We start from the raw sequence: 280,522 nt of genomic DNA on the forward strand, positions 1-280,522 counted from the left end.
TGTGAGCAAATGGGCTTTACAGTTAATGCAGACCTGATTCCCCAAGGCGGAGATGCAGAGGCTAGCAGAGGCCTCTGGGATAACTGAGTCTGGACCTTCTTCGCAGGCCTCAGAGGGCACTGGTACTGCTGTTTTGAGTAGCTGAGGCGGCCTTGAAATGAGGCCTCCTCCCTGCCCCCCATCCTCTACTCCTAGGTGAAAGGCAGGAAGCTGCAAAGAAGTTCTGTAACTGAATCCTTACTAAAAGCCTTTAAAGCAAGCAGGCAGTCTTTTGTATCCCAGACAGACCCTGGCTCCTGGCAATTAGTAAACATTAGCTGAGGCGAAACCATTCCATCAGGCTTTATCAGGCATCTACTATGTACCAGGCACCGTGCTAGGATACAGCTGTGAAGTTTCTTCCCTTTGAGATGCTTCTAGGACTGGAGACATATTATTTGTGTGTATTCATTTTTTTTATTATTGTGTCATAAGTGACCACAAACTCAGAGGCTTAAAGCAACATTTCTTCCTCTCCCACAAACTCCAGCCTATCAGCAAGTCTAGCCAGTTTGACCTGTCAACACACCTACACCTGTTCTTTTTCTCCAGGTCCACTACACCTGTCTAGCTCACCTCCATCTCTCCTCTAGACTGTGACCAGCCTCCCTTCTGGTCTTCCTCACTCATTCTTGGCCTTTGCAAGATACCCTTTTTTTAAAAGAAAGTTTTACTGCCGTATGATTCACGTATCCTACAATTCACCCATTTAAAGTGGACAGTTCCGAAGGTTTTAGCATACTCGCACCATTACCAGAATCAAATTTTAGGATATTTTCATAACCTCCCCAAAGAAACCCCTGGCCTAGGAGCCATCACTGCTCAAAGCCGCCTAGGAGCCATCACTGCTCAAAGCCGGAACCCCTCAATCTACTTTGTCTCCATAGATTGATTTGCCCGCTGGATGTTTCATGTAATGGGAATCATTCACTATGTGGTCTTTTGTGTCTGGCTTCTTTCACTCAGCACAGTGTTTTTCAAGGTGTATCCACGGGTACCATGTCTCAGTGCCTCATGCTTTTTAACTGCCAAATAGTATTTCATGGGATGGCTATACCACATTTATTTTATCCACCACGCAGGGTATCCTTTTAACTCCTCATATATTTCCCAGGTTGGCTTTGAACCCAGTCATAAAAATAAGGTTGGGCGGTGTGGAACCTAGTAGGCATTGTGTATTGCTCTCTGCCAACTGCCCCCCCCCCCCCCCCCAAGGTCCTTTCTGCCCTCCCCAAGGCTCTGCAGAGCTGGAGGGGAGGATTCCTTTGCATCTGAGAACAGTTCATTAGCATTTGTGAGAATCTGTGTGAATAACAACACCTCTTCGGGATCTGGGGGTGACCCAGGGACTGGGACCGATTCTTGGTGAAGTCACTCCTTCCCTCTCATTTGCTGCCTTCCTTGGTCTAGCAAGAAATTCCGCTGGTGGGAAACCTTCGCATATATGAAATGCTTGGGGGGGGGGGGGCAGTCACATTTGAATCAAGCATTCATTTAACAAATATTCATTGAGTCCTTGCAATGTCCCACGCACGTGGGACACCACAGTGAACAAAACGTTCTTTTGTGGGTGTGGAGATGCGATCCTAACTAAACTGGAGAAAAATGCAGGAAAGGAAATACGGAGATGGAAAGTGGGGTGGGAATCACAACTTCCTGGCCATTTTAGGGGGCAAAATTACATTCTCCTTTGAGACGGTCCCTTAGATGGGGACAGATGTACAGAGATGTATGTCCTTTTTGCCTATTTATTCACCTGCGCTGCCTCGGTTACCATAAAAAAGCTGAGACGCTACTCACCAGTCTGTGCTGATTTGAGGGGAACAGGTTAAATGCCACACGAAGAGCTTTTGGGGTCAGTTCTGAGGGACTTAACTTTTCTGGTTTGGACTACAATGAGAAAATAAGTTCTCCCACGTAGGGTATTGGGCACGTACAACACAGCTCGGTTAAGGGTGGAGAGCAATCCTACTACTACTGCTGACCATAGGCACTGGTGGTACGCGTCGCCCCCGGCTCTGTCCCAGACCCTGTTCTAAGCAGCCCGGTCAGCTACACGCCCAAGGTCACACGGCCGCGCCGAGGGCCCCAGGGTATGGGGAGGAGGGGGGAAGGCCCCTGCGCTGGGCCGGGCTCGGGGCTCTCACCCTCCAGGGTCGGGGTGCCGGGGGGCCCGCACCGGCGCGTCCCGGGACTCAGGGGCAGGCACCCGGGGCCGGGCGGCGCTGGGGGCGTGGGAGGCACGGGGGGCGCGGTGCGACGCGGGCTGGAGCGGGAGCCGGAGCCGGAGCCGCAGCCGGCGGGCGGGCGGGCCGAGGCGGCTGCGGCGGCAGCGGCGGGCGGGCCGCTCTCTGCTCCGCCTCCCCTGCTCCGCCCTCCGCTCCCGCTCCGCCCTCCTGCTCGGCGCCCTCCCGCCCGCCCGCCCGCTCCCTGCGCCTCCCGCCCGCTCTCCGCTCGCTCGCTCGCTCGCTCTCGGGCCCCCCATGCGGATGTGACATTTCACGCCGCCGCCATTTTGAGAGCGAGCCGAGCCGAGCCGCCGGGCGCCGCGTCCGCTGCCGGAGCCCCGACGACGACGCCGAGGAGGCGGAGGCCGCAGCGCCCCGAGCGCGGCCGGCCAGTCGCCCGCCCGCGCCGCCGCCGCTCCCGCCGGCCCCAGGCCCCGCAGGCCCGCCGCGGCCGGCCAGGCCTCCCGCCCGCCGCGCCCGGCCCGAGGCGGGGCTGACTCCGCGGCCCCCGCCCGGCCGCCCTCCGCCCCCGGCCGGCCCGCGGCCCCGCAGCCCCGGCCCCGGCCCCGGCGGCGGGAGGCGGGCCCCGCGGCGGCGGCGGCGGCGGCGGCGGCCGCAGCGAGCGACGAGGCCGCCCGGCCCGGCCCGCCGGCCGCCCGCCCGCCTCGGCGCCGAGATTGGGCGAATCGCGAGCAAGTACGTGCGCGTCTCCCTGCCGCCGCCGCCGCCGCCGCCGCCGCCCGCCGCGGGCCGCCCCGGGGCCGCCGCCGCCGCCGACGACGCGCGGGAGGAGGAGGAGGAGGCCGCCCCGCCGCCGCCGCCGCCGCCGCCGCCCCGGCTCGCCGCCGCCGCCGCCCGCCCGCCGGGCCCGCAGCCCGGGCTCCCGGCCGCAGGCGAGGCCCAGGCCGCGGCCGACATGAACCACCAGCAGCAGCAGCAGCAGCAGCAGAAAGCGGGCGAGCAGCAGCTGAGCGAGCCCGAGGACATGGAGATGGAAGGTGAGGCCCGCGGACCGGCCTCGGCGGGGCCGGGGGGCGCCTTCCATTGTGGCCGGGGGGAGCCGCGGGAGCCACGCGAGGGGCTCGCCATCTTTAAGCAGGCCCCGGCGGCCGCGGGCCTGGGCCTGGGCCGGGCCGGGCGAGGCTGCACCGTCATGCCGGGCCCGCGCGCGCTGGGGGCGGCCGGCGGCCCCCTGCCCGGCTCATTGTCCGGGGCGCCTTCCGGCACAAAGCGCCTGGATCCCGGGCTTGTGAATGAGGGCGCCCTGGCCGCCCGAGGGACGCAGGCGTGCTCCGGGGCTGCTGGCGGCCGTCGGGTCGGGAGCCGGGCTCCGGGGGGGGGGGGGGGGGGGGGGGGGGTGGGGAGAAGGTGGGGTGTGGGTGGGGGCGGGCCGTGCCCCGTGGCGGGCGTCCCCGGGATCTGCCTCGCCTGGCCCGGTTCTGGCCGGCGAGCTTGGGGAGCGCTCGCCCTCCGTGGACGCGGGGCTCGCCCGCACCTGCTCGCGTGCGCTCCCCCGGAGCGCCCACCGGGGCTGCGAGGCGTTCCCCCGGATCCCTTTAAAACGGCAATTCCTAGCGTCGGGCTTCATTTTGGAACAACACCTGCAAGGAAGGCACATGTTCTCCGCCTTGGGACTGGCCCCGAGTTCTGAGCCGGACGCTCTCTGTTTCTACTTACCTGTTTGGGCGGGGGGCGGGGAGGGGAGAGTTTGGTTACCCGACTGTGTGCGGTGCAGTCAGCATCCGGCCAGGTGTGTGTTTGCAACTGCGCGAGAGCCCCGCCGCACATGGCTACCTACAGCCGAATCAATCCTGACTCCAAAAGTAACTTAATTTTCTGCCCTTCTGGCAGCAGTTTCCTCAGGTACTTCCAGATACGGGGTCTTGGTTATAAAGGTTTGATGTCAAGAGTCTTTGGTTTACATATTTCGGGCAAGTTGGCCATTGGAAGGCATCTTTTAGTTCTCGTGGCCCCAAGTGTTTAAAAGAGCAAAGTCAAAGTAGTCTGGAAAAACAGCTTTTTTACCTGACTTGAGGGGTCAGACCGGCAGGAGCCAAAAAAGGGGGTAGCTAAGTGAAGTGGGCACTGAATGTTCTTAGTTTGCTTTTAGCCAGCGATCTCGGGTTGCATAAATGAATGGAACCTTGCTCAGGAAGCTGAGGCAAAGGACCACATTTGTCCTGTCGGGTGGCTACACGTGTGGGGCACTGCCTGCCACCCTGGTTGGTGGGAACACTTAACCATGACTGGTGTTCCCCTGTGAATGACGTACTGCCAGTAATTGGATGTTCACTGAAAAAAATGGCTTGCCAGATTGCAAAAGGCAAAGTGGTGGAAATGCCTGCAGAAAGCACTTCCCAGTGGTACTTAACAATGGGCAGTCGTGGGGAACAGGAGAGCAGAGTCCGCGCCAAGGACCGGGCTATGTATTTCCTTTGGCTTCAGGAAGGCAGTAGCTTCACGAAGCTTTTGGCATGTGTGATTAAACCAGCTAGTTGCAGGAATATGTTGCTGAGACAATTTTGGGTATTCCTTTTATGCCACATAACCAAACAGGTTGCTTTTCAGTCCCTCCCCCCCCTTTTTTTTTGAATAGCGCTCCATCAAGACAAAAATCCAACAGTGCTAGCATCCTGATTTCCCCTATATGTCGTTTTACCGCTTTTCCAAGTGTTTTAAAATAGTAGTGAGAAGCAGTAAAGATGGACATCACTGAAGGACCTATTTCTGATGCAGAACCGTCTTTGGGGAAATTGTCATGCCCCGAGTTCTGCGGACTTTTCTGTAAGATTGGAGAGTGCTGAAGGGTACTGGGAGAATTTTCAGAAATCCACAGTTCCAAGAAATCCACACACTCTATGCTTGCAAGATGACTTCCTTTTCTCATGGAGTTTTATTTTCATATCAAACTTCGTATTGGAAAGGTCACCCCTGAAGTCATTAATCTGCGAATTTACTGGAATCTCAAAATTGGAGGGGAAGGTTGCGGTTATTAATGCTGATTTCTAAAACTTGAGAAAACTTGTTTCTTTTGAGTGGATCTCTGTCCCAAATTCATTATCCCACCGATACCTTGCCTCTGTAGGACTTGGGATTGTCAATTCCCTGTGAGCACCGACAGGTGTGTGGTTCACAGAGCTGCCTGTGTCTTAGGCAATCTATCAGCCTTTATTAAGCTTCCCACTCCTGAAATGTGCTGGCTTTAAATATTGTAGTTTAGGATCAGGAAGAGGGGAAGAATCCTTCCTACTAAAAAGCCAGCAGGGTGGGATTTAGTGACAATCAACTCCATTTGGCTTCACGTGCCAGGTTATGCTAGTGCCTTGAACCTGCCCTGAGTCCAATAGAACTGGCAGCTGGTAGCAGTTAGGGTTCTGATCAGCTTGAGGAAGGGAAGGCTTTGTCAATGAGGAGCATCCTACCTGCCCCTCCTGGGCAGGGCCGTTTCGGAGGAGCTTGGGAGACTGGTTAGGTCGGTTGTTCTTTCCTATCAGTAGGTCAGTGTTAGTTTGCTCTCTTTCTCACTCCACTTCTCTGGGATTGCATTTGCTTTTGACGGAACTTTGCTCGGTCCTTGCGTATCTGCTGTAGAATAACAATGCTCACGCTTCGTTATTTTAAAAATGACTTGTTCTGAGCAGTTGCGAAAGTTAGAAAGGGTGAAGGGCAGAGAGGGAAGAGACGAGGGACAGGACGGCAGTTCGTGGGGGTCGGACCCCATGCCTCCTCTAGGTCCCGAAGCAGTTGATCACACGTTTCAAGTGGGGAGGCACACGCGGTGGCGGTGGTGTTATTCGGTCTGGCCAGGAAGGAATTCACTTAGCAGTTTATTCCTTGTCTAACTCAGAGGAGGTGCGGGCCGAGGGCCTGAAGGAGCAACTTGCGCAGGCCTCTGCCCTCTGAGTACTTGGAGCGGTGATCATCTGGTCAGTGCTGTGCCCTGTCCAGTCAACAGGAAGTTTTCCCAAGGCCCTTGCTTCTGCTGCATAGACGGGCCAGCACAAATGTAAATACCCTGATGTTTGTTCCCTGCTTCTTCGGCCCCTGTGAGCAATCTCCGTTGCAGAGTGTGATCTCTTAGACTGTTGGGGACAGACAGTTTTGTTTGACCTCGGTACAACACTCAGACCACTGCCGTTGGGACACCAAGCTGGGAGCAAATCAATGAGTCATCTGCAGTTTGCAAAGAATTGATCATTGACTTCAGTGTTTTTGGTTGGGAAGAGGCAGCACTGGTGGATTTCTTTTTCTTTCAAACTTTCGTGGGGAGGTGGAGTTTCGAGTTACCCTTGTGCTAAGGCAGGTTTGGGAGTGAAAGGGAGTTTCCTTGCACACACGCACCCAGATAAACCAAACCGGGCACATTTTATTCTGTCTAAAATGCAAGTTGCCTTTTCAGATAGCCCTGTAACAAGACAAAAATCACGGGAATCCCTATTTTTCTCTCGCGTTAGCCTTGGTTGGTACAACAACCGCGAAGCTACAAGATGAAAGTCAACTTAGAGAACCCAGAAGAAATACAGAAAAAAATTAGGCCAAACCTGGAAATGTCTGACTCTGAGCCTGGCAGGTTTTGGTAGGATTGGAAGTTACTCCCCACAGGCATCAACCCTCTCGATTTTCTCAGGCTGCTGATTTTGATGATCTGGGAACAAATAAAAGCTTGCTAACAGCAAATATGGGAAGAAAGTGAGTACCTTCCTCCTTGATTTTTATTTTTATTTTTATTTTTTTGCAGTCAGCTTGGTGGAAAGGGAGAAAGGGGCCGCTGAGTTCCAGCTCCTTGTGGTGTGGCAGTATGGTGGCTTGAGCACAGGCTTTGGGCCAGGCCTGAGTTTGAGTGTGGACTTTGCCATTTAATTGTGTGACAAGAGCACAGAGCTCTTGTAAAGTACTGTGCAGAGAACTGGGAGTGTGGATGTTCAATTCGTGGGGTTCCTGGGACAGTGGAGCCTTGCACGGGAGGAAGCGATCGACTTAGGACCAGAGCATGGCATACACAGGTAGGGCAGGTTGTGATTTTCCGTGGTGTGCAGAAATGTCCTACGGTGATTATGTCCTAGTGTGGACTAGGAAGAAAACAGGACCAGCCTCAATCTAAGCAGCATTATGGAATTCTGGGCTTGAGATGCCTAAAGAGGTACTTAAGGTTAATGGTATAATATTTTAAGAAACATCTGTGGATGACAGAGGACACGAGTGGACTTGGGGCGCTGACACACGGGCACTGAAGTGTGCTCAGCTCAGTAGCCCTGTGATAAAGAGTATTCCTGTTCTGGGAAAAGTTTTAGAGCATGTAATGATGATTTGAGGTTGAGAATCAGGTCACCCAGTCTCCACACTTCGGGAGTTGGCCTTGAATTCTTCTCTCTGGATCCCCACATCCTGTTACCAAGCCCTTTGGTTTCAGCCACCACCCTAAATGAGGCCCCTGTTGCCTCATGCTGGGACTTTGCAATAGCCTTCTTGCTGGTGTCTGCTTCCATCCCTCCCGAACCTCACACGGCTCGTGCAGCTCTTTGAAAGTAGACTGCCCGCAGGACCGCTTGGCCCCTTCACCGCCCTGCTTTAGGGGGGCGCAGGTGTGCTGTATGTGGGGAGTCACACAGTCCCGTGTAGGCCATCAGAGTCCTCAGGATTGGCCTTGGCCTTCTTTGTGCTTTGGGGTCCGAACACACACAGGCTGGTGCTTCCTGGGGTGCAGCCCCGGCTTTGGGGCCTTGCATAGACACCGATGGCTTCTCTTTTGGGAATGCGCACAGGATGGATACCCCAGGACAGTGGTTCAAAACCTGTTCCCATGCCACCTTCTCCCTAAACCTTTCTGGTTGCCACGGCTGTTTGGCTTGCACTGGAGTCCCGTAGACCGTGGTTGTCCCTCGCATACCCCTCTCTTCCTCAGTGTTGGCTTGTTAGTGTGGAAGGTGACCGTCTCCTGTTCTTTTTTTTGTTGTTTTGTTGTTCAATGTACTCGTGGGGGGATATTCATGCAGGAAAAAGCAATTCTAAGGCTAAACGGTACAACAGGAGGCGGCTGGCTGGCAAGGTGGTGTGTGAAAGAGAAAGCCGAAGCCATAAACTGACGTTGCTTTGATAGCTGCTAATTCAGTTTTATTGCTTTTAACGTAAGTTGCTTCAGATGGCATTTTTGATCCTTTTGGAAGGAGGAGCTCATTTCTGTTTTCCAGACCAGGGTGTTGACGGGTCTATATAAATTACTGACTGTTTCTTCTGAGTATTTTAAAATTTGGTTTTGTTACTCTTTTGGTTTTTTGGATGAGTAGTATGTAGCCTGAGTCTTTTTGTTTGATTTCCAAGGCAAAGGGATCTTACTCTGGAGACAAAGAGTTGTAACGAGGCACTTCTTGACACGTACCGTGACAGAGTTGACTGTTCAATGTCACCTGCTTCGTGAACTTGTCCTGAACTTACTTGGACTTAAGAAAGTTGGAGGAAGCAGGATTTTAAGTGTCACGCGTAGGCAGGAAAGTCAGTTATGCCATTTTTCTAGTAAGTTAACACATGCCTTGGCTAATGAGAAGTCAGACGTGTTGAAATTCTCTTGAAGAGAAGCAGGCCTACTTCTGAGGGTTGGTGAATTAGAACTTGGAAGTTGGGAATGGGGGTAATGAGAGAGTCAGGAAATACATGGACCTGGGCAAGAGCTGAATGCTTCCAGAACATGGGGACGACGGGGCTAAGTGGGAGTCGAGCAGGAGACGGGGGAGGGAGAGCTCGAGGGCTGCACCCTGAGAAGTGGTGGCACGGCGTGTTGTTGGGGTGGCAAGAGCTGGGGTTGGAAGGCCTCTGGGGGTAACAGGGAGCACGGTGCTCCTCGCCCCGCCCGGTGGGCCCTCCCTGGCCCCTGTGCTGCTTGTCGCCAGCTCAGTTCTTAGGCCAGCCTGGAGGTGTGGAGACTGCGCAGGTCACCGCTGCTAATGTGGACACACATGCCCAGGGGGGCCCGTGTCCTTTGGAAGAGAACAGGTTACCTGCCTGAGGGAGCTCTAGTCCACCGTTTGCCACGTGAGTGGTCAGAGTCTCAGGGTGGCTCAGGTCGATCCCTTTTTTTTTGGTCGGGTGTGGGGGAGGGGGTCATTGAGAGTCTGAAAGCTAGGGAGGAGGAGGTTCCCTTGTGTGACCACAGCGGTTCTGTGTGATTCTCCTGCCTGGCATAGAATATTCAAAGCCTAGGTCCTCCGGTTTTGATTCCGTGCCAGTGACTAAATTGGTTTTCCTGACATCCTGATACTGGTAGGACTCTTGTATCGTGTGCCAGCCCTCAGCATATCCACCTGGGGAAGGCCTTGCTCTCACAGTAAGTTGCTAAACTGGCCTCTGGTGTGAGTTTACGAGAGTGGCCTGTCTTGTAGAGTGTGATACGCTCCAGGGCGTAGCCACAGGTGTCTGGGTGGAACTAAAACTTCTCTTGGCCACCCCTCCTGCCACCCGATTCATAGTACTTTCAGAAGGAGTTGATGGGGGATTTTCCGGGGGAGACCCTGTCCAGTGGCTCTAATGTGTTGGCTGAGCAAACCCCATCACTGCGGGGTCCCTTATAAAAGGACTTATGGGCCCCGTACCTGGAGTTGGAAGTATGTTTCATCAATGCGACTTTCAGGAATAGGTTCTGTTTCAAGGCTCTTAATTGACCCTGTGCAGTGGCTGTCTTGAAACGAGTGCGTGTAACAGTTCTTAACTGTCGGTGTGGTTATGCAGCCTAGCTTCTCTTAGTGTTGGGTGGATGATTTTGAAGTGCCTGCTTCTTGCATTCGGTGGTTTAGATCACCATGGAGGAGACATTATTCAGTCAAAGAAACTGTATGTGAAGTGGTTAAAAACATTCCTCGGTCCATAGTGCTGTTTTGTCTCCATCATGGACATTTACAAGAATTGTCCCCAAAGATTCTCAGCCTTTCTCTCTTCTATGCTGAGTGTGTAAGGATTAAGAGGATGCACAAATCGGGTGGAAAAGCCTGACTCGCAGAATGCCCTCAGAAGCAGCTGGTGGGGGCGTGGGTTGCTGTGGCCCCTTTGTGAGCCCCAGCCTTTGGGCTGACTCTCCCACTCGAGACTGGGAACGGTAGTGGCCGAGGGGTTGCTTGTCCTGGGTTGGACTGGAGTGGGGTGCTGTCCTAGCCAGGATTCCTCATTTCTCCGAAGCACTCCAGGTCTCCTCCTGGTTCTGATGAGAACAAACTGAGATCAGGTTCCTTCTTAGGCCCATCTTTCTCCAGAAATCCACTTGTTTTCATATGGGGGCGGGGGGAGGAGATGCCACATGGGTATAAGGACCCGTGCAGTGCATTACAGTGGCCACCAGCCCTGCAATTTTAGGTTTAAAATAAAATTGGGGCGCCTGGTTGGTACATTTGATGGAGCATGCAACTCTTGATCTGGGGGTCATGAGTTCTAGCCCGTCGTTGGGTGTAGAGTTTACGTTAAAAAAATTAGGGGCACCTGGGTGGCTGAGTTGGTTGAGTTGTCTGACTTTGCCTCAGATCATGATCTCGAAGTTTGTGGTTTCGAGCCCCCCATCAGACTCTGTACTGACAGCGTGGAGACTGGAGCCTGCTTTGGATTCTGTGTCTCCCTCTCTCTCTCTGCCCCTCCTCCACTCATGCTCTGCCTCTCTCAAAAATAAATATTAAAAAATTAAAAAAATTTAAATTAATCCTATTCCTTAACTGACTTGCTATATTAAAAAATGTTTTTACTAGCCACATTTCAAGTGATGAATAACCACACGTGGCTGGTGGCCACCATGTTGGACAGTGCAGGTACAGGGTACTTCTGGCAACGGCAGAAAGTGTTAGTGGCCGGTGCTGGCCTAAATGATCTGGTTGGATCCTTGGCTGGTGGTGTTTCTGGAAGCATTGGTATCACATTGAATGTTGGGAAGTGTTCTGGGAGAGCTCAGTTAAAATGAATAAAATAGTTCTTGGGCAAACCCTATAGAGCTAGCTTCTCCAGTTATTTGTGGTGAAGAACCAGGTTTTTTCTTTAATTTCTAGTCCACTGTGGACATTCTAGACTGTATTTTGTAGAAATACAGTGCCAACAAACGATGTAAGTGAAATACAAGTAAACCTACAAAATACAAGCCCAAGTTTATTATTAATTCAACAAATGTACAGTTAACCGTTGAAATCAGTGATTAGAACAAACATACATCCTAAGAAAGAAAATTACAGAAACCGTTTGTGTTCATTGAAAGTGTGTGTCTAGACCATGAGTATAGAGAGACCCTATTACACTGGTAACTGCCCGTCGGTCCGCTCTGGTAACCAAACCCGACTTTGTGTGAAGTCGCAACCCCCACATCGAGAGCCTCCATGTGTAGTTCTTAAAGTAACAAATGATCTCGCTTCTGCTGCTCATGGGGGCTGATGTTTATCCCTAGTGTTTCTCTGTTTTGCTAATACTCCTGCGAATTCAGTGCTAGAGAGGTACACCGAGAATGGGGGAGATTTTTAAAGTGATTTTCTAGAATTTCTCTGTGGACAGCTTCAGCTGTATCTTATAAGCTCAGAGCTAAGTTCTCTTTTGTTCAAAGAAGTGGATTGCGGATCATATCTACTTTGGGGTTGCAGTTAACAAATGAACTCTGAAGTCTCGCAGGGTGTAATGTGGTCCGGTGTGACAGGCCCCTGCTTGGGTGTTGCGGGAAAGTCACATCACTGGAAAGTTCCTACATTCGATCTTCATTGTGGTTAGGTGCACAGAGGGGCACCTGTTCGCCGACCCTGTGCAGGGCTTCTCGTTTTTAGCCCTGTCCTCTTTGTCTTCTTGTCTGGCTTCCAGAGGGACCAGGAATGGAGGCTTGCATTCTCGCAGCAGCAGAGGTGATCTGTTGTGGTTCTCACAGAGCCTGGTTAGCGGGGCTCCTGTGTACCAGACATGTCCTGCCTATGGAGGGCCGGAGTTCAGGTGCCAGGTGCACATGTGCACGGGAGGGCCTCCGCGAAGGGCTCCGAAGGGGTGGTGGACAGGAGGTGGCCGTGCCACATACTAGGGACGGGACTGGCTTCCCTGGGAAGGGTGAGTCAGCAGAGGCTTTCCTGAGGGGGGCACATGACCGGTTTTGAGAAGGGGGCGCTGCGCTGGAGTGGTCGGAGGCAGATGTCGAATAGCACAACAGGGTTGGTCGGATCGGGACCTGTGCGTCTGTGTCCGCGGTTTAGGGTCTGTGGTAGGTGGAATAATGGCCCCCACAGATGTCCCTGTCCTAATCCCCAGAGCCAGCAACTGTATTGCCTTACGTTGCAAAGGTAAGTGTCCCTCATGGGGAGAGTATCCAGTGCTGCCCAGGTGGGCCTGGTGTAATCCTAAGGGTCCTGAGGTTGCCGTGTGGGTGGTGTGGGGTGGGAAGGCCTTGTTGGCTCTGAGGATGGAAAGGGGAGCCAAGGAATGGGGAGGTCTCTAGAAGCTGGAAAAGGCAAGAAAATAGATTTCTCGGGGTACCTGGGTGGCTCAGTAGGTTAAGCGTCTGACTTCGGCCCAGGTCATGATCTCCCAGTCCGTGGCTTCAAGCCCTGCATCGGGCTCTTTGCTGACAGCTCGGAGCCTGGCGCCTGCTTCAGATTCTGTGTCTCCCTCTCTCTCTGCCCCTCTCACCCCTTCATGCTCTGTCTCTGAAAAATGAATAAACTTTAAGAATGAAAGAGGGAAGAAAGAAAATAGATTTCTCCTTTGGAGCCTGCGGAAGCTACACAGCCCTGCTGACACCTTGATTTCAGCCCAAGGAGCCCAGTTTTCAGACTTCTAATCTCCAGAGCAAAGAATAAGGGTGTGTTGTTTAGGCCACTAAGTTTATAGTAATAAGTTCCAGCAGCCATCTGAAAGTCATAGCGGTCCAGGGAGGTGGGTGAGGAGCAGGTGTGTGCCCGATATTTGTAGCTGGCCTTGAACCTGTAGGGGGCTTTGGTGAAGCTTGATGAGTGCGAGGCTGCCCACCCTCACTGAGGACCCCTCACTCTGTTCTGGGCCACGTGATGTGCGGGCTCTCCGAGATGGCTGTATCATCATCCCTGCTTCATAGCAAAGCAGAACAAGACACCGAGTTACTCAGGGTCAGTAATGGGATTTGAACCCGTGCAGTCTGGCCTCACAGCCGATGGCGATTCGTCAAACCCAGTAGACCCCGTGGGTCGTGAAAGACGTGGTTACTGCTTCTTAGCTGAAACACCTCTGCTGCCTTCTCCCGCGTTCCTTCCCTCGCCAACCCTGAATGGTGTGCTGCAGTCTGTCTTCCTGGTTGAGCGTTTTTGTGTGGTTCACCACACGCTTTGAATATAGAAAGTAGCTCACTGCCAGAAGTGGTTGGGGTCACGTGTACAGCTCAGCAAGTGGATGTGTGGGTCAAGAAGATACAGAGCAGAATATTATGTGCTTTTAGGGCAGGTGCCTCCCTCCTTGCGAGAATAGAATTGAAGTAACTGAGTCGGGTATTCAGTAACTGTTGCATACTGAGATCCCTAGCTGAAATGGATCATCCCTAAAGCAAACCATTTGGGACTCTGCATATATGGAGAGATGAAAAGTTGAGAAGGTTTATTAGCAGGGGCTCAGGACGTAAACATACTGCATTTCAGAGTTTCTGATTCTGTGGAGCTGGGTACCAGAGCCCCAGGTTCCTTTTCCTTTTTTTTGTTTAGTATTTTTTTGTTACGTTTAAAAAAAAATTTTTTTTAAATGTTTTTATTTATTTTTGAGACAGAGACAGAGCATGGGCGGGAAAGGGGCAGAGAGAGAGGGATGCAGAATCCGAAGCAGGCTCCAGGCTCTGAGCTGTCAGCACAGAGCCCGATGCGGGGCTTGAACCCACAAACCGTGAGATCATGACCTGAGCCGAAGTCAGGCGCTCAACCGATTGAGCCACCCAGGCGCCCCCCCCTTTAATGTTTGTTTATTTTTGAGATAGTGCCAGCGGAGAGAGGGGGAGGGGCAGAGAGAGGGAGACAGAGGGATCAGAAGAGGAGTCCGCGCTGACAGCAGCAAGCCCAGTGTGGGGCTCAAACTCACAAACTGTGAGATGGTGACCTGAGCCGGTTGGACACTCAGTGGCTGAGCCACCCAGGCGTCCCAGAGACCCAGATTCCTTAACCAGGTGGGTGCTGAAAGAAACGGGGTGACCTAAGAGGCCATCCTCCTTGCCTCATAGCCATCACCTAGCCGTGTGGCATTGCTTTTATGGCATATATTGAATATTTTTTTGGGGGGGGCCCTCTTCCCCTGACAGGGAATGCGAAGGGAGAAAAAAAAGACACACACACACAGACACACACACAATTTGTAGGCTTTGGGAAGCATGTTTAGTTTGGAAAGTGATTGCAGCAGTCAACGTCTATAGAATAGTTTTAAGAAACCCTAACATGGCTTCATGCAAGTCTTTGCATCTTGGACACAGCCGTGCGCTCCCACCAACCATAGGTGGGCGCTGGTGGTCCTCTTGGTTGCTAGCTCCGCTCCATTGCCGTGGGGTGATGTGAAAAGCACGGTTCTTGCCCCTTTAAGTCTTTAGGACGTTTCACTTCGTTGTTAATTACCTTGGAGTGTATATGGGGAAGGGGAGAACTAGCACTGCAGATCTAAACGTTTTAGGGTCAGTAGTTCCTTGGAAATCAGAGGCTCTTATTTAAAATCTAATTTCTATTTTGATGAAGTTAGGTCCAATCATTTTTTAAAATTGTTTCTTAATGTTTATTTGTTTTTGAGAGAGAGAGAGACAGAGCCCGATCAGGGAAGGGCCAGAGAGAGACGGAGACACAGAATCCAAAGCGGGACCAGGCTCTGGGCTGACATCAGGGAGCCTGATGCAGGGCTCAAACCCGTGAGCCGTGAGATCATGACTTGAGCTGAAATTGGATGCTTAACTGACTGAGCCACTCAGGCACCCTGGTCCGATCAATTATTTGAAGGTCTCTTGGTTTTCTTGAAGTACTCTTTTCATTTTCGGTATGTTATCAGAAGCCATTTGGTCGTATGATTGTGCGTTAGAGCAGAAAGTGTCTGTCATGCCCCTGCTCTACCGATGAAGAAACCAAGGCTCTGAGGGATGGAATGGTTTCTAGATTCACATTGACCAGTGTTGTAGCCGGTATTCACTCATGACTGAGTGAGTAGATTTAGGCTAATAAAAATTAAGTAAAATTAAACATTCATTTACTTAGTCTCACGAGCTGTCGTTCGAGGGCTTCATAGCCACCACATGTGGGTCGTGGCTTTGGTATTGGACAGCGCAGCTGTCTATGGAGCATCTCCATTAGCACAGAAATTTGATGGGCAGGGATGCTCTGGACCCAACCTGTGGACTGGATTTTAGCTCTGCCTCTCTAGTGCACACTGCCTTGAACAGGATCATCTAGAATAATGGGAAACCGAGCATTTTCTTCTGTCATTACTTAAGAAGAAGGTTCCCCAAACCAGCTCATCATAGTGCATACTTGCTGGTAATCTTGGAATCACTGCTCAGGCACTGGGGATAGGGGTGGTTTCTCAAAGATGAAGAGGTGATAAGATGTCTTTGCTTAAGGAAAGTCAGCAGGATGTAGATAGGTCCCGTGAGCACAGAATTCGTGCAGGATACAAAGTGATGAATGCCACAAGAGGTGAGGAGATAAGGCTCTGGAGGTGAAGAGAAAGATTACGTTGGCTGTGGGGGAAGCAGTGAGGTCTGGTGCAGTGGTGTGGAGAGTGGGGTAGGAGGGCTGCCTGGGTGGTTAGGGTTTGAGTTCCAGGGAATTTGAGGTGAGAGCCAGAGGCAAGGCTTCCAGTAGGTGAAAATAGAGGCATCTTTGTATTTCCCGATATGTTCTTTGTGGTATAATTAACACACTGCGTGGTGTTTCTTTCCTTTTCTCCCCATCAGACTTTGAGATCAGGGGAATAGGGAAGAGTCTGGGTCATTTGCTGTGCCTCCATCCACAGTTTCTCTCCCACGTAGTACAAATAATCAGTAGTACAAAAAATGCACTGCATTTTTGTATTTTAGTTTCAGTCAGATGGGAACACGCCACAATATTTGCTAACTCTTAATTTTACCTGCTTTGGTAACAGTTAACAGAGGATTAGATTTGCACGTGCCCTTTTGTAAGTCTTTTTGATAAAACGTGTTAGTCACCATGATTTGAAAAAAATGTTAATGTTTGTTTATTTTTGAGAGAGACAGAGCACTAGCAGGGGAGGGGCAGAGAGAGAGGGAGACACAGAATCTGAAGCAGGCTCCAGGCTCCGAGCTGTCAGCACAGAGCCTGACTCGAACTCACAAACCGCGAGATCATGACCTGAGCCCAAGTCAGATGCTTAACCGATTGAGCCACCCAGGTGCCCCTAGTCATCATGATTTTTAATTTTTTTTAATGTTTTTTATTTTTGAGAGAGAAAGAGACAGAGTTGTGCGCAGGGGAGGTACAGAGAGAGAAGGAGACACAGAATCTGAAGCAGCCTCCAGGCTCTGAGCTGTCATCGCAGAGCCCAATGTGGGGCTTGAAGTCACAAACTCATGACCTGAGCCAAAGTTGGACACCCGTCTGATGTAGCCACTCAGGCACCCCCAAATTTCGAACATTTTCATTACTCCGAAACGAAATCCTGTACTCATTAGGGACACTCCCCATCTCCCTACAGCCTAGGCAGCCGTCCGGCTCCTTTTTTTCAGATCTGCCCCTTCTGGGCCTTTGGTATAAATGGGATCCTGCATTGTGTGTGGTCTTTTGTGTCCAGCTTCTTGCACGGACTATCTCATCTTCAAGGCCTTTCGTGTTGTAGATGGGCCAGTGCTCCATCGAATGGGACCTCACCGTGATTTCTGTTGGAGCAAGAGGATGTGCGGGCTCCCATGATTCTGTCATCTGCAGTAGGTTTTATTTGATACGCTAAAAAATTCTTTTTCCTTTTAGGGTTTGGTTATTTTCCAGCGAGCGAGAGAGACAGAATACGAGTGGGGAGGGGCAGAAAAGGAGGGAGACCCAGAATCCCACGTGGGACTCGAACTCAGAGACCGTGAGATCATGACCTGAGCCGAATTTGGACACTTAACTGAGCCGCCCAGGCGCCCCTTATTCAGTATGTTTTAAGGGGACTTGGAACCTTTCTGTGGCTGTGTATGTGCTTCACTACTAAATGAATGAACCGGGTGGCGCAGGGTGGGGCTCTCGGTGTCATTTGAGGGTTCGGTCGGAGCAGCAGCGGAGATGAGGGGTTGGTTAGATTTTACCATGCACAGCTGTGGGCGCCGCTGACCATCTGGTGACAAGGGATCTGGTGCTGGAGTCCACCGAGCGTGGGGTCTGAGGGGAGTTGAATGGGAAGCAGGGTGAGTGAGGCCGAGCTGGAACCACACCCGTGTGGGCCTCTCACCGCTTCCAGGTGCTGTTCCGGAAGGGCCCAGAAGGCCGAGAAACCCCCAGGCATGAAGGAATGTGGGCTCCTTGACTGCCGCCTTGCCTTCCAGGTTGTGGGCGTGGTGGCTCCCAGGTGGGAGCTCTGCAGAGTAGGGCTTGTGATTCCAGTTTCGCTAGCCCCGCACAGCGCACATCCCCCACTCGGTCTGGTCTTTGGACTCAAACTGTTTTTGCTGTCAGGATCCTGTTACGCTTTTTAAAGAGATGAAAACCCCCAAGAGCTTTAAGTAGGTGGGTTGTGTCTGTCATCATTTGCCATATTAGAAACGAAACCTATGGCCCGTCTTCGTTGCTCATTTAAGAATAACAAACCATTATGTGGCAACACGAATAACGTATGTTTTACAGGAAATAAATATTTTCCCAAACCAAATTCAATGAGCAATGGCATTATTTTTACATTTTTACAAATGTCCTTATTGTCTGGCTTAATAGAAGGCAGCTGGGTTCTGTGCTCTCTCTGTTCTCTCAGCTTCTGCTTTCTGTCACTTGCTGCATGTATTGTGGCAGAAGCAGAAAAGCCAGGCTCACAGAGGCGTCTAGTTAATACAGGGGACAGTAGGTTAACAGCCTGTTCAGACAGTCGTAGCAGTTCTTTGGTACCACACCCAACTTTGGTAGCTTTTTAAAGTTGACTGCACTGTGCCAGTTCGAAACCCTGAAGATCGCTTTTCTGTTACATTAAAATTCACTGTTCTGTCTTGTACTTTGAATGGAGCTGTTCTATGCCATTCGGTGCTCATTTGGAAAATATTGATTCACTGAGTTGTCCAGGTCTTGTAAATGTTGACACATTTCATTGTGCAGCTGCATTTTAAAGCATTGAGCGTAGGGGCGCCTGGGTGGCTCAGTCAGTTAAGCGTCCGACTTCGGCTCGGGTTGTGATCTTGCGGTTCATGACTTTAAGCCCCGCGTCGGACTCTGTGCTGACAGCTCAGAGCCTGGAGCCTGCTTCAGACTCTGTCTCCCTCTCTGCCCTTCCCCTGCTCACACTCTGTCTCTGTTTCTCTCTCTCTCAAGGATAAACATTAAAAAGATTAAAAAAAAACAAAACAAAACATTGAGGGGGGCACCCAGGTGGCTCAGTCAGTTGAGCATCCGACTTCTGCTCAGGTCATGATCTCGCTTGATGGGTTCAAGCCCCACGTTGGGCTGTGTGCTGACAGTCTGGAGCCTGCTTTGGATTCTGTGTCTCCCCCTCTCTCTGCCCCTCTCCCGCTCATGCTCTGTCTCTCTCTATTTCAAAAATAAACATTAAAAAAAATAAATAAAACATTGAGTGTAAATGCATAAAATAACCCATTCATGTCTTATGCCCTTGTGCCTTGCTGTTACCTAATTGGGAACAGGGTTGTCCTTAGAGTTCTAGGAAGCTCATCCAGACAAAGAGGGCAGTGGCTTTTTGTTGTGTATGAAAAGTCTTAATACTTTTCGGCGGAGTGGGTGAAGAAGGTTGGGTGGTAACTAGGGTGGCTGGGTGGCCGCTGTGTGCGCATGAGCTAATGCCATGGGGCAGGAGCAGGCAGGAGTGGGTGTCCCTGCCCCCCCCCCCCCCCCCGCCCCTCACGTGATGTGGAAGCACCCTGACTGGGGAGTGGACTCCAGAACAGCTTTCCCCCTACTTAAAGGTGTATACAAGATGATGCTGTTATGATCAACAACAGATTTCGTGAGCGTTCAACGAGGGAGGGCTTAAGCCAAAAACAACTTGTGATTTTGATTATTTTCCTTCCTAGTCATAATGGCGACCATTCCACTTGTTAATATTTATTGTTTGTATCTCCCTCCCCCACTTCCTCCAGTTTCCAGTAGCTTGTGTGGAATTCTTGGGGAAATCAGTCTGGATTTAAACATTGCTCGTAAAACGGCACACCTTGTTAAATGTGCTTCAGTTTATTGGCGCATAGTTTGTGCGTGTTAGGAAACCAGTGTTTCTGTCGATACTTTCTTTCACTTCTGTTCTGACCTCCCGCTTCCCTGGTTCCTTGCCACCTGCAGCTCCCTCTCCCCCAAGAAGAATAAATTTTGATGCAAACAATGGTGTACTGCTTTGTCGAAGACCATCTGAAGGTCTTGGGGCAAAGAAGGTTTAGACTCTCCATCTTTTCTATAAAATCTTTTACTTCTCTCTTCCCTAAGAGTTAAGAGATCTGAAACCATACATCAAGGGAGTATTTAAAGAGTCAGTAAATTATTTCTTCTCTCTGCCCTGCAGGTGATTTTTTTCCCTTTTGGTTTTTTAAGTTACTGTAAAGTAAGATTGACTTGGGGAGGGGATTCTGCGAATTTAACAGCTGTATAGATTTGTGTCACCACTGCCACAATCAACATGCACAGTAGTTCACTCACTGCATGACCCCCCTCAAGTATTTCCTGTGCAGTCGCATCTTCCACTTGATGGGACCCCTGGCAACCACTGTTGTGTCCTCCGTCCCCTGCGGGTTCGTCACTTTGCAGATCTCATGTAAATGGAATCGCACAGCATGTAACTTTTTAGACTGGCTTCTTTCTTCAGGGTGTAGCATCTGGGTTCGGTGTGTCAGCGCTTCATTTCTTTTTATTGCCGAGCAGTCTTCCTTCCGGTGTATGGACGTACCACTGTTTATCCGTCCTCCCACTGCAGGACATCTGCATTGCCTCCAGTTATGTTTGGCAGTTATGAATGAAGACACTCTAAATATTAGTGGCAGGTTTCGTGTGGACATGAGTGTTCCTTTGTCTAGAGTAAGACGCAGAGTTGTTGGGCCATATGGCGCAGTATGCTTAACCTTACAGAAGCTCTTACCCAGACTGCTTGCCATCCTGCATCCCATGCCAGTGTACGAGAGAGCCAGCTGACCCACGTCCTTGTCGGCACTTGATATGGTCGGTGTTTTAGGTTTTAGTCATCCTAATGGCAGTAGTATCTCACTGTGTTTTTTTTTTTTTTTTTAATGTTTTTTTTTAATGTTTTTTTATTATTGAGAGACAGAGAGACACAGAGCGTGAGCAGGGGAGGGGTAGAGAGAGGGGGAAACATAGAATCTGAAGTAGGCTCCAGGCTCTGAGCTGTCAGCACAGAGCCTGATGCGGGGCTCGAACTCACAAACTGCGAGATCATGACCTGAGCCGAAGTCGGTCGCTCAACCGAGCCACCCAGGCGCCCCTCTCACTGTGGTTTTAATTTGCACACACCTAAGAGCTGACGGTCAAACAACTTTCCACATGTTTATTTGCCATCCCTACACCCTGTTGGAAGTGTGTGTTCAAGTACGGGGTTGTTTTACTCCAGTCAAATGTTGAGAGCTCTTTGTGTATTTGGGACACAAGTCCTTTGTCAGAGAGGCAACTTGCACATGCATTTTCTCCTAATCCGTAGCTGTCTTTTCTCTTAATGGTATCTTTCTGGAGCAAAACTTAGTTTTAGTGAAGTCTTATTTGTTGAAATGTTCTTTTATGAATTCTTTGCCCCACACTGTGTGTTTTCTTCTTAAAGCCTTACATTGTTAAATTTTATAATTGTATCTAAGGTCCATTATGAGTTAATTTTTGTGTAAGGTGTGGGGTTGAGGTTCCTTGTTTTAGCCTGTGGACGTCCAGTTGTTCCTTTACCATTTGTTGTAAAGACTATCCCTTTTCCGTGGTCACCTTTCTCAAAAATGGTAACATTTGTGTGGGGGTCTGTTTCTGGACTCCCCAGTTGCATGCATCTGTGTGCTCATCTCTTTGCTAATACAACACTATGATTACTTTGCTTGTCGTATTGATTACTGAAGCTTTAGAGTGAGTCGAATCAGGTGTAATTTCTCGGACTGTGTTCTTTCCAAAATGGTTTTATTGTCTGTATTCATCTTTCCATGAAAACTTTTTACTTGTCTGTAAGTATAAAAAAAATCCTTTTGGGATTTTGATTGAAATTGTGTTCAAACACAAAGACAGATTTGTGGAAAACTGACATCTTGAGTCGGAGTCTTTCAGTCCATGAACATGGTATGCCTCCGGTTCTAATGATCTTACCTCTTGGAAGTCCAGTTTTCCCAGGGGATGTTTCTTGTGCATAGCAGATGGTCAAGGTCTACACTGGTTTGTAGACTGAAGTGTCCCCCTTCCCCCCCACCTTTTTAAACAAAACCAGAATTCCTTCGTTATTCTCTGAGAAACTAGTCTTCCTCTCACGAATTTATTTATTTATTTAGTTTTTAGAGAGAGACAGAGCTGGGGAGGGACAGAGAGTGAGGGACACAGAGAATCCCAAGCAGGCCCCATGCGGGGCTCAAAGTGATGAACCATGAGATCATGACCTGAGCCAAAATTAAGAGGCAGATCCTTAACCAACTGAGCCAACCAGTCACCACCCTCCACCCCCCACCCCCGAAATCAAACAATTTCTGTGGCCACTAGTGTTTTAAAAGGTCTTGGATTTGTCTGTTTATTGATAGCCTTGATGGGTCCCCTCAAAAGGAAGATGAGAAGAAGGTGTGGTGAATGGTGGTCGGCCTGCATCAATGTGTAAAAGAAATCAAACAATTTAGTCTTCTGTTCTAGGTTGCTGTTTTTTGCTTATTAACTTATTATTATTTCTTACATTTGCTCTGCACTCAACATGGGACTTAAATTAATGACCCCGAGATTAAGAGTCGCATGCTCAACCAACTGAGCCAGCCAGGTGCCCTTCTTAAGTTGCTGTTGGTGGTTTTATTCAAATAAATGAACCCATTTGAAATTGGTTGTGTTTGACTGCTTTTAAAAAGTTTTAATTAGCACAATCAAGAGTTTGCTCTCCCCGTGTCTGAACTCATCCTCAGCCCCTAGACTGCCTTCTTTGTAACCAGTTCTTCAGGAAAACCCACACATTTAAGTAGATGCTGCCATTCGCCACGGTGTAAAGAGAACTTTCAGGACTCCATTCCCTCCTGACTCCACGTGTGCAACTAGTGTGTCATCTTTTTCCTTCTCTGGTGTGTTTTCTAAGGACTCTTGGACTGGTGTCCTTCCTTAGGAAGTATTTGGGTTGTACCTTTTGCACCATGGTTTGCTTTGCTGTGTGTGTGTGTGTGTGTGTGTGTGTGTGGTGCACGCGCCTCTTGTGTTTTTACTTTTGGATGAGGTAGTGCATATTCTCGGAACCACTGAAATGACACGGAAGCCAGAAGGCAAGGAGAAAGCGCCTGATTCCGTGGAAGTAAACGTGCACATAGCGTGTGGTGGGTCTTCTGTCCCAGGTAACACACACAGTCTTAGTCATTGTGTAAGGACACCCTGGTGACCCACTCGGTGATTCGTCTCTTGGTGGGCATCTCCCCTCGTGACCGTTTTACTTTCCTTAAACCTACATGAATGTAGAGCGGACTTCACACATCAGTCAGTTTTGTAGATCACTGAACATTTAAAACACCAAAATGTTGCATATTCATTTTAGAGGACTGCTGCAGGAAGCCGAACAGTTCCGCTCCAGCTGGTGTGGCTCAGTTCACTGTGCACGCCACTGACCCTGCGTAGCCTCAGAGACCTTTGTGATTTCTGGAACTGTTTTGTCCCCACACAGAATGGCCCGTTTCTGTTAAGATCTTGTCTCTGTCTTTTGCATCCAGCTTTATCGAGCTCTAATTCGCCCTGTAGGTCATTCATTCACTGCACGCAGCTCAGTGGCTTTTAGTGTATTTACAGTTGTGCACCATCACCACGGTCCGTTTGGGAAGATTCTGACACCACATGAGCCCCTGCACTCCTGAGCTGCGACCCCTCCAACCTCCCCATCTCCCCAGCTCCGGGCGAGCGCTGATCACCGTTCTGTAGATTTACCTGTTCTGGACACTTCATAAAAATAGAGCCATTAACTTCTCTGTAAAAAATGGTGCTTCAGTGTAAAGCCTATGCTTGTGGAGATCTTTGGGCATGGATGCTAGTTTTCTTTGGAATGGGTTCCTAGGAATGACATTTGAGTAAAAGGGTATTTGGCATTTTGGTTTGAATAAATACAGCCCCTAGGTCGGATAGTTGACAGCCTTTTGACCCCACTCGTTTTGTGAGACCCACAGCATCAAGGGGGCATTTCCAGTATTTTTCACTGTTAAGCTGTTAGATGGAAATGGTATCATGTTAGTGAGGGAAGTCGAGCATGTTTATTAATCATTTGTAGTTTATAGGAATTTCTCCTCTGTGGTAGTTGGATTGATTGTTCTTGATTTTTAGGAACTGTGTGTGTATTCTGGCTGTTAATCCTTTGGCCGTGTGTGACGCAAATACTTCCTGCCTCTGTCCTGTGGCTTCCATGAGGCTGGGTCTCTGCTGGGCCTGCTGGGACTCACCTTTTCTTTCCCGCCAGTGGTCTGTGCTATACAAGTTAGTAGTTAGTGCCGCAACTCTAAGCTCTTCGGTGGTGCAGATCGCAGGCCCCTCTCCGCGCCAGCCAGTATGCACGCCGGCCGGCAGAATGTGGGACGTGACTGGCAGTTAGGGCCATCCTCTAGGGAAAGGATGGTTTTTACATAATCACGCTAACCTGGAGGTCCCAAACAAATATTTTTATTTAAGGTACACGAATTTATATGTGGCCGTCTTTGGGGCTTTTATTTTCATACTCCTAATTTAAATCAGGATTCAGAGCGTGAAGCTAACTGTCAGGTCTCAACACAGCGGGTCTGCTCTGAACCTTCAGGCTCTGTGACTTACAAGCTGTGCGGGCACTGGCCTTGGCCCCTGCGGTGGCCCGCCAACGGCAGAGGACCAAAGCAGGCCCTGGTTAGTAGGCCAGGACCGTGATCTGGAAATGGGCTCCCGGCCAGCCTCATGGGGGATGGGTGTAGCCACATTGTGTATAAAATCAGAAAAGTAATGAAAGCCGAGCACTTTGGAGTGGTGGTATTGATTCGGCCATGGTTTCATTGTTAACGATACCTCCAGCCTGGCAGGCTAGCCCCAAGGGGCAAGCTAGTAAAAACCAGTAACAAAACAAAACCCCCTCTTCCGCATCCATCCTCGGTGGCTTGGCAGAGGAACTTCTGACGGAAATAAGGAGCTTCTGACGGTCATGGGACCGACAGTCTCGACTCCGCGGCAGCAGACCTGGCCTGAGCAGTGGGCTGAGTAGCAGGAACCGACAGCCTGCGCAGCAGGGAACATAGGAGAAAGAAATTCAGAGTCCTTATCGGAGCCTTCAGGGCCCTCCATGGCCTTGGCCCTGCCCTCCTTCTCCGTGGCCCACTGCCCTTGACCCTGTTCGCTGAATCCAGAATAGTGTGCTTCTTTAGGATGTCTGACAGCCCGGCTCCTTTTCGTTCCGTGGTCTTTACCCACGTGTCATCCCTTCCTTCAAGGCTGATGGTCCCGCGGCTCCATCCCTGTACTCTGTTTCCCCCTCTGTTGGAATTCTTCCCTCTTGTCTGCTCCCACAAGAAAGGAGCACCAGGAGACCGGGGTGGGGGTGGGGGGCTTATCTCTGTGCTCCCTCCAAGGCCCAACCCAGCGCTTGGCACATATGAGATACTTGATAAGCAGGTTGGCTCACTGGGTGCTGGCTCCACTCAGCCCCCCCAGAAATGGATGCCCTTACCTCTCGAGCTCTTCCCGCTCTTCCTGCGTTCAGCAAAGAAGTAATTAAAACATTGTCTTAGTTAGTAGTTACTATAATTGCAGGCACACAGGGCCTGCCTGTGTTCTAGGGAGAGATGTTGAGTCCTGGGTAATGTCATGATAATGGATTAGAAAGGATCTTTTTGGGGGCACCTGGGTGACCCAGTTTGTTAAGCTTCCACCTTCGGCTCAGGTCATGACCTCACGGTTTGTGAGTTCGAGCCCCATGTCAGGCTCTGTGTTGACAGCTCAGAGCCTGGAACCTGCTTTGGAGTCTGTGTCTCCCTCTCTCTGCCCCTTCCCTGCTCTCTCGCTGTCTGTATCTGTCTCTGTCTGTCTCTCAGAAACAGACATTAAAAAAAAAAGAAAGAAAGAAAGGATCTTTTTGAAGCACAGTTGAAGTTTTCCAACTAGGACCGCATTCAGAAACTGCCTTAATTTTGTATTTTTTTGAAAAAATTGTTAACGGTTATTTATTTTTGAGAGAGACAGAGCGCGAGCAGGGGAGGGGCAGAGAGAGAAGGACACACGGAATCTGAAGCAGGCTCCAGGCTCTGAGCTGTCAGCACAGAGCCTGACGCGGGGCTCGAACCCATGAACCGTGAGATCATGACCTGAGCCACCAAGTCAGATGCTTAACCCACTGAGCCACCCAGGCGCCCTGGAAACTGCTTCTGAGAGGCTTCCCTTTCCTCCCCAGGCACAGAGAGTGACAGGAAAGCATCTGTGTTTCTCACAGCCCCCAGGCATGTGGTCTTTGTAACTGGGGAGGTGAGCATAGTCAACAGCCAGTGTTCCTGGTCAGTACCCGCCTCGTTCCACTCAGTGGCTGTGGGGGGGGGGGGGGGGGGGTCCCTTTAGAAATCACTGAGTCCTGGAATAGAGGAGGCCAGTTGCAGCTGCAGAGTTATTGGGGCCCACCGTCCTCACCTTTACTGTCTCCTTGGTTGATTGCCACCCCCTTGTGACCTCCGGGTTCTGTTCAAGGCCTGGAGATGGTCCATGGTTCTGCCTGAGGCCCAGCCTTGCCTTAGAAGAATCCTCCACAGGGCCTGGCATTGACTCCACAGCAGCTGAGGCTTCCCGCGGTGCTGCGTGTTTGCCCGGACTCTTAGCCAGGTCTTAGGGGTTCCGGTTTCTTAGGGAGTATGCCATCTCACCGTGGCCTGTGAGTCCCTGATTCCGGGGATGTCCTTGGAGCACCCGCCTCCCCAGCCCCTACACGGGGGGGCTGTTTGGGACTGCCCACCCCCACCCCCACTTGCTGGATCCCACAGATGAGTCACCTGCTCTGTCTCCCTGTATAGCCAGCCTTCAGCGGCTGCACTCTCTGTCTCAGTCGTGCTGAGTGCATCCTCTGTGTCTCCCTGTTGAGTTATCAGCTGTCATTTTGCTCCTCCGGGTGAACTTAGAGCTAGGTTCTGTACGTTAGGATTCATGCTGTGGACCAGGACGTCAAGATGTCAATTGTAGTTGAATTCTGCAAAGCAAGAGTGAAGGAACTGTGTCTGAGTTGGAAGAGCTCTCCGGAACAGCGTGTGAGCGTAGTGCAGGACGCAGGTGTTCTGATGTATTGCTGGGCATTAATTGGCAGCGTTGTGGGTCTTGGTGTGTCCGTGTGTCTGGTGGACACACAGACCTACGCGTGTCTTAGCGAAAGTGAACAGGAGTAGGATTAATGTGTTACTAATTGCCATTGGAAAGAGCTTGGATAATGACTTGGGGGGAGGGGTCCCACGAGTTTGAGAAAGACTACCTGGTGTTAAATCGTAGCCCAACAAAAGTCACAGTACGGATTGTCGCACCATTCAATGGCAAAAAACAAAACCCGACTGGAGGCAGTCCTTGTCAGGGAATGGTTGAATAAATCGTGATATGGTATGGTGCTATTCAGAATTAAATTAATACGCATATTTATGTGCACCGACTTGGGGTAGCTCTAGTTTGTTCGTGCCCTGTGAATACCATTTTGTGTTCAGAAGAATTTCACGTACGTTGTTGCACGTGCATGTGTATGAACCTTGAAACCTGGAAGGGGGCGCATGAAACAGTGGCTTCCTTCATGTTAGGAGTGGAGTGGAGGAGTCCTTATTTGCCCATCTTCATCCTGTACTGCTTGCCTTGGTGCTGTTAGCATTTCATTCTTTGAAACCCAAAAGTAAAAGTAAATAATAGAACCAGGACCTGCACAAAAATGTTTATAGCAGCTTTATTTCCAATAGCCTCAAATTGGAAACAACCCAGCTGTTTGCAGGTCAGATGGTATGTCCCTGCCGTGGAATCCTACTCAGCGATGTAAAGAAACCAGTTGGTGACCTGAGTCTCAAGGGAATTATGCTGAGTGACAGAAGATGTTCCAAAAGGTTGTATGCCACGTCCATTTATGTAACATTCTTGAAATGACAAAAATATGGGGATGGAGATTAGTTGTTGCCGGGGGGTTGTGGGAGGGGGGGGTGCACACTGGGAGCTGGGTGTGGCCATGAAAGGGCAACCCAAGGGTCCTTGTGTGGGACCCATTCACTGTCTTGACTCATGGACACGTAGACCTACTTGTGTCTTACGACTGCAAGTGAGCAGGAACAGGATTAGCATGTTGCTTCAGCACCAGTGTCCTGGTTGTGAATTACATAGTGCTATGATTTTGCAAAATGGTACCAGGGGAAACTGGGTAAAGGGAATTGGATCTTTATTCTTTCTTTTTATTTTATTTTTTTTTTATCAAAGAAATTTTTTTTTAACTTTTAGTGTTTGTTTTTGGGGGAGAGAAAGAGACAGAGTGTGAGTGCGGGGAGAGGCGGGGGTGCGGGGGGTGGGGGGCGGGAGGCAGGCACAGAATCCAAAGCAGGCTCCAGGCTCTGAGCTGTCATCACAGAACCTGATGTGGGCTTGAACCCACGAACTGTGAGATCATGAAACTTTTAACTGACTGAGCCACCCAGGCACTCCTAAAAAAAATTTTTTTTAATGTTTGTTTTTTGTGTGTGTGTGTGTGAGGGAGAGCACGATCAAGTGTGAGTGGGCAAGGGGCAGATAGAGGGAGACAGGATTGGAAGCTGGCTCCCTAGCTGACAGGAGAGAGCCCAGTGCGGAACTTGAACTCACGAACCATGAGATCATGATCTGAGCCAAAGTTGGCCGTTTAAATGACTGAGCCACCCAGGTGCCCTGGATCTCTATTATTTTTACAGTAATTGTGACTCTGTAATTTCACAGTATGTTTAATAAGGAATGAAATCAGCCTGATCTGATAGAAATTTGCAGGAGTACGGGTCATGTTGAGAGTAGGCACTTAAAAAAACCACATAAAGAAATTCAGCCTTGGGGCGCCTGGGTGGCTCAGTCGGTTAAGCGGCTGACTTCAGCTCAGGTCATGATCTCGCGGTCCGTGAGGGCTGTGAGTTCGAGCCCCGCGTCGGACTCTGTGCTGACGGCTCGGAGCCTGGAGCCTGTTTCGGATTCTGTGTCTCCCTCTCTCTGACCCTCCCCCGTTCATGCTCTGTCTCTCTCTGTCTCAAAAATAAATAAATGTTAAAAAAAAAAATTAAAAAAAAAAAAAAGAAATTCAGCCTTTCCATAGCGTTGTCTTACTTTATTCAGGACCTCTTCCTTCTTTATTTCTTCTTGACTGGTGCCTCTGGGCTCATTTGGGGGCTCCAGTGAACTTTTAGTTTGTCTAAGGGGTGAGCATTTCTCCTTGAGGACAGACCACGTGGGCAGACTCAGTCTTGAGGAGGAAAAGCAGAGAATGCAGACAGGGTTCCCCTAGCAGCGGTGCCCCTCACATCCAGCTGTAACCCGAAGCCAGTGGGTCCATGTTAAAGAGGACTTGTGGTCTTCACCTGAGAATGTTTGCTCTGGGCCCACATTTATTTATGTATTTTGAGGGAGGGAGAGTGTGCATGTGCGGGCATGGGAGAGGGGGCCGAGGGAGAGGCCGAGAGAATCTTAAGCAGGCTCCACCTTCAGCGAGGAGCCCATCTTGGGGCCACAATGACCATGACCTGAGCCAAAATCAGGGGTCGGACGCTCAACCATCAGAGCCACCCAGGCGCCCTTGCATCAAACTTCAGATCCTGTTTCTTCTGCTGGTCCTGCCCCAGCACTGACCCAAGCTCCCTTCCAGGCTACCTTTTTCTGTCTTTCATTTGTGAGAATCTCTGGCATGCTGGTGTGGATGCTTCATGCTGAAATTTCCCGCATATATCTTTAATATCAGTTACATTCCTTGCTTCTTAGGCTTACGGGTCTTCTCTTTTGTCTATTTTCTCTCTCTCTCTCTCTTTTTTAATGTTTATTTATTTTTGAGAGGGAGAGACCGACAGAATCCGAAACAGGCTCCAGGCTCTGAGTTGTCAGCACGGAGCCTGATGTGTCACTTGACCTCACGTACCGTGAGATCATGACCTGAGCCAAAGTCAGACACCCAACTGAGTGAGCCACCCAGGCACCCCCGTTTTGTCTATTTTCAAGTGAACTTTTAATTTTGGATTAATTTTAGATTTACAGGAAAGATGTAGTTTGTGTACGGTGTGCCCATGTCAGCAACTAAGGAACTAGTAACCAAACTCCAGACTTCCTTTTTTCCCATTAACACCCGCTTTTTATTTCTGGACCTCATTACCTTTTGGGAGTGATTCTCTAAATTGATGAGGTTTCTTGAATATGTTCCTTGTCCGACACCCAAGAATTGGGGGGGGGGGGGCTTTGAAAAAAAGAATGTTGAGGTAGAGTTCCTAGAGATTCTATGCATCACTCTGATGTGGATGAGAGAACCGTCCTGGCTCCAGCCCCAGCAGACTCTGCTGCTGAGCCATGCGGACATGGCGGGGAACCACAAGCTTGGACGAGAAGGTGACTTGGGAGTTCAGATGGGGATCTTTAGATGCTGATGGATTTCTAGAACCAGTAGTACTAATGTTTCTAAACTGTCCTTCTGAAGTACATTGGGGATTGCTAATTAAGAAATCATTATGCAGAAAGATACCCGTGTTCTCATTTACCGCGATAACCTCTGCTTCAGTAACAATCTTTAAAATGGGTTCAGGGTCTGGAGAGGAGATGAGGGGAGGCGGACTAAGCAGAAACCAGATGGCTTTTGCCTTGGAATTCCAAGTGAACCAGTGGGCCCGGAGTTGAGAGCGTGTGCTCTGCGTTGGCACTCCATATATTCTGGCCTCTTAACTGCGCTGTGGTTTTGCTCACTGGGTTGTAATCACTAGGTGAAAAGTTTGAGGGGGAATCTGGGGCCTGAGCGGAGACTGAATCGGAGGTGTGGCTCCATCTTTGTGGCTGACGCACCACCTGGTGGCAGTATACACCTCTTAGTTGGAAGGCTCTGAGGTCTTACTGTGGTGGTTCTCTGCCCCCCCTCCCCCCCCTTTTGGGGAGAGGCTTGAGTAATTTTTGTGAGGTGACAGAAAATGTCAAAAACGACAAATTGAAATTCTGCTTTGTCTGTTACTTCATCCAGGAGTGAGATTGAGATGCTGAGTTAGCACCACATCATTTCCATAGCAATCGGCCAGTGTTCTTTGTTGAGCGATCCTGTGTTATGACCTCACAAGTGGAAGTCTGTGGGAAGGGACGCAGAGTACAAGCATGGCCTCCTCAGTAACAGGAGGAGATATATAGGCTTCGTAACCAGCCAAGCTAGCCTTCTGTGTGTTTCTAGTCTTTAGAAAAGGCATTTTGTGCCCCTTCTTATACATATTAAAATATATGTACATGTATATGTATAAATTGTGCCTTGGGTGCTTACCACAGGGTTTGTCATAGCAAGGTTAACCAGTCACAAGTAATGGAAATGATCTTTGATTGTATTTGAGTCTCAAAAATACATTTTCAAATGATAACTCCTCCTCCGCACCCCACCGCACCCCTACAGATATTTGGCACATTAGGGAACTTTTGTCTTTCTATTTGAGGCATTCCATATTGTCATTGGTGCTTGCCACATGTCCCCAATGTTATTTGAGACCATGTCTGTCAAAAAATTAGTGCTGTAGTTCATGTTTGGCCAAATGAGAGTTGACACATAAGGGAAAATTCCAATTAGATGGTATCTAAAATTCAGGAACAGGATCACTTTATACGTGGTGATAAATAGATACACACCCCAATCTTAAACTTCTTTGATGATAATGAAAGCAGACTTAGTATTTAAGATAATTCTGGAAGCCTAGTATAGAGTTTTTGTGGGCTTCGGCTGCTTTCATCGTTGAATTCAGGTCCAGGGATTTACTGTGTCTTAATTAAATTTTTAATCCTCTTGCTGAACTAGCTCATTTATGAGGAGCTTTTTTTAACTGGATATATTCAGTCCCTTAGGAGCTAGACTTGAGTTGTCAACTTTTTCTACTAAGGCCCCATGGCACTTGGTTGGGAGCTTCACGGGGCCTGTCGTTGGTCAAGTTTCTCCTATACATGGTGGACCAACCAGGGACTTTTTGTCATTTCACAGCCACTGGCTTAGACTAGCATCTCCATGCTTTTGGAGGGTGGAAAAGAGCAAGTGGGTCAGCCCAGCACAAATGTGTAACTTGGTGTGTAAAAAGGTGAGGTGTACTGCTCAGGAGAACCTGGTTCAAAAGTAGAACTCTATTTACTTTGCCTTTAGGGGCCTATGGCAGAGAAATCCCATCTTGCTAACACTAGGATGGGATCCCTTGTTTATAGATTACTAGCCTTTCATCAGTTGTCGCATTGTAGTTAATCCTGCTTCTGCAAAACTGTGACCCGATTTATTTATCTTCCCACACTGTACATACAGTAAAGTGCTGTGGAGGTAAGCCATAGATCTTTTGACTTGATCTTGATTTTTATCATTGCCGTAACTTCTGGTGAGAAATACTCTATTCCAAGTCACAAAACCCTTAAAGATACCTTGTTTCAGCTATAATCTGAATTCGTTTGGATGTCAGAATCTTTGGCATCATTGGGGCGCCTGGGTGGCTCAGTCGGTTGAGGGTCCGACTTCGGCTCGGGTCATGATCTCCCAGTTTTTGAGTTCGAGCCCTGCATCGGTGGTCTCTGTGCTGACATCTCAGAGCCTGGAGCCTGCTTCAGATTCTGTGTCTCCCTCTCTCTCTCTGACCCTCCCCCGTTCATGCTCTGTCTCTCTCTGTCTCAAAAATAAATAAAATTTTTTTTAAAAAAGTAGAAAAAAAAGAATCTTTGGGATTATGAATCAGTTGTCGAATTCTATGACCTACAGTAGTGCAGACTGCTTATATTTACACATCACCCTAGTTTTTAGGTGTGATGCTCTGTTTTGTATACAGAGATGATTTGTTTGTGCTTTTGTGCATTAAAAATCTTATTTTAGGGACGCCTGGGTGGCTCATTTGGTGAAGAGGCCGACTTTGGCTCAGGTCATGATCTCACAGTTCATGAGTTCGAGCCCCGCATCGGGATCTGTGCTGACAGTTCGGAGCCTGGGGCCTGCTTGGGATTCTGTGTCTCTCTCTCTGTCTGCCCCTCCCTGTTTGTGCTTTGTCTGTCTCTCTCTCTCTCAAAAATAAATATTAAAAAATAAATAAACATTAAAAACATAAGGCACTTGTAGTGGGACAGGTTTTGAAACAAGGAACTGAATTAAAATAGCAGGCATACGTGGAGCAAGTTACTGTGAGATAGTGCGTTCGTGTGATGTGTGTGTGTGTGTGTGTGTGTGTGTGTGTGTGCGCGCGCGCGCGCGCGCACATCCCACTGCTGCTCCTCCTGCAGGACCTCTAGTTGTGTGTTTGTGTGTCCTTCCAGTGTTTGTCATGGAAGGGGAAATGAGAATTTATCCGTTCTTATTCCAACAGACTGTCTCTTTTGTAACTGAGGTTGTGTGTGGTAAGATTTATTGCTTGGTATCTTTAAATTTTTTTTTTTACTTAATATAGCTTAGAGAACTTTACATTTAGGTACATTGAGAACCTTTAAAAGAAAACTGCTGTATAATATTCTGTCAGTAGAATGTGCCAGAATTTATTTCATAGGCCTTCATAGGGGTTTTTCCTCATACAATGTTTTTAATGATGGTTAGATGTTAATTTAGGAGGATAAATGTGGGATGAAAGACGTTTCAAAGTACCTGGTTTTTCATGTTGATTTTTAAGCACAAATGTTTTAAGAGTTTTTAGACTTTGAGGTAATTATAAGCAAGAGCAAACAAGAATTTGTCCTTCTCCCCCCACCCATCCCAGGTTTTTGTCAGGGTGTGGTCGAGACCAGTTTAAAAATGTATATGTGTTTGTTTTTAAAAATACCTTTAGCACAATTAATTGAAGTGTATATATATTGATAGTTAAAGAATATCAGGATTGAAGTGATACAGATTTGGGTGGTAATATCAGTCTCTTGGCCTCCAAGGATTTTGAGGGTGTGCTTTGAGATGTGTAAGGGGAAAAGCATGGTTTATATATCCAGAGATTCTTTGACGGATGTAATCGGATAGTTGGGGGTTTGGGAGAGTGTCTAGAGGGGAATGGCGAGGGTGCTGTCCGTGGTGCTGAATCAGACTGCCCGCTGATGGGGGAGACCTATCGCAAGACTAGGACACACTTAAGTAGCGCTTTTCAAAACCACATCTCCTGTTTGTAGCTGAGACTGCTAATTTCGATCAGAACGTGTATAGGCAACATATGGGGGCCCGCATTAGTTGCAGTGACATGACATGTGGAGGATGGAGGGGGTTTACACATGGTGTATGACCCTTTTGGCCAGTGGAGGCTATTTAAATCCCAAATCTTGACATAGTGTTTTTTTTTTTTCTTTTAAGACAAGGACCTATGTCAAAGTAAGAAGATTGTGCATAAATAGTGATGAGAATGTTACATTTGGCATTTACAAACCCTATATTTGCCCCTCCTTGCTTCGAAGTTTTGCATCCGTGCCTTTGATTATGTGTAAATGTTTGTCAAGCCAGATTTCAGCAAGCATTTAGAATGACAAAACCTTTTTATGTGTTTCTCAATCCCTTCCAGACTCTTTATAAATGCCAGTCCTTCTAGGGACCCCCTTTCACACACCCTCTACCCCCTCCCCCAACTTCCAGTCCCTCCAGTTCTGGTTTTTGTGTGGATTTATAGTTTTTAATTATTACAGTAACTGCCCTGTGACACTTTGAGAGACACAATTTGATGTTTTAAAGCGTTGACATGTGGTAGAACATTCTAATGCACACTGCTGTGTATATATTTAGTAAGCTCAACAGTATTTTCTCTGGGGTTGAGTTTTAATGAGTATGAAGGCTATTTCAACATAGTGCAAATGAAACAAATGTGGTATAGTGATTGCATCCCATTTAGCATTTTGAAAACAACCAAAATTCATATTTATTTAGTAAACATACTAGTAAATACCTTTTGGGTTAGAGTATGTTTATTATGGCACACTTGGAACATACTAGTGACTGACAATCATCACAAGTACAAATGTGTTTTTAATCCAAGATTTGAGGGTAAAAACCATGGAATTTCTTTGTTTTCTTTAAAGCTGGAGATACAGATGATCCACCAAGAATTACTCAAAACCCTGTTATCAACGGGAATGTAGCCATGAGTGATGGGCACAACAACACAGAGGAAGATATGGAGGATGGTGAGTACATGTGGTTTGTTTACTTGCAATGGGCAGAAACACAACTGGATGTGCTATAGAGTTCTTCCTTGAGTACTTGTGAGTTTCTTAGGAGTAGCTAGTTTTCAGGAGGTTTGTATCTGAGGAAAATTGAGGAACCTGTTTTGGTTTTGAATTTTAAGACGACCTACAAATTTCAGGGTAAGTTGGTTCTCCTCAGCCCAGGAGAGAAGGTTTCAGTACAGAAGTTTGTGATAGATGGGTATTTACTCAGGCTTGCCATTTCCCCACCACCGTTAGCGCTCAGAACAAGTGTATCTTAGTGTACCTTACTCTCCTTTCCTTTTTGTTTGCAGCAAGATACTTCTAGACATTGGAACTTGGCTTTCCATTGCATTCTTACTGTAGTGTGTATATCAGTTGTCTGTAGCCGAAAATCCCTCCCTACTCCCAATAGGTGTGAAAATCAGAATCCAGCTTTGGGCTTCATTCTCCCACACTAACTTTTGGTCTATATCCTCTATGCAAAAAGCGTTTGCATATGTGTATGCATGGACATTTTGTGCCCAGGAAATCCATTTCTTTCGAGGCTATTTCTTCTTTATAATTTGTCAGATACGTGACCTATACTTTTATTTGCAAGGTCAAAATCATGAGACGGTAGCAGCCAGTAATCACTTTATGCAGTCCCTGGAATCTTGCAGTGTAATATGAAACCATGTTCTGTCAAAAGCATGTCCATCAATCCTCATGAGGGTTGTGTCCTTCCCAGGGGAGTAACGGGGCAGTTGAAAGAAACCGTCAGTCACGGGCTGCACCACCAGAAGGACTGCTGTTCAGACCTCCTGCCAAAAGTTCAGCCTCCATGAGAAACTGCAGCCGTAGTTGAGAGTTCTCTCACAGTGCGGTTTACCCCCTGGCAGCTGGCTGAGGCAATATCTGAGGAAGGTAAAGAGGCGTGGTCTGAACCCCGCTGCTTTGTTACCTGTGGAGTGCGCTTTCCACCGTAGATCAAGGGCAACGGTGTGGGTGTGGTCTCTTTGGTTGCTGGGCTCTTGGTTTAATTTCAGACACCTGAGATGCCAAAAGTGCTTCTGTGAGCGCAGTTGGGAAGGTGTGACCAGGCCAGATGTGCCAGGTGTGAGTTAGAGGTGGGTTCCAGTCACTTGCAGAGCGGTTACTGGCCCACCCCAGGCAGCGAGCTCCCTGTCTAGTTCCACAGAGCAATTCCAAATGACTATTTCTGCGAGTGTTTTTGGGGAGGGCTTGGGAGGAGGTGCAGATGTAGATGAAGGGCAGGTTCTCAACCTTGGTGGCGCTGTTGCCTTTTTGGGCCGATCATTCTTTGTTGCGGGGCAGTCCTCTGTGTGATAGGATGCCAGTGCCATCCCACCCATAATCCTCGCTCCCCGTAGCCCCGACAACCAGAAACGGCTCTGCATTGCTAGATGTCTCCGGAAGTCCAGGTTGCCGGATTGCCTCGGTCTCCACACCGTACATAAAACCCCATTCCTTTTGAGGCAAATTTTACTACTAAATTAGTGGTAGTAAATAATGGTGCCAAACCATAGAACCTAAAAGTAGAAATATTGCTGTGGTGAGTTACCACTTGGGAACATTACCGGAGAAAGCAGAGTGTGGTCTTCAGTTGCACGGCCTTCCCAGTTGGGGATTTGAGGTGTGTTTTGAAAGGTCCAGGCTAAGAGTGAAAAGATTGTATCTCTTTAATGGTAAAGAGCGGGAGGGAGATGGTTCTGGTTCTAGGAGTAGAATTAGTTTAGGGCAGCATTTTCCCAGTTGTGATAATTGCTTTGAAACCCTCTTCTGCAGGACGTTAGCATGTGGTGAGAGGGGCTGAGTCCAGTAACTTTCAGGGGCGCTGGGCCAAGCAAGGGTCTGCATTGTAGAGGACCTCCGGACCGTCAGCACCCTAACATCTTTCTCCAGAAGATTTGCTAATGATTCCCCAAGACTGAACTTTAGAACCCCCTTTCCGGAATCTCCTTCTAACATCGTAAAGTGGGGCACACAATCTGGGAAACGCTGGATTAGAGTGATGTACTGGGCAGAGGGGGGGTTTCCTATATAAAAGTTGAGTGGCTGACAGCACAGATGGACAGGTGTTTGCTTGAGACAAAGAGCATTTAAAAATCCTGTTAGGGGCCCCTGGCTGGCTTAGAAAATGTTCGACACTTGATCTCGGGGTTGTGAGTTCGAGCCCCACGTTGGCTGTAGAGATTACTTCAAAAATAAAATCTTTTTTTTTTCTCTCCCCCCACCCCCCCACCCCCCGCCCAAATAAAATCTTAAAAAAAAAAAAAAATCATGTTAATGTGGAACTTGGACAAGAATTAGAATCATTTTCTGGTTACACCTACATATTCTACTTTGATTTTAGTTTCTTGCTTAGTTTTTTCCATAGATGACCGCAAGAAGTTTTAGAGCAAATACAGCCTCTGCAAATAGAGATTGTTGGTACCCGTGAAACAAAAGTAATTTCTGGGTATTAACTGGGACTTGGCAAAAAATGAAAAATTGAGGTTTGATAAGTTTACCGCAAGGGCGCCATTTGGGGACTCCGTAGGCCAGCCTTCTGATTTAAACAAAACAGAACAAAGTCCTGTACCTTCCTCTACCTTTTTCATGCAGTTGTACCCCAGGCCTCTGCCCTGTGAAGTTAAGGTTGGGGTACGAATGGGCGTGGTGGCCGCTTCGATGACAGCCAGTGCTGCTGTGGGAGGCACGAGTGGAGGTGATGGCTTCCCAGGTTTTCGGGCTGAGGAGGTGTGATGACAGCAGGGAGCGGGAGCTTTGTCGTCCTGTCCTTGACAGTAAACGGAGATGCGCAGTAATGCATTAATGCGCTGACGGCGGCATTGAGGCGGGTTACAAAGTCCCTGGACGAAAACTAATTCTGCAGGATGCGGGGCACCGTCCAGATTCCCAAGTGCACTGCTGTAAACATGTTTTTAATTTTTTTTTTTTTTTAATGTTTATATCTGAGACAGAGACAGAGCATGAGCGGGAGAGGGGCATAGAGGGAGGGAGACACAGAATCAGAAGCAGGCTCCAGGCTCCGAGCTGTCAGCACAGAGCCCGACGCGGGGCTCGAACTCACGGACCGCGAGATCATGACCTGAGCCAAAGTCGGTCGCTCAACCGACTGAGCCAGCCAGGCGCCCCATGTAAACATGTTTTTAATCGTGAAGTGATTATAGACACAGGGAAGTTGCAAAAATAGGACTTTTGAGTACTTTTCACCTGTCTTCTCGGGTGAAGACATTTAGGTCTCCTTTAATTCCTCATGGGACTGTCATCAGGCCAGGCCTTTCTGCCAGAGATGGGTTTCAAGTCTGCTCTACTCTTTTGTAGACCCCCCCCCCCCCCCGCCCTTATCTTTTGGTATATAATGTAGTTTTTCAATTCATTCAATTGGTTACGAAGAGTTGGGAACCACAGGGCAACATTTTTATTCTCATGAAGTCTCCTAGCATATTTCAGAAACAAGTCTGTCCTGAGGATATGCCTTGAATGCGAGGCGGAATCTCACATGGAGTGTATAAATGCACGTGTGAGCTGAGCTCTGTGAGGCAGGATGGCTGCAGGCACTGGCTCCTGGCTGCTCCTTCTGCCTCTGAAGGAAGGGCTTGCCATCTTGCAGTCTCAGTGCCATGCAGAGTTCTGGTTGGTTCTGTTGCGTATTTAAGATCAACTTCGAATTTGGGCTGAAGTTTGGGATGGAGAAGGCATTTATGATGCGTTTCCAATTTGACTGTATAAAAATCTAATCCTATAATGGGTTGAATTGTTTCTGAAAACAAGTAAGTGAGTTACAAGAGAGGCAGGACTTTGTGAAGTTGAACTCTTTAGGTCCCATGAGTGTGTGGCCTCTGGTGACTTTTATTTGGCTGATTGCAGTTCTTTGGTCTCCACAAAGAGCCCAGTTTTGTGCTCTGCCTTGCGGGGGGTATGCTAAACTTCAGAATATGGCATTTTACAAACCAGAGGCTAGGTCACTGTTCAGGGTGCACAGATCATGGGTACTGAAACCCACTGTGGTCATTTTGTAAAACACCTCAGATAAGATAAAACCACGTAATCTCAGCGAGCCTCAGTTTTCCTCATCTGTGAAGTGGGACTTCTAGAACCCCTGCCCTTGCCTATCTTGCAGGATTTAAGTGCTGCTCACGTGTGATTTGTGTCTTTGAAATAGTGGCCCACGTATTTCCTGCGCCATTCCAAGACATTAGAACACATTTCTTGGCTTTTTGGTACTTTGGTCCCTCAGAGGGATTAGGGTCATATCTGCCACCTCAAGAAGCTGGAGTAAATACTGCATCTCTCAGACGCACCCCCCCCCCCCCCCCCCCCCCCGTTCAGCCGCTCTTCCTCCCAGAGAGCCTCTGCGGTCTGCTGAGCAGGGTTGTGTGTAGCAGAACAGTTGGGGATGAAGAGTGTGAAAAGAAGGTGTCAGTGCTAACTGTCGCATTTCCTCTTGGTTCTTATTTCTTTGGTAAAGAATACTACCCTCTCATGAGGATTGATGGACATGTTTTCTTAGGAACAAATTCAGACAGTCACAAACGCAAGCAGTCTCTGTACCCTGAGAAGTCTCTGTCCTGAGCGTTTGGTTGTCTTAGAAGTTAGGAGACAGAAGGGTGAAGGAAGGCGGCATGTTGTTCTTCCGAACATGCCCTTCCCCGAGCCCGAGAGTCTCCTCTTGTGCGTCAGGAGCCTGGGGGGCAAGGATGGCAAAATAGCCCCCGCTGCCACACCAGAAAAAGCCTTCCACGCACCTATGATTCTTGCATACGCCAGTGGTGGCTTTTCACATCGTGGCCCTCATTCCCCTGCCAGCCTGTGAACTGTACCCCGTCTCCAACCAGATAGTCACCGAAAGTGAGAGAAAGCATTTAGAAGCTTGTATGGCAACTTGACCTTGCTGTGGCAGCTCTCTGATGTCTCGTAAAAGTGCCGGTCAGTAAGGGTGGCGGGGCAGCCTTGGGAGGCTGCCACTCCCCAAGAGTTTGAGAAGCACCATATAGACAGCAGTTGGGGGCGGGGGGCCGCAGATCTCCTGGCAGCCTGAGTCACTTGTAAATGAACAGTCACCATGGCACAGGGTGGAATTCTAAATTGTGACGTGTAATTGAAAGTCTGCTAAGAGGCACTCTATCGATATATTGCTTTCTATTGGAGGAAACCTTAGTTCTGTACATGGCCTTCACGTCTTGTTGAGTAAATTGAACAATTTTTACCATTCGTGTTGAGAAGAATACCGGTTTCTTTCTCTATAAATTATTCCCCCTAGGGAGTCCAGGCTGGTATTTCACAGAAACTGTGAACTGATGATGTTAACGTTTGTTTGGGGCTAACTTCTCAGCAGTGTTGTCTCTAGAACAGCGGGAATGACTGTTCTGCCCCCTCGGGGCCTGGTGAGCCTGCGGGTGCAATGCCCCCTCCCCTTCCTTTCTCCAGACTTGACTCTGGCCTGAGTCTGCCCTCCGCTTTTCCTCCGCGCGCCCTGACCTTGAGCAGCTGTCCCACAGCCGCCCCGGGCCTTCTCTGCAGAGCCTGTCCACTCACCAGGGAGGACTTGGCAATTTCGGGGCTCGAGGGTAGAGTAGACGTTCTTACAGGCCCAGCTCTGGAATCTATAGGAGGGCAGGCAGGGGTGTGTCGGTAGCCCTCTGGGATTTGGATTTCATTCACACACAAATGGCGTGTCCCCTCCCTCTTCTAGGTGCCATGCTCTCATTTTCCCAAGAGTTAGGCTCTAGCAGTTAGGTCGCAGTTGTGCGGACGGCTCCCCGACGTGGTTGGTTGTCCCGCGCGGGTCCCACGGTTGTCGGCTGTCAGGTGTGGTCTCACGACGCCCGAGCCCTGTGACTGACACGGCCTTTTCTTGCAGACACGAGTTGGCGCTCCGAGGCAACCTTTCAGTTCACTGTCGAGCGCTTCAGCAGACTGAGTGAGTCGGTCCTTAGCCCTCCGTGTTTTGTGCGAAATCTGCCGTGGAAGATTATGGTGATGCCACGCTTTTATCCAGACAGACCACACCAAAAAAGCGTAGGATTCTTTCTCCAGTGCAATGCTGAATCTGATTCCACGTAAGACAGTTTAAATGATGCCATTACGAACCCACAAATAGTTATGCTCCGTGATTGGAGGCTCAGTCTGATCGGCCTCTTTGAGTTTAAAACTTTTGCCTTTCCTTGCTGCCTCTACATAGCCCTCTGATTTTACATTCGATGAAATACATTTCTCTCTTTAAAACTCAACGGTAGGTATTCTCTCCAAGCTAGAAAAGTATATGTTTTTCTTGCAAACAAGACACTGAGGTTCAGGTACTAGAATCTGCCAGCCCAGGGAACACGGAATCAGGGTCCATCTGGACTAGCTGACTACTGGATTACCAGGTTTCCTTATTCTACCAGTAAGTGCCTGAGGGGAAAACTGTAGTTGAGGAACATTCCTCAGGTCTTGAGGCCTGGGCATTGTTGTGTTAACCATCTCCTGTGTGTTATTCAGAGAGTTTGGATTAAAACATCCTTTGAGGGTTTTACCACATGGGCCTCCCCAGCTTATTTTAGAGAAACTGTTTTGTTCTTACAATTCTTAAAAAGAAATATGTAGTAAAATGTCTTCAAATTAGGAAAAGTGTTTATGGTCCCTTTATTCAGATGAAAACAAAGATCAGAGGCTTCACGTTTTCTACCTATTGATAGATCCTCAATAGCTTGGTTCTTCCCTTAATTAAAAACTGTCACCGGTCAGCGTATATCAGAAGCTTAGTTGACATTGTTTGAAAGGGTCCCAGATCACTTTGTCACTGTGTCCTTCTCCTCCCATATCGAGGAATCTGTGAGAAGGCTGTTTCCTTGGCCCACATCTGTCCAGGCTCCCTGCCACCCCCAGATTGTCGCCCTTTAGACCTCTCAGTGAAAGCTGGTCCCCAGAGGGCCACAGGGCACTGGCCTTGGCTGCTCTGTCCGAGCTCCAGGGAACACAGTCCGTTACATTTTTCTTTTTTACGTGGATGTTTAAGAAGTGCCAGGCCAATTCTGTGCTGCAGCCAGGGCCTGTATATAGGTTAAAATTTTCCTTCCTGTGTTCACATTCTGATCTGATTTCCGGTGAGTATTGAGGCTACATTTTAGCCTAACAGACAATTTGGGCCTGACAGTAGTTTGGGAACGTGGTGAGCCGTCCGGCCCCGGAGCAGGCAGCCTGGGCAGACAGGAGCGCCCATACTGGGCCTGCACTGCCGTCACTTCAGAGCTCTCTGGAAACTCTGCTGTGTGTGGCTCTGCTGTGGCTCCGAGCCCCCAGTGGCCCTTTAAAGGGCTGCGTCCGTTTGGTTTTTATGCACAGATCCAGAGGCTCTGTTGTGACCCGCCCCCAGCCTGACTGCAGCCCGGACAGTTGGGCTGTGGCTGTGACTAGGCGCCCCTGCTCAGAGCTTCCGGGGCTCCTGGAGGGGAGCTCTTGTGTTTTCACCCAACACCCAACCCAGATACCAGAACCACTGTCTGACCAGAAGCTAGTCTCTTACAGACTCTAAAGGCCAGTATCTAAAGTTCAGAAACTGTATTTTATTGATACCAATTAAAAAAAAAACTGACCTAAAAAAGAACTTGTAAAAATTAAAATAAAACCATGGCTCGGGGCACCTGGGTGGCTCAGTCAGTAAACGTCCGACTCTTGATCTCAGCTCAGGTCTTGATCTCAGGGTCATGAGTTCAAGCCCTGCGTTGGGCTCTGTATTGAGCTCTGCGTTGAGCTCAATGCCTACTTAAAAAACAGAACAAAACAAAAACAACCCATGGGTCAAATCAGTACAGTCCATACTGGGGGGGGGGGGTTCCCTCGACCCCTTTTAGCTTCTTTCTTCATTAAAGGTAAATGTGTCTCCCCACCCCACCTCCCCAAATAGAAGGACGGGAAAAAATGTGGGAATTTTCACATGCTCTGTTTTGAAACAATGTGTAAACGTCAGTTAAGTGGGTCACCTGAGGCTTAGGTTCTCTTTGACCAGGTCGTGGTCTTGCCATGCACAAGCTGTGCTGAAGATAATAAATTACAGAGACGACGAGAAGTCCTTCAGTCGACGCATCAGCCACTTGTTCTTCCACAAAGAGAATGACTGGGGCTTCTCCAATTTCATGGCCTGGAGCGTAAGTAACTGTGCCATTACACTGACTGACCTGAGCAGCGTTCCTTCTTCATTCTGCAGATCCTTCTGTTCGCAGTGAGAATGTTTGCTCTATCAGGTGAACAGGTGTCTGTGAAAATGTGATCTCTCCAGTTTGCAAGCTGAGGTTTTGAAGCAGCCAGCAGACAGGGCTTGAGTCTCAGCTCTTTGTCGGACGTCCGTAAGGTAGTTCCTAGCTTTCCCAACAGGCCGAATCTCCTTTAAAAGGGGGCGCTTCCCTGAGCCAGGCCTGGGTTCGTGTACCCTCATCAGTTCCCCGCTTAGTTTGAGAGAGAGAAAGAGAGCGCGAGCAAGGGACGGGGAGAAAGAGCGAAGGAGATGGAAAATCCGAAGCAGGCTCCGAGCTCCAAACTGTCAACACAGAGCCCTCTGTGGGGCTCGAACTCACAAACCTTGAGATCGTGACCTGAGCTGAAGTCGGACACTTAACCGACTGAGCCAGCCAGGTGTCCCTTGGCTGCTTATTGCAGAAGTGGAAACCAGGGCAGGTTTTTAAGGGGGCGTCCTGCTGGGCTCTCCAGGCCCTGCTCCTGTGAGCAGGTGCGCGTTCCTTCCAGCCTGTGCCCTGGCGAGGGGCTCCCCGGGACTTCCCAGATGCCTCCAAGAGGAACCATGCTTCTGCTGGTTTTGTTCAGAGGACACTATTTAAAACCAGTCAAAACACTGCAAAACCAGAAGCATGATTTGGGTGTTTTGAGAAAGCAGTCTTTTCCTCTAACATGCAGAGGGTGTGAGGGTAATTGTCTCTTTGGAATGTAGCACACGTCCGTGTGTTCTTATGCAAGTTGGATATTCTTATTTTTTATAGGAAGTGACTGATCCTGAGAAAGGATTTATAGATGATGACAAAGTTACTTTTGAAGTCTTTGTACAGGCGGATGCTCCCCATGGAGTTGCGTAAGTTTTTCTTTAATTGGGCGCTCTTAAGAAATGCCTTTTGTGCTGTAGTGAAAGAAACATCAGCATATTAACAGTGCATATATTTAACCGATAAGCACCCTCCCTGTGTTTGCCCCTAGGCGCACACACCTTCCCCAGCTTCACATTGACCCCTTCACTTGACACATGTATTGAGCATTTTTTGTATGCCAGACACTGCTGTGCACTAGGAGTGTAATTCTGGTCGGCCAGTTAGCCACGGGTTTCTGTCCCCAAGGAACACACAGACTGGTGGGGCCGTTGTGGCAGGGAGGGGGCAGTTCCTACCAGTTCTGGAAGTGGCAGGTGTGATGGTGGAGGGGTGGCGGGCGGGAGGGTGAGGGAGGTGTAGCCGTGCTTGGCCTTGCAGAAAGCATGGGGTTGGGCTACATGTTAAGGAGGTTAAGGGGTTGGGGCAGGGAGAACACCAGGAGTGAAGGCACCGGCAGCGAAGTGTGGGGTTGGGTGGCGCATCTGGAAGGGGCGGGAGTTGAGGTGGGTGCGCCGGGCCATGGGGACCTGCTGACTTTTCAGGGCTGGGGACGGGGTAGGCTGGGAAGCACGGTCTGGGAAGAAGTGGAGTGGCGGACGCCCGGCTCTCCCCCCTACCTGTGTGTCTTCATGCGGCCCCGCTCTGGCAGGAGGGTGTGGTTGGCCTGGGCGGAATCCAGCAGGGACTGTGGGGCAGCCAGGGAGGAGCTGTTACTTAGCCCGGGTCCTGGCTGACGTGGCCAGGGCAAGTACAGGAGGGATCCAGCTTTTCTTGAGCAGCCTTTTCAGGGCTTGAGTTGTAGCAGCGGTGGAGGCAAAAAACAAGAAAACTCAGTTTTTTGGGTTTGTCCCCCCCCCCCCTCCCCCCCATTTTAAAAACTTTTTCCCTATGTTTATGATCTACTTTTCTTGACTAAAAAAGTGGGCTGGGTTTTTCAGCCTTACCAATCAAAACTGATTTCTTGGCTTAGTGTTACTTACCACAACCTATTCAGACATTATCACCTAAATCTTTGTGATTATGGATTTTAAAATAACCATTTATAATTTAGGATTCTTGCCTTTTCTTGCCAATTTTTAAAATGATCCACAGATAGGCACATACTGTAACCAGGGCCGTGTGGTATACCCAAGTGTGTCAGAAAGGTCACGGACTGAGCCCTGGAATCAGCACTTACTGTTGACCCTGACACCTGGTCTGGTGTTGACCACAGCTCAGTGGCGAAAGTGTTCGTTCTTGTCTTCATGTTATGTGCAGATGGGGATGGGCCCGGGGGGTGGTTTGACTGGTATTCCCTCGAGCTTCCTGTCACTATGGGCTGGGGGAGGGGCGTGCAGTGGGGACCGCCAGCTCTGAGAAGACCTACCCATTCTGCTCAGAGAAGACCACCAGCCTAGCAGGTTAAAGAGAGAGAGCGCTAGTTCAGAAGTCTGAGCTCAGCTTGCCCCGGTACACATGCCTGGCTTCGCTCGTGTGTATGAGTCTGCAGAAAAGAGGAGTTTCAGCCGTTGGCATTTCTTGCTGACTCCACACGTGACTTAATACGAATGCAGGAGAGCCACACTGGGAGCCAGTCTGATAGAATCCAGCCAGTACGTGTGAGCGGCGATCTCGGTAGACGAGGACAGCGCTGCCGTTGGCGGCATTAAGCTGCTTCTCCAGCGCTGGGTTCGTGCACGTGGGTGAACTGAGCCCATGATTGTGCCCAGAACTCCGGGCCCTGGTGCCCAGGCAGGGGCCTGGCGGTGAGGAGTGCGTGGCAGTCGCTCCCACGTCAGGATGGCGGGAGACAGGCGGTGGTGCACAGCAGTGTGGCGGCCACACGCTCCACACGCACTTGTGGAAGCGAGGCGGTGTCCTGTGCGGTTTTCCCTCAACCTCGAACTGGTCTTGTAGGTGGGATTCAAAGAAGCACACGGGCTATGTCGGTTTAAAGAATCAGGGAGCGACTTGTTACATGAACAGCCTGCTGCAGACTTTATTTTTCACAAATCAACTACGAAAGGTAAATGGATGGTATTTCTCTCCCTCAACCTCCCGCCCACCCTCTTCTCAAGTTTTAAGGGACAAGCAGAGTCCTGTCGGCGGACTTTGCCCTGTCTCTCCCGGTACCACCACAGTGCTGTCTCCGGACGGGGGCCCCTCTGGGATCTTATGCGTATCTTTATTCCTCCGTGTTTGGACACTTGTGAAACTAACTTGGATGATCAAAAGTTTGCTGGCTAACCTAATTTTGTTGGGCTAGAGATACTAAAAAAAAAAAAAAATTTTTTTTTTTTAAATATGAAAGGCATTAGCAGCAACATCTGAAAAGTTTTTTATGTTAAAATTGAATTGCAAAGCCACCGGCTGTGAAGTCTAATTTCACATACAGGTAAAGGTCATTTTCACGAGAGCACTAATAGTGAAGACCGCAGACACCCCCTGAGTCTGGTACAGGCTAGCTAGTCGGCAGTCCTTTCGGAAGGCCATGTGAGGGTGCAGGCCACACGGACTCCGGGTTGGGGGCGGGGGCAGGCACTGGCTGGTCTGCTCTGCTGGCTTTTCCTGTTAACGTTGGCCCTGTAGTGACCACGACAGAACGGTATAGTCGGGACCGGGGGTGGGGGTGCGGATCATCCCAGGGGCACTTAGGTTTCGTGACACCTTTTGTTCACGAGCGATGTGAAGCTAAAAAGTGTTGTTCCAAGAGGTGTGAAATACAAGTGGTTCTCTTTGGATGGCGAGTTGTACGTAAATTTTTAAATTCTTTTTTGCTTTCTCATGGTTTTTATGTTGCCTCTACAGACTTTGAGGATCTTTTAAAAAAGTTTCCTGAGCTATTTTGGAGGGATAGTTAGAAGCCCTACCAACTACCTTAGCCGTTGTGATATTGGAAATGATACTTTCACATAAAATTCCATTTTTATTTCTTAATCGATTATTTTAGGCTGTGTACATGATGCCAACAGAGGGTGATGATTCATCCAAAAGCGTCCCCTTAGCATTACAAAGAGTGTTCTACGAATTACAGCACAGCGATAAGCCTGTAGGAACAAAAAAGCTAACGAAGTCCTTCGGGTATGTATCGTATTGCCTTCTTCGCCTTCTCCTTCCTTCTGCAAGGATGGGTGAGCGCGTAGTAGGAGAATCCAGAGCGCAGTGTAGGCATTTCAGTGCGCCTGGGTGTTTCGATCACTGGATTTGGTTTGTCCTTTCCGTAATAAAAGGCTGTGGTTTGGAATTTGGCCTGAGAAATAATTCACCACTTAACGACGTCCTCTTATGCACCGCAGGACGTTCAGAACAGGACAGAGCTGTGAAGATGTCGGGGCCCTGATAGAATTCAGTGGTCTTTAAATTGGGGACCCCTAAAGATAATTCCCTTAGAAGATGGATTGACGAATAGTGGCCTGTCCCTACAGCTCGGTTTTCAAGTCTGAGTTGCTTAGTTTACTCTTACTTGAAGCCTGGAAGTGTAAATAAATACAAACATTCCTTTTCTCTTTCCAAGGTGGGAAACTTTAGATAGCTTCATGCAGCACGACGTTCAGGAGCTGTGTCGAGTGGTAAGTTCTCCGCCGTAACCGCACACTACTTAACATTGACTGCTGTAAAGCACTGTCGGACGTGGTAGCAAGTACAACCTCAGACCTGCCTCGCGCCAGTGCAACTCAGGTGTGCCCATCTCTGTTCAGGACAGAGCCAGGCCAGGAAGGAAAGGCAGCGTCTGTCTAGTTTACAAGCCAGAGAGAATGAGAACAAAATTGTTCTTGGAGAGGGCAGCGTGAGGGGAAACTTGAATTTCGGTAGTGGTAGGTAGTGTGGTTTAAATCTGCCGTTGGTACATGTGCCCTAGTTACCAGTCGGAGAAACCACAGATTGGCTGACGTAGCTGTCCTGGCCGCCCTGTTTCGCCGTAGACTAGGGACTCCTGTTACTCCGTAGCGCCCAGACTTGTCCTTTGCACAGAAGTTCTAACAGAGGCAGCTCTCTGTGCGGGTGATTCTCCCCCAAACCATCTTTAGTCACTAGCAAATTCCCGTCCTTCCAGTCGTGACCAAAGACGCACAGACACACATAAAGTCACACACATACACAACATGAAACGGCTATTCAAGGTGATTGGCTGGGCAAGGTGTGTTTTCTGTTTTGCAGCACTAGCTGGATTGAATCCAGTTCATTAAATATCCATGGACAAACCAGTCAATCCTGTTGACAGGCTCAACCTCATTTATCTCTTGGTGTGGACCAATACGAGTTAAGTTTAGTGCTCAATTTACATGCTTTTCCACAGAGGTAAAATGAATATAAAAAATGCTTCTAAAGGCACTACAGATTACTAATTCATTCCAAAGGCTGTATAGAGGTTAATCTCAACTGTTGCATGTAGATATTTTTGTAAATATCCAACCGAGGACGAAGATTTTGTATGTTTTCATAATTGCATGCTGGAGGTCATAATATTCATAGTCTAGAAATTCTTTGACCATTGAAATTTCCTAGTCAAGTTTCGAATTACTGCCTGTTAATGAAGCATCGCATTTTCTTAAAGCCCAAACTTTCTCTTCCAGCTGCTTGATAATGTGGAAAACAAGATGAAGGGCACGTGTGTGGAAGGCACCATACCTAAATTGTTCAGAGGCAAAATGGTGGTATGTGGCTGCCAGCTTTAGAGAATGATTTTAAGATGATTTAAGAACGCTACGATAGGGACAATTAACACTTAAGGCCTCTTGTTTTCCTTATTTGTAGTCCTATATCCAGTGTAAAGAAGTAGACTATCGATCCGATAGGAGAGAAGATTATTACGATATCCAGCTAAGTATAAAAGGAAAGAAAAACAGTAAGTTCCGTGTACATAATCTTGGCCTTCCGCTCATTTCTGTTTTGGTTTCATGCTTCATTGACCCCGGTGATTTCCATTGAAATCTAGCGCAGACAGAGCCCCCCCCCCCCCGCCCGAGTGATGAGCGAACAGCTTCCCAAGTGAACGCAGGCTCGCGGCCCCACACGGGTCACGCATCACGACGCCTGCCGCCCATATGTTGGTTCTTCCCGGCCACGACCTCCTCGTCTCAAAGGAGAACCACTGTTGGGCCTTTTAACACCCCCCCCCTCCCCCGTTATTTTTGCCTGTTTTAAGTATTTATAGAGATGGGATCATACAGGCTACACAGCCCCTGCTTCTCTCATTTTGCCCAGCGCCACATCTGTGCATCGTGCATGTCGCGAGGAGCGGTGGTAACTTGACGGTTTTCGTTGCTTTACGCTACTCCACGTGAGGAGGATGCCGCAGGTTTTTGGGAACCACTCTTTCCTTGGTAGATGTTTGCGTTTTCAGTGTGTGGCGCTTGGACATAAGGTTCCTTTCCCGTTGCTGTGCCCGTCTTCGGCACGCATCCTTCTGCGTTCATGGTGAGCGGAATTGTAGGCTCCAAGGGTACGCCTATACATTCAGTGGGTGAGGCCAGCGAGGCTCCCAGAGCAGTCTGTTGATCTGTGTTCCCCAGCCATGTGTGACAGTGGCCATCGCTCCGCATCCACAGCGGGACCACCGGTCAGCAGTCTGGACATTTTGGTGAGAGTGTGGCACTCTCGCTGTCTGTATGCATTTCCCCAAAAGTCAGCGAGATGGTCACCTTTCCGGCTGCTTACTGGCAATTTGGATGTCTTCTTGAACATCTCGGATGGAGTTAATAATAGCTTGATGTCCTTGATTGCCAGTTTTGTCACCTGTGATTTCTGGGTTGGTTTCTGTTGATTCACTTTGCTCTTCATCAGGGGCTATTTTCCAGCTTCCTCGCATGTCTGGTCCTCTTAGTGGATGCCTGCCATTTTGATTTTTACCTTGTTCGGGTATGGACGTTCTTCACCTTTGTTCTGGGACCTGTTGGAGTTGCTTGGACGCCATGTGATTCTTTGGAGGCTTGTTTTTACGCCCTGTCCAGTGGGAGCACAGCAGTTTGTGGTTAGCGCTACATGGGCCCCCACCTGAGGCCGTGCCCGGAGCTCCGTGTACAAGGAGGTTTTTCACCGTGGCTGGAGGGAGCACAGAGTGTTCCCAGGCTCGCGTGTGCTCTGGGGGCTCTACCCCTGGCCTCTGGGTGGTTCTTTCCCTGCCCCCAGATAAGTCTTCACCCTGCTTGCTGGTCAGCCCTCCCTGGGGGCTCTGGGAGAGCTGCCACTTTCTTCTTGGGCACTCTGCGCTGCAGATGGCAGCTGCTGTGGGCCCTGTTTGGGTTTCTCTCCCACACGGTGAGCTGGGACAGTTGAACCGCTCTTACCCATCATGGTCCCGTACCGCCTGTTTTCCCGGGCCTGAAACCTCTTTTGGATGGACAGTCCCGGGGTCCTTGTCCAGCGCAGGAGAGTGTGCCTGGTGCCTCTCCTTCCCGAGGGAGCCGTGACAGGGGCAGGGAGCCGGGCAGGAGCCGTTCTCAGTGCTCTGGGCACTGGCCCGGCTGTGTTGCTGAGCTGCTCCCTCTGTGGGGCTCACCTATTTTCACTCTTCTAAGTTTGCCACGTGTTTAATGGAATTGCAGAATTTTAGTGAAATCACCGGATTTTTTCTTTGCTTTTTGTGTCCTAAGAACATCTGTCCTGAAGTCATAAGGTCGTCTCTGATCTATTACTGTTTTATCTTTTCTGTTTGTCTACAGTCCCCACACAGTGGTGTTTTGCATGTGGTAGGATGTCAAGACCGACCCTCCCCCTGTGGGTCTCAGGTGATCCCGTCACGTTTTCTGCGTTGCTCTGCACCTTTGTTAGCGGCCAGTTGCTCATATTTGTGTGGGTTTGTTTTTAGATTCTGCTTCTGGTCCACACCTCCCACCCCCAGCTTTATTTTGGTTAAATTGACAAAATCGTAGGATATTGAAAGTGTACGTTGTGATCGTTGCGGATATACTGTGAAAGGAGTGCTCTCTCCCAGTGACCACCTTGACATGTCCCTTCTTCATCGCGCGCGCATGTGCATGAGAGAGAATATTTAGGTGCTGCACTCTTGGCAAACTTCAGTTAGACAACAGGATGTTGAGCCCTTGTCACCGTGTTCTGCGTTAGGTCCTTAGTCCTTCTCTGACGGCTGGAAGTTTGCACCCTTTCACCTTGACCCCACGTTCCTGCTCTATCTACACGGTCTTTCTTACAGCTCTATGTTTGGGTTAGATTTTGTACTTTAATGGTACTTGATTTTGGTAAAGCTATTAAAACACTTGATTCCGTGTTATAGCTTCAAACACCCTCAAGGAACCGTGTCAGTGTTCTCAGGGGTCCGGGTTTTCATGGAGCAGTGGGGGCTTGGTGGCCGTCCGGGGCAGGGGCTGGAGGCCACCACTGGTGTCCTCCCTGGCAAGCTTGAGCGCATGGGCAGCCATGCCATCATGAAGGCCTTTAGTGAGACCATTGGCTGACTGACTCTCTCTCTCTCTCTCTCTCTCTCTCTCTCTCCCTCTCTCCCTCTCTCCCTCTCTCCCTCTCTCCCTCTCTCCCTCTCTCCCTCTCTCCCTCTCTCTCTCTCTCCCTCCCCCTCTCCCTCTCTCTCTCTCCCTCTTTCAAGTATTTGAATCATTTGTGGATTACGTGGCCGTGGAACAACTAGACGGCGACAATAAATACGACGCCGGGGAGCACGGCTTGCAGGTAACGCGGGAACGATGCTCTGCCTCAGTTGTGGACCAAACAGTCACTTGGAGCTTTTCATAAGCTGCTCAGACCCAGAGCTCAAAGGATTTGAATTCTGAGTGCAGCCATTACATCTTGGGAGCTGCGATCACACGGTGGGGGGGGGGGGGGCTGGGGGGAGGTGCAGCTCGTTTCTCAGGTAGGCCTTTCACCCAGCACACGGCGTTTTCTCACTGTGTCCTTCCCCCCTGCTCCTGGCCTCAGTGCTGCCCACGTAGAGCTTTTCCTCCGCTTCTCCGGCTGCGGTGGACCTTGTCGCTCGGACTCCACTTTGGGGTGTATGTGTGGGGTGCAGTTAGTTTTTGAAAGGGTCGTGACTTAGAGGATAAGGAGTGCGTCTTCTGTCCTGGTTCTGTGAACACGTGCTGTCCCTGCTTATCTTCCACAAGGCCCCGCAGGGACCCGAAGCTTCTGGCAGAGCAGTGAGCCTTGTGGACCGGTGACCGGTCAGGTGGAGAGACACGGCCTGGGGCACGATCGGTGGGGCCAGCAGCGCCCTCGCAGACGCAGCCATCCAGGGTCTTTGTTGCAGACTCCTAACCCGGACACATCGGCTCAGCCAGTTGCCAATTTCTCAGACCGTCCTGCTTGCCAGGCTTGCCGATTTATAATTCATGGTGCTGATGTGCCCCTTGTTTCAATGGGCTTCGGATCTGCTCTTCTCCTGCTTGGTCAGGCCACTCAGGGATGCTGCACTGTGGATCAGAAAGTCACGTTGCAGACACGCAGCTAGACGTGCTCAGGGAGCACTGCAGTCAACTCACGAGAATTGCCTTGTCCACAGTGGGTTTGGGGGTCTGGGTGAGCAGTACATAGTATTTTAGAATCACAGTCACAATGGACCGTGGTGGGGGAACAATTCTTTGATTCTTTCAAGGTGTAGGAAAACCACGCCATTCCTTTGTGTGGCAAGAGGTTCCCAGGTTTTCATTTTTCTTTCCAGAGAAACCTTGTCCTCGTAAGCACACTGATTGAGCATCAGAGAACATTGTGGCTTGTCACAGCCCCGTTCCTCCGGGTGGACATAGCCCAGAAGCAAGGTCTGAATTGAAAGTGGAGCTGTGACAGGACCCCGGTGGCCTGCTGGTGGCTGAGTTTGCCACAGAGGCTTATTTTAGTGAGCAAACCGGAGTCGGGCCTGCGGGGGGGGGCCTCGTTCAGGAGCGGGCGAGTCCCGCAGCACAGAGACTGAGTTGCTGGTACTGAGGACAGTCTTCAGAAGCGGGTTGGACTGAGCACTGAGGGCGCGCTCTGACGCGAAGGTCCCGAGAGTCCAGGGTGAGGGAAGCTGATCTAGTCTAGACCTCCCGGCGCACGATTGTCTGTGCCTCTGCCTGTTCTGTCCAGGTGTCTGTGGACACCTCGAACCTTACAGAATTGTAATCGTAGGCTTCTGCCTCTCCATTTAATGACTTTCTGTGCTTTTCCATATATTTTCCATCATGTTTAATGAGCGTATAACATGGCAGCATGATTAAGCCCCCATTCACCTGGCTATTGCCTGTGGTTGGGCCTCAGAGAGAACATAACCCAAAATAAACCTCACACACGAGCTGCTGCAGCATGGTCTCAGTTTTTGGTAGCAGACACGGTGAAGGTCTAAGTAGAGCATCTTATTTTATTTAAAAAATTTTTTTTAATGTTTATTTATTACTGAGAGACAGAGCATGAGCAGGGGAGGGGCAGAGAGAGGGGGAGACACAGAATCCGAAGCAGGCTCCAGGCTCTGAGCTGTTAGCACAGAACCCAACGCGGGGCTCAAACCCATGAACCGGGAGATCATGACCTGAGCCGAAGTCGGACACTTAACCGACTGAGCCACCCAGGTGCCCCTTAAATATTTATTTTTGAGAACTCGTGAGTGGGGATGGTGGGGGGGATGGGGCGGAGGTGGAGTGGGGGTGGATAGAGGGTCTGAAGTGGGCTCTGTGCTGACATCAGAGGAGATGATGTGGGGCTTGAACTCATGAACCACAAGATCATGACCTAAGCCGAAGTCTGACGCTCGACAGACTGAGCCACCCAGGTGGCCCTATTTTATTTTTATTTTTTACTTGAAATGTAGTTGCAGTATTTTATTTTAGGTGTGCCATGTAAGATTTGGTGTTGAGCATTATGAAATGCTCACCACGACAGGCCTAGTGGCTGTCTGTCCCCACATAGCGTTCTCAGTGTCACTACATTGTACTTCGAATCTGTGACCTGTTTATTTTATAACTGGAAGTTAGTGCCTCTCGATCCCCCTCACCTGTTTTGTCACATCCTCCGGCCCCTGCCCACCGAAAACCACCCGTTTGTTCTCTGCTTATGGGCCTGAACATTTCCAAAGCACCCCCACCTTGGATCCCATAAACCACCCCCACCCCCGTCTTGCCAGCCGCCATTGTTGCCCTTGCTCCAGGGACAAAGTAGGGCCCAACTAAACTTGGTTTCTTTTCCAATATTCAGGAAGCAGAGAAAGGTGTGAAGTTCCTAACTTTGCCACCAGTGTTACATCTACAGCTGATGAGATTTATGTATGACCCTCAGACGGACCAAAATATCAAGATCAATGATAGGTAATCTATTGTGGGGTGTTAAAGTTAAGATTGAATCGTCACCTGACTTTGGGGGGTCAGTCTCCATGCTTTGTCTGTCTTTTTATAATGTCAGTTCATCTTCGATCTACTTGGGAGTTCCCTTGTGCCTCAGTTTCCCAAGAAGTATAATTTTAAAGGGATAATTTCCTTTAAGAGTTTCAGAGGCTGCTCCTCCCATAACTCCCTCTACCGGAACCCTGCCCCGCTCTGTGCTGTGGCGGATGGACGTCCTGGGGAGGTGGGGGGGGGGGGAGGGTGCTTTCTGTTCCACCCGATGTAGCTTAGCTGTTTGCTCAGGAGTGGGATTTGATGTTCCCGTCTTATTTTGTACTCTCCCTATCGACTTCTAGAACGTGTTGGAATTTTCAAGAAGAGGATGTAGATGGACTTGTGTGCTTTATTGCCAGTGTTTTCAAAATTCCAGATAAAAGGGAATGATAGTACACACACCCTTACCTGGTTTAGAATACATTATTTTTGTCCTGGTTAGTTTGAGCTCAGGATAGAGTGGTCGGTCAGTCCCCCCATGAAACTGGAGTGAGAGTGGACCCAGTCCGATTATTTGCCACCAGCTGGGTCTTTGCTGGCTCATCGTAGTCCACGGTCGTGGAGTGTGTAGTAAAGAAACCGTCTCCACCAGACCTCACACGTTGGCAGCGTGCAGACTAAGCCCCACCTGCTGGTGGGTGTCGTTGGGTCCTCACCTTGCTTTTGTTTCTGCTTTTGGAATTAGTTGCCAACGTTAAAACAAAACAGATCGAAACCTTGAGATTTCACATAAAAGCCCAGATTTCTGGCATCTTTTAGGAATTCAGAACATGTGGCAGCGCAGCCAGAATTGCTGAGGGCAGCACCGGGGGCGCCGAGCCGGCTGCCCCTGGAGACTCCATGCGCCGCTCTCCTCCGCGTCCTCGCCGAGCTGCCTGCCCTTCTTCCTGTCTCTCAAGGCCCTCCTAGTAATTAATCGTGACCCTGTTATTAAAATGCTTATGGATCCAGTAATTTACAAACAAATCAAGTTCAGATGTCTCCCGAAATCCCAGGGTGTACGGGATCCTTCCTCAAGTGTGTCCCCTGTCAGATTCGATCCCTCCAGGTTTCTCAAACCTGCAGCGTGTCCTCAGTGGTCTTGGTCCGGGACAGTCGGAATCATTCATTAATACCTTTGCAGCCATCCACGTCCTAGACAAGTCCTCGTGTGTGTTTGTCCTGAGACTGGCTGTTGTGTGACATCCTCAGCTTAGAAATCTGTTGGGTGTCTCCATGCGTTGGGCACGTCTTTTCTCATACCTAGCTTCACATTTTGTACTGATGTGTGGATAATTGTCCTAATGAATAGGAGCGCCGCCACAGAAGTCCTTCGGAGGGCCTCCCGAGTCAGAGTGATACTTCTCTTTCCAAATAAAGACGAGCCAGTAAATTAGAACGTCTAGCAATAAAGTCTCCACGTGAAATATTTTACATGTCAGTGAAACCTGGATTTCTTTAAAAATGTTTTTTTAATAGGTTTGAATTCCCAGAACAGTTACCACTCGATGAATTTTTGCAAAAAACAGATCCTAAGGACCCTGCAAATTATATTCTTCACGCAGTCCTGGTTCACAGTGGAGATAATCATGGTGGACATTACGTGGTTTATCTAAACCCCAAAGGGGATGGCAAAGTAAGTGCCGGGCAGGGGGCGGAGTCAGATGTCATGGTGTGTGGGGCACTCACCTAGCGCTCAGCTTCGCCTTTTCCTCTCCCAACCCGATGGCCTGAATAGTGCAGGATTCCACCCTGGGCTCTGATTTATCTGTGTTCCCATGCATGAATGGCTGGTACCTTAAAGGTGATAGTGAATGAGTGCTTGCACTTGACGTATGCACTGAAGTAGCCTTGAACATTGGACCGTTATTATTGCATACCTAATGGGAGGCACTTGCTCTCCACTTAAGAAATCCTTGGGCAGGTGGGAATGCAAGCTGGTGCAGCCACTCTGGAAAACAGTGCGGAGATTCCTCAAAAAATTAAAAACAGAACTTCCCTACTATCCAGCAATTGCACTACTAGGCATTTATCTAAGGAATACAGGGATGCTGTTTCGAAGGGGCACATGCACCCCAATGTTTATAGCAGCACTTTCAACAATACCCAAAATAGGGGAAGAGCCCGAATGTCCATTGACAGATGAATGGGTAAAGAAGACGTGGTATATCTATACAACGGAGTATTAGTCGGCAATCAAAAAGAATAAATTCTTGCCATTTGGAACTACGTGGATGGAACTGGAGCGTATTTTGCTAAGTGAAATTAGTCCGAGAAAGACAAATATCATATGACTTCACTCATATGAGGACTTTAAGAGACAAAACAGATGAACATAAGGGAAGGGAAACAAAAATAATACCAAAACAGGGAGGGAGACAAAACAGAAGAGACTCTTAAAAATGGAGAACAAACTAAGGGATACTGGAGGGGTTGTGGGGGGGGGAATGGGCTAAATGGGTAAGGGGCACTAAGGAATCTACTCCTGATATCATTGTTGCACTCTATGCTGACTAATTTGGATGTAAATTTTAAAAAGACAGAAAGAAAGAAAGAAAAATCCTTGGGCAGGGGAGGCTGGATGAATCACACGTTCTGCGCGCCTGCTTGTCCGTGCTGCGTGATGCTCTGTCGCGTCTCCTGGTGTTCCCCAGGGGTGAGGGTGTCCTCAGGGTCTGTGTCCAGGATCGTGGCGCCAGTGCAGAACAGAGCGGAGGCCGAGCCCACCTCCCTCATGTGAGGAGACTTGGGCAGGGGGTGCTCACACAGCACCAGACCACGACGGACCTTTCCCTGCAAGAGTTAGTGCCATTTAAAACACCTCGACCCACAATGAGGAGATCAGAAGAGAAGTACTCTGTACAACTCTGCTGACCTTTTCTTAAGCCAGGCCCTCTCTTGCTGCGATAACATATCCTGTCAAATGTCCCATTGAATTTCGTAACCACACCGTAAAATCTCCAGTTTTACCGACGAAGTCAGGTGTACTCGGTATGATTTTCTCAGATCTGCAAAGAGTTGTACTGTCGGGAGATCGAATCTGATTCGAAGTGGGCCATTTGAGCATGTGACGGAATTGCCAAGGGACAGACTCACAGTGGCCCCAGAATACGGGTGCTGGCCGGCCTCTTCCCTGAGAGGGCGGCCCGAGGTGGCGCCTGGCCCGGCACCTCCCTGCATCACTTGTAGGTAAATGCTGCCTCTCCGGTTGTGTGCTTCTCAAAGCGCTTTCTCTCTGCTGCGTCTTGTTGCCAGTGGTGTAAGTTCGACGACGACGTGGTGTCCAGGTGTACGAAAGAGGAGGCCATCGAGCACAATTACGGGGGTCACGACGACGACCTGTCGGTGCGGCACTGCACGAACGCGTACATGTTGGTTTACATCAGGGAATCAAAGCTGAGTGAGTAGCCGGCTTGTTACCTGGGAAGCTTGACAGCTGTACCCTGAGCTGTGCCACCTGCCCCAGCACGTTCCGCGCTCTGCCTGTGCGGCCTCACTCCCGACCTTCGCAAGCAAGCTGGACGGGGCCGTGTGGGTTTTGATGCGGGCTCACGGTACCAAGTCATTTCCCCCGAATCAGTTCCGCTCCATTTATGGCGACGCTGAATGGGGGCGCTCTCAGGAGGGGATCCTAGAACCCGCGCAGAGGTAAACGCGGGCACATTTGTCGTGCAGGTGAGGTTTTACAAGCTGTCACCGACCACGATATCCCTCAGCAGTTGGTGGAACGACTGCAGGAGGAGAAGAGGATCGAGGCTCAGAAGCGGAAGGAACGGCAGGAAGCCCATCTCTACATGCAAGTGCAGGTCAGCACCCCCACTCCCCGGGCGGGACCCACGCTAGGCCTTGCTTCCGGAACGCCGTGGCCTCGTCGGGGGGACTGCTACCTGGGCACGTGTGCTCAGTTTCCCTGGCCCTATGGGGCATACGTTCCAGCGCAGGCTGAGGGCTGATGTTAGACGTACTCAGACCCCCAGACACTGGGCCAGGGGGTGGATGAGAAGCACCGAGGGGTCAGAGGGGAACGGCGTCAGGCGGGCGAGCTCCTAGTGGGAGGTGGCCCTCCAGGCCGTGGAGAAGCTTGGCCAGTGGTGGGGACAGAAAAGAGGGCTGGACAGAGAGGTGAATTTCCGGGTGGTGTTGGCTCATGGTTTGGTTGTGATACCAGGAAACGGGCGTTCCTTTTAGCGAGTTGATTGCCGGGAAAAAGCCACCAGCTCGCATATCCTGGCGGTATGCTGTACGGAGACTGCCAGGCAAGCGGGTTTCCCGCTGGTGCTCACGGTCAGTGGGCAGCGGCTGTGTGGAAACGGAGGCGTCTCGATTCTGATGAAACCCCTGATTTCCTCCGGTCACTTTGATGCTTTTCTCCTTGGGTCTTCTGAAGAAGGTTCTTCGGAGCAAAAGACTAGCTGTTCTCAGCATACTACTCTTGGAACTTTGTTTTGGCTGGGGTGGTCGCGTGGCATTTATGTATTGTGTGGAAAGTGTTGTGTTTGCTTGTGGCTTTTCAGATAGTTGCCGAGGACCAGTTTTGTGGCCACCAAGGCAATGATATGTATGATGAAGAAAAAGTGAAATATACTGTGTTCAAAGTGTTGAAAAACTCCTCACTGGCTGAATTTGTCCAGAACCTCTCTCAGACCATGGTGAGTGCCACCCGTTCTGGGGGTGGTTATTTTGTTCTCCCACGTTCTCCTCCCTTGCTTATTTAACTGCACGGGATCAGATCGGGCACCCAAGCCCTGGAATACTAGGAGCCCTGAAGGGTGAGTCTTGGACCACATCAGCAGGGAGAGCTGTAACTGTAATATAATCCTAGAATCCGCACTTTCATATCGAATTTTTTGTTACGTTTTTATTATTTTGAGAGAGAGTGCACACATGGGCAGGTGAGGAGGGGCAGAGGGAGAATCCCAAGCAGGCTCCACACCGTCCACACAGAGCCCGATGTGGGGCTCGAACTCAGGAACCATGAGGTCATGACCTGAGCTGAAATCAGGAGTCGGACACTTACCGACTGAGCCACCCGGACACCCCCGTATGGAATTAAAATGTGAGCTGCTTTTAATTACTTTGGTTTGCTTTTCTCCACCACCCCCCCCCCCCAGGGGTTTCCACAAGATCAAATCCGATTATGGCCCATGCAGGCAAGGAGCAATGGAACCAAACGGCCAGCGATGTTGGATAACGAGGCAGACGGCAACAAGACGGTGAGTGTCGCGGGTGCCGCCTGTCCTGATGGGGGTCTGTGGAGGCCCGGCCTGCGCGCCAGCGTGCCTTACCTGCTTCCGGCCCACTTTGTGGGTGGTGGGCGTGTTCTTCACCCTCACACAGCCGCTGACACGGTCTAAAACCAGCCTCTCTTTTGGAAATAGATGATTGAGCTCAGTGACAATGAAAACCCTTGGACGATATTCCTGGAAACCGTTGATCCGGAGTTGGCCGCCAGCGGAGCCACGTTACCCAAGTTTGACAAAGATCGTAAGTGTCCTTGGAGCGCAGAGCCGGCTCCCTGGACCACCGTCTGGACACACAGGGTCCGGCGTTCTTCCCTGGCAAAGAAACCGGCCCTCGGCCCCCTCCTGTGTTCGTGCTTCTTGGCAAAGCTGGGTGGGCCCCACCGGCCGCCGGTGGCTGGAAGGCACCGGCCGCGTTGAGTCCTCCTGTTCCACTTTTGTCTGGGCCCATGGTTTGCCACGTGCCTGACAGGGGCTGTGACAGCGCTGGGCCTGTAGACTCTCCACCAAGGGCCGGTCCTTAATAGTTGGGGCTTTGCGACCCGCGCGGCCTGTGCCGCCCTGAAGCGGCCGCAGAGAGTGTGTGGATGGACAGTTTGGCCGTAGGTTTACACAGCAGGTGCCTGTAAGATGCTGGGTGGTTCTTGCTACAGACCAGGCTGTCCCTTCCGGCGAAGATACCATATTAGCATATTTCCATGGCAACGCTCAACCAGCTAGTTATACCTGTTCTGGAAGTGTGAGATTCCTGATGAGTTCACTGCCCTGGCTCCCAGCCTCACTGCTTCAGATTAGTGTTACCCGGGGGCCTGTTTGGAATGATGCTGTTGACCTGGGAACGGGGCTAACCCTCACCTGAAACAATTGCTTTTAGGCTCTATAAGCCTTCCTTTAGGATGCCACTAGGCTTACTGTTAACATTTTTAAAACATTGTCCCGAGTGTTAAGATCCTAACAAAACCTGTTTGTTAATCTTATAGATGATGTCATGCTATTTTTGAAGATGTATGACCCCAAAACGCGGAGCTTGAATTACTGTGGGCACATCTACACACCAATATCCTGTAAAATCCGTAAGTCCTTGTTGTGCCGACCTCGGAGCTGCTTTTGTTAGCGTGCTGGCATGTTACAGCCTCGGATTCTTTGTTTTCTTGAACCCAGGTGATTTGCTCCCGGTTATGTGCGACAGAGCGGGATTTACCCAGGACACTAGCCTTATCCTCTATGAGGTTTGGACGGCGTGTTTTTCCATAATCCACGTATCTTGGGTGGTTGGGGGAGGGCTATCTTTGTTCATTTTGCTGGCCCTGAGTTCACTGTTCTGTGAAGTGTGCAGCTCAGTGGTGGGGGCCTCGGGTGGTGTGGAAGGGAAGTGACTTTCCCTCATTTAGGCCCAGTGATTATTACGTTTTTATGGGTATTAGTATTTCCCTTAGCGTTTCGCTTATGGAAAATGTAGGGCTGAGAGTACTGAATATGCAGAAAGTGCAGGCGGTGTCTGGCCATATTACACATAAGGAGATGTTGAATTGTAACCATTCATCTCTTTTCCTGTAGGAAGTTAAACCGAATTTAACAGAGAGAATTCAGGACTATGACGTGTCTCTTGATAAAGCCCTCGATGAACTAATGGATGGTGACATTATAGTGTTCCAGAAGTATGTACTTTTTGAAGGACTTTTATTACTTTGTATGGGCGTTGAGGTTTTTCCATAAGCCCTAGAACCAGGAGACAAAATTGCATCTAGACCCCAAGTTAAATTTGTATCTGAGATTGTGGATAGAGGCCGACCTTCTCTTGGTTTGGGGACGATGGGCAGTGAACCTCTTCCTCATTTAACGAATGCTTTATTTCCGAAGAAACGGCGTAGAGCAGGGTAGCTCTTAATGGGGTGGCAGAAGTCTTTACGGAACTGCACGATGGTTTTCCTTCCCTTAAAGCATGAGGTTCCCCTGTGTGCACCTGCGTGGATAATCCGTTCAAATCGGTGTGCATTAAAACCCTTGGGGCTGCTGGGCTGCTGTCGTGATCCCTGGTCTGAAAGTAGCCTTTTCCCCTGCTCTTGAAGGCTTCTGTTTGGAGGGCCAGGCAGTAAATAACCTAGACTTAGCGACTCCCCAGCCCTGCTGCTGGAGCCCGAGAGTGGTCGCCCGTCCCGTCCGCTTCTGGTCAGAGAGGAGGCTCTGCCCTGAGGCGCTTGACCCCGAGTCCACTGTTATTTCTGTATTGAGACGAGGGGCAGAAGGCAGCCAGCACTAGCACTGAGCCGACTCAGGGCACCCCTCCTGTGCCATCCTGGCTGCTGACCGGGGTGCCCGGGACAGACTGTGGCACCGTAAAATGCGAGTCAGAATTTATGTCTACACTAATTTCTGTCTGTGTCACTGTGGTTTGGGAAGATGATGCCTCCCCCCCTTTAACCAATACCCCTGGCCTGGACTTTGATTTAGTCTGCAAACTGTTTTTTTCCTCCCACTAGGGATGACCCTGAAAATGATAACAGCGAGTTACCCACTGCAAAAGAATATTTCAGAGACCTCTACCACCGTGTTGATGTCATTTTCTGTGATAAAACAATCCCTAATGATCCTGGATTTGTGGTTACATTATCAAATCGAATGAATTATTTTCAGGTATTTGATAAATGCTCTTTTCCCTTCATATTCTACAGCAGAAAGACCAAGTTGTTTTTAAAACCGCGCTTGTTGAAGGCTATTGGATTTGGTTCTGGAAGGAGGGCCTCAGCCCTGCAATGAGGAAGTTCTTGATTGAGGGGCTTGGCCCGGGCCAGCGGCTGTTCTTTCCCGAGGCCCACCCCGCCCTGCTCCCCCCACACCCTCCCCACACCTGCCCCACATCCCTTCTATCCACCCCACCCCACGCTGCACCCATCCGACCCTGTGCCCACCCCGGCACAGTTTGGTTTCAGAGATGATAGTCTGAACAGCATCTTTGCTTCAGTTACAACATGCCATTGGAAAATAAACCTGTAGACCTCACCATTAAAAGTTAAGAGCTTGGGGCGCCCAGCTGGCTCAGTTGGAAGAACAAGTGGTTCTTGGTCTCAGGGTCAGGAGTTGAGCCCCATATTAGGTGTAGAGTTTACTCAAATAAACATACCAAGAAAAAAGGGGAAAGACCCTGTAACAGCTAACTTCACCAGTGTGCTCCCCCCATGAGGGCACACTGGGGAGTATCATTTATTCCTGGTAGGTGTCAAAGGTTCAGGCCGTTTAAGTTCAGGGTGTTCGTTTCATACTTGCGTAAAAACATCAGGTAAATGGTTTCAGTGGTAAGGTGTATACGCAATTCTCAGTTCATCCCTGAAGGAGACTTCCTTTCTGTCTGTGGGCCCCTTCCCTCCTCCCAGGTTGCAAAGACAGTGGCACAGAGGCTCAACACCGACCCCATGCTGCTCCAGTTTTTCAAGTCTCAAGGGTAAGCCGCGGTCGCTCGCTGTTCTGTCTGTCCCGCATGCCGTCCCTAGTCCGTCCAGACATCGTGGAACTAACTCTGATAGGTTAACACCTGACATGCCCTCACTTAGTTTCCAATAGAGTCGTCCGCACGCACGTCCTGACCACACTCCTCCTGGACGTCAGACTAATTGGCGGCCTCGTCCAAAGCCAGACTCACTGTAGATACATTGTCAGCACATCTCCCACGCGTCCGGCCGGGCTGCCCCAGCCAGGCTTGTGCGTGCCGGTGGGACAGCCAGAGGGACGTGGGCCTCGGGAAACGGGAGTATCAAGGGAGGCCCCGTGCCAGGCCCAAGTTCAGGTGTAGGCGGAAGGCCGGTGGTTTACTTTTACTCACGCTCACGGGGATTTGGTGTAGGCAAATAATCAACAAGGCATTTGTTTATGTGCTGTTTTCTTGTGCAGTTATAGGGACGGCCCAGGTAATCCTCTTAGACATAATTATGAAGGGACTTTAAGAGATCTCCTACAGTTCTTCAAGCCTAGACAACCTAAGAAACTTTACTATCAGCAGGTATGAGCCCGAATTCATGTAACTGTGGGTCATGAAGAGAAGGTTTGGGTTTCGTGGAAGCACATCTGACGGTCTCTCTTTTCTTACCAGCTGAAGATGAAAATCACAGACTTCGAAAACAGACGAAGTTTTAAGTGTATATGGTTAAACAGCCAGTTTAGGGAAGAGGTACGTTTTTTTTTTAACAGTAGGAAGTTTTACTTTTATTGGCGTTTAATGTTTCTGTCTGTCTAGCCCTCGAAAACTAAAACAACAAAGGGAGGGTGTCCGAGGCCCTCAGTCCCCTCCAGCCACCACGACTGGAGCATTTTCAGTCGGAGCTCTAGCTGCTTGGCCCAAGGCAGTATCCTTCTGGAACCCCGGCTGCCTCTGGGCCTCCTCAGGTGGGGCGGGTGCTGGGGTCTGCCATTGCTGAGGCCGGTTCTGCACGGAAGGCAGGCCCAGCCCGCCTGCACGTGGTGGTTCTAGAGAGTCTGGCCCGGCTTGGACCCCGGTGTTTTTGCCTTTGTAGTTCCACCAGTCTTGAAGGCGCATGTAGGCCACGTGCTGTACACGTGGTCCTCTGGTGGAATTGACAGGCTGAGCTACTCCGCGCCTCCTCTGGGCCTCGTCTGGGCTGTCTGTCACGTCACCGTGCTGGATCCGGCAGGCGGGGGAGGGGGGTGGCTTTCCGTGGGGTTTCCTGAGGAGCTGTCCTGTGAAGGGCGACCTTTCTGTATCAGCGTTGTTTCCTAAACTCCTATCGGGTCCTAAACACCTCTGGGGTGGGGTGGGCATCTCCGGTTTGGGCAGGTGGGCACAATTCACGCATCTGGAGCCCTCGGGGTGGGGCGTCGGTGATGCGGTGGGAAGCTAGAGACGACAGAACGTCTCTTGCCGTTTTTTCCTTCCTCGAGCAACATGGACGTGTTGTCGCAGACCTCTTCCGTTTTCTTGAAAGCATCGATTTCCTCCGGTCCTTTCCTAGGAAATAACACTATATCCCGACAAGCACGGGTGTGTCCGGGACCTGCTGGAAGAATGTAAAAAGGCTGTCGAGCTCGGGGAGAAAGCGTCAGGGAAACTTAGGCAAGTATTTCCTGAAGCTGCCGGCGGGCCGCGGGGGCGTCACCAGGCCACCCGACACTGGGACTCGTGTACAGTGTTGCACACCGGCTTTCAGCCCGTCTTCTGTGGCAGTTTGTAGACCCTTCATGATGGGACGCCCCCCCCCCCCCCCCCTGCCTTTTTCTTTGGAGAGCAAGAGAGAGCACAAGTGAGTGAGGGGCAGAGAGAGAGAGAGAGAAAGAAGTGGGGCCCACATGGGGCTTGTGCTCACCCGATGTGGGACTCGAACTCCTAAACCGTGAGATCATGATCTGAGCCGAAGTCAGATGTTCAACCACTGAGCCATATTTTCTTCTTTCCCTGTCTCCTGATTATTACTAAGCTATAGGAAGAACTTGAGATGCAGGTGGAAAAGCCACTCGGTAAGGAAAGGGTGCAAACGGATCAGCCAGAACTGCTGTTGGTTGTGCGTGAGGAATCAGGGCGCTTCTGAGCCACGTAGCCGGTGTTGAGGCTGAAGTCAGAGGCCCCCGATTGACGAGCAGTGTTCATTTCAGAGAGTTGACCGTTCTTACCATGGGGCCGGACAGGCGCTCGCAGGACAAAACAGCCCTTGGGGCTACTTGGTTCCTGGAATGTTTGCTCAGTGATGTTAATAAAAGAATGAGATCTTTATTCTCTAACGAGCTAGAGAGAGAAAGAGCGCAAGTCTGACCCCACTTGGAACCATTGCGGGAAAGATGTGCCTGGTTTGGGGAGACTTGGTCTCCTCCCTCTCCGTGCCCAAATGCGGCCGCATCCCCTCCAACCGGAGCATCCCCCCCGGCCTTTCCTTGAACCACACGCTCCAGGGGGACCACCGACTAGTATTATGTGCCGTGTTCCCTGAGGACGCCTGCTTGGGACATTCCCAGTTTTTAACAAGGAAAACCATAAGCAAATGTTGATAGCTTCGTAATAAAGAATTTCTCTGTAGGGGAACTGCTCATCAGCCCCGTTTCTCCCGTGGATTGGTGTGGCTCACTCCGTGCCCCCCCCCCCCCCCCCCCCCGTTCTGTGCAGGCTGCTAGAAATCGTAAGCTACAAGATTATCGGCGTGCACCAAGAAGATGAGCTGTTGGAATGCTTGTCTCCGGCAACGAGTAGAACGTTTCGAATAGAGGTAACGGCCCTCGTGGGCGCGGCGCGGGGTCGTGGGGTGGTGGGACGGCCGCTGGCGGCGGATGCTGCTTCAGCTTTGTCTGCGCGCTGGGAGAAGTGAGCCCTGCAGTTGGTTCTGTTCTTCCGGCTGCTGAGAAGTTAACGTTGTGTTGTGAGAAAGTACACACAATGTGCTTTTTCGCGGTAGTCGTGGGAAGTGCATACGGCTCGGCTTCCGGAAATCCGTTGGCGCGTTGAGCGCCCCTCCCTGCCCGTCACACTTGCCTGGTGGCCCACTCTGCTGAGACGCTGTCCCTTCACGTGCAGCTCCGCCCTCCCCCCCACCTGCCCTCCCCTCGGGGGCTGGCCTCTAGGTGCCCGTCCACAGGGGATCCTAGGGGAATTGTCCCCAGATGGGAATTCTCGATGTGGGCCCCCAGGCAGGTCTGCTCAGAAGCTCTGGCTCCCTGCCCAGTGTGGAGCAGCTGAAGTGTCCACAGTGACCAGAGTCGCACGCACTTTGGTCGCTGGAACCCCAGAGTTTCCTGCCGACACGGAGATCCCTTCCAGCTCTGAGCTCCCTGGTTCTAACGAGACCCAGACACGGCGCTGGGCGGGCGTGGGACCCCGCGGCCTTGATGGGCAGTGAGGCGGGCAGACGCAGTGTGTGTCCGCGTGGACTGCACCGCCCGGCTCAGTGTGCGCTCCCCCCCACCCCCACCCCCCACCCCGCGTCCCAGGAAATCCCTCTGGACCAGGTGGACATAGACAAGGAGAGCGAGATGCTCGTCACCGTGGCGCACTTCCACAAGGAGGTGTTCGGGACGTTCGGGATTCCGTTTCTGCTGAGGATCCACCAGGTGAGGCCGGGGAGGTAGGCTGAGGGCCGCCGCCAGACGTGAGGTCCCGGGCGCCACGCCGGGGCTCCTGCCGCGGGGGAGTGCGCACACGTGTCCTTTACCCTTCGTAGGGCGAGCATTTCAGAGAAGTCATGAAGCGGATTCAGAGCCTGCTGGACATCCAGGAAAAGGAGTTCGAAAAGGTAGGCAGGACTCCCGGGCCGCACGCCGAAATCCTGGCTCCCCCCCCCCCCCCCCCCCCCCCCCCCCGGGGGTTTGCTGGCCCCCGGGGCTCACGGAGGAGCGGCCTTTCTGTCTTTCAGTTCAAATTTGCCATTGTGATGATGGGCCGACACCAGTATATCAACGAGGACGAGTATGAAGTGAACCTGAAAGACTTTGAGCCCCAGCCTGGTAAGAGCCCTCCCGTGGTCAGAGACGCGGGCAGCCCTGGGTCCCAGTTCCTTCTGCGAGGCAGGGAGGCGCAGTGCGTGACCCATGGGTTCCTCTAAGACGCATTCAGGGTTGGCGTGTCGGTGGCTCTCCGGCGTGTGCTGGGAAGGGCGGGGGGGGGGGTGTGGGCATTGCACTGGGCTCGGCCCCGCTTCCTCGCCGTCTAGCCTCGGCCCTCAGCCCTGCGTCTCTCTCTCCGCCAGGTAACATGTCTCACCCTCGGCCTTGGCTAGGGCTTGACCACTTCAACAAAGCCCCAAAGAGGAGTCGCTACACCTACCTGGAAAAGGCCATTAAAATCCATAACTGACTTCCTCACCCAGTGCGTGCGAGGCGAGGGGCCGTGCGTGGGTGTGTGCCCCTTTTTAACAGCCTAGAACTTTGGTACACGCGCACCATCTGAAGTCTTCAGCAAGAGGATTTGCTGCTGATGTTAATTTTATTTTGTTGAGGCTGTTCCGTTTGGCTTCTCTGTATCTATTGACTGCCCTTTTTGAGCAAAATGAAGGTGTTTTTATAAAGCTTGGATGCCAATGAGAGTTATTTTATGGTAACCACAGCGCAAGGCAACCGTCAGCGTAACGGGGGAGAAGAGGTGAGGGCCACGCGGCTCCGGCTCGAGGCCTCTGGGCTGTGTCCAGTCGGCAGAGGCCTGCCCGGCTGCCTTCCTGGGGTCGCGGGCGCCAGCCCCGCAGCTGGTCTTACGTTGAGGCTCGTCTGACGTTTTCCCCTCAGTTCTACTTTCCAACCTTTTGTGTGCATCTGTAAAGGCAAAACCGAGAAACTCACAACCTAATAAATAGAGCTCTTTCCTTCACTGCGTGTACTGTCCCCCTTCCTCGGTCCCCCTCCCCCGCCCCCCGCTGCCCGGGTCTCTCGGTAAACGCGTCTCAGTCCGTCAGCCGCTACCGTCCTTCAGCCCGTGTGCAGCGTGGACGCCCCCGAGTGTGAGCACGGTCCTGGCGGACGGCCCGGGCCCCTTTGGTTCGCTTGAAAACGCTGTTCGATACAATTGAGTTGTCAGGCTTGCTGCCTGTGGGCAGACTGACTCCACAATCTCAGCAGTTCATACAAGCAGGTGAAAGAATTCTCAGTAGAGTTTCCTCGGAACGGAACAGACGGAACAAGAAAAGGAGAGCCTTTTAGCAAAGAGGGCATGCTCACTAGTGGTCAGTACGCTGTTGACTTTGTAAAAAAAACAAAACAAAACAAAAAAAACAAAAAGAAAAACAAACAAAAAAAAAAAACCAGAGAAATGAAATTGTATATTTAATGAGTGAACATGTATAATTCACCGCTGGGAGGAGGTGACTTTTTGTTGGGTGCATCTAAGTGACTCTTCACTGATGTTGATATTCATTGTGTGTAGTTTTATTTCAGTCCCAGCCTCGTTTCCTCTTATTTTGGAGCTAATGCCGGCTGCGTGTCTAGTTTTGAGTGCAGTAAAATAGAATCAGCAAATCACACTTATTTTTCATCCTTTCCCAGGATTTTCCTTTCTTTCTGTAGCATCAGTGTATACCAACTCTTCCTGTATATTGCCTTTTTGCTGGAAAATGTTGTATGTTGAATAAAATTTTCTATAAAAACTGGAAATCAGTGAGTGACGTGGAGGTCAAGGGGAGACTTCTGCTCCCCCTGGAGGTCTGTGTTCCCCCTGCTGTCGGGGTTGCTCGTGGATAGTCCTGGTCGTCCGGGGGTTGGATTTCGCCTCTTCCAGGTCATGGTCAAGCTCGAGCAGTGGAAGGTTTCCCGGGAGGAAACTGTTGCCCACATCTGAGGACCAGAAGCATGCCGGAGCCAGCCCGGCACGACTTTGTCTGCAGGTTTCCATGGCCCCGTGCGCGTCTCCGCTCCCCCGGGACCTGCCCCCTCCGTGCCCTGCGAGAGTGGAATCTGGGCAGGCCGGCGAGGCTCTTTCACCGTGTGTTTGACTCTGAGCATGAAAGAGTTGGTCTTTTGTTTGAGGTTTGGCCGTGGGTTGGCTCTAGTAGGATAGCTGGATCGGTATTCTCCCTTAAGTTACCGAGTGACTGCCTGTCGGAAAGACTGGTGATGTGGACATACGCTATGCTTTTACCTCTCCATTCCCTCCGAGCTATAGGGTTCGGCGTCTGAGCTCCTAAAACTGATTTTGGGGCACGGGGTGGAACCCAGCCTTTCAAACAGCTCACTCTAAGCCCCGAGGACGTTCCCATCTATTGACAGCCATCAGAGTTCGCAGAAGGATGAGTCCCTTGGGAACCATAGCGCGACCGGAATGAGGGGCATGGCCATCGCACGGGACCCGTACGTGGGAGCCGTGTGCAGAGAAAAATTCGAGCGTCCCAGGGTACGGCGTGTGCCATTTTCTGTAACGGCTGTTCTTTGTAGGCAGCCATGCCCTTCCCGCTGGGGGACCAGTCGCCTTTCTCTAAGAACTTCCAAGTCTGCTGCCTCGGGGACCCCCACTTCCAGCAGGAAGGGGTGCACGTCTCCTGCGTGTTGCCAGAGCGGTAAAAAGCGGAGTCTTGTGTGCACGGCGCTGAGAGGTGTGGCTTTGGGGCTTTGGTGCGTGACACCATGCTGGGGTGAGGCCCCCCGCAGCGTGAGTCCGTCGGGGTGGGGGACCCCAGACCGGATCCCTGGGACTGCGTGGTGGATCCTCGTCCGGGGCCCCCCCCCCTGCACGGCTCTGTGCTTGTTCGGAGGCACGCGTTCGTGGTCTGCTTGGTGTTTAGGATGGGGACACATGAGCGTCGTGCTGGAGTCCCCAGCGAGAAGCCGCGGCGTGGGAGAAGATGGCTCCGGGGGCCCCGTGGTGGTCTCGGGGACAGTTACCGAGCTCTGCTGCTGGAGCCTGGTAGCAGCCTCGTGCCATACCTGAGCAGATGAGCACGGCAGCGTCCGGGGCACGAGTCCAGGGGGTAAGGAGCCGTCGGAGAGGCCGCGTGACCACGAGCCCGGGGCCAGGCCTTGCCTGAAAACACTGCCAACGCGGACACGCACCTCGGACGTCAGCACGCCGGAACCGAGGGCCCCACGGACTTCTGTGTGGGGCTCCCGCCTTTCCCTCCGTCTTGCCGTTTCTGTCCCGGCCCAGCCCTGTCCAAGAGCGCCTCCTGCCACGGCAGAAGGTTCTGTGCGTGGCCCAGAGGCGTAGCCGCAGCCACGCATCCCTGCCGGACGCCCGAGATGTGCCGAAGCGGCTGAGGGGGCGGATTCGTAATTTCCCTTAAGTAGCCGCGTGTGGCCAAGTGTCTACCCTGTTGGAGAAAGCCGCTCTAAGCCGATTTTCCTCCGGTTCGGTAGGGGTCGTTCCGGTGACTGGCTCACGCGGAGCCTGGACTTAACGTAGAAAACCGTGGCAGGTTTTCCTGGCCTTTTCTTGCTGGATCCATTTACCGGATGGGAGCAAAGTCAAAGACCAAGCTTCCTGAGGCCTTTGCCTTGTCCCCGGGGGAAGGAGAGCCTGTGCGGACCCGTCCTTCCCGCCTTTATCTTTGAGGAGGCTTTGAAGCCAGGCCCGCGGGGGTTTTAAGAGCGGTCCGGGCAAGACGCAGGGAGGGCCCCCACGCGTCTGACCCGCCGACGACGATGGGTGGATCCAGGAGTGGGCCTGTGGGTGCTGACGCCGCGATCTGGCCGCAGTCGGTTCATGTTCACAGACGTGATCGGATGTTGGGAGGGAAAGCCACCCCCCAGCCCCCACGGTGCTCATCTGCCCGCTTTGCTGGCACCGAAGAGCCTGTCCCTTCAGGCTCGCTTTGCAAAGTCCGCCTTGCGTCAGGCAGGCGGCACAGACGCGTTTGAGCCGCATCTGCAGCCGCTTTCAGCCTGAGGCCTCTCCACACCACCACCACCCCTGGCCCTCCTTGCCCCTGCGCGCACAGCACGGCTTCGCCTGGGTGCCCGCCCCCCCCCCCCCCAGTGCTCCAAGCTCCCTCCCAACTACGCCCAAGAAGCCCCACGCCCTGCGGCCTGGTTCTGGGATAGGGCGGGGGGGGGGGGTCCCCGTCCCGTCTCTGGGCTGTAGCCCAGATTGGGGGCGAAGGAAGCTAAGAAAACTCAGGCGCTCTTGTAACGACCCTCACCGTTCACTGTGCCCTGCTGCCTCTGGGCCGCCTGGAGTAACCAGGGGACTTCGACAGTTTGTGCCACCTGGCTGGGGTCTGGGCTCGCCTGCTGGAGAGCTGGCCTCAAGACCCAGACTCTGCTGGCCTCGGCATCCTGCTTTCCAGGCCCTCCCAGCTGGCCGTCCTGGGTGGAAGGAGCGGGGCTGTGGGATCCCAGGCTGGGACCTCCCTCTGAGCCCTGGGCCCTTCCGGCCACGCCGCCTAGGTGGCCCTCCGGGAAAGGTGTGCCCTGGGAGAGTGAGGCCTCGGGGCCCCACACCCCAGCCTGACCTTCAGCGAGATCTCGGAACAGGAGTGTGGCTGGGGGGGCTCCCGTTAAGGCGGCGAGTGTGGAGGCCCTGGGAACACGGGGCCAGTGGGGAGAGGCGAGGCGCAGTCACACAGCACTTAGCCCAACGGTTGCTGGAGGGTGCCGTGCGGCTGGACCATCATAGGTTTGGTTTTTATTTTTTTACTATTTTTTTTAACATTTATTCATTTTTGAGACAGAGAGTGAGCATGAGCGGGGGAGGGGCAGAGAGGGAAGACACAGAATCCCAAGCAGGCTTCAGGCTCTGAGCCGTCAGCACAGAGCCCGACGCGGGGCTCGAACTCACAAACCACAAGATCAGGACCTGCACCGAGTTGGATGCCCAACCGACTGAGCCACCCAGGGGTCCCTCATAGGTTTTAAAAGAAGTCGGAAAGTCTGGATTTTCATCGTGAGTCTGCCAGTCAAGTCCCTGAACGACATTTTCTTATGGTGGGCAGGTAGTCTGAGTCAGAAAGGACCGGAGGCTGGTCTGTGATGTCACAGTCGGGAGGTGGCCGGAGCCGTGCGGGACCTCGAGGGCATCCCGGGGACCCACCGCCTTTAAAGAAAAGTACTGTGGGGGCTGAGCCAGGCTGACGGAGGAGGCCCGAACACCGGCACCCTCTGACGCACCGCGAGCAGTGTGTTTGCCACGAGAGGTGCCTGTCCTGGGACTGATGCTCCCGTCGGGACCCCTCTGGGAATCACAGTCAAAACCAGCAAGTGCCCCGGTGATCGTGGAATCCGTGGAATCGGAACAAGGGCCTCGAGGCGAGTTCACCAGATGCATCTGGTTCTGGCTCAAGACGGGTCTTGGCTCATGACCATCCCCATGTGGCTTGGGTGCCTCCGCGCAGGTGCAGAGCTCCCCAGAACCGGAGATTGGCTCGGTCCCGGTGAAGACGTCCCCTGGGTACTGGCAGCCGGGAGGCCTGCCCTGGCCTCTCAGGGATCATGTCCTGCCGTGTTTGAGCTGGCACAGTCTCCTTCAGGCGTGGACCCAGGTGGGTGGCCACCTGTGTTGTCTACCTGGGCCTCTCTGTCTCCCCGGGTTCACCTGGCACCCCTGTCCCGGCTTGCTGTATCACAGATAATAGACTGGCTCTTGGGTCCAGGGGCCCTATTGGGTCCGATGCTTCCGCTTTTTTTTTTTTTAAATGTTTATTATTTTTGAGAAAGAGAGCACGAGCAGGGGAGGAGCAGAATGAGAAGGAGACACAGAATCCGAAGCAGGCTCCAGGCTCTGAGCTGTCAGCACAGAGTCCGACGCAGGGCTCGAACTCACAGACTGTGAGATCATGACCTGAGCCGAAGTCGGATGCGTAACCAACTGAGCCACCCAGGCACCCCAGATGCTTTGGCTTCTAACCCTCAACACCTTGCTAAGATGGGTCCATTTAGGCATTGAAATGGAGGCTCCCGACCCCGTAGCTAGCACTGAGTCGGAGGTCGGTGCTCTCCCTGGTTCTCCAGAGCATCTGGGGTGTGGGCGGAAAGCCACCTTCCCCTGGCATCTTCAGGGGGCTGACATTCAGATCCAGAGAAATCTGTCCCAGCAGGCTATATGCAGAGGGGCTCTCCCCTGACCTTGTGAGGCTTTGGGGAACTTCTCTGCCTGCTGACTGGTAAACTGCTCTACACACACACACACACACACACACACACACACACACACACACAACCTACCTCCATACCTTTTCAGGGAGCCGGGCCCTGCTGCCTCCAGTTCCTGGAGCAGGGAGACCCTCCTGCCTGGGCTTCCGCATCTATAGGATGCGGAGGGGTGAACATCACAGCAAATTTAGTGCAAATTTAAAGTAATCTCTATGCCCAACATGGGGCTGGAACCTACGACCCTGAGATCAGGAGTCAGTTCTGACTGAGCCAGCCAGGCACCTGGTTCTCTTTCTTTTCTGTCTCCTAATTCTCCTGCATTCTTCCCCCCTTCTGTAGGAAATTCACTTTAATTGAAAAGGTGGGTGAATAGCATTCATCTTGTTTTGCAAAATAAAAATCCCTTAGGGGGTGCCTGTAGAGATTACTTAAAAATCTCTAGAAACAAACAATTTCTCTTAGTTTCCTCCCCCCCACCCCAGGGTTTCCCCTCCCCCCCACCTCATCCCCAGCAGACCCCATGTTAACCCAGGGGGGATCCTGGTCCTCATCAGCTTGGGGCCTTTTAATGTCCCAAGCGTTGACCAAATTCTCGTGGATATTCGAGGCTGTGGATAATGGGGAGTGAGGTGTTCCCCCCACCCTGCCCCCAGCTGGAGGTACAGAGATGTTTTCAGATGCTGAAGCTTGAGCTGAGGGGAAGGGGCCAGGAGAGCAGGAGGTACCACGCCGAGGTCTCTGAGGGGTCAGAACGGCAGGCAGGGAGCCTGAGAAGCTGGTGTGGGGAGTCCCGCTCCCCACGATTCATTCATGTGTCCGATGCTGACCCAGCCCCCTAGCTGTGCCAGGAGGACAGAGGGCAGGCGCCTTCACCCCCTCCCTGGGCCAGGAGGGACCCCAGCAGGACAGACGTGAGCAGGCGGAAGTCACTCGGTAGACGTTTATTTGGTGGACCTTCACAGGCGGTGGTAGCAGAAGAGCTCTTGCTGGCACACGGGGCACGTGTGCTTCACGTCCATCAAGCTGTCCATACAGAAGGGGAGGAAGCAGCAGCCCAGGAAGCACCTGCAGCCTCAGGAGCAGCGGGGTGTGGGCCAGCGCCCCCCTCCCCGCGCCCCGTCCCCCAAGCCCAGCAGGCCCCCGCTGATGCCCGGGCCGCCCCCCCCCCACCCCCCAGGAGGCCACTCACCCAAACACAAAAAGACCTGTACACAGCAGCCAGGTGAGAACCCCTGGGACCGGGGTGGTCACTGTTATGATGCGGTTCCCACAGTAGTGACATATGGACTGTACCGGGATGGCAGGGCCCATCCTAGGCATTCTGGTGAACAGAGCTGGGGACGGGGAGGGGGGGCGGGGGGCGCGGCGCAGCTCAGACCGTGGCCCTCTCCTGGCACTCCTGCAGCCTCTCCGCGCTCCCCTGCACGCCCAAGACCCCAGGGTGGGCTCCAGCTCCCTCTCCCTACCCCGTTTCCCCCACTCCTGCTCCTGCTGGCCTGCAGGGCTCAGGGGCCTCTTGCTGGTCAGGAGAGACCCAGGGAATTTGGAAGCATCTCTAGGTTTCAACTGGGCCCCTTCAGCTCAGCGAGCTACCCAGGATAGCATACTCATCCAGCCCCTTTTAGGGGCATCTGTTGGATGCTCTCAGTCAAAAGCTTTGATGCCCTGGTGAAGACGGTACAATCCAGAATCTACCTGCTGGCGTTCTTGTGTCGTCCTCTCGCGTTTGTACAGCGGGGCCAAAAAATGTGTTTAGCTATCTAAGCCCTGCAACCACGTCAGCAGTCTCGGGTGTGCGGAGAAAGGGGGGCTTGGGTGGTGGCTGAGTTTGTGGTTAAGAAAACAATTCCCACGAGTTTTAGTGTCCTGGCCAAAGGCTCAGGGTCTAGTCTGCAGCCGTGAGGAGGGACTTAGGGGCCTCGCAGGCCTTGATCCCTCTGGGGTCCCAGGTGGGTGAGGGGTGCTGGGATTTGGAATGGACGGAGCCCCGATGTGCGGGATGCAGAATCCCCAGTTTAGCACGGAGCTAAGGAAAGCTCTGTGGCTAGAATGGGTGTCCCTACGGGCCTTTCCATTCTGCCCACTGGGAATGTGCAGAACAACCCTGCAGCTCCTGACCCTTTGAGACCTTTCTCGAGTATTCTGCATTCCTTAACGGGGTTGTGTAAAAACCCCCTGAAGCCCAGGCCCTACCCTGGGCAGGGGCCACCTTCCGCTTCTCTGGTTGCGGCCGGTGCCTCGCACTGCGGAGTCCAGGGGGTTTGCCCCACGAGCCTGCCCTGAGTGCCCACTGCAGACCAGCCCCTGCGCCACTCATTTCATGTTGGAGAGGAGGGGCTGTGGCCAGCCCTGGGGGGGTCACACGGCTCCCGGGGGGCAGCGGAGAAGGACTTTCAGAGGAGGTGCTGTTGGGGCAGAATCTCGAAGAGTGGGGCAGGGCAGCCTGAGCCCAGGAAAACCGAAGGGGAAGGAACAGAGGTACTCACCCGGGTGAATGGCCGGGGGGCCTTGGACATATATTGGAGGGGGCCCTTGAACTCTTGGAGGCCAAGGACCAGGAGGAGGAGGGGGACGAGGACGAGGAGGCTCTTTAGGAGAGAGGAAGGAAACACAGCCTCAGACCCAAAGTCCCGCCACTTGCCAGGCGCTGAGTTGACAAGGTGGCCAGCCTGCCAGCCTGAGGGTATCACCCATTTTACAGGAGGGAAAGCCAAGCCTGGAGGAACGAATGCCAAGGCTTGCGTAGCATAGATGGAGCAGCTGAGGTTTGAACACAGACGTTTCGGACCCCAATTGTGTCCTCACGTCCTAGAATGAAAGCTCTTCCGGGAGGCAGTACCAGGAAACTGAGGACGTAAAAAGAGCACGGGGCCCATGATCTCTTTAAAAGAAACAAAACATCGAGCATTTGTTGTTTACGTGTCAGACTCTGTGCCGGACGTTTTACACACCTGGCTCCATGGATTCTGGTGAAAACACCAGGGAGGTAACCGTGTGGTATTACTCCAATTTTGCAGATGTGGACACTAGGCTCAGAGAGGTTAACCAACTTGCCTGAGGTCCCCCAGCAAGCAGGTATGTGAATTGAGGATGCCCACCTCCCAAGGAGGAAGGAGCTCCAAGGCTCCAAGAGTGGCAGCGCTTCATTTGCTCCATCCCAGAAGGACAGTTGGGGCCACAGCGCCCTCGCATTCCTCCCAGGCTTCATTCCCTCCTGCCCCACAAGGGGACTGTCACGCCGTGTGCACGTGCAGCTTGCTCCCACCCGCCCACCCCCCCCAGCTCCCAGTGGTGAGCCCTATGCCAGCCCTGGAGTCAGGTGCAAGGCTGTCTGGACAGGGAATTCTGGGATCTGGAAACCCAGTGTGTGGTCTGGGAGGTGGGCGGATGAGAGCCCCATAATCGTAATGACTGTGGTCAACGGATGGGGGTCCACATGTGTCTCTATGGGGAACCATGGGGACCTGCCCCTCCCAGGTGAGGGGCCTCGTGGCATAATTGGAGCTGCCTGGGATCCCCCACCCCCACCCTGTGCCTCTTCCCACAATGGGGGCGGCCAGGAAAGAGGAAGCCGCTCTCCGTTTTTTGCCCTCAAGTCTAGACTCTTGGGAACAGGAAGAGATTTCATACCCATCCGGTGCCCCCAGGTGTCCCACCTGAGGCTGGTTTTAGTACCCATTTTACAGGTGAGGAAACTCAAGGCCAGAAAAGAAGTATGCGGCCTGGAGCTGCCCGCTGCCTGGTTGACACTCACCCGACCCAGCCGAGTTAGCAGCCGTCAGCCCTACGCCGACCATCCCTTAATCCTCTCAGCCGTTTTCCAGACGGAAAACGGATCCAGAGAGATTGGTGACTTGGCCCAAACCTCATCAGCAGAGCTGGGACCCCCCCCACCCTGCCGCCCCATCCAGTCTGGGTTGTGTCTGGCCACGGGGGTGAGGCTGGGGATGGGAGGGACAGGCCGCACCTGATACCAGAGAGTCATTCGGCTTCTTTCTTGGCTTCTTTTTAACACTTTAAGAGAGGGCACAGGATGTCGGGAGGCCCTGATTTGTCCCCATTGGGTCACACAGTCCCCGAGTTGGTGGGGGACAGCAGGACGTGACGGTGGAGTACTGGATTCAGCCCCCAGCCAGGCAAGGGGACCCCCAGTCTCCTCTCCTGCTTCCCATGGGCGCCAAAGTCAACTGGTCACCGGGATGGCGGCGGGGGGGAACTCTCACCCTGGGGATGGTTCCATCTTGGTGTCCTGGACGTGTTTTGTTCCAGCAACGGTATCCCAGCAGCGGCGGGTTCCAAGCTCTGAGCAGCAGAGTGCTTATCTGGAGTCCCCATGGCGAGGCCTGGGTGTCCTTGGGCCAGAGTGCCTGCCTGCCTGGTGCCTCTCCCAGGGCCTGGCTCAGGTGGAACAGCCATTGTGATGTGCATCCTCACAGGGGCCAGAGGTGTGGGCTCTGTATGCCCTCCCTGCAGGAGGAGGGGGGACCCTCCCGTGGCCCAGCCTGAGAACCCTTTGGAGGCAACCCTTCTCCCACTATCCTTCTCGGGTTGAGCCGAAACCAGCCCTGGGTTCTTGAGGGCGGGGGCGTGGGGACCAATCTGGAGCCTTAAAAATATGAATCTAGGCTGGGCTGCACCTGGTGGCTCAGTCCATTAAGCGTCCGACTTCGGCTCAGGTCACGATCTCCCAATTGTTGAGGTCAAGCCCCGCGTCGGGCTCTGTGCTGACAGCTCAGAGCCTGGAGCCCGCTTCGGATTCTGTGTCTCCCTCTCTCTCTGCCCCTCCCCTGCTCGTGCTCTCTTTCTCAAAAATAAATAAACATTAAAAAAAAAAAAAAAAGAAATGGGAAAGGATGTATATAATTTCCAAGATGAAGTAAAGGAGCGATTTTTTAAATTCTTTGAAAAAATTTTTCTTAATGTTTATTTATTTTTGAGAGAATGAGAGACAGAGTGTGAGCAGAGGAGGGGCAGAGACAGAAGGAGACACAGAATCTGAAGCAGGCTTCAGGCTCTGAGCTGTCAGCACAGGGCCCGACGCGGGGTTCAAACATACAAACCACGAGTTCATGACCTGTGCCGAAGTTGGACACTTAACCAACTGAGCCATGCAGGCACCCCGATTCTTTTTTTGTTTGTTTAATGTTTATTTATTTTTGAGAGACAGAGACAGAGCTAGCGGGGGAAGGGCAGAGAGAGGAGACACAGAATCTGAAGCAGGCTCCAGGCTCTGAGCTGTCAGCACAGGGCCCGACGCGGGGTTCAAACATACAAACCACGAGTTCATGACCTGTGCCGAAGTTGGACACTTAACCAACTGAGCCATGCAGGCACCCCGATTCTTTTTTTGTTTGTTTAATGTTTATTTATTTTTGAGAGACAGAGACAGAGCTAGCGGGGGAAGGGCAGAGAGGAGACGCAGAATCTGAAGCAGGCTCCAGGCTCCGAGCTGTCAGCACAGAGCCCGACGTGGGGCTCAAACTCGTGAACTGCGAGATCATGACCTGAGCCAAAGTTGGACTCTTAACGGACTGAGCCACTCAGGTGCCCCGTAACAATTTTTTTAAAAACTAAAGGTTGATGTTGAGGGAGATGGGGTGGAAGCACTTTCTCTTTAAATAAGCCTTGCTTTATAGGTTTGACTTTGGAACTATATCATTATTGTTACTAGTGTAAAAGGAAGCACATGCAAAAGAAAAAAGCAACACCGAAAAACGGAAAGCAACGGAAAACAAACAAATGTGACTGTATATCAAGATTTCTTCCACGGGACACAGAGCACAAGCCATAAAGGGAAAACTTGAAAGACCCGCTTCATCAAAGCACCGGCTCTTCAAAAGGGGAAGAAAAAATGCTTAGCCACAGGCAGGAAGACAATATTTGCAGTACAGGTATCCAGACTGTAAAAGAACTCCAATTACTTTATTCTACTTTATTTTATTGTATTTTCTATTTTATTTTATTTTATGTTTATTTTTGAGAGAGAGAGAGAGAGAGACAGAGCGCAAGCGGGGGAGGGGCAGAGCGAGAGGGGGACACAGAATCCAAAGCAGGTCCCAGGCTCTGAACTGTCAGCCCAGAGCCGGACGCGGGGCTCAGACTCACAAACGGTGAGATCGTGACCTGAGCCAAAGTGGGATACTTAATGCCTCTCTCTTGCTCTCTTACCAGTACCTGTGGCACCCACACCCGAGATTCTTGAAACCTCCAGTTCCTGGGCCACCTGCCCAGGTGCCTGGTCTCCTTTGCCTCCACTTGGTGACAGCCCACCGTCACCTCTCCTGTGCTCCGGGGCAGGGTCGGGGGCACATCCCAGAGCCTGTCCACACCCCTGTATGTATTGGCATCTGAGATTTGATGTTTGCTGCATCCCTCAGCACCCGGCACGCAGAAGGTGCTCAATTAATATAGGTTGAATGTGCGAATGAACGAATGAATGAACGAATGAATGAACGAGCTGTGCGCTCTAGTCACCCAGCCCACCCCACGTGACTTAAAATCCTCTGGATATTCCACCCCAAGAAACAGAGTCTGTGTATAGAGTTGAGGTTACACATCTCCGGATGGGGTTGGGGACAGCCTCCTTCTCTGGGAATTTTGAGGCCGGTGGTGTCCCTCCAGCAGGGTTGGGATCCGGGCTGGGGCCCTCTTGAGGGTCAATCAGCGAGGCAGCTGAGGGGCAGTGCTCTCGGGAGGAGGGGGGAGGGCGGGGGGAGGGGGGCGCATTGCGGCCACCGCCACCAGGGGGCAGCACCAGGTTGCACGAGTCAGCCTGGCTTCCTCCCTCTGGATCTCTGGGGCCAGGATCTGGGGCTTGTGGGGTGCCCCCCGAGGCTGCTCCGGTGCCGCGAGCTCCTGTCCAGACCAGGCTGGAAGGAGAGACGAGCATGAGAGAGGGCCTGAGGCCAGCCGAGGCCACACAGAAGGCTGTGGTGGAGCTGGCACGGATACACAGGGTCCCACAGGGGAGCCCGGAGGCCTGGCCGGGCTCCTCGGGGACCTCTCTGTGGGGATCACTTCTCCACTAGACTCAGGGCTCTCGGACAACTGGTGTTTGTCTGGTTCCAAACTTTGCATCTCCAAAACAAGGCCTGCCATAGAGGAGGAAGTGGTTAAAGTGTGGGCTCTGTCACTCGCAGCTGTGTGACCCCGGGAGGGCATCTGCACCTCTCTGCAAAGTGGGTCTGATGATAACCCTTGCTGCCAAGAGAGTTCGGGAAATTTCATGAGACAGTTTTATCTTGTTGGCTGATCCTTGGTGCATGCCTACTTTCTGTTCTGTTCTGTCCTGCCCCGGGGGCATTTGTGCTTGCCCTTCCTGCCCCGCCCTGCCCCCAATGCTCTTCCCATGAGCTACCCCATGGCTCATCAACATCATCAAACTCTCAGTTCATAAGCCGTTCCTCACGGAAGGCTGCTGTGGACCCCTGCCAGAGCACCCAGCCACCCTCTACCATAACCACCTGGTTCAACTTTTATTTATTTATTTTAATCAGTTACTTTTTTAATTGACATCCAAGTTAGTTAGCATATGGTGCTATAGTGATTTCAGGAGTACATTCCAGTGATCCATCCCCAGTGGGTAACACCCAGTGTTCATCCCAACAAGTGTCCTCCCTTATGCCCTTTACCCACTTGGCCCATCCCCCACCCACAACCCCTCCAGCAGCCCTGTTTGTTCTATTTACGAGTCCACCCGCGTCGATTTTTAATTTTTTTTTTTTTTACATTTGTTTTTGAGAAACAGAGTGAGACAAAGCGTGAGCAGGGGAGGGGCAGAGAGAGAAGGAGACATAGAATCTGAAGCAGGCTTCAGGCTCTGAGCTGTCAGCACAGAGCCTGACGCGGGGCTCGAACTCATGGAGCCGTGAGATCATGACCTGAGCCGAAGTCGGATGTTCAACCGGCTGAGCCACCCAGGCGCCCCAACATGGTTCGATTTTGGCGACAGTTACCTCTGTCTGGAATTAACAGGTTCGTGTATTAGTTTACTTGATTATTGTGTTTTGCTCCTAAAATGTCAGCTCTGTGAGAGCCCAGACCTCATCAGTTTTGTTCACATGTGTCTCCCCCAGACCCTACCACAGTGCCTGGGACACAGTAGATGCTTAATCGAGATTTGTTGCAGGAAAAATGAATGAATGAAAGAAATCTGTGTGAAGTCCTTAGCTCCGTGCCTGGCATATTGAAAGCTTGCAATGAGTTAGCAATTAGTAATATTAGTAAGCAAGACAATAATACATTAAATAAGCAGAGTCATAAAAGCCAAGGTGGGAGGCAGGCCATCCTAGGAGCATATGAGCCTGGAGTTTTGGCAGCTGAGGGTCCAGGGAGCCCCACCCCCTGCCTCCGCTGAGGTCCTCCCCCGCTGTGTGACCCTGGGCATCTCACTCCCCCTCTCTGGGCTATGCTATCTTCTTGAGCAATAAGGCTTTGCAGCTGGGGCTGCTTAAAGGAAAAAGGCAATGGGACTCCCCCCATCTGCTTCCTGCCCAGCCTCTCTTCCCAGAAGGGCTCGGAGGTGATGAGGTGACGAGAAAGGAATCTGGAGGAATGAGTTCTGTCACTCTTGTGCAAGTGTGGGGCGGGGCTTTCCCTGGAGCTCCCCCTGACTCCATCTGTTGGGTGGTGGGGAGCCTGCAGCCCTGGGTGGGGACTTGCTGAGTCAAATTGGGTCACCCCCTAACCTCTCTGGGCTGACTTTCCAGCTGTGCCACTTCCCTGTTGCCTCTTCTGCCCAGGCTGTGGTGAGCTGGGGGCTGGAAGAGTGTGAGGTGGGGTGCACCCTAAGCTCCGTTCCCTACTTGGGCGAGGAAAGGAAAGCGGCAGGAGGGGGGTGGTTCTTGTGCCCTGGGCACCCACGAAGGTCCTCTCACTGATCAGCGGGGACCCAGATGAGCGAGTGACACGGTTACTTCTTCCCTGGTGGCTGCCACCCATCCCCTGTCCTCAGAACTCTGGGACAGAGCCCCCCCCCGCACCCCCCCTGAGGCCTGCCTGGAGGAGGAGAGGGGGACTTTCTAGACGGAGAAGAGCCCCGGGAGCTGTGGTTCTGCACCCTTCCATCCGTGCGGACTTGTGTTGGAGTGTGTGCATGTGTGGTGGGGGGTGCTGGTGTAGCTGTGCTGTGGGTCTCGTGTGGTCAGGGGGTGTGCTCATCGGCACAGGGTGTGTGTGGTGCAGGCTTGCACGTGGACGTATCTGTGTGTGTGTGTCCCTGCCTCTCAGGTGGGCTGTGTGTGGGACTTGTCATGTCTGGGTGTCTGTGTGTGTCTAGGTGGGAGGGGTGCGCGGCCTGGGTATCCGAGTGTGTGGGCTGTCCGCATAGGTGGCTCCTGGGTCCGTCTTTTCCTCCTTCAGCCCGCGGGCTTGGCCAGCCTACTTGGACCTCGTGCTTTCAGCCTCAAGAGCTGCCCGAGGGGCTCAGTCCCTTCCCTGGGTGCCCCACCCAACCCCTTCTCCACTCTAGGCTCTCCTGGTGCCATTTTACAGAAGGGGAAATCGAGTTATCTGTCAGGCCCCTCATCCTGGACACATCTTGTTCCCTCCCATCACATGGCAGCTGCCCCTGTTTCTTCAACGTGTTTATTGAGCACCTACTATAAGTCAGACATTAAAAAACCATGGGACGCAGATAAGGTACCTGCCCTGGAAAGCTCACATTTTAGCGGGTACCACATTTGGTTCAGGGTGGGCAGAGGTGGGCACCTCTTCTGAGGCATAATGACTAGAAAGAGGCAGCATGGGAAGATGTGGGGTAAGACTGTTCCCAGCTGAGGGAACAGCATGTGCAAAGGCCCTGGGGGCCCATTAGGGTCGCAGTGGAGTGAGCAGAGCTTGGGCAGGGAGTGCTGAGATCCAATGCATGTTATGAGACCTCCTGGGGCTCCTGCACAGAGGGGCAGTGGCTGGAGGCAGACCAAGAACGGGGAAGTGACTCTCCAGAAAGTGGTGGCCCAAAAGACACAAAGAGCACCAGGCAGGGAGGAGCTGGTGTTCCCATCCCTGCTCTAGCCTGGGGAGGCCCCTCTTGGGGACGCAGACTGGGGCGACACATCCTGGGGAGGGGACTTCAGTCTAAGTCACCTAGGGAAGGAGCACCTTGGGGTGTGACACAGCAATGTCCAAATCTTGGCCTGTCCAGGTATTGCTGCATGATCTTGGGTAAGTCGCATTGCTGACCTGAGCCTCATTTCCCCGTCCCCAGAGCGTGTTCTTCTGGGTTGTGACGAGGGTTTCAGAAGTCAACCTGTGCTGGTCTTCAGAGGTGAAGGTGTCCAGTGTGCCTGGCACATTGTAGGGGGCAGAACTGGGTGGCTGTGGTCATTGCTAAGGGCGACACCTAGATTTAAGCAAGTGGTGTTTTAAAAAGCAAGTAACAATAATCATAATAATTCTCTGGGGGCGCCTGGGTGGCTCAGTCGGTTGAGCGTCGGACTCTTGATTTCGGCTCAGGTCATGACCTCGTGGCTCATGAGACTGAGCCCCACGTTGGGCTCTGCGCTGACAGCACGGAGCCTGTTTGGGATTCTCTTTCTCTCTGCTCCTCCCCCACTCCTGTGCACTCTCTTACTCTCTCAAATAAACAAACATTTAGGCACGCCTGGGTAGCTCAGTTGGTTAAGCATCTTGATTTTGGCTCAGGCGATTATCTCCCGGTTTGTGAGTTTGAGCCTCACGTCGGGCTCTGTGCTGACAGTGCTTGGGATTCTCTCTCTCTCTCTCTACCCCTCCCCCATTCGCTATCACTCTCTCAAAATAAACATTTAAAAAACATTAAAAAAATAATTCTCACAACGTGCCTAAGCATTCATGCACTCTCTCACTTTAACACGGCAACCTTGAGAGACGTGCTGACATTGTCCCCATTTTACAGATGAAAAAACCGAGGTGCCAAGAGAGGGGACCTGCTGAGAGTTAAAGCATGTGGGGACCCAATCCTTAGGGCCTCCAGACCTGCTGTATCCACCCCAGACGTATCCCCTGCCGTCGTCTTTTCCATGACACGTGTGCCTCCAACTTGGTGATGCTCCTTACTGGAGTTTTCTTATGTTAAGTCAATCCTAAGTGCTACAGCACATGAGTCTGGGTTTCATTAAAAGGGCAACAGGGAGTCACTGAAGGGTTTTGAGCAGGGGCAGGACGACCTGGTGACGGAGAGTCTCTCCCTGACCAGACTTTAGTTGGGCTCCTCTGAGCCTTCGGCTCGCCTGGGCACAAGCTGGAGCTTCCCACCCTGTCCCTGTAAGAGTCCAGTTTTGGCAAGAATCCTGACAAGTTGGTTTAGCCAGAATTCCCTGCCCTCTAGATCTGACCAAATTCCTCATCCCCTGCCTCCTCCCAGGGGATGTGTGACCACCCATGTCTTCCGCAAGAATCCTGCCAGGCCAGCTTAGCCAGACCCCCCCCCCCTTCCCCCCGCTATTTCCTCCCAGCAGTCTCACACTCCCGGACCCTGCTCTGTGGCTACACATCTTCTTCTCCCTGTATGTGGACGTGAGCCCCATCTCTCTCCCTGAATGCAAACCCCACTGCAGGGGCCCCTGTCCCTATCGCGACAGTGCTGAACAAAGTCCGTCTTACCATTTCAGCAAGGGTCAGAAATAATTTTTTTTTTAGCAACAGTCAGATTTATACTTTTGAAAGCTCACTCTGGCTGCTGCACAGAAAACAAGCGAGGTCACGGATATTAAGGGAGGCATAAGGCAGGGGAGGAGGCCACTGCTTCTGGTGAGACAGTAGAGGTCCAAGTCATGGTGGGAAGGAATGGGGGGCAGATGGGTGGACAGTTATACTTTGGGGGGAGGAGTCTCCCTCTCATCCCTGCTTTTAGACCTTACCAGGCTGCTGTCACTCTTAAAGTGAAGCTCTGTAATTGAGACCCATCCACTTAGCCCCCTCTGGCTCTGGCCATATCACTTCTGTCCACGTCGCTTCTCGTGTCCTAGCCCCACCACACTCCTGTCTCAGGGCCTTTGCACGTGTGCTAACCTTTCTCAGGAATGTCCTTTCCTTTGTCTATTCAATTCCTGGTCTTCCAGAAGACCCCAGGTCAACCAGCACTTTCCAGAGAAGACTCTCCTGGCTTCTCCAGCATGATGCTGTCCCTGCTATGGATACAGCGGGACTTTATACCATTGTGATTACTGGTTTAACATCTGCTTCCCCTAATTAGACTGTAACCCTCTGGGGGACATGGGGTGGCAGGACAGGACCAACATGAGTTTTGTTTAGTCTAGGGCTTAGAACAGAGCTCATGTGCAATAACTATTTGTCACATGGCTGGACAGATGATTGGTCTTTATTGGGTGGAAAAGTTAGGCCAGATCTTCTCATCTGCTGCTGGCTCAAGTCTGGCCACTAGGCCAGTGCCATGAGATGCGGCCATGATAGTGGGCTGATGTCTCTGGTTGCAGGAAGCTCAAGCTGTGGCAAGTTGGGAGAAAGAATTTCTCCACGGACCCGTCTTCTCTGATAGGGTCAAGGGCAGGGCACTCACTGAGCCAGGGATGCTTATCCAGCCCACCACCTGACACCCTACCTTATCAACCTGCCTGCCATCCAGGGCGGGAACTGGGTGGGCACTTTTTACTCTGGATGCTCAGCACCGCAAACGGAGGCCTGGCACCGATGATACCCCAGTGATGACTGCAGACGGGAACTGCACCAAACTCAGGTGTGGGATTCTCCGAGGCTGGGGTGCCCGGGGGACTCAGTTGGTTAAGTGTCCAACGCTTGGTTTTGGTTCAGGTCATGACCTCCCGTTCTTGAGTTCGAGCCCTGGATCAGGCTCTGCACCGACAGTGCTGAGCCTGCTTGGGATTCTCTCTCTCTTTCTCTCTCCCCCTCTCTGCCCCTCCCCCAATGGTGGTGTTTCTCTCTCAAAATAAATAAACTTAAAAAAATAAAAATTAAAAAAATTCTGTGGTTAGTTGAGGAGGAAAAGGCTGTTCCTGATGCCATAACAAAACACCAGACTGGGTGGCGTAAGCAACAGAAAGTGACTTCTCACGTTTTTGGAACCTGGGAAGTCCAAGTTCAGAATGCCTGAGATTTGGTTCCTGGTGGAGGACCCTCTTCCTGGCTTGGGGACAGCTGTATTCTTGCTGTGTCCTCAGTGGTGTCTTTGCACGTGGGGAGGGGAAAAGAGGGAGGGAGAGGGAGAGATTGAGAGGCAAGCAGAGCTGGTGGGCTCCAGCAGGGACACACGTGCCACTTCCAGCCCTGCGACTATAGGCCCAGGACAGTTAAGGGGTTTCCTCCCTGCCCCTCCACCAACGTGAGCCACGGTCCAGGGCTGGGCTGGCTTTTAGGGGCTCCTCTTGCAGGGACTTGCAGTGGCCAGGCAGGGGACGGGGTGTGGTCACCTATCTCCATGCCTCAATTTCCTCTCCTATAAAAGGAGAGTATTGTCAATTTTCTGCAGACACAGAGGACTCAAGGAGGGAATGCAAATTAAGAACAAAATAAGAGAAAAAATGAACAGTTTCCCCTTTTTTCCCCCCCTTTCTTTTCCTCCCTTCCGTTCTACCTCTCTTTTTATTCCTTCTCATCGTTCCTGGAGCTCTTTTTCTCCGCTGAAACGGAGGCGCCGCGGGCCTGGCGGATCCTGGAGCAGAGGTCAGCTAGGCCCGGACCTGCCGCGGGTTGTTAGGGGAGGGACCTGAACGGGACCTCCACTTTTCAGGGGAATGTTCCGACCGTAGGTGCAGCACGGGCGGGCATCCTCCCGGCTCCCGCGCGGGACGAGGGGCCGCGCTCCCGCCAGTCCCGCGGGCGGACACAAAGGTCCCGTCGGGGCTGGCGCCGCGCGCCCCGCCCCCTGGCCGTCCGGCGCCCCGGCTCCCATTGGCTGGGAGCTTGTGGAGGCGGAGCCTCGGCGGGCCAGCCCCGCGGAACACGCCCCCTCCCCAGCGAGCCTCTTGCAGTCGGAGCCGAGCAGCCGGCGGAGCGGAGCGGGTCGCAGGTAGGGAGCTCTTCCGGGCCCCCCAGAAGGGGTGTGGCGGGGTGCCCACCCCGGGGCCCCAGGAGCCGCCGGGACGCGACCTCGGCCTCCTTGCGGCCGCGGCCCGCATTCAGGCCCCTCGTGCAGGGTCTTCCAGGCCGCCGGCAGGGGGCTCCGGGCTGGGTCTCTGGGCCCCCAGGAAATGCCCGGCCGCCGCGGCCTGTTTGGGGAAAGCAGGTTACTCATGCCCGGGAAGGGGCGGGTGTGGCAGCAGCGGGAGGGATTGGGGGCTGGCGTCGGGCAGCGCTCGCGGCGTGCAGTGAACGCCTCCCCCTCCTTCTCCTGTGGGCTGGAGCGTGGGTGGGGGACCCGCGGACCGGAGCGGGGCGCGGCACGGGGAGGGGGCGCCGACTCCCAGCCGGGCGGGGCGGGGAGGGGACCCCAGCCCTCCAGGCGGGGGCGGTCGGGGGAGCCGCCCTGGCGCCGTGCGATTGGCCGCATCTAGGGGAGGAGGAGCCGCCGGCCGCTCGCGGAGCGTTTGCGCCCGGATGGGGGGCCTCTGGGCGGAGCAGAAGAACTTCACCCGCGCCCGCAGGCTCCCTGCCCGCAGGCCCCGCCGGCCGCCCGTTTGCAGGCCGGAAATACAACGTCGTATTTTGATTTTTTAAAAGGAAGCCCCCGGTCCCCACGTCTTCTCTGGGGTTGGGAGTGGATGTGTGTGTGGAGTGGGCGGATCGGGGATCAGCCGGTTCCACGCAGGGCCTCGGTTCCCCCTGGTGGAGCTGTCTCCAACTAGGAGGCCTCCCGGAGCTTCAGTCTCCCCACCTGTAGACCGGTGGTATAACTTCTCCCTCTCATAACGGGGTGCGAGAGAGTAGAAGGAGGAGGCTAACCCAGTCCCGGGAGAAATGTCGGCTACCGTCGTATTTTTTACTTGCTTTTGTGATATTTCTCTGTCCCTGTCTCCATTCTTGCTCCTCCTGCCCTTTCGTCACTCGGAAGCCATAGGGAACTTGTAAAAACCATCGGTTCAAATCACCCCCCTGGCTTGAAATCACGGGCTCATGGCCCTAATTGTCTAAGTCCCAAACTTGTCCACAGGACTTTCTGGTACCCACCACCGCGACCTTCCTCCCCCAGGGCCTTTGCCCCTGCAAGTCCCCCTGCCAGGAATGAGCTCCCCGCCCCATTGTCTTGAAGTGATCATTTTAAGACTCAACGCAGAGCCCCCCTCTCCCCCCCCCCCGCCCTCCGGCGGCGGTTTTCGGCCAGGGCCCTCCCCATCTGCGCTCCTGCTCTCGGGGCGGCCTTGGTGACCGCGGGCTCTCAGTGCTCGCCTGTCTGCCCTCCCGCCCCCACCTCCCCCAAGTGGCGCCGGAGCCCCTCCAGGGCAAGAGCTGGGTCCTGTAGCGTCGTGGAGCTGAGCCAGACCCAGCGGGGCCCTGGGGGCCCTGGGGCACGGCTGAGGGTGCGTTCTCCTGGGAGGCGGACGGTCTTCCTTTGTCCCGTGGAGTGGCAGAGTCAGGGCTTTTCGTTTGTGTGCCATCAGCAGGGACTGGAATGGGAGGGATTATTCTAGGTCGCCCCATGCCTGACAGTTTCACCATTAGCGACTCAACTATTGTTGGCTGAGCCGTTTGTAGCTGGCACCGTCTGCGCCACGTTCGCGGGCCTGGGGTGCTGCATTACTCTCCCGTTTGACAAATAAAGAAACTGAGGCATGGAGCGGTGAGGTCTCTCGCCAGGGGTCACATAGGGGAGCAAAGAGTAGAGTCAGGCCGAGACTCGGGTCGGCAGCCTTAGCCGCTGGCTGGTGGGGTGGAGGCAAGGATGCCGTGTGGGAATACGTGACCTGGGCGTGATGGGGTTCTGGTTACGAGCTGGGGCGGGCCCGGGGGTGGGGGCGGGGCGCGGCGCTGGGGGACCTTCTCCGGAGTGGGGGGTGCTGGTCCTGCCGAGGCCGTCGGGGTGCTCCTGGGTGGGGCGGGCAATGCTGGAGGGGCCGCCGGTCCTTCGGGTTTCCGGCCTCTTCCCGGCACTCTGGGGCCCCCGGCGGGGGTGGGGGGCGGGGGGAGTGCGGGAGAGCAGTTCCCGGAGGGGCGCGGCCTGGAGGGGACTCCGGGGTCGCGTCTCTCCGCGGGCGGGCGGCACCCTCCGCCTTGTTTGTGTTTGTCTTTGCAGCCAGCTCTTTTGGCCCCGGGCGCTTGCTGGCGCTCCAGCAGAGGCCGTCCCTGCCCCCCGGCCGCACTCCCCGCCCCTCCCCTACAGCTCCCCTTGCCTCCCCCGCCCCTCCCCTGCATCCCCTCCATCCTCTCCCTCCCCCGCGGGAGCTCTCTCTCCCGAACAATGGAAGGGAATGTGGCGGAGGCCAGCCTCAGGCCCCCTCCTGGGGCCTCTCTTGCTTCCTGGGACCCTTCTGTCGGGCCTCAGCCGAGCTGACCTGCCCCTCAGTTCCCCCACGTTGGGGCCCAGCTGGACTGGAGCTCTGGAGGGGAGTCCCCGGGTCTCAGCCTCAGTTTACAAAGGAGGAACCTGGGCTGACAAAGGAGTAACTGGCTGACTCATCTAGAACCTCACCCCTTTCCGCCCCCAGTTTCCCGTTCACCCACCTGGTTCCAGCCGGGGCCCTGCCACCCACTGGCTGTGAGGGTGGGCAGGTCGTCAGCCCCCCCAACTCTGGGGTTCCTGTGCCTTCTGTGGACCAGTGGCACCTGGCTCACCGGGAGCACTTTTGAATTCCAGAGTCTCGGGCCCCATCCTCGACCTTCAGAATCAGATTCTGCATTTTGTCCCCCTCCCCAGAGACTTGTGGGGACACTAAAGTGTGAGCACCTCTCTGTGCCTTAGTTTCCCCACCTGTAAAATGGGGATGATAAAAGCACCTCCCCCTGTTGTGCGGGGATGTGGGGACGCATCTACTCCGCCTGGCCCCAGTGCCCTGCCCCCTTCCTTTTGTGTGGACTAGTTTGGAGCCCTCCCCACGCGGCAGCAGTGGCCTGGCCCTGCAGCTGGGTGTCTGCCTCCCCCCAGCCAGAAACCCACACAAGGCTTTCCGGTGTAAGCTTGGTGTGGTCTGGCTTTGCCAAGAGCCACACAGAACGAAGCATGCCACTTGGACCCAGGTCTTGCTCCCCCACATCTCCACCTTCCTACCCTCAGATGTGTGAAAGCTACCAAGAATGGAGCCTTGGGAAATGAATTGCGAACTCCCTCTCACTAAAGTGTGAATGGTTGAAAACACTGCCAAGGCTCCACTCCCTGGACTAAGCACCCTGCTCTTTGGCTTAAGACTGACTCATCCTTGATGGGTTGCTGGGTTCTCAGGGCAAGAGGGCAGGAGGTGGGGGCTAATGTAGGGTTATCTGGAGCCCCCAGATACGTGAGGGGGTTGATGGGGGGCGGGTTGGGAAGGCCCGATTCTGGTGCCTGGCTGAACTCTGACAACCTAAGAGGAGGACCTGCCCGGCCTGTGGAAAATTCCCAGGCTATTTTGGGTTGAGGCCCCCTGCTCCACCCTTTCCTGGGATCTGGTTGGAGGCCTTGCTGACATACCCCTCCCTGAGGGCAGCCAGGGTGGGCGTGGCTTCCTGACTCCCCCACCTCTAGACCCTGGGTCCCCCCTCCCCTGGCTGAGCATTGTTGAGGACCTGGGGCGGGAGCTGATGGGGGGGGGAGTGGGAGGGGAGCACCCCCCCAGACCACCTGCTTTGAAATGCAAACCCTCATTCCCGCCCCCCTCCCCTGCTTGCTTTTTCTCCATAACATTTTCACTGTCCCACATACTGTGGGTTTCACTAGTTTACTTACTAGCTGGGGGACCCAGGCAAGTTACTGGACACTTTGTGCCTCGGTTTTGCCATCAGTGAAATGGAGATGAATGAGCTGTGATGCGTCCAGTGCTGTGAGCACTTCCCGGTTGCAGCACACTCTTCTTGTCCTGGTGGTTGTGGGGCTCCAGTCCCTGAGCCCAAGCTCCCGTGGGCAGGAATTAGCTGTCCTGGTTTCCATTTCCTGTGCTAGTGGGGGGCCAAGTAACTGTTACTTGGAAAGGATGCAGCCTTCGTCCGTCCTCGTCCTCGGGTGCCCCGTTCCTCTGATGCCCTAAGTGGCCAGTGTGCTCGGGGAGTAGGGGGGCACGTGCGGCCCCCGCTGGTCCACTAGTGTGCACATACAGGCAGTGACATGCCCGTGTGTGTGTACACACATATACGTGTGCATATACACATATACACGTGCCCACAGCACAGTGGCTGTGACGTGCCTTGGCAGGAGGGACGTTGGTCCGAGTTTGCTGCAGGTCGGAGGCCCATCCCAGGTCTGAGCTTCGGGCACCTGTCTGCACCCTGCTTCTGCTGGGGGGAGTTGAGTGTGTGGGCTGCTCACGGAGGGCGCTGGTCACAGAGCGCGGCCCTGCCTCCTCCCGCCCTGGGCTGTGCTGGGGGGTGTGGGGCCGGGCTTCAGGACCCCTCTCCCCATCTGTGCTTGGCGGGGCAGCAGCGGCTGCTGGGTTGGCTCCTGGGTGACTGGCTGCCCCCTCCCCCAGCTGTTTTCCTTACAGCTGGACTCTGACCTGACCTCCCCCACACAGAGGCCATTCACTGCTGGGCCCTGGGGGTGGGCTGGCTCCTAGCCAGGCCCCAGCTGCTCTCCTCCAGCTCAGATGGCCGGAGAGAGGCAGGCAGGGGGTGGTGAAGGCCCCGGGGTCTCCCCGCACCCCTCCATCCCGGTTTCTAACACTGCCAGGTGAGCGGGACGGTCCCCACCCCCGCTGGACCGTGCCAGCTGGAGCACACCGAGCGCACAGTGGCCGCCAGCCGATGCTCCTGGTTCTGGGGCTGGTTGAGAAGGGAGCCCTGCTCGGGGCGCCTGGGTGGGTCAGGAGGTTAAGCATCTGAGTCTTGATTTCGGCTTAGGTCATGATATCATGGTTTGTGGGTTCGAGCCCCGCATTGGGCTCTGTGCTGACCGCACAGAGCTTGCTTGGAATTCTCTCTTCCTCTTTCTCTGCCCCTCCCGTTCACGCTTTCCCTCTCTCTCTCAAAATGAAAATTAAAATTAAAACAAAACAAAACAAGAATTTAAGGAGAGAATCGTGCTCTGTGCCGGCCCCAGCTCTGGGCCCTAGGGACGTGGAGGGACCCTGTGCAGCCCTCAGGTTCCTTGCCCGCCAAGGCTGTGGGCTGCTCTTGGCATCTCTGAGGGTTGGGTGTATTTGGGGATTCGGGGATGCTGGGATGGAGAGAAAGGGGCCCCTAATTTGAGCCTGTTGCATTAATTCAGGGGGAGGTGGGTATGGTAAGGGGCATGGGACTGACAGATGGACAGATGGGTGTGAGGAGAGGAAGACGCACACGATGTTGTTGATCCCTGTAGTTCCTCAGCCGGCCCTCTCCCGGCTCTCTGTCCCTGGTGCCCACCACACTGCCCCCTTGCTGGCCTTCAGCCACACCTGGGTGGGCTCTTGCCAACCACAGGGCCTTTGCATAGGCTGTTCTGTCTGCCTGGAAGAGCCTCCCTCTCTTTTTGAAAGGTTGACTCTACTGTTCAGGACCCAGCTTTCCCCTCATTAGAGAATCATCTCCACCCTGGTACTCTGTCTCCCTGTGTATTTCTTACCAGCCCTTCTGGGAATCTGTAGCGATCTCATTCATGTGTCTATTTACCTGTTTATTCTCTGACTCCAGACTCAGGCCCTGTGTCTCTAGTGCCATGAACTAGGGCCTGACACTGATCACCTGTTTGTTGAATGACCTTATGATGGCATTTATAACAGTCCTAGCTGATAGGCCCTGCTCACTTGTTCTGGGTAGATAGCGTGCTGAGTGCTTAGCGTGTAGTATTTCATTTCAACTTCATGGCCGCGGTGTGAGGTCAGATGTGCCTGACTCCAGAGGAGGAGAAGGAGACTGGACGGAAGAAGAGAGGGCTGTTCCCTCCCCCTGGTGTCCCATCTGCTGTCCTGGGAGGCCTGGGCAAGGTGCTCCCTTCTCTGGGTCAGCACCCTTCCCAGAACCCCAAGCGTTGGAACATTCCAGGACTCTATGACCTGTATTGGTGGGTGGTGCTGGAGCCCTGACCCCCCAGCCGAGCAGCCGGGGCCTGCATGAGGTGGGGGCTCCCCGGTCCTCCTTGGCGGCGGCTGCAGCTGAGAGAAGGGTCAGGAGGTAACTATGTCACTTCCTCCGGGCAGGCAGCCGGCCTTCTCCTTTCCCAGCCAGGCAGAACTAAGGCCAGACGGCTGTGTGGGGGACTGAGGGGAGACTCAGGGGGAGGGCGACAGGTTGGGGGGAGGAACCAGGCCTGTTCCTTGGGGGGTTTGGGTTGCGGGCAGAGGCAGCTCTGCTGGGTGATGTAGGTTGAAACCCCAGTGCTCTGGGGCCACTGAGTCCGTATAAATGAGGGAAGCAGGGGTGGCGAACGGGGGTTCGAGGTTGTCAGAGCTTCGAGTTTTGTTTTTCCAAGAGTAGTGGGAAGCCTGGGTTGGGATGTTTTCGGTGTGAAAACCCTGTGTGAGCCACATAAGCCCATCGGCCCTGCTTCCGTCCCACCGTGGCGTGCCTGGGTGAAGTAGGAGTTCGGGGTTCCCCTGCCATCCCTGCCACGGGGCCCTGCTCTGTCTGGTTCGTGTCCTCTGCAGGTGCCGGGGGACGCCCAGTCGGCCGCCCCACTTTGCAGATGGGGAAATTGGTCCCAGAGAGTGGAAAGGACTTACCCAAGCTCCTCTGGCTCCTGAGCTTTGCTTTCTTTCCTGGTGACCTTGAGCCCAGGCCGAGGTAGCGCGGGTGCCTTGGCAGTCGGTCACGTGTTCAGTGCAACGGCCACGTCCTGCTCTTGGCAAAAGTGCCAGAGTCCGCTCCCCCCAGACCCCAGCCGGGTCTGATCCCACCTCTGATGCATGTTAAGGGTCACCGAGGGAACTGGAGTTCCTGGCGGCCAGTGACCCAGGCAGGGTGCAAACTGACTGAGCGCCTGGTGGATATGGCTGTCTTGGCGATGGTCCTGCCACTGAGGGTCCCTCAGGCCCACTGTCCTAGATGCAAGCTTGTGACGGCCCCTGGGGGATCCAGACCTGGGGTCTCTGCCTCTCGGGTGTGTGTCCAGAGTTTCTCGGGGGAATGCTGTGTGCTCTGCCCTCTTTTACCTCCGCCTTCCGGAACCACAGTGCCTGGCTAAGTGCTTGACTTAGCAGGTCAAGGCTGTTGAGTAGCTGGAGTGTGACCTAGGTAGCTGGCAGTAAAGGATCCCTGCCCGCCTGCCCTGCCTCCCTCCCCGCCCCCTTCCTTCCCTCCCTTTCACGAGTATTGACTAAGTGCCCTGAGTGTGCCGGGGTCTGTGCTGCCTCCCGGGGGCACAGAGAGGACTGATGGCATCCGTGATGTGGGGCGAGCAGGCATTTCCTGGCAGAGCGATGCCCGAGGGAGGCCGCGGCTGCCGCGGGAGCCGAGGAGGCACCTGACCCAGCTGGGGCGAGCCTGGCCTGCTGCCGGATAAGGTGACCTCCACGCCGAGTGAGCCTCGCGCCTGCATTGCGCAGCCGAGAATGTGGGTCTCCGATGGGAGACTGTCAGACACGGGGGTGGGCTGCATCCGGGGTCCCCCCTTGCAGGGCATGAGCCCCTGAGAGCCCTCGGTGTCTTCCTAGGTCAGCCATGTCATCTGAGCCACCTCCACCGCCACAGCCCCCAACACACCAGGCTTCGGTCGGGCTGCTGGACAGCCAGCGGGCCCGAGATCGGTCACCGTCCCCTCTCCGGGGCAACGTGGTCCCGAGCCCGCTGCCCACCCGCCGGACGAGGACCTTCTCGGCGTGAGTCTCGGGCTAGCCTCCTGCCCAGGGCCAGAGTCGTTGTATCTGACCATCTCTGTGACTCAGTGTCCTGGTCTGTCACATGGGGAGACTTGGGTTGGGGTAAGGACTGGTGAGGCACCCTGTAAACTCTGGAGGACAATGCCCCGGGCCCCTTGAGCCTGTGGCAGGCTGGGGTTCATAACAAGTAGGAAATCACTGGGGTCTTAAATCAATGGGTTTTAACCACGCACAAGCCTCTTCCTTTGTGGGACCTTGACTTCCTCAGCTGCAAAATGGGGACAGCAGCAGGTTGGGGCACAGTGCTGCAAAGGACCTGCACAGTGCCTGGGAGCTGTAGATCTCAGGCCCAAGTTGTAGAGGCTGCTGCTGTCACTAATAGTCTTCAGAGGGATGCTCGGAGAGCTTTTAGTCTAACCTGCTTTTTGGATAGAGAAACTGAGGCCTGAGAAAATTTGCTGGGGTCATCAGAGAGTCACTCTTATTAGAGTCTTTGTGAATGGCTCCCAGAGTTGTGCAGTGCACAACCTGCACAGCTGTCCATAATGGCCCTGGTTACTATCCGGGGCACGGCTTTTAAGGGGGCACTGGGATGAGCTGGGTATGCCTCAGGAGAGTGGGTGGCTGTTCTGGAGGGCTGGTAGGGGCCCCCACTCACACTTTCCCCCCCTCTTTCAGGACGGTGCGGGCTTCGCAAGGTCCTGTCTACAAAGGAGTCTGCAAATGCTTCTGTCGATCCAAGGGCCACGGCTTCATTACCCCGGCCGATGGTGGCCCCGACATCTTCCTGCACATTTCTGAGTGAGTCAGGGCTGGTTTGGGCGGTTTGGGGCTGGGCAAGGAGGCAGGGGGAGTGTGTGACTGACGGGCGCTGCGTGTGAGGGCGTGAGCCTCTGCCTGTGACCTGTGTGTGACTGTTCGGGGGTGGGGCGTGTGGGAGGCTGCAGGTGACACAGTCTGCACGTGTATGTGACGGAGAGCGAGACAGAGGGAGAGAGGGAGAGACCGTTGAGAACCATGGGATGGGTCCGGTGGATGGGAGGGGTGTCACTGAGCTGCGGAGTGCGTGTGACCCAGAGTCTGACTTCCTGCCTGCCTTGGGGGAGCCGCTCAGTGAGGCTGGGGGCTGCCCAGCCCCTCTGCTCCGGGAAGGAAGTTTGGAGCTGGACCCTTTCTCCTGCGACTTGCTTACTGACGTCCTTCCTTCCTGAGTGTCTGGAAACCCTTGGGAGGCTCAGGCGGGGCCCGCACGTCCGCGGCCTTGAGGCTGGAAGGCATCCAGCGGCCCGTGCGTCGCTCCCTCCCCCAGTCAGCCTTCAGCTATGTGGGGACCGAATCGGGCACCGCCTTGCCCCTGCCCCGTTCTTTGGCCTCTGCACCCCCAATCTTTTTGTCTGTGGCAGGCCGAGTCCTACGGCACACGGCAGACCGGGCAATATATAAACACCCCGTTTTCGGAGATAGGGTACCGTTGCAGATGTCTGTTGTGAGGGGAGAATTATCCCTCCTTTACCTCTTGCCCCCCCAAAGTCCTTACACGTCAGGCCTCGCACAGGCTCCCGGAGAGTACAGACAGCAGAAGGGTGTTAAAGCCACGCATCTGATGGGTGCGTGAATGCGTATGTGGCTGTGAAAATGTGTCTTCATGTCGCCTCTTTCCGGAAGGGATCTGTAGTGGTTTACAAGGATATTCGCAGTGCACCATGAAAAATCAGTAAGGAAAACCGGGGGCGGGGGCGGGGGCGAGTCAGAGAGATGGACGTGCGGCATCCTGGTGGCCCGACCAAAGAGGGAAGCACCGTTGGCCACGTGCGCTTTCCCTCAAGGCAAGCCAGTTCCAGGATCTGAAGGGGATTTTCCTCTTGCTGGAGGTGTCCTCGGGGGGCATCAGCATGGGCACCTCACCAGGGTGGGTGAGATGGTGACTTGTGTCCCATAGGGAGTACGGTCACAGGGAGGGGACCCTCCTGGAACTCGCGTTCAGCACGGAAGGGACTTGGCCTTCGGGCTTGCTGGGTGTCTGGGAAGCGGGAGGGCAGAGACGCACGCAGCTGGGGTTCCGGGGCTCCCCTGGGACCAGGGTGGCTCTCAACCGTGACGCTGACGGCCTTGTTCTCTCTCTGGCCCAGACCGGCTCTCCCTGCTCTTGTGTCCACAGGCCCGTGACACCCATGCGATGGACAGTATGAGCTCCTGCAGAGGCAGAGCTCGGTCTGGGCCTCAGCGTGCGGGGAGGCTGGGGGGACCTGGTCCCACAGAGACACGGTGGCTCCCTGGTGGCAGGGCAGGAGGGGCAGGTGCTCCGAAAGCTCGGGCTGGGGTCCTGGGTGCGGCACGGAGCTGAGTGAGGCTTTTGTGGGCGCTGGGCACTGAACGCTGTCTCCCTGCCCCCACAGCGTGGAGGGGGAGTATGTCCCCGTGGAAGGCGACGAGGTCACCTATAAGATGTGCTCCATCCCCCCCAAGAACGAGAAGCTGCAGGCCGTGGAGGTGGTCATCACCCATCTGGCCCCGGGCACCAAGCACGAGACCTGGTCCGGCCACGTCGTCAGCTCCTAGGAGATGCCGGAAGCATCCCTTCTCCTGGGCTCGCGGGAGACTCTGGGGGGGAGGAGGAGGCAGAACCAAACTGCAGATGACGGTCTACCGCTTGAGATGGGGCTTCAGAGCGGGGAGCACGGTCCCTTTCAAGCATCTTCCGGAGGAAGGGGCGATGGGGACAGACACTGGCGTGCTCTCGGCCACCAGCACAGCCTCGGACCGTTCCGACAGCCTCTCACCATCTGAAAAGCATTAAAAGCATGGAAAAAGGAGGGGTGCCCGCTGGTGGCTGAGTGGATGGTCCAACCCCAGCCCCGGGGGTGGGTCAGGTGGGCGCTTCCCCAGCCCACAGAGTCCTTGTGCCCCTGGGCTGGAGGCTCAGAATCCCCAGATCCAGCCCGCCCCGGGGGCTGACGGGAGGCCCTATGCGTTTCCCACCTGCGCCTACCCTCCATGTGTCTGTGTTTGGCCCTCAGCAAAGCGGGATCTTTTCTCTTGGTCTGTTTGGTTTGTTCTAGGGGAGCCGGCCTCACCGGGCGGGGGGGGGGGGCACGGCACGAGAGCGGGGGTCTTTGGTGCCTTTGCAGCGGGAAGAATCCCAACTGGGTGCCTGGGAAAAGAGTTTCCCCAGGAGCCCTGAGCCCTCCCCTCGGCCATGCCGTGCTCAGCTGAATCCTCTCTCCTCCTACCCTCAATTTAGCAGACAGTTCACAGCCGTGGTCGTTTAGGGGGTGGGTCGGGGTGGGGGTGGGAGAAGGGCGGGTCTTTGTTTAAAATCAGAGCTTGGTCCAGAACCCTCCGGAACAGAGTCGGTCGGTCGTGGTGGCTCGCTTCTCAACAGCCTGGTAAAGTCAAAACTTGGAGGAGAAAATGCCCCTTTGGTGGTGGGGTTTTCCTGAAAACTGGTGTTAAGAAAAGCTGAGGGTTTGTTTGTTTGTTTTCTTCTCTAATAACCAAGGCTTTCACCCAGGGCCAACCCTGTTTGCCCTTGGCTGCCGACATTTCGAACCCCTGTAGATATTTTCCATACACAAGTCCTGAGGATTTTCTTTGCGGTGGCTTGCTTTGGCTCTAAGGGTGATGTAAAAATAGAAATAGCTGGGTGGGTGATAATGTTTTGAAATGTGTGGCTTCTGTGTACTCAAAGGTCCGTTTTGTCAGTTGCAGGGAAGTGAACCCTGTAAAGCTGGCTTGGAAGCAGACGGCAATGTTGCAAAGGAGGGAGGGCGGCCGATGGGTTGTGGAAGAGGCGAGGCCGAGTGCCTCGGTCTGTGGATGGATTTGTCTTTAAGCGTAGGAATGGCTTCCTTTGCAAGATAGAACTCTTTTGCTCATGACCGGTGGGAGCTGTCTGAAAATTGGCAAATAGCTTTTGGCTGTGTGCGTGCGAACAGCCCGCTGCGGTCAGCGGTGGATCTGCCATTTCCTGGCCTGTTGTGCCCCTCGAAGGGTCCTCGGTCTGCTGCCTCTGCCTTCTGCTGGGTCCAGGGTGGCCCTTGCCCTCCAGCCTGTTTCCAGCAGGCCCCCTGGAGACACCACACTTCCTGAACCACTTCTGCCAAGAACCTTCTGGCTCCTAGAGGTCGAGAGCCTGCGTCTAAACCCCACCCCCGGGGGTGTCCCTGGTCTTGGCCTCGCCTTGGCGGTCGGGGCTCTTGGCGGACGCGTTCTCGTTCTTGATCGGACACAGAGTCTCCATTTACAAGAAGCTCTGGGAGGAGCCTGGTGCCGGTGCCGGTGACGAGCTGGGGTGGCGTCCGGGATTCCTTCCCTCTCTCCTCCCGCCCGCCACCTCTGTCTCAATAAAGTGTGTCCTGTGCAAGGCTGGGTGTTGTCCGTGAGGGTGGAGGCCGGCTTCTTGAAGCCAGCAGGTAAGGGCGTCTTCCCAAACGAGGCTGACCCCCCCTGCTCCACCATCTGGCTTTTGTGGCTGCTGAATAAGAGAGTGGGATCATCCCCTTTTCTGTAATCATCACATTCTCCAGCGTAGGGCGGCTTAGCAGCAGAGGGTGGCTTTGCGTGAGCAAAATGCCACTGACTGCGTCAGCTGTGGCTAAATGTTGATGCATTTGGATGTCTCCCGCGTGAGCAGGAGCAGGGAGAGGCAGGGCCGGCGGACAAAGGTTAGTCGGGAAGCAGGAGGTGCGAAAGCCTGTGGTCTCCTTGTCCGGGAGCGCAGCGGGGAGATGCAGGGCCACGGGCGGAGGCTGGGCCGTTCTGGGTTGGACTTTGGGTCAGGCTGGGACGGTCTTGCCCGGCCAGCGTCTCCAAAGGGCGGGTAGATCATTTTTATTAGTGCAGAAGTGGATGTTTTTACTGTGGTACTGATTTTCAAAGTGTACTGGAGAAACGTCCAGTCAGCCCCTTGAACCTGGGTAGGGAGAAGTTGAAGTAGGCATTTATTCACAACAAGGAGACGTGTCCCAGCGCCGCACTCGACATCGGACGGGGGTGCTGAGCCTGGAGAGGGTGCCCCAGTCCAGCTCCGAGTGAAGGGTTGAGCGGTGGTGGGAGGGAGCCCGGGGCCTGGCTGGGGGGGCAAGTGGCCCGGCAGGCCAAGGACAAGAGCGGTTAAGCAGGAGGAAGCAGCGGTTGGAGAGGAAGTGATTCAGGGCCTCCGCCGCTTTGCCCGAATCTGCAAGATGGGCCCAGCTCTGTCGTCCAGGGGCCGCCCGCCGGCTGGCTGGAGAGACCTCGCAGGGCGTCCTGCGGACCCCGAGACCCACGTTCCCTCCCTCGGGATGGAGAGCTGGCGCCTCCCTCCAGGGGAGGACGGCCTTCCTGGGGGTTCTCCCTCCAGTAGCCCCGGGTGTGCCCTCCTCGCGGCCGCTGAGTCCAGGGCCAACCTCTGCCTCCCTCCTGCTCAACACTCAGCTGTGATGTGGGTTTGTTCTGATGGTGTCCGTCCTGCCTGCTGAGGGACCCCCCTCCCCACCCTGCCCGGCCCGGGGGGAGGGGGGGGGGGGGGACTAACAGTGCCTGCCCTGCAGGGTTCCTGGGGGCTAGTTCAGTTAGTAGTAGCTCGGCTGCAGGTACTTTAAGTCTCCCACAGAGGTAGGGCTGCACCCCACCTGACAGACGAGCAGACGAGCTGGGGTGAACTGGTCCTGAGTCCCCCGGCTGGTCTGCGGCACAGCCAGGGATTGAGTCCCGGCAGCGACGTGCACGCGTTGTTCTGCCTTATGTGTCCCCGTTGCATTGGGAGGGCAGGAGGCAGTGCAGAGGGAAGGCCTGGGAGGTGAAGGGCCCAGCCTGCCGGCCTCAGGGCACCTGGGCAGGACTCTCCAGTTAAAAAGGTTAGGACAAGTTTGAGTGAGACTCCATTGTCTCGCTTTGCTGTAGCAAGTTAAGGGACCTTCCAGGGAATCGTGGGTCCTTACCCCTGGGCAGGAAAGCTCATGCCGGCAGGCCTGGATGCGCGAAGCCCTGCCCCTGCAGAAACACTGGGAACCAGAGTGTCACAAACGGTGGCTTTTGGATCTGCACGGGCTGGGCTTTCTTTCCTGAATCCGAGAGGATAACACAGCTAAGCGTTCACTTCGCCATTCGTGTGACAAAGGAAGAAAAAGTCATCAGAATGAGAAATAGGAAACAATAAAATCACTTTAATTTGCTTCTTTTCATTGTGAAAGGTCATTACAATATCATTTGCAAAATTCAACAAAAGGTGCCACGGGGTAGCTGTGTCCTGGGAACCACTGTGCCACGTCACCCTGTGTGGTCGTGCGGGCAGAATGCCCCCAACCGGACCGTGCGGAGACAGGCCTCGGGGGTCCCCAGCAGGCTTGGACGGAAGCCGCTTTGGTGGAGATGAAAGCACCTGACGGGGGTGGGGGTGGGGGTGGTGGTGTGTGTGTGCAGACGCCCGGTCAGGTCTGCGGGCCCCGTGCAGAGGCTGTGCTGTGGACTGGAGTGGACTGAGGGTTTGTGGGTCCTGACACGTCCAGGTTCTAAAAGGTGACATGTGAACCGTTTCCCTGGAAGGGCCTGTTCCGCTGGGCCCTGGGGCTGCCTTCCACTTGAAGTCCAAAGCAGGGGTGAGGGTCACGGGCCCAACCACCGGGCTGTTCCCACCCCTCAGGTCACTGTGTGGGGGAGGCCGGAGCGGGCATGCAGGTTCATGAGATCTGCAGAGAAGCAGGCCGCTCGCGTTCCGGGAACCCTCCAGGCTCTTCTGTGATCCCTGAGAAAGTCGAGGTAAGGCCCCTGGGGAGCCTGCCGGGCACAGCAGGGAGAAGTAGGATGCCCGGGGCTGGTCTCTCTCAGCCCAGCCCGGGGCCTGCACGTGGGGGCAGGACCGCCTGTCCCTTCCCGTCCCCCTCGCACTGGAAAAGTCCGAGAAGCCGTGGGCTCCCCCGAGTGTAGTGAATCCGGGCTCCCCTGCGCCCCAGGCCAGCTGAGGTATGAGGCCCTTGGGGTCAGCGGTCACTTAGTGGCCACCATGGAGCCCTTGGTTCAACACCCCCCCTTCCCCTGCCACCCCTCCACCCCCAGGTGACCCCCGGGCAGGAGCTTCACTTCCGGGAGGTGATTTTCAACTTCAGTCCCGGGGTGGGACGGCTGTAAACATCCTGTCCTTTCCCACCACCAAATCCCCCTTGCGGTACTGACACCGGGGGTCCAGACAGTAACGCCTGGTACGTTTTGCACAAGACCATCGAGAGGGAGGGGCCGGGCACATCCGTTCTTTGTATCATCCTAGGATGATGGGCAAGTGTCCCCAGAAAACCGTAAGTACCATGATCGCATGGATGGAGGGTCTGAGTCTCGGGGTTGGGGGCGAAATCTGGTTGGCGGTGTTCCTTCAGGCCGTTCGTGACAAGTCTGGCTCCTTCCGGCATCGCCAGGACCGGGAGTACCCGAGGCCGGACCGTGTGGGGAGCCTGGCATGTGAGGGAGGCCTGTCGGCAGGACCCCTGCCCTCCCTCGGAGGAGGGGCACTAGGAGAACAGCTCTTCACAGATCCTGCGGGTGTCCTCGGGCGCTGTCACCGTGTAGCCCACGGTCCTCGGGTCAGTGAAGATCTCGTGGTCATTCCCGCCCTGCAAAGACAGGAAGGCAGATGTGGGCACCGCCGGGCGTGGGCTGCGGGAGAAACAAGGGACGGGCCTCCTTCACGGCAGTCCCCGGTTCCCGGGACAGGAACAGCATGAGCACCATCACTGCCGAGAAGGGGTTCGTCACCTCCTCTTGAACTGCAATCTAGCTTGGAACGTGTAATTATGCCTTTGAAAGGAATCGCGATGCTCCGGGGCAGATGTGAGGCTTATTTTTCTGTAAAGCAAGCACGGGTGACAGCACGCCGTCTGCCGTCCTTTGCCCGGACCGTGCCGGAGCTGTCCTCGCAGGTCACAAGGACACACAGCCCACAGCGGTGCTGCCTTTAGAACTTGGGACCACGTGGACACGCCCGTCTCCGAGCCTGCAGCAGCCACAGGTGACAACTGAGCACTGGGCGGCACGTGGCCGGGGCGACAGGGGAACTTGGTTCATGTGACTTCGATCCGTTTAAACTTCAACGGTGCCTGTGGCTGGAGCGAGAGCCAGGCCCGGGTGCAGATCCCGGCTGCACTGCTGACTCGGGGTGCCGTGGGGCCTGGCCCTGCCACCTGCCCCCCCCCCCCCCCCCCCCCCCCCCCCCGTCTGCTGGAACGGTGGGGAGTGGGGGCGGTCAGCAGCTGCCTGGGGCTCCTGCGGCCCTAGGCGTCCACGTGTTGCTTCGCCTGGGGCGCCACTAGGAGCTGAGGGCAAGGCTAGGGGGCCCCGTGCTGTGGGTCGCCCCCTCCCCCACTGCTTCCCTCCCCCCCCCCCCCCCCCCCCCCCCCCCCCCCCGTAGTCCAGCCGCTCCCACCCTCCCTGAGCTGCAGGAAAGCCCCTGCTTTTGTTCTCCTGCAAGTTCCTCCATTTTCCTCATGACATTGGACAGTCTACAAAACCTAGGAAAATCACTTAGTTTATAATCTGATGAAAACAAGTGGAGAGAAAAAAGGGCTTTTTCTCATAAAGACTGTACAGGAGAATCTGACCTCCCTTTAAAGGACTGACGGACACCGAGGTCACCCCTACGCTCGTTTCCCCCAGGCTGCAGGAGGGGCTGCTGCCGGGGCCCAAAGCGCGCCAGGCAGAAGCGGCACGTGAGGAGGCCCTGGGGCCACGTTAGGGACTGTCCTTGCCCAGTGCCGACGGGGGGACCTGCCGGGGTCTTGCGCCCGCCTTGCCAACCCGGGTGCCGTCAAGGGGTCCGGATGGCTCAGATGGCTGACCTCACAGCAGCATGGGCTACTCCAGCAAGTCCACGCGAGACCGCTTGGTGGAATTCTTAGCATTAAAGTCAGTCCCGTTCTCCTCAGGACCAGCACGGTAGGTAAAGACCAGCGTGAAGAAGCTGACACAGTACAGATTCGGGCGCCATCCAGAAAAACCAACTATCTACCTGGGACACGCTCGCTCTCTTGTCGCTCACTCACGTGAGAGGAGTCCCTGTTCACACTTGAGCCCAACAAGCCTGGGGAGCAACTAGACCCGTCGCCTTCGCAGCTGGGGCCGGGAGGGGACAGGAGATGGAGCCTGTAGGGCAGAGAAGAGAGGGGAAGGGAACCTGGGTGACAAGGGAGGCCCCCGTGAGCATCGGCCTGAAGGAAGGGAGGGGACGAGCCATGTCTGGGAAGGCGGCTCCGTGGCCTGTGGCCCACCCGGGGGTGGAGGTGAGGACTCGGGATTTTCTGTGAAGCCACCCGGAAAGCGGCAACCTGGGGACACGATCGGGTCACCTTCCAGATTCTCCTGCCAGAGAACGGATGGGAGAGGAGGGCGCAGAAGAGGAAGCACAGCAGGCGGAGGCCACACAGCCAGGGTTCGCGGGCGGACGCCACTGCCTGGGGGAGCGGCCGCTGGAGCCCGGAGGGTTTGCTGCTGCCACGTCGGTCCCTCCTCAGAGACCACATCCACGCGGGGCAGTACGTGCACTTGACAGATGGCTAATGTGGCGACTCTCCAGGGGCCCTGCCGGTGGGGGAGGGAGACGTCTGTGGAGTGGAAGGACGGGCCCTGCTGCTGCGTAAGTAGCCCGATGGGACCAGGTCCAGAGTCACAACACCACGGGAGCGCGCCGGCCCTCCCCGCCACCTCGGCTCAGCGAAGCCGGCAGGAGCGTCCACGCGCCAACACCAAGCTCCGGACTTCAGTGCCTCTCCTGCAGGGGACCTGGCGGCCTCTTCTGTGACTCGAGGTATGAGGGGGTGGGGGGGTCCTCCCTGGGGGCAGCACAGAGCTTGCAAACCCGTCAGAGGGAGGTCAGGAGGAGCAGAAGTGGAACACTGAGCTAGTGTGCTAGAATTGCTACAGTTCTTCTAGGATCAGGCTCAGGGCCCCTGGGTGGCTCAGTGGGTTTAGAGACCAACTTCAGCTCAGGTCACGATCTCATGATTCGTGAGTTCGAGCCCCACGTCTGGCTCTGCAGTGACCGTGTGGAGCCGCTTGGGATGCTCTCTCTGCTCCTCCCCCAAAGTAAACAGAAAACCTTAAATCGAAACAGGCTCCAGAGGAGTGGAAACCCCAAGCGGGGATCCGTACTGGCACTACAGGCCTTCCTGCTGAGGAGGCCCAGCCTCTCCCGGGGCTCCAGGACCAGACCAGTTTCTGAAAGAAGACAAAGGAACAAAGCAGGAAGGGATGAAAAGACAGTGTCACCTGACAGCCCGAAAGAGAGGCCACAGCTGAGTGCAAACAGCCCATTAGTACTTAAATCCCTCCAGGGCCAAGGTTGGAGGATGATACAGAAAAGCAGAAGGCAGTGCCTGCCCCGTTCCGTCCAAGTCTGGTCTCCAAGCCACCCAGCCCCATTTCTGCACACGCCGTGGACCGTCGTGGTGAACCCCGATTATCCTGACGTTGCAGCTGAAGAAGGGAACGGATCAAGAACGTCCAAGGCGGCGGGCCCAACTCTGTAGGAAGCGGGGCGGAGCCGGCTGGACCTCCCCGGGGTCTCTGCTGTGAAGGCCCATCGGTGGTGGCGACAGACCGGACCCTGCTGCACATCAGTTTAACAAGCACGGATCAGATTTCTAGGTCCCATGGGTACAGAGGCCAACGCGACAAAGGCTCTGCTCTAAGAGACCTGGGGCAGCAGCGCTCCCTGGCTGGGGTGACTTCATCAATACCTCCTTGCTGCGGGAGCTTCATCAATACCTCCAGGGCCACTGGGCCACAGCACGGGAAGCCAGACGGATGCGAGTGCACGCTACCTGACCGGTATGAGGCTGCTTTCTCATGGGGTAATGATTAGAGGGGATAGAAACAGTCACAGCGGTCAGATCTATTTGAAAAAACATGTGCCCTTAGATAACTGTACTCATGTTTCCTACAAGAGTTAACAGTTATGCTTAAAAGGAGGAAAAAAAAAAGCCTGGCCCCGTGGTCACGATGTTTTGAAAACAGGAGATTCCCATGTACTTCCAGGTTGTGATCCGGCGGGGTAGAATCTGGTGACTAACCACAGCCTGGGATGTAGGGGAAAGTGGGCTCGCTGTCCTGCCCATGCCCCCAGGGTGACCCTCAGGGTCTTCGGGTCCACCCCCTCACCCACAAAATGGGGCTGAGACTTGTGTGACAGGGCTGGGCACAAAAGGGCATGCGGGAGACTCGGCCTTTGCAGACATCAGTGACTGTATCGGGGGACACACTTGAGGGGCCTGGAACCTTGTCCCCCTCAACAGAAGAGCCAGTGCAGGGGCTGCTGCTCCTTCAGGGCTCATCCAACCAGGGGCTGTGTCCCCAGGGGCAACAGGACCACAGATTCTGGTGTCCAGAAGGCAGGCAGGTGAGCAGGGACCCCAACAAATGCTTGCAGTTGTGGTGCCCCTGCCCAATGTCCTGCTTCCTCTCTTCCCATAGGAAAGCTGGTGCCACCTCTGTATCTGGGTAGAGAACCCATAACCCGGTCCCCCTTCCTTCATCAGACTTCAGGGAGCAGCAGTTTTCCTGGGGCCCCTCTGGGCGCGAGGGACTCCCCTCCCCATGCTAACCCACGCCTGCCTGAGACCTGGATCTCAGATCTCACACTGAAACACGAGAGCAGTAGGGCAGGTCTATGCACAGGACACATCCTGTGCCTTCACCAGCCCTCTGGCATCTGGAGAGCACTGGAGATGCCAGGCACGGTGAGGACGCCCAGGCCACGGCCAAAGTCCACTGTCATGGCAATCCCGTCTGAAGCCGGACCGGGAACTCGAGGTTCGCTGGTTCACAGGCGTCGCCCACCCTGCAGGCCCCCATCTCTTCGAGCAACCTCATGCCAGGTGAGCGCTTGGTTGGCTGCCTCCCCTGCTGGGAGAGACACAGTCGGGCTACCTGTCCTGTGCCGGCCCTGGGGTAGCCACCCTCCCCTCGAGGACCTCCCTTTCCTCTCACTGTGTCAGAGGAACCGCATCCCATGGGGCTGATGGGCACGGTGGCTCATGGACACCCAGAGACGTGTGTGGTCACTGTGCGGGCAGCAGGGGCCAGATTTGGGCCTTTTGGGTTTCAAAGCCCCGCTGCCTCGTCCCACCGCACTGCGGGGCCTTCTTTTAAGCTTAGGGGCACATTTTCCTTTTTAACGTCTGTGGAAAATGGAGTGTTGCACGATTTAATAGCATTTTGGAGGCAGTGTGGGAGGGTGATGAGAGAGGCTTTTGGAAGCCACTAGGCTGCTGACCCTGTGCCCGTCCCTGCCAGACTGCCCAGGGACTGGAGGAGATAACATCCAAGTGCCCGGCTCAGCGTCTGACACTGAGAAAGTGCTTTAGAAAGTAAAGATTTGTTTTTTTCCTTTTCTCAGTTTGGTGTTTTAAAGCTTTATTTTTCAACAGCCCATTCACGTAGTTCAAAATTTAAAACCAGCTCACTGTCACAGTGGTAAGATCTCTCTCATCCCTGTTCCCACCCCTCAGGAGGTCTGTAATCTGCGTTTTTGGGTGTCTTTTGACATTCCCTTTATATACTCACAAGCAAGTGTGGAGACATTATTACCCCCTTGAGACAAAACTATTACTTGCATTGTTTTATACTTTACTGGGCTCAGCTGAGAAAAAAATCCCAGCGATGGGTCTACATCCGCTATTTCCACAGCTGTAGGGCGTTCTGCTGTGTGGACGGACCACCGTGTACTTGTGGTCAGTCCCCTCCTGCAGGTGGGCAGGGTTCTTCCCCATCCTGCCGCTGTGTGTCTGCCCTTCCCACGTACAGGAGCGGACAGACGACTCGATCACCTGCATGGATCTGCCCAGCTATAAAGTCATCAAGTTTTTCGTGCTCCAGCTGCCCCGAAGCCAGGAAGTGATAAGCCAGCACGAGCTGTCTCCCTGGGAGTTCGGGAAGGCTGGGCGGGGCTCAGCAGCACAGCCTCCTGGGGAAGCCTCACAGAGGGCTGTGGGGTAGGTCTCTCTGGGCCCCGGCCATCCCGTTCCCTGCAGCAGACCATGGCACGCCAGGCTGCACTCGCAGCTGAGTTTTAACAGACCCTGGTTTTTGGGGCTGATGGGCAGGAGGGACGGCTCCCCAGGACTGTCAACATTTGGACAAGCAAAGGCCGACGTCGCATTTCCTCCCCTGCTCTCTGGGGTTGCTCCAAGCAGGGCAGGTGGGGAGGGGGGCTTCGTGTGACACCAGATCCCATCAGATGGCGGTGGCTGCTAGACAGGCCTCTGAGCCTGTGGGGCTTGGCAGGGGAACAGCACCTGACCCCAGAGCTGTCCGTGAAAAGCCGTTTCCCTAGAAGCCAGCAAAAACACTTGCCTGGATGCAGAGAAAGAAAGCAGCTTTCCAAATGACTGTCACGAGACACAGAATAGGAGAAGAAATTGAGAGCTAGTATTTGGATTGTTCTGTGCCTAAAGTTCCAAGAGCTGATGTGCTGTGTTGAAAGTTGTAGATGGCCGAACTGCTAATGCCCATTTCCAGGGAATCACTGACTGCGTCAGAGGGCAGACAATGGAGCAAGAACGTCCCCACGGCGTTGGCTGCGTCGGCCCCCACGGCCCCAGTGTGTGTGCTGAGGAAAGGGCAAATGAACTATGTCTCCCTGGTAGAAGGTCACACAGCCCCTGAAAACTCCACTTCAAGGAACATTCATGGACGCGGGGAAATAAAATATGCACCGAGAACAAAAGCAGAAAATTGAACCATGAGCATGCAGACTCCAGCTCTGGGATCATGTTCTTGCAAAGAGGAAAGATGGGTCAGCTGTGGTCACAGGTGACTTAGATTTTCTTCTTTCCTCAGACTTTTTCTTCATTTTAAAAAAACTTTTTTTTTTAAATGTTTTTTATTTTTTATTTTTGAGAGAGAGATACAGAATCAAAGCAGGCTCGAAGCTGTCAGCACAGAGCCTGACATGGGGCTTGAGCTCACAGACTGCGACCTGAGCCAAAGTTGGAAGCTCAACTGAGCCACCCAAACACCCCTAATTATTATTATTTTTTTAATGTTCATTCACTTTTGAGAGAGAGAACGTGAGTGTGGGAGAGGAGAAAGAGAGAGGGAGACACAGAATCTGAAGCAGGCTCCAGCCTCTGAGCTGTCAGCACAGAGCCCGACACGGGGTTCAAACAGAGACAAACCGCGAGTTCATGACCTGTGCCGAAGTCAGACAGTTAATGGACTGAGCCACCCAGGCACCCACCCTATCTATCTACCTACCCTTCCTTCTTCCTTCCTTCCTCTCTCTCTTCCTTTTCTTTCTTCTTTTTCTAGTTTATTCATTTATTTTGGGAGAGAGAAACAGCACGTGTGCAAGGAGGGGAGGGGCAGAGAGAGGGAGAAAGAGAATCCCAAACAGGTTCCTTGCTGTCAGCGAGAAGCCCTATGAGGGGCTTGATCCCACAAACCGTGAGATCACATCCCGAGCCTAAATCAAGGGTCAGACTCAACCCACTGAGCTTCCCAGGTGTTCCCTCACACTTTTTCTAATGCTCTACAATAACGGTATATTAATTAAGAAGTGAGGGCACAAAAACAGATGCTCAGATCAATGGAACAGAATAGAGAACTCAGAAATGGACCCACAAACGTATGGCCAACTAATCTTTGACAAAGCTGGGAAGAATATCCAACGGAATAAAGACAGTCTCTTCAGCAAGTGGTGCTGGGAAAACTGGACAGCGACATGCAGAAGAATGAACCTGGACCACTTTCTTACACCAGACACAAAAATAAACTCAACATGGATGAAAGACCTAAATGTAAGACAGGAAGCCATCAAAGTCCTTGAGGAGAAAGCAGGCAACAACCTCTTTGACCTTGGCCGAAGCAACTTCTTACCCAGCACGTCTCCAGAGGCAAGGGAAACAAAAGCAAAAATGAACTGTTGGGACCTCATCAAAATAAAAAGCTTCTGCACAGCAAAGGAAACAATCAGCAAAGCTAAAAGGCAACCAACGGAATGGGGGAAGATATTTTGCAAATGACATATCAGATAAAGGGTTGATATCCAAAATCTATAAAGAAGTTATCAAACTCAACACCCAAAAAACAAATAATCCAGTGAAGAAATGGGCAAAAGACATGAATAGACATTTCTCCAAAGAAGACATCCAGATGGCCAACTGACACATGAAAAAATACTCCACATCACTCATCACCCGGGAAATACAAATCAAAAACCACAATGAGATCACCTTACACCTGTCAGAATGGCTCACATTAACAACTCAGGCAACAACAGATGTTGGCGAGGATGCGGAGAAAGAGGATCTCTTTTGCATTGTTGGTGGGAATGCAAACTGGTGCAGCCGCTCTGGAAAACAGCATGGAGGTTCCTGAAAACATTAAAAACAGAACTACCCTATGACCCAGCAATTGTGCTACTAGGTATTTATCCAAGGGAAACAGGTGTGCTGTTTCAAAGGGGCACGTGCACCCCCATGTTTATAGCAGCACTTTCAACAATAGCCGAAATATGGGAAGAGCCCGAATGTCCATCGATGGATGAATGGATAAAGAAGATGTGGGGTGTGTGTGTGTGTGTGTGTGTATAAAATGGAGTATTACTTGGCAATCAAAAAGAATGAAATCTTGCCATTTGCCACTATGTGGATGGAACGGGGGGGGGGGTATTATGCTAAGCGAAATTAGTCAGAGACAGACAAATATATGACTTCACTCATATGAAGAATTTAAGATACAAAAGAGATGAGCATAAAAGTAAGGAAGCAAAAATAATGTAACAGGGAAGGGGACAAAACATAAGAGCCTCTTAAATAAAGAGAACAAACAGTTGCTGGAGGGGCTGTGGGAGGGGGGATGGGCTAAATGGGTAAAGGGCACTAAGGAATCTACTCCTGAAATCACTTTTGAACTCTATGATAACTTGGGTGTAAATTTAAAAAAGAATCAAGGGGGGAAAATAACTCTGTAAATAGTATCCACCTTTAAAAAGTAGATGAGATTAAAAACCAAGCAAGCACAACTGAGGTGTGGTAGCACAGCAGCTCAACAGAACAGAAAATGAAGGGTTCCCCCAAGAAGGCACACTCCCGGTTATCTCAAGACCTGGGTTCCATTCAGCAAAGTCCCGATGCCTCGGATGGCCACGCCCACAGCACAAGCATCACTGCTAATGAGAACCTGTCCGAACGGCTCTCTTCCTGGGGTGCACGGAGTGGCACCGAGCTGCACAGCTGCAGAGGCCCCCGGCCCCCCCTCAGATCCTACGTGCAGTTTCGCGAGCCTGCTTTTTCCGAACACGTCGAAGTCAGAGACTTTTTTCCAAAGCTTACGTCCAAAGCACGTCACCAAAAGAAATCATGAGCCACGCCTCTCTGTCCCTAAGAACCGGGCTAGAGGGCACAGCTGCCGACAAGCAGCGCCATGTGGTTTGGGACCAGGACAGCGTCTTGCACAACCTGCACCCTGACGGAGGGGCAGCTCGTTGGACCGGAAAGCCCACAGGCCTAAACAGCAGGAGGTTTGTTCTGGTGCCACTGGCTCGGTCGTTAGCCGTGTGACACTCTGAGTCCCACTTTTATCATTTAGAAAGATGGACGCGAGACCGTGCTGCCCAGAAGCACACTGGAAAACTATGTGGGGGCCTTGCTGAAAAGGCAGGAGGTCCATCCCAGAAAAACCTCAGCAGAGCAGCGAGTGTTCTGGACCTGGGACCACAGGGATAAAACCTCCGTGAGGCACTGGCTGGGTGCAGGATGGCCACAGAGCCCGAAACAGGACCTCTGGTATCAGGCAAGGGGACTCCCATAACCGGGCGGCACAGGGACGCAGACGGGCACAGAGCAGGACAGGGGTTGAAAGGGAGGTGTCCATAGAGGGGCCTGGGGCTGGGGAGTGAATGGCCGGTGCTGAGCCTTCTCTTGGGGCCTCTACACCTCTCTGACCTCCTCGAGGCCCACCTGTCCTGCCGCCACTGTGGCTCTGGGGAAACCCTCCTCCGTGCTGCTCCTGCTGGTGGTGGCCTTTGACTGCTCTCGGTCCTGATTTAGATTCAGTCCGGACCCGGGATTTCCCATAGCCCCGGGTGGCTCCCCAAAACCTCTGTGATGCCCAGCTCTAAACCATCCCTGGCGCTATTTCTTGAATTTCAGACGCATGAGAGTCCCTGTCTTCCTACCATTTAGGATTCCTGCCCCCAACTCATAACGCACGTCCCTGGCAGGAAAATGTAGTGGAAAAATGACAAAGCCCAGGGCTTTGAAACGCACAAAGGATTGGACAGTGGCTCTGGGGCAGGTGTTCTGGAAGGCATGTGAAACGAGCAGTACTGAACTCAAAACCACTCAATTTCTGCCTCCATCGAGGCGTCCCGTGTCCGAGCACAAAGGGGAGGGCGGTTAATCACACCCCTCACGTAGGACAGAAGTCATCACCGGGTGTGAGCTGGATCAGCGTGGAAGGCGGAGGAGAGAAAGAAGCCTGCTTGTGCACGTGCCCTTGTCCAGCCAAACCGGACAGTCGAACCCCAAAAAACACTTTGGTACTTACCGGCATGGTTTTGTCTCCGAAGAAATAGATGGTCTTATAGCCGTCTTTTTCCACATGTCCCAGGCAGTACCTCTTGTCCCATCCATCAGGAAAGACGTCAATGCTGATCTGGCCTCCTGTAGGGCCAGAAACACAAAAGCTAAAGGTAGAAAGGAGGCTAAGGGCCCGGCCCTGAAAAGAACGTGCTGTTTACTCAGCAGCAACTGGACGGCCAAGGTTGATTTTTACCACCCTTGTTTGCTACTTAGGGACAGGTTCTAGATCATGCGACATGTTGTTTTCCCAACACGCTTTCACCTAAAATCTACAAGGGAGACAAACTGCCAGCTCAGAACAAGGCACGCATCTGTGTTCAAGTGCTTCGCCAAGCGTGTGGGTCTGAGTGAAGCAAGCTGGCGAAAGAACCGGTAACAGCTTAATTCAGCTTTTAACTCGAGCTTTAACAGGCGCTCGCTCTCGGTGGACAGTGCCCAGAAGCAGACGGCGTGTAGATCATCTTGCAGGAGAAAGGAAAAGCACGTGGACGGGGATTGCAGGCAGTGTTGAGGGCAACGAAAGCCCCGTCAGACCTTTGTCAGGGAGACGAACAGCTCACACCTCAAGGATATTTAAAAAACCTACCCCTTCATCTATCAGACATAATCCCTTCGCAATTCCAGTTTTCCAAAAGCTGTACCCCTACAAGAGGTGGTAAAATGAGGGGGCTTTAAGTAATGACTCACGAGTGCCAGCAAATCGTTTCCTTAGAGCCTCTGACAGGCGCATCCTACCAAAACCCAAGGCCAAGACACCAGCGCCACAGGCAGAACTCTGTATCAGACACCAGAAACGCTCGCACGCCAGTTTGCCCATGTAGATAAAACCTGTGTGAGCTCAGACAAGTCCCGTTTCCTTCCAGGTCCTGGGTTTCTTGATTTGTAAAACCAACCCTACTGATTGCCAAGGTTCCCTGATACTCAAATATTACTATATTCCAGAATCTACCCAGCCTCGCTCTATTTCGGGCCAAGGGGAGGGTCCGGCCAGGTGAGAATTCATAACCAAACCCAGCAGCCCGGGCAAGCCGCCGTGAGGGCTGATCACACAGGAGCCGTTTTCTCCTTGTTGAAGGACCGCTCCCGAAATCCTCCCACATGCCTTCAAACTGGGCACAGTCTTATTTTAAGAGCACGCTGGCCCACGGCAATCCCACAGGAAACATTACCCGCTCCCGAAGCCCGTCCGCATGCATGATACCTATAGAGAACGTGATGCCTTTTCCTGCAAACTCCTTCCGCAGATCTGCTACGAACTTCTGTCTTATGTTTTCTTTCTGAGAAAAACGGAGATACCGATTATCGTAGTGCAGTTTAGAAGAAGGCACCCTTTAGCCGCTGGCCACGCGGCTGCACATCAGTCCAGGCGGGGTCAGGGGGACTCACCTTATCGAGTTCGTGAAACTCCATGCGTTCTTCTTGGCTGCAGCTTCTTCCAATGGGGGACACGTTTAACATCCCATTTCGGAACTCAATGAAAGTGCCTCTAGAGAAGACAGGGCCAGACATACGTTATACTTGGGCAATGTTATAGATGGAAGAACGGGTGAGGAATTCCAGAAGGCAGAGGCTGGTGTGATCAACATTTCACAGGCTGTGCTTAGCCACATAGCAGGGCCACCAAGCCCTGAGGTGTGGCCAATCCCAGCTGAGATTAGATTTCAAAGATGGAGAATGTCACCATCGTTGGAAATATTTTATCCTGAGTATATGTTAAAATGACTATGTTCTAGATATACTGAGTTAAGTAAAACATGATTAAAATTAATTTCACTTGTTCCTTTGTTTTTTTTTTTAAAGTGGCTACAGAAAACTTAAAATTGCACATGTGACTCATGTGATTTCTGTTGGACAGTGAATTTCACCGTTAATAAAGAGCTATGAAAATGATTACCATCTCTCAAGTCCCCCAAGGAGTCTGGAAATTCATGTATCAGATACCTTTGCTACCGACCCGTTGAACCCACTGATCTGACCAAGCAAACCTATGGGAAAAGGCTCTGAGAACTGCCCAGTGAGCCTCAGTGATCGCTAAGGAAACACGGGTCACCCGTGGCCAACTGCTATTAAATGGTTGTTTAGTAACTTTAGTTACTTTGAATAAAGATGTTTAAAAAACCCCATTTTCCCCCCACCATGTTTCCAATTTCCATCTCAAGATAGTTTCTTAGAAAATCAAATACCCATGAGCTTTTATATTCTTAGGATGGAATTTAAGTGTTCTGTGACAAACTGTGCACTCTGAAATGACTTCCAGTTCTAAACATTGACGCCTGTGAACCTCTGACACCTTCTCCCCGAACCCTTTCCATTTTCTGTGCACAGCCCTGATCTCGAGGAACCAGCCACCTGTAAATCCCGGGGACACATGCCCAGTGTTGAGCAGAGGGCTGTTTCAAGGCCAGCGCTGCCTCCTGAGACCCTATGTGACTCAGGGTGCCTCTCAGAGCCTCACAAAGGGGCTGAGGCAGTCCTTGTGGGTACCTCTAAGGGGTCCCGAGAAAATCAGATGGCCAGGTTTTGCAAGCTGGGAAGCAATGAATACTCATCACATAAAGTCAATGTGGCAAAATCTCATCACTGCATCCCTTCCCTGGCTGTGCTCAAACTGCACAGGAGGCAAATGACATAACCACACACGTGCATCTAAGATGCTTCCTCCAGCAGCCCCCCCGCCCCTCCCCCGCCATACATCCTGGAGCTGGTACAGACCAGCCTTGTGCCTGTATCTGCTACGTGTACCCTGGTAATCGTTCCCAGGGGTGACCCTAGAGCTGTGGGTCCTAAACGTCAAAGAGCTCAATGAGTTTTCCCCAACTCAAGGACACAGTATCCCTCTCATTCCCACGGAAGGGAGGCTGATGCATTTGAGAAAGGCTTCTGTTCTCAAAAGCCAGGATTACGGCACATTTTCTGGTGTTCGATTCCTCCCCGAAGATCTGGACTCCTGTACAGTCTTACTGCACCCATGTGACCCACATGGGGCATACAGCAGCGCTGATGGGAGGGGTGGGCAAATGCTGATCAACGTGGTCTCAGGCCTGCTCCCCAATCGAGGGGGCACCTCCTGCGTCAGTGGAATGACAGCTGTGCACGTGGGTCTCCCTCACTGGGACGACAACCCCTCTGAGGACAGGATTATGCCTTATCCTTTCCTCTTTTTTAAGCCTCTCTTAATGCTTAACCCAAAGGAAAGCCTGAGTTGACCTGGGATACGTTATATTTCCACTTTCTACTATGGAGAATTGCCATGATACATAAAAGCATACAGAACAGGAAAACGAAGTCCCACGTGCCATTACCCAGCTGTGGCCAGGACTACCCTGGGCCCAGCCTGTCTCGTCCGTAGCCCCTTCTGGGAGATGTGAAAAGGGAAGGCCCTTGCCCCGAGTGGAGGTGCTGGGCAGGGGCACTGGCTTCATGGATTCTGGTGGTTTTGAGCAGTTCCCAAAGCACATGCCCTGAAATTCAGCTGCCGTTTAAAAAACGTTTCTCCCCCTCATCATCAAGGTGTTATGTATTAAGGGCAGAAAACTGAAAAGAAAATGAACGTATTTCTAAGAAAACACCCATAACATCACCAAGCAACAGCCACTGTTAGCCTATGGGTTCATTTTCTGCCAGTGTTTTAACTGCGGGCATGTAACATTACTGTTGGTATTATTTAAAAATGGGAATGGAGGTGAGCACAGTATCCAGGGTGAGAGGTAAGTCCCCAAATCAGATGCTTGCTGAGGTCAGAACAAGGAGGGAAGGGGTGTGGGAAAGACTGAGGGTGCGGGTGGGGGGAGTGTGGCTGAGCCGGCTCCCGCTGCGCAGCAGCGGGCCCCAGACACCACAGGAGCCGGAAGTGCAGGCACTTTAGCATGTGAGCTCGGGTGTCCAAATGACAGCAACTGATTCAGATTTTATTTCACACCGTGGACCCAGCAAACACGGCCACGTGCGGGGTCTGGCTGGGCCCCCAGGTGACTCGCGCGTCTGGGAGCTGTTTCACAGGCCTTCCCCGCAGCTTCGGAAAGCACCTGGTGTCAGATTTTCACCAGGTGCAGATGCCATCGTTTCTGTCCTCACTTCCGCTGGAAGGTCTCCAGCAGTTCCCTCCTAAGCACAGGGCCGGGGACTGACTCGGCACCATGCCCCCAAAGGACACTAGTTCAGCCTCTAGCTCAGCCTGTCTGCTGAGAGCAAACCCACCTCTTTCGCGGGAGCTTAATTTTCGCAATGTAGCTCAGGCAGTAGTTGATTAAATCTTGGATCAGGGCCTCCCCCAGGTGACCCTGAATGTTCTAGACAAAGGAAAGACGGGTTACTTGATTCAGAGACAGGCCATTTTCAAAATTACTTTCTCGCAAACCCGGGTCTTCAGCCACTACCGCTTGAGGGTCACGAGGCTGGTGTGGCGGCCGGGGTGACACACCCACGCTGCCTTTTTCCTTCTTTCCCGTATAAGCAAACCCTGAGGGGCTTTAATTAAAGCATGTTCTGTCTCATTACTCAAGATTTTTGTACTCATTACCTTTCAAATGCTTCATGGAAGGCCCAAAGAGTACACTACTGCTGCTTTTATCCAATTAAAATATCTACAGACGCTGACAGAGAACACTGTTGTTCCACTCTGGCCTTCTCTTATGTCTGAACAGACGATCTTATTACAAAGAGCTACACGGTGCCTCCAAAAATGCTTGTAGCAAGGGAGCCTGCCTTACTCTGTGCTATCACTAATGAAAATATTCGATTAGCTATCCTTAAAAAAACAATTACGAAAATTCAGTTAACCGTTTGGAATATGCGAGTCGCATGGTTCAACATGCAAGATACAAAAAACACGGGGTGGAGATTCATTCCTTCCCTGTGCCTCACCTCCCAGGTACATCTCCCCAGAAGCACTCAACATCAAATATCCTTTTAGAAAACATTTTAACAGTAGCATGTAGTTGTTTGCATATTCAAGAACGTACCTGTTTACACAAGAGTTTCCCATCTTTGTATGCTACCAGGCCATTTTCTGGAAACACATAATCATATTTTTCAACCACTGCAACCGAAACAAAAGAAAACAGCACGTGATGAACTGAAGGCTGTGTTTCTATTTCCCTTTTTTTTTTTTTTAATGTTTATTTATTGAGAGAGAGCACTCGAATGCACAGGGGAGGGGCAGAGAGAGAATCCCAAGCAGGCTCCATGCTGTCAGTACAGAGCCCGAAGATGGGCTCAAACTCACCAACAGTGAGATCATGACCTGAGCTGAAGCTAAGAGTCGGATGCTCAACTGACTGAGCCACTCCCACTTTTTTTTTTTTTTTTTAACTTAAAGTAGGGTTCATGGCCAGCGTGGAGCCCAACATGGGACTTGAACTCACAACCCTGAGATCAAGACCTGAGCTGAGATCGAGTCGCACGCTTAACTGACTGAGCCAGCCAGGCACTCCTCTATTTCTTGATTAACACGCATCACCAATAAGATTGCTGAACTCTAGTAAGGACTGTAAAAGAATACCTCGTCGTCACAGATTGGGCGAGTGGGGAAAGAGCTCCTCAAGTTTTTTTTTTTTTAGAAGACTCTCAATTACAAACGCAAAAGACAGTGGCCAGGCTAGAGACTGCACACGTGGTGGGCCCTCTCACATCTCTGCCTTCAGCCCCCTCTTATGTACACGGGAAGATGGGCGTCCGTGACAGCCCTCAAGCCTCACTGTGGATCTGCATCACTGGGGTGGCAATGGAAATGCGCAGATTCCCAGGATCTGCTCACATTTATTTATTGACAGTTTATTTGAGAAAGAGAGAGAAAGAAAGAGAGAGAGAGTACATGCACGCGCTAGGCAGAGAGAGAGGGAGAAAGAGAATCAGTCCCAAGCAGGCTCTATGCTGACAGCGGAGCTTGATCCTATGAAGATCCCGTGAGAGGATGAGCTGAGCCGAAATCAAGAGTTGGGCACTCAACTGACTGAGCCACCCAGGTGCCCCCGTTCTCGGGCTTTCTGATCACGAATATGCAGGGGCGAGGCTAAAATCAGATTGTTTTTTAAAAAAAGGTCTTTGGGTGATTCTTACAAGCAGTCAGATTTGGAGACCACTCATGCAAATCTAAATGGGCTCTCAAACTTCAGGTGCTTGTTAAAGTGCGGATTCCTGCGTACCATGAGTTGGGTGGGACCCTCACATCTGTATTTTACCAAGTTCCCCAGTGATTCTGATACGGCTGGACCGTCAACTTTCTCCAGCTTGTGGATGTTTTGATTCTGTTGCTTTGACTTACAGTCTTTGAAATATACAGACAGGGCCCAACCCTGACACAAAACCTCTTCGAGCCTGTGGTTTAAAATCTGGCCAGAGGCAGAAAGGGCCATCAGGGCCAGGTAACAGGATTTCTGGGGCTTATTGTGCCCCTGTTAAATTGTTTACAGGCTTTCTAAGTAAGGCATCTACAGGAAAAATTAAGTATAAGCAGAACAGGGTTTTAAAGAGAACGCACAGATTATACTTACAGTGACTGAGCCTGTAAATATAGCTTACACAGATGCTGACTGTAAGATATTACAGCCAAAATGCTCGTTCTCAACCGGGGGTGATTTTGCCCCCTCGATGACCTTTGGCAATGTCTGGAGACATTTCTGGTTGTCACACTGGGGGTGGAGGGGCTACTGGCATTAAGCGGGTGGAGGCCCAGATGCTGCTGAACACCCTACAATGCACAGGACAGCCCTTGACAAGAGAGAAGGACCTGGCCCAAATGTCAACAGTGTCCAAAAGATGATCGATTCATCTAGCTCTCCATCCTCTATTTCTTACAGTCCAGGCACCCTAGAGACACGGGCTGCAAGATGAATAATCCATAGTCCTAGTCTTCAAGAAAAACAGACAAGCAGCCAGTTTCCAACAAGCATGGAGTGTGGCGCTAGGGGGGCTGTGCATGAGGCCATCCGGGGGAGCAGCTGAAATACGATTCCCAGGCCCCACGGACCTCATAGTCTCCAGTGAAGGGGCCAATAAGTATGCCCGGCTTCCTGGGGTCCTGTGCTAGAGAGTCTGGTTCAAAAGAAGGGGAGCAGCCTGGGTGACTCATGAATAGGGAACTCTGGGAAACACCGTGTTAGGGCAACAGACGGCCCCCACACCCAGAGGGCACCTCAACACCCGGGTGAGAAGGACAGTCAGGAGACAGGGTCTGAGCAGAGCTGGGAGAGTGGACGCGGACAACATAAGCATTCTGGGCAATGACACAGACACTGGAAGTTCTGGGGAAACGCCCCACGCGTCTGAGTACCAAGAGGTCCACCACCGACTCCAGAAATTTACTCATGGGATTAAAAACAGGAAAGAGAAAGCAGAGAGAATGACCCCCCCAACAAGGAATCATGTGGGGAGGAGGCCTCGGGCCGGTGACACTTAACAGCGACAGGCCCTGCCTCCTAAGAAGTTAATCTTCTACCGAATGCAATCAGCAATGTCGACATTACCGTCACTTCCCAGCTGCTCCTGCACTTTCTCAAAGTCGGACCCGCCCACCACTCCAATCTTCATCTTCCGTCTCAGGTTTTGGAGAAAGCCGTCCATTTCCTTGGTGATTTTCTACGTTTCAAGAAGGAAAATAAAAAGTCGTGAGCGGTAAAGTGATCAGGAGACGAAACCTGGAGGGACACAATCCTTACGTTCATACAAACCAATTCAGGCTCTAGGTCTGTAGACGAGTCCAAGTACATCAGCTTTTCACCAGAAAAAACCTGTTAACGTTTACTTATTTCTACCTAAAACACACAAGTAATACATAAACAGCCGGTGTGTGCTGTTCTGGCTAGTCCTCTCTGCATTTCTAGGCTTGTTTGTATGCAGAAAAATAAATAGGTCTTGTTTTTGGAAACACGAGTAGACTCATTCTAAGTCCTGTGCAATGACTCGCTTTTTCAGCCTTAAGTGGTGATTTTTCCAAACCAATGGACACGGACTAGCGCACTTCCTACAAATGTTACCCTGTGCTCTACTTACGAATGTAGGTGGCTGATTTTAACGAAAATAACACAACACAATTAAAGAGGACGTTGAGAATTGATTTGTTATAACTACATAAAACCAAAGCAAAAACAAAAGCCATGAGAGTAAAATCACTAGATTTTTTTAGTCTCTCCTAAAAGAAAAGCTCCTATCTATAAACAGTGGTCACAACAGTATAATTTTATGCTGGTTAAAATCCAAACTGTGCACTAATTCAAAAGAAATTAGAAAGTCACACGAAAAGACATCTCTGTTAAGACAAATAACAATTAAGTTTTAAAAGTTATGTTGTTAGGGGCTCCTGGATGGCTCAATTGGTTAAGCTTCTAACTTTGGCTCAGGTCATGATCTCGTACTTTGTGAGTTCGAGCCCCGCATCAGGCTCTGTGCTGACAGCTCAGAGTCTGGAGCCCGCTTTGGATTCTGTGTCTCCTCTCTCTGCCCCTCCCCTACTTGTGTTCTGTCTCTATCAAAAATAAATAAATGCAAAAAAATAAAATAAAAAAGTTATTTTGTTATTTTTTGTCAATCTGAATTGTACATTCACATGGGTATTTTTATTTTTATTTTTTTAAAATAAACTCTGCCCCCAACATGGGGCTAGAACTCATGACCCCGAGATTAAGAGTTGCCAGGCGCCCCTCACAGGAGTGAGCCAGTGAGGCGCCCCTGACAGTTCTATCTTTAGAAATGAAGTTACCAGAAATTAAAAACAAAAATAAAAATGACTTAAATTCAGTACATAAACATCTGGAATTCCATCTTCTCTTTTTCTTAAAAACAAAACAAACTGGTTTAGAGTAATCCACACATAGGACTAACCAAATTGCACAGAGGGCTTGTAACAGAGTCTTTTCTGTATCTTCAGGGGAATCTTGATGTGGCACACACAATGTAGAACTGCACTGGTGGCCTTTGTGAGTCAGTGACTGTGAAAATGGGTCCTAGACACCCCCCCCCCCCCCCCCGGGCCAACTGGCTTACTCTCACCTGAGGTCAGAATGGCAGAAGTGGGGGAAGACTCCCTGGATTGCAAAATACTAAAAATGCAATACTTCTGGGCGCCTCAGTGGTTCAGTCGGTTAAGTGTCCGACTTCGGTTCAGATCGTGATCTCGCGGTTCGTGGGTTCGAGCCCCGTGTTGGGCTTTGTGCTGACAGCTCGGAGCCTGGAATCTGCTTCAGGTTCTGTGCCTCCCTTTCTCTCTGCCCCTCCCCAGCTCATGCTCTGTCTCTGTCTCTCAAAAATAAATAAATGTTAAAATAAATTTTTAAAAAATGCAATACTTCCATCTTCAAACAGAAGCCCGAAGCTGCAATTTATGTGATCTTAACCCCTGTGCACAGTGATGAGCTCCAAGGCACTGTGGCCATCAGACATGTGTCTGCAATGTGAATGGGTTGTAGAAGACACCCTTTCACTTCCAAGTGGCAGCAAATATTTTTTTGACAGGAAATAAGACCCAGCTGCTTGTGACCACAACAGGCATCTCAATTACCCATTGTAGGAGACATCTTTAGAGCAAAATAATCACACACCAAAGTTGTTGTGATGTTCCCAAATAACTCTTGTGTTGACAATTACAAGGAATTCTTTATAAATCACCCTGGACAAAATAAACAGAGAAAGATTCAAAAGCTTGAGATTAAGGTCAAAGACTGTTAAAAATTCACCTTCTGACTACTAGGTATTTATTCAAGGGATACAGGTGTGCTGTTTTGAAGGGACACACGCACCCCAATGTTTACAGCAGCACTATCAACAATAGCCAAAGTATGGAAAGAGCCCAAACGTCCATCGATGGATGAATGGATAAAAAAGATGTGGTATATTTATACGATGGAGTATTACTTGGCAATCAAAAAGAATGGTATCTTGCCATTTGCAACTACGTGGATGGAACTGGAGGCTATTATGCTAAGTGAAATTAGTCAGAGAAAGACAAATATCATATGACTTCACTCATACGAGGACTTTAAGATACAAAACAGATGAATATAAGGGAAGGGAAGCAAAAATAATATAAAAACAGGGAGGGGGACAAAACAGAAGAGACTCTTAAAAATGGAGAACAAAGAGAGGGTTGCTGGAGGGGCTGTGGGAGGGGGGGAGGGGCTAAATGGCTAAGGGGCATGAAGGGATCTACTCCCGAAATCATTGTTGCACTACATGGTAACTAACTTGGATGTAAATTAAAAAAGAAAAATTAAAAAAGAAAAATAAATAAAAATTAATAAAAAAAAATTCACCTTCTGAAAAAACCAACTATGAGAGACTTTTTTTGGGGACAAGAAAGGAAAACCGACGGCAGCAAAGAAGACTCAGCAAAATAGGGCGCAGCGGCCAGCACCGACCCGCTGCCTAGTTCTGCAAGGTACGACAGCAACACAGCGATATCCATTCGTTTGTGTAGTGCCTGTGGCCACCACAACACAGTCGATTAGTTGTGACAGAGACCACATCGCCTGCACAGTCTCAACGAGTTATTTACCATCTGGCCTTGTGCAGAAAAACATCTGCCAACTGCTGGACTGGGGCATTACATAAGATGAGGGAACTGGTGATAATTTTCCCAGGTGTGACGATGGCCCCTGTGGTCACCACAGATGTCCTCAAGAGATGCAGGATGAAAAATTTAGTGGTGAAGCACCATGATGACTATGGCTTAAGGAGTGGTACAGCGCGGAATAAACAAGTAGAAAGACAGTTAATGTCAATCAGTGTTGAATTTAAGTGGTGGGGATATGGCTGTATACTAGTTTTTCAGTGGTTCTGGTGCCTGAATGTTTTCTAACACACAGCTGGTAAACAACTGTTTCCCATTCAGGCTTGTGCCTCCCTTCTTTTCACAGACTTTTATTCTGAGTCTCAACTGTTTTTGTTTTTATGTTTAGTTCTTTTTTCAAATAAAAAAAAATTATTTATTTAGAGAGAGACAGTGTGAGTGGGGGAGGGGCAGAGAGAGAGGGAGAGGAGAGAGAACCCCAAGCAGGCTCTGCACTGTCAGTACAGAGCCCGATGCAGGGCTCGAACTCATGACACCGTGAGATCATGACCTGAGCTGAAACCGAGAGTTAGATGCTTACCGACTGAGCCACCCAGGTGCCCCTCAACTGTTTTTAGATGGCGTGGCAGTCCTTAGGAAAGTATTCAGCCCAAGAAGATTCTACTTAAACAGTGATATGTGCAAGGCTCTGGACTCCATTCAAACTAGATTTTACCTGTTTGCATCATACCGTCCTTTAGCAGCTGCAAGATAACCTATTCTGCTTCCGGATTGTAATGTGCTTATCAGTGTTGGAGAATATGTGTATTGAGGAAGGGAAAGGTTGTATAATGAATAGATCTGTTGGTAAAGTATATTTGTTTTTACCTGGAGCACCCAGCACACAGAAACAATTTTCTTTTAAATTAAGACTTTTTTTTTCAGTGTTAAAATTGTTTGCTGCCAAGAATATCATATTTCAGGTATTTTAAGGGAATACGTTGTGGGTTTCTTTGCTATTTCATACTGCACGCTTATCTATCCTGATTCCTTCTGGGAGTCAGAAGCACCTTCTGGAATGGCAGAACCAGGAGCCAGAACAGCATCCGTCTTACAGCAATGGCAGAAAATGGGAAACTTAGCAAAGAACAATGCCCAGTAGACCAGAAACTTGTACCAGATTTGCTGTGACAAATCGAGATCATGGTTTCACTGAATCTCAGTTTCCTTTATTTAAAATGGTAACAAAAATTATCCTATTTGGAGGGTGCCTGGGTGACTCAGTCAGTTGGGTGTCTGACTTGATTTCAGCTCATATCAGGATCCCAGAGTCGTGGGATCAAGCCCCCATCAGGTTCCACACTGAGCAGGGAGCCTGCTTAAGATTCGTTCTCTTTCCCTCTGCCCCTCTCCCTGGCTCATGCTCTTTCTCAAAAAAAAGAAAAAAAAAATCTACTTGGGTAAAAGAGGGAGACGGCTTGAGAGGGAGAAGGTTCTAAAAAGGTTTGGAATGTGAACCATAGACCATTACAGCCAATGGGCCAAATGGAGCAGCTGTTTGTTTTCATAACAAATCAGTAAAGTTTTATTGGAACCGAATGAAGCTGGTCTACCTGTCGTCTATGGCTGCTTTTGCATTAGAATTGATTAGTTACTACAGACCACATGGCTGTCAAAGACAAAAATTCTTGCTATCTGACCCTTTAGGAACAATGAAATGCTGACTCTGGCTCTGGACCAGCAAGAACTTGTAGCTGTCCACAAGTGCAGGCTGGTTGCTGAATCTGTGTCAAAAGGAGCCTTTGAAGAACAAGGCAGTTGAGTATCACCACTAGATCCACTGAACCTGCGGGCCAGAAAGGCAAACTGATCTAAAACCACATGCATTTAATGTGGAAATGTGGAGCACACCATTGCCACCACTCAGCCCAAATCAAGAAGGTAGGGATACAATGTGAAGATAGTGAGGTCACTTCAGTGACCAGTCTGTGCAAGGAGGAGGTCAGAGTGAGCTTCACCACAAACGCAGACCTTAACTGAAACCTATCCATGCCTGTAGCAGCAAAATCAGCAAGTGGGAAGCAAGCTTCCGGGAGTCCGAGGAGGCTCTCAGGAGGCAGTCTGCAAAAATCTGGGCCTCCTTGATCACTTCTACTGGAGAAGGGGGTGGAGAGGGGAGGGGTGCTAGCGGCTACTATTTATTATTACTGAACCCAGCCTATCGTAGCCAAGATACTTTAGTGAATTTGTTCGATTTCATTCGAGCCTCACCAACACCATATGGAACTGGGAATGCCCCCATTTAAAACCACTCGGGTTGGGGGGGCGTTATGGGAGGAGCCAAGATGGCGGAACAGCATGTAAGTTTTTTTGTGTCTTGCATCCATGAAACACAGCCAGATCAACACTAAACTATGCTGCACAACTCGAAAACCGATTTGAGGATTAATACAACACCCTGCACAACCTGAACCACAGAACTCAGCAGAGAGAAACTTCATTTTCAATTTTTATTAAAAATATTTTTCGTTAATTTTTTCTACTGTATTTTTTACTTCTGTGTAATTTTTTTTCTTTTTTTTTTTTTTTAATTTTTTTTTTTTTAACGTTTATTTATTTTTGAGACAGAGAGAGACAGAGCATGAACGGGGGAGGGTCAGAGAGAGAGGGAGACACAGAATCAGAAGCAGGCTCCAGGCTCTGAGCCATCAGCCCAGAGCCCGACGCGGGGCTCGAACTCACGGACCGTGAGATCGTGACCTGAGCTGAAGTCGGACGCTCAACCGACTGAGCCACCCAGGCGCCCCTGTAATTTTTTTTCTAATTCTATTTTCCTTTCATCATTTCATTTTATTCCATTTCAGTGTATTCATTTTTTTCAAATTTTCAAACGATTTCCTTTTTTTTCTTTCCCCTTTTTCTTCTAATCTATCAAGTACAATTCAATACCCAGACCAAAACACACCTAGGATCTAGCATCATTTATTTGATTTTTGTGTGTGTTGTTTTTAATTTTAATTTTTTTAATTTAGTTTTTTTAACCTCATTAATTCCCTTTCTCCCTTCAAAATGAGGAAACAATGGAATTCACCCCAGAAGAAAGAGCAGGAAGAAACGACAGCCAGGGAATTAACCAACACAGATACAAGCAAGATGTCTGAACCAGAATTTAGAATCACGATCATAAGAATACTACCTGGAGTCGAAAATAGTTTAGAATCACTTTCTGTGGAGATAAAAGACGTAAAAGCTAGTCAGGATGAAATAAAAAATGTTGTAACTGAGGTAGCTGCAATCTCGAATGGATCCAGGGCGGCAAGGATGCATGAGGCGGAAAAGCGACAGACTAAGGCAAAAGAGCAAGGTTTAAGGATTAGAGAAATCAGTGACTCATTTAAAAGGAACAACATCAAAATCATAGGGGTCCCAGAAGATGAAGAGAGAGAAAAAGGGGTAGAAGGGTTATGTGAGCAAATCATAGCAGAAAAGTTTCCTAACCTGGGGAAAGACACAGACATCAAAATCCAGGAAGCACAGAGAACCCCCATTAGTTTCAACAAAAACCAACCATCAACAAGGCATATCATAGTCAAATTTGCAAAATACTCAGGCAAGGAAGAATCACGAAAGCAGCAAGGGAAAAAAAAAGTCCCTAATCTACAAGGGAAGACAGATCAGGTTTGCAGCAGACCTATGCACAGAAACTTGGCAGGCCAGAAAGGGGTGGCAGGATAAATTCAATGTACTTAATCAGAAAAATATGCAGCCAAGAATTCTTTATTCAGCAAAGCTCTCATTCAAAATATAAAGAGAGATAAACAGTTTCCCAGACAAACAAAAATTAAAGGAGTTTGTGACTACTAAATGAGCCCTCCGAGAAATTTTAAGGGCGACTCTGTGAGGGGAGAAAAGACAAACAAAACAAAACAAACCCTAAAAAAATACATAAAGACCAAAAGCAACAAAGACTAGAAAAGACCAGAGAACACCACCAGAAACTCCAACTCTACAGGCAACATAATAGCAATAAATTCATATCTTTCAGTACTGACTCTAAATGTCAATGGACTCAATGCTCCAATCAAAAGACATAGGGCAAAAGAATGGATAAGAAAACAAGATCCATCTATATGCTGTTTACAAGAGACACACTTCAGACCTAAAGACACCTTCAGATTCAAAGTAAGGGGATGGAGAACCATCTATCATGCTACTGGTTGACAAAAGAAAGCCAGAGTAGCCATACTTATATCAAACAATCTAGACTTTAAAATAAAGACTGTAACAAGAGATGAAGAAAGGTATTATATCATAATTTAAGGGGTCTACCCACCAAGAAGACCTAACAATTGTAAACACTTATGCTCCAAATGTGAGAGGACCCAAATACATAAATCAATTAGTCACAAATATAAAGAAATTCATAGATAATAATACCATAATAGTAGGGGACTTCAACACCCCACTTACAACAATGGAAAGATCATCTAATCAGAAAATCAACAAGGAAACAATGGCTTTGAAGGACACAATGAATCAGATGGACTTAACAGATATATTCAGAACATTTCATCCTAAAGCAGCAGAATATACACTCTTCTTCAGTGCACATGGAATGTTCTCCAGAATAGATCACATACTGGGACAAAATCAGCCCTCAACAATTACAAAAAGATGGAGATCATACTGTGCATATTTTCAGACCACAACGCTATGAAACTCGAAATCAACCACAAGAAAAAACTTGGAAAGGTAACAAACACTTGGAGACTGAATAACATCCTATTAAAGAATGAATGGGCTAACCAGGAAGTCAAAGAGGAAATTAAAAAGTACATGGAAGCCAATGAAACTGATAACACCACACCCCAAAACATCTGGGACACAGCAAAGACAGTCATAAGAAGAAAGTATATAGCAATCCAGGCCTCCCTAAAGAAGGAAGAAAGGTCTCAGATAGACAACCTAACCTTACACCTTAAAGAGCTGGAAAAGGAACAGCAAATAAAACCCAAAACCAGCAGAAGACAGAAAATAATAAAGATTAGAGCAGAAATTAATGCTACTGAAACCAAAAAAAAAAAAAAAAAAAACCAACAACAACAACAAAAAAAACAGATCAATGAAATCAGAAGCTGGTTCTTTGTAAGAATTAACAAAATTGATAAAACACTAGCCAATTTGATCAAAAAGAAAAAGGACACAAATAAATAAAATCAAGAATGAAAGAGGAGAGATCACAACCAACACAGCAGAAATAAATAAGAAAATATTATGAGCAATTATACACCAATAAAATGGGCAATCTGGAAGAAATGGACAAATTCCTAGAAACATATAAACTACCAAAGTTGAAACAGGAAGAAATAGAAAATTTGAACAGACCCATAATCAGTAAAGAAATCGAATTAGTAATCAAAAATCTCCCCAAAAACAAGAGTCCAGGGCCAGATGGCTTTCCAAGGGACTTCTACCAAACATTTAAGGAAGAGTTAACACCTACTCTCTTGAAGCTGTTCCGAAAAATAGGAATGGAAGGAAAACTTCTAAACTCTTTCTACGAAGCCAGCATTACCTTGATTCCAAAACCAATTCCAACAATACATTAAAAAAAGTATCCACCACGAGCAAGTAGGATTTATACCTGGGATGCAGGGCTGGTTCCATATCTATAAAACAATCAATGTGATTCATCACATCAGTAAAACAAAGGATAAGAATCACATGATCCTCTCAACAGATGCAGAGAAAACATTTGAAAAAATACAGCATTTTTTCTTGATAAAAACCCTCAAGAAAGCAGGGCTAGAAGGACCATACCTCGAGATCATAAAAGCCATATATCAAAGACCCAATGCTAATATCATCCTCAACGGGGAAAAAGTGAGAGCTTTCCCCCTAAGGTCAGGAACAAGACAGGGATGTCCATTCTCGCCACTGTTATTCAACACAGTATTGGAAGTCTTCGCCTCAGCAATCAGACAACACAAAGACATAAAAGGCATCCAAATCAGCCAAACTTTCACTCTTCACAGATGACATGATACTCTATATGGAAAATCCAAAAGATTCCACCAAAAAACTGCTAGAACTGATTCATGAATTCAGCAAAGTGGCAGGATAGAAAATCAATTCCCAGAAATTGGTTGCATTCCTATACACCAACAATGAAGCAACAGAAAGAGAAATCAAGGAATTGATCTCATTTATAATTGCCACCCAAAACCATAAAATACCTAGGAATAAATCTAACCAAAGAGGTGAAAAATCTATACACTGAAAACTACAGAAAGCTTATGAAAGAAATTGAAAAAGACACACACACACAAGAAAAAATATTCCATGCTCCTGGAGAGGAAAAATAAATATTGTTGAAATGTCAATACTACCGAAAGCAATCTACAGATTCAATGCAATCCCTATCAAAATAACACCAGTATTCTTCACAGAGCTAGAACAAATAATCCTAAAATTTGTATGGAACCAGAAAAGACCCCAAAAAGCCAAAGCAATCTTGAAAAAGAAAACCAAAGCAGGAGGCATCACAATCCTGGACTTCAGGCTGTATTACAAAGCTGTCATCATCAAGACAGTATGGTACTGGCACAAGAACAAACACTCAGATCAATGGATAGAGAACCCAGAAAAGGACCCACAAACGTATGGTCAACTAATCTTTGACAAAGCAGGAAAGGATATACGATGGAATAAAGACAGTCTCTTCAGCAAATGATGCTGGGAAAACTGGACAGCGACATGCAGAAGAATGAACCTGGACCACTTTCTTATACCAGACACAAAAATAAACTCAAACTGAATGAAAGACCTAAATGTAAGACAGGAAGCCATCAAACTCCTCGAGGAGAAAGCAGGCAAAAACCTCTTTGACCTTGGCCGCAGCAACTTCTTAACACGTCTCCGGAGGCAAGGGAAACAAAAACAAAAATGAACTACCGGGACCTCATCAAAATAAAAAGCTTCTGCACAGCAAAGGAAACAATCAGCAAAACTAAAAGGCAACCGACGGAATGGGAGAAGATATTTGCAAATGACAAATCATATAAAGGGTTAGTATCCAAAATCTATAAAGAAGTTATCAAAGTCAACACCCAAAAAACAAAGAATCCAGTGAAGAAATGGGCAAAAGACATGAATAGACACTTCTCCAAAGAAGACAGCTAGATGGCCAACCGACACATGAAAAAATGCTGAACGTCACTCATCATCCGGGAAATGCAAATCAAAACCACAATGAGATACCACCTGACACCTGTCAGAATGGCTCACATTAACAACTCAGGCAACAACAGATGTTGGCGAGGATGTGGAGAAAGAGGATCTCTTTTTCATTGCTGGTGGGAATGCAAGCTGTTGCCGCCACTCTGGAAAACAGTATGGAGGCTCCTCAAAAAATTAAAAATAGAATTATCTTACGACCGGGGCGCCTGGGTGGCGCAGTCGGTTAAGCGTCCGACTTCAGCCAGGTCACGATCTCGCGGTCCGTGAGTTCGAGCCCCGCGTCAGGCTCTGGGCTGATGGCTCGGAGCCTGGAGCCTGTTTCCGATTCTGTGTCTCCCTCTCTCTCTGCCCCTCCCCCGTTCATGCTCTGTCTCTCTCTGTCCCAAAAATAAAAATTAAAAAAAAAAAAAATGTTGAAAAAAAGAATTATGTTACGACCAAGCCATTGCACTACTAAGTATTTATCCAAGAAATAAAGGGATGCAGTTTCGAAGGGGCACATGCACCCCAATGTTTACAGCAGCACTATCAACAATAGCCAAAGTATGGAAAGAGCCCAAATGTCCATCGATGGATGAATGGATAAAGAAGATGTGGCATATATCTACAATGGAGTATTACTCGTCAATCAAAAAGAATGAAATCTTGTCATTTGCCACTACGTGGATGGAACTTGAGGGTATTATGCTAAGCGGAAAAGCAAAATTTGACAGTCAGAAAAGACAAATATCATATGACTTCATTCATATGAGGACTTAAGACACAGAAGTGATAAACACAAGGGAAGGGGAGGGATGTGGGATTTCGGGAACATGGAGGGGGACAAAACATAAAAGACTCTTCAATATGGAGAACAAACAGAGGGTTACTGGAGGGGTTGTGGCAGGGGGATGGGCTAAATAGGTAAGGGCATTAAGGAATCTACTCCTGAAATCATTGTTGCACTATATGCTAACTTGGATGTAAATTAAAAATTAACAAATAAAAAACAAACAAAAACAAACAAAAAAACCACTCAGGGGTTCAGTGATTTGCTCTAGGTCAGACAGCTGTCAACAGAGTGAAGTTGAGACTCTATTAGGTCTGTTTGACCTGGAAACCTATGTTTTTCCTATTAGGATGCAAGATGCAGCTCATAGGTGACAGGACTGAGGAGGGAACATAGCTGGTAAGAGGGCTGAGTTGGGGTTCAAATTCAGGGCATGCGGTGAGAGTCCAAAACTGCGTTTTCCAACCCCATACACGTTGTTTGCTTTCAAGGGTTTTCAGCCCGTCTCATCTCTCCGAGCACCCTGAGGTCTTGGGGATGTGTTTCGAGTTTCCGTTTCACCCCTGGAAGGCACCCAGAACGGAGTTCAGCCTTGCCGAGGAGGTAGGCGGCCCTCAGCCGCCCCTCGACCCCCACCCTGGGCGGCCGTCGGCCCCAAATGTGAGCAGCAGGAGGCTCTGCACCCGCTGCCGCCAGCCGGCCGGGTGCCGCCTACCTGTCGCGGGGCGGTCAGGGTCCCGTCCACGTCGAAGAGGCATAGCGCCGGGCCAGACGCCGCCATGTCCCCCGTTTCCAGCCGCACTTGATGAGACTCGTTGGCAACCAGGAACTCGGCCCGGAACTTCCGGGCTCGGCCCCCGTGCCACAGGGCACGCTGGGAGAAGGAGGATCCATTCCCACGTGTCTGGGACTAGAGTCAGTTGCTCTTTAGGAACCACAAATCCCAGAATGCAATGCGTCCACACGCCGACCTCCTACGGCCGAGCAGGCGCTCTTAGAGGTTCCGGGGGCGGGGGAATCACTTCCGGCGGCAGGTATCCGCGCGATGGTAAGGAGGCGGGTGAGGGGAAGAACGGGAGGTGAAGCGCCTTGGGGGTCGTGGTCAAGGTTAGGCAGGCAGGCGGATTTCTGGGGTTCTGATTTGGAGGATCCGCGGGAGGGAGCTCCGGCGTGGGTTAAGGCTTGCTGTGCCGCGCCTTTCTACGCCCGGGCCACGTGGGCCGACAGGGCACTCTCCGATCATCACAAACCTGGGGTCCATTGAATGCATTTGAGAGCTTTGAAACCATGATCTCTTGTGGTATGTTGTGAACCCCCATTGTGAAAGGGGAAGAAACCGAGGCCCAGAGAAGTGAAGTAACTTACACAAGGAGCTACAGCTAGTGACTGGCCCCCAAGTCCAAAGCATCTGTCGCTGCCCTACTCAGGGTGTAGAACGGCGCACCTAATAAAAACCTTGTGCTGTGGGTTGGCGCCTCCCATCCCCGCCTGCTTTGGTCTTCCCCCCTCCCCCAAACAGGGCTAAGAAATCAGCGGTTCCCTTCAGCACCGAAGATGGTGCTTTAACCTGACAGAATAAGTATCGCAGAGATTTGTTACCCATTTGGACATTTGTTGTTTGGCTTCCTGCTGGGGAAAACGTTCATATAGCCTTACGTCTTCAGTGCCCAGCCCAGAGTTGGTCGTCCCTAGATACGTGCTGAATGAATGGAGGCTGTGTCGCCTTTCTTGTACCTCTTTGAACTCCCTGAAGGAAATAGGACCAGTTTGGGGGTCAGACTCTGCCACACTCACCGGGTGTGTGTCTTTGGGTATGTTTCTAGCCTTCTCTGGGTTTAGTTTTCTCCGTGGTAAAGTACAGTTGACCCTTGAACAATGCGGGTTTGAACTGTGTGGGCCCACTTCTTCGCAGATTTAAAAAAATATATATGTTGTGAAGTTTTTTTTGGAGATTTGCTCCAATTTGAGAAAACCAGCAGATGAACTGCATAGCCTAGGAATACTGGAAAAAAAAAAAAAAAAAGATGTATCATGAATGCATAAAATATATGTAGATGCTAATTTATCATTTACTTCCATGAAGTATAATACACAAGTTTGTTACAAAAAGGTTTATCAAAATGTACAGACTGTACATGGCATCGTTCATAGTTGAGAGAAATGGAAACAAAGATGCAGTATTAAATAACTCCATAAAACTAACTGCAGTACATACTCTACGACTGTAAGAATATCATAGCCACCTCCTCTTGCTGTGGGGATCTCAAGTGTTGTGATTTCCAAGCTTAAAACTGTGTGTTGCTAATCTCCGAGAGATCAGTTCGTCACTCGTAAATTTCAAATGGCTGTAAAAAGTGATCCCGTGGTTCTTGCATATTTTTCATCATGTTTAGTGCAATACTGTAAACCTTGAATAACACCACGGGACCCATACGAAACACCACTGGTGATTCTGGAAGCGCTCCCAAGAGGCAGAGAAAGGTCACGACATTACAAGAAAAAGTCGAATTGCTTGACATGTACCGTAGATTAAGGTCTGCGGCTGCAGTGGCCCGTCATTTCAAGATGAATGAATCCAGCGTAACGACCATTGTAAAAAAGGAAAAGGAAATCCGTGAGGCTGTGGCGGCAGCTACGCCAGCAGGCGCGAGCACATTGCACTTTCTGCGAGACAGCTTTTTATCTCGTATTGAAAATGCAGCTTTTACGTGGGTGCAGGATCGCTATAGGAAAGGCATACCTATAGACTCTAACACGATTCGAGAAAAAGCAAAGTCATTGTATGACCACTTACAGCAAAAGGAAGGTGAAGGATCCAAGGCTGGAGAATTTAGTGCCAGCAAAGGATGGTTTGATAATTTCAGAAAGAGGTTTGGCTTAAAAAATGTCAAGATAGCAGGGGAAGCAGCTTCCCCCGCCCAAGAGGCAGTAGATGAGTTGCCACCTCAGGCGCCCAGAGTCACCGCACCAGAGGAGTTAACAGAGGGTGAGTCGGCGGAGGCGAGAGCTTCCGGACCGGTGCCGGATGAAGATGCGCGAGAAGCGGCGCCAGAAAACAAGTTGACGTTAGACAACCTGGCAGAAGGGTTTCGATTATTCAGGACGGCTTTTGACTTCTTTCACAACATGGACCCTTCTGTGATACGGGCACTGAGACTAAAGCAAGTGGTGGAAGAAGGGCTGGTACCCTATAGAAACATTTTCAGAGAGATGAAAAGGCAGAGAAGTCAAAAGGAAGTTACAAGGTGTGTCCGTGAAGTTACACCGGGTGTGCCTGCCCGTCTTGCCTCCTCTTCCACCTCCTCTAGCTCTGCCTCCGCCTCCCCCGAGACGGCCAGACCAGCCTGTCCTCTGCCTCGCCCGCAGCCTGCTCAGCGTAAAGATGACGAGGACAAAGACCCCTTCCACGTAATGAATACTAAATAGTCGTCATGCCGTACGGTTAAACTGACCTGTTGTGTGTGTGTGTGTGTGTGCGCGCGAGTGTCTCCGTGTGAAAATCTGGTAACTGTACGGCAGGAACTGTGTAGGACTGCATCATCGCCTGGGTATTCATTGGGCAGGACGTCATATGCAAGATTCGCCCGCAAGTGGATGGCCTGTCCTTAGAGGCATGAGGTGGGTGATAATTTAATATAAAATTAATGATGTGTCTTATTGTTTTGTCACGTTGCTCTCAAAGAGTTACGTTGGGGTCCAGTATGCCCCCCTCTCCTAACTGGAGAGACGGCATATCAGTCTATCGTCACAGCTAAGTGGTTTTTTAAAAAACAGTGTTTCCGGTAGTGTGTATTATGAATCCAACTGGGACACGGTAGGCCACGAAAACTTTCTAACCATTCATTCCTTAGTGTATAGGCGAGGTCCCTGTGAAACAGCTGTATGGTTACACAGGGTTACACTAGGCCACCATCAAAGGATCCTACTAGTGCGTCTTTGTTATCAATCCTTGAATCATCCTACTTATAAATAAATAGGCATCTCCCTTATTATCTTTCTATTTTTGTGTCTAGTGTTGGCAGGTAACAAAACACCTGTTGATGTTTCGTATCCTGTAAGGCAGTTATCGATTTATGTACTGACAGACGATTCATCTTGTGAACAACGTAAACTGAATGGTCTGGATAATACAGTACAGCTCCGTAAATGTGTTTTCTCTTACGGTTTTCGTAATCTCGTTCTTTTTTCTAGCTGACTTTGCTGTAAGGATACGGCGTATGATACATGTAATATACAAAATACGTGTTAATCGACTTATCGTTTTAGGTCCTGGTCAGCCGTAGGCTATTAGTAGTTAGGTTTTTGAGGAGTCAAAAGCTACATGTGGATTTTTGACTGCATGGGGGTGGCTGTCCCTCACGCCTCCATTGTTCAAGGGTCAACCGCAGGGAGCGCCTGTCTTGCACTGCTTGTATGAAGATCACGTGAGTTAAAGCATCTGGCTTTCTCTGTCCCTCCGTCTCTGGCAGTAAAGGCAACCTCGCAGGGTTGGCGGGAGCTTGTGGGTGAGATGCTCCGCAAACGTTCGTCGCATGATCAGCACGGCTGAGTTCCCTGAGAGCAGTGGTCTCCTTTCTCCCTTCCAGGCTGCCCTCCTCCGCGCTGTGCTTCGGCGGCCCGGCCCGGCCCTGTGGAGAAGGCCTGTCTGCGGGCTGTGGTGCCTCACAGTCACCGGCCGGGATCCGGGGAGGTGGGTGGGGAGCGGGTGCCCCGCCCTGAAGGAGAAAGCGGCAGGCGCGGAGACAGAGAACTTCCAGATGGTCTACCGGTTTGACGCCATCAGAGCCTTCGGGTACTTGTCTCGGCTGAAGGTGGCACAGACGGCCCTCACGGTGCTGGCCCTCCCGCCTGGCTGCTACTGGTACTCGCAGGGCTTTGTGACGCTCGGCTCCCTGTGTGTTGCGGGCGGGGTGGCTGGCTTTGCCCTGGCCATGCTCTGCTGGATGAGCTATTTCTTCCGGAGGCTGGTGGGCATCCTGTATGTGAACGAGGCGGGCACTGTGCTGCGGGTGGCGCACCTGACCTTCTGGGGCCGGCGGCAGGACACGGACTGCCCCGTGGCCGACGTGATCCCCATGACGGAAACCAAGGACCGGGCCCAGGAGCTGTTTGTGCGTATCCAGCAGTACAGTGGGAAGGAGACCTTCTACCTCACCCTTCGCTACGGACGCATCGTGGACAGAGAGCGTTTCGCGCAGGTGTTTGGGACGCTGGACTCCCTCAAGTGAATTGGGAGCTGGGTCTCCAGCAGGAAGGCCGAGGATGAAACAGGGGATCGGGCACCTGAAGACTTCGGCAGGGCCTCTGGGCACCCGTCTTTTGGGATGCACAGAGTCCTAAGACAGAAGCTAGTGATCGCGTTTTGGAAAGAGGCCCTTGGTACCAATCCATACTGCATTTGTGTGACATTTAGTCAGATAACGGCCAGAAGTTCACAGCTGGTTCTCGGAGGAAGCTGTGTCCGGTTCACTCAGGCAGGGCAGTGCTGCGAAATTGGAAGTCAGGGAGGTGAGGCAGAGCAAGCTCAGGACGTGGCTTGAGCAGACGCGGGTGCTGTCAGTTCTCGACTGCCTGTCCTGGAGTCCCCGTGTCTCTCAACCCTGGTTTTCACATCTGAGAAAGGGAAAAATCCTGTCTCCTGGCATGGGTGTGAAAATAAACGGTAAATGTCAAGGTCAGTACAAAGGTGACGTGTGCTGAAAAGCTTCCAGGCAGTCAGTAGGGCTTACCCGAGGCCTGTGCCACCCCCATCGGGGCCTCAGCAGCAGGAAAGGACGGGAAGAAGCCCAGGTAGAGGCGGGTCGTGTGACCGCGGCCGAGGGTGCTGGCCAGGCGAGCGCAGCATCCCTTTGCCAAGGTTGTGGCCTGGGGCCCTCCTGTCCGAAGGCTCTGGTGGATAAAACCAGGCGAGCTGTGTTCGGGTGCGTTCTTTTATAAGCTAAAGCTAGTTGTGTGCACGATTAGTGGTTAGTAATAGATGTTTGTTTCACAGTCTGTAGCAAAATAAAGAGGAAGGAAGAGGTGATCGTCAACAGTTCCACCACTCAGAAGTCAGTGACTAGATGCTTTATTGTGGGGACTTCCAGTCTTTTATTGTGTTAAAACACACATCATGTAAATGTATTCCTTCAGCCATTTTTGAATGTACACTTCAGTGGTATTAAGGACGCCTACAACGTTGTGCAGCCATCACATCTGCTCATTTCCAGAACGTTTTCATCATCCCAAGGAGAAACTCTGTACCCATTAAACGGTCATTCCCCATCTCCCCCTGCCTCCGGCCTCGTAACCACTCATCTGCTTTCTGTTTCCGTGGATTTGCTTTTTCTGGACATTCCACGTAAACGGAATCGCCCACTGTGGTTTTGTGTCTGGCTTCTTTCACCTGGCGTGGTGTTTCCAACGTGCATCCATGCTGTAGCCTGTGTGAGAGCCTCATTGCTTTTCGTGGCTGGATAACCACAGTGTAGACCACAGTTTGCTTATCTGTCTGTTGATGGACATTTTGATAGTTTCCACCTTTTGGCTGTTGGGAACAGTGCTGCTGTCAGATTTGGCGCACAAGTCCCTGCCGTCGCTTCTTTTGGGGCTCCTGGATGCCGACAGGCGGACAGGCGGAAATATTGGATCTTACGGTGACTGTGTGCAAGTTTTTGAGGAACTGCCGAACTTTCCCACAGCCGCCATGTCCTTTTTTATCCGTCTCAGCCGTGCACGAGGGTTCTGGCTTCTCCACATCCTCCTGATGGGCAGGAGGTGGTATCTTACCGTGCTTTCAGGCTTTTTAAAAACATAGATGTTATCCTGTACCTGGAATTGGTTTTTTTTTTTTTTGCTTCATGTAACATAGCTATCTTACTTGTAAACACATTAAAAATATTCTGTCACAAGAAAAAAAATACCTCATTACTATGTGAGATGCCTGATGTTAACTGACCTTGTCATAATCATTTTGTGATATATACGTGCATAAATCATTATGTTGTATACCCTAAGCCGATACGATGTTATATGTCAATTCTATCTCAGTAAAACTGGGGAAAGTTATTTATTTTTGAAGGAGAGAGAGACCCAAGTGTGAGTGGGTAACGGGAGAGAGAGCGGGAGACAAAGAATCTGAAGCAGGCTCTGGGCTCTGAGCTGTCAGCATAGAGCCTGACACGGGGCTCAGACTCACAGACGGTGAGATCATGACCCGAGCCAAAGTCAGGTGCTTAACTGACTGACCCACCCAGGAGCCCCAAATCCTCCTTAAAAAAATTTTTTTTTAAATTTGTCTATTTTTTAAAATATTTTTAAATCTTTATTTTGAGAGAGAGAGAGCGCGAGAGAGTGCACAAGCGAGCAGGGGAAGGGCAGAAAGAGGTGGACAGAGGATCTGAAGTGAGCTCCGTGCCTACAGCAGACAGCCTGATGTGGGGCTTGGACTCACAAGCCATGAGATCGTGACCTGAGCTGACGTCAGATGCTTAACCGATTGAACCACCTAGGTGTCCTTTATTTTTTTGAAGTCGACTCCACACCCATCGTGGGGCTCGAACTCCCCAAGATCGAGAGTCGCACGCTCTACTGACTGAGCCAGCCAGGCGCCCCTCATTCAAATCATACTCTTTATGCAAAAACAAATTCAGAAATTGCAAAATATTCCACCGAGTGGATGTGGTTGGTCCTTCACTTTTTATTTTCTTTTTAAAATTTATTTACTTAGTGTGAGCAAGGGAGGAGCAGAGAGGGAGGGAAAGAGAGAATCCCAAGCAGGCTCTGCACTGTCACCGCAGAGCCCATCGTGGGGCTCGATTTCATGAACCATGAGCTCATGACCTGGAGCCAAAATCAAAAGCCTGATGCTCAACCGACTGAGCCACCCAGGTGCCCTGAAAACAGCACTGTTTAATTTGTGTTCAGTTTTAGTTAAAGATGCAAATGAAAGGTGGTAGGATCATGGATTTGAATTCTCTATTAAATGCCAGCTGGTGTGAATTCATTCCTGTGGTTGGAGACTGAAGTCTGGGGAGTGTGTGGTTGTGTCCCTCAGATGTTTGGGGACACTGGGCACCCACTGCCTGGGCATATCTATGGTTTTCCCAGACACAACGGCTCTGCACACAGGAGAACCCCCACTGAGCAGTGACCCAGAGCCTGGGTGTGGGCCTGGGCGTCCCTGGGGCCTCTTTCTTCAAGGTAAATGGCATGTGGTTCCATTGACTTGTTTTATGCGACTTTATTTAAACAACTTCTTTTTAATGTTTACTTATTTTTGACAGAGAGAGACCGAGCGTGAGCGGGGGGAGGGGCAGAGAGGGAGACACAAAATCCGAAGCAGGCTCCAGGCTCTGAGCTGGCAGCACAGAGCCCGACGCGGGGCTCGAACTCACAGACTGTGACATCGTGACCTGAGGTGAAGGTGGATGTTTAACCCCAGACACCCCAATGCTGACTCTATTTTAAAACTACAACCAGAAGCTGACCACCTCTCACCCTGTCCACCTCCTGCCATTCTGATCCACACCGCCCTCGTATGTTCCCTGGGTTGTTGCAGCCTGCTGCTTCTATTATCCTTACCCATCTAGAGCCTGTTCTCACAGCAGCCAGTGATAATAAACAAACAAACCACGCATTGCGGTGAAAACTGAAGTGCTCACCGTGGCCTACAAGGTCTAACGTGGTCTGGGTCCACCCCTGTCCCCAGCTGTGTCTTATCCACAGCTCTGTCTTCAACCACTGCCAGTCATATCCAGTTTGCTGTCCCTTCAGTAATCAAGGATGCTCCAGCCTCAGGGTCTTTGCATTGGCAGTTCCCTCTGTCTGGAAACCTTTCTCCCCAATGTCTGTATAGAGCACTCTTGTGCATGTGTGCTCTCTCCCCCCCTCTCCCCCCCTCCCTCTCCCTCCCCGCCCCTCCCCTCTTTCTCTGTATAACAGGTGTTCTTTATGCTCAAGAAGTTGTTAGTGAAGATTCACTTGTATAGAGAAGAGTCAGTTACATAGCAATTACGTGTAGCTCTTGGTTTCCTTCCATACTGTTCCCTCACCCGCTTACCAGCTCCTTCAAAGACTGTGAACCCCTTTCCCCAAAGACAGTCTTTGCCTATAAAATGTCTCAGGCGGTATTAACGATTTGACTTTGACCTCGTTAAAGATAAGAATTAACTCAAATAGTCCCTGGTGTCGGTCTAGTTCTAAGCTATTAACCTGAGTGAACGTCACCCCCAGAGATTTTAGTTATGTCAGGGGTGGGTCCCCAGAATCTGTATTTTTGACAGTCTCGAAGCCAATTCTGAAATGCAGCCTGGCTGGAATTTTAGTCTATTTCAGTCTATTTCTGAAACAGACTCTAGTAGACAGAAAACACCAGAGTAACTCCTGCCTCTGTGGACTCTGTGTTCCCTGGCCAATTTTTCCCCCCCTTAAAGAATACGTTCTCAGCTCTGGTTCCGTGTGCAGAATCACCTGGGGAGCTTTTTAAAAATATTGCTGCCCAGGCCCACGACCAGCCGTTGCCATTGTCAGGGCGATTCTTACCTGTAGCCTGGGTTGCCAGTCACTGCTCTGTAGTATCACCACCCTGGGAGGTGAAAACCCCGTCCTCACCAGCCCACCAGCCGTGGCATGAGAGAGCCTCCATTGCGATGTGTGTCTGCTCACAAGGTACCAGCAGAGGGCACACACAGCAAAGGCATCATGCATGCGTTCATTTCCGAGCCGGAATCGCGATCTCCACCTGACCGCCGGGACTTCAGCAGCACCACAAGGGCGGGCCCTGGGAGCCGCCCAGACTCCCCGGGGTCAACACCAGCAAAACTAGCAAAACCTGTGCTGAGTCCCTAAGGACGGATTCCGGTAGATGCTGGGGAGTTTGAATCTTTATGCTTCCCAGGTAATTCCAAGGCACCCTGACTTTTGAGAATCCCTGCGTGGGATTTACCCTTCCCAAAAGCCGTGCAGCAGATGAGAAAGCAGTGTCTCGGAAAATGCAAGTGGTCTTCAGATTCAGGTGATGGATATATGGGTGATTCCCCCACTTTGACAACAAATCCAAAATAATAATCTAATAGAAATACCCAAGGAGACATACGAAGATGTTCACTGAGTGTTCCTAATAGCAAAACAAACAGCAATGACAAAACTGGAAATAAACATTTTTAAAAGAAATTTTTAAGGTTTATTTATTTTTGAGAGAGAGACAGAATGTGAGCAGGGGAGGAGCAGAGAGAGAGAGGGAGACACAGAATCCAAAGCAGGCTCCAGGCTCTGAGCTGTCAGCACAGAGCCTGATGTGGGGCTCATACCTATGAACCGTGAGATCATGACCTGAGCCAAAGTCGGAAGCTTAACCGACTGAGCCACCCAGGTGCCCCTAAACAGTTTTCATTAGTAGGCGACACAGTTAAATAAATGTTGGTAGAGCCTTACTATGGAATATTGCATGGCCCTTAAAAAGAATGAGCTTGAACAGTATCTGCTGATGTGGAAAGGTAACCATGGCAACCGCGATCAGTAGAAAAAGCAAGTCACAGAACCAATAGAGTTTTGTGTGGTCTTGTGTTTGTAAAAACCCCCATACACTGCAAGTTCACAGTGGTTACATCTGGGGAGAGGGTGAAGTGTGTGTGTGTGTGGGGGTGGAATGGAGGGAAGATACCCATCTTCAACGTTACAACCTTCCAATACTATTTTTAAGTATTCATGATGAACATCTTGTCTGTCTTAACAAGTGAAAAATGCTGTAAAAAGCTCGAGATCTCTCAAGTCAGCTTTTTAGGTGAATCCACCGTGAATTCCCATGCTGGCCTTGGAAGCTGGGCTGACATTAGGAATCATTCCGTTGTGGAGAGCATCGGTGACATGGCTATGCCTGTCCCTTCTAGAGTGGTTTTCCTGCCTGTCCGCTGAGACCCGCCTGCACGCCCTGGGCTGTGTAGAATTTAACTGCAGGGAATGGCGTGGTCTGTGCTATGTCCATTTTCGTACAGTACTTGCTGTGGACTGAACATGTATATCTACCCCCCACCCCTGAAAACTCCTATGTTGGAACCGTAACCCCCAATGTGATGGTGTTTGGGGTGGAGCCTTTGGGAGGTGATTAGGGTCCCCTTCGTGTGATCAGGGCCTGTACGAATAAAGAGGCTCTGTGTGTGTGTGTGTGTGTGTGTGCGCGCGTGCCCCAAGGAAGGCCATATGAGGACATAACAAGGGGCCTCACCAACCAATCATGGCCTTGCAGCCTCTAGAACTGTGAGAAATCTGTGTTTAATGTTTAAGCTGCCCAGTCTATGGTTGTTGGGGAGGTCATCAAGAAGGCATGACTGCCAGTTGACCCTCAGGCTGGCCCTGGGCAATCGGAGGCTCCCCACCCCTTCCCCTGTCCTTGGAATGTAGGTTCTACTTGGCTTCTCTGTTTCCGGAAGCTGCCCAAGGACACAGCCTTGAAACAGTGATGTGGGGTTGAGGCCATCTGCACGGTAGACATGCCTGAACCCAGTTAAGGCCTCCACATAAATTCAGATTCTGGCAGGTGGGTGTGGAGGCCTTATCTTGCAGCCGCCCAAGACAAGCCTTGTAAGTTAAGGCCCCTCGTGAGTTAAGTCCTCTTGCAGGTATTAGTGAGTCCTGCCACCTGCCCACTGGAGCGGCCTCCTCTCTCTCCAGCCTCTCTCTGCCTTCCCTGTATGGGAGCCAGTCTCAGTTTGCACCCAGGGAGCTCGCGAGTGGGTTGTAGGCCAGCAGTGGTATTCGTATTCTGTCATAGCCCCCTGGGCAGACTGAGACATGGTCCCCCAGACCGCGGGGAGGTCAGCTCTAGGTGGGGACATCTGCGGTGTGCACAGCTGGGAGCTGGTGTCCTACCTGCACTGGTGATCAAAGATGAGACTTCCATGTTACAGGGCCGCATATCTACCATTCAGCGACCATGTTGAATGCACTCCCCAGAGCCGATGTGGGGGACTTAGCCGCTTGTGGGGGTGGGGGCAGCCGGGGGAAAACTGCCCAGATGGCCAGGGCTGGGGGCTTTCGTTTCACTGCTGCTCTGTGACTTCAGGACTTGTGAGTCCCCAAATGGAAAGTAACAGGGTCCCTTTGAGTCCCAGGCAGAGTCCAACTTTTATGGCTTTGTTTTGCTCCCGTGGCATTCAACTGTAAAATCCTGTCCGATTAATCAGGCAGGGCCATGTTTTACCAACTCAGGAGACAAAACATCCATTTTACTGATTAACAGTTGAGATACACTCCGAGACTCCGAGACTCCGTGGGGCTTGTATCTGCATTGGGAAGTACGTTTACTGCTGTGAGCAGGAACTGGAAGGTTGACAGAAATGTATCATTGTGTGGAATCATGGGAGGCACTATGCCCTGCCACGTTGTGGCTGTGGCCGGAGAAGTTCTCCGTGTGCCTTGGGTTCTTCATCGGGGAAGCAGTGGCAATAAAAGTACCCACCTAAAGGGGTTGGGACGATGGACTTAGTACCTGGAATCCACCTAAAATAGCGCTTGGTCCAGGGAAGCATTTGATACGTGCTAGGCTAGCAGGATAGCATTACAGAGGAGGCTCAGAGGGGTGATGGGCCACCCAGCTAGAAAGTAGCAGAGTCGGGTCATTCCACTGCCTCCCCAGCATGGAAGGAGAACAGAAAATAGGAAGCAGTGCCTGGCTTTATTTATAGTTTTGAGAGAGAGAGAGAGAGCGAGCAGGGGAGAGGGGCAGAGCGAGAGGGAGAGAGAGGAAGATTCTCAAGCAGGTTCCATGCCCAGTGCAGAGCCTGACACGGAGCTCCATCCCACGACCCTGGGATCGTGACCTGAGCCAAAATCAAGAGTCAGACACTCAACCAGCTGAGCCACCCAGGTGCCCCACAGTGACCATTCGTAACGAGGAGTATTTGAGGTTTCGGTGCCTTCCAATCACCCACCGGCTCTAAGAAGGTATGCTAAGAGCTCACACTGATGTTGACCAGTTCAGATGGGCCTTCCAAGTCTGGCGGCCAGGCTGGCTGTGAGAAAGGTCCTGGGGTGGCGGACAGCCCCTGCCCTCACCCGATCCAAAGCTGGCTGTGCGCGCATACACACGCATCTGTTGATACGCTAGTGTGCCATAATTCCTACGTCTGGGTTTCAAATCCTAGCTCCCGAGCTGAATGGTTGGGGCGGGTTCCCCCAACCTCTCTGAGCTTGTTTCCTCATCTTACAAGTAAGCACACAACGGGCTCCTGGGTGGCTCAGTTAGATGTCGACTTCAGCTCAGGTCATGATCTCACGATTCATGGGTTTGAGCCCCGCGTCGGGCTCTGTGCTGGCAGCTCAGAGCCTGGAGCCCGCTTCGGATTCTGTGGCTCCCTCTCTCTCTGCCCCTCCCCCACTCACACTCTCAAAAATAAACATTAAAAAAAAAAGTAGGCACAGCTCATAGGTTTGTCATGAAAATTATAAAGCACCTGCAGCCTATGCTTGCACATAGGAGATGGTCAACAAACGATAATTGTTACTGTATGTGATTATTTAAAATTTTTCTTTAATGTTTATTTTTGAGAGACAGACATGAAGCACGAGCAGGGAGGGGGAGGGGCAGAGAAACAGGGAGACACAGAATCCGAAGCAGGCTCCAGGCTCCGAGCTGTCAGCACAGAGCCCGATGCGGGGCTCGAACCCATGAACCACAAGATCATGACCTGAGCCGAAGTCGGACGCTCGACCGACTGAGCCACCCAGGTGCCCCGTTTATATGTGATTTATTTATTTTTTTTAACGTTTATTTTTGAGACAGAGACAGAGCATGAACGGGGGAGGGGCAGAGAGAGAGGGAGACACAGAATCGGAAGCAGGCTCCAGGCTCTGAGCTATCAGCCCAGAGCCTGACGCGGGGCTCGAACTCACGGACCGCAAGATCGTGACCTGAGCTGAAGTCGGACGCTTAACCGACTGAGCCACCCAGGCGCCCCAATATGTGATTATTTTTATTTTTTTTTATTTTTTTAAATTTTTTTTTTCAACGGTTTTTATTTATTTTTGGGACAGAGAGAGACAGAGCATGAACGGGGGAGGGGCAGAGAGAGAGGGAGACACAGAATCGGAAACAGGCTCCAGGCTCTGAGCCATCAGCCCAGAGCCTGACGCGGGGCTCGAACTCACAGACCGTGAGATCGTGACCTGGCTGAAGTCGGACGCTTAACCGACTGCGCCACCCAGGCGCCCCTGATTATTTTTAAAATACGTTTTGTTTTGTTTAAAAAAATTTTTTTAAAGTTTATTTATTTGAGAGCAAGCGAGCAGAGGAAGGGCAGAGAGAGGGAGAGAGAGAGAATCCCAGGGTCAGCACAGAGCCCAACGTAGAGCTCAAACTCAAACTGTGAGATCGTGACCTGAGCCGAAACCAAGAGTCGGACACTAAACTGACTGAGCCACCACCCAGGCGCCCCTAAACAACACATGTAATAGTAAACCTTGCCTTCGACGATAATCTTATAGACGCGTTGAGTGTCCACGGTGGAAGGAACCTGGGAAACCATGCAATCCAAACCATGCATTTTGCAGGTGAGAAAAGTCAGAGCCACACCGGGGTCACTGACAGCTGGGAGCAGGAGCCCACGGTCCCTGTCCAGGTTGGGTCCTGGACACTCCTGACTGGTGTGTCGGTCTCTCCGTCCCTCATGTCCTCGGCATGTTGGATTTCCCCCCTGCTCCGAACCTGCACCTCCTGCACCCCTGCGTGGAAATCCCCTGCCTCGCAGTGTGGCCCCAAAGCCCCTCTGGGGCCCAGTCCTGCCTGTTTGGTCTCTGACTCTTGTGGTCTTTCTCTGATCCACACCCTGGGATGCCTGCCCTCACCCTGCCTTTGTGTCCGGGGTCTGGAATGCCCTCCATCCTGCCTCCGAGTCACTGGTGCAGTTCCTGCTTGACCTTGAAGATGAAACTCAGGGACCAACTTCCACCCCAGCTCGGGGCCCGCCCTTTGTTAATGTGCAGCGTCCAGGGTCTACCCGTGTCGCTGTGACCTCTGCCCCACCAAAGATGAGCTGAGCGTAAGGACCACGCCTTGTCCATCCCTGTGCCCCCGTCACATGGTAAGTCCTTGATGAAGCCTGGTGAAAATAGTGGCCTCACAGTATGTCCTAAGTACAGGCACACTTGGGCAGGTAGAGTATAACCCCCCAAGACCTCCCTAAGAGGTACAGAGTAGGTGCTTAATGTGTGCTTGTCAAACAATTATTTAACAAAACTGTTTCCAAACCCAAAAAGGACACATTCACTCTGTTTCCATTATAAATTTTTTTTTTTTAAATTTAAGAATACCGATTAACACAGGAAACATTTAATTTCACGGAATTGTGCGTATGGTCATCAGTTACACTGTGACATGTTAACTTCTTTATCATTTATTCGCACTGCCAACAGAATACCGTAAACAAGATTTGAATGCATTAGTGGGCGGTGCTCCCTAGCTATGCTTCTCTACCATGAGCTGGTATATGTATACATTTATATATATATGTATAGAGATAGGTATAGATATATAGATGTTTTAATGTGCACAATTTTGCATGGTTACTGTCAGTAAAAATTATAAAAAAACATTTACAATAAAAGTGAGGATGTGCTAAGACTTGCTATTATAGGACCTTGCTTTCTGTAAAAGACTTCCTAGAGATAGTTACTAAAGTCTACAGCACTGATGGGAGATGGGTTCGTTCCCAGACCGTCGGCCACAGAAGCGCTCCGCGGGCCCAGCCCTGGACAGCAACCTGTCGGCCGGGCTCCCCGTTGTTACCCCCCTCTCCACAGTTTCTACCATCTTGAGCCCTGCCGAGAGTCCTCTGCTTTGAAATCCTTCCAGCTCTACCCCCACCCTGAAAAGAAGATGCCTCAGGAACTCCTACTACGCCCTGAGCCAACAAGAACATGTTGATAAATGGCTTAAAAAGTTTCACGAGAAGTAACTTCCCTTGGTAAGGAGGGAGTAAGTCTGGACATGACTTCCCAGATAAAACGATTTCATTCCTCTATGACTGCCCCGTGGGAGAGAACAAAATGTCTACGGCCACTCTCTCCACCAAAGAGAGCCCAGTTTCTGGTCGTGCCCTGGCTCGGAAACCTTTGGGACCCCAGGAACCTTACTGAATGTCTGCACCCAACGTTAAAGTCCTCCAGAGAAAGCGTCCTTGTGCCAATACATGAATTATGGTTTGGTTTGCATCTGGCTTGTTAAATAAGGCCTTGAATCTTGGGATATTGCCTTGGGATATTGAGAATCTGGATCCCCAGCGAAAGGTGCGAGACTGTGGGCTGAGGTGCCTTTGAAAGTGTGTTCCCTTTCCTGTGACACTCTTCCTTGCCTTGTCTGCTTGGAGAACTCTTGCTTGTTCTGCAAAACCCTGCTCAAAGGTCACTTGCCCCCTGAAAACCCCCACCCCTGACGGACACTCCCTCTGATTTCCTGACGTTCCCGTACATTCCTCTCTGCACAGCACTTGCCCCTCTGCTTTGACTACTGACTTAAGAGTCTGTTGTCCCCGATGACATGTGAATCCCTCGAGAGGAGGGACCATGTTGTATTTCCCCTCTGTATTCCTGGGGCTTTGCACTGGGCCTGGGGCAGAGCAGGTACATAAGGACAGTCCCATGAAGGAGTGACCGGTTAAAGGGACGAGTGAACAGACGAGTGGCATCCAGCAGAGAGAGGAGCAGACACCTCCATTTTGCTGGCAGAGCAGATAGCCTGACACACGACAGAAAACCAAAAAAACAACCGCTTTGAGGTCTTTGGATGATTAGTTATTGAAAGAACAAAGTGCCGAACTGGGAACCTTGATATGCCCCTGTCCCGAGCCAGCCGGCCAGGCAGCAGGGGGTGGGCCGGGAGGACAGCCAGGCTTCCCGAGTCTGCACGGCTGCAGGACAGCCAGATGCTCTTTTTAGGGGCATCTGAAGTCCAACGAGTCCCAAGAATGCCTGGCCTCCAGAAGAGGCCCCTGAGCCTCAGCCACAGGCCGACTAAGCATTCCAGTATCCTCCGCCTGGAAATCTACATGCCCTTTCATGTCAGGAACAGCTGTCCTCTGGAGTGCCCAGTATGAGGATGCCACCTTGAACCAGCGGGCAATCTGGTTTCTGGGGGAGTTTTGGCACCCAGTGTTCTCGGTGCTTCTTGAGGAAGACACCTAGCTCAGCAACTGACTGCCTGTGATGGAGTCCGGCAAGGGCCGCGCACAAGTGGAGCAGGAGTGGGTGAGGAGAAGCTAGAGAGCCCCCCGGGCGAGGGGTCCACAGGTCAGACCCCAGATGCCCCGGGGAGACAGGAGGACGTGGCTCTGCCGCTCCTGGGAGACCGGCTTGTGCTTCTGACCTTCCGGCTCCTGTGTGTCCCCTTGGATGCTCGGGCTGCAGTCCCGTCCCCTCTCCCCCGCCACCGATGTCTGGGTTCACATTTAACAGAGGGAACAGAGTGTGGGGAACAGAGGGTTGGTGAGTAAGAAGTGCCAGTAATGGCACAGAGATTCTCCAAGGCAACAGCCCGTCAAGGACAGAATTCACAATTTAGAGGGTCCCCAGATGCACCGAGCAGGGTGGCCCCAGTCGTACGTAAGGAGGCCACAGGACCCCTTCCCAGACCACAGCTCAATCCTAATGTCCTTGCTCTCCTGCCCCCGTACGATCTGTCCCGTCCGTCAATGAACTGTGCACGGCACCTGCTCAGAGCTCCAGGGCTGGGTGGGAGGGGAGAGCATGTCTGCCAGGGCGAGGGGTGTCAGCATCCTCGGTCACAGAATATGGCACTTGAGAGGGACCGGAGCCCAAAAGTCCCGCGAGCAGCTGTCATTCCCTTGCCTGGCTTCCAAAGAAACGGTTGGGGTTGAGGTGGGCAGATATATGGCCAGAACCCTCATGGCCCTGCCTGAGACTATGTCCAGGGCTCAAGCAGAATTTCTGGGCTTACACCAATGTACATCATTGGCTCTGCAGGGAGGAGAATCAAAGCCAGCCCCTCCCGCCCGTCCCCCCACCCCCCAAGCCACCACAGACATCCCCTCCCTGCAAAGAACCCTACAGGTCACGCATTCGCCTCTGATCCTTTAAGTGAAAACATGAATTAGGCAAACTAATCAATTTGACAACTGTTGAGATCGGGGCTTTCTCAGAGCGCAGGGGAGATGGCTCCTTTACTTGAAGCCTGCTAAGATGTCACTGAAGATGTTGAGGAACAGGTGTGCGTGGTGATCCCTGAAGACCAGAGTGGGGCGGAATCGGATGGATTTGTCCCCGCAGCCTCCCAGCACCACGCCTGAAAGCGGACGAAGGAGGGAGGTCAGCCGCTTGGGCTCAGAGCCGCACGCGGGGCACCTCCCGTCCGTCCATCTGTCCTTGCCTCCCTCCTTCCCTCCCACCTCCAACACCTGCTCTGCTGCCCCTGGGCGAGGCCCACTGAGACCTAAGTCCCGAGGCAAAGCCCCTGCCTTCCAGGAGCTCGTGGAGGAGCCAGGACGGAAAGCGGCAAACAGGTAAACGCAGAAGTGCAGGCGGGCAGCTCGTGCGAGGGGCAGACTGTCACCCGAGAGGGACGGACCCGCTGATCTCAAAGGCGCCCTGGTCAAGGTCTCGTGGCGCCTCTGAAACTCCGTTTCTCACGGGAACAGGAGGCGAGTTACCCCTGCCCCTCTGGGATCCCGACACGGAGCAGAGTGCCTGCCACACATCCGCCCTCTGACCTCCCCGCCTGGAAGCCCCTCCTCACGCCCCTCCTCACGCTCCTTTCCAGAGGCTTCCGCACCTCTGTCGGCTCCACCCTGCCTCCTGCAATTGCGCCCATCCCTTCCTCTGCCCACATGCCCCTCCCCACCTTCAGCTGGCCAACCCTGCTCACGCGGCTACACTTAAGGTAAAACGCCTCCTCCTCAAGGATGCCTCCCCTGATTTCCTCCTCCCGACACCTCCCCCAGCTATTCCATCCTTAGCCCCTTTTCCTGCTTCCTAGGGTGCACAACTGCAACTGATGGTTTATGAAAACTGTCTTCCATGCCCCCTTCTTGCTAGACCGGGAGCTCCATGAAGGCAAGGCCCCAACGGTCTAGTTCACGACCACGATTCTCTCCCGTGTCACTGCAACTCACCTTCTCAGTGCGTATCTACCGAGTGAATAAGTGCATAAAGAAATCCCGCTGCCCACATTCTCTTTTGAGAAAGAACACTCAGACGCTGTCCAGTCCCCCTGCCGCCCCCTGCCCCACAGCGCCCATCCCAGGTGACGGGGGACGGGGTGGGGAGGACCCTGATGGAGCTCAGCTTCCGCTCCTGGTGGACTTACCTTTGTTTCTGGCCATTGAAACGAGTTTATTCCGTATGGACTCATCGGGAGTGTCGAAGGAGCAAAAAGTGCCTCGTCCTCTCACCCTGCTGATGAACTGGGGGTACCGGGCCTGCAGCGGGGAGACAGGCCGGCGTCAGAGCCCGGCACCCATGCAGCAGCTGGGAGCTTCCTCAAATGTCCCCCTGGGTCTGGCCTTCCGGCCTTTGCAGGACCAGCCAGGACGGCTGCGGTGTCACGGGCTCGGGCCCTGGAGACCTCCAGTCCTGGGTTCAAAACCCACTCTGCCTCTTTCTCCTTGGACACCTGTGGGCCAGTCACATAAGTGGCCTGAGCCTCAGTTTCCTCTTCTGCAAACTGAAAGATGTAAATGCTACTGCCCCCAGTGGGCCACAGTGGGAATTTAGTGAGACAAGATTCCTGCATCAAGTGCTGGGCCTGGTACTCGGCAGGTGCTTGGGAGACACCGGCCATCTTTACTTTCCTTTTCTAGAAAAGCGGTGGTTCTTCTAGAAGCAGCAGCTCAGTCTCACCGCAGGGCCTGAGGCTGGGAGCTGTCCTGGGCTGAACGGTGCCCCCCTCCCCAAATTCATGTCAACCTGGACACTGCGAAGGTGACCTTACTTTGAAATCGAGTCTTTGCTGATGCAATTAGGTGAAGAGGACATCATGCTGGACGAGGGTGGGCCCTAACTCCAAGGACAGGTGTCCCTGTAAGAGGGAAATCTGGACAGAGACACAGGCACACAGGGGAACACTGGGGGCAGAGGCCGGAAAGGGGCACCCACAATCCTTTGGATGCCACCAAGGCCTGCGGACCACCAGAAGCTGGGACAGAAGCGTGGCATGGGCCCTCCCCCACCCCTGCCCCGAGCCTGCAGCAAGAGTCAACACGCACGCTGCTCTCTCGATCTCAGACCTGTGGTCTCTAGAACAGTAAGAGAATGGTTTAAACCACCCAGTTTGTGCTCATGTGCTCCAGAGCCTGAGGAAGCTAACATAGTCACTTGGTGTGGAAGCTTGTGGTCCTCCTCCGCTCCATCGTTCGCACAAAGGATAATGAACGGGGCTGGATGAGCCCAAATGATCTCAGGGCAGTGGGGGCGGAGCCCGGGGGGCCAAGGTCATCTCCCTGCAGACCCGTGGTAGAAAGTGGAGACAAAGCCACATTCTGGTGGCAATAGAGGCCCGTATACGTGCCACGCATGGTCTTGAATTCTCATTCCACCAGCGGAGAAGGGAGTATTTGGTGTCCACGGGGTGGGGGGGATCTGAGGCTCGGAAGTCACGTCAGCAGTTCCTCTGCTTGGTCTGGCCCCTGCTGATTGCTGGGAGCCTGCGCTTTGAACATACTCCTCCCTTCTAACCAGAGTGTTGTCTCTGGGGACAAGGTCTCATCTGTTCAGACACCCGGACACACACGCCCGTGCGCGTGTCTGGTGGCCGCTGACGTGACTAAGCGGCGCAGGACGTGGAGCTCCCTCCCCACCCCTCCTCATGGTGGGGCCTCGACTGTTGCCCCACCCCTACAGGCATCCTTTTCTTTCACCCACTCTTTCAGGGGATCCTGTAATCTGAACTCCTCCTCGCCTGTAGCTTTGTAAGGCCCTGCTAGGGACCCCTGACCGTTTGCATCCCTTGAGATGAACCAGTCGGGCCTCCCAAGGCACCGTGCCAGGCTTGGCAATGGGGTGTTGTTCTCCCAGAACCCTTAGCTGTGGCACCGTCTCGCATCTGGAAGCCGCTTAGGGTAATACTATCCACACCCCTTTTCAAAGCCAGGGGCCTTAGTCCAGGGCCTTTCGAGTTGCCTGGTGCTTAGGACCTGCTCTCATGACTAAGGATGGCTGGCATTAATTGGGACATTTAAGAGACCTACAAAGAAAACATTTCTGGCGCTCTGTCCGCCCTGGGCCTCGCTTTGCTGGGGTGGCAAGACGCCACTCCCAGGGGCAGACGACCACGTCTGCCGTTTATCCCTGGCCTCTGCCCAACCCCCAATTTAAATGTAAATCCAGACCGAGAGAAGAGAAAGAAAAAACTTCCACGCAGAGCACACGCACCCACAGCCACTGGGAGGTCTCAGCTGTTCTAACAGCCACACTTGACCCCTGCAGCGTCTTTGCAATCAGGCGGAACTGGGGTTAAAGCCTGGCCTCCTTGCTGCTGCTCACCTCCCCGGGCTTCCCTTTTCTCATCCGGAAAATGAGGATAAACATCATTTCTCAGCCTTTGGGCTAAGATCAAGTGCAGAAAATGAGGATAATTATGTTTTCCTAATTTCAAACTGTTCTGAGCTAGGGGTGCCAGAACAAATACAGGACACCCGGTTAAATCTGAATTTCAGATCAACAACTCATAATGTAGTGTAAGTATGTCCCAAATGGCACACAGGATATACTAATACTAAAAAAAAAAAAAATCCGTTGCCGTTTTTCGAATTTAACTGAGAGCCCTGTATTGTAATTCATTAAATCTGGCATCCCTATCTTGGGGTGTGGGGTTTGTCCCCAGAGCTCCTGCCACTGCTCTGTGTCTGGAACCATGTCCTGTGCCTGCCCCTCCCCAACCCCCACCTGGCCTCAGACTTAGCAAGTTCTCAATTAATGGAAATAATAATTACTAGGTCATTGATCATATCAGGGAGGTAAATGCTGGCAAAGAACATGGACTCTGAAGTCCACCAGAATCAGGTTCCAACCCAAAGGCCACCACATGGAAGCTGTGCAACTCTGGACAAGCTAGTAACCGCTCCATGCCTCAGATGCCTCATCTGCAAAATTGGGACAACAGGGGTTACACTCGCAGTATCACTACCGGATGTAACCTGAGTGTATGACAGCCCCTGGTACAGGCAGGGCATACAGCAGGCGCTCAATAATTAGAAGCTGTTACTATTGCCAACCACTGTCACCACCCCTTGGCGGTTCTGCTCAGGTCATGGGATCCTCCAGATCCCCGGCAGAAGGACTCTTTGTAACCATCTGAAGAAGGTCATCTGTCCTCCAACTCCTGGGCTGGATTGGCCAGTCCCGGAAGCACCATGGCTCCCGACAGCTCGCACCCCGTCTAGGAGAGTCAGGCGTGCGTGTGGGTTGGGGTGATTTGTGGGGCGGGGGGAGGTTAGGCAGACAGAATAAAAGTACGAAGACACCTGATTATAACTGAGAGCTATGCTGTCCCATGCGGGATCCACACGTGGCCTGAAACGTGGCCAGTCCAAGTTGAGGTGCACACGAGGGAATATGGGGGCACATGGGTGGCTCCGTGGGTTGAGCGTCTGACCTGACTTTGGCTCAGGTCACGATCTCACAGTTTGTGAGTCCGAGCCCCGCGTCGGGCTCTGTGCTGACAGCTTAGAGCCTGGAGCCTGCTTCAGATTTTGTGTCTCCCTCTCTCTCTCTGCCCCTCCCCTGCTCATGCTGTGTCTTTGTCTCTGTCTCAAAAGTAAATAAACATTTAAGAAAATTTTTAAAAAGCAGGGAACATGAAAAACCACATTAATTATTTCCTCTATTGGTGGCAGGCTGAAATCGTAGTATGGATAGAAGGGGTTAAAGTAAACTACATTATTACTAGCTTTGCCTCCTTTTGTACTTTTAGTCTGGTTGCTAGAACATTTAAAGTCCCTTCGGAGGCCTGCAGAGTCTCCCACTGCACAGCGCTGCTTGCGGGGGGGGGGGGGCAGTACATGGAGGATGGGACCCACAAGGGAAGAGGGACGCATCGGGGACGCTGTGAGTGGGGCGTGTTTGCGAGAATTCTCAAAGGACAAATGTCGGAACCTGGTGTCAGAGGAGAGCCAGGTGTTCAGGAGCTGGGGATGGGGGTGGTGCGGGGTCCACGGAAACAAGGCTCAGATGTTGCCCTGGGGGTGTGTGGGGAACCATGGGTGGGGGTCTGGGAGGGGTACCTGGAGGTCCAACAGCCCCGTCAGCAGGACCTTCCCGGCGCGGGCCGCGTTGTTCAGCAGGTCCTCCCGCTTGATGATGTTGATGACCTCGGCCAGCAGCAGGTTCTTGGACGGGTCCCCCAGCCAGGTGTTAAAGATCCGGTACGGCTAGAAGGAGGCGCGTGGCGTCAGCAGGGTCGCACGCAGGCGCACCCTGGAGGGGCCCCGCTTCGCCCGGACACACCCTGTCCCCCGCTTAGGAGGAGAGAAACTAACCCAGGGAGCATCTCCCGGGGCCAGGGAGGATACCACACGGCAGCTCAGTGCATTCCTTCCACAACAGCTACCCCACAGCCCGGCACTGCCATTAAGGAGACCAAGCTGGTCCATACCCGGAACAGTCCCTCAGTCCTGGGGACACCGAGACAGCTGGCTCTGAACTACTACAATCCTCGTTTTATAGGGAAAGAGCCGAGGGTGCTCACTTCGGCAGCACATATATTAAAATTGGAGAAAGAGCCGAGGTTCTGAGAGGTTAAGTGATTTGTCCTGGAAAAATACAGCCCGTAGGTAGTGGAGTCAGGAGTGGATTGAGGGCAGGCTGACCCACAATGACCACCCGATATATCCCTCCTTCAATTATTCGGGGTGTCAGTGCAGCCAACTAAAACATACTTCCCAGCTCCCCCTTGCAGATAGGAGTGGCCATCTGAGCAGATCTCAGTCAACGTGTTAGAAACAGAAATGTTGTGAAATTTCTGGGAAGGCTGCTTTATAAAGACAAGAAGGGGGCTACTTTGTCCTTCCTTCCTTTTTCCTTCTGACTGCCTAGAATTGATATGTGATGGCCAGAGCTCCAGCAGTGATTGTGGATCATGAGGCAATCTTGAGGGGGGAAACTACATGCAGGATTGGTAGAAGAAAGGATCCCAGGGCCCTGGTAACTGTGTGTGTGTGTGTGTGTGTGTGTGTGTGTGTGTGTGAATTCCTATGTGTATCTGGCAGTGCAGTGTAGTGGTTTAGAGCATGGGCTCCAGGTTTGAGCTTTGTCACCGAACAGGCTGTGTGACCTGGGACAACTTACTTAACCTCTCTGTGCCTGAGTCTTCATTACTAAACTAGGAGAGAAAAAATAGCATCTACTGGGTTAGACTGTTGTGAGGGTTACAAGTACACGAGGACTACTTAGAACTGGGCCAGGACATGGCAAAGGCTCGGTCCACAGCAGCAGCGATGAGCTCTATCATTGTAGGTGCACAGGGAAATCAGGAGACGGACAGTGAGCTGCTAGGAAGCCACCCTGCAGAGAGCTGGGCGACCACTACCGCTGGCTAGTTACACTGGTAAACAGCGGGCGTCAGGAGACCTCTGGGACCCGTCCGGTGTCCACTCAGCTCCTGGTTTGGAGAAGGGAGCGGTCCTGAGCGAGGAGACGAGGGCAGGGCTGCTACTCACAGCGTTGGGCCTGAACTCCTCCTTGTGGAAGTAGCCTCCTGTCATCATTTTCTTGCTGAAGGTCATCACGTCCGCCGGGTCAGCCAAGCCCCAGTGCTCGTGGGCCCAGAATTTGCCAGTGCAGCCCCCTCCTGTCTGGACCTCATCCACCAAGAAGGCGCAGCCGTGCTGACCAAGATGGGAGAGAAGAAGGAAGTCAACACCCACCACCGCCAACCAGCCCGGAACCCCGCACCCAGCCCGCCTCTGTGACCAAGCCCCCGTTCCGGGGCCGTGCGAAGCGAAACCGGGCGGCTCTGAGGTCTGAGCTTCAACTTGTCCTCAGACTGCTGAGCTGAAACAGAACCGTGACGTCAGGTACGCCCTGAACCCCAGAGCACAGCGACACTGCATTCGGCTCAGGCTGGAGTCGGCCGGCTGACTTCCTCCGCCGGCCTGCTGTCCCAGCAGAGAGGCCGAGACGTGCCTCCCAGGCCCCGGCTGTCCTGTCTGCCAGTTCTGTCACCCCCCCCACCTAATGCTAGTTCCCGAGCACTTGTGCTAAGAGCAGCTCCCATCTTACTGGCCGGACGTGCCCGTTCTGTGTGCACGACAAACTGAAATACACACACGGAAGCAACAACGTGTGCTCACTAGCGTCTGTTGGGTGTGGCTGAGAGATGAGGTGGGCTCTCTAGAGAGAACAGGGAGGAGGCTGAGGTCTTCCCAGGCATCTCTTGAGTGGGAAAGTGCCCAGCTAACACTGCAGGGTGGAGGCTGATTCTGCAGTGAGATTTTAGGGAGAAATTCCCTCCCTTCCTCCTTCCCTACTTTCCGATGCCTCTACCTGTGAGGCCACCAGGCAGCCTCTGACCACCTGGACGTGTACAAGGACCCCGCGGCTAACACTTTGCTCTGGGAAAACCGTTGGAAACAGCCCATGGCCCCATCCAGCCCCGGCCCTGTGCACTGACCTTCCTGGAGATGTCTCTCAGCTTCCGGAAGAAGTCATCAGATGCGTGGTTGTCTCCGCCCTCAGACTGGATGGGCTCCACGATGATCCCGGCCACCGTCTTCTTCTTTTTCCGATATTTTACGATCAGATCCTCTACCTGCATTCCCAAGGGGGAAGTAACCATAGCTGGCGGGAGCCCTAGAGCAGCATCCGCCGATGGGGATGTGGGTTCCACGACCCCCTGAAACGATGCTGAGTATGTGTTCGTGTGCACTCCGGTGAGGACTGTGGTGTCCACTCGGGGCCGCCCCTGTGGGTGGGAGTGTGCCCTACCTGGGCCTGCTGCTGCACCTGTGGGACAGAAACTAAGGGCTCGGGTCACAGAGCGAACGAATGAAACCATGCAGCATGGGGTCCGGCGTGCAGGACGGCGTAGCTGTGGCTGTTGCTGGTAATGCCATCGCTGTATCCTTAGTGTGATATTACTGTCGGCGGGAGAGTCCTTTCCGTGCAGAATCTGAGGCATGTATTTGCTCAAAAGAACTGTTGCAAAAGTCACCTCTCATGATAGGAATCTAATCGGTCGTGTCACGGAGCAGGGTAGGGGGTGGGGGTCATGGGTTGAACCTTGGATTGACCTGAGGGTATTTTGTGGGGTGATAAGAGGCCTTTGATCAGGGTGGTAGTTCTATGGGTATATTTGCTTGGTAAAGCTTTTTGAACTAGACACTAAAATGAGTGCACTTGGTAGTAGATAAGTGATGTGTTAGTGAATTAAAAATAATTAACTAAACAGTGACAGGGTACTCAGAAAAGCACCTTTTTAAAAAAATGTTTGCTTATTTTAGACAGAGAGAGAGAGAGAGACAGTGTGAGCGGGGAAGGGGCACAGACAGGGAGAGACACAGAATCGGAAGCTGAATCTGATCAGAATCTGAGCTGTCAGCACAGAGTCTGACACGGGGCTCAAACCCACGAACCCTGAGATCATGACCTGAGCTGAGGTCGGATGCTTAACGGACTGAGCCACCCAGGTGCCCCAAGCGTCTGACTCCTGATCTCAGCTCAGGTCATGATCTCGCAGTTCATGAGATCAAGGCTCACGTTGGGCTCTGTACTGACAGCACAGAGCCTGCTTGGGATTCTCTCTCTCTGCTCCTCCCCCACTCATACTCTCTCTCTCAAAATAAATAAATAAATGTTAAAAAAATAAAATGTTATTAAAATTAATTTTACCCATTTCCTTCCACCTTTAAAAAAAATTTTTTTTTAACGTTTATTTATTTTTGAGACAGAGAGAGACAGAGCATGAATGGGGGAGGATCAGAGAGGGAGGGAGACACAGAATCTGAAATAGGCTCCAGGCTCTGAGCTGTCAGCACAGAGCCGGACGTGGGGCTCGAACTCACGGACCGCGAGACCATGACCTGAGCTGAAGTTGGATGCTTAACCGACTGAGCCACCCAAGGGCCCCTCCTTTCACTTTTCAAAAATGTGATTACTAGATACACTGCAGTCACACATGGGGTTCACATCTCTGTTCGACAGGTCTGTACTAGACCCCCTGTAGGTGTTAACCATGAATTGATTGAAAAGGATGATGATGTGTCTAAGAGGCAAACCAGCCTCAAACCAGCCTCACTTGAGCTCAAATTCCAGACCTGAAGAGTTTCCAATTTCTTTTCCCCAGCAACGGAATCCTCCAGTGTCTAACATGGAACCCCAATATTTGGAACAGATCAAAGGAGGGGTGCTAGCTGTGTCTGAGGCATGGCAAGAGGGGGCTCCCTGTCCCCAGTCCCTCCCCTGGCCCCATTTCAGCCCCCAGGGAGCCCCAGGACTTGGAAGGAGGCTGAGAAGCAGTGGACAACAGGGTCCTGTGGATGCACTTTTCCTACGGGCTGCCTCATATTCTCATAAATTCCCTCCTATTCTGCAGTCAGTGAAGCTTGCCCCCAAAGAAACCTAAATACAGACATCAGTACCACAGGTGGGGTGACGGACGCCAGGTGGAAAAATCAAGGTGCCCCCTTACTTTTCCTGATGTGCCTCTCTGTCCCTACGACCCTCCCAGGGAGCACCACGCGGGTCCCACATAAACCCTGTGTTCTTCTTCCCCTGAGCTGAGCCTTGCGGCGGTGGTGGGGAGCCGGGGGTAAGGAGACAGGGAGGGGAAATCTGCAGGGTCCGCTGTTACCTCTTCCAGACAGCGGGCCTCTTCTTGCTGGTTCTCTTTCACAAAGTCTTCCAGAGGGTATTTTAGCCGTGGGAACGGTGCGATGGGCCAGTCGAAGGAAGGGATGTCGATCTTGTGAATAGCTTTGGAGTGCGTGGTCGCTAAGCACCCTAGGGAAGCAGGAGGAACAGTCTTGGAAAAGGGGATCACGGGCAATTCAGGCCACGTCTCGCAACACCCAGGGAAGCCGCTGCCCGCAGTTCCTGTAACGTCCCGAAGCTGACCCCGTGAACCTGTGTGTGCACGCGTGCGCCCTTGACTTTCTGATTCATCACAGATTAAGCACGGGCTGCGAAGGCACAGGGCCAGGGTTCGAATCTGGCTCTGCCCCTGGAGGGCCTTAGAATGTTCCTTCCTTGTTGGGCCTCCCTTTCCGTGTCTGCAGAGCGGGACTAACAATCCTCCCCCCTCAGAGAATAGAGTGGAGTCCGTGAGAGACGCTAGGTGGAAACTGCCAAGGTGAAGATCGAAGCCGCCTACTGTGGTTGCTCTTATCTAACAGCCACCTCGGGGTCACGCTGCTCCCTCCTTACCCAGGGTCCTCCCGTGGAACGCGCCCATGAAGGAGAGGATGCTGTACTCGGGGCAGCCGGGGGCCTAGGACCAAGAGACAGTGGTCACATCAGTCACCGCTGTGAGGACTGGAGGGCCGTGTTGTGGTCCCCACACACCCACAAAAGTCCATCAGAAGAACCTCAGTCCCTTTGCACGGACAAGTTACACACCGGGTCCTGAGACGTCCAGCCCACAGACGTTTTGTTTTGTCAATAAAGTAAAGGTTTTTTTGACTTTTTCTTTTGTTAATTTTAAGTAGGCTCCACACCCAACATGGGGCTCATTGAACTCACGACCCCAAGATCAAAAGTTATATGTTCTACTGACTGAGCCAGCCAGGTGCTCCAGTAAAATTCTTTAAAAATTTTAATTTAATTTTTTATATGTGTATGTTTTTCTTATTTGCGAGAGAGAGAGAGAGAGAGAGAGAGAGAGAGAGAGGGAATGCGAGTAGGAGACGGGCAGAGAGAGAGAATCCCAAGCAGGCTGCACCATCATCAGAGTCTGACTCACGGCTTGTTCTCAGGAACAGTGAGATCATGACCTGAGCTGAAATCAAGAGTCGGAGGCTCAACTGACTGAGCCACCTAGGTGCCCCCCAATTTTTTTAATCAAGAGATTTCACTGAACTCTCCAAACTTCTGCCTTCTCACAAATTCCACATAATTTGGGCCCGTTGTAGTCAAACACAAAGGCTGGTCTAGCCGGGCTGCCCCAGGGCCTGACACCCGCCTTCTGCCCTGATGTCACCTGCCTGGACTGCTGGGGCTGTTGAGCTTTCGGCCCCCATCTCTCGGCCCTGCTGGGGCTGTTGAGTTTTCAGCCTGTCTATGGGCTCTGCAAACTCCTCCTCCTGCAGATTGCCCTGACTTCCCTGCTCCAGGTGGGCCTGGTGCCTCCTGGGACAGGAGGCCGGACCAGCCGTCTCACTGGAAATGCCCCAGGGCTTTGGAAGGGGTCTGTGGGGCTGGGGCCGGAGCGGCTGCCCCTGGGCTCAGGAGGGACGCAGGGACTCCCCAGCGAATGGCACAGCTGCATTATTTCCTGACCCTCCACCTGGCCAGGGAATCAGATGGGTTTTCAGCTGCTTCAGGCACACTACCAAGGACACCACCGCAGAGGCAACCACGGGGCCCAGAGGCGCTGGGAGGCTCACGTAGTGTTTTCTCAGGCTGGCTGATCTCCTCTAGGTCCCTGAGACGCCCCCGGGAGAAGCACCAGGACCCCCAGCCCCAGCAAACTCTGGAATACCCCCCCCCCCGTCATTTTCCTTGTTTGTCCCCTAATGCAGCCACTCAACGTGAGGAATGGGGTCTAAAAGTGCTGATGGACTAGGATGTCCGCGGGTATCAGATGAGAAGGAGGGAGGGCACCATCCACTGTTTTTAAAGATGGCCAGAAGAAAAAAAAGAAAATACTTAAGTGTACGGAGGTCTGTATGAACACAGAGAAAGGGCTGGGTAGATTTGCCCGCAAGAGGTGGATTAGGAACAAAAACATTTAAGGAAGCATGAAAAAAACCAACCTTACCGCCCAGAGGCAAGGCCTGTAAACATGTGAGCGGGATTTCTTCCAGTAATCTGTGCATTTATTTACATGGTTGACAGCACAGCGTCCGTGTAATTTACATTCTCCCGTTTTCACTAAATTACGGCATGCGTGTCTCCGGGCCAAGAGAAACCCTCTGTGACTATTTCTGCACAATACTGTGGATGCATGCAGGGGGGTACTCAAGTTCAGTGGCTCTTGATTCTTTTTTTTTTTTTAAGCAGCAGACATTTCTGTCTAAATCATAAGCGGGGAGGGGCCCTCGCTGAAAGGGGGAGGACAGGCCTGCTGGCTGGTGAGCTTGGGATGTACCCACCTCGACCCCTCGCCTCCGGCACTGGCCGCCTTGCTGCCTCTGTGAACTGCTAGGGTTCCATTTGGAACCCCTACACTTAAGTCCTCTTTCCCTGTTACTGGCTGTAAAGGCGGGTTTCCAATCTTTTCTGGTTATCACGACTATAAACACCAGTGGGGTGAACACCCTGGTACATACCTTTGTGTTGACATTTTGAATTATTCTAGAGAATACACTAAAGGCTCCTTAAACAGTCCAAGTCAGGCAGTTGTCCTGGGAAACTGAGGAGTGCTGGTCAGGAAGGGCTCCCCTCAGCCTTGACATGAGGGGAATGGACCTCTCTGTATGACAGACTGTGTCCTTTCCAGTTTGAAGCCCTCTCCCTCAGTGTGATGGTGTTCGGAAGAGGGGCCTCTGGGAGGTGACGAGGGTTGGATGAGGTCATAGGGTGGGGCCCCTGTGATGAGATCAGTGTCCTTACAGGAAGAGACCCCAGAGTTCCTGCTCTCTCGCTCTCTCTCCCGCACACGTGAGGACACAGCGAGAAGGCAACGTCTACAAGCCAGGCAGAGAGCGTGCCCCAGGGAACCAAATTGACCTTGACCTTGGACTCCAGCCTCCCGAACCGCGAGGAAATACATGTCTGTCATGTAAGCCGCCCAGTCTGGGTGCGGAATTTGGTTACCGGCACCGAGCTGCGTAAGACCCCTCCTATTTGAGAAGGCCAGGGCCAGCCAGGGCCAGCTGGAGGGACTGTGGTGACTGACCCCCCGCAGCTGAGACCACAGGGCCCGCTGCCCTTACCTGGTTGATCATGCACGTCTCCAGCTCCTCTTTGGAGAAACCCGTCTGGCCCCTTTCCTTGTTCTGACAAAACAGAAGAGACACAATCTGAGTCGCTCCGGGGGACGCGGGGCTTCCACTTTGCACTCAGAACCCCCACAAGTGCTCTCTCAAGGCTGACTGGAGATGCCGACCGTTCCGCTTGGGTACTAACACATGAGATTGTTCAGCAGGCTTGCAGCAAAGTAAGTGCACGGATACACAGGTGTGCTATTACTCTGTCCACAACAACCCAGGGCTGCGAGGATGGGGTCTGTGATGCCGAGGAAAACCCGTGTCGTCGCATCGGGTGACGGCTCTCTGCACCACACGCCAGGGGCCGTCTGGAGAGCCCTGTCCAGGCGGTGGCCCTCTCTGGATTTTGACCGTGGCCAGGCGGGGTGAACAGCGGGACAAGGGGTGAGTGTGTGGCTGGGGGCTGGGCGCGTGTGCGCGTGTGTGTGCGTGCATGTGTGTGTGCACATGATCATGCCCCAAACCTCACCCGGTACCACATGAAGATGGTCTTAAAGGCATTTTCGTTGGAGCAGGAGCCGCAGGACATGGTGATGAGCTGGGACATTCCTTTGGGAGCCACCTGCAGGGAGGGAAACGGCGGTCGGCTCGCTCCATCTGGACTCCCGCTTGCCCAAGCAGGAGCTGAGCCTTCACAGGGGTACAGTCTGGGCTGGGGGAGGCTGGGCAGGGGGGGGGGGAACCAGGACCGTCCCCCAGAGCAGCGGGACTGGGGAGAGTGGACGGAGGCTCTTCCAGGGGGTGGAGGACAAGCCCAGGAAGGCCCTGGGGCTGGAGGGGATGGAGGAGAACAGCATGAAGAAAAGCCCAGACTGTCCTGCCCGGTGCAACCACCGTCCCCCGAGGTGCCCATGTTTTACAGGTAGGAAGTTGAGATTCAGGAGGATTTGAATCATCATAACAACTAAAACCGAACCGTAGGGGAGGGATGAATCACACGCAATGCTCCTATCGTGGAGCAAATATTCATTTCCCCTGGATCCTTTGTTCCTGCGCACAAGGAGTCCCTTCCTTTCCTTTGAAAGGAAAAGTGAAAATACTCTTCAGGAAAGAAACAGCACAAGAACAAGACCCAAGCAGACACATGGCATCCTCTACCCTTATGGATCTCGGTCCTTTCCTTTCCCCGTGCTGGCACTGCCTCCCTGAGATCGCTGGCCTTCCCGCAGGGCTGGAGGGCAGGGGGTGGGGGGTGGGGATGGGGTTGCTCCCGGGGACTCACCGAGAGCAAGGACTCCCGGAGCTTCTCCACAAAGTTCTCCGGGGGAAGGATTCCGAGGGCAGGTCTGTTGATGAAAGTGCTCTGCAAAAAGGTAGGACACCGAGGGTGACTTCTCGGACTACTACAGGTGACTACTCCCTGTCGACCAAAGACCAACCAAGCTTTTCACAGCGGGTGTGTTCACACAGGCTCATGGTGTTTCCTAGGGGGTGGGATCAGCCGACCTCCCCGCACTCTCCTGAGAAATCCCCTGGGCTTGCTCTGGGTGTAAAAGACGACTGAGATATTTTTCTTTCTTTCTTTTTTTTAATTTTTTTTTGTTTTTAATGTTTATTTATTTTTGAGAGAGTTAGAGACAGAATGTGAGTGGGTTAGGGGCAGAGAGAGGGGGAGACACAGAATTGGAAGCAGGTTCCAGGCTCTGAACTGTCAGCATAGAGCCTGATGTGGGGCTCGAACTCACGGACCGTGAGATCATGACCTGAGCCGAAGTCGGACGCTCAAATGACAGAGCCACCCAGGCGCCCCAGATGGAGACGTTTCTTGGTTGCGATATTGCATTGCAGTTACAGATACTACCACTGGGGGAAGGGGGGGTACACGTCGTACTATTTTTTGCAACTTCCTGTGAATTAGGATTCAGTTAGAATTTTATAATTATAGTATTATTTTATCACCGAACTATAATGATCATTTTAACAGCCCACCCATCATCATGGCTAAAAAACAAAAAGTGGACGACAGGAGGAATGGGTGAGGGAGCAGAGCTGCCAGAACCCCGGTCACAGCCGGAGGGAACCAAGTTTGGCTCGGGAGACAGCTGGCAGGGCTGTTTCTTACAACGATGAACACACACACACACCCATCACTGGGCAGTTCTCCTCCGAGGTATTTACCCACGCGAAACGGAAGCACACGTCCACACAAAGCCGTGAACGTACGTGCATGTTTACAGTGGATTTTATTTTTATTTGCCCCAAATTGGAAACAAACCACATGTCCCTCTGCTGGGGGAAAGATAAGTAAACTGGTCCCTGCACACTGCGGAACACCAGTCAGCGACGGAACCGAACAATCCGCTGACACGCGGTGACATGGACGAACACGGGAGTCTCAAGGTCACGATTCTGCGTGAAAGCGCCCAGAATCAGAGTTGCACACTGGGGACGCCTGGGTCAGTTAAGCGTCCGACTTCGGCTCAGGTCACGATCTCAGGGTTTGTGAGTTCCAGCCCCGCGTGGGGCTCTGTGCTGACAGCGTGGAGCCTGGAGATGCTTCGGATTCTGTGTCTCCCTCGCTCTCTGCCCCTCCCCCGCTCACGCTCTGTCTCTCTTTCAAAAATAAAAATAAAACATTAAAAAAAGGAAAAGAGTACACACTGTATGGTCCCCTTCATAGGACATTCTGAAAAAGCTAAAACTATAGGGACAGACAACAGCTCCTGGCTGCCAGGGGCTAGGGTGGGACTGAGTACAAATGGGCTTGGGGTAATGTCTGGGTGATGAATTGCTGTTTGGATATTTTTAAAAATTGTGGTTAAAAGAAAAAACAGGTAACATAAAATTTTAACAAACTTAACCATTTCTTTTTTTTTAAGTTTATTTATTTTTGAGAGAGAGAGAGAGAGTGAGAGTGAGAAAGAGAGAGAGAGAGCGAGAGAGGCAATGCACATGTGCAAGCAAGGGAGGGGCAGAGAGAGAGGGAGAGAGAGAATCCCAAGCAGGCTCCGCATGGTCAGAGCAGAGTCTGCTGCGGGGCTCAACCTCCTGAACTGTGAAATCATGACCTGAGCTGTAATCAAGTCGGATGCTCAACTGACTGAGCCCCCAGGCACCCCACCACCATAACCATTTCTTTTTTATTTATTTATTTTTTATGTTTATCTTTGAGAGAGAGAGAGAGAGAGAGAGGGAGCACTAGCAGGGGAGGGGCAGAGAGAGAGGGAGACACAGAATCTGAAGTAGGCTCCAGGCTCTGAGCTGTCAGCACAGAGCCTGACACAGGGCTTGAACTCTTGAACAGTGAGATCACGACCTGAGTGGAAGTGGGATGCCCAACTGACTGAGCCCCCCAGGCGCCCACCATCTGAACCATTTCTAAGCATCCAGTTCAGTAGTGTTAAGGATATTGTTGTGCAACCATCCATCCATCTCCAGAACCTTGTCATCTTGCAAAACTGAGATTCTGTTCTCATTAACCACTAACTCCGTTCCCTCCTCCCCCGAGCCCCGGCAACCACCCTCTACTTCTCTGGCTCTGTGAGTCTGACGACTCCGGGTGCCTCATAAAAGTGGAATCACACAGCATTTATCCTTTGGTGACTGGCTTCTTTCGCTGAGCATCATGTCCTCAGCGTTCATCCATGTTGTACCAGGTGTCAGAATGCCCTTCCTTTCTAGGAGCTCAGTAATATTCCACTGCATGGATAGATCACACTTTGTTAATCTATTTCTCCATCCACTGATGGACACTCTGGTTTCTTCCACCTTCCCAGTGACTGAACGGTGCTGCTGTGAATGCGGGTGTCTGGGTGTGCCTCGATTTTGGCAGTGACTACATGACTGTGTGTTTGGTGAAACCCACAGAGCTATACAGCACAAAGGATGTGTTTTATTGCATGCGAATTATATTTGAAAAAAAATGGGGAAAAGCGCATTAAGAGGCAGTGGTGGCTCTGGAATTTCTACCCAGAGCAGGGCTTAGGAGAGCAGTCTGATCAAGGAGCCGGCTGCAGCCCTTCAGAAGTGGAATGGGTTGAGTGTGAGAAAAGCAATGTTAGAAAGATCACCTGACTCCTTACATGTTGATGTTTTATTCTAATTTTCATCGATGTGGGTCCAGAGATGTATTTCCCTTGGCAAGGAAATCAACAGTGCACGCCTGATTCTAAATGGACACTTGCTTCTGATAACCCAAAAGGGAGGGGGGCATGGTGGCCACTGAGGTCAACCTGTCCAGCTGGCCAAGGGTCAGTCAGCCCTTACTGTCACTTCAGAGCAGAAACTTGGGCCAAGGGAGCCAGGGCTTCCAAATTTGAAAAGGGAAATGCAGCTTTTAGTGGGAAATCACCTCACTTTAAAATGCTGGCCAAAATTATCTTTTTTTTTCCTTTAAAGTTTATTTATTTATTTATTTTGAGAGAGAGAGAGAGAGAGAGAGAGAGAGCGAGCAGGGGAGGGGCACAGAGGGAGGGACAGAGAATCCTAAGCAGTCTCCGAGTGGACAGTGCAGAGTCTGACATGGGACTCGAACTCAAGAACCGTGAGATCATGACCTGAACAAAAATCAAGAGTTGGATGCTTAACTGACTGAGCCACCCAGGTGACCCTGGCCGAAATTACCTTAAAATAGCCTCTGGCCAAGGGGCAGTCCCACACTCAAGTAGCTGCGTTCTTGGAGAGAACCGGGCCCTGCCTGCTGGCTTCAAATCACAGGCACGGCCACTGGCTGCCCACACGACAGGGCCCATGCAGAGGCCCACGTAGGATCAAGGGCTCCAAATCTCCCCATGGGCTGGTCACAAATACTTGCTTTAAAGCGAGGCTGAAGGATAGCATTCAATTCTGGAGATGCTGACCTCAGTGGGGTGAGGCTCCCAGCATTTTATACTCTGACCCGGCTAAGCTCATTTCTCCACCTCCTCTAAAGAAACAATTTCCACCATGGACAAAGGTTATGCATCTAATTATTCAGGTAGCCTGAAAAAGGAGAAACACTCAAAATGCCAACATCAGGTTAAGTAAACTGAAGCATGCTAACTCAAGAGATGTTCTGCGGCTAGTCAAATAGTCTTTCTCTTTTTCTTTCTTTCTTTCTTTCTTTCTTTCTTTCTTTCTTTCTTTCTTTCTTTCTTTCTTTCTTTTTCTTTCTTTCTTTCTTTCTTTCAATTTAAATTCAAGTTAGTTAACATATAATGTAGTATTGGTTTCAGGAGTATAAAATGGTGGGTTTCTTTTTTAAGTTTGAGAGAGAAAAAGAGTGCGGGTGCAAGTTGGGGAGAGGTAGAGATAGAGAGAGAGGGAGAGAGAGAATCCCAGGCAGGCTCTGTGCTGTCAGAGCAGAGTCCATCATGGGGCTCGGTCCCACACAACTGTGAGATCATGACCTTAGCTGAAGTCAAGAGTCAGACACTTAACCAACTGAGCCACTCAGGTGGCCCTAAAATGGTGTTTTTTAAAAAGGTTACAGCTGTCCATAAGGGTTCACTCTTGGTGGAGTACATCCTACAGGTTTTCACAAATGGATAATGACATGTGTCCATCATTCCAGAAAAGACACAGATGGGAGCACAGATGGAATAAGACTAGAGCTGTCTTCCCCCAGAGTGCCCTGGGCACGGGTCAGGAAGAGTCTGGGAGGGGTCTGCACAATGGTAAACAAGGAGGATGGCACAAAAACAGACACTCAGATCAATGGAACAGAATAGAGAACCCAGATATGGACCCACAAACGTATGGTCAACTCATCTTTGACAAAGTGGGAAAGAATATCCAATGGCATAAAGACAGTCTCTTCAGCAAATGGTGCTGGGAAAACTGGACAGCGACATACAGAAGAATGAACCTGGACCACATTCTTACACCATACACAAAAATAAACTCAAAATGGATGAAAGACCTAAATGTAAGACAGGAAGCCATCAAACTCCTCCAGGAGAAAGCAGGCAAAAACCTCTTTGACCTCGGCCACAGCAACTTCTTACTCAACACATCTCCGGAGGCAAGGGAAACAAAAGCAAAAATGAACTCTTGGGACCTTATCAAAATAAAAAGCTTCTGCACAGCAAAGGAAACCATTAGCAAAACCAAAAGGCAACTGACGGAATGGGAGAAAATATTTGCAAATGACATATCAAATAAAGGGTTAGTATCCAAAATCTATAGGGAACTTATCAAACTCAACACACAAAAAACAAAGAATCCAGTGAAGAAATGGGCAAAAGACATGAATAGACACTTCTCCAAAGAAGACATCCAGATGGCTAACAGACACATGAAAAAATGCTCAACATCACTCATCATCAGGGAAATACAAATCAAAACCACAATGAGATACCACCCTACACCTGTCAGAATGGCTCACATTAACAACTCAGGCAATGATAGATGTTGGCAAGGAGGTGGAGAAAGAGGATCTCTTTTGCACTGCTGGTGGGAATGTGGTACAGCCACTCTGGGAAACAGTATGGAGGTTCCTCAGAAAGCTAAAAGTAGAACTACCCTACAACCCAGCAATGGCACTACTAGGCATTTATCCAAGGGATACAGGGATGCTGTTTTGAAGGGGCACATGCACTCCAACATTTATAGCAGCACTATCAACAATAGCCAAAATATGGGAAGAGCCTGAATGTCCATTGATGGATGAATGGATAAACAAGATGTGGTGTGTATACACACATACACACACACACACAGACACACACAGACACAAACACACACACACACACACACACACACACACACACACACACACACACACACAATGGAGTATTACTCGGCAATCAAAAAGAATGAAATCTTGCCATTTGCAACTACATGGATGGAACTGGAGGGTATTATGCTAAGTGAAATGAGTCAGTCAGAGAAAGCCAAATATCATATGACTTCACTCATATGACGACTTTAAGACACAGAACAGATGAACATAAGGGAAGGGAAGCAAAAATAATACCAAAACAGGGAGGGGTACAAAACATAATAGACTCTTAAATATGGTGAATAAACAGAGGGTTGCTGCAGGGGCTGTGGGAGGGGGGATGGGCTGAATAGGCGGGGGGCGTTGGTGGGTCTACTCCTAAAATCATTATTGCACTGCATGCTGGCTAACTTGGATGCAAATTTGGGGGGGGGGAATAAAATAAAATTTAAAAAAATTAAAAAGAAATAAAAATATAATAAAAATAAAAAATAAACATTAAAAATTAAAATAAATAAAATACTTAAAAAAACAAAACAAAAAACAAGGAAGATCACCAGCAGGTGGGTTTGGTTATGAGAACGGATTGTGCCAAACGCAATGTGGCACCCTGGACTGGATCCTGGAACCAGACAGTGAGCATTACTGGGGAAAGTGGGGAAATCTGAATGCGGTCTGTACCACATAACGTGCCCTCGTTAATGTCCTAGTTTTGACAAAGGTGCTGTGGAGAGGGCGGTATGGGCACTGGGTGAACTTGGGGAAAGACAGGTGGGAACTGTCTCTGCACCTGCTGTGTGAATCTGAAACTAGCCCACAGCCGAATCGCCCGTCAAAAGTGGGAGGGACTGACTGGGCCTAGGGACTGCTCGGGTACCTCTCTCCTGGACATAATCAGTGCAGTAAACCCAGTGCAAATCCGAACAGCGGCTTCACTGCATCAGAAGGCCCCAGAATGCGATCTCCTTGGTGGCTTTGGAACTTGCCTTGGACTGCTAGAAACTGGGGCAGACTCATGCTGCTTTTTCTGCTTTGTGACCACATGGGTGAGTCTAGGGTAAGTAGCGGGGGGCGGTAACCCTCCTCGCTGTAGAACTGGGGAAAGTGAGGAGCAGAGAGGTCAAGCTACCTGCCCGAGTCACACAGACAAGGAAGGGGCAGAAGCATGGCTCCAAGCGGGCTTGCTGACCTCAGATTCCATCCTCTGCCCGACCTGCACGCAGCATCCGCCTGTAGATGTTGATGCTGGATCTGGATCCGAGTCTGCTTGGTGCAACCCAGAGACTTGGCTGGCCTCTGGGGGCCTTTGCAGGCATCTCCTTGCGGCTCCTGAGAAATCTAGCTCACTGTGAGACCAGGGTCGAGGCGAACTGCCAGCACCGGTTCCGGGGGAAGCAGCTCACGGAGGGGACGGCTGGGATGGCGGGCTGGCCGCCTGACTGCCTATCTGGGACCGCGGAAGATGTGGGGGTGGTGCTCCTGTTCGACAAAGTGTGACATTAAGAACAGAAGGTATCTGGGACTTTGGGTAGTGGGATCCAGTAAGGACAGGTTTCTAGAAGCTCTGCTGTCAGGCTCAGCAGTCCTGAAGTGCAGTGTGAAGGGGATGGGCTTTGGTTGAAGTGGCTGTGCAACCTGGAGCAACTCACTTAACCTCTCTGGTCTTCACAGTCCTTATCTGCCAAAATGCGGGCTCCTCCCTTGGTGCTTGTAGGCAGCCAGTGAGACGGCAGAGCAGCTGAGGCAGCAACTTAGTCTAGATGAATGGTCAGGAAGGCGCAAAGGCCTGGGGGTCACGGTGATGGCACGTGTCTTACCTGACCAGGTCCACACTCCCCCATGTCACGGACGTCAGACTGCACCCATCACTCAGCGCAATGACTGTGCACTGACCATCGTACAGATAAATGATCACTGTGCAAACTGTGGGCACTGTCACGAGTGACCCTGGTGACATAAGAAATTGTAACTGGAGCCCAGAAATTGGATCCAGGGGTCGTGCCTTCATTTTTGCAGCCACGTGAAATAATTATGTCGGAGTATGAGGGTGGTGTGGTTGGGGGACAAATGGGTTGATCAGCCCCTTCACGGGACTGGCAGGACCCTGCCCTCCACTTGCAAATTACCATCATCACCGAGTGAGTGCACCCCTAGCCAAGAATTTGCAAGACGCAACATGTCGGCCAATGGTCCCCCAGCCTGATGCCCGGGGTGCACCCGGCTTCTCTAAGACCGTGCCGGGGGACTCCTTTCACTTGCCCAAGCCCAGACTTCTGCAGCAGAATGACGTCAACAGGGACTGTGGTCCCAATCGATCTAGACCGTGACCTCACTGGCACCCAGAACGGTGCCCAGCACGCAGTAGGTATTCAATCAATAATCGATGACTGAACAAATGTCAAGAAACGAGGCTGAAGCAGCAGGAGCCAGACCGCGAAGGGCTTTGCATCTGAAGCGGGGGAGGTGGGGCGCACTCTGGGGGCCGCGGGTGCAGTTTGGAGGCAGTGAGCGTGGGCCTGATGGGGTGGGGGGGGGCTGGTCCACAGGGGCCACTGGGAAGACGCAAGGTCACGACAGGTCCCGACAGGGTGAGGGTTGAGAGGTGGGTGGGAGGAAGGGAGGATGAAGCGGCTCCCAGGTTCCTGGCACAGACAGGTGGGGGCAGGGCATCCCTGAAATCAGAATCCCCAAAGTCACGTGTTTTCAGGGATGATTCTGCCTCTGCAGGCAGCTGACACTGCAAATGTGTGTGACATGTTTGTTGACACATTTTTCCCAGCACCAACTGCCGAGGCATCTGGGATCCGCACAACGTTTCGAAACAAAGCCAGGCTCTGGATGTAAACACACCCGCGCCCCAGCGGCCTCGCCAGGCACCTTCAGAGGGGGACCTTCAGAGGGGGACGCCCTTTCTGCTCCCGCAGCTCCTGAACTTGTGCGTCCCCAAGCCCCTCCCCAGCGGGGCACAGCCGTTTGTGAGAAGGGAAATGTAGCTCTTTCCTATTCTTTTCAACTCTGCCAGTTAGAAGGGGCTTTAAGCTCGGGGAGTGGGCTCCCAATGCTCCGCGCCCCTCCTCCCCCAATCCCTGCTGTCTTAGATTCCTCTTTTTAGGCGTCACACTCCCTGTGCCACCCTGGGTAGGACACCCGGTGTGGCTGAGGATGTGCAGCAGCAACGGAACTCACACGCTACTGGGGGCAGGAACATCCACAAGCAGCTGGGGACGCTGGCGGGAGCCGCTGAAGCCGCTCTCGTGCGCGCACGGCCATGGGCAGCAGGGTGGCTTGGCCTTGAGTCCCGTGGCCGTGCATGCACGTGTTCCCCAGAGCACACGTGTTCCCTGGAGCACACGTGCTCCGACGTTCTAGAAGGATGCAGCCCAAGGGCCCGTCGGCAGTAGGATGAAGTGGTCCCTGGCAGTGCGTGCACACAATGGAAGGCCGTGAAGCCCTGAGAGTGCACGGTCTGCGGCCACACACAAGGATGGACCCCGCAGACGGACTTCGAGGGAAACAAGCCACTGGACACGACAAAGACCACGCATGCTATGGTTCCATGTACGCGGGAAAAGAACGGAGGAAACGCACGTCTGCCGTTAGGGGAAGGGCATCCGGGCAGGGGTGCATGGTGGGGAGACCAGGTGCAATTCATGCATTCCCAACTGGGGTGAGAAACCGCTTCCCCCCCTGTGGTGTGGGGAGCACAACTGTCTACACGGTATGCGTTTACCATATTGCAGAGGGGTGCTCTAGATGGCACAATGTCTGCCCATCCCGGGACCCAGAACTTGTAGATGCGATTAAGGTTCTTGATCAGCTCAGATGGGGACAATGTTCTGGATTTTCAGGGTGGGTTGAGTGCAACCACATGAGCCCTTAGCTAAGAGCAGAAACAGGAGGAAGGCAGAGAGGACCGGCCACTGCTGGCTGGAGGACGGAGGGACCACACGGAAACCATGAGAACGAGGTGCCAGGGACCTGCATGAGCACAGGAGCAGATTCTGCCCCAGAGCCTCGGCTAAGAGCTTCTTGTGAGACCCTACGCAGAGCCCGCCAGACCCCTGGCCCACAAAATCCGTGCCAAGATACCCGGGTGTTGTTGCAAGCCTCTAAGCCGGCGGTCATTTGCGACGGTAGTAACAGGAAATGTGGCGGCATTAAGACTGCGTGACGGCGGGAACAATTAGGAAAATTGTGTGTAAAAGGGCTCCTTAAGGAAGTGATAACAAAGCAGAAGGGAGACAATTCACTGAGCAGTGCGCTCGGGGCTGGAGGGGATGCGCGCTTCTGCGCGGGTTATATCCAGTGTGACTGATCAGCAGCTTCCTGCCCCTCTCCTGCAGGGGTGCTCGCCTCGGGGCCCCTCCACCCCCTCCGCTCCACTAAGGGCACCTGGCAATGTCTGCAGACAGGTTTGCTTCTCAGAGCTGAAGAGGGGACGCTGCTGGCACCGAGCAGGTGAGGCCAGCAGGTGCACTGGAGGCCCCCCACCGTTGCAGAGAACCACCTCTGCAACCATCACCAGTGCCGAGGCTGACATCAGCCTGTGTGGTCCCTAAATCTGCACGCTGTCAGGTCCCTCCGGCTTGGCTCTGGCCACGCTGTCCTCTTTTACCCCTCAGCCTCGAAGCTGCTCTCCCACCCTCTCCCCTCTCCCTGCAGGGGCCCTGGAGGTACCTCCTCCTTCAATCTCAGCTCAAAGGTCACTTCCTCGGAATCCTTCCCTACCCCCCCTCGCCCCCCGCAATCCCCCAAACCCTCAGCTCCTGTGGGTTTAACTCCCAGCACCTCCTCCTGCTGTGTGACCTTGGATAAATACTTAACCTCTCTGTGCCTCAGTGTCCTCATCTGTAGGATGGGGATGACAGCAGAACCTGCCTCGCAGACTTGTCAACATCACAGCTGTGAAGTGGTGAACATGGCGTTTGGCACATATTATGCTCTCAAAAAATGTCCACCGTTGTCACCACCGTGACTGTTTCGCGCCCACACAGCACTGTTTGCCTCTCTCTGTAGCACTTAATATGGATGCAATTCGCTACTTACCTGTGTGGTTACCTACTGCCTCTGTGGGAGTGGGCACTGTGTGGCTTTGCTCACCAAGGCATTTCAAGTGCCTAGCATATAGTATGTGCTCAATAAACATTTGTGGAATGAATGAATAAATGAGTGAGCGAATGGGGTATTTCCCAAGGCTGCCCAATGACACTCTGGATCTCCATGAACACTGTGTAACCCGGGACTCACCGCGTTTTGAGGCTGTTGGACCAGCTTCAGGAGAGCGGGGTGGCTGTAGCCTGCAGAGAGGGGGCACGGTTAGGGTCTTGGTTAGAGGCCCGCACGGCACACAGGGTCCCTGTGCCCCTCCCCCACAGCCTGCCCCTCCCTTCACAAGGGGCCCTGTTATCTCTTGCAGACAACAAGACCCACTCCTCGGGTCCACCCAGACCTCTGGACTTAGAATCACTCAGGCTGCCGCCAGAAACCTTCACCAAATTCTCTCGTCGATCCTGAAACCCGGGTGTGAGCCCTACCGGGCTAGAACCCCAGACAAGGCAGTGAACGCAAGGTTAAGGCACATTCAGGACCGGGGCTGGGAGTTCTTCCCCGGGCCAGTGTGATGAACCGTGGCCCTCACCTTCTTCCCAGGGCCGCTGCTAGAGTCGAATCGCAATACCTGTTTGCTCAGGAACCGAGCACGTCAATGATGCAGTCTGCAACCCCGTGACATGCACGCCTGACCCTTCGTGCGTTTGCTGCTTCCTGGAGCCCTGCTGTCTTGACTGCCCAGCACGAAAGGGCTTAGGATACCCCTTGACTCAGCAACTGCCCTGCTATGAATTCGCCCTCCGCACGCGAATATAGACCAATGCACAAATCTTAACCATGACGCTTCAATATCTCCAGGCCCAAAAGCAACCTAACACGCGCCAGAAGCCCTAAACCAAGAGAAAGCCCGCGATACTCTGTCAGCGGGAGCCTTTATCGGAAAGGAGGGAAACTCACTGGGGCCAGAGTGCCCCGGCCTCAAAGCCTGTGCTTCGAGTTACTGTTCCTCGTTCCCAACGCTGGCTGTGACTCCCACGGGATGGCCAAGTCTGTGGGGGGGCGCGGGGGCCACAGAGGTCAGGAGACCAGACTGGAAGACCCTCCAAGGCAGTGGCCAAATGTGCCGCTCAAAGGACACCAGGTGAACGATAATGACGTGGGGATCTGTGCGTGACACGGCGAGAGCCTGGAACCTTCGCAACAGGAGAGACCTATTTTCTTTAAACCAACTCACTTTTTAGTTTAAATACACTTGCTCTGAAAGGAGAGAGGCCCGCCCGAGGCTCTGGGCCTGGGGCCTGCTCTGGCCTGTGAGAGGAGAGGAGGCTAGCAAGCTCAGAGGGGAGGGGAGGCCCCAGTGTCACCCCGGGCAGACTTTCTCCTCTGCGGCATCGCAGAGTGAAGGGGCTTGAAGAGCCTTGTGGTTTCACTCTGCCTGGTGGGAGGAGGGTGGGCCCCCGGGGGGGGGGGGGGAGGGGACCTGGTGTCCCAGGGGACAGAGCTGTGAGCAGCCTCTCTGATCTCCCACCCAACTTCTTGGCCTGCTGGGCCCACAGCTGCAGGGTGTCTGTTAGTCAAGGAAGCAGGCTTCTGTGGGTTTTTTTCCAGCCATACTGTGGCCAGAGGCCTTCAGTTCTGGTTCTTTATTGTGCTGCCTGGGTGTTTATGACTTTCTTGCCTCAGTAGATAAGCCAGTTCCAGGGAAATCTTACTAAGTCACAGATGCAGCCTGTCTTAGTGGCTTCAGAAGGAGAGATGAGAGCAAAGCCAGTCCATATGGATCAGGAAAATCCACGCCTGAGCTTTCAAAGCCGTGGGACCCCCGCACTGCAGGGCAGGGGTGGCCGTCTGCGAGGTGGCTATCACAGGAGTAAACTTAGAAGGCAGACACTGTTTGGTTCAAATCCTTGGGCTCCCTGGACATGCTGGGCAGACCCCATGGCCTCTTGAAACCTGGCCCCCGTGGGCAAGGTGGAGACGATGATGAAAGGCCCGATGTTATGGGGCTGCTGCAGGGGTCTAACGGGATAACATGTAAGGTGCTTAGCAATGTGCCAGGCATCTGGCACATCCCCAGTAGTGACCAGTTAGAAAAAAAATTCCATCAAAGACTAGAGATAGGGGAAGAAAATGGCCGCAAGAAAACTTTCACAGCTCCCAGTATTTTCCCAACTTGTGCCGGCCTGTTCCCCAGGACCCCACACATTTGGCGGCCGGCTGGGGTTGAGAAGTGAGGGAGGCCCTCGGGGGCTTGGGGGGGCAGGGAGGAGCCAGCTGGGAAGAGAATGGCCTGCAGCCCGTGGCCGATAAGCCTGGCCCTTCCACTCCGACACAGAGCACGGACCAGGTTGTGCAAATCACAGAACCCCAGACACCTTCAGAGGCCAAAGCATCTCTGAATGACGGGCTTCCCAAAAAGAACAAGTCACCTTAGTGTCTAATCGCATCTTAACGGGAAATAAACAGGGGCTGGCATCACGCACCAAGGGACAGGCTTTACCAGACGAGACGCTTAGCCCACAGACCACTAAGCACAGCCGCAACCTGCGTGTCTGAATCAGCCCTACGCGCCCCACGTCTGCCGTGCCCTCCTCCGGCAGCGAGCCTGGAGGTGAGCCTGGTGAGGCAGACGCGGCCGTGGCCCCCCACCGCTCACCTTGACTAGGCGGCCACCCCTCTCCTGGCTGCCCACGTGGGGGTCGGGAATGGCTCCAGCCACCTCCTTCTCTGGAAATCTGCCCTTGGTGAATGGAAGCTCCTTGGCCCAAAAGATGAGCCACGCGCTTCCTTCTGGCAGCTAATGGGCAATGACTGACTAGCACTGGGTACAAAAAGGCCAGCCTCTTTGGCACAGTCTGGGACCAACTCTAGGGTGCAATTCATGTTCCAGAGCCACCCCCCCACCCCCCATTGTGGGATCAGGCTGTGGCTAGTCTCTGGCTGAAACCTCATCCTTCTTAGCCTTTCCCTGCCTCCCCAGTCTCCTGAGAGTGTGCCCTTAATAAGCGACTTGCACAGAACCCCTGCCTCAGGCTCTTCTTCCAAGAGACCTAACCTAAGACAGCTGACATTGGAGGCTGTGGTCCCGCAGACCTGGGTTCACATCCTGGCCATGCTTCCCCCGCAAGCTGCATCAATCCCCTCTCTGAGCTTTGCTTATCTATCAACAAAATGGGGGTATTAATACACACTCACCTTGCGGGTTTTCCAGGAAGAATAAATAAGAGAAGACATCTAAAGTCCCTATGATAGACCCTCTACCCATGACTTGTTCTTTTTCTCTGCCCTTGAGGAAAGAGTCTGGCAACACACAGGGATGGGCCTGCTGGAGGGAGCAACTAAAGTCAGGACGGCCACAACTAACAGAGAGAGGACATACATCCAAGGGCGGATTTCCCAGCTCTTACCTATGGGGACAGAGGAAATCTGGGAGTAAAGGTCCAACATCCGGTTGCCATCCACATCGACCAGGTAATTGCCTCGGCTCTCTTCGTAATTGCAGAAAAAATGCACAGCGTCTGCATTCTTGGGGAAAGTAGAGACTGGTTCAGGATTGCTACAATCCCCTAGACTCCTCATCTTTTGGGATGAAGCTTGAACTGGTGAGGTAAGCCATGTTTTGTCCATTCTATGGTCACACAGAGGGTATATTTGGTTGCTTACATGAATGGTTTGCTTTATAATGGTTTATTAAGCTGTGAATTAGTATTTTATGAATTTTTCTGTATGTGTTTTATATATTATAGCAACAGAAGGTTCAGATATAAATCTGAAGAAGATTCTGATGTTAAGATGTACATGGTAAGCATTAGAGCAACCACGAAGAAAACTGAAAAATATATAGTAACTATGAAAGAAATGAAAATGGTACATTAGAAGATATCCACTGAATGTAAAAAAAAAGAGGAACAAAAAATATGAGACACAGAGAGCACAAAAGGTAAAATGGAAGATGTAAATACCACCATATAGGTAATACATTAACTGTGTGCACATGAAACAACCCAATAAAAAATCAGAAACTGTCAGACTGGATAAAAAGATACAACTATATGCTGTCTACATGAGACATACTTTTGATTCAAGGATACAAATATGTTAAAAATAAAAGGATGGAGAAGAGTACATGATTCTCACAGCAATCCTAAGAAAGCTGAAATGGTTTATACTAATTAGACAAAATCACCTGTAAAACAAAGAAACAAAAATGCTTCTGGAGGTGAAGTCCACTAAGAAGATATAACAATTATAAACATGTAAGCACCCAATAACAGAGCCCCAAAATACAGGAAGCAAAAATGGGCAGCATAGAAGAAAAATATAGTTATAAGAGAATGGCTGGCAAATTTAATATTTGGTTTTTGATAGTGTATAGAACAACCAGGCAGAAGATTAGCAAGGAAGGGGAGCCTGGGTGGCTCTGGCATTTAAGTGTCACACTTCAGCTCAGGTCATGATTTTGTAGTTCGTGGGTTCCAGCCCTGCGCTGGGTTCTGTGCTGACAGCTTGGAGCCTGGGGCCTGCTTAGGATTCTGTGTCTCCCTCTCTCTCTGCCCTTCCTAGTTCTCTGTCTCTCTCTCTCAAAAATAAATAAACATTAAAAAATTAAAAAAAAAAAGAAGATTAACAAGGAACCAGGACTGGAACAACACTCTCAACCGACAGATCCCACAGACACTTTTACAGAACACTCCACCCAATAGTGGTAGAGTACACGTTGTCCTCAAGTGCCTGGGGAATATCTTCCAAGACAGACCATATAAAAGCCTCAGTGAGAGGATTGCATTCACGCAAAATATATTTTCCAACCACAACAGAATGAAATTGGAAATGAGTAACAGAAAGGAGAAGCTCACCAAAAAGTGGAAATTAAACACCATATAAGTAACAAATGAGTCAAAGAAGAACTCACAAGGGAAATTAGAAGCAAAAAAACAAAAAAGGTTTAGAACAAAGTTGCATTTTTTTTTTTAAAGAGCCAGCACAGAGGAAGTGTGTCTCTCAGCTAAGTCATAACCGAGAAGCTTGGAGGGTGAGCTCATCCTCACTTACCTGAATCATATTCAGCTGTTTCATTAACTCCTGCAGGCAAGAATAACAAAGCATTAGAGCAAGGACACACTCTTGCCCAACTAGCTTCAAGTCTTTCATATCTTCCCAGGTCTTGGGGCGTCTCCCCCTCCCCCACCACTTATACCAATAACTTCACAGTCAATTAGCCAACAATATTATAAATATTTAAAAATTGCTTAATATAAATAATTGGCAGGAAACTATTCCTGCCAGTTACATTACCAGGATAGCAGGGATTTAGCAACTTGGAAAATAATAATAAAATAAACTAAAATATTTAACACACAAAAAAATTTAAGCACAAGGGGTTTATCTGGTGCTCATAAAAGCATAGGTTCCCCTTTTATTTTGGGGGGAAAAAGGCTTTAACACCCTGTTAGAAAATATAAAATCAATTGAAAACAGAAACTCGCACATCAAAGAACGATTTGTAATGATAATCTAAACACTCCATAAACCACATGTACATATAGAAATTGGGAATTATAAATTGGGAATTGGGACCTAGTTGCTTTGCTATTACAAGTATTTAATCTCTAAAAATAATCCAGCCTAAAGTCAACCAATAGCAATGACAAGAATATAAAAAATTATTCCAGGTACTTCTCCACTATGAAATGAAAATCTGCCTCTCCTCCAGAGAAATATGCGTGAAAAAGTCTCTCCTTCTGCTAGCAAAACACTATCAAAACAACTATAATCACTTGCATTAATACAAAGATTTCTGGATTTATAAAGTGGTTGCAATGACAAAAGGCCTATCTTTTTTTTTTTTTTTTTTTTTTAAACAGGAGAAAAGCATACAAATCTAAGTTTTACATGACATGGGGGGTCTTCACAAGGAAATGAAGACTGGAAGAAACAAGTTAGAAACTTGTTAGAACACTAGTTAGAAACTAACATTTTTACGTTAGTTTCAATAAGAATGGACAGTCACGTAGAAACACGGTAGGTTAAGGAGTATATAGTAATTATAATTAACACTGTCATCTTCTAAAAAATTCATTTCTGCTTGTTGCTGGAAGATATAGATGCCAAATGACTTTTGTGCCCACAAAACTGCTAAACTCTCACGTTCATCTCAGTAAGTTATATACATGTTCTTTTGAATTTCTTTTTTTTTTAAATTTTTTTATTCTTAAGTTAGTTATCGTGCAGTGTAGTCTTGGCTTCAGGAGTAGAACCCAGTGACTGATTGCTTACACAGGACACCCGGTGCTCATCCCAAAAAGTGCCCTCCTCAATGTCCATCACCCATTTACCCCATCTCCCCACCCACCTCCCCTCCAGCAACCCTCAGCTTGTTCTCTGTATTAAGAGTCTCTTATGGTTTGCCTTCCTCTGTTTTGATCTTATTTTTCAAAAAGGGGCATCTTCTGACAGTAAAAAAAAAAAAAAAAAAAAAAAAAAAGTGACACTGCGGATAAAAATCTGCAAAACCTGCAGAGAAAAAAGCCAGTGTGTATTAAAAAGGTTTACACTGCTATTTTTTAGGTGCGAACATTAGAAACAGTATTGTACATCACAACACAGAGTCAAGGTTAATCAGCCTCCTGAAGGGTGTAATATGCAGGCTTTGTAGTATCTTTGAGGAGGAGTCCCAGCCTCCCTCATCAGACTCGTCTTGTGCCTCTCCCATCTCACACAATAACATCTATCCCAGTGTGTCTCATATGCCACGTCCTGTCACCCTGCACAGCTCTCTCCACTGGGTCTACAACAGAATGCACTCCTCTGGTGAATTCTTCCTTTTTATCCTTCAAGGTCAAGACCAAGGGCCTTTGCTACCTCGCCCTCCGCCATCTAGCATTGCCATCTGGCTTGGTTTCAAGGTCAAGAGAATGAGGTAGGAGTGGTGGCAGACTGGAGTGGAGCCTAGACCTCATGAGACTCCTCGTGCGGTCACCTCTGCCATCACCGTGAGGACGAGCCCGGCCCCGCTTGCTGGAGGATGCTAGAGACATATGGAGCAGCGCCACGTCACTGCACTGGCCAAGACAAGCTTAGCCTAGATCATCCCACAGTGGCCAGTCATCCCACGGGCACATAGATGGACCCACCAGAGCTGCCTGGCTAACTCCCAGTGAACCCTAGATGCAGCAGCAAGCTGTATGCTACGGAGGTTTTGTGCTCGTTTGTTACACAGCAGTATTGTGACAACAAATAACGGATACATCTCCTCCGAGAAGCCTTCTTTGACTTGTTATGGCAGAATGTCTTGGAACTCTAGTGGTAAGCTCTCTGAAAGCAGCTAAGAATACAGGTCTCTAAGCTCGGCTGTGTTCTTGCCTCATGGACCCTTCTCACTCTGTTCTTAAGAACACCACTCAAGTGTGCTCAACTCACCCGAGATCTAGGCCCAGGGACTTCGGTCTTCATCAGGGGCCCGTCATAATCAAATTCGACGTCGATTTTGGCTGCGGCTTGACTGATGTGTCTGGAGCCTGGCAGTAAAGAGAGATGATGAGGATCCCTGGAGACGGTAGGTATGAGAATTCTGCCCTAACAGATGCCCAACGTCCCCAACGGAGGCCATGCCAGGACCTCAACCCCATCTGAGCCAGACCACCCACAAACACAGAGTCTGGCCAGACCTGGGCACCACCAAAACATTGAGGATTCTAAAAAACAGGAAAGCCCAGTGCTAGTGAAGTTGTAGGCAAACAGGCATTCTCATGTCCCATTGGCGTGAGTACCAGCTGATGCTGCCTTCCTATTCCTTTCGACTGAGGCATCTCATTTCAGGGTTCATCCTAAGAGAATGATGGGACCAGTACACAAAAATGTAGGTTAAAATATTCATCCTAGTACTATCTTTTAACAAAAAAACAGTGGAGGGCAGCTAAACAGACTATGACACCTTCCACCATTTCGTGGACAAGGAACATCAGGTATCTGTTCATGGGACTGAGGTGGGCAGTTTGAATATTTATGGACATGGAAAGGTGCCCGTGGCATTAGCATGTGAAAGGTCAGATTATAAAAACTACCCAAATTTTGTCAAAATTTAATCCGTATGCAAGTGTATATCCAAAAGTACATAGAGACAAGAGTTTCTCAGCAGCACCACTGACATTTGGGTCCAGATAACTCTGTTGGGGGGTCGTCCTGTGCCCTGGAGGATGTTTGGCTGGATGCCAGCATCACCTCGCCCTGAGTTGTGCCCCGAGTTGTGACATTCAGAAATCACCTGGGAGTGAATAATCAAATGGCTCAATACAGGTGGTCCCCACTTACAGATGCTTTTTATTAAAAAAAAAAGTGTTGGGTACAAGTCACTTGGTTGAGATCCATTTCACACTTTTGCATGGTAATAAATGTAGAGAGGGGAGTTCCCAGGCTAGACCCACAAGGCTTTCGAGCTCAGCATGTTGCTGAAGTAAAGGGCAGTCTTAATCCCAAGTCTTTTTAAAAAGAATTAAAAATGACATTTATCATTTTTGAGAGACCGTGAGCAGGGGAGGGGCAGAGACAGAGGGAGACACAGAATCCGAAGCAGGCTCCAAGCTCTGAGCTGTCAGCACAGAGCCCGACATGGGGCTCGAACCCACGAACCGTGAGATCATGACCTGAGCTGAAGTCGGACACTTAAGGTCACCCAGGCGCCCCTAAAATGTTTTTATTTTAAGTTTATTTATTTTGAGAGAGACAGAGAGAGTGTGAGTGGGAGAGGGGCAGAATGAGAGAGAGAGAGAGACAGAAAGAATTCCAAGCAGGCTCTGAGCTGCCAGCACAGAGCCCAACGCAGGGCTCTTTCCCAAGAATGGTGAGATCATGACCTGAGCCAAAACCAAGAGTCAGATGCTTAACTGACTGAGCCCCCCAGGCGCCCCCCAGGCTTGATCCCTTACTGAAAGACAGCTGTGGAGAACCTACCATGGTAAGTGTGGGGTGACTAACCGTCAGTAACCCCCAGAATCCCTTCAACGTCCCTGCTCGTCTTTGGCCTTCCCAGGACATATGTGCAACTGGGAAATGTTCCTTCCTCTTTCTTGCCACCTTCCATTAGACTGGGGAATAACTAGACAATGTATTATTGTTTCCTTTACATAAGAGAGAAAACTAAAACTCAGAGAAGAATCATTCTAGGATACGTCTCTCCCTCCATCCCTCTCTGTCACGCGCACACACACACACACACACACACACACACACACACACACAGTGTGCCAAGCTATACAAAGCAATGATATGAAAAAACCTATTTAAATGCATTCTTAATTTTCCATAATTGCTTTGGATATCAAAGAGGGTTTTTGAATTAATTATGTAACACAATGGAACCCTGTGAACGTAAAGTCCAGTTAAAATCCAGCGCTGCCCTTATTTCAAGGCATGAGGCAGCCGGCTTTTATTGTCTTCTGTTTGATCTTAAAATGAAAAGGGAGTCCCTCGAGTCTGTTCCATTAGCAGAGAGCTAAAAGGTCGTGGAACACACTGATGACTTCTTTTTTACATTAAGCTGTTTATTTCTTCCTTGGCCAGAACTCAGGGCTACAGGTCAAGACCGATTCCAGCTAGACCTGCATAACACGGGGACGTGTGTTTGGATAAAAACAGTTCTTAAGTGGTGCTGATCCTGCTTTGTTTCCAGTAAGGGGGAGAGTGCAAAGTTCAAACTTTGCAAGGTATCCTCCAATGAGGACACGCAAGTCCTCTCTTCCTTCTCCAGAAAGTGTCCTGACGCCATGCGGCGGCAGTCAGATGTCCCGGGGTCTGCAGGATGGAAATGCTGGCCCCGGAAGCAGGTCCCAGTGGGAGCTGCGGCTGAAAGGGTCTCAGGGGAATGACGGGGTGAGTGGGGTCTTGTGCAGCTACAAATATGGGGATGCCGAGGCTGCGGGCAGACGCAGGGCGGGGAGTGGAGAGAGGGCGAGAACCCGTCCCTGGGGACTGGGGACGGGTCAGGCACGAGACGGGGAAGCTGAGGGCCAGGTGCCAGGCAGACAGGTCTGTACCGAGAGCTGCGTTGGTTCCTTCCATGTGCCAAGTCTTCGCGGGTGTGGATGGAAGAGGGCCCAGGGGCTCTGGGCAGAGATCCTGGAAACCACAGCCCAGTACGTTTGCTGGGTTCGTGCTATCGAACAAGGGGAGACGGGGTAGCAAACACGGATTCAGCATCCACTGCGTGCTAGGCAGGCAGACTCCCATCTCCCATCTGTGTTAATCCATCCACAGCCCTGTCGAGTGATGGTTCTCAGGTTATAGATGAGGAGCAGAGAGGTGAAGCGACTTTCCCAAGGCCACACAGCTAGTGAGTTGCAGAGCCCAGATTTGAACCCAGGTCCAATATTTTTGCCTTTCCTACACTATCTCAACTTTGACCTCCTGTAGAGGAAAATAGCCAAATTCCAATACAAAGAATGTTCTCTTAATGATAATATATAGTGCCGTAAGCCATGAGAAGAAAGAGCACAATTTAAATTCCCTGGGATCACTTCCATGAAGTCACATGAGGAGAGAGGCATGTGACTCTGCGTGCCGGGCCTCGTCCTGAGCACTGCACGCGGATTGCCTCACTTAAGCTTGAATCCCCTCTGGGAGGTAGATGTTGTGATTGCTCCCATGTTACGGAAGCAGACACTGAGGCCCAGAAAGGTCAACTTATCTGCCCACGGTCACGCAGCTAGTAGGCGGCTAGGCTGAACATTTGACCTCTCCTGTCCCAGACGCTCCGAGTATAAGTGACACTGTTCACGTCATCTTGTGCCGGTCTTTGAAATGAAACGTTTATACTGAACCATCCGGCATTTTCACTCACGAACGACGCAGCACAGCCGGGAGAGCTGGCACGGTGGGGAAGTCCAGCCCAGCCCTCTGCCTCTGAAACGAGGCCGGCCACCCTCGCGGCCTTGACCAACTGGAGTCAATGTTTAACTCCAAGCTATAGAAACAGCCATCAGATGCGTTTAATGTTCTCTTGATCTTTATACTGAGAGTAATAAATGAATGCTGTTTTCCCAAACAGCAAGGGCTCCATATGTGAGCCAGGCCAAAGTCAAGGTCAAGTTCGATCGGAGTTGGGTGCTCGGCTCTTCTTTTAAAAAATCTCCCCCTCCCCAACTGTCCACCCCATTTATTTTTTTTTAACCAATTAAGATCTGTATCTTTAATAAACATCTGGAGAATACCAGTAGCCTAAATTGCTATATTCCACGCTGTCCCGGAGAAGTGTCGTTCCGTAGAATCTGTTTACGTCTGATAGACCTCCAGGAAGAACATGCAGTGTAACCTATCATCCCATACAGGTGCCCAGACTCATACTGGAGGCACACCTGGCTGGAACCCTCTTCCCAAGACGGGGGAGGCCAGAAGCTTCCTGAACCGGTTCTGTGTTATCCCCATATCCTCAGCATGTTGTTCATCCTCTTTGGATCCTCTCCCAGCAGCGAGAAAGAGCATCACAAGTCTTCCAGCAACGTATCAGGGTTTGAACATTTGGATTCGTGTGGTCAGTGAGCAAATGTGGTTGTGAATGATCTACACACGCTGAATATCAGAGCGTAACCGTGCCATGGACAGTGGAAATTTTGCAGCGGATTTAGCCTCACAGCCTGAATGCTGGCATCATATCAGCCGGTATAAACCATACTTTCAGGGAAGGTCGTGCACACAGTCTTGCCTGTGTGTCCTCCATAAACTTGCAATTGCTCGTGGCAACGTAACTCACAGACAAGGACACATTTCTCCAGGCAAGTGGTCACCATCGCTGTTCCTAGGATCCGACACAGTCACTGTGAGATCGTGAGTTTCAAAGACCCACACACGGTCACCAGTACGGATGCTGTGGGCATGGGTGGACTGATCAGGACTGCAGCCACTGAACACAAGGTCATGCACCCGCTTCGCACAAAGCTCGGTTTGCTGGGGCCCTCCGGAGGACCCAGAGCAGGAATCCATTCCGTGCATTTAATGCTACAGAATGTGAGGCCTGACCGTGAGCACCTTTGGGGCACCTTCCTAAACTGTGGCAAGACAGCTGACAGCCCGAGGGCCACAGCGTTCAAAGATCTCAAGTCGTGGGGCGCCTGGGTGGCTCCGGAGGTTGAGTGCCCGATTCTTGATCGTGGCTCAGGTCATGGTCTCACGGTCCGTGCGACTGAGCCCCGCGTCGGGCTCTGCATTGAGCGTGGAGTCCGCTCAGGATTCTCTCTCTCTCCCTCCCTCTCCGCATCTCCCCTGTTTGCGTGAGTGCACGCTCTCTCTCAAAATAAACTTTAAAAAAAAGATCTCAAGTCATTTATTGTTCTTCAGGTTGAAGGTGACCACAGTGCCACCTGCTTTTCCCGCAGAGAGGATTCGCCATCTAGAACGAAGGCAGAGAACTCCTCTTGTAGCTGAGGCTGTTGCACACACTCTCCTAACACTGTAGCAGCGGATGGTGTGGCCACTGGAACCAGCGTAAAGGGCAACATTCTTTTAGTACCCAGGAGGCAGCTCACTTTGGAGACATGGCCAACGCTCTTCTGACTTGCCAGATACAAGCTCGGCCGGTTTTCTCTGCTGAACAGGAAAGTTCCCCAGTATGTGAATGGCATTCGATGTGGCTTGGGGCCCCTCAAGGCTCCTTCGGGGGGCTCGTCAGCATCTCCTGGCTCTGAGGATACTTATAAAGAGTTCTTTGATCCCTTCGTGAAGGTGTGAGTTTTTGCCACACGTACAGGGACACCATCTCACAGCGACTCCCAATCTCACTGGTGGAGTCAACTCCATCACAAGCAGAATGAGGAGTTTCTAATGAGTTTTGCTCTGTAGGGGTCTCAGATATCCTTTCCAGAAGGACTGTCTGGTTTCTCTTGTCCCAGATTCAGAAGAATCCATGGGCACTCCTTGAAACCGAGGACTGAAACTTCTAGGACTTCTCCCCTCTGACACTCTTGTTCTGGGCCACTTCCCACGTGAGGGCTGTAACTCTTCCTGCTCCAGCTGGCTTTCCTGTTTTTACTTTCTTGCAGGTTCAGTGGCAAACACATCCTGTTTGGTGTCACTGTTCTTGGGAACATGAGCCTCCTTCTTCCTGTTTTTCCTCCTCGTTTTCCCTCATTCCAGCAGATGTCGGAGCGGGTTCTGGCTGCCGTGCAGTCTGGTCAGCTGGGGTGTGGGGGTCCTTCTCCAAGGGGCTGTCCCATGCAAACGACAATCGTGGCAGACCAGCTGTTGCCTGTGGGTGGTCTTCACCTTTTAAATTTGTGCTTGGGGGAGGGGGGCTGTTGTGAAGGGGGAGCCGTCCCCCTGTTCCTGGTATTTCCTCGCTCCATGGAGAACTTCGCTTCTTAGGCTCCTGGAGACCTTCTGTTAGCTCTGAGAAGGACAGTGTTGCAGTAATGGCCGGATAAAAGGACAAGCCTCACTGTCCTATGAGCTTGCCGTAATTCCTCAGACACATCGCAGGCCACAGCCTCGGGACACAGAGTTCCATTCTGGTGTCGTTCAGGAGACGGCGGCATCTCGTTTCACCTGAGCTGAGGCATCTGGAGCAGGGACACGGCCACGGACTTGGAAAGGAGGAGACAGGCCCCTCGCAGTGGATGATGGAGACGTAGGGGACGGTCCATCTCCAGTGGTTCTTCGTTTCCTTCTAAAACTCTGGTGGTCCTTTCGCTCAGCACAATCTATGTCTGCACCTGCCGGGAGGGAGACTGCGGGCTGAGGATGTGCCTGATGATACAGGGTTTCCTTCTCAGTTACTCTCCTGGGCACTCTGTTCTCTCCAAAGGGGGCGGGAACTGTCTCGGCTGTTCGGGTCTCTTGCCAAATGCATCGCAGGTCCGGTACGGCCAGAGGGGAGTTGTGCACTATGTCGCCACTGAGTAGCAAACTTCCAGCCCTTTCTTTCACCTGCTCTCATGGAGGCAGCACCCCACTGAAGTTTTTGAGAACATGTTCATTGAGGAAGGTATCGGTAATTTCACCACCCGGACATAACGGCTTTGCTGTCCAGTCTCCCAGTCTCTGCGCTCTATATGCCGACATCAGATTATCAGTGATTGTGGGGGAGGGGCAAGAAACAATGCCGCTGGGAGCACTGATACACGAGCCACCACCGTGTCTAAGGGCTCCACAGCGGTCGATGGGTGGAGATGCCACACAAACACCTAAACACCGTGGGCGTGGTGGTGGGCTGAAGCACCCTCCCTCCCTCCGGGGAACACAGGTGCCAGGCTGTGAGCTGCGCTGTGGAGATGTCCATGTGGAACCAAATCCAGCCAGCGCCACGAGAGTGAGCTTGGAAGCGGAACCCCCAGCTTCCACGGTGAGCCTTCCGATGAGACCACAGCCCTGACTCCTAGACCACAGGAACTGTGACATAATAAATGTGCATTATTTTAACCAGCTAAGTTAGGGCTATTTAAAAAAATATATTTTTAACGTTTATTTATTATTGAGAGACAGAGAGGCACAGAGCATGAGCATGGGGGGGTGGGTAGAGAGACGGGGAGACATAGAATCCGAAGTAGGCTCCAGGCTCTGAGCTGTCAGCACAGAGCCCGATGTGGGGCTCAAACTCACAAACTGTGAGATCATGACCTGAGCCGAAGTCAGTTGCTCAACCGACTGAGCCACCAAGGCGCCCCAGGGCTATTTGTTATATGGCAATAAATAACTAACATAGTGGTTAAGGTTGTAACTTTTGGGGCCAGCCAGGCTTAGCTCAAAGCCAGGTTCAGCCACTTCCTAGCACCAAGGTTCTGAGAAAGTTACGGAATTTCTCTGAGTCTCTGCTTTCCTCTCCCAGGGGACTAAATGGGTTAAACGTTACCTACCATTTTAAAACTATTTCCCCTGGGCACCTGGGTGGCTCAGGCAGTTAAGTGTCGGACACTTGATCTCAGCTCAGGTCTTGACTCAGGGTCGTGACCTCAAGCCCTGCCGCACTGGGTGTGGAGCCTCCTTAACACACACACACCTCAAAAAACTATTTCCTTATTGCTACTTACCTATGAGCAGTGTATGAACACACATGCTCCTCTATCTTTGCCAACACCGTGGTTTAGTATTAAAAAACTCTTATCTCTGGGGTGCCTGGGTGGCTCAGTTGATTAAGCGTCCGACTTCAGCTCAGGTCACGATCTCGCGGTCCGTGAGTTCGAGCCCCGCGTCGGGCTCTGGGCTGATGATGGCTCAGAGCCTGGAGCCTGCTTCAGATTCTGTGTCTCCCTCTCTCTCTGCCCCTCCCCCGTTCATGCTCTGTCTCTCTGTCTCAAAAAAATAAATAAACGTTAAAATAAAAATTAAAAAAAAAAAACTCTTATCTCTAAATCTGGCACAAGTGTGCCAAAAAAAAGATTTAACTCTTGCCAAGAAAATGCAGACCTGATAACTCTGATTAGTCATTTGTCTCTTTTTTTCTATGCATGCTTGTGTAAATATAAACGAAGGGTGTTTGCATTGTTAAAAAATATTTACTTATGTTTTGAGAGCAAGCGTGCCTGCTGAGAGAATCGGAGTGCCCTGGCGCCCCTGAACTGTTCCTTCTGATAGAGAAGTGTGCGAAGCAAGTAGGACCCCAGCACTGCCCTCAGTCTCCCGAGGAGACCCACTTGCCTGATAAGAAACAGAGGCTCAGAGTTCTGCCCGTGGGGGAGGCTGACTGGGTGGAATGTGGCCCAGGTGCAGGAGCCTTGACTCAAGGCTCTCCCCTGCTTGTCTCCCTGGGAAGGGATGTCCTTGAGAATGACCTACAAAGGCGGAGCCCCACAGGCCATGCTTTCTTGTCAGTGAAGCGTCCCCAGCACCTAGTACGGCACTCGGCCCCCAGCGGGTGTGAGCAGTACTAGTTATGGCCGACTCTCCCTCCCGCTAGGGGCACACTACTTGGGCATCATGCGTCGGTTTGGGTTCATTTTTAACATAATAATGGGTAAGCGTTAAGATGCTTCTCTTATAATTGAATAAAATAAAACAAAACCTCAAACCTACTCACTTCTTGAGGCGATCAGGGCCAAGAACAAGGGAAGACAGACACGGTCACCGACCGGATGATACCGGGGAGTTGGGACCCCAGAGTGCACTGTGGGATCTCGCACTGGATCCTGGGAGGGAAAGAGGCACTAAGGGAAAACCTGGTGAAATCCCCAGAGAAGTCTGGAGCTCGGGTAGCAATAATGTACAAGGTCAGCTTCTTAGTTATTGACAAGAGCATCCTCGTGATGTAAGATGTTAACCAGGGCGACACTGGGGCCTATGGGATCTGTCTGTACTGTCTTAGTACTTTCACTGTACTTGTAAAATCATCCCAAGTTAAGAGATTTATTTCAATATTTTTATGTGTTTTTTTTTGTTTGTTTGTTTTTAATATTTGACAGAGAGAGAGCGAGCATGAGCAGGGGAGGGGCAGAGAGTGAGAGAGACATAGAATCCGAAGCAGGCTCCAGGCTCTGAGCTGTCCACACAGAGCCTGACGCGGGGCTCGAACTCACAGACCACGAGATCATGACCTGAGCCGAAGACGGACGCTCAACAGACTGAGCCACCCAGGTGCTCCTAAAAGGTTTATTTTAAAGTAAAACCTGCTAATACTCCTGTGTGTATGGGAGAGCATGCCTGCTTTTTTACCCCACCCAGGATATAAACCCCAGCATTAAAGATGCAGACCAAGGTTGTGGGCAGCACTCTGTCTTCAAAAGGCAGATGAGACTAACAAAGAGACATCGTGATGGCAAAGCACGGGGCTCTGAGAGAGCTGGGACAGATGCGGGTGGGGGGGTACAAGGTGCCCACAGGAGGCCACGGCCAGCCCCTGTGTCTCCCAGAACCCCAGGGAGGCACATGGAGGAGGGATAACAGCCCGGCATCTGCAGCCAGACTGACCTGCATTCAAGTGGCCGTGTGACTTTGCCTCTCTGAGCCTCAGCTTTCTCCCCTGTAAAATGGGCTTCATGCGTGCCTTCCTCGTGGAAAGGAGGGAGGGAGGTCTATCGTGAGACCTCACCGGCAGGGCGACTGCTGATGGGGCCAGCCTGGCTAAGCCGCCTGAACTCAGTGAGGCAGAGAGAAACAGAAGCCCCGGAGAGATGCGGCCAGCGGTGCCGCGGGCCGGCTGGGTGCGGGTGAGCAGAGGTGAGGGACAGGGCAGCAGGGGGCTGCTGCCTCCTGTCCAGGGCCCTGGAAGCACACTTTGCCTTGAGGTCAGTCACAAGGATGCTTGTAGCCTTCCCTTTTTCTGGCAGCAAGCTCAGCTGTGTTTCCCCCAACAGTCCCTGTGAGGGCAGCCTGGAGCCTCCCGGCTGCTGGGGCCACCACCTCCAGGCCGCATCAGCTTCCTGCCCGACCCAGAGCTGTCCACGCAGGGACAGGAGCATGTGGCGGAGATGGGAGACGGGGGTGGTGGTGATGGGGACGGTTTTACTGCGTGTGTGGCCGGGGAGAGGGAACAGCCCCAGAACGTTGACTGGCTGGTCCCTTCACCCGCCAGGGCTCTCCCAGCCCGGATTGTGTTTCCCATCAGGGCCAGTTCTTGCCAAGACCCCCCAGGGCTTACTGGGCACGAGCAGGCGGTAGTTGTGCTGGAAGGTGCAGGCCAGCCGCCGGGTGAGCAACATGAAAGCCATGATCCCCTCCTTCAGGAACAGAGGCTCCCTGCACACGCTTCACCCTGAAAGAAAACAGAAATGCACAGTCAGACCAGCCAAGGGCTCGTCCCTGCAGCCAAGAATCCCATGCCCTGCGATTTCCCACGTTGTGGAGAAGGTGCTTCTGACATCACATCCTTTGCTTTCATGCTGAATATACACTTGAAAAAGGCAGGGGGGCACCTGGCTGGCACGTGACTCTCCACCTCTGGGGCGCGAGTCTGAGACCCACCGTTGGGTGCAGAAATTTACTGAACTACAAACCCGTTCGCAAGTGTTTTCATGGGACCCTGGCCACACTGCAGGGAGGGTCATTATGCCTATTTCCTAGATGGAAAACTGGAGAAAGGGGACAGAGCTGGCTTGAGAGCCCTCTGTAGGCAAGCTGATAAGTTCAGTGCGTCATCCACGGGGGGGACAAGCAACTGCACTTGGTGAGATTGGGGGTGGGGCTCAGATGGAGGAGGATTCAGAGCAGCTGGGAGCCCCCCTGCCCTGCCCCCCAACAGAACACTGGTCTCCCCGGGGCTGTCTGGGAATCCTGGGACCCAGAGCAGTATCTGATGGTCCGTTTTGGGGAGTGCATGTCTCCAGCGTGACCAACTGTCTAGAGTTTGCTGGGGACGGAGGGGGCTCTCGGGATGCGGGGCTTTGTTCTGAAACCCACGGAGGGAGGGTTCTCGGCCCCCACGCTACCAGTCTGTTGGCTGCCTCCAGACGGCTCCCCAGTCCCGCGCTCCCTGGCTAGATCTGCTAGTCGCCCTTTGCGCTGTGGGCCTGGAGCAAGCCCCCCACTTTGTTTTCTTTTATCATCTCCCCCCGCCCCACCCCAGGCTACCCCAGGCAGAACAGTGATGGAGCCCTTCCCGACTCGCGGACCCCGTTTCCTTTCTGCAGCTGCACACCGCGCTCGGCTCTGCGTGCGGCACAATTAGCATTCGTTATTGTTAGGAGTGCCCACAACAGTGCTCTGTGGTCCCCTTTTTGCAGACGAGGAGACTGAGGCACAGAGAGGTTAAGAGTGGATCTGTAAACAGATCTGTGTGACCCCAGAGTCACTGAGTCACAGGTGTCCCTCATTCACTCTGCGACGAAGCACCAACTCGATGACAGTGTGGAGGAAGTGCCAGCTGGAAGTGGCAGGCGGGCTTCGCAGCACGGGTGAGGAAATGTGTGGGCATCTGGCACCAGGCTCAGGAGGACGGGCTGGCAGCACTCCCAACCCAGTGCCCCCAGAGCTAATGGGACGTCGGGCTGTATTATTAGAAGCAAAGACGGAACAAAGGAGCGTAGGCAGATGACACTGGCCTGAGGACGCACCAATTCTGTGGACATGCACAGAGCACCTACTCTGTGCAAGCCGCCCAGTGGGCACTGGGCACTGGGCACAGGGATCAGTCAGGAGCAGCGCTTGCCCTGCGAGCATCATCACGCCCTGAGAACCTAGATGTGCTGCAGATAGCACCCTGTTTCACCCCAGGGCCCCGGGAGATACGCCATCATCTTCACAGACGAGGCAACGGAGGTGCCCTCTGGGAAGTGGGCACAGGAGGTACTTTTTGGGGTGTCTGTTCCGCACACCATGCCTCCCCGCCGTCAGAAGCCTCCCCCTCTGTCTGCAGGGGAGCAGACCTGGCGGCCGCGTCCGTGCCGTGGGACCCACTGGCTGCGGCTCACCGGACCAGGATAGGCCAGCGTCCTGGGCGTGGTGGGGTCGGCCACCTTCCACCCTGTGAGGGCAGCGGGCACGCAGACCGAACGTGCCACAGAGTGCAGCTGCCAGACAGGATGCAGACCCTGGACGCTGAGGCTCCCTGGTTCCATCTCAAGCCTGGAGCCCAGTGTGGCCACATGTACGGCACTCACTGCTGAACAGTGCTGGGGCAGACCCGAGCCCCGCTCTCCCTGGGGGTGAGCCGGTGTGGAGGGGGAGGGCCGGGAACATCAGGCTCATCCACGTCTCGCCAAATGGATTCGGAAGGAAACATCAGGACTGAGGGAGAAGGGCTCGCTTCTACCCGTCCTTGGTAACAAAGCCCAGAAGAAAGATACCACCCCACCTCCCCCGCCTCCTTCTTCTCCTTAGCTTGCTTGAGTTTCCAGGTTTTCTATTGCTTGCAAACAGAGTCTGGCTGACAGCGCGGTTAGAGTATCAGACTGACGAGCCCCAGATCTTGGGAGGCATGGGACTGCTGATGGTCTCTCCTCTGGGCACCGCAGCGGGAATTAAGCCACAGGGTGGCTAGGATAAAGTCTTCTCTCCTGGTGAGGGATCTGGGATGCCTCCGGAGTGGCAGTGACAGTAGTCTGAGGGCCTGGGGAGGCTCTGAAGGGCACTTCATGCCCTCCAATCCCAACCATCCAGCAGGGAGGGTGTCTCCCCATTTCAGAGGTGAGGGCCTGGAAACTCGCACGGGTTATGTTCTTGGCCTTGGTTACAGGAATGCTTGAGACTGTCTGACCCTGAAGCCCTTGCTTTTTCACTCATTCCAGCATCGAATAATTCAGCGGGTAACACAACACCTGAACACAGTATATACTGGGGCTTGATGATTACAAAGGGTCTAGCTCGGAGAGGCAATTTTTGCTGCTTTTCGCCAGAGGAAAGCACGGGCGTGGACCGTGTGACCATAAATTAACTGAGAACCCATTCTTTCCTTGATCACTCAGTGGACGTTTTTTCTTCTTTTTATCTATTCTGGCACGTCCAACTCAAAGCGGGCCTGTTGATTTAGCGGCAAGGTAACTGTGTAGAAAGAGCGGTTGCTGACTCTTGTTCAAAACCATTTGTCTCCAAGGGGACTACTTAAGGCTGCACACAATCCAATTTCCATTAAACATGTGTTTGCAACGGCGAGAATCTCCGAGAACTCGCGTATCAACATTTGAAAGCTCTGCCAGAGTAGGAGTGACACCTGCAGCACTTTCAATTACAAAATGTCACCGCGGGAGATATATGGTGGTGACATTTCGGTGGCCTGCACTTGAGACTGACCTTGTAACAGAAACGCGATCTCCATCAGACGGGAGCTCTTAGCACGATATGCCTCCAACAATCAGAAGAGTCTATGTCACACGCTCACTCTCTCCAGCCCGCTAATTCAATCAACGACAATTAATTAGGCTCCTGTTACGGGCAAGGCACTGCATTAGGTAAGTTCTGAGATGGAAAAAAGGCCCCTCTCTTTCTGAAACTCATGATTCAGTGGCGGGGCTGGGGGGGGGGGAGTACTGGGGAGGGGGGAGAATGGGAGAATTTAATGTATGAGGCTGCTTTCCCTTTCATGGAGATAAATCCTTAAAATAACCCGGTGAGAGATGTGTATAAAAATTTTCCAGTTCGCTGTCAGCGAGTAATTCTGTATAAGACGGGGTGAAATCACGACGTTTGCCTGTATGAGCAAGGCGCTGTGGGAACGTGGACAGATGCGTTCTGGCAGGTGCGTGGTGATGCCAGTGAGATGTCACCAGAGCTGCCCCTTCAAAGGGGAGCAGATTTTTGGCAGCCACCGAGGAAAGGGGAGGTGAGGCCTGGGCAAATGCTCTGGTGTGACGAGATGTGGAATGGTGCACGGGGAGGGGTCAGGTGCACGGGGAGGGTGAACGGCACACGAGACCACGGAGCGCTGGAAGAAAAGATGAGGCGCAGGGCCTCCTGGAGACCCCCTCTATGGGGGAGGAGCCCCAGCTCTCCTGTCTTATTCACAAGGGTCCTGCTCAGCCAGGTCCGGGAGTTGGGTGGGGGGTGGGGGGGGGCAGGGAACAAGCACTCAACATGTCAGTGCGATGCAGGGGGGTCACCGTGAGCTGAGGAGGGAGGCTCCCCAGGCATGTGGGAGGGCACCTTCTGGGTGAGGGATGATAGGGAGGGAGCCAGAGACCAGCTCCCACACCTCCAGTCTTTAAGACTTAGGGGTTCTGGGGCGCCTGGGTGGCTCAGTTGGTTAAGTGTCTGACTCTTGATTTCAGCTCAGGTCATGGTCTCACAGTTTGTGAGTTTGAGTCCCTCATCGGGTCTGTGCTGACAGCACAGAACCTCCTTGGGGTTCTGTCTCTCTACCCCTCCCCTGCTCTCTCTCTCTCTGTCTCTCAAAATAAAAAAACATCAAAAACAAAAAAGAGGGGCACCTGGGTGGCTTAGTCGCTTAAGCCTCCGACTTTGGCTCAGGTCATGATCTCCCCGTTTGTGAGTTCGAGTCCCATATCGGGCTCTGTGCTGACAGCCCAGAGTCTGGAGCCTGCTTCAGATTCTGTGTCTCCCCCTCTCTCTGCCCCTCCTCTGCTTGCACTCTGTCTGTCTCAAAAAACAAATATTAAAAAAAATTAAAAAAAAAGAGTTACACGTTCCTCGGAAAGTTAAGCTTTCCCACATGGTCCAGCAATTGTACTCCTAAGCGTACAGCCCAGAGAGTGGAAGATAGGAGCTCGAACACATACGGGGACGTGCACATCGACAGCAGCACTATTCACAGCCCACGTGAGCACCAACGGCCGAAAGGGTAACCCAGAAGGGGTGCAGCCTCACCACAGACCTTCCTCCACCATAATAAGGGATGACATACTGACAGAGACCACAGATGAGCCTCAAAACCATGATGTTCAGTGGGAGAATCCAGACATGAAAGGCCACACACTGATGGTATATGCAGGGCACTTCTAGATCAGGTGCATCCAAAGGGAGAGAAAGCGATCAGTGGTAGGCAGAACTGGGAAGTGGGGATGGTGGGGTTTCTGCTCAGGGTGATGAGAAGGTTCTGGAGCTGGTGGAGACGTCTGCCTAACACGGTGAATGTGCCAAGGGGAACCAGATTGTTCACTTATACTGGTTAATGGGTAATCTTGTTATGTGAATTAGACCTCTGTAAAAAAAAAAAAAAAAAAAAAAAGCAAACGAGGGAATTAGGGAGCTGGCTGTCCCCTTTCACAGGTGGGAGGGGACAAGACAAGGTCTTGTACACTGAGGTCACGCAAGCCTGCGTCTGAATTCCTGCCTGCTACAGTTTGTCATTTACCCGCTCGCTTCAGTTATCCACTTAGCAGGTAATGACTTAGCTAAGTCACTCACTTAGTGCCCCGTGACAGGCCAGGCACCGTGTGTAGGTGCTGGAGGTGAGCTGGGGACCCGCACCCAGCTGTGATGCATTAGCAATGTCTGTCATGTGCCCTGTAACGGATGCTACAGACGTGTGTGCTCTGCCTGGAGCTTGGGCTTCAGCTGTGAAACTCGCTGTCTTTTTTTTTTTTTTTTGAAGAAGACCGTGAGCGGGAGAGGGGCAGAGAGCAAGAATCCCAAGCAGGCTCTGTGCCGTCAGCACAGAGCCCAACACGGGGCTCGATCTCACCAACAGTGAGATCATGACCTGAGCCGAAATCAAGAGTTGGCCGCTTAACCAACTGAGCCCCCCAGGTGCCCCAAAGCTTGCTGTCTTAATGTAGCTAACAGAGTAAAGCTCATGAAAACACTCTGAGCCTCAGTGTCCTTATCTACAGGATTCGAGGGCGATGCCTCTCTTCCTGGTTGTGCTGGGAATTAGGCGCAACTGATGTGAACAGCCTGGCGGGTCACAGGCTCTTGAGACAACTGAGTTTCCTCTGTCTCTGACTGGCCCCTGTCTTTTGTATTCTCTGCTGATGATGCAGTCCTCGGGTCTAGAGCTCGATGCCTGACGTCCATGGGAGTTTTGGGGGTCACTGAGGAAAGGGGCCTGACAGATGGGCACAGTCTCCCTGGGGACTTGCTCAGGAGCCTCTCAGATGCTCGGCAGTCACAAGGGAAGGCTCCCTTTCCCTGATGGTGACGGCAGGGAGCTGGGTGCCAGGGGTTTCGCTCTGCATGAGCAATATGGTCCCTCCTGGACTGGAGCACTGAGCTCGGTGTTCTCTCGGTTTCCTCTCCTGCTTTCCTTCCATCATTTTCTACTTGGTCCCTGACCTTTCTAGAGATAATTCATCTCACATCACTCTCCTTCCTGGAGCACTCCAGTCCCACTCAGAAACATGCAAGCCCCAAGAGAGAGGGAATCAGGCCTTTCTTTCGTCTCATGGTACCCAGAGTTTAGCAGTTCTCCAGTCAATATATGCAGAGAGTGAACTCAGCACATCCGAGCCGTGGAACACGGACAGCAACAGCTGCCTTTTAAGGTGCACCTGAGGACTCACATAGTGAGCAGAGGGGCACCTGGGTGGCTCAGGAGGTTGAGCGTCCGACTTTGGCTCAGGGCATGATCTCATGGTCCGTGAGTTCGAGCCCCGTGTCAGGCTCTGTGCTGACAGCTCGGAGCTTGGAGCCTGCTTTGGATTCTGTGTCTCCCTTCTCTCTCTGCCCCTTCCCTGCTCATGCTGTTTCTCTCTCTCAAAAATAAATAAAAACAATTAAAAAATTAAAAATACAAAATTAGGGAGCGGGTCCGAAATTTGTGTTAAAACAGTTTAACAATAATATTCCCCGCCCCCCACCAAGTCTGAAGTCATCACATACATGATTGCCCACCACTGTTCCAGTTTGGCTCCAAAGACACATCCCTCCCCTGGCCTCAGTTTCCCCACGTGTTGGGTCACATGGCTTTCACAGCCTCTTCGGATCCTGAGAACCATCTGACAGGCACGCGGCCAAGAACCCCAGGGCTAGGATTCCTCGCTGCAATGCTCCGGACCCCCTAGTCCTGCCCAGAGGCGGTGTGAGTAACTGTCTCCCTGCTCTCTCCACCACGCCCTGGGCAACGTCCACCAGTGGAGACAGACGGCAGTCGGCAGTCTGCGTTAAGGCAGGCTAGCTACCCCCAGGGCCGTCCCTCCTTGACGTGATCAGAAGTGCAAGAGAAATTTAAATCAACCCATCAACTAAACAGAATAGGAACTATCCGAGTGCAAGGCGAGGGAGGGGGATTTTTGTTTCGGCAGGCAAGGCATCTGCAAGAAATGCTGTTTCTTACCGTGTGCCTCCGTGGAAACAATTCGCAAACCCTGGTGCAACCAGACAGTCAGCCCTCCAGGCCCACCCACCTCTCCCCGTCCCCTTTCCTTTAATTAAAATGCTAATTAGTTCTCTCAGCTCCCTCTTATCTGCCATTTGCATTTGGAGGGTGGGATGGGACGGGGCGAGGCCAGGGCAGTTTTAAATCAATGGGGAAACCAGAACGCAGGGAAAGGGCAAAAAAAAAAAAAAGAAAGAAAAAAAAAAAGCTCTGGAGGGAGAGTAAAAGTCATCAAAGCACTGGCTGCTGTTTAACGCTCACCTACTACACACGACATAGCTTCCAAATGCAATTCAGCCATCTGCAGGACGGCAGGCTCAGAAGGTTGATGGGCTCCTCCTGGGTCCCAGAGCTCAAGGCCGGTGGTGCTTATCCTTGGCTGCTCCCGAGAACCTCCAGGACCACAGCGCCTATGACCCTATGACGGGCTCCACCCACCACACCTAAACCAGGGTCTCCTGGGCGTGACGGTGTCGTCTGGGCGCTGGTGAAGCTCCCTAAGTGAGGCTGGGAACCACCGTCATAAGAGGTGGATGGTGGACCCTACACTTGACCCAGGCCTGCATCATCCCCAGGTCTCCGGAAACGGAGGGTTTCTGACTTTGAGAGGCAAACGCCTCAGAAATGCAGGGAGAAAGAATCCGGTGAGGGCCGTTTGGAGAGGTGGCCCTCAGGGCGCTGACTGTGAAACTGGACTCTTTGACCTGCTGTGTGTCCTTGGCATGTTAAGCAACCTCTCTGTGCCTCATTTTCCCCCTTTGCAAAATGGGGATCATACCATTTGAACCTAACCTCTGGGCTAGCAGAGTGTGAACTGAGACCCGAGACTTGGGTCCCTGCTGTATCCCCAATCCCAGAGCAGTACCTGGCTGCAAGAATCATTGAATCAATAGTACGTGCTCCAAAAACGTCCTGAACACGGTGTCTGACGCACCTTTCCACTAGATTGCCCCACAGGCCCTGTGAGCATGAAAGCTTTGCATGCGTCATTGGCTAGAAATGGACCCCCAGACCTCTCTGGGGCCCCCAAAGATGCTCTCATTCTGTCTGCTCTCAGGGCCAAGACAAAAGTGCAGGCAGAAGTGTGGGACACTCGTTTCCTGTCCGCAGCCCCAGCTGTCGGCTTTTCCGCAGACTCAGTGGGACAAGACAACACACTTAGCCAAGGGCGCCTCCGTTGTCAAGGCCAGGGGTCGCCATGGCAACCAATAGAGCCGCAGCCCTGGGCCAGTGCAGATGGCTAGCAGGGCCTCATTCATGGGGCCGTGATGGATGACGCTAGGACAGAAGATCCAGCTCCTCGAGCCCCCCCCCCCCCCCCGCCCCCGGCTGCCTCTGCAGCAGTGTGGGCCCCAGCCCTTGCTCTCTGCACGCCGCATGCGTGATTTCCTATAACCTGCATCTTGGGGCATCACACAGTCCTCCGCCACTTGTACGAGGGGAGGGCAATACTGTTCTTGGGAACAGGCAAGTGTTGACTCTTGCAAAAGACAGTGGGGGCAGCTGAGAGAGTCCTGTGAGCCATAAATTGGGTCCGGGTGTGCCATGTACTGGCTTGGTGACTCTGGACAAGCCGCGTGACTCATTGGGGCCTCAGTTTCCTCAGCTGCGAAATGGGAAGAATGAAATCTACCCACGAGGTCACGAGGCGCTTGGTTTGATGAGGGCCGACCAAAGGATACACACAGGACCCACACCACCTTCTCGGCTTCCAAAGAACACTCTATCCGGCAGGGAAGGTTAGTTGCACAGCCTGAAGTGTGAGGAAGAGCTGTTGGCACAGACAGTGGCCCTGCTATGAGCCTGAACTTCCAGGCTCCACCAGAGGGAAGCTGGTCTGCGCCCCAACCTCCTCTGTCCTCCTCATGCCTGTGTCTCGCAGCTCGCCCACCTGCCCCGCCCGCCAGCCTCCACCAGGAAGGATGAGGTGGACTTAAGTCACAAGTGCAGGAGGCATGAACACTCTGATGCTGGGAGACAGGCAGCCCTCAGCCTGTGAGCAGGGTGAAGGGGAAAAAGAAGAGGCAAGGCTTCAAATCGGAGCCCTCCAGGAGGGGAGGACGCAGACCCTTGGTTCTGGAGGCAGTAAGGATTCGTCAAGAAGCGTCTGTAAGCGTTTGAGTTGCTGTGTGTCTCCAAGCCTACGAAGGGGAAGGACGGAAGGAACTGAATCTGGTCGGAAGGGATGCTTGTGCTACCACGGCAGACGCCACTGCGGGTCAAAGCCAGGAAAGGTCCGGCCCTTAAAGTCTGTTCACTTCCGCAAGTGCTAAGGCCCCAGACGCCATGCGGAACAAGGACCTGTGTCCCGCTTTGTTCTCGGGACTCTCGCTTCCCGTGGGAGGACCAGCGACAAACAGATAAGGTCAGCACGACTGGAGGAGATACGTTTCCTGTGCAGAGAAAACGAAGCATTTTAAGGACTCCAGGAACTGCTAAGGCCCAGGACAGAACAATGGAGCCATTTCGTTCCCTCGCGGGTCTGCAGGGCGGGCGGCCTGGAGACGCTGTTGGGTCATTCGAGTTACAAAGTGCACCTGACACTGTTCCCACCATCCCTTGGGACTGTCTTCGCTTTTAGTAATTCAGAGGATCGTTCATTTCTACGTGCATGGGGGGATCTGCTACAATTCAGGAGAGGAAAGCCTCCTGGGTCAAGGTTCAACACACTGTCTCGCCAGATCCCGGAAGGCAAGTAGTACTCTTCTCGTTTTTCAGGTAAGGGGGAGGCTCAGAGAGGTTTTGCCACTTGCGCAAGGACACACAGCTGAAGACTACAGAGCTGGGTTAGAACCAGGGCTGGCTCAGCCTGCAGGCCAAGACCTGGCCACATTAGCAGGTTGGTAGCTTCTGTCCTCACCCAGAAATCTCATCAGACAACTCAGGCTGATAAAGATATTTTTTACAGGAACCAAGAACTTCAAACCAACAGTTACCACTGTCCATAGCCTTCCCGAAGACTCTCATCTTTTGGCTACATGCTCATCGGTAGGGGCCTACCATTGCCCTAATTGACAGTTCCAACCTCAGGCCACATTTGGCCCTTCCCCTACACCCAGACACCTGTCCCTGGCGTCCCTTCCAGGGTGCAGAGGCCCCAGTTCTACGAGGAGCCCAATGCAATGGAAGGTCCTTTCAGTGGAAGAACTGGAATTTTTAGAGTTCCTTAAGTATCTAGGACCACAGCTCTGGGTAATGGAGAAGGCTTGCTGAGCGACTGATTGACTGATTGATTGATTGATTAGGCTTTCTGCCCAGGGTGAAGCCCAATGTGGGGCTTGAACTCCCAACCCTGAGATCAAAACCTGAGCGGAGATCAAGAGTCAGATGCTTAACCGACTGAGCCACCCAGGTGCCCCGGCTTGCTGAGCTTTTAGAATATTAATCTGTGAAAAAGAGTTTTTCTTGTTTCCTCATTTTTCCGGCAAACTCTTCAAACATATTTGGACAGGTGAGGCAGGGGAGGGCAGGTCCAAGGATACAGTAATGAAAAGGCATCCCGATTCATCACCTTCTGTAAGAACTATTCCAACCACACAGGCAGGCTCACCCCTTGCGTTTGATGTGGCCACAGTGGCCGTCAAGCACGTGACCTCGGCCGAACAAGGACTCTGAAAGTCCTCATGCCCAGCCCTACCTCCCCAGCTGGTCCTCATTTTTCCGAGACAGAAAAGGTAATCTGTTCACCTGGGGATGCCTGGCATCTCCTCAAGGGGTGCCAGAGGGCAGCCGGCAGGAGCCATTAACCACACAGCTGCCAGTGCCTCCTTTAGCTTATGAGCTAAAGGAGTGGGGCCCCCAGAGGACAACACGGCACCAAAGAAAGAGCTGGGCTTTTGAGGCCAGAAAAGTGTCCCTTTTGTCCCAAACCAAACGAACGCACAAAAGACAACTGTTTTCCCTATGTTTTGTACACACAGAGCCAAATACTCGGAGTGAATAAAATTGTGATGTAATTTATCCTGGCTTGGCACTTTTGATGGTGGGGAAACCCATTCAGGTGTCCAAACCTCCCTGGTTGTCTGACTCTCATCAGGAGGCGTCTCCACCTTCCTTCCCTTTGAGAAAAATGCCCCCGCTTATGACTTTTTGATACCTTTAGGGGAAAACAATCTTGCTAAGTTAAAAAAAGCGGATCTCTACAAGGATACTCCTTGAAGCAAACAAAAACCCTGGACATCCTCCAGGGGAAAAGAGAAGGGTTGGGGGAACAGGTAGAAGGCTTGAATGAAACCATTTTACTGTTTCACATAGCAAAGCTACCCAGATGCTCTCTGACTTGAATATTCCCTGGCTCTCCACTACTCCCAGAATAAAGGCCCGCTGCTTGGCTGGGCACACGGTCCTCCCTGCCCCAAACCTGTCCTTCCTGCCCCTCCCTGCCCTCTTGACACTGACTTGCTCACACTCTGCTCTTTCCTGTGCCCAGGTCATCACCCACACGCCACTGTTTGTTGAAATGTCCTTCCTGCCCCCCACCTCCTGTTTACATTCCCCTAACTCTGGCATACTTTTTCCTAGTGCCCCTCTGGCCACTTCCACCAGGAAGCTTTCCTGATTCATCAATTCAGGGTTAGATGCCACTCGTCTGTAATTTCTCCAGCACCTAACTTTTTTTTTTTAAGAAAAAATTTCAAATACTCATGATGAACCTGTCCGTACCCACTGCCTCCTTTCAACAACTGCCACCCCCTACCATATGTACGTTATCCATAAACTTATATGCATGTTCTTTCCCGGTTCACTTGTAATGTGACAATCTCTGTCTCTCCCTTTAGCCTGTGAAATTCATTCATTCATTCATTCATTCATTCATTCATTGCCTGATTGCCTACTGCCTGAAGACAGAGTACTCAACCCTAAGGACCAGGTGGGGGAGGTGGAACCGGACAGCACTCTCTACTTTCTGTTTCCAGGGAAGGAACCGACAAGAGATAAGACAGTTTCACATTGTGATGAGGACCATCAGTGTAACTTGACAGCAAGCGACCGATGTGGCTCAGCACCCTCAGTGCCTAGTGCCATGTCGCACAGAGAAAGCTCCATGAACGTGTCCTACACCCATGGAGCTGAATGCCCGACCACGGGGTCCCACTGAGGCAGCCTGTGTTCTGTGGCCACTATGGCCAGGGGGACAGCGGGGGGCACCAAGATGGCTGAGGATCCATCCACCTGCTCAGGACTGAGACCACCCCCTTCCACAGCTGGCTTGCTTTTCAAGCATGTGAGCATCCCACTCATGACACCAAAGGGCCACGAGAGAATTTAAACACACTGCCTGTCTAGGTTCTGTTTTGATCACTCTGAGGAGCTATAACCTCAGGGCAGGGCAAGTCCCAGGTCATGATTTCATGGTTCGTGAGTTTGAGCCCTGCATCGGGCTCTGTGCACACAGCTCAGAGCCTGGACCATGCTTTGGATTCTGCGTCTCCCCCTCTCTCTCTGCCCCTCTCCTGCTCAAGCTCTGTCTCCCTTTCTGCCTCTCAAAAATAAATTAAAAAAAAATTTTTAAGGTGGGGAAAGAAACACAAAACAAACAAAAAAACCCACAAGAGGCTGGCTCCTCTGGTGTGCCCGTAGAGACTCAGGGCACTGGGGCCTGTCCTGTGTCACACGACTCGTGAGACGCAGAGCCAGGCTGCAAACCCAGGTCTGTGAGACTCTGCAGCGAGGGCTGCTCTGTGTCCCTGCACAGGGAAGATAAGCAAAGGGCCCAGGCTCACCCCACAAAGGAGAGCTGATCTCTTAAAATCCTCAGGATTTTAATTCCTGAGTCAGTTTTTCCAATCCCAAGTTCAGTGCTCCTGGGGCCACTGTGCTGCCTTGCAAATCTATTTAGGCCACTCGACCAACTCTTTGGGTATAAAAGTATCTTGGGGGCATTTTAAGAAGGAAAGGAAAAGAAAAAAAGGCTGGCCAGCAGCAGTGACCCCCCCAGAGAGAGGTGCCTGATGGATTCTGGTGGGGGAGATATGGGTTAAAGCTAGAGCATCAGGCCTGGAGTCTGGTTAAAAGCCTGGAAATTAGGGTGCTGGGGTGGCTCAGTCAGTTAAGCGTCTGACTCTTGATTTGAGCGCAGGTCATGATCTCACAGTTCCTGAGCTCGGGCCCCGGGTCAGGCTCTGCACTGAGAGTATGGAGCCTGCTTCAGAATCCCTGTCTCCCTCTCTCTGCCCCTCCCCCACTCATTCCCTCTCTCTCTCTCAAAAATGAATAAACATTAAAAAAAAAAAAAGCCTGGAAATTGATTCACTGGGCTGTCATCTCTTGGTTTGGTTGACAGTCATGACAGGTAATCGGGCGGGAGGCAGTGCTGTCCAACAGAAATATAACGCAAGCCTCAAGTGCAACCCACAGAAGTTGTTTTACACTTTCTAGTAGCCACATCAAAAAAGTAAAAACAGGGGCGCCTGGCTGGCTCAGTCAGCGGAGCCTGCGACTCTTGATCTCAGGGTTGTGAGTTCGAGCCCCAGCTTGGGTGTAGATGTTACTTAAAATTGAAATCTAAAAAAAGAAAAAGTAAAAGCAGGTGTAATATAATAACGTATCTTATTTAAACCTACAATCTAGAAATACAATCATCTCAACATGTAATCAGTATGATTATTAATAAGATATTTTACACTCTTTTTCTTTTCTGCAACATCTTCAAGAGCCGGTATAAATTTCTTACACGCACAGCACGTCTCTACTGGGACTAGATCCCCATTGCAAGTGCTTGACTGTCACATGTGGGGAGCGGCTGCCGTATTGGGTGTTGCAGGCTGACGACACGCGGTGTCACGGCTGGAATGTGCCTAATGTGCCTGGGCCCGCCTGAGCTATGATGCGGTAACAGGGAGTTTAGTCTAAGAGCTCTTCCCAGTGGGGTCTGATAAAAAGCCTGTGCAGACAGAACTGGCTGGGTGATTTGTGGGACCCAGAGCGAAGATGAATATTCAAAGTCCCTTGTCGAGAAAGGATTAAGAATTTCAAGATGATGGAGCGCCTGGGTGGCTGAGTCTGTTAAGTGTCAGCTTTGGGTCAGGTCATGCTCTCACAGTTCGTGAGTTCGAGCCCCGAATCTGGCTCTGTGCTGACAGTGCAGAACCTGCTTGGGATTCCCTCTCTCCCTCTCTCTCTGCTCCTCCCCTATTCCTTCCCTCTCTACTCCTCCCCTCTCTCTCAAAATTAATAAACTTAAAAAAAATAATTTCGAGATGGAAACAGGAGGGCATTAAACCAAGCGTGGGGTGAGGCTCTTCTGAGCATGGGTCCTGTGTGATCACCTGGGTCGCAAACCCATGAAGGCAGTTCTGGGTGCAGAAGAGAAAGACCCTTCTGGCACACTCATCGCAGGGTGCCAGGATGACACTAGGTAACCAGCAACGGCAACAGCAAGCATCTACCGATCACCTACCTTGGGCCAGATCCTGTGCTATGCTCTTTACACAGGATACGGCACCTATAATTTTCAGAACAATCCTCTAACATAATTACTATTAGCATCCTCTGTTAACAACAACAACAACAACAACAACAACAACAACAACAGAAGGACAAGGACGTTCCATGTGCCCTCAGTACAAATGATCTGACATACAAGTATTTCATGTTCAGGTAATTTATCACTAACATAATGCTATTGTCTGAGAGACAGCCTACATTCAGATTTGCTCACTTGCCCCCATGACGTCCTTTGTGGCCGTCCTTTGTGTTCCAGGAGCTACCCCAGGACCCCTCGCTGCATCTGCTCACACGGCTGCTCTCTTAACCTGCAACCATATCCCAGCCATTAGGCCTTTTATGACCTGGACGCTGTAAGAGTCTGGGCCAGTTGCTCTGTGTGTATTTTGTCTTGGTTGATATTTTTCTCGAAGTCCTTGTAAAATAAAGTGCAGCTCGTGGGCAAATGGGGAAGGTGTGTGGGGTGCGTAAGCCAGAGGTACGAGGTATTCAGGGGCAGGGAGAGGAGGGCGTTCAGCGTCACCTCTACTTGACTGAGTTAACTAACGGTTTCCCGGAGGCAGTGACAGTGGATGTTGGAAGGTGATGAGGGCTTTGGCAGGTGGACCAAGGTGGTGTAGACAGAGGTCACGGCGTAGCGGGGGACAGAGTGCCATCCTTGGCCTGCAGCCTTCCTGAGGCCGTGCCAGTGTCTAGACCCGTCCTCTCCCCCAAGGCGCCCCGGGCGTGCCCAGCCTGCAGTTAGCATCCACCCAAAGCAACCGGCCACCAGGTCCCCCAGTGTTCAGGGTCAGGCGAAGCACGAAGGACCCCCGTGGCTGCCAGGCAAGTTGTCAGGTTCCCACATCTTGCCCTGCAAGTGAAATTACGCTTTCTAAACCTGCTTCCTTCTTGCCACCTCTCGGGGCGTGAACAAACCCAAGATGAAGTTCTAATTGACTGCAGAAGTGAAAGACACGACGGGGGGGAGTCGCCGTCCAGAGTTTCCTTGGGCCAGCTCTTGGCACGAGCCATCCGGGCTGGCGAGCGAGAGATTCTCCCTGCAAAGTCCGGTCTTGACGAGGGCAAAGCGAGGTGCTCCCGAAGGTGACCCCCCTGAGCCTTCCATTCCCGAGCGTGTGCGTGTGCACGTGTGTGTGTGCAGAAATACTTTTTCAAGGTGACCCTCACCTCATTTCCTGGGGACGGAGGCAAACGCATGTGGTGGTCCTTCTGCGAGCCCACCGGCAGAAGCAAATCCCTTATCATTTTCGTGCCGTTTTTGTTCATTTTGTTCCCACTTTAAAGGGGCTCGTCCCACTGTGTTCCCTCGGCTAAGCATCCTTGAAAAATCCGTCATGGACATCTGCATGTCCTTCAGACCAAAAGCCACACACAGGCGTACTTGCACACATATGCATGGGCACACACGTGTGCACACACTTGCACACCCAGCACCACAGATCACAGCCACCGATACGAGTTGAGACACACCTCCACATACCAGTAGATGTGTGCAAATACAAATCGCATGCACACACGTGTGTGCACGGGCACGTGCACACACACAGACACACGTCTGCACTCACAGTGCCTGGCAGTCAGGGTCCTGCGGCAAGCCCAGCTCCCGCCTGCTTAAAACGCCTCCTCTATGCCATTCTGCAGAGTCCCAGGGATGAGATGCGCCGGGATCATCCTAAGAGATGCCTCCGGGTACCAGCTCTCCCTCCGGAGGACGCTCCGGACTTCCAGCCAGTCCCCGGAACATGGGCTCAGATATGGGAGGAAGGAAAGGAGCCTGAGAAGCAAAGCAGATTTGGGCAAAGGATGCTCTCAGCTGGTTCCCAGCAAGTGCTGGAGGCAGGGGGATGCAGAGGGGGTGAAGAGGGGGGAGGGAATGAGTGAGAGGCTGAGAGGTAGCCTCACAAAGAGGTTTTCAGATAGGAAGAGACAGAAACAGAAAGGAAAAGATCCTCAAAGAAACAAAGAGACAGGAAAAAAAAAAGAGATAAACACACAGAGAAAAATAGAACAGGGCCTTTTTAAAAAGACATTTTAAGCCCAGCTCAGTTTAGACCGGAAGAATGAGCCACCTGACCTGGGACCTTCTGAAATGGGGTCCCTGTCCCCGCCCCTTCTTCCAGGATGCTCTTCCTAGATTTTTCTCTCATTCGTTTTCAGGACCCCTGGAGTACAAAGCAAAGATCCAAGGCTTTGGATTCCTAAACGACAACCCCACCCCCCCCACCGGCACTCCGGTGGGGACGCCCCAGCAGATCCCGCCTATGGCATGGCCACAGCCAGGAAGGGGCTCTGAGGGCCACCAAGTCATCTCCGAGACCCCCGGGGGCCAGGGGGGGCGGCTCTGGCTCTGACAATCCACCTGACCCTCTCTCGGGGTGGGGGTTCTGGGGCATTGATTACTCTAGTCCCCCCCCCCCCCCAGTATAGCCCAAGCTGGGGTCAATGCCTATCCACAGGGGGCTGAGAAGTGGGGAAGGGTGCAAGATGGGGAGGGGCGGGGGAGGAGGGACACAGAGCTTTTGGTCACGTGCTGCTCCTCAGTTGCCATGACGACAGCAAGGGGGTGGGGGCACCCGGACCGGAGGCTGCAAGAGACATGTTGGTTCTAAATCACCGTGACAGCACTTCAGTTGAGCTATTACCGCTGTTGCTGTGGCAACCAATGGGATCAAATCGCAGAGGAAATCTATAATTATTACAAGCCAGATACCAACGAACTTGGTGCAGCAATCGCCTCATTAGGGCAACTCAGCATTAACTTTGGGAGGGAGAAACGCTGACCCCCAGCCCCCAGCTCTGGGAAGAATAAGGCCAATCCACAGATGGGAACCCAGAAGGTTCTCCTGGCCAAATGAGGGAGAAATATTAAGTGAAGTCACGGGGAACTGCTAACATTTGGAAAAACATTGTCCCTGAATTCACTGTGCAAATTTCCAACAAACAGAAAAGTTGAATTTGCCACTGAATACCTGTCCACAGCCCCCACCTCCCAGCTCCTGACGATGACATTTTACCAGTCTCGACCCTGTGACCCATCCATTAATCCTCTCCGTTTTTTGTTGCCATTTCGAAGTAAATTGCAGACATCATGTTGTACCTTCCCCCTCGAGTACTTACGCCTGCATAAACTTAAGTATTTTGTTATTTTTGAAAAACAAAGGGAGCAATTTCATATGGTTCAGTCGAAACAGAATCAAGTCTAGATGTCTGTCATCCATGTGCCCATCTGTCCACCTGTCCAGCCACCCACCCACCCATCCATCTTTTCTTCCACCCGCCCATCCACCTGTCCGTCCGTCTGTCCATCTATCCAGCCAGCCACTCACTCGTCCATCCACGCAGTGCAGGGAGATCTCATGTGCACTCATGATTTCCACCAATGATTCACCATCCCTGAATCTTCCTCCCCAGGCCAATATAAACACCCCCCAGCAGGATGTCCTGAATATTAAAAAAATTTTTTTATGTTTATTTTTCAGAGAGAGAGAGAGAGAGAGAGAAAGTGCTAATGGGGAAGGGGCAGAGAGAGAGACACACACACAGGATCCGAAGCAGGCTCCAGGCTCTGAGCTGTCAGCACAGAGCCCAATGCGGGGCTTGAACCCACAAACCATGAGATCATGACCTGAGCCGAAGTCGGAAGCTTAACGGACTGAGCGACCCAGGCGTCCCCAGGATGTCCTGCACATTGAACTCAGTAGGTTCACGCTTACTCCCTGTCCTGTGTCAGCACCTCAGTAAACAGACCCAATTTGCCGAAGCTGGAAACCCGACACCCGCGCTCGCTTCCTCCCTCCTGTCATCCTCGCTCAGGACCACGTCCTGGGTATTACTTCCACACTAGCTCTGGCCTCCACCCTCTCCTCTCTCGCTCTTGTCTGTTTCCTAGCTGGATGGCTGCCCCAGCCTCTTGACTGGCCTCCCAGCCGCCACCAAACCCTCCCTCTGCTTTTTCCACGCTGACCTCCTACCATGAACTCTCTGGCCATGTTGATGGTGTGGGGGAACCGACACCCCATATTTAAAAAAAAATTTTTAATGTTTATTTATTTTTGAGAGAGAGAGACAGAGTACAAGCAGGGGAGGGCAGGCAGGGGCAGAGAGAGAGGGAGACACAGATCCGAAGGATGCTCCAGGCTCTGAGATGTCAGCACAGAGCCCAACACAGGGCTCGAACCCACGAACTGTGAGATCACGACCGGAGCGGAAGTCAGGCACTTAACAGACTGAGTCACCCAGGCGCCCCCAGATCTACAAACTTCTAAATGCACTAACCACTCTTTCCCAGCATCGGTGTACCTGAAGGAATTTTTCTCACTGATATGAACAGAAAGCGACCTAGATGTCCATCTGTGGGAACTGGCTGAATACATTTCAGTGGGTCATGACACAGAATCACATTCGGCCGAGACAAAGAATGAGGTAGCTCTCTCTGTACTGACGAGAGAGAGTGTTGCACATCTTAAGTTACAGCAAGTTGCAAAGCAGCATGTGTGGTGAACTGTCCCCTGAGCCCCCAGCAGCGCATACATCTGGGCATCAGGCTGGTCTGAGACGTCAGCGGGTGCCCAGGTGTCCAGGGAGCGTGGCTTTGTGAGCCACCTCTTATCTGCCTCAAGCCACAACACTGCTGTCCACCAGGCTGGAGAACAAGAGGCCCACGGGTGCGCTTCCCGCCTTTCAAGTCGGCTCCGATGACGCACTGCCCCCCGCCTGTGCTGGCAGGCAAGGGGGCCCTGCAGGCTGCTGGGGCACATGAGGTATTAGTTTTCTCTCTGGATCAGGGGACAGCGGTGGACGCCCTGTGAAAGTGAAACCCGCTTCTGGGAAGCTCTGCAAGTTTCGGGAAAGCGCGGGGTTGGCAGGAAAGCATCTGGTTTCCAGTTCCTGCTCAGACCTTGAAAGGCTCCCGTGCCTCCGTCTCTCCAGCTCCGTAAGGGGCTGACGGTACCTCCCAGGGTCGTTCTGAAGGTCAAATGTGGCAACGGAGGTGAAAACAGCATGCCAACGTAATCTTGCTGGACAAGGCAAACCAGGGTCAACTCAGCCCCCCCTGAATACTAAACACCCCCAGCACCTGTTACAAAAGCTATGACCTTTGTTTCCATCTGAGCACCTTTCTTGTGTGCCGACGGTGGAGCTAAGCACTTCACGTATATGATTTCATTGAAGCCTCAAAACAATTCTTTGTGGTAGGGATGTCTGCTCCCACTTTGCGGATGAGAAAACTGAGGCGCACTGAGGGTAAGGGACTTCCCTAGTGGCATACAGAGCGTGGTGCTACCCAGATAAACCCCTAAATCTTTCTGGCTGGAAAGTCTACGCTTTTCCCACTTCTTAATCATTCCTCTTTCTTAAATCATGCCTCTAGACCAGTGCTGTCGAAAAGAAAGATAAATGAGAGTCTTAGAAGCAATTTGAAATTTTCTAGTGGCCACATTACAAAAAAATGGGCAACAGATGAAACTAATATGAGTTGTATGTTCTATTTAACCTGATATATCCAAAATATCATCATTCCAGCAGATAATATGAAAACTAACTAATGAAATTTTAGTATTTCCTTTTTGGTCATGCTACCTCTTTGAAATCCCATGTGTACTTTATTAGTTGTTATTTATGATATGAGGGTTTTTTTTCATTTTCTTTTCTTTTTTAAAATTTAAATCCAAGTCAGTTAACATTTAGTGTAATAATGCTTTCAGGAATAGAATTTCTTGATTCACCACTTACACAGAACACCCAGTGCTCATCCCAACAAGTGCCCTCCTTAAGGCGCCTTGCCCACTGAACTCCTCCTTCCACCTAACACCCCGCCAGCAACCCTGTTTGTTCTCTGTATTTAAGAGTCTCTTATGGTTGGCTCCAAAGTTTTCTTTTTAAGTTTATTTATTTTGAGAGAGACAGAAAGAGAGCGGAGGAGGGGCAGAGAGGAAGAGAGAGAATCCGCACTAACAGCACAGAGCCTGACACGAGGCTCAATCCCATCAACTGTGAGATCATGACCTGAGCTGAAATCAAGAGTCAGATGCTCAACCAAATGAGCCACCCGGGCGCCCCTGAAGCCCCATGTGTATTTTATGCTTACAGCACATGTCTGTGCAGACTAGCCACCTTGCAGGTGCTCAGAAGCCACGTGTGGCTTACTGGAGAACGCAGCTTGGCTTACAGATAGCTGGAATGAGTCCAAACCTTAGTGCTATTGGCTGCCATTTAGTGAGGACCTGCTGTATGCTTGAGCCTGTTCTAGCTACTTCCTTCACGTATGTTAAGTCCACTTATTCTCACGACTCTGAGAAGCAGTACTCTTACGAGCTATGGCGGGGGGAACATGAAGCTAAGGCAGTTTGGGGAACACACCCAAGATCGTAGAGCTGATTAGCTAGCCGAGGCGCTGGCGTTGGAACCAAAGTTCATCCAGAAACCTGGCCCCTCGCATAGCCGCCGACAGATGCCGAATATCCTATTACAACACGTCAGTCACACGGGTCTGTGAAAATTAAACTCCAGAGAAGACGATTTGACTTGTGGCACTTAATTTTAAACAACCTGATTAATCAATACATGAGATCATGTAAGCATTAGCTAAAAAGTATACAGCTCACTCTGAACTTTGCAGCAGCGTGGGACCTTAAGAATTGATAACAAACCAGACAACGAATGCCCCCACCAGAGGGCCTTCCTTGGTCCCAATGGGATGTGAATTCGAGGGACCAGTCAAGTCCGGCCACTACCCACTTATCAGACACAGTGGTGGCTTTGCTCCTTCACGGGCTGACGTGTGGGATGGCCCGCCGGCCCTTGCTTGCCCCTCCCGTTCAGGCCAAATCTGACCTCACCTGTGACATACAAGAATTGGCTGTCTCACTCGGGATGGAGACGGTGGTGGCGACTTTGTGGCTGCTCCCGGGATGATCCTGGCCAAACGCCAAGAGATACACGCCCTGGAGCTGCCAGCATCCCTGACACCTGGCTCAGTCCAGCCTGCTTTGTGGTCCACAGCGTGGCTGCTGCTGCAGAAATGCAGGCTTCGCTCTTGCCCCTTTGCCAACTGGCATAAAAGCCTACCACACTTTAGTGTTGACTTCTTGAACTTGACCAGAACAACCTCGTCATCAGCTGGAGGATGAAACCAGACAAGGGAGAAGAAAGGGAACCCAGATCTGCCTCTGAAGTAGGTCTCTGATTCATCCGTTTCTCTCCCTCATTTCCACTGCCTCCTTCAGGCCACCAAGGTCATCTACTGCTGGGACAGTCCCCTTCCTGCTCCCACGTTCTTGGCTTGGCACTTCAAAGCTCAGCGTGGGTTACCAGGCTTTCAAAAGGTCTCTGAGACATTGCCCAAGCAACCCCTGCCTCTGATTCCTAGAAAGCACAAAGCTCTGTGGCCTCAGGGCCTTTGCATGGGCTATTCTTGCTGCCTAGACTGCTTCCTTCACTCCTGCTTGGCCAACTTCCGTGCGTGCCTCAGACCTCAAACATCCTATGCTATTTCCTCAGAGAAGCTGCTTTATTAACCTCATGGAAATAAAAGCATCCACTGTAATTTCTCAGAGTGGTCTGTGTTATGGTTTCTTCCCACTTGACCACAGTTTCCACATGTATATTTGTGTATCATCTGAATGCACACCTTCCATGCCATTCCCCACTCCCCAGGGATGTGGTGCATCCCCAGCAGACATTACAGGGCCTGGCACGTAAGACGGCCACGGTCAGTGTCTGCTGAATGGATTCTTACTATTCCTGTCTTACAGATAAGAGACCCGAGGACTTGGAAGAAAAGAAACTTCCCCACAACTATTTTTTTTTAAGTTACTGATATCCTACTGTGTGCAAAGTCCTAACTCAAAGGGTCTAGAGGCTCTACCAAAAAATGTGGGCAAATGGCTGTATACAGTTACACTCAAGAAACAGCACTGTTCCCCACAGGAACTATGAGGCCTCTCTTAACTGCTCTGTGAAATGAAGGGCGTGCATTAGGTATGGAGTAAATGTCCTTTCTTGGAAATTATGCCCAGAAGGAAAAACCAACGGACCAACCCGGGGTTATGCTAATGCCTTTCTGATCTCCGGTTCTGAGCATCAGAATATCACCCCTGGCTCTCCAAACAGACCTTGCTGCAGGAGCATCTGGGTCTAGCCTTTTTGGAAAAGGATGTAGCCACAAAGAATCAAGAGATAACAAATATTTTAACCCCAAATAATTCCACCTCCAGAAATTTAGCTAATGCAAATAATCCTGAATAAAGGACCTCAGAGAGGGCCACAGGAGTGTAATTTACAAGAGCGAACAACTGGAAACAATGTCAATAAACCTACAGTAGACGATCCCTCAAGTAAGTTGTGATAGGATATCTTAATTATTTACCGAAAACTGTGTGAAAAGGCAGGGAAATGATTTTCGAAGCAACGCAACGAGAGAGAAAAGACCATGAAGGTTCACGGGCAGTCTGGCTATAATCTTGTTAAGGCGCGAAAACAAAACCAAAAACCAATACATGGGGAAGCGAGGCTGAAAGAAAGACATCTATTTTCTGTTCAGTACTTTTACCTCTGGGGTGGCAGTCGACTTTTTTGTATTTTCTGGATCATCGCAATGACGTGTTACTATTGGTTCATTCAAATGTTTGGAGGAGAGATACCTCTCTGGCTTTCTCCAATAATATGCACAGAGAAAGTATATCAGGGGTGGGTACAGCCTCAGTCAGCAGCCGAATGCGTCTAGACATTTAATTATAGGAAAACAACTGCTGAATAATTTGACATGGCATTAATACAGAGAACCAGAGGCACTCGAAAATTGATCCGTGTTCAGTTTGGTTTCCGAAGGTGTGGAAAGAGGAGATGAGCTTCCACATGGGTTATAAAAAAGTACATTAGTGTTCTGGCACTGAACCAGGTCAAACTGGGTTCCAATCCCCAGGTGGAAATGCTCAGCAGGAGAAAGTGGGTCAACACGGGGGCAGGGAGTTTAGTCCAGGCAGAGCGGGACTCGTCCGTTCACCCCCAGACAGTCAGCTCCAGCTTGGAGTCTGGGGTCCACTGAAGGCCTCAGGAGAGGACGCTCTCCACCCTGTGATTCAGACTCAAGGATGGGGGTCTACAGGCTCTGGCCGGCTGCCTGCTTTTGCGAAATAAACGTCTTCTGGAACATGCGATCATTTGTGGCTGCTGTGGCTGCCTTTAAGGGCTACGCGAGCAGCAGAGCAGAGACCGCGGGGCCACAGGCTGATGGCATTTACCATCTGGCCCTTTGCAGACAGGCCGCTGACCTGCGATCCAGGCACCTGCCGCCTCAAAGCCACAGATCTGTCCCATTTTCCTGGTAAATCGGCGGTCCACCTCGCTCCCTTCTGTGAAGAGTTCGGTTTTTCAAGGGGACACGTGCACCCTGCCGCTTTCCCAAAGCAGACACTGTCTCCTTTTTCTGCCAACATGTCGGCAACACCAGAGGAGCGCGTTTCTCCAGACGTGGCACCTGCAGTCTGCCCAACTTTCCTGTATTTGCCATTACTTGTAAGACCCTTTCCCTTGAAATGATCTTGCATTTGAACAGAAAAAAATTTAAGTGATTTTGCATCACCATTCTGTCTGGAAAGCAGGATATCACTTGCCATGGACATCAGGGCCCTGCAGAAATTATGCGACAGCAACAGAGCTGTGCCGGTCCACGGCACCGGGACTCAGGCATCCGCACGAGGCTCCAGGCTGCCCCATCCTTCCGGATGGCCCCCCTCCTGAATCCCCTCTAACCCATCAGAAATCCTGCTGGCTTCACCTGGAAACAGATCCAGAATCTGCCCAGTTCTCCCAACTCCCACCTGCCACTCATGCCCAAGCACCCAGGGCGCCCCCCCCCATGGCCTCCCAACTGGAAGCCAGACACAGAAGGACAGGGTATGGTCTACTTATATGAAATATGTTCACCAGGCAAAGTCCCAGACACGGCAAGCAGATTTAAGGTTATCAGACCTTACTAGAGCTGGAGCTCTAGCTTTTACTGGTTGCAGAATTTCTGTTTGGGGAGGTGAAAAGGTTTGGGAACCAGGTGGTGGTGAGGGTTGCCCAGCACTGTGTGTATAATTCATGACGCTGAATCGTACACTGAAAGATGACAGATTTTGTTATGTATATCTGATCACGATTTAAAAACACTGATAATGTCATATCCCCAAACCCAAGCTAAATGTCATATAGCTTTTGAAGGGGTGAACTGTAGGGTATGTGAATTGTTTCGCCATCAAGCTGTATCACGGTGGGAGTGATGTGGTGCCAGTCCAGGCATGGCCTCTGCCTGCCTCCACGGGATGACAGATGTCCTGTGAGACATTCGAGCCATGAGAAGCCCAAGTCATGAGGAGAGAGAGGTCAGGCACACCATGGTGCCAGGCCTGGGGGTGAATAAGCCACCTTGGAGGTCCAGCCCAGTTGAGCCTTCAGATGATGCCAGCCCCAGGTGTACCCGGCCCAGCAGTGCATGAGAGACTCCCCACCCATAGGCCAAAAGGGTCAGGTGAGGCCAGCCAACCCTCACAAGTGCGGGAAATGATGGTCACTCGTTGTCTGAAGCCGCTAAATTTTAGAGGCTCACGCTGTGGGAGCCATCCGGTGGAGGCAGAGCTCTCGGGGCACCGCCTGCCACAGCAAGGAGAGTAAGCAAGCTTTGCATCAAATATTGTCTCTTTTGGTCACGGCCCTTTCGCTCTGGCAGGTCACTGAAAGGTGGCTTCCTTAAAACAAAGGTCATACCTGCTTTACCAGGCGGTTCTCAGGACAGACGCTCTAGCCGGGGAGGTCGTCCCACTTTGTCCCCCTCTCTGGCTGACCCTGCTGGCTGGCCCAGTCCCCCTCCCCCTGCTCTCCCCTCTCAGCAAACTATGATACGGCATGTTTTAGGGGCCATGGGCTGAGAGGGGGCAAAGCTACTGCTGGAGACCTGTGAGCTCAGCAGCATTCTGTCCTCCCTCTGGCAGCAGGAGCACACCCCTTTGGAAGGAGCACAGCCCTGCTGACTTGACTTTGGAGTTCTGGCTTCCAGCACCTGGAGAGAGTAAACTCCTGCTGTTTAAAGCCACCTCGTCGGTGGTACTTTGCTTACCAGCGCTGAGAAACGAGGGTGTTATCTCAAAGAATGTTTCCAGCAGTCCGGGAGGCCCCCTTCTCATCACCTCCGATCTACAAACCGTCATGTCCTCCACCTTAACACGCACACACAAGGGGAGCAGGGCCCGAGCTCATACATGTACCACACGGGCTGGGGTCTGAACTCAGGCACTGACTCCTGCCCTCGTGGCCTGACTCCACTCCAGACAATTCCAGGATGTCCTCCCTTCCACCTCTACCTGAATCCTAGCCACCTCTGCCCCAAGCAGCCTCCTAAACGGTCTCCCTGCTTCCACTGTGGCCCCCGTGTGCAATCCACTTTCCTGGGGGCCTGCTGGAGGCACTAAGCTCAAAGTCTCCCCAAACCTGCACCATGCACCTGCTGTGCCCCCTAGTCCCCCATCTCTGAATGGCTGGCACCTCCTTCGGCTCAGATATCACCTCCCTCAGAGAGGCCTTCCTTGATCCCCACTACCACTCGTCACCGAATGTTATTTTCATCGTGGCCACTCACTCTTCTCTCATTTGTTCATGGATGCGGCTGTCTTCCTGCCCGGAACTCGAGCGCTTCACCTCTCTTGTTCACCTCAATTTCATAGTGAGTGTGCAATATAAATTATGTGTTGAATGTTGCCGAGTTCTTGGGATGTGCACCCGTCTGGGGATGGTAACAGCAGGCTGACTTCGTACGAGGGAAACCTAATGTCAACAAATGATCATTCAATCCACGCAGCTTCCCTCTGGGAAAGCAGGCGGTCTTGTTAACACAGAGAGGCCTGTCCAATATCAGTGCTCTTGTGTCTACCTCCCAGGGCAGCTGGCTGCTGGGAGCACTACTCCCCCACCTCTCCTGCCACAGTCCCACCAGCTGGTCAGCGTCTGCACACAAGACGGGCTGGCCCGGACCCCAGGGACACAGTCAGATTTCCGACTCCCCAAATTCTGGAGAGCTCATGGGCAGACCTTCTTTCCCAGGATTCCCCTGCAAGGTCATACTGGCCCTCTGCTGAGTCTTGGGCAGGGTGGAACGAGCGAGAGGACTCTGAATGACAGAGGTAACAAGGTCTGGAGGTCGTGGGCGTGAGCTGCGCAGTGAGACTCAGACTCGGGTCCCAGTACTGTCTGTGCTAGGGTGGCCGTCTTGGATCACTTATAAAACAAGAGAGAAATAACCGGAATGGGCAGATGTCGGGTCCATAACTAACAAAGCTTCTTATATTGGAACGGGTTCCGCTACAGAAGCTGGACGTCCTTTCTAGGCTGCAGGAGAGGGGCTTCGAGCATCAGGGAAGGGGCTTGGGGAGACTGGATGGGCTCAGAGGTCTCCCCCCACTCCCGCCTCCACCAGGTTGCAGGTTCTGAGATTCTGTGCCCGTTTGATTGCCCGCTCTCCTGGGGCCACGGCTGTGCTCCGAGGAACAGCAGGTAACTGGACGTCCCCGGGGCAAACTCCCGCACGAATAGCTGCTGTGCCTGAGCTCACAGCAAGTGCTATTCGTTTGAGACACAGCATCCCTCCCTCTCAAGCCAGACTCATTCCCATTGCACAGATGGGGAAACTGAGGCTCAGAGAAGTTTAGGTGAAACTCACCCCTACCCTGGTAGCAAATAAGTGGCAGCCGGGATTTGAACCCGCGTCTGTCTGGCTGCCTGGCTTTTCTGCAGAATCACGAGCACAGTGCTATGGGGGGATTCCACAGAGGCGGAGAAGTGCCATCTCAATAATCACTTGGCTCCTGCAGAAAATGGAAATGACGGCAAGGCGCCGGCCTCTTACCCCAGCCAGTAGGAACCAACCATCTGCTTCTCATTCGGTCTTCTAACAGAAATCTCTGAGGAGTGCCCCCCGCCCCCGCCACGGTGCCAGCTTAAGTGGGGAGATGTACACTCGGCAACTTTCTCTTAAAACCTGTGGCACCGACATGCCACTCTTATTGGTGAAGGCCATCCCCCAGCAAAGCTTGAGGACACTCAGAACAAAGAGCTCTGGTCACAGGGTGGATGCCAGTGGCCCCAGTCCCAGCGGCTCGGGCTCAGCTCAGGCACGGACAGAACACAGCCTGCGGGGCCCTGTGCTCCTGTGCAATGCGTCGGGAACGGGGAGGTGGTTGGGGAAGAGCAGCAGGTGGGTGAAGAAGGGAGCACGGAGCTGTGTCCCCAAACTGGAACTCAGGATGTGGTGGCCTGACTTGTTTTTCTCTTCCTTCTCTGCCTGGGAGCTCCTGCCTGGACGTGATGCGAGGTCAGATCCCTAAGTCACTCTGGGGGTGCCTCAGCCTCCGGAGTGCACCTGTCACAGCCACCTCCAACTGCCCATTCTGCCAGAACACGAGCCCCTCTTTTATCAAAGTGGAGGCAGCGACTGGGAATCTCAAATTTAAAACCTTTAAGAGCTAGATAATTAGCTCTTAAAAAATGGGTCCCATCTCTTGAGGGTCCTTGACAACCAAAATCTCATGTGGGTTCTAATATCATGCCCATTCTCCAGAGGAGGAAGCTGAGGCTCAGAGTCACGTGACTTCCCAACACACATGGGTAGAAGGCACCTGCTGAGTCACTCCAGATCCTAGGGTCTAAAACTGCATCAGTGTGTGGATACGGGTGCCTGGGAGCAAAACTCTGTGAATAAAGCAAATCAATTCAATTTAAAGAAATAATGGCAATGATAGTGCAGGGGTCCACCGAGCAATTACTCTGTGTCAGGCACTCTTCCGAGGGTCTCCGTGTACTACCTCATTTAATCCCCACAGCGACCATTGAGGAAGATATGATGTTATTACCCCATTTTATAGTGGAGGCACAGACAGGTTAATCAGGGTTTCACTGCTGGGAAGCAGCCAGACTAGGATTCGAACCTGTGGACAGGTTACTGATCTCAGGTAACCAGGCACCTGCAGGGTTGCCCATCCTCACCATCCACAGCCTCTAGCTCTGAAGATCCCAGACCCAAGCCCTGAGTCACCCTGAGATGCTGTCACCTTTCGGTTTTAACTATCCCCCTCGTGGGGGCGGAAATCATTGTTGTTTAAAGACGTACAAGGTGGGGACACGTAAAACAGAAGAAATCTGAGTATGCTCAGTGGATGGCGTCAATATCGATTTTCTGGCAAGATGCGACCACTGGGAAACTGGGTGAAGGGCACACGGCATCTCTCTATTATTTCTTACAACTACGTGTGAATGTACAATGATCTCAAAACAAAAAGCTTATTGGGGGAAATAAAAACAAACAGGAAAGATGAAACAAAAGAAATCCCTCTGAGCAAATTTGGGTCCTAAATACACACAGAACCCTGTCAAGAACTTCTGCGAAAGCGTTAATCCAGATAATGTATTCATGTATTCATTCAACCAACACTGGCCCCATGTTCACTTTATGCCAGATCCTGGGACGATGCTGGGGACACAGAAGGGACATGGAAGGCCTGTATCCTCATGGGATTCATGGTCTAGTGCTGGAGACAGAGGAATGGAGAATTACAGCAGAGAGGGGTAAACCCCTGTGAGAAGGGGAGCCCGGTGATGACGAATGAATGACGGGGACCTGTCCCAAACCAGAGGCGGCTGCCCCTCTGGGCCAGGCTGTCCTTGAACCTTTGATCACTTCAGATGGAAATTTCAAAATTTCAACCGTGTAGGATCTTGGGCAAGTGACTTAGGCGCTCTGTGCCTCAGTTTCCTCGTTTGCAAGATGTGGATGAGACCAGGACCTACCCTGGGGGTTAGATAACAATACGTGTAAAGCACTAGGAACAGAGGTTAGTCAAGGCGTTACGTGCGCCCTTTAGTTGCCTGTGAAAAGCAGAGCCCTGAGCTGCCTCCGGACCAGTGACGAAGCTACCCGACGGCGAGGGCTGTGCGCCTCCTGCACGGACGCCCCTGAGCCCTGCACATGGCTCTGCTCACTCACGTTGGGGGCAGGATGCAGAGAGGGGTCCCCGCGGCCCTGAGCTGAGCCTCGGCAGGACTTTGTGGCACTGGAGGGGGAACATGCCTCATTTTATAACCTTCTCCAGGTTAAAGATTACCAGCCCCTGGGGAAAATTCAGTTACAGCCCAGGATCTCCTACGACAGAACTTTCGCTCCTTCCAAGGCCTGCACCAGGCGAATCTCTCCCTAACCGTAGCGGGAAAGCATTTTTCCCGTTGGGCAGAGCAGCACGACCCCTACACACAGGGCACGGAGAGGCTTGCAGGCTTGCTCATTCCCTCCAGACAGGCGTTCACACAACACCCCTGCACGAACACCGCGAGGACCTCCGGCCCGCCGTGCTGAGCAGCCCGGCCAGAGTTGATGAGCATTCCTCGTCCCCAGAAGGAGGGTAGGAATGCGATGTGGCAGGAACTCAGGGTTTCAGGTCCCTGTGGGGGATTTTTCATTTTTCTCAACTCATCCACAACACAGGGGCGAGTCTGTACCGTTGGAAGCGCTCTGGAATGAAGATCCGGAAGGGTGAGTTAAAACCTACACTGAGCTAAACATCACGGGCTCCGCTGCCCTCTCCTTACTGTCGTCACCTAAAGCATTTTACCGACTCCCAAGGCAGAGTTCCCCCAACCCAGTGGGAGAAAGACCCAGAAACCCCGTGAGAAGCCATCGCCAGGGACAAGGTGCTAGGGAGAGATGAGCTCCCCAACAGAAACGCCCTCAGATAACTCTAGAAAAGGTAAGGAAAAGGCGTGCCCCTTAAGCAGGGTCTCTCAACCTCAAAAGCCTCGATTTTGTGGGCCAGATCATTCTTTGCTGCGTGCGGTGGGGGCTGTCCTGTCCACTGCTGGATGGTTAGCAACATCCTGACTTCTCTCTGGGTGCCAATGTTTCCGTCCCCCGCCCCAGCTGTGACAAGCCAACATGTCTCCAGACCTTGCCAAATGTCCTCTGGCGTGGGGGGAGGGACGGGGTACAGTTGCCCCGGTGGAGATCCCCTCTTATTTATTTATTTATTTATTTATTTATTTATTTATTTATTTATTTAGAGAGCAAGTGAGCACGCAAGCAGGGGAAGGGCAGAGACAGAATCCCAAGCAGGCTCCTCGCTGACGTGGGGCTCCAATTCACGAGCCTTGAGATCAAGACCTGAGCTGAGTTCCGGAGCGGGACGCTCAGCTGGCTGAGCCCCACAGGCACCCTGAAGTCCCCTCCCCCTAAGGGACAAAGGCAGATCACCCCCGCCAAGGCGATGCAATACCACGTGGGCGTGAGCCAACCAACAAAGCGCTTCTGCTGAAGCCGTTCCAGCCCCAGTTCCCACACTTGGTTTCTGGGGAGCTGGTGCAAGTTTTGTAATGGCTCTTTCTCCACGAAATAGTCTGAAATCACGTCACAGGGTCGTCCGGGGGCTCCCGAGAGGGTGCTTGCAGCACACTGCCTGCCCAGCACAGAGCAGATGCTCCGTAAGCGGAGTGTGCCGAATGCAGGCAGCACGGTCGGCCAGAGGCAGGGACTCAGGGCAGTCTGTATTCCCCCTGACACATCCCACCGCACAGGGGAAAGCCAATCCGTATTCACAATCTACACCATCTTCTCTGGGCTCTGAAACCTTCCCGAAGCTCCCAGCTTCCTTATTCTCTTGCCAACAAATTCCTGCCTTGGAAACACACAAGGAACACAACAGATGCCTGGATTCATGAAAACAACATCAATCTTGTCGGCTCTGTCTGGATCTGCCGTCCCCAAACAGGGACAGGCCCGTTTAATGAGATTTTGAGTGCTGGTGTATTCAGATCTCCTCCACACCTCCCGATCCTGCAAAAACCCAGCAGACATATCTCGTGATTAAAAGCCTCTCAATTACTCGACTTAGTGCAGAAAGAACCAGAACCCCACACTGGAGACCAAATTAAAACATCGGTGTCAAGAGCAGGACCAGGGGCCTTAGGCCTAGGAACCCATCAGTGCAGCCCCAGGCAAGGAGCCTGACTCAGAACAGTGTGGCACTTACTCAGGTGAGTTTCCTCATCAGTCTGACCCACTCCTTATTCTGAAAAGAAACATAAAGTACCACTCGGGTTTAAGAAGTTAAATTTGGGGGCATCTGGGTTGCTCAGTCGGTTGAGCGTCTGACTTCGACTCAGGTCATGATCTTGAAGTTCACGAGTTTGAGCCCCATATGGGGCTCGCTGCTGTCAGCACAGAGCCTGCTTCAGATTCTCTGTCCCATTCTCTCTGTCCCTCCCTGCTTGAGCTCTCTCTCTCTCTCTCTCTCTCAAAAATAAACAAACATTCAAAAAAAGAGAAATTAAATTGACAGAGAGCTGGAAACAGTCATGTTTGTCCCTTGGATGCTGTGTGGTCTTAGGCAAGTGACTTAAGCTCTCTGGTTTCCGTTTTCTCATCTGTGGAGTGAGGATAGCACCACCCGCCAGGGTGATGAGCAGAGATGATGAAGAGCAAGAGGAAGGAAGAATTCCGGCCCACGGCACCAGGAGCACCCAGAAGGGCCCAGCAGGCAGGATGCGGCTGCCAGGCTGGGGGCAGAAGGGCTCCAGACCTGACACCGTGCTGGCAGAACCCAGGCAGACCCACGTGGGAGGGCTGGGCTTGCACGGCTGGCAAAACCGAGACGCTCGCTGCCAGGGGCTAGAGGGAACCGAGCTGTCGCTCTGGAGGTTGCTGCACTATTTCCTCCTGTAAACAAGCCACCCCAGGGGTGCGGAAAGGGCTCCTGGAACTGCTCTTAATCTGGAAGATTCAAGGAGATTCTTGTTATTTGCTCAGGGTAATTGTTCTTGGTGCATAAAACCCAGCCCTTAAACACAGTTCAAAGGCCTAGAGGCCTGGCCCTGCTCACTGTTCTAATCTCCACGCATATCACCTTCCCCTCCCTCTGAGTCCTGCCAACTGGATCCAGTGTCTGTCCTATGCAGGCTTCTGCCTCAGAGCCTTTGCAAATGCTGTTCCCACTACTCCCAAATGCTTTTCCTTTGCTTCTGATTCCTTAATTCCTATTCCACTCATGATGCACCTCCTCCAGGAAGCCTTCCCTGACCCTGTCTCACCAGATGAAATCCCCCTCTTCACACACTCTTGAACCCACAGGCCTCCCTCTCCCTTTGGTGGCACCCCCACATTTACATGGCACCTCTGTTTGTACAATTATTTGGCTCATGTCTGACTGCTTACAAGACCGCAACACTCTTTAAGCTGTACTTAAAACCATATCCCTTGGGGCACCTGGGCGGTTCAGTCAGTTGAGCATCCGACTTCGGCTCAAGTTATGATCTCACGGTTTGTGAGTTCGAGCCCCACATCAGGCTCACCGCTGTGATCACAGAATCTGCTTCAGATCCTCTGTCTCCACTTCTCTCTGCTCCTCTCCGGCTTGTTCTCTCTCTCTCTCTCTCCCTCTCGCCCTCTCAAAATTAAACATTAAAAAAAAACCAACAACAATAACCCTAACATCACACTGTCTGGCACCACACTGGGCTCTCCATACATTTTTGATAAATTGTTGGAAGTGTTGACTGGTAAGTCTCTTCGGCGGGCAATCTGGCACATTCTATCATATTCTAAGGCTACTGTAGTTAGGACAACGTGGGGTAAAGACAAACATACCAATGCAACAGAACAGAGAATACAAGAACAGACCTATGCTAATATGGAACACTTGGTTTCTGACAAAGTGGCAGTGATATTGGGCTGGTTGCATTATCCCCATGGGAAGAAAAATGTGTTGTGATCCTCCCTAATGCAATATATAAAAATCAACCCTGGGTGGTAGGAGACATAGATCTGAAAGCTTTTCGGAGATAAGAGGGGAGTAACTATGGATGACCTCGAGTTTCTCAAATAGGACACAAAAAGCATTAACCATAAAGGAATGTGAGCTACATAAAAATTAAAAATTCCTATGCCAAAAGTGACCACTGAAAATGAAAATCACACCACAGGGTAGGAGATATCTGCAAAACCTATAACTGCCAAAGGGACAATTTTACCAAGCATGACAAAAAACTCCTACAAAGCAATCAAAAAAATGACAATTCAAAAGAAAAATGGACAAGAGATATGAACAGGCTAACTTTAGAAAACAGCAAATCCAAATGACCAAGAAACACATAAAAGAGATGATAAAATTCAGTTAGTAAGCAGGGAAATTAAAAAAAAATTAACATTCATTTATTTTTGGGAGAGAGAGAGAGAGAGAGAGAGAGAGACAAAGTGCAAGTAACAGAGAGGCAGAAAGAGGGAGACACAGAATCTGAAGCAGGCTCCAGGCTCTGAGATGTCAGCACAGAGCCTGATGTGGGGCTTGAACTCATGAACTGCGAGATCATGACCAGAGCCCAAGTCGCATGCTTAACCGACTGAGCCACCCAGGTGCCCCAGTAAGTAGGGAAAATTTAAAAACCACTATGTACACCCTGGACTACTGGCCAAGAAAGGAAACAAATGGACAATGCTACAAGGTGCAGCATGGATAGATTGCGGATGTCATGGTCTGCAAAAGAAGCTAGACACAACGGAGCACGATGGCAAAAACCAGACAAAACTAATCTGCCACAAAGGACGTATCCTCAGGTGGGACAAGTGCAACTACGGAAGAGCAAGGAAGGGTGGGAGGGACCGGAAGGGGCACCGCAGGGGTAGGATCACGATTGAGAAGGGCACGAAGAACCTGCTGTTTCTTGCTGACCTGGTTCTTGGTCATATGACTGCCAATTTCGTGAAAAAAGACTGAGCTGTTCTTTTTTGTTCGGGGTTGGCTTCTGTACACAAAATACTTTCCAAAGTATTTGGGAAAACAACAACAACAACAACAACAACACACACACACACACACACACACACCTTTTGATGTAGCAATTCCACTCTTAGGAATTTATCCCATGGAAATATTCGCACATGTGTGAAATGACTATGATATATTAAGGATAAAGAACAAAGCACAAAACGGTGACCTTGTGTAAAGTATGGAGCTGCCTCTAGGGAGAGGAAGGGGCCCAAGAGATGTGGATGAGGGAAATTTACTTTTCTCTGTAAACCGAGGTGTATCGCTTGAGTATTTTACCACATGCTACTTTGCCGATTCGGAAAATGAATTAATTATCACTTAAAAACAGAATAAGCACATACAGGGGTGTCTGGGTGGCTTACCCAGTTAAGCATCTGACTTCGGCTCAGGTCATGATCTCACGGTTCGTGGGCTCAAGCCCCGTGTCAGGCTCTGCGCTGACAGTGAGGAGCCTGCCTGGGATTCTCTCTCCCTGTCTCTGCCCCACTTAAATGTGCATGCGCGTGCACGCTCTCTCTCTCTCTCAAAATAAATAAATAAATGAAGTTAAAAAGAAAAACAGAACGAGCGCATACAGACTGGGCAGAGGAACGCATGGGAACAGAGGGATGCGGGATTTTGATTCTCTGAACCTTGGAGGTCTCCAGTGAAACATGTTTGAAGACGGGTTTTGGAGCCAGGCAGGTCTCGGGATCAAGTCCAGTTTCTGGCTCTTCCTACCTCTGACCTTCGTAAAGAGATTTTAAAACTCTCTGATTCTGCCTTCATGCACACAAGACAACCTTACCATCTGGGTTACTGAGAGCGTTAAGGGAGATTATCTAAACGGAGCCTGGTGTCTGGCAGGTAGAGAGCACTCAACCACGTTCGCCCTTATCATCCCCCCAATAACCAGCAACATGCTGCCCCAAGACGTACTGTTGCTGCCATTTTACAGATGAGGAAACTGAGGTCCAGACGTCACAATCTCCAGCACCCTGAGCAAGCCGGCACGACACAGCTGCTTTCTGAGTGTGTGACTTTTCCCTGGACCCCATAGGAGCAACCAAGAAACCGACCTCAACCCACGCTCTTACAGCAGGCCAGCGAGGGGGTGCACGTGGCCGAAAGGGATCAGTCACCACAAATAGTCCGAGTTGTCTGTGGGCGGTGGCTGCTGAAGGAAGTGCTTTGGACTTTCTCTGCCCACCATAGGTCTTATTCAGAGTTTCTGACTTTTCAATTCTGCTTTCTCATTTGCCACACAGCAGCTAGTCCCCCCAAACTGCCAGTCAAGGGATAAGACATTGTTTTTTAAAAAAATTTTTAAGGTTTGTTTATTTTTGAGAGAGAGAGAGAGAGCGCACACAAGTCGGGGAGGGGCAGAGGGAGAGGGAGACACAGAATCTGAAGCAGGTTCCAGGCTCCGAGCCGTCAGCACAGAGCCTGATGCAGGGCTAGAACTCACAAACCGCAAGATCATGACCTGGACTGAAGTCAGACACGTAACCGACTGAGCCACCCAGGCGCCCCAAGTGATAAGACATTGTGATTACCCTCGACTGAGAAGTAGCAGAGGTCAGAGAGCATGGGGAGGGGAGGGGAGGGGAGGGAGGGGAGGGGAGGGGAGGGGAGGGGAGGCGAGGGGAGGGGAGGGGAGGGGAGGGGAGGGAGGGGAGGGGAAGGCGAGGGCGAGGATGGGGCGGGGCTTGGGATCGGGAGGGCACATCCAGTGGCATCCACATGGCTCAGAGTCAGGGCTTGGGGCCTCAGAGTCTGTAAGCCTGGGTTTCTCCGCACACAAGCTGCTGTTACTCTGAGGGCCAGGTTGAGTGTGCCATCTTCTCTGGGCCTGCATTGCCCACCTCAGCAATCTGACCGGCCTTTCCTCCAGGGTTGTTGTACGCAATGACATGAGCAACTACACAGAAAACCCTTAGAATAACCCTAGCAGCCACTGCATTCTCGGCAAATACGAGCTGCCTGCTATTTATGGGTGACGGACTGCCATTAGGTGGGCAGAGACTAAGCTGAAACTCTGTTCCAGGGTCCTCCGAATGTTTCCTCTTGTCCCTCTGGCTTCTCATTACTCTGACAGCCCAGCTCTGAATCCCTCCTGGACCCCGTCCCCGGGTCAGGAGGCCCACGTCCTTGTGTGTGTGGCTCTTCTGTGAGCCCTGCCCTCGGCCCCGGGGAGGACTGTGCACTTAGGCCTGGGGAAGGACGCCAGGCGCGCAAACCTGCATGCAGGCAGTAATTTGCACAAGTGCTCCTTCGTGTGCTCATTTCCAGCCTGTCCCCAGAAGGGCGCTCAGCCTGCAAAGCCAGCAGAGAGCTATTTACAGCTCTGGCCAAGGAGACAGGAGGCAGGCTCTGTTCCCACCCAGGAACGGCCCTGCCACGGTGGCTTGCTCTTTTGGCTGCTTGTAAGAGGCTGTTGGGTCAACCTTGCCCCAGAGGAGCTTTGAGGTCCTAAAAGCTTTTGCTTGAAGGCCAGCGATCTGCCCCAGGGGTTGTCTGGTTCCCTCAGGGAGCTCGTGCTTAAAGGCAAATGGGAGAAGGTGTCCCTGGGTTCCCCCAGGAGAGCTGCCAATGGGTTCTAAACATCTAGGCGCAGGAGGCCTGTCAAAACCATGGACAGCTCTAGCCACTCAACTACCACTCTTGGACAACTGGCCCAGGCCCACCGGCCCACTTTTGTTTTATTAGAACATAGACTCCCCATTCGCTACATTGTCTATGGCTGCTGGACTGTAACTATATGGCCCCAAAGGCTCAAGTATTGACTATCTGCCCCTTTACAAAAGAAATCTGCCAAGCCTTATTCTAGGCGATGTCCCCATCATCTCATCTTTTAACAGGTTTCTCTGTTAAAAGCCACCTATAGTTGGGGTCTGCTCTCCACCCAGCTTCCGGAAGGATGTTTCTCCAGTGCTAATCAAATCAGGTCACATCCTTGCTTAACATCCTTCCGTGGTTCCCTACTGGTCTCTGGTCAAGTCCACTCATTGTCGTGGGTCACCTGGATGTCCACGATCTCTCTGGCCCTCCAACAGCTTCGCCTCTCCTCACTCACCCATGCTGTGCTCTACCAAAGACCTCCCCCCATCCTCTGAACACAGGTTTTACAGGGGAAAAAAGTATGCCTCAATGGAGTATTATGCATTATCTGTGTATAGGACAAACTTTCAGGTTATCTGATTTCTAGCCCTGTTCACTCTCTTTGAGCTATTTTTCCCAAATCTTTGTAAGTTGCAGGAAATGGATACACAAGCAAATTCTGTCTTGTCCAATCATTTCCCCCCGCCATTTGCAGTTAATTTCAATATTCCTTTCCTCCACATACATAGTTGTGCTTTAGTCGACTTTGCCTTTGGGCCAGTTCTAACATCTGCCGGTTCCCTCACTGAACGAGCTTAAAACAATCTTGAACAAGTGTTCCTTTTTGCATCTGCACGGGACTCATGGTTTTACCCCCCCCCCCCTTTCTTTCCCCCTGAAGATTTCAACAGTTTCCCACAAAGTCTCTGATCTCTGTCAAGAACATCTTGCCTGCCCTTTCTTTCTGAAATTTCTTCCCCAGCATCCCCAGGGTTTCTCTGAGTTCCAGCCTCTATGTGCCCCCAGCCTTCCCCGGGGACACATCTCACTGAATGGCAATCGTTCTGGGTCTGTCTCCCCACAGCCAGCCTAGAGGATCCTCCAGTGAGCAGCTGGGTCTCCATCTCTCCCTCGTCACACGCACACACACGCCTAGTAATGCACAGGACACATGAGAGTTGTACAATAAATGGACACGTTAATGAATGAATGAACGTCAGACTGCCCACCTAGGCAGAAGCCACTGAGGGTGACGCCTTGTTCTCTTTGCTCAATACCATATACACGATGCTGGGGTCTGGCATCTGCTAACCCAATTAATACTTGTTGGATAAATGAAAGAATACACTTACATTCTGGTTCTTGGTCTACTTTTTCAGCAATCTCCCATTTCTCCACTTTGGAACAGCAAAGCCAGCAGCTTCAGGCCAGTGCCCTCCCACCCAGTGATTCTGTGTCTCACCACCGTTGACACTAAGCCTCTCCGGGTGCTCCTCCCCAGTTTCCATTCTGCTTCACCGTAGTCGCGACCCTGAGCAAGGTACCACCCCTCTGGGCCTCTGTCTTCCCCTGCACGAAGCCATCAGTTCAGACATTCCAGGCGATAAAGTGGGTAAGGCAAAGATAGGACCGACCAATAATGCCTGAATGATGTTCTGGCCCAGATACCATTTACCTTGGAACAGATGCTGCCGGAGTAACTCATCAGCAAAGCTACGCCGGGCTTAGCTTCTGAGTTGTGAGGGCGATAGAGAAGTCCTAGCACAAGTTTCCCAAACTGGAATGTGACCATGAGTCCCGCCTCCCCCAACCCCCACCGAATGCCAACCTGGGATAATGTTAAAATGTAGATTTGCATTCTGTAGGCCTGTGAGGGGCCCAAGAGCCTGCATCTTCTTTCTTTCCTTCTTTCTTTCTTTCTTTCTTTCTTTCTTTCTTTCTTTCATGTTTATTTATTTTTGAGAGAGACAGAGCATGAGTAGGGAAGGGGCAGAGAGAGAGGGAGACAGAGAATCTGAAGCAGGCTCCAGGCTCTGAGCTGTCAGCACAGAGTCCAACATGGGGCTCAAACTCAGGAACCGTGAGATCATGACCTGAGTGGAAGCTGGGTGCTTAACTGACTGAACCACCCAGGAGCCCCAAGGGTCTGCATCCTACTGAGCACCCAGATGTCTTGATGCTGCTGGGCTCTGTACCTTGCTTTCAGCAGCAAGGTGCTAGGACACAATGGGTCGCAGCTTTGAAGAAATTCTCAGTGTGGCCAAAGGACAGACTTCCAGCCTGCTGACAATAGTTCAAGGCAGTAAATGTGAGCACCTAAATGGGAGACGTTGGGAGTTAAGCCTATAGACCTCTGAGGACAGACAGATTGGCAAGGTTGGGGAGTCTGGTGCAGGGATGTCAAAGAACATGGAAACTAGGCTCAGAGCATTCTGCCAGGCCCGCGATTCTACTGAATCATCAAGTCTGGTGGTGGGGCCCACCAATCTGTGTGTTAACAAACCCTCCAGGGGCTTCTTATGCTCAAGTGTGAGAACTACCGTGCTAGGCAGAGAGAAAGGGGTAGAATATTCCAGTTTGAAGAACAGTGTTTTGTTTGCCCACAGGAGAATTTCGGGCACCTGTCTGGGCTTCTTATGCTCAAGTGTGAGAACTACCGTGCTAGGCAGAGAGAAAGGGGTAGAATATTCCAGTTTGAAGAACAGTGTTTTGTTTGCCCACAGGAGAATTTCGGGCACCTGTCTGGGCTTTGTAAATTGCATTCATTTATTCATCCATCCATTCGTACACTCCTCCATCAATTTATCCAACCAAAAAGTGGTCGGGTCCATGCATCCATGCGCCCATCAACCCATCCACTCACCCACCCAACATCCAGCAGGTATGTCCTGAAACGCCCACCATGAACCCTCTTAGGCACAAGAGATATGACTGAAATTGCAGATACGCAGATCTCTCTTAGCCTCTAAACCAGTGATTCTCAACCAGGGAGAACAAGTTTGCCCCCATAGGACATTTGGCAAAATCTGGACACATTTTTGGTTGTCACACAGGGGTGGAGGCACTACCGGCATCTGGTGGGGTAGGGGCCAGGGATGATGCTAAGCATCCTGCCATGCACAGAACAGCCCCCCACAGCACAGTTAATAGTGTTGAGGTTGAGAAGCTTTTCTCTAGACCGTGAGCCCCTTGTGGGCAGTAACTGTATTGTAGTCCCCTGGGTATCCCAAGGTCACAAGACAGTGCCCGACCCACAGGAGCTGAGCAGATGTTTCCATGCAAGAGGAAAATGCGCAACACAAAAATACACTCATGTCTATAAAGAGCTCTGAAAACTCAACAACAAAAAGACAACCCAATTCAAATATGAGCAAGGGGCTTGAATAGACGTTTCTCCATAGAAAATCTACAAACAGCCAACAAGCAGCTCATGAGTCACTAGAGAAATGCAAATCAAAACCACCATGAGGCATTGCTTCACATATGCTAGAACGGCGGTAACAGTGATAATAACAACAATAACGATAATAATAATAATGAATATAATTGGAACACAACCAGCGTTGGTAAGGATGTGGAAGTACTGGGCCCCTTGCACACCTACTGGTGTGAATGGAAAATGGCGTCTCTTGGAAGTTCCTCAAAAGGTCAAAAGAGGAATTATCATGTGGCTGATCACATGACCGAGGAGTTCACTTCCAGGCTGATGAGCCCGAAGAACTGAAACCAAAACCTGTATATACATATTCTTAGAAGCAGAAAAGGCCAAAGATGGGGAAATGAAACCCTGAGGGGTCTAGTGGTCACGATCTCTAGTGAGGCCATCGTGCTGGTAGAAGCCCAGTCTAGCTGCACTCATCCAACCCCCAGGCCCACTGGGAATTTTAGAAAGAGCTCCCTCAAGGCCCAGGCTGAGATTCGGCCTGGGGCCTGGGGCCTGGGGCGGGGGGGGGCCTCAGCTTCCTGTCTCCAGAACTCTGAGACTCCAGAACTCTGAGTTTCAGCAGCTGGAACTGCTGGTTGAGTGCTTTCCCCAGAGAAAGGGACGGGTCCAGGAAGAAATGTGCCTGACGCTGGGGCCGGGGGCTGGGCTTCTCCAGCGGCGGGGTCAAGGCAAAGGGCCCCAGCCTGGGCTTCAGGACTGGGCCTGAGTCCCAAGCCCGTATTTCCTGGCTGAGTGACCTAGAGCAAGTCTGTCAACCTCTGTGTGCTGTGCTTTGCTCATTTTTACTCTTGTGTCCATCTACCTGTGTACACGAGTGAACATTCCTAGAAGAAGGAGAGCTGGGCCAAAGGGCATGCAGTTTGAGTTCTGGAAGAGGAGGCCAGATGACCTTCCAAAGAAGGCTCCAGAACCAGGTTATTTCTGAAACTCTTGCTGGAATCAACATTTCTTTGACCTCTAGCAGGGAAGGGAGTAATGCCCTTAGACAAGCCATGTAACCTCAGTGAGGCTTGGTTTTGCTCATCTGTAAGATGGGAGGCCCAGAGCAATGCACAGGAGGTGCTCTGGAGGTAGCAAAGGGCTTTTAAAATTTTTTTTTAATGTTTATTTATTTTTGAGAGAGACAGAGTGTGAGTGGGAAAGAGGCAGAGGGAGAGGGAGACACAGAATCTAAAGCAGGCTCCAGGGCTCGAACTCGTGAACCATGAGATCATGACCTGAGCTCAAGTTGGACACTCAACCGACTGACCCCCCCGGGCGCCCCAGCAAAGTATTATTTAATATGAAGGACTGAGGTTCTCATTAACACAGGGAGGCTCAGTGGCTGGACACCACCCCCCTCCATCGTGCAGAAAGCAGAGAAGGGAGCCCGACCGAACAAGGAGAAGGAATGTGTTTTAAGTCAGGCATCAAGGGTATGCAAGACACCTGCAGTAGTGGGAGGGGTGGGCGTGATTCTGCCCCCCAGGGGACAGCTGGCAATGGCTGGAAACAGTTTAGCGGCCTAACTAGAGAGGTTTCTACTGGCACCTAGTAGCTAGAGGGGCAAGAATGATGCTAAACATCCTCGGTGCACAGGACAGCCCCTGACACTGACAATTATTCCGCCCCCAGTGTCAGCACTGCTGAGGATGAGAAGGCCTGGTCTACAGCTCTCTCTCCTCTGAGGCCTACCCGCCAACAACCTCATTCAGAAGTAAGGAAACTGAGGCTCAGAGAGGGAGTGACTTTGCCCAAGATTCCCCCGCCAACAGGAGGCAGGAGTCAACTCTTGGCTCCCCCTGACTTTATGGTGCGCGGTCCTAAAACACAAAGGTTTTATGACTTTGCACTTGAAATCACAATCATTGCTCCCACCCATTTGCGGTAGCAGCTACGCACATGACGAGGATTAGCTCATTTTATGTGGATATAAGATTAATAATCTCCTCAAGATCACACACCAAGGAGCAGATTTGGGTTCCAGACCCAGATAAGAGGGGTCCAGAGACAGATCTCTTGCCCCCTGTGCAGGCCAGTTCCCTTGACGCTCTGAACTTTCGCCTTGGCACCTTGGACCTGGCTCCCTGCTCTAAAATGGAGCATGACAGCCAACCCTTTAGCTGGAGGTGGCGGGGGTGGGGGGAGGGGAGAGAGAAGCCCCCACCTCAAGACCCTCCCATGTGCAGGGACCCAGTCGCTGTTGCCCCGCTGGGTGGTTCTGGAGAGGCTGCTGCTGCCCGTTCCAGCTTCTGCCCCATCTGGTGGCTCAGGAAACGCAGCCATGCTCTGAGCGGGGACAGCAGACTGCTGTAGGGTGGGCTCAGTGCCACGATCACATGGGGTGAGCGGTGAAGTGCAGACCCCCAGGAAGAGATTCTACAAGGTGGCCTGTGGGGTGGGGGGGCAGTGCTGAGTTCCAGCTCTGCTCCTTCCCACCTCCGTGACATTCTCAGAGCCCCTGCGCCTCCTCTGACAAGCCGAGGGGCCAGTGCCAGCAGGCCCAGTTGTAAACGTGAGGCCTGGAGCCTGTGTCCTGGACCCCAGCACCCCACGATCCCTGGAAAGACTGTGACCAGATTTGCCACCCACTGGCCGGATGACCTTGAGCAAGTGTCTTCCCCTCTTTGTGCCTCTGTTTGCTCAACTGTCAAATGAGGGAGCGGATCTTTAACCAAGAAGCCCTTTGGGGCTTTGGCACTCCAGACTTGCCTCCCCCCGGGGCTGACCTCTTTGGGCCTCCCGGACACACATTTCTCCATACCCCATATCCTGCGTGCAGGTGTAAGGAGTAAGGCAAAGCTCCTCGCCTTTCTCCTTCCTGTCCTCCACCCTGGCCGGCCAGATAAGAGCTGGTTCCGGCCCCCCTCAAGTCACCAACACCCTGACCCTTGGCCCAACAACGGCAACATTGTCTCCAGCCCAACGGATGGTTCCTGCAGCATCTGCCTCCCTTGGCCGAGTGCCCAGGGAGTTCCACTGAGCAGTGCCCACTGGAGTTGGAGGGAAGGGGAGCCCCAGGGAGCAAGCTGGGCCCCCCTCTTTGCATCTGACACTCCCTTCTCCAGGGAGCCTGGACTGCCTCAGGGGAGAGTATCCTGAACACTAGCGGTGGTCCTGTTGCCTTTAGGGGCCATCTCTGCTGTCAGAGTTCAGAGGGTACTAGAAAGGGCCCCTAGGCTCAGGATCCTGACTTTAAGGGCTTCATTCTTACTCAACATCCTCTGGTCCTATCTCTGGCCCAGGGGGTGGAGGGGTGGGTGGGAGAGGGGAGGTGGGATGGAAACAGGTGGAGCAGTGAGGTGTGGGGGTACAGTCGGGGAAGGACTGGGTTCTGGAGGGGCAGGGAGAGTGGCTGGAGGGTGTTCATGAGCAGGGAGTGGCTTGGAAGGGTTAGAGGGAGGTGGAGTCGGTGGGCGGCTTGGTCCAGATGGGTGGCCAGCTCCTTGTCCTGTTTCTGAGTATGAAAGGCCCTCACCTTGCATCTGTTGGAGGAAGAGGGTACCTCCCCCAAATGCTTTTACTGTGGTGGTGTCTGAGGCAACCATGTCTCCATCATGGGTGGGAAGGGGGCCATGGGCGGGGTGGGGGAGGGGGAGGGAATCCTCCACATCCGAAGGCAAATCTCAGAGTCCAGTTTGGGAAGTGGGGTACACAGGGCGGTCCCTGTTGGGTGTGAGGGGCTTCATGTGAGACATACTGAGTCTCTGCCCTCATATTTCCTGGTCTTAAGGAGGGGCTTATTTCCCAGCACATCTGGGGGGGCCTTCGTTTTCCACAGAGGGAGGGTCCTGTTATCTACGTGCTGAGAAGACCCCCACCATTCCGAAGCGAGGGTGGAACAAGAGATCCAAACTTAGTTTCCGAGGGAGGCGGAAGGTGCATCCATCTCCGAAGAGATGAGAGGGGCCCTAGATACGCGTGGAGGCTGGACCCCACTTTGGGGGGGGGGGTGCACATTCCATTGCAAGGGGTAAACCGAGCAGGGGAATCCTACCTCTGGAGCCTGGGGCCCGGAGGAAGAGCCCTTTTCTTTTGGGAATTGGAAGCTATTTTCCTCTCTGGGAGGTGAAAGACCCTCTCCTTTTACGGGGAGGGGACCCGCGTCTGGAGAGGATGAGGGCCCCGTTTCTGGGAGAAGACGCCCCGTTTTTGCTCCCTGGGGGCAACGCCATCTCGGTGGACGGGCCCGCCTCATGCGACCCGGCGCCTGGCCCTTACCTCCAGGCCCGGGCTCCGGTCTGCGGACTCCGGTGTGCCGGGCGCCGACTTGAGGCTCCTGCGCTCTGAGCTCCGGGTGCGTCCGGTCTCTGCCCCACTTCCCCCAGCGACTCGCGGGGTTTCCTGGCTCCGCCGAGCCGCGCTGGCCAATCAGCGCTGCCGGCCCCGGCCCTCGTTCGCGCCGCAGCCAATGAGCGCGCCCGCCACGGGCCACCGCCCCCGGGGGGAGGGGGAAGGCAGGGCGGGGGCAGAGTCCGGCCTCCGGGGGCGGGGGAGCCGGGGGCCTGGAGGAGGGACCTCGACGGCCTGGGAGCGAGGGTTGGGGCTGTGGAGGAGGAGGCTGAGGAACCCCACCAGGCCGGAGGGGAGCCTAGCGAATGCGGGGTGGAGGACGGCTCCATAGGTTGATTTGACCTAGACCTTAATTACCTCCTGTCCCCTTTCCTGGATCCTGGGGTCTGCGGGTGAGTGTAGCTGCCCCACCTGCTCCCCGCGTTCTGGCTCTGGAACCCTAGATCCAGAGTCAGAATCCGTAAGATGCCCTGCTCCTGTCCGCCTCCTAGTGCGGGCGCTCAGGGCCCTCTCCATCAGCCCTCGGAGCTGCCCCTCAACACCTCACTTAACACCTCCTGGCCCACCAGCTCCGCAAGACAAATGGCTTCTGCATGCTGGAGGCAACGCTAAGAGCACTGGACTAGAAGTCCATGGTTTTGTCTGCATGATCTAGGTCGGGCCACTCCACCCATCCAATCCTCAATTTCCTCAAGAGTAAATGAAGACAATAGTGGTAGTACCTCCTTCATGGCTGCAAATGAGACCGTAGAGGTGGTGAAGGTGCTCTTATAAAAATTAAAATGCCCTATCAAAGCTAGGTAATACTAATGTGTGAATGAGTAATAGCCCAGGAGTTTTCTAAAGGTATTTGGAGAGAGAATGCATTCATTCATTCAGTGGTAGAGTCAAAGACACAGAAACTGCCCATCAGAACAACATGAGATCACCAAGTGCTCACAGTGATTGAAGAATGGAAATTCCAGACCCTAAAAGGCCGAGAAAGAATACGGCTTGGTTTTCCCTACTCATCCTGATCACTAATTATTTCCCTAGTCTGCACATATCTTGCGGAAACCTGAGGTCCCTCCTTTCTGCTTTCCCGCAATCCAAGCTGCCCTGTCTCTGGTTAGGCAAGGAAGACTGTGTTCCTAGAAATCAAGGAACTAAGATAAATATAAAACAAATAACTAAGTAAATAAAAAACAACAAAAAAAAACCCTACCTGCCCTCTAGTATGGTCTATGACCATAGGGACCAAAAAGAAACAATAAATAAGAATCATTCAAAGGAACAGACAGAAGATTGATCCAAGGTTTTGCTGAAATTGAGAGAGCTTTGCCAATCTCTTTGGTATGTTAATCCTGCCACCTTGCTTGCAGAACTTTGGGAGGGTTATAAATCTAGCAATTTTTCCTTAAAACTTAAGCCATGCAGATAATCCTCTTTATTGCCCGTAACTCACCCAAAGAAATAAAATGGTTAATAAACATGGGAGGAAATAAAGTTTGTCAAAGAAAGGCAAGATAAAGAGACAGAAAAATTCCATCTACCAAAATGGCCTAACTTTCATCATTATAACTACTATTATTTGTGGGGGTTTCAAAGAAGTAGACAATTTCATGAATTGCTGATGGGACTATAAATGGTCAAAGCCTTCCTGGGGAGAAACTGGGTATTCCTATTAAAAACATTTTTCAAATGGGCTTACTCTTTGACCAAGAAATTAAGTCTCCATGAATTTATCTTAAACAATGAATGGTACAAAGCCTTAGTGATAAAGTGGTTTACTATCATTTTGTTTATTGTGGCAAAAAACTGGAAGCAAATGTACAACCATAGAGACTCTAAAGGGACACTCTGTCTGTTTCACGAACAGAATACCTCCAATAAAACATAAGTATTGAGTATTTGAATGGCATGAAAATGTCCTCTCAAAATATTAAGTGAACAAGGATATTCACCAAAGAAGTATTGTCCTGTATTTGTTAAGACTATATAGAGAGATGTGGAGAGATCAGTGCTATCTAACAGAACTTTCTGCTTTGGGTGGAATTGTTCTGTATCTGTGCGGTCCAATATGGTAGCTACTAGCCAGACATAGGTATTGAAGAATTCACATGTGCTGGTTGACAGAGAAACTGAAATTGAAATTTTATCTAATTTTTGTTTCAGGTCAAATAGTCATATGCGGCTACCGGCTATCACAGTGGAGACCATTGATATAGATAGATAGAGAGGTAGAAAGATAAATGCCCACTAGCATAAATAGTTATAGCTGTATGTTGAAATTATGGATGATTCTAATTTTACTTTATTTGCATGTTGCTAACTTCTAATTGTTTTATAACAAATATCTATTACTCCTACACTAAGAAAAAATATTTAAAATGAAAAACAAAAAAGCAAAGGTTTAAGCCCAATGTAGCCTAGCCCACCATCTGTTTTGTATGACCTGCAGGCTATGATATAAAATTCGTTTTATGTTTTATTTTATTTATATATTTTTTAAATGTTTATTTATTTTGAGAGAGAGCGAGAGACAGTACATGCGTGAGCCAGGGAGGGCAGAGACAGCGAGAATGGATCTCAAGCAGGCTCCACACTCAATGCAGAGCCCAACGTGGGGCTCGATCCCATGACTGTGAGATCATGACCTGAGCTGAAAACAAGAGTCAGATGCTTAACTGACTGAGCCACCCAGGCGCCCCGGGTTTTATATTTTAAACAGTGGAAGCAATCAAAAGAAAAATGATATTTTCTTTCACATGCAAATGACATGAAATTGAAATCTCACTGTGCATAAATAAAGTTTTATTGGAACACAGTGATACCCCCCCTCACCTAGGCATCATCTATGGCTGCCTTTGTGCTATGGCAGAGCTGAGTAGTTCTGACAGAGACCGCACAGCTTGCAAAGCCAAAAATATTTACCGCCTGGCCCTTTTTTAGAAAGTTTGCCAAACCCGGGTCTCAGATGATTGCAGGAAACAAACATTCACAGCATCCACTGTGGGTTAGGCCTTGGTACTGAGTGTTCAGGAGGAACTGAGCTGCTTCTGGTTGAGGAGGGTTGTGAGAGGGATATTTATGGCCAGGTGCTTTGCAAGCTGATTCTCAAGTAGCTTCATTGTGATACTTGTGAAGGAAACTGTCAGCACGTGAAGGCCCTTCTCACATTAGCTTCCCTTGCATTTTCCACAGCCCCATGCTGCGGGCGTCTTCCAGGGGTTGCTGAGAATGTTTTCCAGAGGCTGGCTGAGGCCCAGGATGAGCTCCTCAGAAAAGCATCTCTGAGCAGGGAAATGAGGGCAATGGGGCACGAAGCTCTCAAGGCACCAGCAGTCTGAGCAGGAAAGGCCCTTAGAGATCAGCCACCCATTGTACAGAGGGGGAAAATGAGGTCCAGAGACAAGGATGAACCTTCCTGGAGCCAGATTAGAATATCTGCCTTATTTCTCAGGTCTGTGCTTTCCACGGTCCCTGCTCACAAAATAGTATAGGGATATCACAGAGGGCATTTGGGTGTGAGGAAAAGGGGACCAGCCCGGGACTTGGTGGGGAATTCCAGTTCTACCTCTCAATGGTCGTGTGATGTTGGGACAAGTCATTTACCCCTTCTCAGACTCTGTGTTCCCATTTGTGAACTGAACAATTAAAGCAACTACCACAACATCCACATGTGAAAGAAGACAGTTGGACCCTTATCGCACACCGTACACAAAAATTAACTCACGATGGATCAAAGAACTAAATATAAGCCCTAAAACCACAAAACTCTTAGAAGAAAACACAGAGGTAAATCTTCATGACTTAGGGTTTGGCAATGGCTTCTTAAATATGACACCAAAGACATAAGGAAAAAAGAAAAGAAAAAAAATAGATAAATTGGGATTCATCAAACTCAAAGGCTTTTGTGCATCAAAGGACATGATCGAGAGAGTGAGAAGACAATCCACAGAGAGAGAGAAAACATTTGCAAATAATATATCAGAAAAGAGTCTAGCATCCAGAATATATAAAGAGTTCCTACAACCCAACAACCAAAAGGCAAACAACCTGATTCAAAAAATGGGCAAAGGACTTGAATGGACCTTCCTGCAAAGAAGACATACAGATGGCTGATAAGCACATGAAAAGATGCTTATCATCATCAGTCATTAGGGAAAAGCTGATCAAAACCACACTGAGGCACCACCGCGCGGTCCCTAAGATGGCCGTAATAATAAAACGGAAAATGACAAGTGTTGGCAAGGGTGTGGAGACACTGGAACTCTCACACACGGCCGGTAGGAATGTAAAATGGTGCAGCCACTGTGAAAAACAGTCTGTCAGCTCCCAGTAAGTCAAACATAGCCACCATATGACCCAGCAATTGCAATGCCAGGTCGATATCAAAAAAAAATTGAAGACAGGTTTTCAAACAAAAGCTTGTATATGAATGTTCATAGCAACACTGCTTACAGTGGCCGAAATGTGGAAGCAAACCAAATGTCCATCAACTGATGAATGGATGGCCAAATTGTGGTATGTCCATACAGTGGAGTATTACTGAGTCGTACAAAGGAATGAAATACTGGCATATGACACAATGTGGGTGAATCCTGAGAACAAAAGACCATGCACTGTATGGGTCCATTCATAAGAAGTATCCAGAATAGGGAAAGCCACAGAGACAGAAAGCAGATGAGTGGTTGCCAGCGGCTGGGGGTGGAAAAAGTGGGGAGTGACCGCTTAATAGGTATGGGGTTTCTATTTGGGATACTGACAATGTTCTGGAACTAGATGGGGGTGATGGTTGCACAGCATTGTGAGTGTGTTTCATGCCACTGAACTATTCACTCTAAAATGGTAAATGTGTTATGTGTATTTTGCCACAAGAAGAAAAAGGTATGTAGCACAGTAGGTCACCCTTTGGGGTAAATGATAGGTGTTCATTCCTGGTCCCTGGTGGATACCCACACACCAGAAGCTGTTGTTATTACCGGCTTCACCAAGCAACTCGCCCAATTGTGCGAGGCTGGCCCAGAGCTCACTCATTCCCTCCTTTAGTAATTTATCTGTTCTTTCATTTAGTCAGTCAACAAACACGCATTTAGCATCTACTCTGTGCCAGGCCCTGAGCTGTTCTAGGCATTGGGGGTTTGAGGTCCCATCTCCACGGAGCTTCCATTCTGGTGTTGGGAGACAGAGCATAAAAGAGGCAAACATGAACTAAGGAAACAAATTTTTAACAATAAGTGGTTTGAGAGACACCAAGTCCCTCAGAGCGAGGACATCAGCCATGATGGCCAGGGTGGGGGGGTGGGGTCACCTGGAAGGACGTGACATGTGTGCAGAGGCCTGAATGCTAAGAGGGGGCCTGGGTGGGATTTCCCTGCACTCATTCCCATGCACCTGTCTCCTCAAAGACCCAGGGGCTGCCTCTGGCTTTCCTTTACCGGCCAGACCCCAACCCCGACCCCGTAAGGTGGGTGTGCCACGCCCAGCTGCTGCATCTGACACATCACAGATGTGTCACAGCTTTATTCTACTGGCATTACCATGACTGGGCACTTCAGAGCTGCCAGTTCCCAAGAAACACAATGGTGAGATTCTCCTTCTAGCTCAGGACACGCTGAAGTGACAGGGGAATGGTGTTGTCCCCCAGTGCCACTCCCATTCCCTGGAGGGCTTCCCGGAGGCAGCCCCTAACCACAAACAGTTCTCCTGCTCAAAACATCACTGGTGCTAAGGTTGAGAAACCCCGTGTTGGAAAACATGTATGTAGTTTCAACACTATGCAAGGTGCTCAGTACATTCTAGGTCCCCTCCTCCTGTGGCTGGAGGTGCACTCACACTCACCCCAATTCTTCTTGCCTGTACATGGGAGGGCATTGCAGGGCACCAGACGGAGGAATGAGGCTCCCCTACTCATCTCCACTGCTGGAGAAAATAACTAAGCATTTATGTCTCATCTGAGATCTTTGAGGACTTTGTTAGCATGTCTGACATTTATGGCGTTTCTGAGATCTCTGAGGACACTACTTGGCACACAGCAGGTGCTCTATTAATACTGAACCGTTCCACTGCATGCAAAGGACATGTCAAGCAGGATGTTGAGGGAAGGTGCTGACTCCTCTCACCCCTCCCTGGGGGAGCTGTTGGCCCCCAGGAGCTGTCCATCAACTCCCTGCTGAAACCTCACCAGACTGAAATCAAACTCTTTCTCCAGGGCCAGCAGATCCAAAGTCCTTACACCTCCCCATCCTTCCCTCTCCTCCCTACAGACAACTGAAGACGAAAATCAGGAGACAGAGCCGTAGGGCTGTTATTTCCTCAAACTCTGGAGATCGCGGCTGTGACAATGAAGAATCCCATAAGATGAGGCTGTATTGCTGGCCGGCCCGGGCTCTCGTGCGTCTGAAACAGGAGAAAGGTCCCTGCAGCATGCAACAGAGCGGGAGGCTCGCAGTGAGTCCTCCACAAAGATTAGCTATTGTCATGAACCTTATCAGAATCATCACTCCCATAGTTTGGGTCCCTCCAGAAACAGACCCTGAGACAAGGACAGAAGTGACCCAGGCGATACCAGTAGGGGTGGGCTAGTCAGACAGGAAGGGAAGAGTAGGTAATGATGCGATCGCAGGGGCAGCTGGGGTGGCATTCCGCTGGGGAGTGCTGGGGGCTGGCTGGGTAGGGCATTCACTTCAGAGTTACCCCACTAAACGGCTAGGGCCCGGGGCATTCACGCACCAACGACTACCAGTCACTGGTCGAAGACTGCCCGCCCAGGGTGTCAACTCCCCAGTGCTTCTGGCTCTCCCCTTTTGGGTTGGGCAGGCTGAGGTGGCTGTGGAGAGCCCTTGGGGTGACTCTCAGGCAGTGACGGTTAGGAGGCAGGCGAGCATGCAAAGAAGTAGAGAATGCTGGGCCAGGTCATCGGCAAGGGGCTGCTCCCACCGTCCCCATCACCAACGTTGCCGGTTGACCACGGCTAGGGTCTGTTTCTTACTTTTTTTTTCCCCTTCAAAATGACTTTAGAACAGGTTCACAGCAAAATTGAGGAAAAGATAGAAAGATTTCCCATGCACCCATCCCCTGCCCCCACACATGCACAGCCTCCCCATCAACATCCTCACCAGAGGGGATGTTTGTTACAACTGACGAACCTGCACGGACACATCAACACCCAACGTCCGTAGTGTTCACGGGAGCTCGCTTCTGGTGCTGCACACTCGCAGGTTTGGACAGATGTATAGTGACACGTGTCCATCATTACAGTGTCATACGGGCTTGTTTCGCTGCCCCCAAATCCCCTGTGCTCTGCCGGCTCGCCCTCTCTCCCCTTAACGCCCTGAAACCACTGATCTTTTTACTGTCTCTGTAGCTCTGCCTTTTCTGGAATCATCCAGTACGTAGCTTTTTCAGATTGGCTTCTTTCACTTAGCAATATGCATTTAAAGTCTCTTGCATGGCTTGTTATGGCTGGGTCACTCATTCTTTTTTAAGCACCGAATAATATTCCAGGGTGTGGATATGCCACAGCTTGTCTATCCATCCACCCAGTGAGGGACATGTTGATTGCTTCCAACTTGTGGCAATTACGAATAGAGTTGCTGTGGGGTGCCTGCCTGGAGGCACCCCAATGCTCAGTTGCGTGTGACTCTTGAAATCGGGGTTGTGAGTTAGAGCTCCATGTTGGGGGTAGAGATTACTCAAAAATAAACTCTTTAAAAAACGAGAGAGAGACAACAGAAGGGTGCCCGGGTGGCTCAGTTAGTCACTTAAGCGTCTGACTCCTGATTTCAGTTCGGGTCATGATTTCACGGTTCCTGAGATCGATGTCCACGTTGAGCTTCATGCTGAAAGTGAGAAGCTTGCTGGGAGTTCTCTCTCTCCCTCTCTCTCCCACCCCTCTCTAACAACAAGAGAGAGAGAGACTGGAGCTGCTATAAACATCTGTATGCAGATCTTGTGTGGACGTCAGTTTCCAACTCATTCGGGTGAATACCAAAGGGTGCCGTTGCTGGATCATCGTATGGCCCAAGTATGTTCAGTGCTGTAAGAAACTGCCAGACTGTTCCACAGGGGCCAAGCCATTCTGTGTTTCCACCAGCAGTGAACGAGAGTTCCCGTTGCGGCACATTCAGAATTTGGTGCTGTCAGTGTTCCAGATTTGGGGGCAGTTTTCTCCTCTTCCTCCCTTCCCTCCTCCTCTACCACCATCATCTTTGGCCGCTGCTAAGGTTTTAAAACGCCATTCTCCTGTGCTCTCGCAGCCTGTGCTCACCTTTTTCATGGCATTCACAAGCCCATTCATTCAGTCGCTGGATCGCGACTGGACGAGCGGATTCAAGTTCTCATTCGCTCCTCTGTTCCCTCGTAGTCTATTCTCCCACACTTACCAAAACTGTTGGCCGAAAGCTTACTCTGTGTCAGGGACTGGGCTGTTAAATGATCTATACCAGGGGGTGTCTCCTCTGGCCAGGGAAGCTCCTCGGGGACGGGTCCTTGGCCTGACTCATCATCTATGGGGCAGGGGGGCGTCAGGGGGGCAGGCACAGCACCCAGCGCAGAGCAAGACTCAGTATGTGCTTAGCTGACACAAATTAGAGAAAACAGTCTCCTTTTATTTTTCTGTCTTTCCAAACTGAACACCCCGCAGAGATACCAGGCTTTGTGGGAACTAAACAGTTGCTTCACTGATATTTCAAAGGCCCTTCCCACCAAAAAAGGCTTCCTGAGAATGAATCCGGGCCCCCTGGGAGTTTGCAGGCCTGGAGTCCATGCAAATGCTCAGTCTCCTGCTGAATTCGGAGGCGGTAGATGGAGTTGCTTTGCCAGAAGGTACCAGGCCCTGGAGCCGGCTCCCGGGAGCAGCTCCGGAGGTGAACTCCAGTCCGAGACCCACCGCTGCCCCTCAGCCCTGTGACTTTGGGCCTGTCTCCGACCCTCTCTGACCTTGGCTTTCTAAAGGCAGATGGTAGCGTCCCCTTGCTGGTTGCTGAGGGGACTGAAAGTGGTGGCTTGTGCTCAGAGCTTGGGACATCAACACTCACTCCCCGTCCTCCTTATGAGGACCACTGCATCGAAGCCGCGTTCTTTGAAATCCCCTCCGCTGGCCTCTGGACCCCAGGGAGATGACAGCCCTCCCCCCCACGCCACTTCCCTGTGTGTCACCAAGGCCTGACATCTGTGGTGCTGGTCCTGAGCCGGAGTGCGCGCGCTCTCGGCTGCCTTGGCCAGTCCTCACATCTGGGACACAGCACAGTGAGTTGAGCTGGCTGTGCCGTGTGCACAGAGACCGCTGGTGTCTGGACTGGTTAGAGGCTATACTGGAAGCCGCCCGGCCGGCCTCGGGTCAAACCCACGTGAGCTCCCAGCCAGCCTGTTGCTTACAGGCTGTGGGACCCCTGGGGGCCCCTACTCCTCTCTGACTCTTGTTTCCTTGCCCTGTAGAACAGGGTGATCCCGCAAGGGGCATTGGCCCAACGGATGAGCGTTGACAGTTGGGTTTCTCCCTGACTTCCTGAGCACCTCCCCTGACTCAGGGAGTTCGGCTGTCACAACTGGGAGGAGGAGGGAGCCAGTCCAGCATCTAGCAGCTGCAGCCAGGGATGCTGGGAGACATCTGGAGTGCACAGGACAGCCCCACCATCGAGGGTAGTGGGACCCAGATGTCAAGAGTGCTGAGGTCGAGAGGCGCCCTCCAGATCCTCCAGTGCGACAAGTGAAACCCACAAAGGCCCAAATCACCCAGTGGCTGTTGGCACATTTCAACCTCTCAATTGAGTTGAGTCTCAGTTTCTTTATCTGCACAGTGGGGGTGAGAACCACAGCGGGGCCGTGGAGAGCTTTAAGAGAGAGAGAGCCTGTAAAGCGTCCGTCCTGCCCAGGGCTGTACAAACAGCTGGAAAAACAGCAATGGGAGGACCCCCACCCCACCTCTGGAGTCTCGTTCTGATTCTTCCCCTGGGAGGCCGCCCTCCCCTCCCCGCCGGAACAGCCAGGTGTGGGTTGTCGTGGAAACCTTTCAGAGATGGTGCACTCAAGAGTTTGATTTTTTTTTTTTCTCCTCAAAATAACCCATGCTGTCAGTCAAGTAACACTGAGGCGCAGTGGTGTGGCAAGTGAGATCATTTTTGCCATTAGCAGCTGAGCATGGTGCCTGGCTGGGGAGGTTCCGCCCCTTGCAACAGGCTGTTAATAGCAATGCAGCAGCGAATAATTAAGAATAGTGATGGTGATGGTGACAGTGACGGTGACAGTCACGGTGTCTTGCACCTCCCCACACCCCCAAGCCAGCTCACGTACCAGGTCCTTCACAGGCACATCAAGTACAACCTTGACAGTAAGTACCACTAGCGTGCCCATTTCACAGACACCGATGCAGAGGCACCGAGCTTTAGTGCCTCTCAGAGGCCCTCACTGAGAGGGGATGTAGGGGGAAGGCTCAGTTCCTTTAGTCCGTGGCCCCAGCATCCAAACTATCAGCCCCAGGCTCTCTTCTTAGTGAGCTTTGAAGCTGGAAACACCACTACCTGCCCCTGGAGCCCATTTCTGAGCTCGGTCCTTCCTCATCCAGACACTCCCGCCCCAAAGACGTGTTCCTTCCTGGCTCCGAAACTGTCACTTCGTAAAGCCTAAGGCAGAATTGGGTCTCAGCCCCAGTACATCAAACCCTTCCATCTACCCCAGGACAATGGCACAGCATAGCCTCCAATCCATTCCACTCTTCCTTGTCTTCAAGCAATCCCTACTCTGGGCAGGAGGCAATAGAAAGAATGCTGATTACAGCGTCGGGCAGACCTGGGTATAGACCCCTCCCTCGTTACTTCCTAGTCCTGTGGCCTTGGACAGGCCACGTATGCTTTTGAGCCTCAGCTGACCCACCTCTAAAATGGGTTCAGGGTTGGTATACTGATAGATGAGATCAATGTAAATGCCTAATAAAAACGTGGGTTTGATCTGAATTAGGTGTGGGGTTAGCTGGGTACTGGGCGGCAATCAGAGCCAACATGTATGATATGCAGCAGGTTACTTAGGGTCCCCCAAGAGTCGCTGGGGACCCGTGCTTTGGAGCAGCTGCCAGTGGCTTAAGGGGACTGATGACTGTCCTGAATTCCTTGGCCCGGGGGTGGGGGGTTGGGGGTGGATAATAGGTTCCTGCTGTCAATTCACGAGGCTGGGGCGCCACCTCGTGGCGAGGGTCCTCCATGGACCCGGCCCTGAGGTGAAGCGCCCCACGGGGCCAACGTCCTCAAACCTTGCAACCCCCAGGAGAAAATGACCCCTAGACCCCTTCGGCGGACAGGAAGCCAAGAGCACGCTCGCCTCCTATCTCCGATTGGCTGCCCCGAGCAAGGACCCTGCAAACTGTGTTTCTGCTCAGTTCGTTCATTCACTCATCCACTCATTCACTTGGCAGGGCGGGCTCATTCCTCAGGATTTACCTCCCATCTTGGGCCCCCTCCCCTGCCCCTGGTGGATGCTCCCCTGGCCCCAGGATGGCTTTACTTTTCTTCACAGCCCTTATCAACCCTGTCCAGGTTATAACGCCGAAACCACTAAAACATAGTTCTTTTGAAACCGATAGCACGTGTCAGTCTTACGTGATTCGCCAACGAGGGACAATGCAGGATGACAACTCTGGTTCAAAAGGGAATCCGAGACACAGGGCTGTGTACCCTCCCCAGGGAAAAGCGACAAGCTGAACTCGCCATAGTAGACACAGACTTGGTTTGTGTCCTGCGGGGCAAGACCACTGTCCCCCTGGGGGTTATCTTCCTGCTGGACAGAAGAGAAGCCATCATGTGGCTTCAGGTTTACAGAACTGCAAAATGCTTGCGCTCAGACCAGTCGGGTACATGAACGCGCTTTTGCAAATGCTGCAGCGTGCAGCCCCCTTCTGGCCTTACTTCTGGTTTTTGGATCACTGTTCTTCCCAACATGTGATGCATGCTATGTATTTATTTGTACTTTTTGCCTGTTGTCTCATCTAGCATTGGACTCCGGGAGGGCACGGATGTGAGATGTCTTGCTCCCTGCCGCTTCCCAGGCAGCCTGGTCAACATCCAGCATGGGGAAAGTGGTGGACAAATATCTGCAGAATGGCCAGGTGTGTTAGGCTGGGGGATGATCCAGTCCTGTCCCCATGGAGCTCACCATCTATGAGGGAGGCATGCAGGGAAACAGACAGTTATCACACCAAGTTTTAAAAGGGTCATATTGTAGAAGGCTCAGGGGCTGTGTACACCTGGGGAAGGCTTTCGGGAAGAAGAAACTAAGGAGAGGGACTGGGTGAGAGGAGTTTCAGAGGGTGGGGGCTGCTAAGAGCATGGTGCATTCTGGGAGGAGGAGGGAATTCAATATGGCGGACAGGATGGGGCTGGAAAGGTAGGCGGAGACTAGACCTTGAGGGTCTGGTGGGCTTTGCAAAGGGGTTTGGGTTTTATGCAGTGATCTCTCATGGCAGTTCCAGCACAGCCTTAGCACCCACGACCGGTATCCGGCCTGAGAAGCAAGTCTCCAAATTCACAAGGACGTAGATGTTCACAGCAGGAAGATTTTCCATTACATTTAAATGCTGAAGCATAAATATTTTTCAGAAGTCTCATCATCTGCTCACTATGCCCTTCTGGTCAATCTGCCCTTGGTGGAGGGGGCAGGGGTGGGTCTTCAGAAGCCGCAGTCATCCAAGTCAGAATGCTGGGTGTCACCCCCAGCCCTTCTTCTTCCTGTACCCACACCTTCCTTTCATCCCATCACTTTTTTTCCCATCAATCAGGAAATCACATGACTGAAGGCCAGACCGGGCTGATGAGAAGGAGGGTCTGTGTGGCGACCAAGCGCAGGGCTGTGCGCTTTTCATCACCGAGGCCAGAGTCTGTGGCGGCAGCCCTGCCCCCTGACTTCCCATGTGACACGGCCCTTGGTGGCTTCAACAGAGGGCTGAAAGGCACAAAACCACCAGACCGATACCAGTCTGTCGGGAGAGAGCGGTGACATCCCTTAAGAGGTCACGGATTTAAAGGCCACCAGCTGGCTGCCCCACGCTGCTGGGCAGCATCGCTAGCCCACGTCGTGAGAGCAGATCCCCGCTGATACCTGCTTTGGGACGCTGCACTGAGCTGCCACATGAGAAACAGCACAACCTGGAAGGTCTCTGTGGTTCGAGCCGGGATCCAGGGCTGCAAGCCCCGCTGCTTCCAGTGTCTGTGCCGCAGCTGTCTGCTGGGCACGTGTATTGGCCACCTGGCGGAGGGGGGTTCCAACTGGCAGTTACTCCCAAGCCGCCTAGGTGTCAACCTAACTGAGTTAGCTTTCTGGGAGGACGCAGGCAGGAAGCGCCATGCGCCCGGAAGTGCCATCCCCCTGGAAGGACCACGCACACAGCTGTTCTGCCCCTGCACTCGCGGGTGGGCACAGACGGCTGCGAGAGCTGAAAGCCAAGGTGTATGTAGGTCACCTTGACACACGGACGGCGAGACGGGTCTCCTACTGACGTTTCACATCAGCGTCACTGCCCGCCAACTTACGGCTCCCTGAGTCTAGGCCACCCCGCGTGCAGGGGTCTCACTGCAAACAGGATTCTTTTTATTCTGTATGCAGAATTGGTCTCTGAGGTCGCTTCCCCAGGAAGCACGTCTCCCCCTGCTGGCAATCCATGGCATGTCTTGTTGGACGTGGGGTCAGCGGTGCAGAGGATGGCTTGCCTGTTCCTCTGAGGGCCTTCCAGGTCCCCAAGGTGACCCTCGTGTGTAACGCAGAGCCCGGATTTAAGGCAGGCCTGTTCCACGTGACTTTTCACATTTGCTCTTTACCCAGCTACTGCCTCAGGATACAGGAACAAAGAGGGTCCTCTCTGTACCAGAGAGAGGTACAGATTGCTCACAAAGATTTCTCTAGCAGGTGGTGATGCCAGGCCACAGTGTACAAGCTGAAAATGCTCCCAAACCAAACAATTGTATTGCATCTACTGAAGACTCCCCTGGTATATCTTACGTGGATTATCTAATACAATTTTCACAGTAACTCTGTGAAGACAGGAGTCTTACCATTTCACAGATGAGGAAACTGAGGTTCAGAGAGGCTAGGCCACTCATCCAAGGTTGTCTGGCTGGTTTGGGGGGCAGAGCCAGGATCAGAACCTGGGCCTGCCCAGCCCAAGTTTGTGCTCCTAACCAGGAACGGCGCGTCCCAGCCCCACTCCCCACAGTGGTGGCTGGACCAGTGGTACCAGGGTCACCTGGTGGCTCGCTAAGGTCCAGGAGGACTGGAGTCAGAATCTGCATGTTGGCAAAATCCCGGGTGACTTGTGTACACAGTAGTTTGAGAACCGAGGGGGCCACGTTTGTTGGTTTTAGCAAATCCTTTCCGTGCAGGCTTGACCAACCAAGTCCCCACCCTGGGGCCGTATATTCTCTGGAAACGTTAGAATGTGCAAAATAAATAGATAAGTAAACAAACAGACAGACAACTCCAAAGGTCTATCTAGATTACTTCCCTAGCAGAACATCTCGATGTTTTCATGATTCTGAAATATTGCTGCCAAACAAGCTCTTAGAGGTTCAAGCAAAGCTATAAAAACAGGGTGAGAAGGGTGAATTTTGACTCTGAGAAGTGAAAATCTGACGATGCTTTGAATTACAGCCGATCAAGATTAATTCCAGGCCCCACTTAGAGGAAGCTTTCAGGCGGAGTGCTTTCTCGCCCTAATGTGCCAGGTGAAAGGAGCGATGACTCTATTGCTTGGTGCCACTTACATTTATGGGCTTGTCCCCACAAGGGCTGGGAAAACGTCAGTTAGGGCTGACACGGGGCCAGCTGGGGGCTCGGTCTCCTGGGGCTCTGTTTTGAGGACTCATTATTCACGTATCCTGTTGTGATTCGCGACTCTGTTTAATTACGGCAATTTTATCAGGGAGGGTTTTGTGTCAGAACCTCGGGAAATGGGAAGAGCTCAAAGGCTATGCATCTTGAACCGCTCACCGCACACAAAGCACCAGGGTCTTGTCAAGGAGCAGAATCCGCGTCAGGCCTGGGGCTGGGGCTGCTGCCACCGGTGGCCGGGGAAACCTGCCGCGGGAAAGCGTGGAGAGTGTGGGCTCCGAGCCCGATGCTGCCATTTGGCAGCTCTGTGATGTCGGGAAGGTGGCTTAACTGCTCTGAACTCCAGACTTCTCATGTCAAGTGGGGATCACTCCTGCCCTCTAGGGTCTTTGTAAGGCTTAGAGATGATGCATGTGAATCTCCTTCCCACTCCCAGAGGGGGGGTGAGACTCATTCATTGCACGTTCAGCTGAGATCCGTCTTTTTTTCCTAAACAAGCTAACATTCTCCCTGATCCAGATCTCTGACCCTCAGCGCTGCCGCCCTGGGGGCCGTCCTGTGCATTACAGGATGTTAGCAGCATCCCTGACTGGTAGCACCCACCTCCCGGAGTTGTGACCACCAAAACCTTTGCAAACACTGCCAAGGGCCCCTGGAGGTAACAATGTCTGCAACTGGGAAACCCTCTCCCCAGCCACAGTTCCTATTAATTGTTCATTCAACGGTTTGTGTTGAGTACCTACTTTGGGCCAGACTGTGTGCCAGAAATATGTGGATATTTAAGCCAGACCGGGCTCTGACCTGTGGACTTTTCTGTTTAGAGCCGATGTCTTCTCAACTGTTCGGTGGATGTAACCAGACTACTAATGTCACGTCCCAGCTGGGAGGATGAGGTGAGTTAATCTGGTGTCCGAATGGAGCCGGAGAGATGCCAGGAGCAATCTAGGCTGTGGGGCAGGCAGGGAGGCGCACATGCTGGGCCCGGGGTCCAGGCCTGCAGGAGCAGCAATACGGGAACGGGATGTGCAGGGAGGGCCCAGGCAGCAGGAAGTGGGACCGGACCGGAAGGAGGAGGGGGAGATGGTGGGAAAGGTTGTAAAGCAACAGGAAGGGGTGGAGACAGGAGGGCCAAAGAGAAAAACATAAAAAATCAGACGGAGATGTGCTCCTGTGATAGAAGCCGAGCAGGGAGCCCCAGGGCAGGAGGGGAAGGAGCCGGGCTGTGGGAGGGAAGGCTGTGGTGCAGATCATGGCACGGACCCCGGGGCAGCCACACAGGGTGGGGAAGAGCGGCTCTTTCTGTTCTGGGCTCCCACGATTTCGGTTACAAAGAGTTAAAACAGAAAATAAAGGTCACTTGGCCAGCTCCTGCCGCCTCGTCTGAATGGGCCTACCCAGAGGGACAGGAATGGATCACAGGCAGCCTTGGAAGGAAATGAGGCTGCTTTGCCTCACTCACTCTGCGTGGTGTTATTGCCGCCGGTGTGGCGTGGACATTAAACACATCTGTGAGCAGGTGACAGAGGGGGGCACTAAATGCCCCTGGCCGGGCCCTGGGTCCCCTGCCCCCCAGGAGCCCTCCAAGTAGTCCACTCAAGTGGAATCAAGGTGCGAATGTTGATTCCAAGCCAGCTCGCAGCTCTCGACACGGCCCTGGAGTGCGCATGACGAGCTGGCCGCACGGAAAACACGGGCAACGACACGACTTCCAGCCCAGAGCAAGAACGCTCTCCGGCTGCTGCTGGGAGGCAGCAACGGCCCCCAGAAAACAGTCTTGAGGCCTGTAACGTACACGCGCCACATTTTTAAAACGATAAAATCTCAAGCACATCACTTCGTGAGCTTTTTATTAGAGATGTCCTCTAAGAACAGTCGAGAAGCCGTGCTTGGGGATGCGGTGGGTCACATCACCGGTTCCACAAAGATCTTCCAGAGCTCCTGCAGCAAACAGAGAAAGCGGGGGTTCCTGAGTGGCGCAAAGGAGACCTCGCGACGTCAGAGAGGCAAGTGATTCACCACGGAGGACAGCACACAGCACACGAGCTGCCCCAAGGGTGGGGAGCGCCTCCTGATTCTGTCGCTCTGCCTCGCCACGAGAGAGCGAGGAGCTGGACGGACGAGAGGACGTCACACAATCAAGATGGGCCAGAAGACGGTCAGCCAGCCACCGCTTTCCTGTTTGGGGAGCTCTTAAGTGCCATGCCCCGTGGCCGCTGACTTTCCGGGCCGCGTGCCTCTCCTCCTACCGCGGGCAGGCGGAGAAGGTGCAAACACACACCAGCTCCCGGTGGAAACCCGACGTCCTCGCGGGCAGAGGACGGTTGGCCGTCTGTGGGGGGCGGCCCGGAGGCAGCGGAGCCAGAAACACAAGGTGGCTCCTCGCGTGTGGCAACCACACGGATTCAGCGCCGTGCTTGCTGGGCGGGCTCCCTGTTGGCCCTCCTCCCCCCTGTCCTCCTCAGAACTCCACCTGGTCTCCGCGCGCCCGGAGAAGGGGCACCACAGCCAACAGGCAAGGAGAACAAAAGACATTAGTCCCAGACCTTTGGACTGCAGCTCCCAGTTACGTAAGCCATTATTATCAAGGGTAATTTTGACTTCTCGGATTTCCTCCATGAGGGGGGTTTAAAGCTGTAACGGGAAGCGGCCGGGCCCCAGCTCCGTGGCTGCCTGGCGGGGTGACTTACCCGGTCTCGGCATCAACTGAGGCCGGGGAGGAAGGAGCTCGGCCCGGTACCCGGCCCGTGTACCGCTACTGGGAGGCTTCCTCAGAGGCCTAGTCTGATGGACCCAGCGGGCCTGGTCGGAAGGGCCACTGGCCATTAGACAAGCCTGCCCAGTCCGGGAGGCCAGCCCATGTCCATGGCGAAGGTGTGGCCTCCAGCACTGGGGCTCCTGCATCGAGAACCCCACCACGTGCCCCCCGGCGGACTTCCTGCACCCCAGCCGCCTCCTGTGCTTGGCCCACTTCCTCCGCAGCAGGAACTGCCCGCGGGGAAAGAGCGCCCTGTAAGTCCAGGGCGACAGACGGCCCGCGGGCCCACGTGCAGACGCGGTGGCCCCTCAGGATGGGGAGACCCCACCGCCGTCTTCGGTGCCAGCCGCCCCTCTGCCCCGGCAGCACCGGGGTGCGGCGCCCGCGTGTGGGGGCCCTGGGTCCGCGGTGTCGCGCACGGCAGTGACAGCCCGCACCTACCAGCTGCTGGATGCGCTCGTAAACCAGGAGCTGCGGGAAGGAGGCCTCCACCCGCTCCACCGCGAAGCGCAGCCGGCCGTCAGCCAGCCCCTCCAGCCGCCGCAGCCAGGAGCGGAAGTGGTCGTACGCCTCGCATGTGACGTCCAGGTGTCTGAGCGTGAAGTTCAGCCTGCAAACAGGCAGGCGACACACACACGCCTCGCCTTCCCGCCGCCTCCCCGACCGCACTCCCCACCGGTGGATCTTCACCGCGCGCCTACTGGTGCTGAGCACTGGGCGCGCTTCCTTCCCGAATCCGCAGGGGAGCCCGGGAGGTGGTTCCACTTCACAGACGTGGGAACCGGGGCTCAGGAAAGTTGAGTCAGGTGCCTGAGATACCACCGCCGGACAGACGGGCCCCGCCCTGGACTTCAAAGTGGTGCAGGAGGCGGACGCAGAACACCGCCTGCCGGCTTCCCCACTTCCCCAGCACGGAATCTGCGCGTGGGGTGCCCACGGCTGCATATGTGACCAAAGGACGAAGGGCAGGGGCCTCAGAGCAGTGGGCGCCGAAGGCCGCCGGGAGGGGGTGGGCCAGGGCGACTTCAAATGGGTCCTTCCAGAGCCCTCCCAGCCCAGCTGCTCGGCCATTTCTCCACCCCAACCTGCAACACGATTCGACCTGAAACTCAAATTCTTTGCCTCTTTCCCTTCGCTTCTCCACATCTTTTACTAAGAAGAATTTCCAACAGTGTGATGGACGGCCCCACTTGCACCACCACCAGCTCACAGCCGCTGAGGCCCCTCGCACACCCAGAATGGATTATTAAATAGCTAAGGCCAGCCAGCACAGCATTTCTCCCGCGAAGATGGACACAAGCATCTCAAAAACATAAAGCCTCTTCTGTTTCTTTGTTTCACCTAAAACAAATTTAATGATAATTCTTTATCATTCCAACATTCAGTTGGGGTTCAACTTTTCCTGACGGTCTCGCGTTCTCCCTGGGTGGTCTATAAAACCAGTCTCCAAATGGGATCCACATGCTGTCAGTGGTCACGTGTGCCTCAAAGGGGCTCCTGGACATTTTAGGTATGAACGATATGCCCAGATGGACGGTGTGGACACAGCCATGGTCATTTCCATAGGGCGGATTTCTAGATGCCGGAATGCTGGCTCACTAAGTACGTTTGGTTTCACGGCTTTTTTTTTTTTAAGATTTTATTTTTAGGCAATCTCTGCACCCAACATGGAGCTGGAACTCACAGCCCTGAGATCAAGAGTGGCAGGCTCTACTGACTGAGCCAGCCAGGCACCCAGGTTTTATGGCTTTTGCTACATATCCTGAATTGCCTTCAGAAAAGTTGTGGACTAGGGTTCCCTGGGTGGCTCAGCTGGTTGCGTGTCCAACTTCGGCTCAGGTCATGATCTCACGGTTCGTGAGTTCAAGCTCCACATCGGGCTGGCGGCTGTCAGCACGGAGCCTGCTTCCGACCCTCTGTCCCTCGCTCTCTGCCCCTCGCCCGCTTGCGCTCTCTCAAAAATAAATACACATTAAAAAAAAAAAAAAGGACAAGTTATGGTCTACAACATGATCGGAGAAAACCGTGTGAAAGATGTCTGCTTCTACCATGAAATGCCACTCCCTCAGCGGGAGCCCCAGGGCTTCCAGGTGGAGGGGTCCGTCTGCATCAGGGGAGGACAGACGGACAGAGGCCTGGGGTGCTGAGGAGACAGATGGCGTCCCGGAGGGGACGTTCAGAGAGACAGGCCCTGGACAGCGTGGTGGCCACGTGTCCATGGTGCAGCTACGTTCAAGGGCTCGTCTGCTCGCAGACCAGCGTGACAGGCTCCCTGGCACCCCTCAGCCTTCCTCTCCACCGGCAGAGCGGGGGCGGCCGCAGGTACACACAGGGCCGGGGGATGACACAAGGTCACGTGTGGGAGGGCAGCACGGGCTGGCACACAGCAGGGGCTCCGTGCGTGCGCGTCGGGCCGGCGCGGACAGGAGCACACTCCAAGGGGGGCGCGGAGCTCACCGCTTCTCCACAGACAGAATGGCCGTGCAGGCGTTCTGCAGCTTGTGAGCGAGGCGGGACAGGGTTTCAAACAGAGCGTCGGTTAGGTCATCGTCGTAAAACACTGCGGGGAAGGAAACAGGCATGAGGGGAAAACCCACCACCACGGGCAGATCTGCCCCTGGGAGGACCCCCAGCACCGCACCAAGTCCCTAGAAACGTGCCCCCGCGATGGTGCTCAGGCTGGAAACCGCAGGTGGGCACGGCGGGCGCCTGGGGGCTGGGAGGGCTCCGCGGAGGAGGGGCGGGGGCACCGCTGCGACCAGGACGCCTCACCTTCAGCCGCAAGCAGGATGGTGGTGTGGCTGTACAGGTCAGAGACATCCTCCTGCGACCAGCTGAAGGGGACCTCCGGGTCTGTGGAAGAGGAGAGGCCACTCTGCACGGCCCTTCCCCCGTGGGCCAGCTGGGAACGGCGGGCACCAGCAGGCAGGGCTGCACCCAGCAACGGCACGTGTGGCTGCCAGGGGTCTGCCTCCCCACCGAGGGGCGGGCACTGCTGCCCCGTGAACTGCTGTGCGGCCCTGAAGAGGGTGCTTCCCCTCCCAGGGCATCACACTGGAGTGGGCATTACTAGACATGCCCTCAAGGGCGGCTGGGGAGCTCTGGGGCTATGGGCAGATCCTCGACACGCAATGACTCTCCCACCTGACACCTGACGGGAAAGGACACTTTACACACAGCAGGCAGTTCACACAAGCATGTAGGTCTGACACAGCCCGGGTGATCAATTCAGAAAACTCTCCCACCAGGGGGCCCTGTCCTTAGGACAGGACAGAGTGCTGTGTGCGAGGCTGCTTCCCAGCCCTGGGCAGGTGCTCAGCCCTGAGCGTCAGGCCTCACCTGTAGCTCAGGGGCCACTGTGCCTACTGTACGGGGACGCTCCCAGTCTGAGTGACAGAGCGGGTGGAAGGTGCCAGGAGCTGACACTCATCAGCCGACGGAGAGAAGTGGCTGTGGGCCGAGGGGCTGCGGCACAGCTGGGAGCCTGCAGCTCAGCCCAAGCCACAGGGAGCTAGGCCAAGGGGCTGTGAGTCCGCTGGGACGGGGGTGGGGGGCGCACCTGTGCACAGGTCGTCGCGGAGCCAGTCCAGTTCTTTGACCTTAACCACACCCCCTGCAAGAGCAAAACGAGGCAGAACGTCCAAACTCTAGTAACAGTCGGGGAAGAAGATAAGCCTTCCCCTTCTACGCCGAAATCCCTCCATCCCACCAGCACGGAGCGCCAAGCATCAGGTCTGGCACCGGACATGGGGAATACAAAGGTGTATGAGACGTGTCCCTGTCCTCGGGGACCGTCAGCCCAGGAGAGACTGGCGGGTGGGCACACACCGACAAGGCAGGGGTCAGGGCACTGTGATGAGGACAAGCCGAGCAGAGGAGGAGAGAGGAGCTCAGGTTCAGGCGGGGGTGTCAGGGAAGGCTCCAAAGAAGGTGAGTCACACCTGCCCCTCCCATGCCACCCTTGCTGACTAGGCATTCGACAAACAATGTGACGGGGATCAGGCAGGCCCCGTGGCCCAGCAGGGTGTCACCCAGTCACACACAGGTCAAAATGCAGTGGTTCAAGGCGAAGCCAGGCTCTGGTAGGGAGCTGGGACCTCGTCTGGAGGTCTGAGCATGATTAGGGGCAGCAGCACGAAGGGCCAGAGGGGGAGCCTCAGACAGGCTAGGGTGACCAGAACAGAGGGAGCCCTGTGAGGCAGGCGTCGCAGACGGCAGGGCCAGACCCCAGCGAGATCCGGGACAAGCAGAGGGGTCCGGTGTGCACTCAGACAGCAGTGGAAGACCTGGAGGGCCTGAGGCCCGTGGGCTGGAGCGGCCGGACAGTGGGAGAGCGCCCCCGGCTGCTCGGGAAGGGTCTGCACGTACAGTCAGGGGAGGGTGGCCGCTGCTTCCGTCGCATGAACTGGATTCTGCGGGTGGTGCGGGGGGTTGGGGGGGTGGGAGGACGACGGTCTGGGCAGAGGGAGGAACTTACGACGTGAGTGCTCTGCTTGCTAGTGAGGCAGTCAGTGGAAAAGGGAGGGGGAGCAGGCAGGGGCCAGCCCACGAGGGCTGGGAGGCAGAGGGGCTCACACTTCACCCTTGAAGCTTTTTCAGAGGGGACTTAAGGGGTCAGGCTTCCATCGTCACTCTAGATGCTTCCCGGAGGACACCTTGGGCAGGCCACACAAGGAGCTGGGAGACCAGGTGGGGGCCACTGCCATGTCCAGGAGGGAGCGAGCTGAAGCGGGACATGGCAGGGGATGCGGGGAGGAGGACAGGGCACGAGGACGGAGTCATCAGACGTGAAGCTCTGGGAAGCCAGGGCGGTGCCCAGAAGGGCAGTGGCCAGACTCCATCTCCCAGTGTCACAGTACAAGGTGCTTCTCCCACCTGCCAGAGAACCCTCCCCCCAGCTGGAAGACCCACCGGGCCTCACCTCCAGCGGCAGTCAGGTGGCCGTTGAGGGCAATATTTCGCTGGCACATGGCCAGGAGATCTGCGCCGACATCTGGAACAACAGAACGGCAGGCCATAAGACCCCAGCCGTCACCACACTGTCATCCCCTGGTTTCTGCCTGGAGAGAGCTGGGACGACAGCATGACTGCAGAGAGGCACAAGACGAAGAGGAGAGCGTCTCCCGCGTGCGCACTGCCACGGTTCAGTGTGCTCCCCTTGAGGCTCTTCTCGATGACCTTTCCCTTAGGGAAGAGTTGACGGTGCTGGTGGGGACGGACTCTGTGCGCACTCCAGAGGGAAGGGGTGAGGGCTCGCAGTGCGGTTAGCGCGTGTGACACAGACGCGGGTGTTTGGATGTGACGAATCGAGATGCACAGCGGGTTCCAACGAGCCGCGGGTGCCCTCCCGTGCATGACTCGCTGTCACGGCCGTCGTGCATCCCGAGCCTCCCACTGCTCTGACCAGGCGGTGTCTCTCACCATTTCAGCACAACCCAGGCACACTCAGTGCATCCATCCCTGATGGGCACGGGGTGTGGGCATTTTACCAAAACTTACCAAAACCCCTAACATGCGTCAGGAGAACGCACGTGTGGAAGGCACCGAAGGCCGTTTGGGGACGCCTGCCTGGCCTACGGCTCTGGACGCCCAGACTCTGTCCCATCACTCACTGTGGACTCAAGGAACGCGCAGAGCCTGGTTGTGGGTGGGGGAAGTGCCCTGCTCAGCACAGGGACACATCTGTCCCTTTCCCTGGGCCACTGGCTCGAGGGACTACTGCACACACCAGTCCAGCGGCTTGTCAGTGTTTAGGGCAGTTCTTGTCCAAATAGATCTCGTGTGGGATTCTGACACAGAAAATGGGACAGAAGAGAGCAGCTTTGGCCGAGGGGGCGTGGTGGTAGACCAGAGGCCTGGGGCTGGCCCCCAATTATCCCTCTGCCAGCTGCTGAGGGAGCTCTCACAACTCTGCTCCGTGGAAAACTCTGTTCCATGAACCACCGGCGCCCTCCCCGCGCCCCACATGACAGTAGCTGTGTGTATGACCTGGGGCCAGCCACCCGACCTTAGCCTTAGTCTGCCCACCTGGACAGACTGGTGCCCGGCTCCCTGGCGAATGCCCGGGCTCACTGTGAAGGTACAAGCAGGTGCAGAAGCACGCGAGAGGCCGTGCAAACTGCAGCGTGCTGTCTAGAGGCAAGCTCTCTTCTCTGTGCCAGGAAACCTCCCTCTCAGGGGTAAGACAGCTTGGTCACGTCCTGCAGTTGGGCACCAGGCACAGGGCAGAGCACCCGCGGGTGGCATTATGGCCTGACTCTGAGAAGCGCTCGCTGGCAACCGACACGACCCAGTGATGGAGCAAAGGCGGGGGCTGCCCCGCAGACTCCCGTCAGTGGCTGATACAGAGTATCTGCCAGGCGTGCCCCGTCCCAGGCGACCCCCAACCTTCCTTTCCTGTCTCAGAAGCAAAAGATGGGCACCGTGAGCGGGTGGCCGGGCATCAACGAGATGCAGACCACAGCAGCAGATGCCCCTTCCCGCCTAGCAGACGTGGAAGATGTCAGCCACAGCGACACTAGCTGATGAGCTACTGCCCTCTTACGAACTGGTTCCCACTCTCTGAAAGGGTGTGTGGGCCGGCGGGGAGCCGAGAGCGCTGCTGCTGCTCCCGCGTCGAGCTGCCGGCGTCATCGCCGAACTATGGTTAAGTAAGACATCATCACTGCGGGGAGGGGAGTGAGGGCTACACGGCATTTGCTGTAATATTTTCACAGTTTCCACGCCGGTATAGTATTATTGTAAGATAAAACACTGAAAGAGAAATCCCTTGGCAATGTGTAGCAAAAGCTTATAAAGGGTCACGCCTGCTTCTAGGAGTCCAGCCTGAGGACTATGAGACAACGGGGCACAAACGTGCTCACCACGGTGCAACGGACAACTGTGAAAAACACAAACAAACAAAAAAGACCAAAACGCATGGCAACCACCAAAATGCCCAGAGATAAATATTACCTGGTCATTAAAAGTCATATTTATAAATAATTTCTAATGAGTTTGGAAAATGCTCTTGGAAAAACATTTTTCAACATTTTTGGCAACACACAGCACAGAATACACAGTCTGATCTCAGCTACTGTCTGGGAGTAGGTACGCTCCAAACAAACAAACAAACAAACAAACAAACAAACCACAAGGGAAAAAACTATGTAATGATCGATCGCAAAGCTCCCTGCAGACAGCAACTTCATCTGTTCTATTCGCTCCTGGATCTCCTGCATCTAAGACCGTGTCTGGCATACTGCAGGCCAGAGCTGCATAAATTGCACACTGTTGAATGGATCTGGGGTTGGTAACAAAATGAGTAAACTGTATCTCCTGCCCACAACACGTAGGCAAGATTTCTACAACTGAGAAAAAAACGATAAACCTGTTTTCAAGCCTTATAAAAGCCATGCTCCTTGCAGTTTTCTGAGATGTCTGCTCTTTCCCAGGGTGATGGGGTGTGAGAGGTTTCAGGGGGGTAGCTGGTGCCTCCTGGAGTGAGGGGTCCTGCACTGTGGGTGTGGCCGGAGAAAGCAGCAGAACGGGATGGCAAAATCAACAGCGGCCAAGGCCCAATTCCCAGCAGCTCCTCCCTTTCTGATAGCACGCTCCCTGCGAAGAGACGACGTCCCCACAGCCCGAGGTGGCGGGCTTACCTGTACAATATACCGTGCGTGCCACGGTGGCTGCGATGATGCTGGCCAGCCCCGTGCCCGCCCCGAGCTCCAGCACGGTGCGGCCCTGGAAGAGGTCCCGCTGAAAGAGGATGTAGTCTGCCAGGAGCAGGGCGCCCCGCCACACCTGGAGGAGACAGGGACCAGGAATGACAGGTGACGTGAGGCTCCGGGGAGACCCCACAGGGCCACAGGAAGTGGATGGGGCCTACCCACCTGCTTGCCAACATCCTCCAGGGGGGTGGCCATGGTGTGCTCTGGACAGGATGGAGACCAAAAGAGAAAGGGCCACTGTGAAAATGCAGACGGACAGAACACAGACAGACGAGGCGCATGGCATCTGCAAACATGGCCAGATGGGCCCTGAAGTCGGGTGTTCCAGAGAGTGGCAGAAACACAGGCCACGCAGCAGTCGGGGCGGAAGCAGGTGGGTGAGCATCACTCACAGTGCAGGCCCTGAGGCTGCTCAGAAAACCGGGTGTCTCGGACCCACAGCCTGAAGACTAGGGTCACCGTGGGTCATGGGCCCACCTCGTCAAACACGCACACGGCACTTCATGATGCTCGATAACTGCATGTTACATTACAACATACTCCTGTTGTCCTGATCAACTGTAAGCTGGTAGGAGTCACAACGCATTCCAAGTATTTTCTTTTTTCTCTTTTTTAAATTTTTTTTAACATTTATTTATTTTTGAGACAGAGAGAGAGCATGAACAGGGGAGGGTCAGAGAAAGAGGGAGACACAGAATCTGAAACAGGCTCCAGGCTCCGAGCTGTCAGCACAGAGCCCGACGCGGGGCTCGAACCCACGGACCGCGAGATCATGCCCTGAGCCGAAGTCGGCCGCTTAACCGACTGAGCCACCCAGGTGCCCCACTAATTTTTAAATTTTTAAAAATTTATTTATTTTTCAGGGGGGGAGAGAGAGAGAGAGAGAGAGAGCGAGCACGAGCGGGGGAGGGGCAGAGAGAGAGGGAGACACAAAATCTGAAACAGGCTCCAGGCTCAGAGCTGTCAGCACAGAGCCCGACGCGGGGCTCGAACCCACGGACCGCGAGATCATGCCCTGAGCCGAAGTCGGCCGCTTAACCGACTGGGCCACCCAGGCGCCCCATTAATTTTTAAATTTTTAAAAATTTATTTATTTTTCAGGGGGGGAGAGAGAGAGAGAGAGAGAGAGAGAGAGCGAGCACGAGCGGGGGAGGGGCAGAGAGAGAGGGAGACACAGAATCTGAAACAGGCTCCAGGCTCTGAGCTGTCAGCACAGAGCCCGACGCGGGGCTCGAACCCACGGACTGCGAGATCATGCCCTGAGCCGAAGTCGGCCGCTTAACCGACTGAGCCACCCAGGTGCCCCTCCAAGTATTTTCTTACACTTACAACCACACTAGAAGTCAACAATGTAACTTGGAGCTTATATCCTTTCTTAGCTGAACTATGATAAGAAGTCTTCTCAAGCGCAAACTATATTCAGCTAAAGTCGGTGGAGGTATGGGGGCGAGGGGGAGAGAACAGAAATATGAGACCAAAGGGCAAAAGGAAAATGGCAAATACCCTTGCTGTTAATCAGAGCTGGCTGTCGTATTTCTTAAAATTTTTTTTTCAGGTTTATTCATTTTTCAGAGACAGAGATAGAGTGTGAGTGGGGGAGGGGCAGAGAGAGAGGGAGACACAGAATCCGAAGCAGCCTCAGGCTCTGAGCTGTCAGCACAGAGCCCGACTGCCGGATGGCAAGATCATGACTTGAGCTGAAGCTGGACGCTTAACCAACTGAGCCACCCAGGTGCCCCGCGGCTGCCATATTTCTAAGCAAGATGGTGACAGCCACCAGAGGAAAATGCACACGGCACGCGCGCAGGGGGGCATGCACACAGTGGGGCAGCTCCGTGTGACCGCCAGCCTTGCACAGATCAGACCACACACTCACAACAGGAGCAGGGACTGAGGCCCACGGGGATGTGTCCCCATGCGCCCTCCGTGAGGGTCTGCCCGAGGAGGCGAGGGGGTCCCCGCGCTCTGAGTGCCGGCATCTCAGGGAGTCCCGTGAAAGCCGAGAGCCGTGCATACGAGCGGGGTCCAGAACAGAAGGCAACCTCTCTTGTGCTCAATCAAAGCGGCAGCCACCTGTCCCCGGGCCAGGGGAGAGACCGGTCGTGTGAGCTCCTCCTGAGAATCGGGGCCGCTGCTCTGTGGGCTTCTCCACGGTAAATCTGACCCAAGATTTTTGCCTGACATGCAGACTTAAAATCTGATCCCTGAACGCATGACTGATGCGCTGCCTGGTGGCACCTTGGCTGGACAGGATACTGGTGGTTCGGGAGAGGCCACGTCTAGCCCCGACACGCACCCTTCAGGACTTCAGGCCACCAAAGCCCAACACGTACCCACCCACCAACAACAGAGTCCCTTCACTGAACACTGACTGGACAGATGCCCCCTGAGCCAGGCCAGGGGCCACCGAGGTTGTACCTGATCCTGGCAACAGCCCTGTGAAGTAGCCATCACCACCCCACCTACAGACGAACACACTGAGGCCAATGCGCAGCAATGTGGTTGTAAAAGTTATGGAAAAAGCACCTTTTCTCCGAACCGGGCACCATGCCAAACGCTCTGAGGGCAATCTCTCATCTCACCCTCAAAACCACCAGGGGAATGGGCTTGGGTGCTATCTCACAGATGAGGAAAGGAGGCTGACAGAGGCGAAGCAGACGGCCTGAGGTCAGAGCTAGTAAGTGGCGGGTGTGCGGTTGGACCCAAAAGGGTGCCCAGGGACGCGGTGTAAAGAACAATGGGTAGGGGGACCCCTCTGGCAGGCTGAAGAACCTGGAACTGAGAGTGGCAGGGAAGAGGCTTCCCTGGGGTCCTGTTTCTGCAGCCCTGCTCCAGACCCTCGGTGTCGGCTGCCCCCGGCCTGCCCCCTCCCCAGTCTTCGCACCCCCACCATGCACCATCCCCTGGGTGCGGCCCGTCTTTCCTCCCATGGGCCTCCTCCCATGCTGAGCACTATGCCCATGAGAAACTGGGCTTAGCAGATGGGCTGAGACAAAGTTTCAGAGTCTCGTCTATGTCTCTCGACCTGTGGGAACCTCCCTCTCTCTCAGCCAGCCTCCCTCCCTGCACTCAGAGCAGACCCCAGGGACTAAAGCTAACGATGTGACCAGGCACTGTGCTAAGAGCTCTTTGCGAGCCATCTCCTCGTTCTTCACAACTAGAAGTGGTTACACCCATCTTACAGATGAGGAAATAGAGTTTGTAGAGATTAAGGGAACATGGCCAAGGGAAGAGGCACAGGCGTCAGAAGCTGACAGCCCGAGTTCCAGCCCTGCCTCTTCCTCTTCTCTTTGGGTCTCAGTTTACCTATAAAGCAGAGAAAATGGCCATAATTTACTTTGAACCTTGGGTCTGTGGATTCCTAGCAGGTCCATGGATAAAGTTTTTAAGTTTTTGACAATCCCTTGAAATGACCTGGAAACCATTCTCTTTCCGTATTTTTTAATCGGCTTCTCAGATACGTCCACACCCTGAAAAAAATGACTTGGTTTATGGCTTGGAGGAAAAGGGTGGTCAGGAGACCGACATCAGCTTAGCATCTGCTCTGTACCAGGCCCCGTACAGACACTTACTGGGCATTATTTATTACATTATCATCAAAAGGCAGTATCCTGGACTCTGTTTTATAGGTGCAAAAACAGGCTCTGGGTGTGCAAGACACTTGTCAAAAAGATCACCGGGCTTGTGAGGGTGGTGGGGGGTCAAAGCCCAGCTCTGCCGGTTGCCAGAGTCCAAGACCTGGTCCCTTACGTCACAGTTGGAACAAGAGGTTACTGCTGGAAGCTAATTTAATTGCCTTGCACTCCCCCTCCCTCGGGGCAGGTAGGACCGAATGACGCTTGCTGAAAGGAAGGGACCCCGCCATGAGGTCCGTGAGATGGACTGGCCGGGAACCTGGCCATACACTGGCCCTTAGCTGTGGGACTTTGTTCTCAGTTTGCAAGATGGTAAATTCTCAGCATGTTAAACACACACACACGCCAGAGGCCGAACCCTCAGTATGAACAACCAAGTCGGCCACTCTCTGCTCAGGGAAGCCAATTAAGTGACGAGTGAGAGCAAAATGAGGCATCGTAGCGTTCCCCCCAACCTCCCTGCCAACAGCTCCCCAGAACAGAACTTCCCAATGTTCGGATCATGTGACATTGAGTAAGAACATAGGCTGTGGTGTAGACAGACCTAAGTGTGAATCGTCATCCTGCCACTGACTGGCTGTGTGACCTGGGGCAAGTTCCTCAACCTCTCTGAGCCTCAAATCTCACATCTGTGAAATGAGCATGCTCACCCCTGGAAAGGCTGTGAAGAATAGAGGTAATCCATGGAAAACATGGAGTAGGGTTCTGGTGTGAATTACACATCACCCCCAACGGAACGGTCTAGAACAGTCGGCCTCGTACCAAGCAGACACTCAGCAACTATGAGTCGTATGGCTGCGCGGATGGAGAAGAGCTGCCCTGCTTCTGAGAGGGCCCTAACTGACCCTCCGGCCCCAACCTGCACCATTGCCAGGGGTTGTAGGACCCTGGACCTCAACGAACAGACTCAACTCAGAGTTCTTTCCCCCCAAAACAAGCAGTGTCGGGGTGGCAAGAGTCCTGGCTGTGGAGGTGGACGACGTGGGTTCAGAACCTCCTCACTGCCCCCAGCTGCATGGCCTCAGCTTGTCACCTCCTATGTGTACACTCCCCCTGACCCTCAGAGCAGGGCTGTCAAGACTCCTTTTTACGAAGTGATGCAGATAAAATGTCTAAACACAACGGGTGTTTAACATCAGTGGCTCACTTCCGGCCCCAGCTCCCTACGGCTCCTGGCGTTTCTAATGTGCCCGCTTCCAAGATCTGAAATCCTGGTGTCATCAAGCCCCTGTGCCCAGCGGTGACCACGTGATACTGCCCTGCACGCCTGCCAGAACTCATTCCTTCCCTTCTCCTGCCATGTCACCGCCTCCCCTTTCCCAGCTGGCCTCTAGCTCCCAGGCCGTCTGATTAGCCCACAAGCCTCCTCCAGATTAATTCTGGTCCACCTCCTTCTCCCCCCTGCCATGCTCCAGCTCCAGAATCTCCCATGGCTCCCTGTTGCTGGCCAAGTTTTCCACAAACTCTACCCTGACCCGTGGCCCCAGCACACTGAGTTGGATCAGAACATCGACGCAAGAGGGGTAAAAGCAGGGCACCCTGGAGGAGGCGATGGCTAAGCTGATACATATAACAACTAGCAATGTGTTAAGAAAGCAAAGGCTGGGGGCAGGCTCTCCAAGAGGCAGGTGGAGCACAGCAGAGGCCCGCAGCGAGAAAGCGCATAGAAGGGTGTGCGGTGCCTTGCGAGCTACGCCCAGGGGCCTGGACTGTACCCTGGGGGCAGTGGGGAGGGGACCTGTGTGTCCTGAACAGCTCCCCCTACTGGCAGCGGCACCACCTGCTCTCAGTTTCCGCGGAGCTGGCTCTGGTCCCTTGTCTGGTCCTACGGCACCCAGACTTGGGCCTGCACACAGAGCCCCCCCCACACGGCCCACGCCCTGGGCCGTGATCAGCACTGCGGTGCGACCCACAGCGCAAACCGGACCTGCATTTACCTATTCTGACGATATCCCGGGGGCTGCTCTCTCGTGCTCCATCTGCCAGTGGGTCCTCTTCCTCCTGCGTTAGAATCGTGGGATGTACCTTGTCTCTCGGAGGCCCTGCTGGCTCGGGGTCTGAAGCAGTCGGTGGTCTCCTCTCCACGTCCAAATCCCCGTCTTCGTCCAGCCGAGTTCCAAGCCCCACCTGGCTGGTGGCGTCACTGTGGCCGCTCCCCGGAAGGGGCCTGGCACTGCCCGGCCCGGATGGCGGTGTCTCCTCGGCAAGAAGAGCGCCCCGACCATCACCCTCGGCCCCTGAGTCTGTCCGAGAGTCTCGGTTCCACAGAAGCTTGAACTGGGACAGGAAAACTGAAAGGCAAGACGAACACAAAAGGAGAGTGTCTCCAAGCTGTCTCCTCCTGCCAGAAAATCTTATTTCCACCCAGAGTTTTAAACGCCAGATGGAGGCATCCTAATACCCGCAGCAAAGGCCCGCTGGACCCAGCCCAGATGCTGGGGCTACTGAGAGCAGCTACCACGTGATGAGCGTCTCCCGTGAAAACACTTAGCTCTCATTATCTTAGCCCTCCCTGTTGCTATGAGGATAGTGGCACCAGCTCCATTTTTCAAATGGGGAAACCGAGGCTTAGAGAAATTAAGTGGGTTGACAAGTCTCCACAGCTTTGGACATGGCTGAGGCAAGACTCAAACCCGGAGTCTGCTCATTCCTAAACTGCTGCCCTTCACACTACACTGTTCCACCTCTCGAGATCTGGAGGATGGGGCGGGGGGGGCTTGGGTGACTCTGCTGGTTAAGTGTCCGACTTTGGCTCAGGTCATCATCTCATGGTTTATGCGTTTGAGCCCCACGTCAGGCTCTGTGCTGACAGCTCGGAGCCTGGAGCCTGTTTTGGATTCTGTGTCTCCCTCTCTCTCTGCCCCTCCCCTGACTGTGCTCTGTCTCTCTCTCAAAAATAAATACACATTAAAAAAAAAAAAAAATCTGGAGGATGGGACAAGGACACCAAGTAGCCGTCCCCATCTGGTGGCTAGAGAGTTACTGGGACAAGTTTCAGTAAGAGCACAGGTTCCAGAGAGGGGGGCTGGAGGCAGGGGTGCACCCCAGGCTGTCTGACCCCAGGCCAGTCACCGATCTGAGTCCCAGGCTCCTGAGTTCAGGATCCACACGGGACACAAAGAAAGGGGAGCACTACAGAGGCACCTTGGTGGCTCAGTCAGATGAGCATCCGACTTCGGCTCAGGTCATGATCTTACAGTTAGTGAATTCAAGCCCCACGATGGGCTCTGTGCTGACAGCTTGGAGCTGGAGTCTGCTTCTGCTTCTGTGTCTCCCTCTCTCTCTGCCCCAATGCACTTGCATTCTGTTTCTGTCTCTCTCAAAAATAAATAAACATAAAAAAAAAAAAAGAAAGGGGAGCACTGCACCCAAGGACAGGCTAATACAGGGAAATCAAAGCCAGGGAGGGTGGTCAGGGAGGACCTGTGTGAGATGACATGTGGAGTCAGGGCTGGGAGGGAAGAACCTTCTGGGTAGAAAACCGGTGAGAGCCAAGGCACTGAGGGAGGAAGTGCACGCAGCGCATAAAAGATGGAAAGGAGCAGAGAAAGATCAGTGCGGACACACAGGCAAGGGCTGGGTCAGGCTGGGCCACACGGGCCAGGCTAAAGAGTTGATTGTATTCTAAGAGCAAGAGGGAGTCACTGGAGGCTCTACATCAGGGCACTGACGTGATATGCATTTTCAAAAGATCCCCTTGGCTTCGGGGGAGAGGAGCAGGGGGAAGGTGTGCAGAGCAAAGCCAGGGAGCCCGGGTGGGAGGAGCCGGAGGCGAACAAGTGATGCAGGGGGCCGATGAAGGGGGCCAGAATGCCTGTGGTGGGGGCACCACTGGGAGCCCCAGCCTGTCTCCCTCCTGGACCACGGGCTCCCTGAGGGCAGGGCTTGGCTCATCCCCTGCTGCACTCCCAGCATCAAGTCCTGGTGCCTCTCCCCCTCCACAAAGTAGGTGCTCAGGAAAGCACAGTTTACTCTATGAAAGAGGGCGCTTAAGTGGAGTGAGGTCATGCACCCCAATGTTTATAGCAGTACTATCGACAGCAGCCAAAGTATGGAAAAGAGCCCAAATGTCCGTCAATGGATGAATGGATAAAGAAGATGTGGTACACGTACACACAGACACACACACACACAGACACACACACACACAGACACACACACACACACACACACACACACACACACACACACACGTACAATGGAGTATTACTCGGCAATCAAAAAGAATGAAATCTTGCCATGTGCAACTACATGGATGGAATTGGAGGGTATTATGCTAAGTGAAATTAGTCCTCGAAAGACAAACATCATAAGACTTCACTCACATGAGGACTTTAAGAGACAAAACAGGTGAACGTAAGGGAAGGGAAACAAAAATAATATAAAAACAGGGAGGGGGACAAAACAGAAGAGAGTCTTAAATATGGAGGATAAACAGAGGGTTACTGGAGGGGTTGTAGGAAGGGGGATGGGCTAAATGGGTAAGGGGCATTAAGGAATCTACTCCTGAAATCACTGTTGCACTATATGCTAACTAACTTGGAGATAAATTTAAAAAATAAAATTAAAAAAAAAAAAAGTGGAGTGAGGTTGGGGTGCCTGGGTGGCTCAGTTGGTTGAGCATCTTAACTCTTGATTTTGGCTCAGGTCATCTCAGTTTGTGGGATCTGGCCCTGTGTTGGGCTCTGTGCTTACAGTGTGGAGCCTGCTTGGGATTCTCTCTCTCTGCCCCTCCCCGGCTCACTCTCTCTCTCTCTCTGTCTCTCTCACTCACTCAACAAATAAACGCTTGGAGAAAAAAAAAAAAAGAAGTGGAGTGAAAACAGCTGAACGGTCCAATCTTCCCAATCTTCTCCCCAAAGAGAGGAGTAGGAGAAAACAGCAAACAAAACGGGGTCCACAGGGTGCTGGGCCCCTCCACACGCACCCGGGCCTTACCAGGCTGCCCCATGCCGTTCAGCCGCACCATGAGGTGTCTGTGGTTCGGGGTGTAGAGGTGGACGTCTGACAGCACAGTGTCACTTTTGAAGGTGACCTCGTCCATGGCCAGGGTGGGGGCCAGCTACCATGGCCGGGCTCCACGGGAATCATGGGACAGGAGCACCTGGAAGGCAAGATCAGGTCCTTGGGATGGCAGGTCTCAAAGGGGAACAGTGTAAATACTTAAACAGCTTTGCATTACCCCAGGAGAAAATGCTTCCTTTTGTAATTCCCTTCATTTTTCCTAAAGGAGAAAGTCTCAGGGCCTTTGTAAGGGCCTTCGCGAGGGAAAAGAATCCAGCTAGAATTGTTTTATTTTGTTTGCACTGTGTTCGCACAGTAATCTTTAATTTATGGCAAGGGATCCGAATTTCCATGTATACTGATACCCTTCCCTTTTAATTTCCAACTCTTCTACTGTGAAAATTTTCAAAGAGACTAGAAAGCTGAGGGCATAGCATGATAAACAGGCATATACCCGCTGCTTAGATCCAATGATCATCAACACCTTGTCATAGGAGGTCAAATGATCTACTGGGGTTTTTGCCCTCCTGAACTGAGAGTAAATTCTAGATATTTTACCTCTATATTCCTCTACGGCATCTGTCTCCTAACACATGTTCTTACATTACCACAAGACCATTAGCAGATCTAAGATGATTAATTCCTTTGTATCATTTAAAACTCCATCCATAGTCAACTATCCCCATTTCTCATGCAAATGTATTTCGTAGCTGGTTTTGCCTAAAACAGTATTGGATTTACAAAGTCAACTCAATTCGCGCTTTGCATTTATTTTCCCTTTACTTTTTTTATTCTAGAAGTTGACCGTAGCTGTCCAAATGCCCTTCGTTGCTTTGAAACTTTCTTTTTAAATTTAAAAAAGAAAAAAAAAAAGAGTAGATGCAAAGGAAAAGCAACCAAGGGGCGCTCACTATACAGGTGATATGTAGATAGAGGAAATTATGCAGGTTAACACAGCAACAACTGAAGTCTGGAAAACCACACCTGAGGCAAAGTGGCCAGAAGAGAAAGGCTCCCCCTCCAAACCAAGTGGTCCACCTCATCAAAAAGCATCAAGCAGAACCATGTATACACCCCAGTCTCCCACCTCGTGGTGATGAGACCTGGGGGAAATTACGTCACCTATCTGGACCTGCTTCTCCAGCTATATTCTCACTGTGCAGGGGTCCTGGGGCGTAAAGCACTGAGCATTGTCCGTGGTCCACAGCTGTTAGTTCCTTGTCCTGGGGGTGGTTTCAGGCCTTCGGCCCAAACCTGCCCATGACCCCCGACAGGACTGTTTCTTACCTGGCTTAGGTGTGTGCACTAGCTGTGTGTGTTAGGCATGTCATGAAACCTCTCAGGCCTCCATTTCCTCAACTGGAAAACAGGCTCTCCTTGCAATCTGAATGCACGTACTGTCACAATCTGAGCACGTGTAACAGAAGTTCCTCGGTTTAAGGACTTGATGTGGGGGAGCCAAAGTTTCACAAAAGTTTCCAAAAGTTGTTTCGTGAAAAAGCTGACACCTTGTTAAATTAGTCTCTATGCTGGCTCTTCCCACAAGACAGTGTAAGCCAGGACAGAGCCAAGTGGGTTGTGAAGGGAGGCTGTGAAGCTAGTAAAATGATGCATGATTTCATGATGCCAGTGGAAGTTATGGAGGAGACATGCCCCATCCTCAGGCAGAAGCACTCAGCCAATGAGGACTGGAAAAGTTAGGCTGGATCCCAAAAAAGGACCGAAAGTCTTAAAGGTAGATGTGGCTCTCCCAGCACTGAAAGACGTCCTGGGGGAAACTGAGGACTTCCACCTATAGTTTTGGAAGAAAAAAAAAAAAGATCCCCTGTGACGATGCTGTGAAAAGTCAAACTTGAACCAAAGGATGCTGTTTCCTGCCATAGTGCCATTTTGTTGGAAAAATGACATGCCACAAAGGAGCGTAATATTACAATTACACATCAGCTTTTCTTAAAGACGGACCAAAATAATACTCATATTCTTAAATGCTAGTTGAATTTTCGGTTTTAAAAGCCGAATTACCCAGGCTTCCTGGAAATGTGCCTTACAACTGAGAACCAGGAAGTGGAAACCCTTTAAAGGGCTTCTTCTAGAATCAGTTATGGGGGAATAGATGTGTCTTGTACATACCTTGGGGCTTGTGTGAGGATTAAACAAGACGAGGATCAGTTTTAAGGTTTGGGTCAAATAAAGAAAAAGAGTAAGTATCAGTCATTATGGCAATAATCGTAATTCTTGACGAGCATGCTTGGAGATGGAGAAAGGCAACAAGTTTTTCCATTTGGGAACAGCTGACTCAGAGTATCTGTCTGGGAATGCTACAAATGGATGTGCCTCGACCCGCTCTCCTCACTGGAGAGGAGGGAAAGGGCACCCACACTGCAGATGGGATCCCCTCCGACTTCCTTGGGGCTGCAGGTTCATCCCGCAGCACCTGCTGACAAGTGTGTCCTTGGCTCTTACAAGCTGTAGGGGCTAGACTAAGACGCCGTCATGCTTTCTACGGCGGTTCCCCAGTCAGGGTTACCCCCCAAAGCAGTTTGCTTTCTCTGACAGTAGGTGGCCAGGCGTGGGATAATACAGACCAGGGGTGAAGACGGGGAAGCTGGAGGGGCCACCGCCCAGAGTTGGGGTCAGGGGTCCCAGGGACCTCCTCCTCCCTCGGGGCTCTTTCCGTCCTGCCTACTCCCTGAAACCCTTTCAAAACTCATAGTTCGGCCTCGCTCTCCCTTCTTAATCCGGAACCGAGGTGGCTGCTTGGGCCCGGGACAGAAACTCACATGACAAGAGAGCTCCTTCTCCCTACACCCTTGCTCGGAAGGGAACACTGAGACCAAGCGGACTTGGGCTTTAGGTTCATGGGAGCCCGGTCTCGAGGCCAGGCTCGCTGCCAGGAGGCTCCCTGCACTCCCCGCATCCGGCCGCCTCTCCCAGGAACTTACCCGCCGCGAGTACCAGGACGGAGTCCGGCTGAGCCTTCTCAACCCCGGGCTCAGGCGGCCGCCATAATAGGCGGCCTGCGCAGGCGCGGCCCCGCCTCCTCCGCGCGCGTCGGCCGGCGCCACGCCGTAACCACGCCCACCTGCTAGAACTGCCCGGGCGAGGACTCTCGGGACCCTTCCTTAACAGGAAGCTGGTGGCCCTTGGTCCCTAGTACTTTGTCCCTTCTTCCATTCAGGAGGCCTGACACAGACCTGCCATGTTAGGCCATGAGGGTCCTACCTTAAGTTATGACCCAGTGGCAATCCTACATTGGGGTCACCTCCTCCAGGAAGTCTTCCCTGAGTCCTCTTCCTCCAGCTCACGTTGACCAGAGTCTGGGCTCTCCCAGTCCGCTATACTCCGCCTATCAGAGCATCTGTGACTCTGGTTGTCAAGACCTGTTTACCTGTTTCCCTCACTAGTTTTGAGTGCCTTGGGGGCAGAAGCGGCTGCTGGTTCACAACTGCAACTAAACTTCTCCCTATCTGGAAAGGATAATAGAATAATGCTTGTAAAGCAGTTAGCATCATCCTTGGCATGCTGTGAGTACCCAAGAAATGACAATTATAAGGTTTTTTTGAGAAGCTTTTATTTTTATTTTTTAAAATTTTATTTATTTATTTATTTACTTACTTCAAGTTTATTTATTTTTAGAGAGAGACAGCCTAAGCAGGGGAGGGGCGGGGGGGGGGGGTGGGGGGGCGGGGAAGAGAATCCCAAGCAGGATTCACACTATCAGCACAGAGCCCTATGTGGGGCTCGATCCCACAAACCGTGTGATCATGATCTGAGCAGAAACCAAGAGTTGGACACTTAACTGATTGAGTCACCCAGGCACCCCTTTAAATTTTATTTTTATTTTTTTTCATAAGTGTACTCTTAAATCTCCACCTTGTATTTCCCCCATCCACCTCCCTCCCCTTTGGTAACCATCAGTTTGTTCTGCATAGTTGAGAGTCTATTTCTTGGTTTCTCCCTCTCTTTCCCTTTGCTCATTTGTTTTGTTTCTTAAATTTCACATGAGTGAGATCATACGGTGTTTGTCTTTCTCTGACCGACTTAATGCACTCAGCGTTATACTCTCCAGCTCTAACTGTGTCATTGCAAATGACAAGATTTCAGTCTTTTTAAAAGGCTGAATAATATTCCATAGTGTGTGTGTGTCAGAATGTATGTTTATATAAATATATATATTTATCATATCACATCTTTATCCATTCTTCGATCAATGAACACTTGGGCTGCTTCCATTGTTTGGCTATTGTAGATAATACTGCAATAAATACAGGGGTACATGGATCCCTTTGGATTAGTATTTTTGTATCCTTTGGGTAAATGCCCAGTAGGGCAATTACTGGATCATGGGGTTGTTCTATTTTTAACTTTTTGAGGAACTTCATGCTGTTTTCCATACGGGCTGCACCAGTTTGCATTCCCACCAACAGTGCACTGAGGGTTCCGTTTGCGCCACATCCTTGCCAACACCTGTTGTCGATTTTAGTCATTCTGACAGATATGAGGCGGTATCTCATTGTAGTGGGTTTTTTTTTTTTTCTCATTGTGGTTTTGATTTGTATTTCCCTAATAATGAGTAATGTTGAGCATCTTTTCATGTGCCTATTGGCCATCTGGATGTCTTCTTTTGAGAAATGTCTGTTCATGTCTTCTGCCCAATTTTTAGTTGGATTTTGTGTTTTTGGGGTGTTGAGTTGTGTAAGTTCTTTATATATTTTGGATACTAGCCCTTTATTGGATATGTCATTCGCAAATATCTTCTCCCATTCCGTAGGCTGTCTTTTAGTTTTGTTGATTATTTCCTTTACTGTGCTAAAGTTTTTATTTCGATGTGGTCCCAATAGTTTATTTTTGCTTTTGTTCCCTTGCCTCAGGAGACATATCTAGAAAGAAGTTGCTATGGCCGATGTCAGACAAATTACTGCCTTTGTTCTTTTCTAGGATTTTTATGGTTTCATGTCTCACATTTAGGTCCTTAATCCATTTTGAGTTTATTTTTGTGTATGGTGTGTGAAAATGGTCCAGTTTTCCCAACACCGTTTGTTAAAGAGACTTTTTCCCACTGGATATTCTTTCCTGCTTTGTTGAAGATTAATTGAATTTACAAGCCATAATCATTGCTAATCCTAAATCATTCAGGTAGTAATCATCCCCCGACATGCTGGGGGGGGGGGCACACACGTGCACACTGTCTAGTCAGTGGGCCTAGGTGAATCTGATCTTCACCCCTCCTTCCAGGCCCTGCAAACATAGGCAACAAAACTATTAATGTCCTGGCTGAGGTAACAAATTGCCATAAATGGGAAGGCTTAACTCAACGAGGATTTATTCGCTCACGCTCCTGGAGCCCACAAATCCAAAATCAAGAGTCACCAGGGCTGTACCCTCTCCCAAGGCTCTAGGGAAGGATGCTGTTTATTAGTCAGCTCGAGCTGCTGTAACAAAACACCATAGACTTCGTGGCTCAAACAAAAGACCTTTACTTCCTCACAGTTTGGGAGGGGGATGCTGAGAAGTCCATGACTGAGGTGCCACCGTGGTTGGGGGTTGGTGAGAGCACGAAGTTCTTGGCTGGCAGACCTCTCTGTCGTCAGGCGGCCGCGTTTTGTGTAGGCAAGGAGAGAGGGAGCAAGCCGTCTGGTGCTTCTTCCTATAATGATATTAATCCTCTGCCATCAGGCTCTACCCTTATGACCTCATTTAACCTTACTTACTTCCATAAATGCTTCATATTCAGAAACGGCCTCACTGGGCTTTGGGGCTTCAATCTATGAATTTAGGGGGACAGAAACATTCAATCCACACTACCTCCCTGCCTGCCTCCTAGCTTCTGGTGGCTGTCAGCTGTCATTGGCCTCTAGATGCATTACTCCAATCTCTGCCTCTGTCTTCACATGGTCGTCTTTCTTGTGTGTATGTGTCTAAATTTCCTTTTAGGAAGGTACCGATTACTGGATTAGGGCCCACCTCATCCAGCATGACCTCATTTTCGCCTTATTACATCTGCAAAGACCTTATTTCCAAATAAGGTCATGTTCCAGGTTTGGGGTTAGGACTTGAACATATCTTTTGGGGAGACACAATTCAATGCACAATAGAAACCATGTTGGAAGGGATGCCCCGGAGGGACCCAGCTCTTCAGCCCACTGCTGTAAGAGTACCCCCCTGCCCTCCACCCGCCCTCCACTCGCCCCCCCCCCCCACCTGCCCCTACCCCAGACATCATAGAGCAGAAACAAACCTGGCCCCATGGTGCCCTTCTTGAATTCCTGACCCGAAGAATCCATGACATAACAAAAGGGTTATTGTTTATGCCACTGAATTTTGGGGTAGTTTGCAACACAACAGGAATTTATGGGAATAAGGGGAGCGAGAGTCAGCCCTTCTTTGCAGAGCTCTGCAGGCGTGGGGGAGAGGTCCCTTCCCATTCCGTGTCTCAGTTATTTACAAGCCCCTCTGCTGGCCCCTTCGCCCTTCAGTTCCTCCTTCATCCACACAACAGCCCTGAGGCTCAGAGAGGTGATGTGCCTTACCAGGAGCCGCCCAGCTTCTGCATGGCAGAGCTGGCTCCCAGACCTCCGAGCGGGTGTGCTGGGTGAAGCCTGCACGAAAGGCCCTTTCCTGCACGCCTCTTCCCTCGAGCAGCTGTCCCAAGGCTCGGTGACACAAGGGTTACGGTGCTCGCTCACGCATGCTGGAGTGTACATTACCTCCACCATCAGGGCTAATGACAAATCATGTATGCAACAGAGGAAGGCGGCCGGACTGCCAGATGTGTGATAAGAAACCAGGTTGCAGGAAATTGCTGTCAGGTGATTCTTATTGGCTCATGTGTTCCGAGCAGCCCCTTTCCAAAGGTCGTGTGTTTACTGAATGCTTGATGTGTTTTCCCCATCAGCTCTAGAAGATTGTGTCCTCCTGAGGGAGCGCTTTCCCAACCCCCACCCCCTCGCCCCGGGACTGCTGAGAGCAGGTGATTAGAACTCTGCCCCCTGCCTCCCGCCAGCTTCTAAGAGCACCTGCTGCCTGTCTGGTTCCCGGGTCTGTGTGCAGAGGCACCAAGCTGACCTTCGGGTGCTCCAGCACTGGCTTCAGATCAGTTGCAGGGCCACCGACCAGTCCTTTCCACTCGTTCGACACCTAATTGTGGAAAACGTTCCACACGTGAGGTGGTCGGGAGTTCCTTTACTTCCCTGAAACTTAATTTTCTGATTTGTTGAGTATCGTTAATCATACCTATCTTTAAAAAAAATTTTTTAATGTTTATTTATTTTTGAGAGAGAGAGAGAGACAGGGTGTGAGCAGGGAAGGGTCAGAGACAGAGGGAGACACAGAATCTGAAGCAGGATCTAGGCTCTGAGCCATCAGGACAGCGCCTGACGCGGGGCTCAAACTCACGAACTGTGAGATCGTGACCTGAGCCAAAGTCAGACGCTTAACCGACTGAGCCACCCAGGCGCCCCTTCTGTTTGTTTTTTAATATTTATTTATTTGTTTATTTTGAGAGAGAGCGCGAGAGAGGAGAGAGAGTGAGAGAGTGGGAGAGCGTGCACTCACATGCCGCTGGGACAGAGAGAGAGGGAAAGAGAGAATCCCAAGCAGTCTCCATGCTCAGTGCAGAGCCCGACGTGGGGCTTGATCCCGTGACCCTGGGATCGTGACCTGAACTGAAATCAAGAGTCGGATACTCAACCAACTGAGCCACCCAGGCGCCCCCAACATCCCTTGCATTTTATTTATTTATTTATTTTTTGTTTTTGAGACAGAGAGAGACAGAGCATGAGTGGGGAAGGGGCAGAGAGAGAGGGAGGCACAGAATCCGAAGCAGGCTCCAGGCTCTGAGCTGTCAGCACAGAGCCCGACGCGGGGCTCGAACTCACGGACCACAAGATCATGACCTGAGCTGAAGTCGGACGCTTAACCGACTGAACCACCCAGGCGCCCCTACATCCCTTGCATTTTAAAGAACACATTAATTTCACTAATTTGACCAAGTCACATTGTTAGATTAAAAAAAAAAAAAGCAAGTTATAGGGTCATAGAAACTGTATAAATATCAGTTATATAAGAGCAAACATTCACAAAATATTACATGTTTTTGTTTTTTTTTTTTTTCAGGATGTATGCACAGAAAGAAGTCTGGAAAGATGTCCTCAGACAGAAGTAGCAGTCTCTTCTTGGGGGAAGGGAAGGGGGCGACAGGTCCAGGAGGACTTCTAGCCTCAGACGTCCAGCCTCCAGAGGTGTGAGAGGTAAATCTCTGTGGCTGATGAGCCCCTCTGTCTTTGGTGTGCTGTTATCGCAGCTGGAAGGTGAAATTTACGTACCACACACGTCCCCCGGGGAAGGATACAGATGGGTGGATTTAGTGTATTCAGGGAGACTGTACAACTGTCACAACCATCTCATTCCGAAACGCGTTCGTCACCCCAGAAACACGCTCTGCACCCACGAGCGTTCATTCCGATTGCCCTCTTCCCTGGCCGCTCCTATTCTATGGATTTGCCTCTTTTGGGTATGTTGCATACTTGGCATCATACGAATGCTCTCTTTTGTGTCTGGCTTCTTTAACGGAGCATCTTTTCAACGTGAATCCACTGCTACGAATAAGGGGGCTATGAATATGCACGTAAAGTTTTTGCCCGGACATACGTCTTCCTTTCTCTAGGCTGCGTACCCAGGAGTGCAGTTGTTGGGTCTTCTGTAATTAATGCTGTATTTAACGTTTTGAGAAACAGCCCGCCCGTTTTCCAGAGTGTCTGCCCCATTTTTCGTTCCCCCTTTTTTGAGGGCGAAGGCTCCAGTTCCCTGCAGTTTCACCTTGTTAGGGAATTCTCGGAATCAGCGTAAAACATGTGCTTCTTGGAGTTGTCTCACCCAAGAGGCGAGGGCTCTGGGCTGTTTGTACACCAAATCCTGCAGTCGTTGGGTAGGGCTGCCGATTCCTTGGTGTGTCTGGTCAGCTGTGTGTGAGCAGTGAGTCCAGAGAAAACCTTCTGGGGCTGCCTGTTAGATGCACAGAAATGGTGGGGACGAGGGGCCATGGTGAGGGGTCCATAGTGCCTGCTACTGTCGTTCTTGCTAATCATTTTAGAATCACCCAGCCAGTCTCCCCCTCCTCCGTAGGCCTGCAGATGACCGGCTGCAGTGTTAAAATTGCACAATTTAGGGTCTGCAGTGGGCTGAATGGTATCTTCCAAAAATTTGTATCCACCTGGAACCTCTGAATGTGATCTCATTTGGGAACATTCTTTGCAGATGTCATTAATTAAGGACTTTGAGATGCAATCATCATCCTGCAAGTGTCCTTATGGAAAGAGGAGGGGACGCAGAGGGAGGAGGTCCATGTGAAGACGGGCGCAGAGATTGGAGTGATGCGTCTACAAGCTGGGGAATGACAAAGATGGCCACAGACCCCAGAAGCCAGGAGACGGGCGTGGGACAGACTCTCCCTCAGGGCCTCCTGTAGGAACCGGCCCCTGTGGACACCTTGACCCCGCAGACTCTTGGTGTGCAGGGCCGCGGGAGAATGAATTCCTCTTGTTTCAATCTCCCTGTTTGTGAGCAGTTAGCAGACTGATGGAGCGTCCCAGCTGGCTCAGGCCTCTGGCTTTGCTGCCCCCTTGGCCCATGATGCAAGTGCCCAGCCCAGTTTCCACGTGCACAGACGGCTTCTTCACTGTGTAGTTCATGGCTAAATCTCCCTGCTCGGAGAGCTCTCCCCTCCCCCCTGTCCTATGTTACCCGGACCGCCTGCCTGGGTGTCTGTCACAGCCCTGTTGTATTTTCTGCATCAGCTCGTTGCTCTCCAGACTGATGTTACTTATTTTTCCTTGTTTGTCGTCTGTGTCTTGCACTGGGATGTAAGCTGTCTGAGAGCAGGGTCTTGCCTGTGCTGGCGGTCGATGTAATGCTGAGCACCTGCATTTGCAGAACGACCAAGAGGCTGGAGGCACTGTTGCCCTGGATGTCATTGGGAACACCCAGTTTCAGAGAAGCTGGCCGTCACACATACTCTGTGGGGGGGGAGGGGAGGGGAGAAGAGGTTTTATGGTCCACTTAGACCTGGATCCAAATGTCCTCTTTTGAGATGAGCTTACACAGACGCCCTGTTCTTTCCTGCCTCTGCCTCCGGGAGATTAATGAGCATTTCCAACTGTCACAAGCCTGCCCTGTTTCTCTTCCTCCTGCTAGGTTATCCAGGGCCCAGGATGCTGGTGGAGGACTTGGGGCAGCAAAATGTCTTCCCAGCCAGGCTCCCTCCCTCCACCAACTGTGGCCCCGCCTGAGCAAGGCGTCCCATCGCTGTATCCTGGCATGTATTATGGGGTCCCAGGGCATTCGCTGGGGGTACATCACCTCTGAATACTGGCAGCAGCAAAACGCGCTAGGGGCAGGGAGGGGGCTGACGCACTGTCTCCCCAGGGAAGGGCCACCCTTTTCTCAACAGCCTCTTTGGGTCTCTCATCTGATTTCGACTTCATTTTATTTAAAATACATTTGTGTGTGGGGGGGTACCTGGGTGGCTCAGTTGGTTAGGTGACCGACTTCGGTTCAGGTGATGATCTCGCGGTTTGTTAGTTCGAGCCCCCTGTCAGGCTCTATGCTGACAGCTCAGAACTTGGAGCCTGCTTCCGATTCTGTGTCTCACTCTCTCTCTGCCCCTGCCCTGCTTGTGCTCTGTCTCACTCTGTCTCTCAAGAATAAATAAATGTAAAAAAAAATGTTGAATACGTTTGTGGGGGGTGCTTGGGTGGCTCAGTTGGTGAAGCATCCTACTTGGGCTCAGGTCATGATCTCCCAGTTGGTGGGTTTGAGCCCCACACAGTTCAGAGCCTGGAGCCTGCTTTGGATTCTGTGTCTCCCTCTCTCTGCCCCTTCCTAGCTCACCCTCTGTGTGTGTGTGTCTCTCTCTCTCAAAAATAAATCTTAAAAAATTTAAAAAAAATAACGAAAATGAAA

The 280,522-nt window shown here is 52.0% G+C and overlaps 7 protein-coding genes and 3 long non-coding RNA genes across 24 annotated transcripts; 5 read left to right on the plus strand and 5 right to left on the minus strand.

The window, feature by feature from the left end:
* The first annotated feature begins 3,149 nt into the window (after nt 1–3,149).
* On the plus strand, nt 3,150–67,718 carry USP7 (ubiquitin specific peptidase 7). Of its 5 annotated transcripts, none has more exons than XM_042923027.1 (31): nt 3,150–3,265; nt 34,709–34,813; nt 40,704–40,902; nt 42,831–42,969; nt 43,816–43,904; nt 45,814–45,922; nt 46,847–46,977; nt 47,411–47,465; nt 48,471–48,551; nt 48,652–48,742; nt 51,458–51,540; nt 54,031–54,140; nt 55,668–55,824; nt 57,444–57,588; nt 57,864–57,994; nt 58,703–58,837; nt 59,300–59,401; nt 59,567–59,672; nt 60,409–60,501; nt 60,590–60,657; nt 60,986–61,086; nt 61,909–62,062; nt 62,800–62,867; nt 63,314–63,422; nt 63,513–63,590; nt 64,390–64,490; nt 65,532–65,631; nt 66,350–66,469; nt 66,580–66,651; nt 66,772–66,862; nt 67,105–67,718. In XM_042923027.1, the coding sequence occupies exons 1-31, from the start codon at nt 3,184–3,186 to the stop codon at nt 67,209–67,211; spliced, it is 3,312 nt and encodes a 1,103-aa protein (XP_042778961.1). In that variant the 5' UTR covers nt 3,150–3,183; the 3' UTR covers nt 67,212–67,718. The 5 variants fall into 5 exon arrangements, with proteins under 5 accessions (XP_042778961.1, XP_042778962.1, XP_042778960.1 ...); XM_042923028.1 differs by lacking the exon at nt 3,150–3,265 and adding an exon at nt 27,450–27,585; XM_042923026.1 differs by lacking the exon at nt 3,150–3,265 and adding an exon at nt 29,972–30,076.
* LOC122210350 lies at nt 24,515–29,918 on the minus strand. Of its 2 annotated transcripts, XR_006198018.1 has the most exons (5): nt 29,847–29,918; nt 26,509–26,702; nt 26,153–26,313; nt 25,203–25,225; nt 24,515–24,754 (listed from the first exon to the last, which is right to left on the minus strand). It is a non-coding gene; the product is annotated as an uncharacterized LOC122210350 (long non-coding RNA). The 2 variants fall into 2 exon arrangements; XR_006198017.1 differs by lacking the exon at nt 25,203–25,225.
* A 6,130-nt stretch (nt 67,719–73,848) lies between the features above and the next one.
* On the minus strand, nt 73,849–77,350 carry LITAFD (LITAF domain containing). Of its 2 annotated transcripts, none has more exons than XM_042921761.1 (4): nt 77,146–77,350; nt 75,409–75,510; nt 74,112–74,256; nt 73,849–73,945 (listed from the first exon to the last, which is right to left on the minus strand). In XM_042921761.1, exons 1-4 carry the CDS (start codon nt 77,348–77,350, stop codon nt 73,879–73,881), a joined length of 519 nt encoding a protein of 172 aa, XP_042777695.1. In that variant the 3' UTR covers nt 73,849–73,878. The 2 variants fall into 2 exon arrangements, with proteins under 2 accessions (XP_042777695.1, XP_042777694.1); XM_042921760.1 differs by having other exon boundaries at nt 73,849–73,987.
* LOC122209677 lies at nt 77,288–79,171 on the plus strand. The gene is made up of 3 exons (XR_006197703.1): nt 77,288–77,367; nt 78,594–78,813; nt 79,094–79,171. It is a non-coding gene; the product is annotated as an uncharacterized LOC122209677 (long non-coding RNA).
* Nucleotides 79,172–86,845: 7,674 nt separating this feature from the next.
* Nucleotides 86,846–97,487, plus strand: CARHSP1 (calcium regulated heat stable protein 1). 3 transcript variants are annotated; one of them, XM_042921232.1, is made up of 4 exons: nt 86,846–86,888; nt 94,510–94,674; nt 95,353–95,475; nt 97,071–97,487. In XM_042921232.1, exons 2-4 carry the CDS (start codon nt 94,517–94,519, stop codon nt 97,231–97,233), a joined length of 444 nt encoding a protein of 147 aa, XP_042777166.1. In that variant the 5' UTR covers nt 86,846–86,888; nt 94,510–94,516; the 3' UTR covers nt 97,234–97,487. The 3 variants fall into 3 exon arrangements, with proteins under 3 accessions (XP_042777166.1, XP_042777165.1, XP_042777164.1); XM_042921231.1 differs by lacking the exon at nt 86,846–86,888 and adding an exon at nt 92,923–93,031; XM_042921230.1 differs by lacking the exon at nt 86,846–86,888 and adding an exon at nt 94,308–94,409.
* Nucleotides 97,488–100,800: 3,313 nt separating this feature from the next.
* PMM2 (phosphomannomutase 2) lies at nt 100,801–131,553 on the minus strand. The gene is made up of 8 exons (XM_042921229.1): nt 131,424–131,553; nt 119,684–119,795; nt 117,182–117,258; nt 116,418–116,509; nt 113,607–113,706; nt 113,422–113,497; nt 112,186–112,301; nt 100,801–102,257 (listed from the first exon to the last, which is right to left on the minus strand). Exons 1-8 carry the CDS (start codon nt 131,487–131,489, stop codon nt 102,156–102,158), a joined length of 741 nt encoding a protein of 246 aa, XP_042777163.1. The 5' UTR covers nt 131,490–131,553; the 3' UTR covers nt 100,801–102,155.
* Nucleotides 103,956–106,194, plus strand: LOC122209414. Of its 2 annotated transcripts, none has more exons than XR_006197584.1 (3): nt 103,956–104,443; nt 104,750–105,465; nt 106,108–106,194. It is a non-coding gene; the product is annotated as an uncharacterized LOC122209414 (long non-coding RNA). The 2 variants fall into 2 exon arrangements; XR_006197585.1 differs by having other exon boundaries at nt 104,970–105,465.
* A 172-nt stretch (nt 131,554–131,725) lies between the features above and the next one.
* Nucleotides 131,726–137,703, plus strand: TMEM186 (transmembrane protein 186). Of its 2 annotated transcripts, XM_042922464.1 has the most exons (3): nt 131,773–134,116; nt 134,228–134,326; nt 135,295–135,380. In XM_042922464.1, exons 1-2 carry the CDS (start codon nt 133,226–133,228, stop codon nt 134,315–134,317), a joined length of 981 nt encoding a protein of 326 aa, XP_042778398.1. In that variant the 5' UTR covers nt 131,773–133,225; the 3' UTR covers nt 134,318–134,326; nt 135,295–135,380. The 2 variants fall into 2 exon arrangements, with proteins under 2 accessions (XP_042778399.1, XP_042778398.1); XM_042922465.1 differs by lacking the exons at nt 131,773–134,116; nt 134,228–134,326 and adding an exon at nt 131,726–131,756 and having other exon boundaries at nt 135,295–137,703.
* An 8,247-nt stretch (nt 137,704–145,950) lies between these two features.
* Nucleotides 145,951–235,689, minus strand: ABAT (4-aminobutyrate aminotransferase). Of its 2 annotated transcripts, XM_042922994.1 has the most exons (17): nt 207,604–208,749; nt 207,095–207,303; nt 191,016–191,129; nt 180,881–180,978; nt 178,514–178,543; nt 176,869–176,986; nt 173,660–173,709; nt 162,995–163,075; nt 162,242–162,334; nt 161,719–161,781; nt 159,050–159,113; nt 158,478–158,626; nt 156,300–156,437; nt 155,347–155,514; nt 153,913–154,059; nt 150,000–150,111; nt 145,951–148,979 (listed from the first exon to the last, which is right to left on the minus strand). In XM_042922994.1, exons 3-17 carry the CDS (start codon nt 191,083–191,085, stop codon nt 148,858–148,860), a joined length of 1,503 nt encoding a protein of 500 aa, XP_042778928.1. In that variant the 5' UTR covers nt 191,086–191,129; nt 207,095–207,303; nt 207,604–208,749; the 3' UTR covers nt 145,951–148,857. The 2 variants fall into 2 exon arrangements, with proteins under 2 accessions (XP_042778928.1, XP_042778927.1); XM_042922993.1 differs by lacking the exons at nt 207,095–207,303; nt 207,604–208,749 and adding an exon at nt 235,593–235,689.
* Nucleotides 235,690–252,292: 16,603 nt separating this feature from the next.
* METTL22 (methyltransferase 22, Kin17 lysine) lies at nt 252,293–272,582 on the minus strand. Of its 4 annotated transcripts, none has more exons than XM_042922133.1 (11): nt 272,506–272,582; nt 269,498–269,663; nt 266,497–266,850; nt 261,087–261,127; nt 260,853–260,997; nt 258,134–258,205; nt 256,772–256,825; nt 255,985–256,065; nt 255,670–255,772; nt 253,654–253,822; nt 252,293–252,395 (listed from the first exon to the last, which is right to left on the minus strand). In XM_042922133.1, exons 2-11 carry the CDS (start codon nt 269,601–269,603, stop codon nt 252,360–252,362), a joined length of 1,161 nt encoding a protein of 386 aa, XP_042778067.1. In that variant the 5' UTR covers nt 269,604–269,663; nt 272,506–272,582; the 3' UTR covers nt 252,293–252,359. The 4 variants fall into 4 exon arrangements, with proteins under 4 accessions (XP_042778067.1, XP_042778066.1, XP_042778068.1 ...); XM_042922132.1 differs by lacking the exon at nt 272,506–272,582 and adding an exon at nt 270,851–271,333; XM_042922135.1 differs by lacking the exons at nt 252,293–252,395; nt 253,654–253,822; nt 272,506–272,582 and adding exons at nt 253,830–254,553; nt 270,851–271,333.
* Between the last annotated feature and the right edge of the window lie 7,940 nt (nt 272,583–280,522).

This window comes from Panthera leo, chromosome E3, assembly GCF_018350215.1.
Source record: "Panthera leo isolate Ple1 chromosome E3, P.leo_Ple1_pat1.1, whole genome shotgun sequence".
In the NCBI taxonomy this organism is placed as follows: Eukaryota; Metazoa; Chordata; class Mammalia; order Carnivora; family Felidae; genus Panthera; species Panthera leo.

Excerpts from the sequence above, each read along its gene's own strand:
- CARHSP1 (XM_042921230.1), top strand. Across the intron at positions 94,675-95,352 it reads CGGACGAGGACCTTCTCGGC|GACGGTGCGGGCTTCGCAAG; the intron begins GTGAGTCTCGGG and ends CCCCTCTTTCAG. Across the intron at positions 95,476-97,070 it reads ATCTTCCTGCACATTTCTGA|CGTGGAGGGGGAGTATGTCC; the intron begins GTGAGTCAGGGC and ends CTGCCCCCACAG.
- METTL22 (XM_042922133.1), bottom strand. The coding sequence starts at position 269,603 with ATGGACGAGGTCACCTTCAAAAGTGACACTGTGCTGTCAGACGTCCAC. Across the intron at positions 260,998-261,086 it reads TGGAGGATGTTGGCAAGCAG|GTGTGGCGGGGCGCCCTGCT; the intron begins GTGGGTAGGCCC and ends TGTCTCCTCCAG. Across the intron at positions 252,396-253,653 it reads ACGAGCGCATCCAGCAGCTG|GAGCTCTGGAAGATCTTTGT; the intron begins GTAGGTGCGGGC and ends TGTTTGCTGCAG.
- ABAT (XM_042922993.1), bottom strand. The coding sequence starts at position 191,085 with ATGGCTTTCATGTTGCTCACCCGGCGGCTGGCCTGCACCTTCCAGCAC. Across the intron at positions 163,076-173,659 it reads TCCAACAGCCTCAAAACGCG|AGCACTTTCATCAACAGACC; the intron begins GTGAGTCCCGGG and ends ACCTTTTTGCAG. Across the intron at positions 154,060-155,346 it reads AGGAGTTCAGGCCCAACGCT|CCGTACCGGATCTTTAACAC; the intron begins GTGAGTAGCAGC and ends GCCTCCTTCTAG.
- TMEM186 (XM_042922464.1), top strand. The coding sequence starts at position 133,226 with ATGTACCGTAGATTAAGGTCTGCGGCTGCAGTGGCCCGTCATTTCAAG. Across the intron at positions 134,117-134,227 it reads AGGACAAAGACCCCTTCCAC|GAACTGTGTAGGACTGCATC; the intron begins GTAATGAATACT and ends ACTGTACGGCAG.
- USP7 (XM_042923026.1), top strand. The coding sequence starts at position 29,983 with ATGTGGATGAGAGAACCGTCCTGGCTCCAGCCCCAGCAGACTCTGCTG. Across the intron at positions 55,825-57,443 it reads ACCCCAAAGGGGATGGCAAA|TGGTGTAAGTTCGACGACGA; the intron begins GTAAGTGCCGGG and ends TCTTGTTGCCAG. Across the intron at positions 57,995-58,702 it reads ATCTCTACATGCAAGTGCAG|ATAGTTGCCGAGGACCAGTT; the intron begins GTCAGCACCCCC and ends GTGGCTTTTCAG.
- PMM2 (XM_042921229.1), bottom strand. The coding sequence starts at position 131,489 with ATGGCGGCGTCTGGCCCGGCGCTATGCCTCTTCGACGTGGACGGGACC. Across the intron at positions 119,796-131,423 it reads CCCTGACCGCCCCGCGACAG|AAAATCACCAAGGAAATGGA; the intron begins GTAGGCGGCACC and ends CTTGAAACGTAG. Across the intron at positions 102,258-112,185 it reads TCGGAGACAAAACCATGCCG|GGCGGGAATGACCACGAGAT; the intron begins GTAAGTACCAAA and ends CTGTCTTTGCAG.
- LITAFD (XM_042921760.1), bottom strand. The coding sequence starts at position 77,350 with ATGCACATCACAATGGCTGTTCCACCTGAGCCAGGCCCTGGGAGAGGC. Across the intron at positions 75,511-77,145 it reads AAGATGGAACCATCCCCAGG|AGCCTCCTCGTCCTCGTCCC; the intron begins GTGAGAGTTCCC and ends TCTCTCCTAAAG. Across the intron at positions 74,257-75,408 it reads CCCCCCGGCCATTCACCCGG|CTCTGTTCACCAGAATGCCT; the intron begins GTGAGTACCTCT and ends CCCCGTCCCCAG.